Raw genomic sequence first — 288,358 nt, forward strand, 5'->3', positions numbered from 1 at the left:
GATGGCTAATAATACCTGACGATGACACGTACTTAAGGTATTAGTCAATCTGACTAAAGTACTTGATCTTCTAAACGAAGATCTGAGAACGACCCATTCACATTCGTCTTCTGTATATTTTGGATTTCCAGTATTGCTATTTTTATTTTATCCAATCAGACGACTTGTTCGAATGTCAAAGAGTAAGAAAAATGTGCAGTCATTCGAGGGCTCGAACCCGGGACCCCTCGCTTACAAAGCAAGTGGCCTACCGACTGAGCTAACCGACTATTTGATACATTATGACATAAGAATTGTAAATATCAAAAGTCAAGGCTACAGGTAGATTTGCAAGATGTTGTAAGTTAGGCTCTGATTGGCTAGCGAAAGGGTCGTCAGAACGAGGCAATGAATAGGTCGTTCTCAGATCCTATGCGTAGCGTAATAGGATATGTACTTTAGTCAGATTGGGTATTAGTTCACTAATAAAGAACCTCCTTTTTGAAGAGTATTCAATTCCTACCATAAACCTACTTTTACTGCAATTCTGCGGGGGGGGGGGGGGGGGGGGGCGTAGGTTCAAGCCCTACTGGGACCAAATTTTTTTTCCCTTATTTTCCTTTTTTCTAGTAAGTTTTTACTTCTTTCAAGATTTATTATTGATTTCTTGTACAAAAATGGAAAAAGATTAGTTTTATAAGCGATTTTTTGGTGTTCAAAGTGAATTTACTACTTAAACAGAATGGGTAGGGTTACACATCTTTAAAAATATTGAGTTACACGCGGTGAAGTTCTCTATTTTGCTTTCACTCTTAGATTATTTATTTGTGGAAGAAATTTAGGTAGGTTTTACGTCTGCTCTAAGGTTATTGTTAAATGGAGTAAGCAAAATTCAAAACAGAAACACAGCATTCGACCTTACTTTTTCAATGTTGAAGTATGAATTCTGTCTCATTAAATGCGTTTACTTGAGGCACAATAGAAAAAATGATATTGACATTTTTATTTTGTGTTTTATAATTGTTTACCAATAGTTTGATGTTTCTTTTATTAAAATTAATGGTAAAATGAGTTCTCTGCAAACGTTTTGGATAGTGGCTATCACTTTGAAATTTGTTTCTACTTGAGCTTGAGGAGATACCATAAGTTATACAAAATTGATAAAAAAAACGGCACGGTAAAAATTGTTTAAAAAATACAAAATAGTGCAAAACACGGTTACCTTTCAGAATATACCAAGCAAAGGCCGTTTTGTAAACATTACTATTAGCGATCTAATACCTTAAGCGGTTTATAAGCATTTAATACTCCCAAGGACGTTACTGATAATTGTCTCCCTTTAAAAATCCAGATTCACTGCGATCTCAACGGCGGATTTTAACATGATTTACAACTATATATTGCTACTGATCTAATTTGAGGTCTGTTAAGAAATAAATTCTCACAAAATTATTAATAATGTCGAAGGACGTATAGTCAGATAACATCGAACTAACCAAGATATTACATATATTTCACGTTTCTGTGTATGGGTAGCTGAATTGACATATGAATGGACGAAAAATCAGAGACATAAACGCCTTTACTATATAAATGTCGTTTGAAAATTAGTGTCAAGTACTCTTCCTATTTTTATAAACCACCATACTAATATTACGGATATGCATGTAAGCGATGTCTCTCTTATTTTATCAGGTTGTTGAAGCTGAATGAGTAAAATGTTCACAAATCTTCAAATAAATTGTGGATTTCAAAAGCGGAATGTTTTTGCTTTTCTGGTATTAATTGTAATAGGTAAGTTGTTTTTTTATAAATGAAATGTGCTACTCAAATATACAAATTTGAAACATCAGATACCATTTGTACGATTTGCAATTCTTCTGAAAGTTAAACACAGTATCAACTAATTCAATCATTTACATCGCTTAAGATCATACATAACGGTTTTACTGGAACCATATTATCATAATTCTTTCATAGAATTTTAAAATGGTCCTAACTTTTACTTCTACTTTGGCAACAATTTATGGTCACTATTTTAACCGAAATTCTTAATATACATTACCGCCTGCCAGAGAAAATCCAAATCTGGTGATTTCATTTTGGCATCTAGTGCCAAAGCAAACACATAATACTAAAAATTGTCGCAGGTTGAAGTAACGTACCTGGGAGACAATGTGGGTCCAGGAGCAATATACACTTAAATATATTAGAGTAATAATGTCGTGGGTTTTTTTAGAAAAAAATTGCAAAAGGTCATTTTGATAATTTTTGCCCCTGTAACAATGAGCAAATAACAAGGTCAAAAACAGCATTTTGTCAAGGTCCACAATTTTCTTTTGGGAATAATATTTCCTTATCAATGATTGCCTGTCTTTTGGACAAGTGTATAATCTTTCAGAAAAAAATCTTACTTCTACGATCAGTTACTAGGAGCAACGGCGTACAAAGCGGTAGTCCTTCTGTCCGAATAAAATCTCACATATGTTTGGCATTAAAGTCTTAGGGGGACACACCAAGCATACCAGCGGTCAGAACAGGCAAACTAACAACACTAAAAACTATGTTTAATCCTACTCAGTTACTTACAGTTTTTGCTATTTAACTTTTTCGCTTTCGCAAATTATCTTCGCGTGCCATTGCTGCTTTATATCGGGTAATAATCGGATTTTCTTGCTATGTCTAAACAAAACGGAAATTGTCTCTGAAATCTGCCATTTTGTCCTCGAAAATCATGGCAGGCGTAGATATTTTGCGAAAGCAATGGACACGTCAAAATGCTGTTTTTGACCTTCATGAGCATAAAGCTTTCTGGCAAACACTTACATAATATACCCAGCTGACATTTGGTCTGAATGCTATTTTTGTGTGTTTAGACGGGTATAAACCAAATTAGGCTAATTCTTAGATGATTTACCAGATCTTCCAATGTGATTAACAAATACATATAAATGTTAACGTTAAATAAATAGAGGATATTTGTTTGTTTTGAGTGAATATGGAATATATCTCACTGAGAAGTGAGAAAATTTCAAATATTTTCACGAGCGAGAAGCGCGAGTGAAAATGTGAACATTTTCTCACATCGAGGTGAAATATATTCAATATTCACGAAAAACAAACAAATTTTCTTTTTATTTTATGCTCAATTACGTTGAGATGTGCATTTTGCAACAATTTTAACCGCAGCGCGGGAAACAGACGCGCGTAAACAGACATGACGTCAGACGTGTTGTAACGTTAGAAAGACGCACACAACATAAAGTTCCATTTCATGTTATTTTTCGTTGCATAACGTTATGAAATTCTCATTAAGTAAAATAATTTGAATCGAGAAATATACTATAAAGAACAAAGTGCGACTACAATTTTCATCCTGTTTTAAGCAAATACTTTAAAATTCATACACAATGTATGAGGGGGCGGAGCTATATCTCTCACAGTGTGAAAATATAGATTTCATATGAGTGATGAGATATAAAAATATTTAACTGATAGAATACAGTATTTCATTAGTTAGCATAAAATAAATGTCTGAACTCCAAACAATGATTTATTCAGCGACAAATCACTAAATGAGATATATTATTTCTTAAATTAACCCTAGTTTTTCGTTCTTATGCGAAACAATATATCACTCAGGCATACGGCCTTCGTGATATATTCTTACGCATAAGAACTCAAAGCTCGGGTTATTCTACGATAAACCACGTTTGGGAACTTATTATTTCTAAAATAAAAATGGAACTTTGTGTTGTATACGTCTTTCTAACGCCACAACACGTCTGACGTCATGTCTGTTTACGCGCGTCTGTTTCCTGCGCTGAGATTAAAAATTGTTGCAAAATGCACATCTCAACGAAATTAAGCATAAAATAAAAAGAAGATATGTTTGTTTTTCGTGAATATGGAAATTTTCTCACTTATCAGTGAGATATATTCCATATTCACTGAAAACAAACAAATATCCTCTATATATTAATATTATTTAATACTACTAAAACTGCGATATGTGATACTACCAACGGAAAGGAGTCTCCGTCGTAAAGTAGTAACGGGTTTGATGTTATATTGTCCTACTTTCTTTACTACTTCGGCGTTTTTATCTAAAGATACCACTGTAAACTTCAGCCATCATTCTTGCAAATTATAAAGAGGATACTCAGCACTTGCTGTGAAAATAAATTTATTAAAAATTACTTTCTATGGAATTCACGTTTAGTAAAAAGTATTCTTGGTTCTAAAGACACAAGAAAGCTCTGCGCTACGGTTTATCAAAAGCTGACTTTTATCGGGATGTCATTTACAAACTTCCTTACGCAACTATTTGGTGTTCAGTTCTTTACAGTCAGATTCTTTGACTGTGTCTGACGAACGGGGTAGATGGAAAACTTCTTGATAAGCACTTCTAAAGCTTTGATAGTCGTCTGGCCTATTTCGTCGGGCCTTAATGATTATTCTCTTTTGCTCTGTTTGCTACAAAGACACGGAGCACATGTGTATATGGCTCTTTAAGTTTTCCTTTATATACACTTATACACGAGATCTCAAATTCCAAGAGATAGAGTGTTTTACTTCGGGACAACCGAAATTCCACTCAAGAATACATTATGTGAGCGTGTTTTTTTTTGGACGGGACTTGAAAATATCTTCCAGATAGCCGGAATTGGAGACAAGCGAGTTTGAGGTATCGAGTTTCAATTGTAATTTACGCGAGCTTGTTTTTGTTAAAATTGTGGCTTTAGTTAACAAAATGTATGTAAGGGATTCACCTGACGGGAATAGGTTTAACTTACACAGTCCTGTAACTCTGGAGCATGGTATGGATAGGTGATTTACCGGATCTTCCTAATGTGTATTTTTTGCCATTGACGGTACTGTTGTGTATTTCTTTTAATTTGTATATACATACGTTGTTGTAGGATTTTGTTCTGGGATGCAACATTCTTAAAGCATTGGTATTTCTGTCGTTATCTTTGCTTGTTCCTTTACTTCATAGCTATACACTTTTGTGACAGGTTTGGTTTCCTGTTCGTTCACAACTGAACAATATTCAAGTGAACGTGTTTTGATGAGTAATATATTTCATAACATAAATTTGTATAGTGTCTTGTCGGTTATAAATACACTGTAATCATGTAGAAACAAGTTTAAGCATTGACGTTTCAAATTACACCTTGGATATTAGGCTCCAAATAATTAACACACCAAAAAATAGTCAAAATATCCCATCATTAGTACTATTCAGGAGGTCACCATTAACTATTGTCAGTGAATTTCAGGTACTTATGGGATGGTACATTTTATAAAAACGACGCATATGCCAATAAAGGAGTTTTGTACAGAAACAAGCCCCCCTGCTGTGTATACCATATGTACGTGGGAAGTAAAGAAAGACGATGTAATTCCGGGTGAAATACACAGAACAGGGCAATGGGAGCCGCACGTAACACAAAAACTTTACTATATTCTAAAACAAGATAGCCATATAACATTTATTGATATCGGTGCTAACATTGGTTATTTTAGTTTACTCGCTGCTTCAGTAGGGCAAGCAGTGGTATCAGTGGAGCCCTGGACTCAGAATATAGAAAAGTTACGGAATTCCATTCAAAAGAACAAATTTGAAGACAAAATTACTATTTTGAATAACGCTGTTTCAAATGATCGGCGAGTGATACATATTCATAGACCATATAAGTATAACCCAGGTGCCACAAGATTGTTGTCTGATGCGACAGTGACAGGTCCCAACGTTTTCTCAGCTGCAACAATTACCTTAAACGATCTAGCGAACTACAGCCATACTAAAGATATCGTCATTAAAATAGACATAGGTAAGAACAATTGTTACTGGCATTGTGAACTTTATACATTTTTTCCCTTTCAGAACTGAACACAATGAACGTTATGTCAAGCACTAGGACGTCCAGAACGATGGTCCTACAATTAAGATTTTATTGGCTCAAACGAAATATTTGATAAAGTTATAGAGTTATTTTCGTTTTGCTTAAATATAACCATTACACATTTAAGAAATTGAAATGCGTGCTGATATATTGTTACTGTTATTTCACTTTCAACGAAAAGGAAATGTTTTAAGTACTAGAGGAAACGAGCGGGATGTTGGATGAAATCAACATAGAGGTAAACGGAACAAGGGCATGTATACAGTTTAGTTAATCGAGTTATATTATTTGTTTCCGCTTTTAGAAGTGCTCAAGGTGAGCTATTGTGACCGGCCATTGTCCGGCGTCCGTCGGCGTCCGTCGTCAGTCGTCCGTCGTGCGTCGTCCGTCAACATTTGCCTTGTGAACACTCTAGAGGCCACATTTGTGACTCAATCTTTATGAAACTTGGTCAGAATGTTAGTCTTGACGATCTCTAGGTCAAGTTTGAAACTGGGTTATGTTGGGTCAAAAACTAGGTCAGTAAGCCAGATCAAAGGAAAAGCTTGTGAACACTCTAGAGGCCACAGTTGTGGCCCAATATTTATGAAGCTTGGTCAAAATGTTTGTCTTGGTGATTTTTAGGTCAAGTTTGAATCTTGGTTATGTGAAGTCAAAAACTAGGTCACACGGTCAGATCAAAGGAAAAGCTTGTGAACATTTTTGGCCACAGTTGTAACTCAATCTTTATGAATCTTGGTCAGAATGTTTGTCTTTATGATTTCTAGGTCAAATTTGAAACTGGGTTATGTGGGATCAAAAAAAAAGTCACTAGACCAGATCAAAGGAAAATCTTGTCAACACTCTAGAGACCACAATTTAAGCTTGAAATTCATGAGAATTGGTCAGAATGTTTGTCTTGATAATCTATAGGTCAAATTTGAATCTGGATTATGTGAGGTCAAAACCTAGGTCACGGGGTCAAATCAAAAGAAAAGCTTGTGAACACTCTATAGGTCACAGTTGTGATCCACTCTTTATAATTTTTGGTCAGAATGTTTGTCTTGATGATCTCTAGGTGAAGTTCGAATTTGGGTTATGTAGGGTCAAAAACTAGGTCACGGGGTCAAATCAAAGGAAAAGCTTGTGAACACTCTAGAGGTCACAGTTGTGATTCAATCTTTATAAGTTTTGGTCAGAATGTTTGTCTTGATGATCTCTAGGTCGAGTTCGAATCTGGGTCATATGGGGTCGAGTTCGAATCTGGGTCATATGGGGTCAAAAACTAGGTCAGTAGGCCAGATCAAAGGAAAGCTTGTGAACAATCTAGAGGTCACAGTTGTGGTCCAATATTTATGAAACTTTGTCAGAATGTTTAGCTTGATGATCTCTAGGTAACTTTTGAAACTGGATTATGTGGGGTCAAAACCTAGGTCAGTAGGCTAGATCAAAGGAAAAGCTTTTGGACACTCTATAGACCACAGTTGTGACTCAATCTTTATAAGTTTTGGTCAGAATGTTTGTCTTGATGATCTCTAGGTCGAGTTCGAATCTGGGTCATATGGGGTCGAGTTCGAATCTGGGTCATATGGGGTCAAAAACTAGGTCAGTAGGCCAGATCAAAGGAAAGCTTGTGAACAATCTAGAGGTCACAGTTGTGGTCCAATATTTATGAAACTTTGTCAGACTGTTTAGCTTGATGATCTCTAGGTAACTTTTGAAACTGGATTATGTGGGGTCAAAACCTAGGTCAGTAGGCTAGATCAAAGGAAAAGCTTTTGGACACTCTATAGACCACAGTTGTGACTCAATCTTTATGAAACTTGGTCAGAATGTTTGTCTTGATCATTTCTAGGTCAAGGTTTAATCTGGGTCATTTGGGGTCAAAAACTAGGTCACATGGTCAAGTCAAAGGAATAGTTTGTGAAAACTCTAAAGGCAACAGTTGTGACTCAATCTTTATGAAACTTGGTCAGCATGTTTGTCTTGATGATCTCTAAGTTAAATTCGAAACTGGCTCATGTGGGGTCAACTCTAGGTCACTAGGCCAGATCAACTCTGTTGAGCGATATAGGGTTATCATGGTCCTCTTGTTTGTTGTTTTTTTTTTTCGTTTCAGATGGAACTGAGTGCGGAGAGCTAGATATATCATACGACATATTTAATAAATTAAAGTAGTCTATTTCAGCAGAAAATTGATACAAGATGTTATTAAATATATTCATTGTTATATTTCCGTATATTTATTAGAAGGAAATGAATGCATCCTGTTATAGAAATAGTGCCCGGTACTTCTGAATTTTGATGTCTTATTATGCCCCCGAAGGTGGCCATATTGAAATCGCACTGTCCGTCCATGTCTGCGTGCATTCTTGTCCGGGCTGTAACTTCAACATTCAAAGCGGAATTTGAAAATAATTTTACACAAATGTTAACCATATTGAGAAGATGTGTCGCGCTTATGACCTGGGTCTCTCAGGTCAAAGTCAAGGTAATAAAATGATGTGTGATTTTTTTCGTGTCCGGTCTATATCTTTTTGGCACATGGAAGGATTTTGAAATAAGTTTGCACAAATGTTCATGTGTGCGTCGTGTTAATTATACGGATCTATTGGTTCAAGGTCAAGGTCACAATTTTTTAGTTGTTTATATATGGATTTAGAAGTCAATTTGTGCAAATAACTATTTTAACCTGAGAATATGCTATGTGCATGATCGGGGTCTCTCGGGTCAAGGTCAAGGATATTATTTAAATTTTAATTTTATTTCCCTTCTGCTTCATATCTCTTTAAACAATGGAACGATTTTGAAATGACTTTGTCTACGCCCAAAGGCGTATAGTGCCTGTGACCTTGATTTGTCAGGTCAAAGTCACAATTTGATGTCTGCATTGTGTCGTGTCCGGTCCATATCTTTTTAGCACATGGAGGGATTTTGAAATAATTTTGTAAATATGTTCATTTTATCCCAAGGGTGTGTCGCGTCAAAGACCAAGGTCTTTTGGGTCAGTCAGGTCGGAGACATTTGTCACTAATAGCGACAGCTCTTGTTTTCGTTTTAGTAGTAAATGAATGCAAACTGTGGGCGAAACAGCATGTGGTACTTGTGAATTTCTGTCTTTTTCTTTCAGCAAGAAATGAATGCAAACTGCTATTGAAATAGGATGTGGTATTTGTAAATTTTAATGTCTTACTCCCATGTCCGCAGAAAATGAAAACAGAGAGAAAGAGGGCGCAGTACTTATAAATTTCTATGTTTTATTTCCATTTCATGAGACATGATATATGTTTTAAACTCTTAGAGAAATAGAGAAATAGGGTGTGGTACTTTTGAATTCTGTTTCAGAAGTAAATCAATGCAGACTATGAAAAATAGGGTATGACATTTGTGAACTTCAATGTTTTATTTCTTAATCAGCACCAAATTATGGAAATGAATGCAAACTGTTGAAGAAATAGCGTATGCTATTTGTGAACTTCAATTTTTGATTTCCATTTCAGAAGGAAACGAATGCAGAGCACTTGAGAAGTCGAACGAAATATTTGATAAATTCAATGTTTTATTCATATCTATGGAATGGGTTGTGATGAGGATGTTTGAAAATGAAACTGGTACCCCTTGTCCACGAGAAAATATAGACCAGATGGTGAAAATGTTGACGAAACGCAACTTTGAACCTTTCAGCTTTTTAAATGATGTACCACTGAATCCAAAAAAATATGAAGAATGGAAAGAAACTGAGTTATACTGGAAACCAAGGAATGCAGCACGTTAAAAACAATGTTAAAATACAAGGGAACAGCTCTTGCATTTATAGTTTTTAATATGTTTGATAAACAATTCCTTGTTTTCAAAATCAGATTTAAATTGTCATAAACAGCTTACCATGAACATTAAGTGCAGAGTTATGGTAATTTTGCGACATGTTATGAAACTGTTTGATTCATTTTAACACAAAGAAAATGTATTTTATTTGTTTTACCTGCGTTACCAAAACATTTTGGGATTGCAGAACGAACTAGATGTGTATCCATAGGACTCTCGGTGAAATATTTTAAGATATATGCAACGCAACTTTTAAGCATTAAATTTTGTCAAGGACCATAAGTCTTGTCTGGCTGTGTGAAATTCCAAACGGAACACCAGGTGCACAACTTCACATGCTATCTAACAACCCTTCAATGTTTTATTACTCTAGGTCAAGTACTTTTTGATATACATGGAAAACAATCTTTTATGCGTATTTTTGACTAAGACATAGGTCATTACTTGGTCAGGTCAATAAATTGGGCTTGTGACACAGGGGAATAATAAGTTTCTCTGAAACAAAGGGTCATAACTTGTATCCCCAAAGGAGATAAAGATAAGAGTTTTATTAAAAGTTTGAGACCAATATCTCTACTTAATGTATCATATAAGATTGCTTCTGCAAGTATCGCGCATCGCCTTAAGTCAGTATTACATAAAATAATCAGTGAAGACCAAACCTGGTTTCTACCAGGAAGATATATAGGAGATAACATTCGACTTACTTATGATGTTATGCATTCCTAAGAACAAATTTAAATACCAGGAATGCTATTGTTAATTGATTTTGCAACTGTCTTTGACTCCCTTTCATGATCATTTATGTATAAATTGTTGACTTTTTCTTAACTTTGTTGAATACCTTATACATTGTATAAGAGTGTTCTACTGTGATATACAACCTTGTATTACTATAAATGGTCACCTTTAAGACTTGTTCAGCATCCAGCGTGGCTGTTGCCAAGACGATCCCTTATTCCCTTACCTTTTTATCCTCAGTACAGAAGTTCTTGCAATTTTGATAAGTCAAAACCAAAATATTAGAGGCATGAAACATAATAACATAGTGTTTGTACTGTCCCAATATGCAGATGATACAACACTTCTTTTAGATGGAACTGAAAAAACTCTAAGAAATGCCATGCAAACACTGAACGTTTTTGCCAAAATTTCTGGATTAAAGGTAAATCTTGATAAAATAAAAGCTGTTTAGATGTGGTCTATGAAAAACAGTGACTTACGGATTTATCAACAATTATGTCTTGTATGGGAACAGACAATTCAAACTGTTGGGTGTCAATTTCACGCTAAATTTGAATGACATTATAGAAGCCAATTATAACCCTAAAGTTAAAGAAATGAAGAAACTTTTATGCAATGGTCAAAAAGAATAACAACTCCCATTGGCAAGAATATAGTTATTAAATCCTACGCATTACCGAAAATTAATCACCTTATAATGAGTCTACCAAGTCCTAATTTGGGCATAATCAAATCCATACAGAAACTTTTTAAAAAAAAAATTCTATGGGATTCTGGCCCAGATAAAATAAAGAGAACTGGTATCACGCAGACATATGAATTTTAGTGGTATAAGCATAGTTAATTTAGAAACATTATATTAGCTTTGAAAGTTACATTGATTAGAAGAATTATGAACAATAATACAAAATAATTAATTTTCTTGGAGCAGAATATCCATTCTTAACAACATTTACAAAATAAGGAGGTGATTATATTAAAAAATAAACTAAATAGGGTCAGTAACAGTTTCTGGAAAGATGTTTTACATGGGTATATACAGCTGAGCTCTCAGCGACCAAAGACATGGAGTGAATTTTGTTCATAACCAGTGTGGCTTAGTAAGTTCTTAAAAATTGCTGGAAAAAGTTTTATTTCCCTAGATTTTTTAAAAAAATGAAGTAATCTTGGTTAATGACTTTTTGGATAGGAACGGTAACTTACTGTCGTTTAACCATTTCATGGAGAAATATAATAAACAAACTAATTTCCTGCATTGAGTCAATTAGAGGGGTCATAAATATTTTAAGTTTTCCATACTATGCAATAAAGAAAGAAAGAATGCCAGGAAAATCGTTGTAGGTTTTTATATGACATTTTATTAAAAACAAGTAATACGCCTATCTCCAGCAGGAAATGGAGAAACAAACTTAATTTTACCATTAATTTTATTTTAGATATAAATACAACTTTCTTTTTGTTGTTACCAAAGGCCCGAAGTAACAATGGCTCCAGTTCCAAATAAACCAGAGAATCATAGGCATAAACGACCTGTTACAAAATAGAATGGGATAAAGAACGATAGTACGTGCTCTTTTTGCCACACTGAGACCGAAACTATTGAACATTTATTTGCTGATTGTCAGGTAACAAATATTTTTGGGAGGACATTAAGAGATGGATTAAATCATCTTGCCAAATGTCAATACAGACTGTCAAGTACAGACATCTTGTTAGGGTATGAAAATTTAAAGGATGACATAATGAATGTAATACTGATTGCTAAAGTCAACTTTTATCAGTGTAAAATGAAGAATTTAGTTCCCAATCTGCAAATATTTAGAAATAGTGTTAAGCTTCTGTTAAGGACAGAGAGATATATTGCCAAAGTAGAACAAAACATGACTAAGTTTGAATCTAAATGGGTTGAATTCATGCCAGTATTTAGCAATGATCAATCTTAGGTGTGTAATTATAATTTCAAAATGATCATATGAAGGACAATTTATGGATTACGCTTTCGTACTGTTGTAAACTGACTATAAAAATTTAAAAAAAATCCTTCTAAAAAGGAATGGCTTGGCTAGTATAGGAAACAGAGTCCAGAGAGGCTAGTAAGTGTCTGCTGCTTTAAAAGTATAATATATGTAAACGATATTCTGAAAATACAACTTTTTGTAACCTATTTGCTTAAGCAGTATAAAGATATTTGTTTGTTAATTAACACTACCCCTTTATACATTAATGGGATTGGCTTAGTATATAAGCACAGAAATTTGCGGCAATATTACCACTACGACACCCATTTGGCAGATTATATTACTTCAATATTGCCTTCTTCTTGTGTATATTACATCATATTCAATGCAGTTGTTGAACAGAACAGAACAGAACATACATTTTATTAGAGATAAGACAAAGATTACAAAATACAAGTATTATGTAATAACGTGTGAACGGAGAAAAATGACAAAAATGTTCTATTATGGGTATGAATAATTGTTTTGAAATGACAATGTCTAACAATATCTAAATCTAAATATTATGAAAACACATTTATGTTTATGTCTTTTATGTCTTGGGGAAAGTGGGTAGTATCGATACATAATTTAGACCAAGGAAGAAACAAAAACACAAACAAAAGACTATTGTGGTTATGAAGCGAATTCTGATAAGATAACTTATTTACAGTTATACATATATATATTCGAACACAGTAAATTGATATGGAAAAAAAAAGAAACTATAAATATATACAGTACTATCTTTCGTTTAAAAATAGCGTACTTGACTTAATTATCGGATGCGTAAATAGCACAGATAAGTGAACTTGAACTTGTGACGGTTAGGAGAATCTAAGAAACTGCACATGGATATCGTGGATTTCGTGTCCGTTAATTTAAGTTGTAAAGTAAAGTATAGTGGACATTGGAATGTCATTCATGGGCGATTTCGTAGTAAAAGTGTCATTCAATCATGGATGAAAATACAAAGTAACGATATGCCTACTGTTTGCAAGGTTATAGTGTTTATTTTATCAAAGTTATGGCCTATCACTGGAGTCTTGTTTTTTTTTCTCCTTGTTTGGATTGAGCTTCCCGGCTTCTCCTATTACACTAAACGGGGATGCAAAATAACCGAAAACAATATAATGGCTTGAAGTTGTATGTACACATACCATTTACGTATTTTACGTAAAAATTTACGTACGCGCACTAGCAACTAAGTGTCATTTACAGCTGTAATGTCAATTATAATAGTTGCTAAAAGTGTAAAAATACAATTGTCAAGTCACACCACTGCAGTTGCCAAGAATAAATTACAGTTGTCATGTCACGCACACTAGTTATTATGTGTCGATTACAGTTTTCACGTCACACAATGCTCTTTTTGCTAAGAGTCTGTTACAGCTGTCACGTCATGCACACTAGTTATGAAGTGTCGATTACATTTGTCATGTCACATACCTCTCTAGTTGCTAACAGTCAATTACAGTTGTTATGTCACACACTAGTTACTTTCCCAAGTTCTCTCTCCCATGTGGTTCTAGAAAGTCCAGATCTGCACCAATAGGCGTGATTCTGTGTGGATTTATACTGGTGTGCGACTCCTAAAACGAAATAGATCGACTTTCAATACGGGAGGACTCAAATGATCCTACAGGATTTGGTGACAGAGTTTCTTTAATACATTCAGTAGTCAATAGTATCAAATACTACAAGCTTTTAAAAAGAAGAGTTTACATTCTTTTATTCCAGTAGCGTTTTTATGTAGAAACGAACTTGATTATACATCTATTGAAAAAAGCCATATTTCGTTGAACTATGGATGGTTAAGATGGTGTAATTATATCTAGATTGTGTAAGTGTGTTTCACATAAAACGTTACTGAATCATTTGTTTACGGGTGAACAGACGACGGACGGACGGACGAAGGACAAAGGGTGTTTTTCGCCACACCTATAAAGTATGAATGGAGATTAAATTTGGTAAAATAATAAATCTAATGAAGTGTTCAGGACGGGTAAGTAATTTAAAATTCAAACGTTAAGCCATATGCGAACACCTTGTGGGTTCGAGTATTTTATTGCAATAGATAGCAAACTAGACTGATCTAGTGTAAGATCTGACTGGTCTTCAACCCAGTTCATATAAAAGGACTTTATTCTATGAAATACTCACATGGTAATGTCTTCGGATATGTTCTTTGTCTACTGTGTCTGCGACTCCCTTCATCTGGTAAATGTCACGTGTGTAAGCCCAGATATTCGGATATTCCTTCAACATTTTCTTGTTACACTGAAAGACATAAGACAACTAGACAAGAGTATCGACTGATAAGATTTGAAAACATTGAATTCCTGCTATTTACATTTAATTTCCGTAATATCAATGTCTTCAAATAATTCATACTTAAGTCATCCGATATACCGGAGATATATATGATATCTTTCAATTGAACTATATAAAGCATTATTTACCTAAATACAATAGTCTTTACTATTGTTTCTTGTTAGACGCCATTTACAAGATCCAGCAAGTTTTCAAACAAAAAAAACTATAGAAACATTGCAAAGTGAACGGAGTTATTTATATGAATATCAACGTACCTTAAAATGGCCATGATATACCCAGTCAAACCTAACCAGGGTTGTGAACAGTCTTATGTCTGCCTCTGTGAACGTGGTACCTGTCAGATAACGTTGCTTTGACAGAATTTCCTCAACCTAGTGTAGATTCAAATATCTAGAGTGTCGTTCGATTAAATTCAGTAAGGATGATAAAATATTGCAAAAGTAACCATTAAAATCTCGAAGTAGCCTTTCTTATATTTTTATACAAATTATGTTTGAGGATAAAATTCTTCCACTATATAAAAACTTTTGATTTTCATTCTTTGCCTTGTTCTCGATGCTTCTGAGGGATCTATTTTTCAGATTTTATTTTGATCTTAAAGGATAGCGAAATTTCTTCGGCAGCCTTATGATAGCCCAAAACACACACGCACCTGGCCCCCTTCCCGCTTCAAATGCGTGGGTTCGCTCCCTGGCCAGCGTAAAACTTGTACTAGTAGCTTCCTCGCTTGGAGCTCTACATTAAGACAGAAATCCTATGACTGGTCAGCTTGGTGTCAGTATTATATGACTTGTTGGCGTATCATGTCACGTATCTACGACGTGATATGTGTGTGAGTAAGCACTATGAAGTTTGGCATTGTGCTCACTGCTACAAGTAGACTCCGTCGATTTTATGACTGAAAAATTGTTAAAAATGACGCTTAACTCGAACACACATGCACGCACGCACGCACGCACACACACACACACACACACACAGAGAGAGAGAGAGAGAGAGAGAGAGGCTAGTGACATTTATGTCTCCTCTTTCTACTAATCTAACTGAGTCTCAAATAATGCTTACACTCGAATATAGAAACCGCACGACCAGAAGTCAGTACATGAATTGCAAAATGTGTCTATACCTTATCCAGGTGTTCAAAGAGTCCTGTTACAGCAGTATTGTAAGCTTCTTGGCTAGTAGCGAACCCGCTCCGGTACACACCATTGTTGATATTGCTGAAATATTTATAATCATCAAGTGATTTATTTACTGGTGTAACAAAACTATTTATGTACATTAAGAGAAACGGTAAATTTACAACATGAAAAAAAAATAATGAAGATTTAACATTCCGTTAGTCCATGTCTAGTACGTATGTAAATAGCAGATATTATCAAACCTGTTGATAACGATCCATTGTGTACACTACGGTAGCGCTTTCATACTGTCGCACTGACAGATGTGTGACGTCACGCTCTATGTATAGAATGGATAACGACCATGCATAGAAAGACAGAAAGAGGTCTCTCTTTGCAGGTGGTCGTTGTCAATAGATTACAATACACTGTAAATACTTGTATATGTGTTTCAGCTGTAAATGATACTAATGGTCATAAAAGTCAGATTGTCTCTGTCCACATACTGTCTTTGGCACAATCTTGACTGTAATTCACAATATTATGAGTATAATTAAATTTTGTTCCTGAAAAGCTCTACATTAAATGACCCATATTGATCCAGGTCGTATGTCTGGTCCTAGCACAACCCATGACATCATCAAATCTTCGATTTACTTCGATCAAGGGAGATAACTAGCAGTTAAGAACCTTCTTGTCAGGATAGAGCAGACATATTGAAGGTGTTATTAGTTTTGAGCGGTCGGTATTACCAAAGATATGCTGCTCATGTTTAATTATAACTTACTAGTAGTAAAACAAGAGCTGTTTGTTGACAGCGCGCTCGACTATTCGAAGCATTGATAGAAGTATAGGGTCAAAATATTACCAGAGATTTTCCGACAAAAGAAAAAGAATAGATAAGACAAACAATGTACTTGCATTTGTGGATTTGGATAAGTCTTGCACCATATGGCAATGTGTGACAATGATGGTACTCAAGTGTTCAAAGTTTCAAAGCCATATACCAAACAGATTAAAAACAAAACAAAATATCGAATGGCATGCCAAACTTAACTAATTTCTATGTCAAAAAGGGCCATAACTGAGCTAAAGCCGTTGACCTAGGTACGTAGACTATGATGGTTAACAAGTGGTCAAAGTTTCAAAGCCATATGACAAACAGGTTAGGCAAAATATGGACTTGTATGAAAAACTTTATTGATTTCCAAGTCCAAAAAGGACCATAATTCAGCCAAAATACTTGACAGAGTTATGTACTCTTGTCTACAGATGGGAATCATGACAATAAACATGTGTTAAAAGTTTCAAAGCCACATGTCAAATAGTTTTGACAAAACATTGACTTGTATAAAAAACTTAACCAATTTCCAAGTCCAAAAAGGGCCATAATTCAACCAAAATATTTGACAGAGTTATGTACTCTTGCCTACAGATAGAAATCATGATGATAAGCAAGTGTTCAAAGTTTCAATGCCACATGTCAAATAGTTTTGATAAAACATGAACTTGTACGAAAACTGAACCAATTCCCAAGTCCAGAAAGGGCCATAATTCAACCAAAATCCTTGAAAAAGTTATGTACTCTTGCCTAAAGATAGAAATAATGATGATAAATAATTGTTCAAACTTTCAAAGCCACATGTCAAATAGTTTTGACAAACCATGGACTTGTACAAAAATTGTATCAATTTCGAAGTCCAAAAAGGACCATAATTCACCCAAAATAGTTGACAGAGTTATGTACTCTTGCCTACAGATAGAAATCATGATGATAAGCAAGTGTTCAAAGTTTCAATGCCACATGTCAAATAGTTTTGATAAAACATGAACTTGTACGAAAACTGAACCAATTCCCAAGTCCAGAAAGGGCCATAATTCAACCAAAATCCTTGAAAAAGTTATGTACTCTTGCCTAAAGATAGAAATAATGATGATAAATAATTGTTCAAACTTTCAAAGCCACATGTCAAATAGTTTTGACAAACCATGGACTTGTACAAAAATTGTATCAATTTCGAAGTCCAAAAAGGACCATTATTCACCCAAAATAGTTGACAGAGTTATGTACTCTTGCTTACAGATAGAGACTGTTATAATAAACAAGTGATTAAAGTTTCAAAGCCATATGTTAAACACTTTACACAAAATGTGAACTGGTACGAAAAACTTAACCAAGATTTCTAAGTTAAAAGGGGTCATAACTCAGTCAAAATCCTTGATGGAGTTATGTACTCTTGCCTAAAAATGGACATGGTGATGGTACACAAGTGTTGAAAGTTCCAAAGCTTTACCTCAAAAGACTTTGTCAAAATGTGGACTGGTACGAAAAACTTAAACAAGGTGTGACGCCGACGCCGTGGTGAGTAGGATAGCTCTACTTATTCTTCGAATAGTCGAGTTAAAAACTGATAAGGTATATCAGTTAGGCCGCATATTTAAATTTACAAGTTGGTAAAAGTTCAACAATAAAATAATTCAATTATTCTGGTTAAGAATGGTAATCGAGGCGTAACAAACGGACGCTCGTAAGCACCATGCACAAAAACAGATGAATTTACACTCGGCCTGTTCCTTAGTAATGGAAGTGAAATTTCGCGCATGCGCACTCTACTTAAGGCAAAACGACACGACTCCCAGAATGTAAACTAAGCTAAAGTTATATCACGTTTTAATCATTTTGGTCAATTTGCGTCTGTATAATGCAGTTAAACAAACATTCCTTTAGACATAACATAGCACTTACGGGTAAATCCATGTGTTCAGTTCTTCTATTTTATCTCGTAGACTCTCTGGGTAGAAATCTAAATTTCTCTGTTCGTCTGTCTGGCAAAAGCTGTTAAATTCACTGTTTAACATCCGGATAATTTCACTGGATTCATTGTTTACTATGGTGTTTTTCTCCTTATCCCATAAAACGGGTACTGTATAACGGCCCGAGTATTCTGAAATAATGTTATGATTTTTTTTTCTAGAAAACGACCATATTGTACGCTCTTAGAATCGAGTTCGTCTAGTATTTGCTTGAAGTTAGTCTAGTATTTCGGTAAGTAGATAAATGAAATATTGGCTTTTATGGGACAGAATGATCTGTGGGAATTCTCATAAAACTTCTCAGCAAATCAAATCAAATGTGTGCTTGGTAAAAGGAGGGTGCCTAGTGGTTAAGGTGTTGGCCGCTAAACCGAGGGACGTGGGTTTCAGCCCCATTGGAGTCACGACCATGACTAGCCGGTGCTAGGGGGCGTGAGATGTGTTGCACTTAATCAAACCGAGTCTGCTATTATTCTTCTTGCTTGCATTCTTTGCTTCCAAAGGATCTTTTTACAGATTTTATTCTCCTATGAAACCAGTACTGGTTTTTCCAGGAAGGAGACTTAAGGTGTTGGCCGCTCTATCGGGTGTCGTGGATTCGAGCCCTATTGCGGTCACGACATGACACCTATACTGGTTTTAGTACATGTTTTAAATATTCAAATATTCCATGAGGTTAAAGTGTAAACAGCCTCATTTACAAAACACGTACACTAGATAATATAATTTTAGTAAACATTACCTGCATTCGCCTTTCTGTATATTTCGCTCATATATTTGCAACCATTCACTGTATCTAATGTGTTCTTTGGTTTCTGAATAAACAAAATCGTAAAAATAATGTCATTAAAGCGCCCCAGTAGTAATATCGATCACTCGAATGCTTTAAGACTAAAGAAATAAACATTCAAATAAACAAAAAGTTTATTTCAATAAAATAAATTAATTTGAAGATAAGGAATTTAGAGATATCCACTTTAATTTGTATTATTTAATTAATTAAACATCTTATTCTTGCCAAAAGATTTTCACATACCTCATCGCTGAAATGCCAGCCTTTTTCTGACATGAACCAATCTACAACATTGACAGATATGGCGTTCTCTAATCCCTTCAGTTTATGGACAATCAGTGTCCTGTGAGCCCAGGGGCATGCAAGGGATACATATAGGTGGTACCGCCCGGTCTCTGCTTTGAAACCACTCGAGCCGTCAGCTGAAATATTAAAATTGGTATCGGAACACTTTTTTGTCTAGGGTATTACATGTGTATGAAAGGGTTAATATAAAAAAAACTGACTTGAAATGCAATGTTGTATTCGGTTCGAGTGGACTTCGCCAAGCTTAGATTCCACGAGTCGCTTGTGCCTGGAAAAATCCATTGGAGCCGAATGCATCAGTGCAGACCAGAGTACGGTATTAACGAGTCTTTTATCATATACTTATTTCAAGTGTTATATCAGTCAAATTGTCTATCATTTTAGATCAATAAGACTGAAAACTAGTTTGAAACGGCGAGCTTTTTAATGCATGGGCTAGGTTTATCGAGACGCCATCATTACTTCATTTCCGATTGAATATTTTTCCATATCCGATGGGAGTTGAATACATGGTTTAGTATACATTAGTGAAATACATGATGTATTTGAGCGTACATATAACTATTGTGCATCTGTCTTTATGCTAAAATAGCTTCAATCAAAATTAATGGGCTAAATCATGTAAATAATACATACAGGATCTTGATACATTTTATTATATCCGGTGTTTGAAAGTAGTCAGAAGTTATAAAAAAATCAAGGTTTAATCAAATTCTACATTGTAGAAAAAAAAATGATCCGAACGTGCAGAACTACCTGAAGATACATACCAATTCACATGAACACAGTATTTATTAAAGGGTTTGAAACGTATTTCAGGTTAAGTAAAAACTATTTACGTGTATATAATTAAAATATACCGATATATTTAAGTGCGAATATTGTGTTTTCTCATCAGAAGAAGAAATACGGCCCTGTTGTCGTTTTAGATATTAAACCAACCAATGTAAAAGCAAATGACTGTTATAAATAATGACGTTCCAGATTTTGTTCTAATTATGTCTCCCCCAGGAGACTATTGTTTTTGCCCTGTCCGTCCGTCCGTCCTTCCGTCCGTCCGTCCGTACGTCACACTTCATTTCCGAGCAATAACTGGAGAACCGTTTGACCTAGAACCTTCAAACTTCATAGGGTTGTAGGGCTGCTGGAGTAGACGACCCCTATTGTTTTTGGGGTCACTCCCTCAAAGGTCAAGGTCACAGGGGCCCGAACATTGAAAACCATTTCCGATCAATAACTTGAGAACCACTTGACCCAGAATGTTGAAACTTCATAGAATGATTGTACATGCAAAGTAGATGACCCCTATCGATTTTGGGGTCATTCCATTAAAGGTCAAGGTCACAGGGGCCCGAACATTGAAAACCATTTCCGATCAGTAACTTGAGAACCACTTGACCCAGAATGTTGAAACTTCATAGGATGATTGGTCATGCAGAGTAGATGACCCCTATTGATTTTGGGGTCACTCTGTCAAAGGTCAAGGTCACAGGGGCCTGAACATGGAAAACCATTTCCGATCAATAACTAGAGAACCACTTGACCCAAAATGTTGAAATTCATAGGAATGATTGGTCATGAAAAGTAGATGACCCTATTGATTTTGGGGTCACTCTGTCAAAGGTCAAGGTCACAGGGCCCGAACATGGAAAACCATTTCCGATCAATAACTAGAGAACCACTTGACCAGAATGTTGAAACTTCATAGGATGATTGGTCATGCAGAGTAGATGACCCCTATCGATTTTGGGTCACTCTGTCAAAGTCAAGGTCACAGGGGCCTGAACATGGAAAACCATTTCCGGTCAGTAACTTGAGAACCACTTGACCGAGAATGTTGAAACTTAATAGGATGATTGGTCATGCAGAGTAGATGACCCTATCGATTTTGGGGTCACTCCATTAAAGGTCAAGGTCACAGGGGCCTGAACATTGAAAACCATTTCCGGTCAGTAACTTGAGAACCACTTGACCCAGAATGTTGAAACTTAATAGGATGATTGGTCATGCAGAGTAGATGACTCCTAACGATTTTGGGGTCACTCTGTGAAAGGTCAAGGTCACAGGGGCCCGAACATTGAAAACCATTTCCGGTCAGTAACTTGAGAACCACTTGACCCAGAATGATGAAATTTCATAGGATGATTGGTCATACAGAGTAGATGACCCCTAATGATTTTAGGGTCACTCTGTAAAAGGTCAAGGCCACAGGGGCCTGAACATGGAAAACCATTTCCGATCAATAACTTGAGAACCTCTTGACCTAGAATGTTGAAACTTCATATGATGATTGTTCATGCAGAGTAAATGACCCCTAATGATTTTGGGGTCACTCTGTTAAAGGTCAAGGTCACAGGGGCCTGAACATTGACAACCAGTTCCGATCAATAGCTTGAGAACCTCTCGACCCAGAATGTTGAAACTTCATAGGATGATTGAACATGCAGAGTAGATGACCCCTATTGTTTTTGGGGTCACTCCGTTAAAGGTCAAGGTCACAGGGGCCTGAACATTGATAACCAGTTCCGATCAATAACTTGAGAACCACTTGACCCAGAATGTTGAAACTTCATAGGATGATTGAACATGCAGAGTAGATGACCCCTATTGATTTTGGGGTCAGTCTATTAAATGTCAAGGCCACAGTGGCCTGTTCATGTAAAATCATTTTTTGGAAATAACTTGAGAACCACTTGACCTACAATGTTGAAACTTAATAGGATGATTGGACTTGCAGAGTAGATGACCCCTATTTATTTTGAGGTCACTTGATCAAAGGTCAAGGTCACAGAAGCCTGAACAGTGACTTGAGAACCACTAGGCCAAGAGTGTTGAAATTAAGCGGGATGATTGGACATGCCAAGTAGATGATCCCTATTGCAGCCAACCATCAGTGTCTCTTTGACTTTTGCTCCTAACCCCTATTGACTTCTTGCCTATAGGACTTTGCATTGGGGGAGACATGCGCTTTTTTACAAAAGCATTTTCTAGTTTTTATAGATGTACATGTGTCGCTACAGATGAAATTGTAGAAACGGAGCCTGTAATATTTATAAAGATTTCTCTTTTCCGGTGTTATTTTTGCACTTTGTAATAACGCATAAACATCATTTCTGTACAGATATTTCATGTAGATGCAGTATGCTGAAACTTAGAGATACCTGCTTTGTTTATATGTACAAAGGAATCTGAAATTCTATCAATCAGACTCCAGAAGTCTATCTTTAAAAAAATACCCCCTATATATAAAATAAACATATTTCATATATAGTTTTGTTGTTGTTTTCTTTTAAAGTAAGACTTCCGGAGTCTTATTGATAGAATTTCAGACTCCTTTGTACAGATAAACAAAGCAGGTATCTCTAAGTTTAAGCAAACTGCATCTACATGAAATATCTGTACAGAATTGTGTGATCTGTACATGTCCAATCGTCCAGTTATCAAAGCGAGATTGTAAGACAGTGAGATTGGATAGTAGGGCGGCGATATTGATAGTACGATTGTAGAATGCCGATGATATGATAGTAGGAAAGGCGTTGTATGATAGTAGGAAAGGCGATGGTATGATAGTAGGAAAGCGATGGTATGATAGTAGGAAAGCGATGGTATGTTAATAGGATGACGATGGTATGACAGAACGATGGCGATGGTATGATAGTAGGATGACGACGGTAAAAAGGTACGATGATAGCCTGAAAAAAAATGCTTACCTTCTATCGTTTTCCTACTGCACGGCACTTTTACCATCCTACTAACCTAATATCTCCATCCTAGTTTCATTTCACCATACAAGCGCACATTTACGGATATATTCCCATTTTCGCTACCCACCATCTTGCGCATGTATTTTGTTTGTTTTGGGTTTAACGCCGTTTTTCAACAGTATTTCAGTCATGTAACGGCGGGCTTGCGCATGTATAGTAATTTAGTGCGGAAATCCGGTTTTGGTTATTCCGTGCCCCGGACGATGGTAAGATATAAACACAACAACATTCCGTAATTCAACATTATTTCATTTCGTCTGTCCTACTATCACTATCATGAGCATATAGTTGAATCATAAAAGCTGTAATGTGCTGATTATGAAACAGCCGGATGCACACAATGCTGGCACGCTAATTGCCTGAATGGACATACAATATAGTTATTATAAAAGTTGTTCGATCTGGGATGCTGTATTCGGCTCGAGTGGATTTTGCCAGATCCGACCTCACGAGGCGTGCAAGAGCCGAGTGTGATTCGTCCTTGCAAAATCCGCGAGAGCCGAGTACAAGATCTAGCTACTGTTGTAATGACCCTTTTATTACCTCCACCTTTTGTTTGTTTTATTTATAATCGAACGAAACCTTAAATGTTTGCTGATGTTAAAATGAAATGAGTGATGTTTTTGTGTGCACTATTTATATAACTTGTGCCAGCTCATGCATATTCAACGAAAGTAGTCTGGCAACATACTATACCAAAGGTACAATACGGATTTTTTTTCTCCCTGGTCATATTTACTTGTGAAATACATTCCGAATTTTTGACAGAATTCATAAAGGTATATAATACATATATTTACGACTTACCTGTAATCCAGTTCCTGAACTGCGAGTCCCTGCGGATAAATTCACCCGTTTTATTAACATACTTTAAAACTGTTGACATGTTCACGGTGTACTGTAAACTCAGTTTGTAAAACAGTATTTTAGAAAATGACTTTTATGCACATTAAATTTTATATGTACTATATAATATGAAAAAAATCTAGGACGGTTTTATGCTAGCTCTAACGCACAAAATTAGAACAACCACAATATCACTGATATTGTTCTATTTGCGTACGTCGGAGATTGAAACCGTCCTAGATTTTGCATATTCTTAAAACACATTTACTGATACTGCACTATTAAATGTACCGATCCATATCAGTAAGTATAGATCGAGTAGCTCTATACTACGGTGCCCCTAAAGTGACATGTTACGCACTTTTTTTCCACTTAGGTAATGTGACACTTTTTTTATTTCGTTTAAACGAAATCATTTCGTTTAAACGAATTAGTTATTTCATTTAAACGAATTAGTTATTTCGTTTAAACGAAATAGTTATTTCGTTAAAACGAAATGATTTCGTTTAAGGTAAACGAAATAAAAAAGTCTCACATTACCTAAGTGGAAAAAAAGTGCGTAACATGTCACTTTAGGGGCACCGTACTATACTACCTTAATACTATGGATCAATGTGTCCTGACTTATTAAATACTGTGAATTTTGACGTAAAAATTTCTTTTTTTTAACAACTGCACTTGATTTGAATGTTTTAATTGCATGAATTGTAGCTTAGCTTTAGTAAATATCTAACACGACCAGCAAATAACCTACATACATGTAGAGCAAAATCTATCTCCGGTTATTCTGCAATAAACCACTCGCGTGCAATGACGTCATCCGATCCAGGTGCGTAGCACGGTCGTAAAAAGTAGTTACCATTTTTTCTAACACTTTTGATACTAGTATGTCGTGTTAGAATCGAAATAATAAGTTCCAAAGTGTGATTTATCGTAGAATAACCCGAGTTTTTCATTCTTATGCGAAACAATATATCACTCAGGCCTTCGGCCTTCCGTGATATATTCTTACGCATAAGAACTCAAAACTCGGGTTATTCTACGATAAACTACGTTTGGAAACTTATTATTTCTTATTTAAAAAGGTCATTCAGATTAGTGACCAAATAAATAAACTTGATCTAGTGACTAAATAAATATGCTCGAAAGTCGGAACTCGTGCATGGTGTATTAGTACAAAGTCTGAAAAAAGAAACAGAAACAACATTTTTGTTCAGTATGCTGATTAATATGCTGTTGCATTTTTAAAGTTTTAAAGGACAAAAGTCTATCAAAGAAACGCAAGGCAGTAAATTAACAAACGAACTGGAACTATAACAAGAGCTGTCAGAGGACAGCAACGCTCGACTATTTAACAGTCTTGTCAGTAGAATGAATGTTAAAGTCGAAAAAGGGGTATGATTTTGTATAATTGCAAAACAGGGTTATGATACCTGTACAGTGCATATCAGCTTCTGACAATGGACAATTGTGTGAAGTTTCAATCCATTCCTATTAGACTTGTAGGTACTGAGATACAAGCTTACATACAAAAAATAACCACAAAACCTGCTAAGTAAAGCATGGGACATAATTTTGTAAAAATACAAAGAAGAGTTATGGAACCTGTGCATTGCACAGTGAACAGGCGTGAGAAGTTTCAATTCATTCCTATTAGCAGTACTGAGATATCAGCTTACATACAAATATTTAACGAAAAACTACCAAGTCGAAAAAGGGGGATAATGTTGTAAAGATGCAAAGTAGAATTATGAAACATGTGCACTGCATGTCAAATTATGACAGTGCACAAGTGTGTGAAGTGTCAATCCATTCCCATCAGTGGGTACTGAGATACCAGCTTACATAAAACCCTTAACCAAACATTTCTAAGTCGAAAAAGGGGTATAATTTGTAAACAGAATTATGGAACCTGTGCAGTGTAAGTCAGTTTATCATAGTGAATAAGTGTGTGAAGTTTCAATTCATTCCCACCAGTGGTTCCTGAGATACCGGCTTACATACAAAAACTTAACCAAATCGGGACGCCGACGCCGACGCATAGGCTAGTCCAACAGCTCTACCTATTCTATGAATAGTCGAGCTAAAATGTACCTTATAACTTCTTATATTTTAGAGACGTGTCGATATAATTTCAAAATGGTCACATGAAGAACAAATTGTGGATTACGCTTTTGTATTGTTGTAAACTGACTATAAAGATAAAAAAATCCTTCTAAAAAGGATTGGCTTGGCTATTTGAGGTAGCAGAGTCCAGAGAAGGCAAGTGTGTTCAGGCTAGTAAGTGTCTGTTGCTTGAAAATGTAGTATATGTAAACGATGTCCTGAAAATACAAAGCTTTGCTCAAATGTATAAAGATATTTGTTTGTTAATTTTACACTACCCCTTTACACACTAATGAGATTGGCCACTACATTTGTACATAAGCAGAGAAATTTGCGTCAAAATTTCCACTACGACACCCGTGTGGCAGATTATATTACTTCAATACTGGCTTCTTCTGGTGTATAACACATCATATTCAATGGCTAGACAGTAAACAATTGTTTATTATAGCAAAGTTATGGCCTATCATTAGAGTCTTATTTTTTCTCTTTGGATTTAGCTTCCCGGCTTCTCCTATTACACTGAACTACAAACGGGGATGCAAAATAACCGAAAACAATATAATGGCTTGAAGCTGTATGTAGCACAAATCCAATAACATTGTAGCACTGTACACAATTTGCAACGATAACCAACTGTCTTGTTCAGTAGGCGAAAAATGACATTCTATTTTATTTTAATTGTTTGTTACTTAGTATCAATTACACACACACCATTTACGTGTTACGCGCACTAGCAATTTAGTGTCATTTACAGCTGTAATGTCAATTATAATAGTTGCTAAAAGTGTAAAAATACAATTGTCAAGTCACACACCACTCTAGTTGCTAAGAATAAATTACAGTTTTCATGTCACGCACACCGCTCTTGCTCCTAAGAGTCAGTTACAGCTGTCATATTACGCACACTAGTTATGAAGTGTCGATTACAGTTGTCATGTCACACACACTAGTTACTTTCCAAAGTTCTCTCTCCCATGTGGTTCTAGAAAGTCCAGATCTGCACCGATAGGCGTGATTCTGTGTGGATTTATACTGGTGTGCGACTCCTAAAACGAAATAGATCGACTTTCAATACGAGAAGACTCAAATGATCCGACATGACAAACCAGGATTTGGTGACAGGGTTTTTTAATACATTCAGCAGTCAATAGAATCAAACACTTCAAGCTTTTAATTAGAAAAGTTTACAGTCTTTTGTTCCAGTGGCGTTTTTTGGTAAAAACAAACTTGACTGTACATCTATTGAAAATTGACATACTTCGTTGAAATATGGATATGCTTAAGATGGTGTAATTATATCTAGATTGTGTTAGTACGTTACTAAATCGTTTGTTTACAGGCGAGCAGATGAACGACGGACGAAGGACAAATTTGGCTACAGGTGAGCTAATAGATTAGGCATATACACCTAGAAAGTATGAATGGGGATTAAATTTGGAAAACAATAAAGCTAATGAAGTGTTCAGGACAGGTAAGTAATTTAAAATTCAAACGTTAAGCCATAGGTGAACACCTTGTGGGTTCGAGTATTTTATTGCAATAGATAGCAAACTAGACTGATCTAGTGTAAGATCTGACTGGTCTTCAACCCAGATCATATAAAAAAGACTTTATTCAATGAAATACTCACATGGTAATGTCTTCGAATATGTTCTTTGTCTACAGTATCTGCGACCCCCTTATCTGGTAAATGTCACGTGTGTAAGCCCAGATATTCGGATATTCCTTCAACATTTTCTTGTTACACTGAAAATCAAAGGAAAATTAGACAAGAGTACCGATTGATAAGATTTGAAAACAATGAATTTCTGCTATGTACATTTCATTTCCGTAATATCAAAATTCCATCTTCAAATGATTCATACTTAAGTCATCCAATATAATTGAGATATATATGATACCTTTCAACTGAACTATATAAAGCATAATTTACCTAAATATCTTCTTTTTTTATTTTTTTTTTTTTTCGCTGTTTTCTTTTTTTTGTGTGTGTGTGTTAGACACCAATTACTCGATCCGGCGTTTTTTCAAAAATAACTGTAGAAACATTGCAAAGTGAGCAATGTTATTTATATGAATATTAACGTACCTTAAAATGACCATGATATACCCAGTCAAACCTAACCAGGGTTGTGAACAGTCTTATGTCTGCCTCTGTGAACGTGGTACCTGTCAGATAACGTTGCTTTGACAGAATTTCCTCAACCTAGTGTAGATTCAAATATCTACAGTGTCGTTCGATTAAATTCAGTAAGGATAATTAAATATTGCAAAAGTAACCATTAAAATCTAGAAGTAGCCTTACCTAATTTTTTTATACAAGTTATGTGTGAGAATAAAATGTGAGTGTTTTGTCTTTGAATTCACATTTTCTATTTTGCATAATGTCAAATATATATATTTACAGGTAAAACCAACCTTAGTCTGTGATAGCGTTTAGAAGTTATTACCGGCAGCTTTCTTCCACTATATAAAAACTTAAATTTTGATTTTAAAGGATAATGAAAACTCTTCGGCAGCCTAGTGGTACAGCCCCCGCTTTGAGTGCGTGGGTTCGCTCTCTGGCCAACGTAAAACTTGTACTAGTAGTTTCCTCGCTTGACGCTCTAGATCAAGACAGAAGTCATAGGACTGGTCAGCTTGGTGTCAGTATTATATGAATGATTGGTGTATCATGTCATGTATCTATCTACAACGTGATACGCCTGTGAGACAGCACTATTAAGTTGGGCATTGTGCTCACTGCTACAAGTAGACTCCGTTGTTTATATGACTGAAAAATTCGAACACACATGCACACACACACACAGGCTAGTGACATTTATTTCTCCTCTTTCTAATCTAACTGAGTATCAAATAATGCTTATACTGGAATACAGAAACCGCACGACCAGAAGTCAGCAGACGAATGACAAAATGTGTTTATACCTTATCCAGGTGTTCAAAGAGTCCTGTCACAGCTGTGTTGTAGGCTTCTTGCCCAGTAGCGAACCCGCTCCGATACACACCATTGTTGATATTGCTGCAATATTTATATTCATCAAGTGATTTATTTACTGGTGTAACAAAACTATTTATTATTCATTGAAAGAACCGGTAAACTTTAGTTTAGCTACATGCATGAAAAGAAATATTAAAGATTCTGTTAGCCATTTAAGCAAATTTGTAAATAGAAAATGCTGTCGATAATGACCGTGCATGGGAAAGACAGAAAGGTTACAATACAGTGTGAATACATGTAGCCTCCTTGTACCAATTATCGAACGCTACCATCTCCCGATTGATTTCAATACATCATCGAATTACCGCTCTTTGCAAAGGTACTTTACTAATCTATTGGCATTTTCATTGTTTTTTGCCAGTTTTGAGCAAAGTATTGGTAAGTGTTTTATAGTATATTTTATTCATATCCTTTTCTAACTGACAAAGTACACTGACCTCATAAAATTTACAAGAAAATCTAATTATTTATGTTTTGATATGTTTCCCTTCTGTTAGATCTAACACATACATGTGAACAAATTTTCTCATTTTGATGAGACTATATATAAACTTATGGACTATTTAAATAAATGCATTAAATTTTATTGCCGAAATATTTGTCTGATTTGGGTCATGACACCGTAAAGGCAGTACTGGTGAAAGGTCGAGAATTGGTTCTTTGTAGAATGTGATTATCGATCAAACTTACCTACATGTACATACCTGTATTAGGTCATGTAGTAGAAGTGAACATCCCAAAATAGAATACACAGCTTTGAAAAGGGTCGGTCTACCAATCAATGTCAATATCTTATATTTGACTATTTTTTAACCTAGATAATTACCACAAAATAGTGTAAAACTGGGTCGAGAGATGGTACATGGAGGCTACAGTATACAATGCATCATGTATTTCAGTCGGAAATGATACTAAAGTTCACTTATTGTCTTTGGTACAGCCTTGACTGTATTTAACAAAACCTAATAAGTATAATCAAATTGTGTTTCTGAAAAGGGCTACATTACATGATACTGATTTAAGTCCTATGTCAGGTCCTAGCACAATCCGTGACATGATAAAAACTTCCTTTACTTCCATCACGGGAGACAACTAGCGGTTAAGGACCTTCTTGTCAAGATAAAGCAGTCATTTTGAAGTTGTCAGTAGTTTTTGAGCGGTCGGTATTACCAATGCCATGCTGCTCATGTGCAATTAAAAAAATCTGGTAACGTATATCAGCCAGTAACTTCATTTACGCTGCATCGCGCAGGAATTAAAATTACAAGATGATAATGACAATAGAATATTTTATTCATTCTGGTTCAAACTAGTAATCAAAGCGTAATATACGCAAATCGTTAGCAAATTGAACAAAAACAAGAGCTGTCAGTGGACATCGCGCTCGGCTATCTCAGTGCTTGATAGTATAATATAAGCTATGAGTAAAACTATAACATTACAATAAGACATAATTCAGTTAAAATGCTTGCTAGAGTTGCCTCCTCCTTTAAACAGACTGGGGTCATGATGGTAAACAAGTATGCAAAATATCAAAGCAATATCTCAGTGGACTTTGAAAATATTTGGGGTGGTACGCAAACATTAACATTTGTGTGACGCTCACGCTCACGCCGGGGCGAGTAGGATAGCTCCCCGATTCTTCGAATAGTCGAGCTAAAAATGAATTTACACTCTATGCGTCCCTTAGTAACGGAAATGAAATTTCGCGCATGCTTACTCTACTTTTCAAACAGACATGACAAACAGAATACAAACCATTTTAATGTTATATCATGCTTCAATCTGTTTGGTCAGACTGAGTCTGTATTATGTGATTTAACAAAAATGCTCTCAGACAAGGTGTTACTGCTCTACTGCTAACTTCAATCCGGTGACACAGTGTAATACTTACGGGTAAATCCATGTGTTCAGTTCGTCTATTTTATCTCGCAGACTTTCTGGGTAGAGATCTAAATTTCTCTGTTCTTCTGTCTCACAAAAACTGTTAAATTCACTGTTTAACATCCGGATAATTTCACTTGATTCATTATTTACTATGGTGTTTTTCTCTTTATCCCATAAAACGGGTACTGTATAAGCGCCCGAATAATCTGAAAAAACAAGATATTATGAATCATCTAGAAAATGGCTGCTGTACGCTCTCAGAATCGCTTTAATCTAATATTTGCAGGAAAATGGTCGACTGTTTTAGTAACTTTCGTACATGTTTGAAATACTGTCTTCTTCTAGGACAGAATGATCTAAGGGAAGTTTTAATTCGTGCTTGGTAAAAATCGGACTGTATGCATAAAATTTCACAATCAAGGAGGTAATTGTAGCAGATGAAGGAGATATGTGTTTGTTTGAGATGGGTACAATTTGGAAGCATTTTTAGTCATAATACCAAATTTTAGCATATGTTTTAAGTATTCCATGAGGTATAAGCCTTATTTAAAAATTAGTTTACTATATAATGTAATTTCAATAAACGTTACCTGGATTCGCCTTTCTGTATATTTCGCTCATATATTTGCAACCATTCACTGTATCTAATGTGTTCTTTGGTTTCTGAAGAAATATATACTCAAAAAATAAATGTCATTCAAGTGAACCATAAGTAACCTAAATATCAAATCTCGATAACTGGAACGCTTTCAGGTTAAATAAAACAAACATTCAAATAAACAGAAAGTTGATTTCAATATAACTGATTAATATGGAGACAGAGATATCAAGCTTTAATTTCTATAAATTAATTAATTAATTGATTAAAAGTCTTATTCTTGTTTAAGAAAAATATCACAGACCTCGTCGCTGAAATGCCAGCCTTTTTCTGACAGGAACCAATCTACAACATTGACAGATATGGCGTTCTCTAGTCCCTTCAGTTTACGGACAATCAACGTCCTGTGAGCCCAGGGGCATGCAAGGGATACATATAGGTGGTACCGCCCGGTCTCTGCTTTGAAACCACTCGAGTCGTCAGCTGAAATATTAAAATTGGTATCGGAACACTTTTTGTCTAGGGTATGATATATATAACAGGGTTCATTAGCAGTGCCTTGAAATGCAATGTTGAGTGGACTTCGCCAGGCTTTGATTTCACGAGGCGCTTGTGCAGAATGTGCTCGACCTGGAAAAAATCATGGGAGCTGAATGCATCTGTGCAAATCAGGGTACTGTATTATGACTCTTTTATTATAAAATATACTTAATTCTAGTGCTACTTCAGTCAAATTGTCTATACATGGTTGTGTATACATTAGTGAAATACATGATGTATTCGAGCGTATATACAACTATTGTGCATCTGTCTTTATGCTAAAATGGCCTCGATCAAAATCAATGGGCTTAATCATGTAAATAACAAATGCAGGATCTTGAGCATTACACGGTGTTTGAACGTTCGTGACTGGTATATTTAAAGTACATACCAAAACATATAAGCACCGTATTTATTAAATTTATTTGTATACGTGTAAATAAGTAAACGTTACCGATATATTTGAGTAGATCTGTTTTCTCACCTGAAGACTAACACGACACTGCTATAGTGTGATAGTAGAATGACGTTGGTATAATAGTAGGAACGCGATGGTGTGATTGTAGGATGACTTTGGTGGGCTAGCAGGATGACGTTGGTATGATAGTAGGATTGGGTTTGTATAAAAGTAGGAGGGCGACGGTGTGATAGTAGGAAAACGAAGGTGTGATAGTAAGATGGCGACAGTATGATAATAGGATGGCGATGGTATGATAGTGGATGACGATGGTATGATAGTAGGATGACGATGGTATGATTGTTGGAAGGCGATGATATGATAATAGGATAGCAATGGTATGATAATAGGATGGCGATAATGTTATTGATGTAAGGCGATCGTATGACAGTAGGATGGTGATTGTATGATAGTAGGATGGCGATGGTATGATAGTAGGTTGGCGTGGTATGATAGTAGGATGGCGATGGTATGATAGTAGGATGGTGATTGTATGATAGTAGGATGGCGACGGTATGATAGTAGGTTGGCGAAGTATGATAATAGGATGGCGATGGTATGATAGTAGGATAACGATGGTATGATAGTAGGATGACGATGATATGATTGTTGGAAGGCGATGATACGATAGTAGTATAGCGATAGTATGATAGTAGGATGGCGATTATGTCATTGTTGTAAGGCGAACGTATGATAGTAGGATGGCGATGGAATGATAGTAGGTTGGCGTGGTATGATAGTAGGATGGCGATTGTATGAAAGTATGATGGTGATTGTATGATATTAGGATGGCGATTGTATGATAGTAGGATGGCGTGGTATGATAGTATGATGTTGATTGTATGATAGTAGGATGGTGATTGTATGATAGTAGGATGGCGTGGTATGATAGTAGGATGATGATTGTAAGATAGTAGAATGGCGATGGTATGATAGTAGGATGACGTTGTATGACAGTAGGATGGCGATTGTGTGATAGTAGGGTGGCGATGGTATGATAGTAGGATGGTGATTGTAGGAAAGTAGGATGGCGATGGTATGATAATAGGATGGCGCGGTATGATAGTAGGATGGTGATTGTATGATAGTAGAATGGCGATGGTATGATAGTAGGATGGCGGTGGTATGATAGTAGGATGGTGATTGTATGATAGTAGGATGGTGATTGTATGATAGTAGGATGGTGATTGTATGATAGTAGGACGGCGTCGGTATGATAGTAGGTTGGCGAAGTATGATAATAGGATGGCGATGGTATGATAGTAGGATAACGATGGTATGATAGTAGGATGACGATGATATGATTGTTGGAAGGCGATGATATGATAGTAGTATAGCGATGGTATGATAGTAGGATGGCGATTATGTCATTGTTGTAAGGCGAACGTATGATAGTAGGATGGCGATGGCATGATAGTAGGTTGGCGTGGTATGATAGTAGGATGGCGATTGTATGAAAGTATGATGGTGATTGTATGATATTAGGATGGCGATTGTATGATAGTAGGATGGCGTGGTATGATAGTAGGATGTTGATTGTATGATAGTAGGATGGCGATTGTATGATAGTAGGATGGCGTGGTATGATAGTAGGATGATGATTGTAAGATAGTAGAATGGCGATGGTATGATAGTAGGATGACGTTGTATGACAGTAGGATGGCGATTGTGTGATAGCAGGGTGGCGATGGTATGATAGTAGGATGGTGATTGTAGGAAAGTAGGATGGCGATGGTATGATAGGAGGATGGCGCGGTATGATAGTAGGATGGTGATTGTATGATAGTAGAATGGCGATGGTATGATAGTAGGATGGCGGTGGTATGATAGTAGGATGGTGATTGTATGATAGTAGGATGGCGATGGTATGATAGTAGGATGGCGTGGTGTGATAGTAGGATGCTGATTGTATGATAGTAGGATGGCGATGGTATGATAGTAGAAAGGCGTGGTATGATAGTAGGATGGCGAAAGTATGATAGAAGGATGGCGAGGGTATGATAGTATGATATAGATGGTATGACAGTAGGATGGCGATAATGTCATTGTGGTAAAGCGATAGTATGATAGTAGGATGGCGATTGTATGATAGTAGAACGGCAATGATATGATAGTATGATGGCGTGGTATGAGGATGGTGATTGTATGATAGTAGGATGGTGATGGTATGACAGTAGGATGGCGATGGTGTAATAGTAGGGTGGCGATGGTATGATAGTAGGATGGCGATAGTATGATAGTAGGACGGTGATGGTATGATAGTAAAATGACGATGTGATAGTAAGAAGGCAATGGTGTGATAATAGGAAGGACATGGTATGATAGTAGGATGGTAATGGTATTATAGTAGGATAGCGATGGTACGATAGTAGGATAGCGATGATGTCATTGTTGTTAAGCGATCGTATGATAGTAGGATAGCGTGGTATGATAGTAGGATGGTGATTGTATGACAGTAGGATGGCGATGAAGTCATTGTTGTAAGGCGATGGTATGATAGTAGGATGGTGAATGTAGGATAGTAGGATGGCGATGGTATGATAGTAGGTTGGCGTGGTATAATAGAAGGATGGCGATTGTATGATAGTAGGATTGTGATTGTATAACAGTAGGATGGCGATAGTAGGATGGCGTGGTATGATAGTAGGATGGTGATTGTATGATAGTAGGATGGCGATGGTATGATAGTAGGAAGGCGATGGTATGATAGTAGGATGGTGATTGTATGATAGTAGGATGGCGGTTGTAAGATAGTAGGATGGCGTGGTATGATAGTAGGATGTTGATTATATGATAGAAGGATGGCGATGGTATGATAATAGAAAGGCGTGGTATGATAGTAGGATGGTGATTGTAAGATAGTACGATGGCGATGGAATGATAGTAGGATGTTGATTATATGATAGTAGGATGCCGATGGTATGATAATAGGATGGCGTTGTATGATAGTAGGATGGTGATTGTAAGATAGTAGGATGGCGATGGAATGATAGTAGGATAGCGTGGTATGATAGTAGGATGGTGATTGTAAGATAGTAGGATAGCGATGGAATGATAGTAGGATGGCGTTGTATGATAGTAGGATGGCGGTTGTATAATAGTAGGGTGGCGATGGTATAATAGTAGGATAGTGATTGTATGATAGTAGGACGGCGATGGTATGATAGTAGGATGGCGATGGTATGATAGTAGGATGGCGATGGTATGATAGTAGGATGGTGCGGTATGATAGAAAGGTTGGTGATTGTATGATAGTAGGATGGCGATGGTATGATAGTACGAAGGCGATGGTATGATAGTAGGATGGTGATTGTATGACAGTAGGATGGCGATGGTATGATAGTAGGATGGCGTGGTATGACAGTAGGATGGCGAATGTATGATAGTAGGATGGCGATGGTATGATTGTAGGATAGCGATGGTATGATAGTAGGATGGCGATAATATTATTGTTGTAAGGCGATAGTATGATAGTAGGATGGTGATTGTATGATAGTAGGATGGCGATGATATGATACTAGGATGGCGTGGTATGACAGTAGGATGGTGATTGTATGATAGTAGGATGGCGATGGTATGGTAGTAGGATCGCGATGGTATGGTAGTAGGACGGCGTGGTATGATAGTAGGATGGCGATGGTATTATAGTAGGATGGCGATGGTATGACAGTAGGACGGCAATGGTATGATAGTAGGACGACGATGTGATAGCAGGAAGGCAATGGTGTGATAATAGGAAGGACACGGTATGATAGTAGGATGGTAATGGTATGATAGTAGGTGGCGATGGTATGATAGTAAGATCGCGATGATGTCATTGTTGTAAGGCAATTGTATGATAGTAGGATGGCGTGGTATGATAGTAGGATGATGATTGTATGATAGCAGGACGGCGATGATGTCGTTGTTGTAAGACGATGGCATATTAGTAGGATGGTGATGGTATGATAGAAGGATGACGATGTGATAATAAGAAGGCAATTACACTTGTATGTGATAATAGGAAGGACATGGTATGATAGTAGGATGACTATGATGTGATAGTATGAAGGGGATGATGTGATAATAGGAAGGACAGTGTATGATAGTAGGAAGGCGATGGTATGATAGCAGGAAGGCGATGGTATGATAGTAGGATGGTGATGGAATGATAGTAGGAAAGCGATGGTGTGATAGTAGGATGACGATGGCATGATAGTAAGATGATAGTAGGAATGCGTTGGTGTGATAGTAGACAGGCAGTACTGTGGCAGTAATATGATGTGATAGTAGGAAGGCGATAGTATGATCGTAGGACGGCGATGGTATGATAGTAGGAAGGTGATGGTATGATAGTAGGATAACGGTGATGTGATAGTAGGACGGCGATTGTATAATAGTAGGATGGCGATAGTATGATAGTGGGATGGCGATGTTATGATAGTAGGATGGCGGTGGTATGATAGCTGGATGACGATGATGTGATAGTAGGAAGGCGATGGTATGATAGTAGGAAGGCGATGGTATGATAGTACGATGACGATGATGTGATAATAGGAATGCGATGACATGATAGTAAGATGGCGATATTATGTTAGTAGGATGGCGATTTTGTGATAATAGGAAGGCGATGGTATGTCAGTAAGATGACGATGGTTTGATATCAGGAAAGTGATTGTCGCTACTCACTATCTTGCGCATGAATGGTAATTTAGTTTGGAATCCGGTTTTGTTCATTCCCTGTCACGGACGATGGTAGGATATGAACACAACAGGATTTCGTTATTCAAGATTATTTCATTTCATCATCCAACCTCCTAAGGTCCTATTTTCTTGCATACCAGACTGGGATTTCCGGTATTTTTACCGGTGCTGGAAAAATCCATCTTACACCCCGGGGTGTAAGATGACTCTCGTGCTTTAAATGACGTATTACGAACTACATATATGTAGAAGATTTATGTAGTTATTTATATTTTATTTTGAAAAACGGAATAAAGATCCAATACCTTGACAGTTCCTCTTTGTTCCTGATAGTATATTTCTCGATTCAAAACACGTTATTTTGTCAAAAATTCATAACGTTACGCCGGAACTGATAAAACAAAACCGGAATTAAACATTGTTATTTGTCTTTGAAACGTCATGACGTCTTTCCTGTTTACGGACGTTGATTTCCCGCGCTTTGTTTAAATACGCTGCTATAAGAAATAGTTCTAAAAAGAAAGTCGTTCAGCTGATTTTATTTTTATTATTATATCTTTATATCGGTTTGCAAGAAAAAGATTCTGTCACTGGTTATAGGTGCAGATGGGATATCCGGCTCTCGGGTAACTGTTTAGGCGTTAACTCGGTAGGAACCTCGTTACCGCCTAAACAGTTACCCTCGAGGCCGGAAATTCCCATCTGCACCTACAACCAGTGAAAGAATCTTATAATCGCTAGCATATATAGTCAATGTGCCGTAAATCAACCGCTGATTTTAAATACATAATAGTCGGAATTGACATAGTAGGGCCTAATAGGGAAGACCCGTTACTAGGGAAGACCCGTTACTAGGGAAGACCCGTTACTAATGTTGCGAGAACTTGTGGGTCGACCCTTTTGCCTATTATATGTACAATTGACGTAGTTATCTGTTTATATATGTATATATTGGCAATAAAATATGTTTAAACTAAGGGCCTAATAGTACATAAAATTATATTATTTAGGACTTACCTGTAATCCAGTTCCTGAACTGAGAGTCCCTGCGGATAAATTCACCCGTTTTATTAACATACTTTAAAACTGTTGACATGATCACGGTGTAAATAGTCACGGTTTGTAAAACAGTATTTTGGTTACTAATAAGCTTTGATAATGTGGCAGTCGAGTCCAGTAAGTCCAGAGGTTTTCAAAGATAATCCGTCATAGATTCATTATAAAGCAAATACTGGATTTACCTGTATTGGAAAATAAACAGTGTCGATTGTATTGAGGTCAACTGCCACATTATCAAAGTTTATTAGTATATGGTTATATGCACATTTATCTCTACTAATAATATGGAAAAAGCTAGGACGGTTTCATACTCTGATGCATAAAATTAGAACAATCACAATATCACTAATATTGTTCTATTTGCGTATGTGAGAGCATGAAATCGTCCTAGATTTCTCAAATCTTTAAAAACTGTACTGTTAAAAGTATCGATCCATATTAGTATAAGCATTAAACTAGTCCACTACCTTACTACGGATCAATGCGTTTCACAGCCATTTGTAGGTGTGTAAGGTTATCTACCTATTAAACGGGTAAGACCAGGTGTAATACTGCGAATTTGATTTATTAGGCTTGTTCCTAGACTATGGTATATATTTATATATATATATATTAATTCATATTTCTAATATTATGAATATAGCTAGTCTGTCCTATGCCATTCCGTTTTCTGGGAAAACCTCTAAAATAGTCTGGAATTTTTCACTTAAAATAAAATTTACAAAAGTTGAAATTTTGTACAATGAATTCTTCTTTATCAGCAGTGGCTAATCTATTGATTTATTAACAGCTGCAGTTGATTTAATTGTTTTCACCGCGTTGCTTCAAGCTAATGATCTTAACATTTTTCTTTTCTTTTTTTTTGTATGTAAGCTGGTATCTCAGAACCCGATGACGTTAAATATTGAAATTTCACACACTTATTCGCTATGATGGTCTGACATGCAATGCCCAGGTTCCGTGAATCTACTTCGCAATTTAACAAAATTATGCTCCTTTTTAGTCTTCAGTATTCATTCAATTGACAAGGTTGTTGAGTAGTCAAGCGTTGTTGTCCTTCGTCAGCGCTTGTTTGTCTTTTTACTTTCTTTTTATATGCCAAAAATATGTCAATGAAAGAAAAAAGTATTTGAAACGCTATTACTATGTTAATCCGAACTTTTTCACATTGGAAGAATTGTTTTCTAGCACAAATATAACTTTACTGAACAAATTAAGTATATTTGTTGATGTAATTATTAAGAATTTTTTACGCTATTATATCTATTGGAACATTGGTAGAACACATACATTATCACCATTTGATATGCTATATAGTATTACATACATTTTTCAGACTGCTATGTAGATCTATATATTATGTTTGTCGTTCTCCGTGGAACTGCAATTTGTTAATATGATATGCCGCCGTTATTCACTGTATAACTATTGAAAACGATGCTTATGTTGTTTACTTGATGTAAACATAAGTTGTAAAATAAAGCCTGAAATTCACATATTTTATAGGTTCACGCCATTAAAGATGTATTAGACTTGTACTGTGAGGAAAACGCTTTAGTATTTCAATAATTCACTATTTTAAAACTGATTTTTCAAATCCAGTGTGTTACAAAAAAATGTATTGTGCTCGGTTGCATTCTATGCTTCCAAAGGACCTGCTTTTCGATCTTATTATTGTTATGGTGTATCTAGGTGTATCTTAAAATAGTTAGAACGAAATGAAATTTTACAGCACTTTGAAGTCCAAGACATGTGAAATATCAGGAAAGTAATTTTGACGATACAGTTAATACAAAAGCGGAATATTTTAAAGTTTTAAAAAGTTCCTAATACAACCATTGGATGTCTTTAGAATGATTTGTAAAACAAATGAGCCATGCCATGAGAAAACCAACATAGTGCGTTTGTGACCAGCATGGATCCAGACCAGTCTGCGCGTCCATGATGGCCACAAATGCACTATGTTGGTTTTCTCATGACGCGGCTCAAATGGTGTTTTTATGTTTAGAGAGAAATCAAGAGAAATTCTTGTTACGGAAAACGTCACCAGGACTAAACGGTAGAATCTCCTTAACCTTTACCTTGCTATATTTTTAAAATGGATTGGTCTATCATTCAATTTTGGCAGTATTATTCGTTATTCAAAGAGGTGCTCGCTGACTGAATTGCGAACAGTGTAGGACCATGACTGATCTTGTTCTGCACTGGTCGCAAAGGCAGAAACACTTGCCGCCGGAGGGTGGAGTTTAACAGGCGCCCAGATTACTGACCCACAAGTGCCTGTGATATTACATAGGTCACAAACTAGAATTCTTTGTTACAGTACATACATATTGTATGACCATTTGCATTTATTCCCCTTAAAAACTCCCTTTTTCTAAGTTTTGAAAATTGTGCTACAAAACTGGGAAAAAGCTCTAAGTTAGGGGTGTGAAGGGGCGGGGGCTTTAGCTAGGTGTGGTCAGATTACACTAAATAAAAAAACTTGTTAGGCCCAAGTTTTTATGCAGTAATACACTGACAAAACTGACTATAAAATGCTTCTTATATAATGATGCCCAGACAAAACTGAATATAAAATGTTTTCTTTATCTTTGTTGGGTTAAACGTCACACCGACACAAATATGGGTCACATGGGGACCTTCATTGCTTTTTGTGGTAAAGTAGGACCGCAAGTGCTCCTTCGGGCATTATTTCATGCATAGATGGGCTCTTGGGTAGAATACCCGACCTTCCGCCGTAAGCCAGATGGATGACTCACTCGCATTAAAGAATTCTACACCCCAAAAGTGGTTTCGAACCCACATGGGGGGGGGGTAATTTGAAGTCAACGACCTTAATCACTTAGCCTTGGAGACCCCCTATTTATATGGAAAATACACAGAGTACCAACCAATTTCACCGCGAGAACCAGGGGTGGATGATGCAATGTCTCTTATCAAATCGTAAGGAGAACATACGTCTCGCCCGAGGATCGAACGCATGAGCCTAGGATACGTAGATCTGCACTCTACTGAGCTAGCCGGTCAGGATTTTCTATATTGTAATACACTGAAAAAACTGACTATTGAATGCATTTTATCTTAAAACACACACTGTCCCAACTGATTATCAAATACTGGCAAAACTTAGTAATGCCTGCATGTTGTAATAAACTGTCAGGGCCGAGAACTGATTTTTCTATGCTAATACACTGTCAGCGCATACAAACATTTTTATCTTGTTATACACTCACAAAATTGAGTAGTGTTGTTTTTTATTGTAATACACTCACAAAATGTGTTCATGCTTTTTATACTGTAACACGAGGGGTGTTCAATAAATAACCGGAAAAGTGCTCTCGTATCAAAAATCAATGAAACGTTTTTATAGTTCAAGTAAGGGAATGTTTAGTTCATATATTTTTTTTTCTTTGGAGAAACAATAAGTAAATGCCAGCCCCCCGCGGCAGAAGACACCCATGGCGAAAATTAAAGTCATAAAATTCGTGAAGATACTGGATTTCGCCTGATACGCGTAGGCAGATAACCTATTGGTCAAAATAACTCTTTTTTTCTGTTCCTCGGGTATTTTTTTCTGTTCCTCAGGTATTTTTTCATGAGAGATTCATGATTCATTTGTACTCATTTACATAGTCTATTAAAGGAAACAGGAAGAGGCTGATTTATCGAATATGGTAGTGGCTATGACTATTTATCTATTTGCAATTTTCCGATTTATAATGTGGCCATTAAACTTTAGATTCTAACCATGTCTATGATAAAAAAGGAAAAGTGAAATACGACATTTTAAAGCAGGTTTTCAGTTGTTTTCCTAACCTTGCATACGTAGGCTTGGTTAGCAAATTCATTAAAATTGTCCATTCACGTCGTCAAAGTAAGAAATAATTGATCTAGATTAAACATGTCAGTAAAATGTAAGAAACATCGATTTCACAAAAATGAAGAAGGATTTTAATTTGTTATCCATTATTCCGCCTGTGTATCCTTTAAATCAGTGTCAAGATCAAAGGCAGCCTAAACTGATAATCAAAGAAACCTCGTTACGTCTGTTTTGTTACCTCTTTGCAGAATCACTGGCTGGAATTAATGGAATACAAGTACATGATACAAGAAAAAGCGCACTGTGTCGTTTGAAACAACTTTTTTGAATGAAGTATTTCGAAATTTCCTATATTGTAAAATCAGCATTCATTTGCATTTCTTTTAAAAAAATACATCAATATCTGTTCAACTGAAAAGTGTCGTTTCAGATATGGAAAGTTGTATGATAAGAGATTTTCATCAGTTTTACCACACAGAAATCTACGCAGATGTAACATAATTTTCTTAATAAGTCATCCAGTTCATTTCCACACATTGAATAATTTTAAAATTTGCCCGCCATGTGTCTTACTTGATTTTGTTACCAAACAATTTATTTAGAAGTTTTTGAAGAAACTCGAAAACTAGATCCGTTTTCAAAGCGTTTCATTGTACTTGTTAAATTGTAATACACTGATAAAACACAATAATGCTACTAAGTTTTTAATTTGTAATACAGTGACAAAGCTAACAGTAAATACTGAAGTTTAATTTGTAATACAGTGACAAAGCTAACAGTAAATACTGAAGTTTAATTTGTTATACAGTGACAAAGCTAACAGTAAATACTGAAGTTCATTATTTCATATTGTTATTAATATGCACTAGTCACTGAGGAAATTCAGATACCTAGCAATGTTTTTATGGCAGTTTTCTACATGCCAAGAATTCAACGGACGAAGATGTCTTCTCCTCAGTAAAAAAACTTCACGTATTTTCTAGAAATGTTAATTATAACTACTTCGTGATGCCCTTAGTCTTCAAAAATATACTAATAATGCAGCTCTGTTTTATGTGCGTGAAATTAGCCAGAGCAGCCAGAGTAGCCAGAGTAGCCAGAGTTCAGCCAGAGTTCGGCCAGAGTTCAGCCAGAGTAGCCAGAGTTCAGCCAGAGTTCAGCCAGAGTTTAGCCAGAGTAGCCAGAGAAGTCAAAAATCTGGTTACTCTGGCTAGCCAGAGTAGCCAGAGTTCAGCCAGAGAAGTCAAAACTCTGGTTACTCTGGCTGGCCAGAGTAGCCAGAGTTCAGCCAGAGAAGTCATAACTCTGGTTACTCTGGCTGGCCAGAGTAGCCAGAGTTCAGCCAGAGTTCAGCCAGAGAAGTCATAACTCAGGTTACTCTGGCTGGCCAGAGTAGTCAGAGTTCAGTCAGAGTAGCCATAATTCTGGTTACTCTGGCTAGCCAGAGTAGCCAGAGTTCAGCTGGAGTAGCCAGAACTCTGGTTAGTTACTCTGGCTGGCCAGAGTAGCCAGAGTTAAGCAAGAGTTCATCCAGTATCCAGAACTCTGGTTACTCTGGCTGGCCAGAGTAGCCATAATTCAACCAAAGTAGGCAGAGTTTCTAGATTTTTAACATGTTCTGGCTACTCTGTTCAGCCAAAGTAGCAACAGTAGCCCGAGTCACCAGGATATCATTTGCTCTGGTCACTCTGGCTGTTTCTAACAGAGTAGCCAGAGTTCAGCCAGAGAAGCTAGAGTTTCTAGGATTTTAACATGTTCTGGCTACTCTGATCAGCCAGACTAGCCAGTGTAGCCAGAGTAACCAGGTACCATGTATTTTCAGTCTTAGCTAAGTTTAATTATGAAACTTAATATGTCATTTCTATCTAAATAGCGTATTTAAAACTGAATTTCAAGTTAATAACTATTTTCAAGTGGTTAATTAAAGTAGCTCTGGTTACTCTGGCTAGTTAGAGTTTCTAGGGTTTTAACATGTTCTGGCTACTCTGGTCAGCAAGAGTAGCCAGAGTAATCAGGTCCCGTGTTCGCAAAACATTTTCAGTCTTAGCTGAATTCGATCTTGAAAGTTAGTATGTTATTTCTTTCTAAATAGCATGTTTAAAACTGAATTTCGAGTTAATAACTATTTTCAGTTAGCTATTTATAGTAGCCAGAAAAGCCAGAACTCTGGTTACTCTGGCTGGCAAGAGTAGGCAGAGTTCAGCCAGAGTAGCCAGAAGTCTGATTACTCTGGCTGGCCAGAGTAACCAGAGTTCAGCCAGAGTAACACGACTTTATTAGGATTTTAACATGTTCTGGCTACTCATACCAAAGCAGCGTAACATCAATGTTTGAAACTTAATGGCAGACACTAGAACATAGAAGAATACATGCATCCCGATTAATGTTATACAAATAACCATTAATCATATCATTCACTTTCAGTTTTAATATTGCATATGCCATGTTTTTATGATTTACCTACATATCTGCGATATGTCACATGTTTAATTGTTAAGCGCCCTTGAACGTTTATTTTATATTAAATGGGCGCTCAACAAATTTGGATTAGTAATAATAATAATAATAATAATAATAATAATAATGATAATAATCTCATATACTAAGTTTTTTTCTGCAATGGATGCAATATGGTGTTACAGTATTCTAATTGTGGGCGAACGTATGTTTTTAGGCAGTTTCTTTAATATTATTGTTATAAAATTGTACACATTTTTGTATAAATCTGAGAGTGTTACTAGCTTTTGAAGATGTAATATTTCAGTAAGTGTTTCAAAGTTAAGACATCACTAAGATATGAAGCATTTTCTGTAGTTTTTAGGTCTTGATTAAGTAATATATATGGTAAGATGATTTTTTTTTTTTTGAGATTCCTATTACTTCGCATTTATCAGGATTGAATTCCATAGACCAGTTACGTTCCCATTATTCTAATTTTGTCAAATCATCTTGAACTTTGTAAGAGTCTGTTAACGAGTCTATGTTGAGGTATATGATAGTGTCATCAGCAAATAAGCGTATTCTGCCTTTAACAGAGTCAGGAAGGTCATTGATAAAATAAAGAAAGAGACAAGGACCCAACACTGAACCTTGAGGAATCCCCTGAAAGAACTGGTAAAGTGTGTGAGCCTTCAATTACTACAGATTGAGAAAGGTTACTAAGGAAATTGAATCCAGGATAGAGAGATTCTATCGACACAAAGTTTCACGATTTTATAGAGAATCTTGTCGAAAGTTCTCTAGAAATCCATTACAATGAGACCTGTTTGTTTCCAGATTGGATATTGTCAAAAGTTCCTTCTTTAAAGGATAATAGGTGAACCTCACAGCTGTGTTTGGAACGGAAGCTATATTGGAAAGGTGTGAGAAGATTGTTGACTATTTGGATTCTGTCAGGGTTGGTTTTTTGTGAACTAGAGTTCTGGCTACTCTGGCTGAACTCTGGCTACTCTTGCCAGCCAGGGTAACTAGAGTTCTGGCTACTCTGGCTGAACTCTGCCTACTCTGGCCAGCCAGAGTAACTAGAGTTCTGGCTACTCTGGCTGAACTCTGGCTACTCTGGCTAGCCAGAGTAACCAGAGTTTTGACTTCTCTGGCTACTCTGGCTAAACTCTGGCTGAACTCTGGCTACTCTGGCTGAACTCTGGCCGAACTCTGGCTGAACTCTGGCTACTCTGGCTGAACTCTGGCCGAACTCTGGCTACTCTGGCTACTCTGGCTGCTCTGGCTAATTTCACGCACATCTCTGTTTTGTATAGAAAATTGTTAACCACTTGTGTTAAAAATTCACATCATACATTTCAGTGAACTACAAGGTATTAGCTATGCACTAAGAGCATACCTAGTAATGGTTGGTTTTTTGTGAACTAGAGTTCTGGCTACTCTGGCTGAACTCTGGCTACTCTTGCCAGCCAGGGTAACTAGAGTTCTGGCTACTCTGGCTGAACTCTGCCTACTCTGGCCAGCCAGAGTAACTAGAGTTCTGGCTACTCTGGCTGAACTCTGGCTACTCTGGCTAGCCAGAGTAACCAGAGTTTTGACTTCTCTGGCTACTCTGGCTAAACTCTGGCTGAACTCTGGCTACTCTGGCTGAACTCTGGCCGAACTCTGGCTGAACTCTGGCTACTCTGGCTGAACTCTGGCCGAACTCTGGCTGAACTCTGGCTACTCTGGCTACTCTGGCTGCTCTGGCTAATTTCACGCACATCTCTGTTTTGTATAGAAAATTGTTAACCACTTGTGTTAAAAATTCACATCATACATTTCAGTGAACTACAAGGTATTAGCTATGCACTAAGAGCATACCTAGTAATGTTTTTATCACTACACCCTACGAACAGTTGGTCCTCTCCTGAAAATACCACACACATAGGCGCCTTCTCCTCAATCAGACACTGCATGTAACTGCCAAACATGTCGATTCTTATCACAGCATTATTTCCGTAGTCTGCAACAATAATGCAGCACTGTTTGTGAAAGCAAACACTGACAGGACAAAACAATTCCGGGTTGCCATAACATCCTACGCCAGTGAACTCTGATAAAATGTCCCCATTTGGTGCATGTAGTGCTACTTTGTGAGCGGCTGGATATGCAAGACACACTGTTCCGTCATTTTCGTTTACAGCTACACATGTAGGACCAGGTGTCTCCTTCTTTTTCCATACACAATGTTTATAGTCTACCAGATTCATAGAAATCACACAACCTTCACATGCTTCGAATGAAAATACGTTTGGACTATTCAGTAGACAAATCAAGACCTTTCTGCCTAAGGAAACATATGCTACGCTGTGTGGGTATTTATCGAAAGTTTTCAACTTTGTTTTAGCCCTTTCCATTGTATCAAATTTATAAATGGACTTCCACATTGTAAAATATACGTCACCCTCAATAAACTTCAAATCTAAGCATTGATCCGAGTAGTTGTCCAGTACCAGAAATTCTTCCGCTTTTGATGTTTTCCAGTTGTGGTAATATAGCTTGCCATAGTCTGAGAATGCTGCAAATAGTCTATCTGGCCACACTGAAATGGTATGGGCATTTCTGGTATTTGGTATATTCCCAGTTATCTCATTCAGTTTACGTGTGCCCTGTGCCTTTTTCCTAGAAACATTCTGTCCGATCATATTAATCTGTATACTTGATACACCAGCTTTAAATGTCATGTGTTCATAATCTTCCAATGGAAAATATTTTCTTGATATAATTGACTCCATCTTTGTGTACAGTCCTGCGCCCAAAATCTCATTATCATCTCCAAAATCAAGAACATTCTGGGTATGATCAACAATACCTTGAGCTTCAATGATTTTGCTTTGTAATTCTTTTCGTTCCTGTAAATAGTAGATCTTTGCATTCTTGCTGTTTTCTACTATCTCTTGTTTCAATTTTTCTGCATTCTCTTGAAGTTCTGCAATAACATTCTCTACTCGCTTATTTATGTCAGCGATGTTAGATTCCCGGTTAAGGTCAGTTTTCGTTAAAAACTTGTCTGCTGTTAAAATATCTGTCTTCAGTTTGTCAACTATGCTTTTTGTCTCAGCAAGTTTAGTTGACAAGATTGCTCGTCTCTCATGTACCTTTTCGGCAATGCCCAGTGTGTTATGGTTTTCATGTTCAGTCAATTTACAAACAACACAGAGAAGTGAGTTACAGTCTTTACAAAACATCTTGATTTCATCTCTAGTATGACTACGACAATAAGATTTTTTCTGTATCTTACGAATGTTAACATCTGTCCCCTCGATGCAGTTATCCAACTGTAATAGTTTGTGTTCACGCGAGACCTTCATTTTCATGTGAGCAGTTGCACACCTTTCACAAAAATGTTCCTCGCAGTCAGTGCAATAATGAGTGACATCATGTCCACTGCCGCAAATATCACAGTCTATTTCATTGCTCGACATATCTCCAGGCTTTATGTAGAAATTGGACTGAAACGCCTTTACCCCACCCATCGGTGTCACTGTACTAACACGACATAGTGGGCATTCAAATTTTCCTTCTCGACCATTTCTAAGTACGTACTCCTCCAGGCACTGCAGACAAAATGTATGGTAACATGGTAAAAGTTTTGGAACTTTGAAAGCACTTAAACATATACTGCAATCTAATTTGTACACAGTTTTCGCTTCCTTTGCTTTGTTTTCACACTCCGACATTGTAACCTTAAGACTAATGCACTAAAATTGTCAGAGTGCCACTTTTGTGGCCTGAAACCTACTCAATTTAGGATCGATATGGAACGTTAAATATTTCATTACTAAAAACGTTTGACGAAATGTAAATAGTTGTTATTTTGTACATTTATTGACGTCATTTCCGCCGTGACGTCGTCTGCGTGATATTTCGAGCCATATATGATTTTCAATTAGGCGTAAAAATGTTTGTTTCCGGTAACATTCTCATAAAAAAGGTAGGTCGGTAATTTTTTGTATTATTATTATTATTATTATTATTATTATTATTAAGTGGGACTTTTCGGAAATTATTTTTGCGTCAAAAAATGAATACAAATTAGGGGGTTATGCCTTTAATTAATATGCTGATTTTTAACATCACTGACCATGTTTAAAGTATAAAAAGTGCAATTTTGCAACATTTTGTTAAAAAGTTGAGAAAAAAAAATCTCTAAGGCCATAAAACATTTAGGGTCGGGCCAAAATTTAGGGTAGGTCGGGATACCGGAAACAAACATTTTCTTTATGCGCCTTACGTTGGTAATTATAAAAGACTGTATTTCTATAATAAAATGCGTGAAAACAAATTTTCGGTACACTGGACCCTCGTTTATACTGTCTTGCATGAAATACATAATGGTTAAATTATATAATTTGTAGGAAATATATTGTACGAAACGAGTTCTGAACGGGATTTGTGATAATGCAGACTGTTTACTGAGCTTTATCATTGAATCTAGACAGTGAAGTTTGTATAAATAAATAAAAAAGGCAATCATTCATTGAATGTTTGAGAACTGTAGACCTTTTAGTGTCTGTCACTTCAAACTAGAAAGAACATAAGCTCGAGATGGTACAGCGCAATACGATAGGTAAACAAGAGGGTCATGATGGCCCTGTATCGCTCACCTGAGTAATGTGAGCTACATTGACAAGTGTAAGAGATCAGGTAAGAAAGGCAAATGTAAGTAAGCATTGAAATCTTTTCCAAGTTGTGTGAACATGTTTCAAATGTCAAACTGATGCTAAAATATTAAGAAAGTAGGTCAGTAGGTCACATATATGGTCACTGAAAGTCAGTGTTAAGATTGGTGTTCAAAACTGTACATGTCATCCAAATTGCAAGGCTGTATCTTAAAAAACAGAAAGTAGGTCAGTAGGTCAAGGTCATTTAGGTGACCTCTAATCACTCGGAGTCATCAGGCAATTATAATAATTTTTGAAGTATTTTTTCCTATATAACTCATATAACAGGTGACCCCGGGTCCCTTTTCACCTCAGGGGCATAATTTGAACAATCTTGTTAGAGGTTCACTACACAATGCTACATACCAAACATCAAAGGCCTAGGTCTTGAACTTTCAGTCAAAATGATTTTTAAAGATTTTTCCTATATAAGTCTATGTAAAACTTGGTACCCCCAGGGTAGGACCTCTTCATACCTCAGGGGCATAATGTGAACAATTTCTGTAGAGGACTACTAGGCCATGATACATACTAACTATCAAAAGCCGTTTTAGGCAAGAAGATTTTTTTTTTAATTCTATATAAGTCTATGTAAAACTTAGGATCCCCTGGGTGGGGCCTCTTTTCAACTCAGGGGCTTTGAATAACCTTGGTAGAGGACCACTAGGCAATGCAACATACCAAATATCAAAAGCCTAGGCTTTGCAGTTTCAGACAAGAAGATTTTTAAAAGTTTTTTCCATTATAAGCCTATGTAAAACTTGGGAACCCCGGGGCGGGACCTCTTTTTACCCCAGGGTATTAATTTGAACAATCTTGGTAGAGGACCACAAGGCAATGCTGCATACCAAATATCAAAGGTCTAGGTTTTGTGATTTCAGACAAGAAGATTTTTAAAGTTTTTTCCTATATAAGTCTATGTAAAACTTGGGATCCCAGGGGCTGGGCCTCTTTTCACTCCAGGGGCATAATTGGAGCAATTTTCATAGAGAACCATAAGTTGATGTCACAAGCCAAATATCAAGGCGCTATGCCTCGCGAATTTGGACAAGAAGATTTTTAAAGTTTTTCCTTTCGATTGCCATGGCAACCAGAGTTCTGTCACGGATTTCAATTCTTTGGGCAATTTTGAAAGGGGACCGCCCAAGGATCATTCCTGTGAAGTTTGGTGTAAATCTGCCCAGCGGTTTTGAAGTAGAAGATATTTCTTAGAAATTGTCGACACATGATGCACGACATACGACGGCCATCGAGCGGTCACAAAAGTTGACTCAGGTGAGAAAAAAAATGACTATTCCTGGACCTCTTGTTCCAGTGTTTCCAAAAAGCAATCGAGTTTTAGGTGGAGGTCTCCTGAACACTCTAGAAATGATGCTAAGCATATTATGTTTTATAAAATTTACAGTAATTTGGTTGGTACATTTCTCCCTTACCTCCAAACTCTTGTTAGGATTGCCCGCATGACCCATATTGCTTCTGCCAGGTTCATGTTGGCAAAGGTTATTTTCAATTTTCTTTTTTTCCTGAATGGTACAGTACCCTGGAATGATCAGCCTCGTCACATTGCTGTCATGCCTAGCTTAGACAGGCTGTCTCTGAATGAAACTATTAGGTTTAAACAGGAGATGTTTTAACATTTTCGACTTTCTTATTTTTACCTTATTTTACACGTAACATGCTATCTGCTTTTATTTCACGTTTCACTATCTACTAGGAACTTTCAAATTATTGTTTTACTAGTTCCTATTTATTATCATAGCACACACTCTTGTCCATAACACTAGAAAGTCGGGTGTGAGGGTAACGATAAATAGAGCAATGCTCATTTCTTATTTTCAGTCTAAAGGTCACTGTGACCTGGACTATTTAGCTACTGACCCCAGCAAAATGCTGGTCATCTACTTGCCACTGGCAGTCATCTGTAGGCCAAGTTCAGACATCATTTTCAGTCTAAAGGTCACAGCGACCTTGACCTTTGACCTACTCATCCCAAAATTAATAGAGGTCATCTATTGAACACAAACACTCTATGAAGTCTGAGCATTGTTATACCAATCGATTCTCTAGTTATTGATCGGGAACCATATGGTCTACCTACCAACCGACCGACGAGCAAAATTTTGAAGCGGTGAGGGGGATAAATATTAATTTTAAGCCACCGATGTTTGCTCCAGTTTGGCTATTAAATGTTCGTAAATCTTCCAGATACAGTGCTTTCAAGCAGCTTTAGTGACTTTTCATCCAGATTTATTATAGTGTGTAGAAAAGGTAAGTGAACAGCTTAACAAGTGAATTCAATTTTGAGTAACTCATTCAACCCAGCAGGAAAACTATCTAAGCCAACTTGTAGTGGGCGACAAATACGCTTTAAATCTAGCACACCTTAAGCTAGATACAAAAACATCTTGGTTTGCTTATGTGAACTATAACCAAACAGGACCCACAGAGACTAGCAAAGGAAGAAACTACGTAGATTATAAAAAATATATTTATTATACATGTATATGTACAAATACATTACACTGATACAGAATGTACTACAAAAATATTTCAAGATAAAATTCTAATAAATAAATTAAATTTGTACATATTAGTGTAAAACATAAAATTGAAACAACAAACTACATGCAAGCCTGCAGACTTATGTTAAATTGTTGGAAATTTAGAAATAATAAACTACCTAGGAAAATGAAACAAATATTTTTAGTTCTATGTAGCTCTAGTACATTTATGGACAAAACTCTTGTAAATTATGCAGAAAAACACTTGGATCTGTTAGATATGCAACAGAAATGTGATGTGAAACAGAAGGAATTCAGCTTTTTGTAACATCTTACAAATTTTTACATGATTATTTTATGATTTTGTATGTCCCTGTCTGTTTTCAAATTTCTGAAACCTTGCTGTTCATCTAGAGGAATGTCCCTTTAAATACTTAACAAGTGCATGCTTTCAAAATGTTGACAAACAACGTTTTTCAATAACATCTTCTTCTTTAAATCATAATAACTAGGCATGACATGACCGCTAAATTATAAAACTGAAATTGGAACCCAGTCTCAGAATACAAGCTAGCCATTGATCAATTAAATCAACCAATCAAATACAGGAATTTTGAGACTAGTTACAAAACTGAGTTTATAACCTTGGACCCAGGATTTTTATAAAGGTTTAAGTATAAACTGATAAAAAATACAAAATGATTTGTTGATATTTTACAAATTACAGTCAAACTTCGTTTGCTCAAACTCGATGGGACAGGCAAAATTAGTTCGAGTTATCAGTAGTTCGAGTGTTGGAACAAAATAATTATATAGAAAGCGAAGGGTGGTGTTTGATTTATTTGAGTTTGACTGAAAATAAATCGAAGAAGGGATGCGGGGAATCTTATGCCTACTTAAGACATGCTCTAATAATCTAATTTACATCTATTTTATTTTTAACACAGAGATTTTATTTTTATAATTCTTCCATATCAAAAAGTGCATTTACCTCCTTTTGTTCAATCAAAAATTAATTCTTTATAACCACAGGAAGATTTCCATGTAGTGTATATTTCATATTTATTATCGAAGAATTTCTATACAAAATATTATTTCAAGACTTACAAAATGTTTTCTTGTGCAAAGAAATTATTGAGTGTCTCACAAATGAATACGCTACTGCCACTAGGAAGACTTCTTGTGTAGTTTATTTGTATTCTGTGATTAAATGTGGAAAATGTTTCAAGATTATTAAGAATGTCATGCATGATATGAATAATATCAACATTATGAATGCAATAATTATGTGTAGTTGGTTTATCTTATCCCCTATCCAATGAAAACTAAGTCTTGAATTCATAACAGTGACTTTTACCCTTTAGTGCACAAACCTACCTTTTTCATACCTGCCTTTTAGATGGATGTATGTGAAATGTCATTGTTAGAAAAAGGATTCTGTAAAAAACCCTTTCTTTTATTTAATGACAAACATAAATAACTTAAAAGGTTTTTATAGACACTCAGATCTAATATTGACTGTAGTTTTATATCATGTAACCTATGAAAACCTGAAGTTTTTACATGTAACCCTATGACAATCTAGACTTTCTACATGAAAGCTTAGTTTTTACATGTAATCTATGAAAACTTAAAGACTAAACATTCGGATGCGCAGGCTGGTCTGGATCCATGCTGTTCGCAAATGCACTATGTTGGTTTTCTCATGGTGCGGCTCAGTTAATAAAGTGGATGTGTTATCTTTAACAAAGGAATTCATTAAAGATATACAAGAAAAACATAACAAATCATTAAACAAGAATTCCAAGATGGTCATAGGTCGCTCATCTGAGTAACATACTATAACAGTGTAATCATGTTTTACCTAGTAATTTCATGGAGACAAATATTCTGACCAATTTTCATTAAGATTGAACCAAAAATGTGGCCTCTGGAGTGTAAACAAGCATTTTCTTTGATTTGACCTAGTGACCTAGTTTTTGATCCCACATGACCCAGATTTGTACTTATCCAAGATTTTATAACAAGAAATCACAGAGTGATCTTGGCGCCCGCCATTGAGACATTCTTGAATGTTCCATATTTCAAGACTAATATAAAAATCTCTAATATTAGAGATACACTAGAAATGCCTTACCAACATATGTTACCACAGAAAAATGTATTTACTTTTTACATAGGACTAATAATAGGAAAGTTAGAAAAATACTTAAAATATTGAAAATCTAAAAATAGAATTTCTAAAAATAGACTAATTCTTGGAAGTTAATGGGAAGTAACTCAGTACAAAAGAGATGACACCATTAATGAGTTATACGCATTTTTTTCTTATTACAGAAAAAGAGAATGCACATATAATTATTTATTTTATAACTAATAATTAAACCCATAACATAAACAAGAGAGATGACATCATTAATGATTTCTATGCAATTATTGTTTTTTTCTTATTATTGAAACAAAGAATGCACATATAATTACTTATATTATATCTAATATCTAAACCCAGAAAGTTCATTACTAAACAAATTAATCATCAATCCACTATGGTAGTCACTGTTGAGTTGTAATAGGAAAATAATGGACAACTTGAATCATTATCTCATTAGTGTCTGCAGACTTTATGACCCTTCTACAGGTAAGGCCATAAAAAACAATTAACTACTCGGAGGGCCACTGGATATATAATTATATTAGAAATCAAAATAAACAAAGGGCCATAACTCATTAAAAATTGTTGAACTAGTCTGATTATTAGGGGGACACAACTAGGGTACCAATAAATCATTTTGACAAAGTTTGGTCAAAATCCACCTAGTAGTTTCTGAGGAGATGCGATAACGAGAAATTGTTAACGGACGGACGGACCACCGACGCAGAGTGATGATGGTGGGCTAAAAACAAACATTCTGACAAAGTTTAGGGAAGATTCCTGCGGATATACAAGCTTTTCCTTTGATTTGAACCCCACATGGTCCAGATTCGAAATGGTCCAAGACTTTATGATAACAAACATTCTGACCAAGTTTTACGAAGATAAAATAAAAAATGTTGCCCCATAAAGTTTAAACAAGCTTTTTTTTTATTTGACCTTCTGACCTAGTTTTTGACCCCACGTGACCCACATTCCAGATCGTCAAAGACTTTATGATAACAAACATTCTGACCAAGTTTCATAAAGGTAGAATCAAAACCATCGAGTGTAAACAAGCGTGTTCTTTCCTTTGACCTGGTGACCTAGTTTTTGACCCCACATAAACCAGATAAAAATTCTTATGAGATTTCATGCAGACAAACATTCTGACAAAGTTTCATGCACATCACGTGAAAAATAAAACCCCTACTGCATAAGCAAGTTTTTCCTTTGATTTAAACAGTTGACCTAGTTTTTAACCCCTGATGATTCAGATTCGAAGTTGGGCTAAAGATCATCAAGATAAACATTTTGACCAAGTTTCAAGAAGATAGGGCCATAAACTCTTGAGTGTTATCAAGCTTTCCCTTTGATTTGACTTGATGACCTAGTTTTTGACCAAACATGACCAAGATACAATCTTGACCTAAAGGTCATCAAGACAAATATTCTGACCAATTCTCATGAGTTTCAAACTTAAACTGTGGACCCTAGAGTGTTTACAAGATTTTCCTTTGATCTAGCCTATTGACCTAGTTTTTAATCCCACATGACCCAGTTTCAAACTCGGCCTAGAGGTCATCAAGACAAACATTCTGACCAAGTCTTGTAAAGATAGAGTGATACCTGTGGCCGAGAGTGTTCACAAGATTTTCCTTTGATCTGACCGGGTGACCTAGTTTTTGACCCCACATGACCCAGATTTTGAACTTGGCCTAGAGGTCATCAAGACAAATATTCTGACCAGTTCTCAAGATTTTCCTTTGATTTGTCCGGTTGATCTAGTTTTTGACCCCACATGACACAGATTTTGAACTTGGCCTAGAGGTCATCAAGACAAATATTCTGAACAAATCTCAGGAGTTTCAAATCTTAACTGTGGTCTCTAGAGTGTTAACAAGATTTTCCTTCTGCCTGGCCTAGTGACCTAGTTTTTGACCCCACATAACCCAGTTTCAAACTTGACCTAGAGATCATTAAGAAAAACATTCTGACCAAGTTTTATAAAGATTGTGTCACAACTGTGACTTCTGTAGTGTTCACAGGCTTTTCCTTTGATTTCACCGAGTGACCTAGTTTTTGACCCCACATGACCCAGATTTCAAACTTGACCTGGAGATCATCAAGACAATCTGACAACGTTTCATAAAGACTGAGCAAGAACTGTGCCCTCTAGAGTGTTTGCAAGCTTTTCCTTTGATCTAGCCTACAGACCTAATTTTTGAACCCACATGACCCACTTTCGAACTTGATCTAGAGATCATCAAGGCAAACATTCCGACCAAGTTTCATAAGGATTTGATCACAACTGTGGCTAGAACGTTCTAGTTTGATAAAACTGGTCCTAATGACAGTATTCCATGTACTTTTTCCCCATGTGCTCCTTGCATTATTTTATCATGGGCGGACACCCGGGTAGAACCAAGACCTTCCGTAAGCCAGCTGGATGGTTTCCAAAACCATATGAAGAATTCAACGTCCCGAGGAAGGCTCGAACCAACATCGGTGAGGTGCAAGTGATTCAAAGTTAGCGACCTTAACCACTCGGCCATAGAGGTCCCAAGTAAAACATTGGTATTCAAGCATGCAAAGGGAGAACATAAATGTTTGAGTCATCCAAGGTCTCAAGTAAAAACAGCTTGCGTTTATTATAACATTTAACGTCCATATCTATGTGCCATACAATTTATCAATATACATACAGATCAGGATACCGAAATACCAAAGCCATTTACGCAGTTTGAATTTTCGCGGTTTGCAAAGAAAAATGTTGTTTACGTTTTCTAGAAAATGTGGGAAAGATATGTCAATGATTATTTGATAAAACCTGACACATTCGCAATGTATGGGTAGACGCATTTATCAAAAACCTGTCAAAATGTGGATGTAGAAGTCAAGCATGATATTTGAACATTACGATGATTTCAAAAAACCGTTACAACAAGGACTAGAATACCCTTACACAATCCCACCGAGACTCTCTTTCTCACCTACCCCATACTCGCAGCATCGCTGTTTGGCTCATAGTTATGCTGCTCGTCTATCTGGTGTACAGTTCAAAATCATCCACGTACGCCCCTGGAGTAGGAACCCCAAGTGCCCCTTCGGGCATTATTTCAGGCATAGGCAGGCTCTTGGGTAGAACAACCGACCTTCCACCGTGAACCAGCTGGATGACTCGCTCACATTCAAGAATTCTAGAATGATGAATTATTTCAGACGCAATGTCTCTCATCAAATAGCAAGGAGAACGTACGTCTCACCCGAGGATCGAACTCATGAGTTCTGTACTTTACTGAGCTAAGCGAGCAGGATTTTCTATATTGTAATCCACTGAAAAAAAACTGACTATTGAATGCATTTAATCTAATATCATACCCTGTCACAACTGATCATAAAATGTGTGGAGGGGGGTAATAAATTGAAAAAACTCAGTAATGCCTATATACTGTAAATATACTGTCACGGCCGAGAACTGATTTTTCTATTCTAAAACACTGTTAAAACATACATATTTATCTTGCCATACACTCATAAAAACACAAAGTGCTCTCTTAAAGGATTTAAATTTGTTATCCATTTTTCCACCTGTGTATCCTTTAAATCAGTATCAAGATCAAAGGCAGCCTAAACTGATAATCAAAGAAATCTTGTATGTCTGTTTTATTACCTATCTGTTTGCAGAATCATAGGCTGGAAGTACTGAAATGTAAGAACATTATGCAAGAAAATAAAGGCATTGTATTGTTTTTTTAAAACACATAAAATGTAGAAAACCTTTCTGAATGAAGTATTTCGAAAATTCCTATATTGTAAAATCAGCCTTCATTTGCTTTAAAATAAAAAAAAATCTATGAATTATGTTCAATTCTAACGTGACTCGATTTGATTTCCAGTTAAACAAAGAAGGAAATCGCACTCTGTATATTCTGCAACAAACAACGGTTGAAGCGCGGACCGGTAAGAGAGTATTACGACATCAAAAATGACGTCAAATTGCCGCATGACGTCCGATATATTACTCCTCGGGTAAATGAAGTACAGCATAATATTTATTAAAATATGTCAATGAGCATTTAACTGGAAAGTGTCTTTTCAAATGTGAAGTTTTTCATCAGTTTTACCACACAGAAATCTACACAGACGATATATAATTATTTTCTTGATAACTCTTCCAGTTCATTTTCACACATGAAAATTTTCAAAATTTGCCCGTAATGTATCTTACATTATCTTCTTACCAAATAATTTACTTTTATGCTAAATACAAATTCCTGAAAAATCTCAAAAACTAGATCCTTTTTCCAAGCTTTTCACTGTACTTATTAAATTGTAATACACTGATAAAACACAATAATGCTATTTATTTTGTACATCTATATACAGTGACAAAACTGACACTAAATACTGAAGTGCTTTATTGTTTATATATTGGTATTAATATGCACTAGTCGCTGAGGAAATTCAGATACAGAGTGATGTTTTTTTCTGGCAATTTTCTACATGCCACCTCCTCCTCAATGAAAATTTTATTGTCTTCCAGAAATTTTAATCATAACTACTGCATGATTTCCATAGTATTAAACAATAATGCAGCAATGTTTTGTTAAGAAAACTGTTAACCGCTTGTGTTACGAATTCACGCCATATATTTCAGTGAGCTGCAAGATACTAGCTAGTCAGTAAGAACATAGCTGGTAATGTGTTTCTTACTATATCCTACGAACAGTTGGTCTTCTTCTGAAAATGCCACACACATAGGCGCCTCCTCGTCAATCAGACACTGCACGTAACTACCAAGCATGCTGATCCTTATCACAGCATTATTTCCGTAGTCTGCAATAATAATGCAGCATTTTTTTGTGAAAGCAAACGCTGACAGGACAAAACTTTTCCGGGTTACCAGAAAATCCTACGCCAGTGAACTCTGATAAAATGTCCCCATTTGGTGCATGTAATACTACTTTGTGAGCGGCTGGATATGCAAGACACACTGTTCCGTCATTTTCGTTTACAGCTACACATGTAGGGCCAGGTGTCTCCTTCTTTTTCCATACATAATGTTTATAGTCTACTAGATTCATAGAAATCACACAACCTGCACATACTTCTAATGGAAATACTTCTGGATTATTCAGCAGACAGATCAATACTTTCCTGTCAAAGGGTATATAAGCTATGCTGTGTGGGTATTCATCGAAAGTCTTCAACTCTGTAGTAGCCCTTTCCATTATATCAAATTTGTACAAGGACAGGTCCCTTGTAAAATATACGCCACCTTTAATGATCTTCAAATCTAAACATCTGTCCTTTTTTTTGTCCAGTTCAAGGAATCCTTCTGCTTTAGATGTTTTCAAGTTGTGATAATATAACTTGTAATAGTCGGAGAATGCTGCAAACAGTCCATCTGAACACAGCGAAATGGTATGTGCGTGTTTGCTATCGGATATAGTCCCAGTTATCTCATTTAGTTTACGCGCAATGTGTGTCTTATTCATCAAAACATTCTGTCCAATAAGATTAATGTGTACATTTGATACATCCGCCTTAAATGTCAGATGTTCATAATCTTCCAGTGGAAAACATTTTCTTGATATAAGTGACTCCATCTTTGCATGAAGTCCCGCGTCCAAAACCTGACTATCATCTCCAAAATCAAGAATATTCTGGGTATGATCAATAATTCCTTGACCTTCCATGATTTTGCTTTGCAAGTCTTTTTGTTCCTGTAAATAGTAGTATTTTGCCTTTTTGTTGTTTTCTACTATCTCTTGTTTCAATTCGCCTGCATTCTCGTGAAGTTTTGCAATTACAGACTCTACTCGTTTATTTATGTCAGCAATGTCAGATTCCTGGTTCTTATCAATTTTTGTTAAAAAATTGTCTGTTGTTGAAATATCTGTCTTCAGTTTGTCAACTATGCTTTTTGTCTCTGCAAGCTTAGTTGACAGTATGGCTCGTCTCTCGTGTACCTCGTCGGCAATGCTCAATGTGTTATGGTTTTCATGTTCAGTTAACTTACAAACAACGCAGAGAAGTGAGTTACAGTCTTTACAAAACATCTTGATTTCTTCTCCAGTATGTCTAGGACAGCAAGACTTTTTCTGTATTTTACGAGTGTTAATACCTGCTTCCTCACTGCAGTTATCCAACTGTAACAGTTTGTGTTCACGCGAGACCTTCATTTTCATGTGAGCAGTTGCACACCTGTCACAAAAATGTTCCTCGCAGTCAATGCAGTAATGAATTGCATCATGTCCACTGCCACAAATATCACAGTCCATTTCATTGCTCGACATATCTCCAATCTGTATGTAGAAATTGGACTGAAAAGCCTTCACTCCATCCACCGGTATTACTGTACTAACACGACATAGTGGACATTCAAATTTTCCTTCCCGACCATTTCTAAGTACGTACAGTACTCTTCCAGGCACTGCAGACAAAACGTATGGTAACATGGTAAAAGTTTTGGCCTTTTGAAAGCGCTTAAACAAATACTGCAATCTAATTTTGGCACATTTTTCGCTTCCTTTGCTTCTGTCATTGTTCTATGTTGTTAACAAGCACTCTGTATTTCTCATTCTTGTTTTAGGGTCACTCATTTTTGAAAGACCCTGCGTCAAAATAACATGAAAGCACCTTCCAACACCTTCTACTTTCGTTTTCGAATGATACACTTGATTTTTCAAACGCGAACATCCGCCTGTTCTACTTTCGTTATCGAATGATACACTTGGTTGAAAGACTTCAGAATATGTTCTGAATTATAGTCGTTTACGTGATATATGGGGTCACAAATTTCTCATTTTAATTAATCTTATTTTATAATAAAGGTCCAATATGAAAAAAAAAGATCGCGTGAGATTATGAAAACGATTTATTCCAAAATATTTTTGTATTTAAATTGATTTGCAAAAATGACAAGACATTGTCTTGCCGCAACGTTAAGTGGATGCTTTGGTCGAGAGGAGAGGGCTAAGACGCTTTCCTTCAGAGGTGAAGGTCCCGGGTTCGATTCCTGGCCACTTCCATTGCGTTTTGTCCTTGGGCAAGGCACTTTATCACGATTGCCTCTGTCGACCCAGCTGTAAATGGGTACCAGCAAATTGCTGGGTGTAACTAGGGTATTATTAGTTTCAGCTGTTCTAAAACTAAGTCGTTCCAAAGCTCTACAGGGCTTATGTTCATTGTTTCACAAAGCGACGGTAAATAAAATTTAACTTTACCTGGCTATTAACTTTTAATGGATCGAATTTCAGCCGTGTTTTCGTTATCTATCTTTCTATCTGATCCATCCATCCATCCCCCTGTCGAGTATTATGGACAAGAGTGTGTGCAATGATCAGTAAAGGAGAATATTAAAACACTACTAGGAAAAGTCCTAGTAGTAAGAACGTGCAATCAAAGCAGATAGCATATAAAGTGTAAAATAAGGTAGAAGAGTTTAATTCTGAAACAGCCTGATTTTGAGTCCAAGCGATATTATATACCTTATTTTACACTTGTTTGATTAGTGTTTCAATAGTTCCCCATTTCTAATCCTGGCACGACCTCCTGTCCATAACACTAGAAAGAGAGGTGTGGCAGTAACAAAGATATACCCAAGCATTCCTTACTTGTGCAGTGGAAACGTTCAGTCTCCAGGTCACTGTTACCTCGACCAAAAAGCTTCTGACCCAAAAACATCAATGGTCATCTACTGACCATAGGCAATCATCCTATGAAATTTGAGAACTGTACAAACAAGGTGTTCTTTAGTTATAGAGCAGATATCGTTTTCATTCTCGAGGTCAGTGTCCCTGACCTTTTACCTACTGATCCCTAAAATAATGAAGGTCATCTATTGAACACAAACACTCTAAGAAGTTTGATCATTGTAACACCATTTATTCTCTAGTTATTGATTGGGAACCAAATGGTCTACCTAACAACGTCCAACGTCCAAACTTGAAGGGGTGGGGTATAAATATTTGAATCTGCTGTTATGTTGCTACCAATTCTTGCTCCAGTTTGGCTATTTAGTGTTTGCAAACCTTCTAGATTCAGTACAGTGACCTTTTTCCCAGAGTGTGTAGAAAAGGTAAATGGACAGCTTAACAAGAGGACCATGATGGTCCTGAATCGCTCACCTGTCCCAACATGACCCAGTTTTGAACTGAGTATGACGTCGTTTTTTTTCTATTATTTGACATAGTGACCTAGTTTTTGAGCTCATGTGACCCAGTTTTGAACCTGACCTAGCTATCATAAAGATGAACATTCAGACCAACTTTCATACAGATCCCATGAAAAATATGGCCTCTAGAGAGGTCACAAGGTTTTTTCATTATTTGACCTACTGACCTAGTTATTGACGGCACGTGACCCAGTTTCGAACTTGACCTAGATATCATCAATGTGAACATTCTGACCAATTTTCATGAAGATCCATTCAAAAGTATGGCCTCTAGAGAGGTCACAAGGTTTTTCTATTTTTAGACCTAATGACCTAGTTTTTGACCGCAGCTGACCCAGTTTCAAACTTGCCCTAGATATCATCAAGATGAACATTCAGACCAACTTTCATACAGATCCCATGAAAAATATGGCCTCTAGAGAGGTCACAAGGTTTTTCTATTATTTGACCTACTGACCTAGTTTTTGAAGGTACATGACCCAGTTTCAAACTTGACCTAGATAACATCAAGGTGAACATTCTGACCAATTTTCATGAAGATCTTGTGAAAAATATGGCCTCTAGAGAGGTCACAAGGTTTTTCTATTTTTAGACCTACTGACCTAGTTTTTAACCACAGTTGACCCAGTTTCAAACTTGGCCTAAATATCATCAAGATGAACATTCAGACCAATCTTCATACAGATCCCATGAAAAATATGGCCTCTAGAGAGGTCACAAGGTTTTTTTATTATTTGACCTACTGACCTAGTTACTGATGGCACGTGACCCAGTTTCAAAACTGACCTAGATATCATCAAGGTGAACATTCTGACCAATTTTCATGAAGATCCATTCAAAAGTATGGCCTCTAGAGAGGTCACAAGGTTTTTCTATTTTTAGACCTAATGACCTAGTTTTTGACCGCAGCTGACCCAGTTTCGAACTTGACCTAGATATCATCAAGATAAACATTCAGACCAACTTTCATACAGATCCCATGAAAAATATGGCCTCTAGAGAGGTCACAAGGTTTTTCTATTATTTGACCTACTGACCTAGTTTTTGAAGGCACGTGACCCAGTTTCGAACTTGACCTAGATATCATCAAGGTAAACATTTTGACCAATTTTCATGAAGATCTTTTGAAAAATATGGCCTCTAGAGAGGTCACAAGGTTTTTCTATTTTTAGACCTACTGACCTAGTTTTTGACCGCACATGACCCAGTTTCGAACTTGACCTAGATATCATCAAGATAAACATTCTGACCAACTTTCATAAAGATCCCATGAAAAATGTGACCTCTAGAGAGGTCACAAGCAAAAGTTTACGCACGGACGCACGGACGGACGGACGGACGCACGGACGACGGACGACGGACGCTGCGCGATCACAAAAGCTCACACTGTCACTTTGTGACATGTGAGCTAAAAAGTGGATGCACTTTTGTGAAATTCATTCAACACTAAACCAACTTGTAGTGGGCTCTTAATAAGATCTTAAGCTAGATATCAAAATATCTTGGTTTGCTTATGTGACTATAACCAAATAGGATTCACAGAGCCTAGCAAAGAAAGAAACTATGTACGTTATAAAAATATATTTATTATACATGTATATGTACAAATACATTACACTGATACAGAATGTAGTACAAAAAGATTTCAAGATGAAATTCTAATAAATAAATTAAGTTTTTACATATTAGTTTAACATAAAATTGAAACAACAAACTACATGTACTTAAAATTAAAGGAGCAAGCCTGCAGATTTAGATCAAATTGCTAGAAATTTAGAAATAATAAACTACCTTAAGTAAATGAAAAAAATTAGTTCTATGTAGTATATTTATGTTCAAAACACTTATAAATTATGCAGAAAGACACATGGAACTATTAGACATGCAAAAGAAATGTGAAGTGAAACAGAAGGAAGTCAGCTTCTTGTAACACTTTACTCACAATTTTTTACATAATCATACTATGGTTTTGTATGTCCCTCTCTGTTTTCAACTTTCTGAAACCTTGCTGTTCATCTAGAGGCATGACCCTTTAAATATTTAACAAGTGCATGCTTTCAAAATGTTGACAAACAACATCTTTCATTAATCTTTTTTTTAATTATAACAACTTGGCATGACATGACCAATAAGTTATAGAACTGAAATTGGAACCCAGACTCAGAATGCAAGCTAGCCATTGGTCAATTCAAACAATTAATCAAATACAGGAATTTTGAGACTGGTTCCCAAGCTATATATAACATTGGACCCAGGATTCTTGTAAAGGTTTAAGTATAAACTGATAAAAAATACAAAGTGATTTGTTGATATTTTACAAATAACAGCCGAACTTCGTTTGCTCAAACTCAATGGGACAGGCAAAATTACTTGAGTTATCAGTAGTTCATGTGTTGGAATAATATACATTTTAAAGAAATTTTGCCGGGTCCTGCCGATGAATGTTTAGATTATTAGAGTTCGTTCTACTGTAAATAAATTTGAAGAGGGGATGTGGGGAGTCTTATGTCTATTTATAACATGTCCTACCCAATGTACATTTTATTTTCATACTTCTTCCATATCAAAATCTGCATTTCCCTCCCTATATCCCATAAAAATCTAATTCTTTATCAACAAATTAAAGAAGATTTATGTTAGTGTATATTTCATATCTAATATCAAAGATTTTCTATACAAAACATTATTTCAAGACTTACAAAATGTTTCTTGTGCAAAGAAAGTTTTGAGTATCTCACAAATGAATATGCTACAGCCGCCAGGAAGGCTTCTTGTGTAGTTTATTTGTATTCTATGATTAAATTTGGCAAATATTTCAAGTTAATCAAGAATGTCATGCATGATATGAATAATATCAACATTATGAATGCAATAATTATGTGGAATTTGGTTAATCTTATCCCCTATCCAATGAAAACTAAGTCTTGAATAAGTGTGACTTTTACCCTTTAGTGTATAAAACTATAAGCACAAACAATAATCATTAATTAAAATCTACTTTTTTCATGCCTGCCTTTCAGATGGCCATATGTGAAATGTCATTGTTAGAAATGGAATTCTGTGTAATTACATCCATAAATCTAATGACAATCACAAATAACCTAAAATGTTTTACAGACACTCAAAAGTAATAGTTCAAAGCTAATATTGACTTAGGTTTTTAACATGTTACCTATGAAAACCTGATAGTCTGCCAGTATCTGAGGAAAATGTGACTTCTGATGGCATTTTTTGTTAATGCTCGGATATTATTATAAAAATGTTCCTTAGGATCAAACATGAAATTTAAAACGGGCTGTCGCCTTATAGGGTTCCTCATTACAGTATAATGGGGTCAAAGGTCAAATGAGTGCATTTACAAATAAATTATACCGCTGTTCACTCGTTTTATTATCATATAAACATCTTAATTAGGTTAAATATTGTTTTTCGACGCCCTTTTGTATTTTGTAAATAAAACTGATGATAATATTAGAAATATAATATATATATATTATACAGAATAATATATATGTCTAGGAAAAGTGGCATACAATGGCAACGTGTGTTATACTTGATATGTTTGTCAATCTATATATGAGGATCAACTGCAAAATATATTTTTGGTACTGTCGTATCCAAGGGTTATTTTAATGTAAATTCAAGGTCACAGACATGTCAAGGTCAAAATGAACTTTTGAAAATGACTTCTTAGGTACTAAAGGAAGCAAAATAGTGCATTCATTAATAATAAACACAACAACTTTTCTGACTCCACACCTGATTTTTTTCTCTTATCGCCAAATTTTGACAGATTTGAATGGTGTTCTGCACAACGTTTAATGAGTATTTTGTTATAATAAAACATAATTACTATCATAGCCTTAATTATATTCATTTAACCGTAAGGGTAACAATAGGGTAACCTTTAAATTAAAAGCCACATTATTAGTATCACTGCAGAAATTCCAAGTATCATATTCTGAATGTTCAACTATGTTTAGTTGAAATGGCACATCCGTCAATATTTTCAATATGAACATATTTATTTTATATCCGGTTTGTGATGTCATAAATGACACCAATTAATGACAAAATTGTTTAATACTGCAGATGGTAGTACTTGCCACGTAGAGACCAGCACCAAGTTGTATCCATTCTGTGACGTTTTATTTTTAGGTTACCTTATTTGAACTGTCATGACCCAACCAATGTAGGCACAGTTGATATCGCTGTTATGTTATTTAACTGAAATGGAACTGGTTATTATTTTCATTCAAATCTGTCAAAATTTGGCAGAGATAAAACCAAAGTCAGGAAGCAATCAAATTTGAATTTAAACTTTGAACTGACTATCAAAAGATTATTTACATAGTGTACACCTTTTGAAAAATGTGTGCGATAGGGAAAATATGGCTGATTTTCAGGAAGCAGACTACAACGAAAATGAATTACATATAAATATATATAAAAATTCTCACATAAACAGTTAAAATCACTTTACTGTCATGTATAGAACCAAGTATTTTAGCTCAATTAGGAGAACGCAGATCTAAGGATCGCGGGGTCGTGAGTTTGATCCCCAGAAGAGGTGTAGGTTCTCCATGAAGATTTGATAAAAGACATTGTCAAGAGTAATTTCGCCCTCCACTTCTGAATCATATGGAAAAAGTTGACAGTTACTTACGGGGAAAGGCTAATACTTTAAGGCTTATACTCAGAAACACTGATTAGGTTAATTGACCGCCGCTACATGACTGAAATATTGTTGAAAGTAACATTTACATATATGAAATGCTTCTCCAGCTCCCAAAGGAATAATTTCAATACTGGTGATAATTCATTATATGATATATATTTATGTTAATTTGTCCACGCGGTGATTGTTAAATAGGACCATTTTATGTATTTGTAATTTAATTATTTATTTCTGAAAATTCAGCAGGTGTTTTCTTTTTCGAATATATTTATATTTTTTGGCTTTGCTTCCACACTCCCACTTCCTGTTCAAAACAAAAGTTGAAAACGAATCAGATCATAACAATTTACACATCTGACACTTGGTTTCAGAGCCCGCCCGCTTAGCTCAGTAGGTAGAGCGTCGGTCTACGGATCGCGGGGTCGTGAGTTCGATCCTCGGGCGGGGCGTTTGTTCTCCGTGACTATTTGATAAACAACATTGTGTCTGAAATCATTAGTCCTCCACCTCTGATTCATGTGGGGAAGTTGGCAGTTACTTGCAGAGAACAGGTTTGTACTGGTACAGAATCCAGGAACACTGGTTAGGTTAACTGCCCGCCGTTACATGACTGAAATACTGTTGAAAAACGGCGTTAAACCCAAAACAAACAAAACTTGGTTTCAGACAGGATGTCCTTGATTACATTGTGAAAAGAAAGCTTGTATCTTGGAACTGAAACATTAGTCATTCACATGTTTTACAAATTAAAATGTAAAAGTATTTTTTTGTTTTGGGTTTAACGCCGTTTTTCAACAGTATTTCAGTCATGTAACGGCGGGCAATTAACCTAACCAGTGTTCCTGGATTCTGTACCAGTACAAACCTGTTCTCCGCAAGTAACTGCCAACTTCCCCACATGAATCAGAGGTGGAGGACTAATGATTTCAGACACAATGTCGTTTATCAAATAGTCACGGAGAACATACGCCCCGCCCGAGGATCGAACTCACGACCCCGCGATCCGTAGACCAACGCTCTACCTACTGAGCTAAGCGGGCGGGCTAAAATGTAAAAGTAACTTTCTTCATGGTGAGAAGACTGAGCATAAAGAAGAGATTTGTAATTCAAAACGATGGATTTATAATAAACAATTACTGTCGAATGAATATGTCAGGCTAAGACGTCTATAGCTTGTGCTCACATTTGTTTTATTTTATAACATCAGATTCCTTTGTGATACATTTGTACGTTTGCTCTACCCGGTTCTATCACCAACCAAATATTCGGAAATCTAAAGGCATTGTAACTGGAAAACAAACATGCTTACCCCTATATTCAGTCATTAAGATATTACTAATATCTTTCAATATAGTTTCAAATTCACTGACAATTGATAGAACCAACATAAACAAACACTGGCAGTAACAAAATTGTAGATATTGAAAACACTTGAAGAGCGGTTACCAGTCCTTATAATAGCCTAACGTTAATGTGCAAAGAATTCTTTTTTAGCTGATTCAAAAATATGAAGAGTACCATTTCCATACTAATGGACTGAAAATAAAAACAGCATAACATTTGCGGGTTATCTAATATCTATATTCAAACTTTGATATCGCTTAATTTTTGTACATAGATGGTATTTCTAAACGCACACACTTTCCTGAAATTACTACAGCATATGCGTAAACCACTGGAATAGATTTTTAATTGACAGCATATAATAGACCATTTTAAGTAATGCTTGAGAGAATTTGCACATTTCATACTATCTAACAATGTAAACAGACTTAATCAAACTGAGTTTGCTATTTTACGTCCTTGAGTTCCATGCTTCCGAAAGAATCTTTAGATCTGTCAATAGCTATTACAGTCAAACTGTGTTCGCTAGTGCTCGACGAGACAAGCAAAATATGATCGAGATACCAGTAGTACAAACCAACGTGAATTACACATTATATAGACCTGACGAGTTCGAGCCAAGAGCAGTGAGCGAATAATCCTCATTCGAGTAAACGAAGTTTAACTGTACCAGTCTTATAATACGCGCCATAGACTTCTTCTACCTGTACTGTTCGTACAGACAATCATAAAAGGCAAATAACTAGCCTTTTTAAAAAGTGTTAGCCTGAAAATGAAAGCATTAGAAGATCAAACATGAAAAAGATAGCTTTTATAAATGAAAAAAATATCAGAGCGTACGAAAAATTCAGCTCATTCTATAGAAATAACTTTAGTCGTTTTGAATTTTGCCAGTCTCAAATGCAATAAATCTACACAAAGTAATTTATTTACTTCTCAAATTCATAATAATCACCGAAAAATTACAAGTTTATATTAAAAGGTAGCAAAAATAGCGAAATTCTAACGTTAATAACAAAAATGCACCTATTGACCTTTGACCTTGTGCTGTGACCTTACTATGACCCTTAGAAGGCGACAGCCCCCCTGAAACTTTTCAAATTTTTATAAAGTTAACAATGAACATGGCTGTCGGGCATTAACAAAAATTGCCATCAAAGGCAATTTCTAGGCCACTTTTCTGGATATATAGGCAGATTATGAAGTGTTTACATGTAATCTATGACAATATAGAGTTTCTACACAAAAACTGTGTTCTTACATGTAATCTATAAAACTTAAAGACTAACCATTCTACATTTACGATACTGGTTAATGTTATTTCTACTGTCTGAGGTCTGGCACAAAGATGTGCCACTGACCACTCTAAAACCTAGAAAACTTGTATATACATCTCCTAATGAATGAGCTTTCCTACCATACTACAATGCTTTTCTCTACCTTGCATAGAAAATTTTCTCTACCAAGCACTTACAGTAAAGAAACAATAGAAAATAAAATTGTTATTAACTTGAATACTAAATACTTTACAGAAAGTCTTCTTACACTTTATGTAACTGCTGACTAACTTCATATATCCAGTTACCCAAATCATATAAAGTTCCACTGTGGCTTATTTGCCTCAAAATGTAACCATTAAAATGTTTATGAGTTTATTTTGCCTTAAATGTGTTTTATGAGCTGCTTGACTCAAAATGTGTTTTAAAAGCTTATCTGCTTCAAAATGTGAGTGTTTTATAAAATTATTTGCCTCAAAATGTCATTTTTTGAGTTGATACGCATCAAAATACGAGTGTTTTATAAGCTTATTTCCATCAAAATGTGTTTTATAAGATATATGCTTCAAAATGTGCGTGTATTTGCCTCAAAATATAAGTGTTTTATGACCTGATGTGTATCTAAATGCATGTTTTCTGAGCTACTTTGCCTCAAAATGTAAGTGTTTTATCAACATGCGAGTGTTGTCTAAAAACGTGTTTTATGACTTGATATGCATCAAAATACAAGTGATTCACAGGTCAATTTGCCTCAAAACATGCATGTATTTTTTCTTCTTTTAATTTTACATAGCATACATCCATTCAGTATCTTCGACACAGTTTTATAATATCATTATAGCACATATTGTTACACAACAATATACAGCAAAGAAAAATTAAACAAAATTGTAAAATCATCTGGACGGATACAACAGTTTGAGACAATGAACACATAAAAATCAGATAATAAAGTGAGTTATCATTAACAAAAGAATTCATTAAAAATATACAAGAAAGGCATAATTAATCATTAAAAAATGTATAAGAAAGGGCATTAAACATTATTAGTATGGGTTTGTGTGCTTTCATAAAAAAATGTCAACTAAAGCTTATTACATGTCAAATACTGTATGCATACTTATCGTGTTGCATCATTTCTTGCTTAGTCACCTACCTTAATTATGCAATCAAAGACACAAACACAACATTACAGGTGTCCTACGTATCTAAAGTATACAATTTTTGATCCAGCAAGTGAATGAAAACTCCCGAAGGCGTCATTCTGAAGTTGTGACATTGTTAGACAACAGTTTGCCCAATAATATTTCATCCTGATATGAAAACAATAAATAGCAATTTTTCTTTTTAACACACCTGTAAAGAAGTTCAAACAACTTATTGATACTATCAAGATGCCACAATGGTAGTTCTCAAGGCAACATAGGAATAAGCTCAAAACAGAGACATGGACTTTTTATTTTTGTAGATCATATACAAGGTCACGGTCTGTGTACCTATAATCCATGTAGTCATAAATTTACACACAATTTAGCCCCTCTAATGGACCATTCTTAGAAATTTTGCAAATACAAGTGCTCATACAGTGCTGGTATATCACTAAAATTTGTGGGTATACAATTTATTGTCTTTCATGAATTTCAAATGTCAAAGATACAGTATATGGGAATTTTGTTTGGTAATCATTAAATTTCATGAAAATGACCCAACAAATAAATTTAATCTCCCATGAATATTTGTGACTTCACAATACTTGTAATTGTTATGAGTTTTATAAATATTTTTTAAAAATTTGACAAGATATTAATTTTGTAAGAACAGTTAATCACTATTGCTATTGAGTTCTATACACAAAAATAAAATGCCAGAAAAATTGATTAATAATCAGATTACGGTCAATTCTAAGAACTTCAAATATATATATTTATACTGCAGAGGTATAAGAAGAGACATCTGGTCCTTTAAAAGAAATACTGTTATAGACACTACATAATTTGCTGATCACTTTAATTCAGCCTGCCTAAACTAGCTCCAATGACAACTAGGAAATACAAGGTGCGAGTGCACCTACACCCCCATCCCAAAAAATAAAGAACTGTAGAACCCATGGGTTGGACAAAGAAGTTGTATATACTGGCATTTTACAATCAATCATCTGTATTTTACATGTACACTACAGTGAGATAAAAATGTTGGCAATGCTGCTCTTAAAGATATATCACATTTGGTGAAAATAGTGATAACAAGGAAGAAGCTACAAGGAGACTACATAGCTAAATGCACATGCATTGCCTTTGCAGTAGAGAACTCTTTATTTAAGAGCATTATTTTATGTCAGCTAGTCATAAAGGGTCTAACAGTATATGACATTAAAACTGGCACAAATTACTTATTATGTCACATAAATATGATTTCCAATGCAAATTTGTACACAGAATTGACCAAAGGTTTATTTTCTTTCTATTTCTAACATTAAAATGCCTAAAAACATTAGGCACCTCTGATATAGTTTTATGTTTTAAAAAAAAACTTTACTCTAAAATGGGGAATAATTTTTCCCTGGAAAGGAAACCAATATAATAACAAAGTCTGTGAATGCAAGATTCACAACAAAAATAAACTGTATAAAGATTCTGAAATCTCAAAACTTTATCAGGATTCAGAAATCTCCATCATGTGAGGTCTTGCTACAATTGTCAAACTTTTATAGGCTTTTCTATTTGTTTCTACAGTGTCATTCTAGGCTTAACAAATTTTATAACTTTTCATTTCTCCTCCACAGCAACAGAAGAATGACCAGATACAATTCTACTTTCATGGAGTAAATGATCGCACTAAACCCTTCCTGAATTTTTTTTGTAATTTATATGTAACTTATTTTTACCTTTTAAATATAATTAAATTCATGTAATCTTAAATACAACTATCTTAAACACCATGATGTAATGCTAGTATATCAAGCATTCAAATAAAACAACTTGAACATATTAGTGCCCAGCATTGTATGGTAGAAAATAGTTCCCTTCCTCATGTAGAAAATAGTTCCTATTGTCATGTTAACTGTTTCATCTAATTGCTAACGTACCCGTTTATATGTGAGTAATTCAGTTTTTCTCAACTTCTGCTATTGCAGGTCTTCAAAATATTTTTGACACTTTCACATTATCTATGTTCATCTCAGTAATCAACTTTTCCTCTCAGTCTTGCAGGTCTTCAATGTAATCATATCCGGTCTCGTGTTGTGAAATTGTTCTATCTGTTGTCATGTCATCAAACTGAAAAACATCAAAATTGTACTGCAAGGCAAATTTGAATTCAGGTAAATGAATGAAAAGAACTGCCAAAACCACCAACCATACTCAATGAGCCAAGAACACAATATTGTTAGATATCTTGTTTTCATTTTTTGCCAGCACCAAGATTAACATCGATGGAAAGCATGGAAAAAGCTGGTACAAACTTTCTTATCCTTCAGTATTAAAAATAAGAGGGCCACAATGGTCCCACATTGCCCTATATCACCCAATAGAATATCTTTCAAAATATGTTCGATGATGATGAAGAAATGATGTCTAAACAGTGGACATTTTAGGAAGCAGCACATGATTTGCTTTACCAAAGGCACAGAACTGGATATATCTAACCAATAAAATTACCTGACCAAGGTTTAAAGTGAATACAGTATCCGTCTAAAGGCTAGAACTGGTTAAGAAATGAAGTTAAAGGAGGTAAAATACAATATTTATTTTTAATATGAACTTTACTCACTGCATAACAAAGAGAATACTTACTGCGCTTTTCTCACTGCGTAACAAATCATCACCCTCTATAGACAGATCATCAATGTCTTCCTCTATCTCCTCAGCAATGCTGCCATTCTGAGCCTCTGATCTTGTACGTGGGCTCTTCTGACTTATACTATGACTGCAAAATTAAACATTTTCATAGTTAAATCCACTGACAGGGCTTCAGCATATCATACCATAAATTACAGGCAGTAAAGTGGGGATTTCGCACTGGACAAAGTTCAAGCTCACTGCAAAACTACTTTATCTATACAGAACAGTATAATATTACATTGTATTTCCTGAGGCTAAAAACCATCAAAGTTAAAATGCAGATTATGTCTCTCTTTGAGGTACATGTAATCTGGTGGAAGCGAGTTTTCTAATGATTTAAAATATTTTTAAGTAATAATGCACATTTCCCTTATCAATAAATCGAAAGTCTCTACTAAGACTTCTTGTTAAGCTCTGAACTTTGATTTATAAAGTTTTTTTTTCATGAAATAACTGCAAAAGTATATTAATTTCTTTACTATAATTATAACTTACTATAAATAGTACTAAATTTACACTTAAGTTACACAAATGCCAGCTGACCCACAGGCACGAGTATCGGACCTGGGACAAAAAAATATGACCAAACTGATAAAAACCCTTATTTTCATCCTAAATGACTGCAAAATTAACAAGGAGCTGCGTTCAATAAACGCTTGATGCCCCCGGTGGCATCCTTGTCGATACAAAGCAACCCAAGTCCAAAACGAGGTCAAGGTCAAAGGTTTGAAGATGAGGAATGGTCACAGGTTACATCTGTATTAGTATCAATTCATTCTTGTAAGTGGTATTAATGCTAGACGAAACGGTCCCATTTGGTTAACCAAGAGATGGTCCATATAAAGCAACCCAAGTCCAAATCAAGGAGCTGCGTTCAATAAACGCTTGATGCCCCCGGTGGCATCCTTGTCGATACAAAGCAACCTTAGTCCAAAACGAGGTCAAGGTCAAAGGTTTGAAGATGAGGAATGGTCACAGGTTACATCTGTATTAGTATCAATTCATTCTAGTAAGGGGTACTGATGCTAGACGAAACGGTCCCATTTGGTTAACCTCGTACAGACGGACAATCACTATATGCCTCCCGCATCAGTAGATGCCGGAGGCATAATCAGGTCAAGATCAAGGTCAGTGCCGATACTCGTGTCTGTGAGCTGACCTACTCATCATACTAATAAAATGAGCCAAATAAAATATTGTGTATCTATCCCTTAAAGTGTTGATGCATTATATATGTTCTATAAGAAGAAAGATGTATCTGCTTTGCTGCACATCTAGTACCTACCCTTCACTCACAAAGTCATCTTCATACGAATAATCCTGAGCATCTGAAATAAGCAAAGAACATGTTTTTTACAAGCTCATGCATCAAATTCCACAATAACAGTCATTAATGTAAAATTATGCCTCAATCTACACGCATCTAAAACAATAAAGTGCTTTCCTGTAATCAGGCAATATTTGAGCCTTGCCATGAGAAAACTAACATTGTGCGTTTGCAACCAGCATGGATCCAGACCAGACAGGGCATCCGCTCAGTCTGGTCAGGATCCATGCTGTTCGCTAACAATTTCTCTGATTGCAATAGGCTTTGAAAGCGAACAGCATGGATCCTGACCAGACTGCATGGATGCGCAGGCTAGTCTGGATCCATGTTGGTCACAAACGCACTATGTTGGTTTTCTCATGATGCGCCTCATTTAAGTCTTGTATGTTATGTTCAATTATGCTGTTATTTTCTTCGGGAAATGTTTAAAAAATGTGTGTTTATAAGCAGCCTAAAAATGCAAGCTGTGACCTCTAACAACCATGCAAAAATAACACATTAAAACAACTAGTAGAAACGTATGACCCACCACCGTCGAGACCAAGGTCAGACATCCGTTTATCCATGGCACGTAAATTCTCCGAGGTTTCACCCTGAGCTGTAACAAACAAAACAGTGACAACCATAACCAACTGTGCTGTGTGATTACTGTGCAGATTTCTTGTTATATCCTTACCTTACAGTCACATTAACAATGTTACCTCTCAACCTATTTCACATGTTCAGTAAAAAAGATTTTGCACTTTTTCGACTTTTTTTTACTAAACATACATGATTATGTTGACAGTTTTCAACTATTTTAACTGGCAGAATCATACTTAGTTTGACTTGATACTGCTTGTATGATGAAAATTTACTTTAAAAGATAAACGTTTTAAAGTAAACATTCCATTCAAGAATAAAACCTCAGTGTTCTCAGTGGTCTCTATCAAGATTTCATGCAAGTTTTTAAAATTTGTTACAGTTTTGTTTCGGATCTGCTGAATCAGACTGCTACCAGCAGCACAATATGTCAGCAAGATGTAAAAGAGAACAGTCACAAGAGAATTAGCTAAAGTTTAGTATCAAACTGCATTTTTTAACTACTTAAACACAACAAATAATTCACAATTTCATGCTGTTAGCAGCACCATCTTAATCCTAATCCGTGTGGACAAGAACTAAGTGATACAGTACCTTGATTCAGACAAACACCCATAAGTTCATACTGTAATGTATATATAGCATAAACACCTCCAAACTAGAGCTGCTTTTGAGAAAAGCGCATGTCTCCCACAACTGCCTAATCATCTGAATAGTTATGTATCTGAGTCAACCATGCATCAATACATGTATCACTGGCATCTGTGTACAGAGTGGTTTTCAGTAATTCAAGGGCCATAATTCTGAAGTGCCTAGGCCAATTTGGCTAGTTACCGAACTTGGCCGAGGACTTATTGACAAACACATTTTGTTCAAGTTTGGTGAAGATCGGATGAGAAATGTTCAACTTGGCTAGTTATCGAACTTGGCCGGGGACTTATTGGCAAATACATTTTGTTCAAGTTTGGTGAAGACTGGATGAGAAATGTTTGACTTAAGTGCGGAGCGATTTTCGGTAATTCAAGGGCCATTATAAATTCCAAAGTGCCTGGGCCGATTTGGCTAGTTATCAAACTTGGCCAAGGACATACTGTCAAACACATTTTGTTCAAGTTTGGTGAAGATCGGATGAGCACTGTTCGACTTAAAGAGCGCAGACAAGATTTGTGACAGACACACACACACACACACACACATGGACACACAGACAGGAGTAAATCAATATGTCTCCCACTACACAGACACTGTGTGGTCCAGGGAGACATAAATACACTTATATCTGGCAACTTTTTCATACAACATACATGTGGCTCAAGTAAAACAGAACTGGCATACTAAGCAAACTCTCTGCAACAGCAAAATCTGACTTAAAGGGAGAACAGTAACTGGCAAACTATGTGAAATATCCATAACAGCAAAGTACGTCTTAAAAGGAAAACTGTCCTGGCACACCGAGTAAAATATCTGCATCAGCAATGTCTTTCTTGAAAAGAAAACTGTACTGACAAACTAAGTGAAAAAACTGCAACAGCAAATTCTGTCTTTAAAGGAAAGCAGTAACTGAACACAAACAATGCAATCTTGTAAGCTTTTTCTGAGTATGACACTACCATACAAGTGATTTCAAATAAAGTAATAGGCAATATTCTCGTATTGCAGCAACAGATTACTTCACAACATGAAACTGAGGTCAATTAAGGAATGAAAAACTTGAAAGTAAATTCTTTAGTTTGATTCTTCTAGTTAACATATTCTCTGCTAGGGAACTGAAAACACAACCCCTAGGTAGTAGTCCAAATCTTTTCCTACTACTTGTAATACAGTATGATAACCAGGTAGAGATTTTGTTGGGTTTACATAGCATTGACACAATCACTCGTCATAAGGCAATTTCCAGCTTTGATTGGGTGGAAGACCCAAGGTGCCCGTCAGTGTGCATTATTTCATCACAAGCGGGCACCTGGGTAGAACCAGCAACCTTCAGTAAGCCAGCTGGATGGCTTCCTCACACGAAGAATTCAACGCCCTATGTGAGGCTCGAACCCACAACAGGCAGTTAACCCAGACAGCGTTCCTAGGTTTTGTACCAAATGCAAGCATGTTTTCAACAAGTAAACATTTACTTCTCATTACGGTCAGGCTGAAGATGAATTTATCACAAAATTTTTGCCCTGTGACAACTACATAGGAAATAGTAAGCTTCTACTACTGAAATAGTTTAGCAGGTACTCTTTCTCTTTTAAGGAGAATTAAACAAGCATAAACTCAAACAAAACAATGGATACCTTTAACATGGACATTTTCTACAAAAATAAAACTTTAAAGTAATTTTTCATCAACAATCCCTGGAGGAAACAGATTAACATTTTATTTTCTTCTTCTGTAGGTACATACAGTACAAGTTGTAATAAATGACTCCCTAAGTGAAGTGCAAAAAGAAGTCTCTTAACAAAAATGGTGACAATACAACACAATTTGTTCTTTAACAACACAAAGGAACATAAATCATAATGCAAGCGGTCTCTTAACAGATGTTGTCTCCCAAGCAAGTCTGACTGTATAATTAAAAAAAATTTTAGATGTTTCTTGAAATGTCAATACATATTGTTTGGTGATGACTAAAAGGGTCTATTCTTATTTTAAAATACTGCCAAAATAATTTCGTAGTATTTAGTGCACTATTTCTACTGCTGTGAAATGTTAGATGAAAACCTTTGTGCAACAACAAACACACAACATGGTGGATCAAAACATTATATGCATAATTTATCTTCTAACTGAAAGCATTATATAATTTTGTTCTTATAAAGGCAAATTAATTATGCACATTATCATTGAATGGACCACTCTCAATATATGCATTTATACTGATACGGCTACATTATACTTTTTGGTAACAAGGCCAAGTTAAAGTCACTCAATGCTGCAACTTGAAACATCATTCTGTATACCATTTGCTCAAAGCTGAAACAGCTCTAAGAAGCAACATTCACAGAATTTCAATTTCTTCAAATTTATCATTCACAGTGGACAGGAAGGTTATTGTTATTTTTTGGTGTTATTTTTTTAAAAGTTTTGCAAATGAGTCCATTCTGAAGAGAAGCAATAGCATTAAAGGCCTTATGCTTGAATGCTGCCTACTAAATTTGATGAAGATCCAAAAATATAAAAACAAATGGTGGATTTATTACACCTGTCAGAAGACTCTAGAAAAATATTCTGAAAATTTCTGACCCATTAAGACTAAGTTTAGTTAGTTATCTTTCAATATAAAATCCTTCAGTGCATGATTAAGATAGGGTAACACAATATTATAGATTCACATCAGTTCAAAATGTGGACAACCCTTACCACTATGACTCAAACTGTGTTGATGTCGGAATACAGGCAGTTGTCCTAAAATATCCTTTGCATTATAATCATTGTTACAAAATCAGAATTCAATCTGCTGAAATAACTGCTCTTTGTGTTATTCTACTAGTAAGCGGGTATACAAGCAGTCAAACCTTTGTGTAATGATCACCATTTAATTGACAAGTCCTAACATCCTGTAAGTTTTATTATTTGAAATACTTCAAGAGCAAGATCTATTGAAGTATATGCTAACAGAAAATGCTGTTCTTTTAATTATAATGGCTGACAAAGAGTGCTATTCCTATTACTAAGACCCAACTATGTTTTCGACTAAATGAAGTGGACATTTTCTAGGTAGCAACTTTGGCAGTAAATACTTACGAGACTTCCTTCCGCTGGTACCCCTGTCTCCTGTCAGCGACGGAAGCCCTTGTAATGAGCTCATGCCCCCAGTCTGGCCGCGACCCTGGGAACCAGACTTCTGTCCACCAATACCATTGCTCTCTGATTTATCATGCTTGTCATCACTATAATGGAAGAACAGAACAACACTGTAAAAGTTTCATGATTATATATACGCCTAGTATTAGATGATTCAAGATACCAGAACACTTTAATATGCTGAAGTTTCATAGGTCTACATCAAGACATCTCCATTATATAATGTTTTAGTCATAATGGGCTATCCAGTTTGTAGGACAGATCATCCACATTGACATACTGACTGAAGAACTCAACAATCTTGTGGGCAAACTGAACAATTTCTGGACAGGAATCAGTCTATTTGGAGCCTTACCTGGAAAAAATCTAACTACAAATATAACTGAGCCAAGTCATGAGAAAACCAACACAGTGCGTTTGCAACCAGCATGGATCCAGACCAGCCTGCGCATCTGCGCAGTCTGGTCAGGATCCATGCTGTTCACTTTCAAAGCCTATTTCAATTAAAGAAACGGTTAGCGAACAGCATGGATCCTGACCAGACTGCGCAGATGAGCAGACTGGTCTAGATCCATGCTGGTCGCAAATGCACTATGCTGGTTTTCTCATGGTGCGGCTCAACTTATCTTTTTAACTAGCTGTGTACCGGTATTTTAGTAAATTTTAAAAATACTGTGTTACAATATTGATGAAATTCAATCCCAAGAGCTAAAGTACAAATATAACTTATGGTCTTAGTAACTAGCTATGTATTTTAGTAAAGTACAATGTGGCAATATTGGTGAATTCAATCCCTTGAAGACTACATACTCCAACACTGACCAGGTCAAACTTACAATAAAACTGGAACTGCTATTCCACAATTAGTCCAGAAAGAAGTTATTCTGATATAATTAAACTTTGTGGGCAAGAAATTTTATGCTTTTGGCCCAAAACAGTACTTTCGTGGCGACACGAATTCTTGTATTTCAACCTCTAAAGATTAAAAGAATGAGAATTTTGCTAGTCTGTTGAGACTTAATTTTGTAAACTGACATGGCACAAAATCCACAGAAATTAGATTTCACAGTACTGTGTTAATTAATACACAGACTGAAGACATTTCGTGCAAATTAGGTTATTATACAACTTACTGCAATTACCTTTCCTATTTTATGAATATTGAATCCGGAACACATACAGAAAAACAGTACATTCAAGAAATTTAGTAGAAAAAAATATATTGCCAAAGGCTTTTCTGAAACATTCTATAAAACATACAACCATAAGGTTACTAAACAAATATCTAGTTTTCCCATCATCTAATATGTTAGTACAAAAAAAAATTTGGTAGTTTTTTAGAACTCTATGTCATTCTGTCAGCTGCAGTCCAATACTCATTACTGTATTTGATAGAAAAAAAATAACTCTGACATCTTTCCTGATGTAAGAAATCATTATTCACCAACTGGAACCCAACTCTCAACAGAAATACCCTCCCCTTGCAGTTCACTAATCACAGCTACCACAAATATCATGCAACAATGAAAATCACACGGCTCTTGCAAAGAAATTTCAAATAGTGTCTCTTTAAATTTTCCACATACATTAGCCTTAATACCTTAAAAATTACTCGTAACTAATATCTGAAATTTTACAACGAAAAAAAAAGGGATTCATAAACTGTTTGTGGTGGCAGAGGTCCCTTCACTGTAAGGGGAGACCTCTGCAAAGGAGATTGTCAAAATTCACATAACTACTGCAAAAACAGTTATTTTTCTTTAATCAATTATGACAAATATAACGTAAAAACTCGAATATATTACGCTAGCATGTATATTACGCACACCCGATCTTGTATCAAAATCTTGAGGAAAATGCTTACATTGGAATATATTACGCACCGAAAAATCAGTCAGAAAACGTTGTTTACAAACTCGAAATCGGCCATTAGCGGCACGCGTAAAAAGATTTTTGTCGTGAAAATCGCAATTGCTGCATAATCGGTTACAGACAAAAGTGACAGTATCTGACAGATAAATTCTTTCTAAAGTATTTGAGAACTTTCTCAAGCTGTCAATACCTTAGTACACTTTAACAGACGTGCAAACAAACATCTCATAATTATGGGCACATCAAACGAGAAAATCATGGTTTAATTGCAATTTATTTGAGCATCCTTGAAAGATAATGATTTTAATGATCAATTTATTTGAGCATCCTTGAAAGATAATGATTTTAATGATCAAACACCTACAACCTGGAACCGCTAAATTTTGTATTTTGCCTGATTATTAAACTGACACATTATCCGGTGCTCTGGATATGTACAATACTTATTAATTAAATTTACAAATACAAAAAATTTAAACTCACAAATAAAATCAACTTTACCAAATAGCATCAGAGGTTCCGTTCCGTACGTGTTTTTAGACCCACCCAATAAAACGCTCTTCAAGGGGAGGTTAAAAAAGCACGGCCCAAAATGTAAACACATGACAGTTGACAAAATTGTCCATTTTCGCCGATATTTTCGGGTTTTCAAGCTGGGAAAAAATGTCTGAAGCTCTACCTTGGTGTATATTACGCAACCCTTCGAGAAAATGAAAAAAAATCGTAAAAACACTGCATAATATATTCGAGTTTTTACACTAACTATTTACTTTGCCAACTTAATTCTGAAACTTTTAATTACTTTTGTTCAAGCCTTTATTAAATATCTCTTCCCATACTAGAAATACATTCTGCATGCCCACTGGCAGAATGTCGAGCTTACCAGGACCTTAGCCTCTTAGTGTGACCTTGACCTTAGACCTAGGGACCTGGTTCTTGCGCATGACACTCTGTCTCATAATGGTGAACAGTCATGCCAAGTTACATCAAAATCCCACCATGCATGAAGAAGAAACGCTCCGGACAAACTTCAAATTGACCTTTGACCTCCAACTGTGACCTTGACCTTTGAAATAGGAACATGGGGTTTGAGCATGACACTCCTTCTCACTGAGGTAAACATTCATGCCAAATATAAACAAGATTGGTCCATGCATGTCAAAGTTATGGTCCAGACAAAATCGGACGGACGCACATACACCGACCCGCCAAAAGTATTCTGAGGCCCCTGGTTCGAGTCCCGGTCTGGCTGCACAATTTTCTCACCCTGTGACACATATATTTCATAAAGAGCTTATAAAGTATTCAAGGTATTAACAATATATATGTTATGAAATTGCAACCACACATCTTGCCTTCTAGTAAGTATTCTTTTTGTTAAAAGCTTATTTCCAAATCTATGCAAACCATGTTTTAAGACATTTTGTATAGTCAATAAGTTCAAATGATAAAAATAAAAACCCTCTAACCCTAAAACATATGAAAAGGTTGATAAAATCTGAGAAATCTAACTCAACCAAAATCAAACCCAAACTCCAAACAAAGGAAAAATGAAAAACATGGTAAAGTAAGGAAACAGGAAATTTCTTACCTAAACTCCAGAAAACAATCCCCCCTGTTTACCAAACAAAAATTTATGAAAACTAGCACATCAATGATTTCAATTGTACACAAAATCTTGTGTTTTTGTTTTTTTTAAAGAATTATCATTTCTGATTGTTTAATTCACATGCAAATGATTCCTGATTTTAACAAATCATTTACTGCTGTAGCTTAAAACTTACTTACAATAAAAAAGAAAAAAACAAATAATATTTAATGTATTAAATTCTTCATAGCTATCTTCATTTATCTGAATACACCTGCACCTGTCTTAGCAACCACCTGTATTTAGCAGCTATTTGCATTAAACAGCCAGTCAGATAATTAATGAGCTGCACAATGAGAAAACCAACATAGTGGCTTTGTGACCAGTATGGATCCAGACCTGCCTGCGCATCCACGCAGTCTGGTCAGGATCCATGCTGTTCACTTTCAAAGCCTATTGCAATTAGAGAAACTGTTTGTGAACAACATGGATTCTGACCAGACTGAGTGGATGCGCAGGCTGGTCTGGATCCATGCTGGTCGCAAAGCCACTACGTTCGTTTTCTTGTTGTGTGCCTCATTTCTCAAACTGATGTTTGGTTCTAATTTCAACTTGTGATAAGCAGTTACCTGTTTAAAGCAAACAAATTGAGTTGCTCCAATGACTGCCTGCTTAACACAGGTTTTACTGTTCAATGAATTTTGCAAAAATACATCAACACTAGACATTATATATTCTGGTTACAAGTGCTTTTAAATGTGGCTCAAATATACCTTATTGGATGTAAAACAAGAGCTAATCGTATGACAGTGTGCTCAAATATATTTACAACTAATTCTACCAAGAGTTACTAACCTAACTTGATGACGTAAGTATGTACTGATGGGTAGGAAACAGGTGATGGGTTTGTAAGCAGTTTCAGTTGCAACTAAGAAACAAGTTGACAGTTAATCACACAAATTCTAACCAAATTTTCTAAACAACAAGAGCTGTTGGAGGACAGCAACGCTCGACTATTCAACAGCCTTGTCGAATGAATGAATACGAAAGTCGAAAAAGGGGCATAATTTAGTAACAAAGCAAAATAGGGTTATGGAACCTGCATAGTGCTTATCAGCTCATAACAGTGGACAAGTGTGTGAAGTTTCAATCCATTCCCATTAGTGGGTACTGGGATACAGCTTAAATATAAGAATTTAACCCAAAACTCCTAAGTTGAAAATGGGGCATAATTTTGTAAAATGCGAAGTTGAGTTATTGACCCTTTGCACTGCATGTAATATCATGACAGTGAACAAGAGTGTGAAGTTTCAATCCTTTCCCATTAGTGGATACTGAGATACCAGATTACATACAAAAACTTAACCAAAAATTTCTATGTTGAAAAAGGGGCATAATTTTGTAAAAAAGCAAAATGAAGTTATGGGACCTGCTTTGTGCATGTCAGATCATGACAGTGAACAAGTGTGTGAAGTTTCAATCCATTCCAATTAGTGAGAACTGAGATACCAGCTTACATACAAAACCTTAACCAAAAAATTCTAAGTCGAAAAAGGGGCATAATTTTGTAAAAAAGCAAAATAGAGTTATGGAACCTGTGCAATGTAAGTCAGTTTATCACAGTAAATAAGTGTGTGAAGTTTCAATCCATTCCCATAAGTGGTTACTGAGATACCAGCTTACATACAAAACCTTAACCAAAAATTTCTAAGTCGAAAAAGGGGCATAATTTTGTAAAAAAGCAAAATAGAGTTATGGAACCTGTGCAATGTAAGTCAGTTTATCACAGTGGATAAGTGTGTGAAGTTTCAATCCATTCCCACAAGTGGTTGCTGAAATACCAGCTTACATACAAAAACTTAACCAAATCGGGACGCGGATGCCGACGCATGGGCGAGTCCAATAGCTCTACTATTCTATGAATAGTCGAGCTAAAAAGGGGCCATAATTTGCAAAAAGAAAGGTTCTCTTTTTTTCAGCTCCTTAAGCATGTTTGATATGTAGGAAGCTTTGCTTGAAGTTTCAATCCATACAGGCAATGATTATAGAGATAATTATGGCCATACATGCAAAACTTTAACCAATTTGTGACATTCTGCGAACAGTAACACTAAAACAAAGCTCATTTATCCACATAAATAGCATATAAAGCCTAAACATCCTCCATAGGTTTATAATCCATTAAGTGAGGAGTTATTTTAGCCCAAGCCCAGGACCTAACCTCCACTTATATGTTGGTTAATACCTAGCAATATTTCAACACTCAACAAACTCTTTCCACCACTGATCTACATTTTTATCTAAGGAAATACTACAACCCTTAAACAGGCCATTTTAAGGATAAAACAATCAAGTATGCAAGCCTTGAATAATAACCTTGCTGCCAGTAATATGGTGCATCTAAAATATATGCTTAATAATGTAGATTCTAATTAACATTTCGTACATCAAACTTTTTTACATAAAGGAACGCGTTATTGTGTTCCACACATGTGTAAAAAACATTAGTATTGTATGTACTTTTCACATATTTCCAACCATTATGTCTTTTATGCCATAATATCTTCTGCACCAATTTACCATGCTCTGATGATAAATCCAAAATACTAATTTTACAAAGTTAAAAACTGCCAAATACACCAAACGTGACAAGTAAAGCCCTTTCTGTGAGTTTTAATAAAATTCATACAAAATACAGTCATGATTAATACAACAAACTGTTATTTCCATACATATATATATGTGTAAGCAGTATACATGACATACACATTGAAACAGCATACTGTGTACATGAATAAGGCAACATCAAACCATTATTATAGCTATATGAATAATAATATAAAACCGCTATTCTTTCAGCACACCTGTTAAACTCTAGACATCACAAAAATTGTTAATAATGCCATATATACACCATACATGTACAACACATAGAAGCCAATATGTAATTCAGGTACCAAAATGTCAGATATACAGTCCTACATGTACGAGACCTGCATCATATTCTTTCGTTTTATGTATAAAACTTTTTACCTAAATTTTACTTATTTATCTTAAAATATTTAAGCCCAAGTTTAAATATCAGACACTTTCTGCTGGAATTACAGCCTTTTTGCTTGAATTATAAGCTTTTTTGCTGGATTGCAAGCTTTACTTATCACCTGTCACAGACTTAGGGCTATACCTTGCTACAGAGTATCAATATTATGGTAATGATCATTGATCAATTTTGAGGAATTTCACTTGGATCTATAGTTTGATAAGTGGTCAGCCGGGTAGAAATATGCATATTAAAAGTAAGCGAGACATCCAATTAAACCCCCTGGTATATATTACAGGTAATGCTCACATCTGCCCATCACTTAATTCCCAGTAAAGAAACTCAAAACCACAGTTAGAACCAAGCACCATGGCATGGTCTGCACTATATATAAAACCATCTGTGTTCAGTTAAACTTTAGTTCCTATAAACAACACAATCAGTCCAACTTTAAAATTTTCTTGATTTTTAGGCAAGTAATAAGACTGTTACTATATCTGGGATGTTATGAAGTATACCTGTATTTCTGTTTGGTTTAGTTCAAGTCCTTGAGTTTAAGTCTGTTCCTTCAGTTTAATTCTGTCCCTAAGTTTAATATATCTTGTACATGCGATATATTTTCAGCAATATAGAAAGGCTATATAAAAGGGGCATGGTGTAATATTTTCTATCATTTTAACCCTTTAAAGAGCACTTATTTTAACCTGAAACAGATGAAACAAAATCAAATCTAGTTAACTTTTAAAAGGAGGCTGATTTTGACACTGACACACTAAACTTTTCATCATCAGGTCATTTCTTCATTACAAAATACGGAAAGTGAACACAAAGAACTGTGAAACAGTAAGACAAGTGTTAACATTGTCTCAGTAAGTATCACAATATAAATACTAAAATAACTTCATGCTGTTAATGTAGACATGTCTTTCTAAACTTCAGATGGCACTGTTAAAAAAAAATATTGCAACTTCCCCTTTACAAGGTGTATATATGGCAAGCTATATAAGGTATGTAAAACAGCTAGATTTTGCATGAAAAATGCTCCAACACACTTCGCTAGGGTGGTGAGGGTTAAAAATCTGCTTCACCACAACTAAGTTACAGATTCGAGCCAACTAACCTCCTCAAGGCTGAAAACACTGGGATTTGTGATGGTCGCCCGCTGCCACCTCGCTTTTCTTCCCTCGGGCTTTCACCCTTACTATATAGCATGGTAAAAGTAGTGTGTAAACAAAATATAGATGTAATTTGTCTATGAAAACAGTGCACATAACATTTTTAAACACCTTATATGATCTAATAATACGTAAATGTTATGTGTTAAAAAGTTATGTAAATGTAATGTGTTTACCAATTTACAACATATTAAAACAATATGTAAACACATCATGTTTATTCAACAGGTTACATGTTTTTCCAGAGAATAAATGAAGTGATAAGACATGAAAAATGATTTTAAAAAATAAGAACTATTCATAACAAATTATATTAACCATTAGCTGATGAAAAATGTAGAATTTAAAATTTTAACAGAATATTGAATTTTTTTCATTATTAAGGTTTTTTAATAAATCTGTAATAATAGTAGTAATGAAAAAATAAATACATTTATTTTATGTTTTTCGGTGGTTTATCGAAATATAACGGTGAATTATATCCTGATAAACTCACTGGCCACTCAGTGAAAATTATCAAATCTGATACCCGGATTAACGTCAAAAAGTTTACCGAGCGTACTGAAAGCCGGAAACAATATGACGATGACGTCGTTAAAATGACGTCATCTTTGCGATGCTTCCTGATAAAATTTCCCGCAAATTTCGACATTTTATTGAAATAAACACAACAAAAATAGAGTTATAGACATAAAATAAACAGAAAAATTGTTGGTATCGATGTAATATCACGGTAATTTCACTCGTGAACACCAAAAGTTGTTATTTTCACTCGTGGCTGCGCCACTCGTGAAAATATCACTTTTGGTGCCCACTCGGTGAAATTATAACGTGATATTACACCGAAACAAACAATTATCCTCTATGTCTATGTCAACATCATGCTAATGCCAAGAAACAAAATATATTTGTATGAAGAAATTATTTAGTTCATGCATGGAAAAAAAGATCAGTATGTATGTAGTAAATAAAAATAGTCTAAAAGAATATATGTTAACATAAAAGAATAACCAAAATAATAATCTTTATCAGTAAGGTAACTGTTATTGTTGGTTACCCAATGACTTTTTTTTTCAATTTAAGAAGAATTCACAGCAATACTTTTAATGAAATTACCTCCCTTAACGAATAGGAATTACCTCCTAAAAGAGTAACTTCCCCTTGTCAGGAAAAAACATCCCTTTCTGATATTGATTCGGAAAAAAACCACCATTTGTGATTTTAATATGCCAGGGACATATCTGAACATCAATCCAACAATTTTTCAAAATTCTCCAACAAATTTTCCCAAAAGTGAATAAAAACTGTTTCATAAAGTCAGAAGAGAATGTTTGAACCAGTTCACCATATTTCAAAGTTACCTGAATAAACTAACAAGACTGAAATGCAGACATGCAATCATATAATAATGTTGAATACAGTAAATTCTGTATGGAGGAAAGAAAAAGGGGAGAAAACCACAGATATAAATGAAAATTGTAACCATGATTTAATCTACTACTGTGTGAGTATTTTTTTCATATGTAGGTGAATATATGGGTGTGTTATACACAAGTATATGTGTGTTTTACAAAGCTACACGTCTCCTCCTCCTGTTAATGTATTACACAAACATACACATAGAATAAACATGTAACTATGGTAACATATAGCATTGTCTATTTTCTAGACTATGAAATACAGTAAAATACAACTCCCTTGAGTATGGATGGAGCATTCGTGCCTGCTCGAATAATTCATGTTGTCCCTGGCTGTTTTCCTTATATAAATTATACATTTGGACTGTTCGAAAGTATGAATAACTTGAGCATTTTTGCAACCTTATAGCCCAAGGGATCTGTGTTTTACTATACTGCAAATGCACAACAGGATTTTTGAAGGTTAAAGTTACTTATTCATCAATTACCTCTGAACAATTTTCAAATGCATCAAATTCTATTCTTTGTAATGCAAAATAATTCTTTCCAAACTAAGGCATGCTATATTATATTGATTTTAAAACAATTCTTTCCAAAGGAAGGCATGCTATAAAAACAATAATTTCATGCCAACATTTATAACTTGTTGTTTTGAATGCACCTCTCATTTGTTCCATCACGAATGTGTGAGGCTTTGACCTCTATGCACTCAAAATTAGCTTCCGGCTCTGATGGCAAAGCCTGCCAGTCAAAACTGAAGCACTGCTATAAGCTCTATTGAAATTATCTGATTCCCAACAGCAATCTCACTGCACCAAATCTTTCCTTCATAAATTCTTACAAAACTGTGCAATTTAAACAAATGGTGCAGAACAACATCTAAAATTCACATCTAAATTTTCAAACAGACAAATGTGCAATATACTAGAGTTAACATCATAAAATTATGCAAGATACAGTAAAATCCAATCCAATCCCTTATAAAACACAGAGGTGTTTTTGACATGCTCACAGATATGATCCACGCCAGGAGAAAACCAACATAGTTTGCTGTCAATCCAGAGGTCTGGGGTTCGAATCCCGGTCCAGGCACTGAAAATTTCTGAGATGCTCTTGAGTGTCTCCCACCTAACTAGAGGCCTGTACCGGTTCTTCCTAGGAAAGACGGCTTCGCGTGTATCGGTGCTATACACCGGGCACGTTAAAGAACCAGACTGTCTATTTGAAAAGAGCTAGGCTTAGTTAGCCGGACACGTCTGTATCTGAAAGGTTCTCTCTGTCTGTTCTGGGGGCTTTATCTCACTCTGTCCCTCTGGTCAGATCGCTCTGTGTCTGTACTAGTAGAGGATGATTTCGCGCCCAGTGTGGCTGCAGTTGCTGTATAGCGCCTTTGAACATGTTTATCATAAAAAGGGTGCTATATAAATCTGGTATAATAATAGGATTTGAAAGAGAACAGCATGGATCCTGACCAGACTGCGTAGATGCATGGGCTGGTCAGGATCCATACTGGTCGCAAACGCACTATGCTGGTTTTCTCATGGCGCAGCTCATATATTGGTGAGAAGTAGAGTAATATCAAAACACAGTACTTTCCAAAGTCAATCTATATTGGTATAACAACTCTGCACATTTCTATTAAAACACAGTCCACATGCATTCAATGCAACTAATTTCTTAATCAAGAAAACCTGAACAATTGATTTTATATCATAAAACACTCACCTGCCATAAGATTTAAATCCTGTGTTCAGTGAGCTGGGAACTGGATCATCAAAGAAATCTTCTTCTGTGTCTGTATTGTTGTTGTCCTGTATCAATTGCTTTGGACCGTTTTCAAGATTTCTTTGATTTCTGGAATCTACCAAACTGCGTTCTGATCTTTCAGAGTTACTGGCCTACAAAAGAAAACATATGATTTGACAAATTGTTTACTGATGGGTTTAATACTACTTTTTCAACAGTATTTTCATTTACGTTAAAGCAGTCAATTAACATAACTACAGTAGTGTTTTTGGTTTGTGTACAACTTGCCTACATGAAGCAGAGATGTTGGACAAATTTCTTCAGACACACTGCCTTCTGTAAAGTTGTCAGCAAGAACATATGCTGCAACCAAGGATCAAATTAGTGACATCCACAGGAACATAGAAAGATAATAAATCAAAGTTAATTGCTGTCAATAAACACTGCTAGTGCAATTAATTTTCATAAATAATATTCTGATAAATGTTTAAATCAATAAATGTTTATATTTGTATCAATATTTACTACATATTTCAACTGCTCTATACAGATGAAATACCAGCTCACAAGTAAAGTCACATTCCTCATTTTTTATGACCAACATGCTGAGACAGCCTTCCTAACTTGAGGGTATATCTTATATGCTTATTGAATGGCTTATTTATTTATTTGGGTTTTACGGCGCACCAACACAGTATAGGTTATATGGGGCCAAACAGGACTACAAATTTTGGTTTCACATCTCATTTACATCAAAATAAAAACACAAGGTATGGAATCAAAATTTGCATACCTGCTGGAATCACAGAGTTACAGCAACCAGTTAGACCCTTAGTCGCCTTTACATCATGCAGGGTAGACGTGTTCCAGTTTTTCTACACAGATTCTCAGAACACATGGGGCTGAATGCTTATGCTTAATAATCAAATGTACGTACAGAAAGACATACGCCATTGCATTGCCATCTAAATTGTTTTATTGTTGGTATGTCACACCAACACAAGTTAGGTATGACAACTCCAATTTTGGTGGTGGTGTTCCTACACTAAAGATTCATGCCTCAAGTGAGGCTCAAACAACATTCAAGAGGAGCAACATATTTTGACTTTTCAGTGATTTACACTGCCGAGGTCCATTTTAATTTCTTTTCACAATTAACAAAATAATAAGCACCAATTTATTTAATATGTAAAATAAGCAAATTTAAAAGTTTGACCAAATGAAATTTAAAGCATGAAATGATAGATTTTACAATATTATTCCTTTGTTGCAGTCTACTAATTAACTCCCTGAAACAACCTTGCACAGCAAACAATTTTCAGTCTTCACAGTGTGTCTGTTCTTTTGAGGGAAGTACTCAAAGACTAGAAGTGTTACCTTGCAAGAGAGAGGAGAGAGATTTTTGATGCGGGCGAGAGGAGGTCTGAACTCCTGATACAAATCTTACAGTAGGAACAAAGTTGTAATGGAAGAAATTCTTGGAATGATACCTGCAAAAGTATAACATGCTGATTATGTTACTTTTAAAATTTGGTTGCTATATAAGAACATTATAAAGTTTTCAATTTGATGCCTCACATTTAAATGTGTGTCACTATACATATCTTACTTTCAAAGTTTTAAACGAATGATCCCTGAATTCACTACAAAGTATTGTACAAGTTCAGCTGTTTGAGGTTGGTTGGAAACATGTTCTACAACTTGAGCATAATCACTCTCAGCGAGCGAACTGTGCCCTCCACACTCGAAGAGTGCTATAACTAAAATAAATACAGGAGTTGAATTCTATCATAAGACCATGCTTATCTTTACAACAAACTACCCCTATAAATATAACAAGGTGCAAGATGTCACATATCGCCCGTCACAGAATTTCTTTACTCTAGCACCTGTATTTGAAGATTTTAACTTTCGTGGTTGTTTAGTAATAACTAGTGTTTTGTGTTTTTAAGTCCCAAAAAACTCCTTACAGGAAAGATACCTTAAATACAATAAATTGGAAGTAACATCTATGTTGTACCACAGAAAGTGGTCTTGGTTTTTCCCTACGGTCAATTATAAAAAAGTTACAATAAAGTTATTATAGTAACAATTAATGGGAATGTTTAAATCAAAAAAAATCAATAAAAAAAAAAAAAAAAAAAAAAAAAAAAATCAAAAAAAAAATTGTAACTCCCACAAAAATCTTTACAGTAAGATGTCAAATACCCTCAAAATTGGATTAGCATGCTATTTATACAGAAATGGTTGATTTTTCCAAATCTTATGAAAAAGTTACTATATAAGCTATTATTATAGAACAACAAAGGGAATGTACATTCGAAAAGGAACTGCCATGAATTCGTCTCTGATGGTGTATAATTGTGTAGTTACATCAAAATCTCTATGCATGACGAAGAATGCTTCGACAAAGTCATTCGTATTGACTTTGGCTCTAAGTGTACTTGACTTGACTAGGACCTGTTTTGTGCATGACACTAGTCTCGTGGTTGAACATTTGTGCCAAGTTAATAAAATCCTCTATGCATAAAGAGACATGTCGACAAGGTTTTCATTCTTGACCTTTGACCTCTAAGTTGACCGTTGACCTTAGCCTAGAGACCGGTTCTGCGCATGACATCCTAATGGGGGTGAACATTTGTGCCAAGTTACATCAGAAATCCTCTGCATGAAAAGAAATGCTCCGGACAAAGTTTTATTCTTGTATCTTTGACCTCAAATGGACCTTTTGACCTAGACTAGGGACTGGTTCTTGCGCATGACCATCTTCTCATAATGATGAACATTGTGCCAACTTTCATCAAAATCCTATTGAGAAATATGCTCTGGACAAAGTCATTTGATTTGACTTTGACTTAGTGTGACTTGACCTTGACCTAGGGACCTGTCTTGCGCTGCATCCGTCTCATGTTTGTGAACACGGGCAAGTTTCATCAAAATCCCTTATGCATGAGAATATGCTCGGACAAGGTCTGTGGACGCCGCCGCCGCCCGCCACGCAGGGTTCTATACGTCGTTTTTAAACGGCGTATAATAAACCCAGGAATGAACGTCAAACCAGGGTCCCTGAAATATCATGGAACACAGGTGATCCAATTTTAGAGACGAGTTAAAAAAAACCCTCAAAATAAAACCTACCACTCGACTAGATTCAATTGATACACTTTCAAGTAATCAGACATTTTGAGGTTTCTGAGATTTTCAAGTGTCGCGAACCATTCGTGACGTCACAACCAAAACAATCACCACCGAGAAGATAAAATACTTTTTTATCCTTTAAAATTGACATCGATTAATAAGTATTAGAATTATGTTTTAATCATCTATATTCCCTAGATTCTTTGCATAAAGTAATTACAATTGATTGGAAACAAAGGGTGGTTACTCTGGATAATCATTTTCGATGCAGCGAATATCTAATTCAGTAGTAAAATTAATATGGTACATGACTTTTTATATGAATGGCATATAAACAATGTGTGTTATGTAATTTGAGTAAGACAGTACGGGATAGCTACTTTACTATTTATCCAGCGCTGAATGTGTTATTGTTGTGACGTCAGCGATGCTCGACGACAGCTGAAATTCGGAAATCTCAGAAATGTCTGATTACTCTGTAAAGTGTATCAGATTTGAATATGTTGAGTGTGGTCAGATGTATTTAAGTGTTATTTCTTCACACGCCGCTAATTGGGATCACCCTGTGTTCCGTGCGTATTTTCAAGGGACCCTGGTTTTGACGTTCATTCCGGTGTTTATTTTATGTATATAGGGTAATTTTTGTAAAGATAGATTTTATGGTCTTATTGATAGAATTTCAGACTCCTGTGAATAAATAAAGGGCAGTCAACACCATGACTGAAACCCATCATGCTGATTGAAACTAATCATGGCATTTACTGCCCTTGGCTATAATAATTATTTCACACTGAAGAAAATAGTATTATTAAATCTGGTACATCAATGATTTGTGTCGCAAACTCAAACAGATGCCTTTTCCATATAATAACAGTAACTGAACCAGCACCACATTCTATATGATACAATGAATTCTACTTCCACTACCAGGAAAACTCTATATAGTAAATGCTTGCAATGCAATTTAAGGCATGATTTAAAAATGTGATATAAAAACCTAATCTCTATAAAAGATGCTCTTCAAAAGAATAAGTTAGCAGCTTTTACCACTAAATGACCAAATTTTACCCAAGAACTAACTTATGAATGGTTATTTCCATTCAATTATTATTGTTGTATCAGTTTCTTGTCTGTTTATATTGATTAGGTTACTGAGTAACTTCTGTTATTTATTAAAAAATGTAGAGACCTGCCTTAGCATTATTTTAGATGTGGGCAGGTATATAGGTAGAACCACCAGTCTTCCCCAAGCCAGATGATGGCTGCCTCACATGATGGAAGAATTTGGTACCCTAAATAAGGCTTTAACCCAAAAGCAGTGAGGGCAGGTAAATAAAATCAATATCAGCTACTTTAACAAAAAACTTTTTTCCAAGTCACCAATCTGTGAGTATTTAAATGACATATGTTCACAGATGACACATGCTAATAGAAGAAGAAATCTAGAACACTTGAAAATATCAACTTTAAATGCAGAATAATATTTGACTAATGACAAATACATTCAAAGAAAGTCACTGACAAGCAAAACTTAATATTCAAGCTGCACCATGAGAAAACCAACATAGTGCATTTGTGACCTGCATGGATCCAGATGGATGCGCAGGCTGGTCAGGATCCATGCTGTTTGCTAACAGTTTCTCTAATGGTAATAGGCTTTGAAAGCGAACAGCATGGATCCTGGTCTGGATCCATGCTGGTCGCAAATGCACTATGTTGGTTTTCTCATGGCGCGGCTCATTTATGCTTAAACTGGAGTAATGACATACTCATACATGTATAAAGCATGTTAACATTTTCACAAAATCTAAGTTTGGTGAATGATAATTATGCAAATAACTAAAAATTACCGGAGACAGTAAGTGAAAATTAAAATACTAACAGATACAACAAATGATAATGGTGATGATGAACATTTAACATACTGTGGCCTGGAAAAAAAACGATGGCACAGATTTAACATGCTGTGGTCTGGATCCAAAATTTCAGCACAGACACAATGCTTAAAATTTAACATGCTGTGGTCTGGATAAAAAATTATGGTACAGATACAACTCTGAACATTTAACATGCTGTGGCCTGAATCCAAAATTTCAGCACAGACACAATGCTTAACATTTAACATGCTGTGGTCTGAATCCAAAATATGCACAAAATTTTGACATTACATGCTTGTCTGAATCCAAATTACATACAGACCATCTGAACATTTAACATGCTGTGGTCAGAATCCAAAATTACAGTACAGACACATTCTGAACATTAACAGCGTGGTCATCAATTACAGTACGACACCATTTGAACATTTACATGCTGTGGTCAGAATCCAAAATTACAGTACAGACACCATTCTGAACATTTAACATGCTGTGGTCAGAATCCAAAATTACAGTACAGACACCATTCTGAACATTTAACATGCTGTGGTCAGAATCCAAAATTACAGTACAGACACCATTCTGAACATTTAACATGCTGTGGTCAGAATCCAAAATTACAGTACAGACACCATTCTGAACATTTAACATGCTGTGGTCAGAATCCAAAATTACAGTACAGACACCATTCTGAACATTTAACATGCTGTGGTCAGAATCCAAACTTACAGTACAGACACCATTCTGAACATTTAAGACACTGGGGTCTAGATCCAAAATTATGGCACAGTCGAAATTCTGAACACCGAACATGCTGCAGTCTGAACATGTATAATTAAACATACAGGCACAAATTTCAACCTAGCTGTATAAAAAGATAGTACAGATATTAAACCTTAACAATACAATCATTGTCATTAAAGGACACATCTTAGGCATATAAAATATATATCGAAAAATAAGATACTGATACTTTGGAGATTTCAAAATGTATTAAGTATTTTTGATACAGGTAAAAATTTGGTCTGTCTACGGTTTGGAAACATTGAAAATAAACAAAAGGGCACTTTGGTAATTCAAGCTATCAATACACCAATAAATGTGAAAATAAATATTTTAAAATTAAGAAAGAGACAGTATCTACACAGCCTTTCAACCCTACATGCAACAATCCATGACTCATCTAATGTATACATGTGAGAATCTAAGAATGCATGCTGAAAATTTACCTTTACTAGTAATGGAAAAATACGATTCTAAAACAGAGAAATGACATGCTGAATTTTATTCCAATCCCTTGATTTAACTATGACACATGTAAAATGTATGCTGAACCGAGTTTTAACAAGAGCTGTTAGTAAAAAACATCTGCCCCCTTGATGGCTGGTTGGAGGCAAGTTGGTGTATGATTTTGTACGCTGTTACCTTAAACTTTGACCAAATAACTTTTAAAATACCTTGTATCATTGACTGACTGCAGGCATTCACCTTAAGGAGGTTCACATCCAAAGGAGTTTTTTTTTTAATTATAGAGCAAAAACTATTCTCTGTTGAAAAGTCACTGTGGCCATGATCTTTGACCTATTGACCCCCAATAGAATAGGGGTCATATGTTGACCACAGGTGATCATCCTCTATGAAGTATGACAACTGTAGGCCAAAGCATTCTTTAGATATCAAGTGGAAATTGTTTTCAGTATTAAAGTCACTGTTGACCTTGACCTTTTGCCCACCAACTCCAAAGCAATATGGAACATCCACTGACCACAGACAATCATCCTATGAAGTTTAACCATTGTAAGACTAAATGTTCTCTAGTTATTGAACTGAAATCAAATGGCCAACCAAAGAAATGGCAGACAGACCAACGTTGAGCAACTAAATATACCCCATGGAGTAAAAAATCACCTCTTACATCAGGCCCTTCCCCAGAAATTTTTTAAGGTGCTGGGGTAAAGTTTGCGTGGCGGGATAAGGGGTGGGTGCGGGAGGGGTTTCCCCTCCGGTGTTCGATTTTTTTTTAAAAATCGAACCCAAATGGGGCTTTTTTAAGTATACCAAATTCAAAAAAACACAACAACATGTATTTCATTACTTCTACATTTTTACATAATCATATAACCATCAATATATCATATACACTAAACAGATGTCCACTTCTTTTATATGTATTTTCGAACAACACATAATTATTATGTCCTTCCACTTCTTTTGTACTAACACTAACAACACATAGGCATTTTTGTTTTCATATACCGGTAAGTGTCTGTCTTTGGCTCTGTGCCATTCCTTTACTGCACCACTGAAATTAAAGTCATTCAATTTTTGTCCCTGCATGGACACCATGAGTAAGGTATTAAGCACTTTCATGCTCACCGGTGAATGGTGGGTGGTCTTTACACATTCAACTGCTGAAACCTCTCTCACAATCTGAAAGTACAAAAAAAGAGTATTTGTTATTTTCCCAGAGCAAGGATAACCAAGGATGGATTTATATTTAAAAAGTTCCTAAGATTTGACATTTATCTTGTGTTCTTCTGCACAATGAATTGCAACAGTATTTCTGTTAAATATTTGTGGGTGATAACAACACCATTGCAGCTTTTTTACACACAAAAGCAGGTTCTGTATTTCAAGTTTAACTACTGTATTTTACTGCAAGCAGCAAGTTTTAGAAAGAACATGTATACACACCAGCTGTGGAGGTTGGTAGAAGCAGTGCCACTGTAGCGACTCTGCTCAGGTTTGGGTGAGACTTGGACAGATTACCAACAATCCACTCCATGGTGCGCAAAGTGTTCATCTGTGGTAAGGGTGGCTTTCGCCTGTGCCCATTCAATAACCGCCCGGTCTTCTTCAAGGGAGAAGAGTGATGAAAGAGCCTGAAATGAAACATAAGTTACAATGACATGTTTCAATGACTTGACAAAATGAATCATAACTTTTTTGTAGTTGATAAGTTTCTTGTTTTTTTTTCTTCTAAAATACTTTGGACCATACATGATGCTGTAAATATAGTCAGTAAATAAATAAATCAATGTTTATTTAGCATAGAAATATTGACTTCCTTGAAATACAGCAGAAGAGAATTCATTCATCCCTTTTATCAACTAGCCCAGTTCTTTACGTGAGAAAGTAGGCAGTTGCTTATTTGGAACTGGTCTTTCCCAGGAACGATGCATGTTTACTTTGAGAGATACAAAAGCAAAGTGAAACAAAAAATATCATAGTAGATAAAGTTTAATATTTAGAAATTAATAGCACCTTAAACAATGGTAATTAAACATCCTCGAAAAAGTTTGCTTCAGTTCATCCGGAACGATGATTTCAAACTTCAGTCAAAGAATCACTGGTCATTTTAATACAGTTGCCTTTCTCTGCTAATTATTACTCGATAACAATTAACTTACCCATGGATTCCATCACCAACTGTTATCCCATTTCGTTGCAGAGACTAATTATAATCTTTAACTAATTATAATCCAATCACTCCTGCTCCAATTAACCGCAAACTTGTGAAAACACAGACTTTCATCAACACGTGTCGTCTTTAAACCCTTATCAGTACACGGTAAACAGCTAGCTACACTGTGTATTAATAAACTTCCCCGATCGATATTTACCTGAGCTATCTCACAAGGATGAAATCGCTTACTGATTTAAGACGCTGCGCTAATAATTGAGGCACCGCGCAGGATAATTAAGCGCTGCGGGAAGCTGTATTTTGTGTTTTAAGCGCCGCGGTAGCGCGGCGCCTTATGCGGCTGGGGAAGGGCCTGTACATAATACGGCATGGCAAAAAAATGACATTATGAAATGGCAAATGATAACTGTATAACTGATTTAAACCTAGTCAGTATATAGAAAGTTTCACTGCCAGGTACTACCATTTTTCTGTTTGTATAAACCCAAATTTGCACTGACTTCTGAATAAAATATATTTCTGAATTTTAATTTTAAAATTCATCAAATGGCAGATACACAAAAGGCTTTAATTCCACTTTCCATCCCAACATAACAGTACATTCTAATAGAAATTAAGTATCCCGACCAGTTCTTAGCTCATACGTTGGCGATATCTGCCTAAACCAGAGAGATTGCAGACACTTACTGTTACTAATATCTCTATCAGCTGCCCGAAATTCATCATTTACATATCTGTCCAACATATTTCTGTAACAGAACAATAAAATATAATATCAAGGTAAGGAAATAAAAACAGTTCATTTCAAAATGGTATGAAATGGTAATAATTATGATCTATAAGACAGCTCTTGTTGAAATGGGCAAGTAATGAGACAATGAAATATATGAATACTTTACTGGTATAATGGAAAACTACACATGTTCTGTAGAAGTGCTAGGGTTTTATCACTCTGATAACAATGGAGACTGGAAAACCACAGAAGGAAGATGGCTATGAGGCAGAAGGAAGATGGCTATGAGGAGCAGAGTTTCTATATGTAGACAGCAAACATATGACAAGGACTCTGACAAAGTTTAATGTTGCCTCGAAATTTGACAGTTTTGCTGCTAGAAGAATAGCTAGTGATTAAAATATAAATGTAAAGAGAACTTTATTTCTTCAATATGTATCTAACATATTTGACACAATTTACACCCTCCAACCCCCACGAAAAGAACCGTGCAAAATCAACTTTATCAAGTACAGTAAAATTATATGAAAGAAGAATAACCTTACCTATTAAAATTTGGAAACATATCATTAAACAGATCCCTTAATTCTTCTTTGTCTATCTCATTGTTCTTATCCTGTAATGTAAAATACATGATATTATTTAAGAAATAATAAGTTCCCAAATGTGGTTTATCGTAGAATAACCTGTGTTTTGAGTTCTTATGCATAAGAATATATCATGAAGGCTTAAATCCTTAATCAAAGGTCACTACGCCAATCACTACCTGAGCACTTTTCTATTACTTCATGAAAGTGACTGATTTTTCTTTTTATGTGGCTCCTTATAAAACTTTTGCACTGAAAGTACCTTGAATGAATTCTGAGTCAGTGTGATCCCTTTCCTTTCACTTACAAGATCACTTCTTTACTTCTTTTTCAAAAAATACAATTAAAAGTTTTCTTCTCAATAAAGCTGTTAAAAGCTAACACAGAAAAAAATGTACATTTATTATAAAGGTAGAAACTTACTCTATCATAGTATTCAAATTTCTTTCTAGCATCTGCCAACTGCTTTGGAGTGAGTTCCTGCAACAGATCAGGTTTATCTCTTAAAACAATTCTGGGAAAATCTGTTGTGGGAAAAATAGTTTATTCTATATTATCGGAAATTTTTATTCTACAGTGATTATTTTGTTCTGTATATTTATTATAAAGAGGGTTTCAGAAATCAGCAAATTTATTGGTAGCCCATTGGGCTACCAAAAATTTAATCTGGTAGCCCGAACATTTAAGTTAATTTGGCAATGGCCATTTCGGTTTATTTACTATGTGCTTCTATACTACAGCGAATGGAATGATCAAATTATTAGAGGTTTCATAATTTTAGCCATACGCAGATTGTTATAAATTTTGCTCTCTAAATAGCAATTATCATTACTCCTTTTTCTCATTTTAAAAGATAAAACTACATGTTTTTAAACTGAGAAATATTATCAGGAATACTCCTGATAGTTATTGCAACATGGCAATAAAATAAAAGATATGCAAATAAATTTTTATAAACTTGCAAATTCCTTAGAACTTACTAATTTAGAGCTGTATGAATTGTAATTTATCTCAAAATTATTTAAAGTTGATCCTGTCTCATTCTAAATGATTTAATAAACGGACTAGAACCGCATATATAACGTCTCTCAGTTTCTTGACAATGTGTTTTCGCTTATCCGAATTTATGTTTGTCCAAAATTCTGTATACTTTCGGATATTTTGCAAAATCATGGTCGATTTTTTTTGCATGTTAGGCAAGTATTTAAATTGAAAAGCATAAACAATCAATGTAAGCACTAAACTGCCTCAATACCAAATATCGCTCGATAAATATTGAGGTCAGCGAAACCGAAAGTACACTTTGGCAGGTGGCGCTAAAATGACGTAATTTTAAGACTGGTTTGCATATTGTTTTAAACAGTACCAATCAACGACTTTGATGTTACTGGATCAGTCTAAAATCAATCTTGCACATGTTTTGTAAACATTTGCCTGGTTGTACGATTTAACGGTTAATTGTTTGCCGAATGTGACAGCAGGTGTTAAGATAATTAAAGCCTCGGGCATGTATCTTCTGATAAACAAGGGGATTATAGACAGCTATCAAAATTATATTTGAAGACTAAATTATTGATTTCCGGGCTACTCGATACGAAGTTTCAAGGTAGCCCGCCGGGCACGCTCTGAAAAAATTTAGTTGCCCGACAGAATTTTCTGGTAGCCCCCGGGCTCCGGACATGGGATTTCTGAAACCCTGTATAAATGTAAGAAGAGTCGTACAATATACATCCATAAATTACCAAACTTGAGTTCCATTGCACAGTATTATATGTTTCAACAGTTTGTTAATATAGAACAGTTACACAATTCATTTATTTCTGATGCCAAAGAACGCAAACTAAAACATACATTAAAAATAATGGTCTTTACTTTGTCTGTCAAAATCTAGGCAATGCATGCTATGAAGGGATGTCAATTTTACACAGCTAACCAATACCAAGAGAATTTCAATAACATTCATCTATATTCCAAAGTCTTTCATATAAGAATGGTATTTAACACAATACCTTCCTACTCAGATAAAAACATTACAATTTATATATAATTTTGAATTATGAAACAGATAAGAAATTTTAATAAATGCTTACAACTTACTCATCCATCTTGAGGGTATTTGTTATAATGTTTTATGACAAGAATGCATATTCGATTATAAATATTGTTTAAAGCAAATCATGATACAATGTATGTTACTTTTTCCGTTAACATGGTAAACTATGTACTTTAGATATTCATAGAAAAAGGGTATCTATAGTACAGTTCAAAGGAAAAGATAAAAGCATCATTTGTTATTAAGTATTTCAGACTTTATAAAGAGAGAGATAGATTTACCTGTGGTACAGAGATGTGTGCATCTGTGTCCTGTTAGTGCAGTAAACAACAGAGAAAAAAACAACAGTATTAGATCTGGTGCAACAGCTGTTATAAACAGGTAGCATGAAACAGGAGACATGTTTGATATAAATGCTAAATTTCATAAAGGAATGCCTGACTGTGATTTTCTTATTCTCAGAAAAGATGAGCAAAATCATAATTCAATGTCTTTCAGTAAGTCTGGAGAGGGTAGGACGAAATCAAAAATACTTCTGTTTCATGCAGATAAAAAACCAGATGCTTCAGAGAAAAACGGGAATCAAACTTGAATCTAATATGACCAAACAGAAGATCCAGTTTTGTTTACGTAGTTGCCAATCCTGCTCTTCCCCACAAAAATTGAATTAACTGTAAATCTTACTTATTTTTATTGTACTATATTCTGTAAAGCAATTTATTAGTGAAATTTGAAATAAAACTCAAGCAGTTCTCTGTTCTCTGAAACATCCTAGTGATATACATAATAACTGTAAAACAGGGAACGAAGCAAAAGAAGTTTAAAAGTTTACAAAGTCCTTAAAATTGCAGCTCCTGTCTGGTAACTTTATTCTCTTGACTATCATTCAACTAACAACAAACCACTCACATTACAAACCACTCACATTACAACCACACAAATCACTCCTATTTCGACTATACATTACCATTCCTATTACAACAACACAAACAACTCCTACTATGCTCACACAATCCGCACCTATTCCTACCACATAAACTGCTCCTATTCCAAGTAAATAAACCCCTCTTATTCTGACAACACAAATCACTCCTATTCCAACCACAAAAAAAATGCTCCTATTCCTACCACATAAACTACTCCTATTCCATCTAAACAAAACACTCCTATTATGCCCAAAAAAAGCATTCCTATTCTGCCGACACAAACGACTCATATTCCAACCATATAAACCACTCCTTTTCTGACAACAAAAACAATTCCTATTCTGATAACACAAACCACTCCTACTCTGACCAGACAAATCACTCTTATTCTTAATACTAACAGCCACTCCCACTCTGACCAAACAAACCCCTCCTAATCCAACAACACAAACCACTCCTATTTCAACCAGCCAAACCACTCCTATTCTGACAACACAAACCACTCCTACTCTGACCAGACAAATCCCTCCTAATCCAACAACACAAACCACTCCTATTTCAACCAGCCAAACCACTCCTATTCTGACAACACAAATCACTCCTATTTCAATCATACAAACCACTCCTATTCCAACAACACAAACAACTCCTATTTCAACCACACAAACCACTCCTTTTCAGACCAAAAATCACTCCTATTCTGACAACACAAATCACTCCCATTTCGACTATACAAATCACTCCTATTCCGACAACACAAACAACTCCTATTTCAACCACACAAACCACTCCTTTTCAGACCAAAAATCACTCCTATTCTGACAACACACATCACTCCTACTGTGACCACACAAATCACTCCTGTTCTGACAACACAAATCTCTCCTATTCTGACAACACAAACCCTCCTATTCTGACAATACAAAACACTCCTGTTCTGACATCACAAACAACTCCTATTCTGACCCCACAAACAACCATTGAAGACCACATGTCACAATGGTACAAAGTAAATTTTACACCAAAGAAATAAAATGATTTCTCCATATACCTGATCAAGGAATCAACAAAGTTAATTAAGAAGGAAAGATTAAAAACAACTTCTGATTATACACAAGTAAATATTATCAAACTGTTCACATCAAAACTACTGAAAATTTCTTACTGCTGGTCTTCCCTGCAAATCAAAGACTAGATATATATACCAATTCCATAAACAACACACTGTAATACATTTATTTTCAGTACAAGCAATGGCGACATATTAAAGGCGTACGCTAGAATTCCCTGTATATGAGATGGGCGAAAATTTTCCCAATAACAGAATTTCTTTAAATTTTGGATATTGAAGGACAATCATCTAAGAAACAAAAACATGCAATAAAAATCATAGGTCACCGGATTCGAAAAAGAGTTATCTGCCCTTGAAAACATCATTTTTGGGTGAAATGCCGTTTTCAAGGGCAGATAACTCTTTTTCGATACCGGTGACCTATGGTTTTTATTGCATTTTTTTTGTTTCTTAGATGATTGTCCTTCAATATCCAAAGTTTGAAGAAATTCTGTTATTGGGAAAATTTCCGCACCAAGTTCTAGCATACGTCCTTAAAGCTACTGTGCAAATTTTGTTTACTTGTTGCATGTTCAGGACAACTTATATCTTTTATGACAGTTTAAGAATACTACATATTAAAATTCTTAATTTTAAAATGCTAAATGACTGCAAAAGCTGCATCTAGGTAGCTATATCCTACTTAATAGTGACACTTGTATATCTTGAACTATGTTAGTTATTCAACCTATTTTGTCCTAAAATAAGAAGTTATAATACCTCAATTCCTGTAGGTCTTGCAGCTCCAGTTTTCTCCCCTTGCGGCCTCTTCAATATTTCTGCAAGAAGAGGTACCTTTGGTCCTCCATGGCTTTCTGGAATATTTAGCTGCTTAGCCAAGGTATTTCGCCCTTCATAAGTAGTGTTCTACACAAGATATTTGAAAGAAATATTTAGGAATGTAGTGCTGCATTCTACCAACAGAATGATGTCATAGTATTTAAAGTCTGAACAATGCCAGTAGGTATCTTTAAAAATCCTTCACAGGCATAGGATTCAAACAAGCAAAAATAATGGTGAGTCTGGTCAAGAGAGATAGTGAAATGTACAACACTACTTACACCCTTAAAACCAACTTGAGTGGAATTATATTTTACAGAAACAATGAAAGGACACTCTTTAATTCTAATGGACCAAAATTTTTTATTGAATACAGAGTCCAAGTAAGAGGAGACTTTTAATGGCTGCAACACATCTGAATAGTTGCAACAGTTTTAAGTGTTTCTTATTTCACATGCTAAAACATGAACTGAGAAAAATTCTAACTTGTGTTCAAATATGTAAAAATGTTTAACTGGCTTGCAAATCAACTTTTTTCACTTCATTAAAACTCTGAAAATGTCAACCTACTTTAAAAATTCTCCATAATTACACAGATCAGCTTCATTTTTTTTTTTTTGTATAAATAAAGCATAAAATGACTTAAATATAGCTGAAGTAATAGACTGTGACTAAATTTTAAGACATTTATGAAGTTAAATACAGTACTTTTGTAAATCATATTAAATACAGACTTACAACAGTATTATGTTAAACCTTGATTAATGTAACTTACACATGCAGACTCAGGTTCAAAGACAGCCTGGGTAAACTCTAGGTTGAAGAAATCTAGGAACTCTCTCACCAGCCCAACAACTGCTTGACCTGTGTATGTTACAACATTTATAAAGGTTACAATGACTGACTGTTGTGGAAAGGCACTTTGGTATAGTTATCTGTAATAATTTGCAGTAGAAAATCTGCAGATAAATATTGTTCCCATAAATATCCATAATTACTGTGAAATTACTTTTTGTACGAGACTAATTTTCACAGATTTTGTTGTGTCAATCCACGAAATTAAATCTCAAATGAACAAAGAAAATTACAATATACTTTTTTTTCACTTGGAAATCCATGTATTTCAGCCTGTTTTGATCTTAGAAGAAAGGTGTTTCCAAGGACCTAAGCAAAAACATTGAATTTTGGAAATGAAATATTATAATATGTAATAACAAGATGCAAAACAAGAGCATCGCCTTGCGGGTGCTGACGCTCATCTGATTTTTTTTGTATAATAGAAATATTGTCCTACCCATGATTTTCTAAGTCTAAAAAGGGCCATCATTCTTGCAAAAAGCAGGATAGAGTTATGTTTCTTGATGTACAGTGTCCACTTATGATGGTGAAAAACTGTTGCAAGTTTTAAAGCAATAGCTTTGATAGTTTATGAGAAAAGTTGACTTAAACATAATATTCAACCAAGAAAATGATTTTTCTTAGTCCAAAAGGGGCAATAATTATTGCAACAAGAGGACCATGATGGTCCTGAATCGCTCACCTATCCCCAAATGACCCAGTGTTCAACTGAGTATGACGTCGTTATTTCTATTATTTGACAAAGTGACCTAGTTTTTGAGCACATGTGACCTAGATATCATCAAGATAAAAAATTCTTACCAATTTTCATGAATTTCCACTGAAAAATATGGCCTCTAGAGAGGTCACAAGGTTTTTCTATTATTTGACCTAATGACCTAGTTTTTGAAGGCACGTGACCCACTTTTAAACTTGACCTAGATATCAACAAGGTGAACATTCTCACCAATTTTCATGAAGATCTCGTGAAAAATATGGCCTCTAGAGAGGTCACAAGGTTTTTCTATTTTTCAACCTACTGACCAAGTTTTTGACCGCACATGACCCAGTTACGAACCTGACCTAGATATCATAAGCTGAACATTCTCACCAATTTTCATGAAGATCCATTGAGAATATGGCCTCTAGAGAGGTCACAAGGTTTTTTCTATTTTTAGATCTACTGACCTAGTTTTTGACCCACGTGACCAGTTTCGAATCTGACTTAGATATCATCAAGATGAGCATTCTGACCAATATTCATGAAGATCTCATGAAAAATATGGCCTCTAGAGAGGTCACAAGGTTTTTCTATTTTTAGATCTACTGACCTAGTTTTTAACCCCACGTGACCCAGTTTCAAACTTGACCTAGATATCTTCAAGGTAAAATTCTGACCAATTTTCATGAGATCCATGAAAAAAATCGCTTTTAGAGAGGTCACAAGGTTTTCCTATTTTAGACCTACTGACTAGTTTTTGACTGAACGTGACCCAGTTCGAACTTGACCCTAGTTATCATCAAGGTGAACTTCTGACCAATTTTCATGAAAATCCATTGAGAAATATGGCCTCTAGAGTGGTCACAAGGTTTTTCTATTTCAAGATCTACTGACCTAGTTTTGACCCCACATGACCCAGTTTCGAACTTGACCTAGATATCATCAAGGTGAAACATTCTGACCAATATTCATGAAGATCTCATAAAAATATGGCCTCTAGAGAGTCACAGTTTTTCTATTTTTAGATCTACTGACCTAGTTTTTAAACCCACGTGACCCAGTTTCGAACTTCACCTAGATATCATCAAGATGAACATTCTTACCAATTTTCATGAAGATCCATTGAGAAATATGGTCTCTAAAGAGGTCACAAGGTTTTTCTATTTTTAGACCTAATGACCTAGTTTTTGACCCTACGTGACCCAGTTCGAACTTGACCTAGATATCATCAAGATAAACATTCTGACCAAATTCATGAAGATATGCAAAAAATATGGCCTTAGAGAGGTCACAAAGTATTTTCTATTTTTAGACCTATGACCTAGTTTTTGACCCCAGTGACCCAGTTTCCGAACTTGACCTAGATATCATCAAGGTGAACATCTGACCAATTTTCATAAGATCTTTTGAAATATAGGCCTCTAGAGAGGTCACAAGGTTTTTCTATTTTTTAGACTAACTGACCTAGTTTTTGACGGCACGTGACCCAGTTTCGAACTTGACCTAGATATCATCAAGATGAACATTCTGACCAACTTTCATAAAGATCCCATGAAAAATGTGACCTCTAGAGTGGTCACAAGTAAAAGTTTACGGACGCACGGACGCACGGACGCACGGACGGACGACGGACGACGGACACCGCGCGATCACAAAAGCTCACCTTGTCACTTTGTGACAGGTGAGCTAAAAAGCAGGATGGAGTTATGTTGCTTGCTTTACAGGGTCAGCTTATGATGGTGAACAACAGTTGCAAGTTTTAAAGCAATAGCTTTGATGGTTTAAGAGAAAAAGTTGACCTAAACATAAAACTTAACCAAGAAATCTGATATTTCTAAGTCCAAAAGGGGCCATCATTCTTGCAAAAAGCAGGATGGAGTTATGTTTCTTGCTGTACAGGGTCCACTTATGATGGTGAAAAACTGTTGCAAGTTTTAAAGCAATAGCTTTGATAGTTTAGGATAAAAGTTGACCTAAACATAAAATTTAACCAAGAAAACTGATTTTCTAAGTCCAAAAGGGGCAATAATTCTTGCAAAAAGCAAGATGGAGTTATGTTTCTTGATGTACAGGGTCTGCTTATGATGGTGAACAAGTATTCCAAGTTTCAAAGCAATAGCTTTGATAGTTTAGGAGAAAAGTTGACCTAAACATAAAACTTAACCAAGAAATCTGATATTTTCTAAGTACAAAAGGGGCCATAAATCTTGCAAAATGCAAGATGGAGTTATGTTTCTTGCTATACAGGGTCAGCTTATGATGGTGAACAAGTATTCCAAGTTTCAAAGCAATAGCTTTGATAGTTTAGGAGAAAAGCTGACCTAAACATAAAACTTAACCAAGCAACGCCGACGCAGACGCCGACGCCGACACCGACGCCGACGCCGACGCCGACAACCGCTCAAGTGATGACAATAACTCATCATTTTTTTTCAAAAAATCAGATGAGCTAAAAATAGATACTTAGTAAAGAAAATAGGATGAAACAGACCCCAGTTCTTTATATGTTCTACTAACTGATATTCAGAATAACCAAAGCTGACACTAGGTATAATGTTACATTACACTGATATGTTTCATAATTTTCAAGGGCCTCCTTGGCCACGTGGTTGAAGTTGCTGACTTCAAATCACTTGTCTCACCAGTGTGGGTCTGAAACTTTACTTGGGACATAGGACTGTTCGTGTGTGAAAGACGGCTTACAGGAAGTTGGTGGTTCTACCCAGGTGCCCATCTGTCTATTAAACAATTCCCAAAGGAGTACCTGGTGTCTTCATCCATCACAAAAAGCTAAAAAGTCACTATAATGACCTAAACTATGCTGGTGTGACCTAAACACAACAAAAACAAAACACAATTTGCCTCTTAAAGTCACTGTCTATCCTTTCACAAATTCCCACTTTTCCTTACTCACCTTCTTTTGTAGAAACAAACTTATTCAAGTCAGGATTCTGGAAAGGTGTTTTATTCTGAAAAAGACATCAATAAATGATAAGTAAATGTTACAAGATCTGACAACAGCTTTAAAACAGGCACCTCAATGGTGTTGTTGTTTTTTCATTTGAAAGAATATTTTTGTAATGGTCATTAAAAGTCTCAGTTAAAACAATTTCTAAATTAATGTTTAGTTGTTTGTTGTTGTTTTTTATAGAGTTATTAGACACAGTAGTAAGAAACTTATGCTCCAAAATAGATTCTGAAATTGCTGCTAACTACTTAGATACAACATTGTCATTGACCAGATAGGGGTCAGCCAATAAAACAGAATGTGCAATTGCATCCTTAGGGATTAAGTTGTGCTTCCTGATTTAACATTCCAATAAGCAGGCTCTAGAATAATTCATTTTTCAATTTTTGTTCACAAAAAACAGCAAAAAAAAGGAAAAGAAACATGTTACCGTAATACAGAATAAGTGAACACAATTCAGTAAAACCAAAGGTGTCTGTCACTTTACCTGTATTGATTCTTGTTCCTCCAATGCTAAAAACACACTTGCTCTCAGCTGAGCCTGAAATAAACAACAAGAAGTGTGAATTAGCATCTACTATATTCTGAAACATACAGGTGACAGGACACAAACCCAGTTTCAACTTACACTAATTTCTAACATTAAAGAGATATTAATTATATATTAGGTGCTGCCTATCCTATTGGAAAACTTGGTCATGTTGTGTCCTTTCAGCTCCAGCCTAAAAGGGTCTTTTGAACATATGCTAATCTTCAAGCAATTAAGTTCACTAAAACAGAGATCATGTGAACTTAGGCATGACCTACCCAAGGGGAAATCCTGATGATTGGTAAGGTAGTAGGAAAACTTGGCAAGACTACCAAATAACAGTAGGTTTATTTTTGAATATATACAGCCTCCTTAACTATAGCAGCATTAGCTGGAAAAACATTTCCACTGTGCCACTTTGTGGATCCTTGGTTTTTTCAGTGTAAGTTTGGTTTACACTTATACCAATGGTTTAGTGTAAATTACCAAATATATCCAAAGCTTTAATTCTTAACAGACATAACAGATACTTTAACTAAAAACACAAAATCAGGCTTAAAGATATGTTCTCCTTCACTCAGATTTATTTCAAGATATCCCAAGCTGTTTACAAAGCAAAGGAGTCAAAAGTTATACTAATGCTCTTTTGACCTGCTATCTAACTTTTGACCAAGTAAGAAGTGGAAACTACTGACTGGAGAAATATATAGGGAGTCTTGTAATACTAATAGTGTATAATAAAGTTGGGCCATTTTTGGAGATCAAAAATCAGATTACTGATTATAATACACAAATACTCCTTATATAAATCCCTCATCTATTTTTTGCATGCCTGGTCAAGATTCAAGTAGTCAATTGTCAACAAATTATTAATCTGTTGTCTACACTTATAGCTAGATAGATATTAACTAGAACTGTGTCCACAGGACACGGATGCCCCAACATACTGTGCCATACTCTATATAGCAAAAACAATCAATGGGCCATAACTGCAGTAAAATTATTCACAGAAAAAATTCCACCTTTATGGTCATCTGCACATCAAGCTCGTTCATCTGTGAAAGTTTGAAGTAAATCCGGCTAATAGTATGGGAGGAGTTCGACACACAAGATTTTTCTCTATATTCTATAAAGCAAAACTATCAAAGGGCCATAACTGCAGTAAAAATAGTCACATAAAAAATTCCTTCCTTAATGGTCATTTGCACATTTAGTTTGTTCTTCTGTGAAAGTTAGAAGCAAATCAGGCTAATAGTCTGGGAGAAGTTGGACAAACAAGATTTCAGGACACATGGACAAACATGTATGTAGTACTACGTACGGACAGCAGCAACACTATATGCCCCCCATATAAATGTGTGGGGGCATAATCAAGCAAAAGGGTTCATGCCCCCACCAAATAGCCATGATGGCCAAAACCATGAAATTTAAAGCCTCTGAAATTTCAAAATTAAACAATATCACAGTATTCAAGTCTTTACTTTAAACAATATTTATTTGTTTCAAATTTGCAATTCATTTTAATTACAAAATTTAAGTAGAAAGCTTTGTGTCGTTATAAAACATATGGGAAATATTAACTGTTCCAGAAAATGTAATATTAAAGATATAAATAGATTTGTAGCATTCTTTCATACCTTAAAAATTACTTTTAATTGGCTATTTCGTACTAAATAATCTGTTCTAAAATGAAAATACAATTTTTTCAATTACTATTATATAGCCACAGTAAAAACTGTCTGTATTAATCAATTATTGAAATGACTTTGCCTCAAAATTGAAAGGAACATTTGTAAATGTAATTCATTTTCAGACAAAAACTATAATTAGCACAACTTTGTAGTGTAACATAAATATTTTTGAACCACAAAAAAATAACAATGACTCTGCATAAAATGTTAGAATTACTGTAATTATAAATTCTATGTCAAAACAGATAGATAAAATATGTGGTTACATGCTATGGAATGTTAACAGCCCAACATACCAAAAAACTTGAAGGCCAGATCAATTGTTACAGATCTACAGAATAAAACACTAGTGTAAACATACGAATCAATTTTGTATCAGTGTTAATGATAAAATATTTCAGTAATATTTATGTATTTTTTATCAATGTTTTATCTCCAGTTTTAAATGGAATCACATAGCATGATGAACTATCAACAATTTATCATAATGCAGTTTTTAATACTATACTAGGTCTCAGTAGGTGTCGACGACCTAATTAATTTGCCAGCCAGAATACATTCCTATTGAGGCAATGTCCCTAAAAACTTGGGTTAATAACAGTCATAAATTACTTAATGATAATTTCTCTATCACTCAATTTAGAAACTAGCTACTGTAAGTGCTATCAATTCCACAGCATTTCATACTTGTATGTGTGTGTGTGAGATTGCATTATGAATTTAAAACATCTGTTTAAAATATTTGCATTACCGGTATATAATAGGTGTATGATATCTATCAAATAAGATGCTATACAGAACTTACTGGCTGGCAAACTAAACTGTCGTAATTTTATTTTTTGTTTTGCCTTCTTGGTGAAAATATATTATCGTTATGTACAAAACTATAAACAATAACAAATTAGAACAGGACAGAATTCTATCATCCATGCCGATAATGGAAACATGCACAATAACTGGTTTCTGGTATGCTACAAGTGTGTGACATCATTTGTTTTCAATCTGAAGCAAAATAGGATTTAATGATTAATTTACTGTGTACTCATTTTTTATACAGTATGGCAAAAATTTTCCTATGGGCAGAATTTCTTTAAACTTTGTGTACTGACTGAGAATCAAGTTTAAAATGGAAATATGTATTAAAAAACATAGGTACCCAGGCTTGATCTTGAGTTATCTGCCCTTGAATATCAGAAAATACTAAAAAATCTAATTTTTAAGGGCAGATAATTCAAGATCAAGGCAAGAGAACTGTGTATTTTTAATTTTATTTCTGTTTCAGAATTCATTTGCAGTCAGTATACAAAGTTTAAAGAAATTCGGTCCATTGGAAAGACTAGGACTTTGCAGTATCATTTTGTCATGTTCATAGTTCAGGACATTTGCAACAGTCTCTATAGTGACATGGGGCAAAAATTTTCTTACAGAAAAGATTTCTTCTTTAAGCTTTTTTTACTGACAGAATCAAATCAAAAACAGAAGTATGAAATAAAACAAACCATAGGAACCCAGCTTTGGTCATGAATTATCTTCCCATTGAATGTCGGAAAATACTGAAAAAAAAATCTACTTTCAAGGGCAGATAATTCATGATCAAGCCTGGGTACCTATGATTTTTGATACATATTTTTGTTTTAAACTTGTTTCCCAGTCAGTACACAAAGTTTAAAGAAATTCTGCCTGTAGGAAATTTTTTGCCCTATATACATTATAGGCAACTGTGGCATTTCCCCTTAATATCAAGCCCTACCACAGAATATTATGCTAAAGATGCTGGGGTGACATTTTTCTATTTGTATGTACAGGACCCACACTGGGCTGAAAAAAGTTTGAGCCACTTTTACATTGTCCGTCGCAGGGAGGGTGTTGAAAAAAATTTGTAGTTTCCATTATTAAATGGTGATATTCTACCTATAGTTTGGGTCTTTTTTAAATGTAAATATCATGCGTACCTTTTAAGCTTAAGTTAAAATCTTGTGTTGGTTAACTGGGTAGAACCAACACTGGATTACATTTTCAAATTCACTCTCAACTTATAAAGACATAAATAATTGAAGATCATTACCTTTACAGGGGTTTTTTTTATTCTATAGCTGAGGCCGAATATCGGCCTCGTCCCCCAGCCGAGGATTTCCCCAACAGCCAAGGATTTCCCCTACCGCAGTCGAAATTCCCCTACGTCCGAAATTCCCCCCTCCAAAATCGTAAACAAAGCAATGGAGATTACTCCCAGCGATTTTCCCGACCGAATATCGGACCCGTTCACAATTGCAGACGGTCTTTCACAATTTTCAATGGATGTGAAAACCTTTAGAAATAGTAGAAAAATGTTAGAAGAGCGTTCAGTGGACCCGAGGTTCCGGTTTTGACCAGCGAAAATCGATAAAGACTCGTATCTGACCCGCACATAATATGCCGTGGGCGTCTGCTTGTTTCGCGGTAATACCCTTGAGACGTAACGAGTTCGAAAGCTCTGCCCTTTGTCAATCAAAATCCCAGTGAACTTCATACTGTTTGTCGACACCAGCGTAAGTATGACAGTAGGCGGAGCGTCGTATGTTAATTAACTACTGACAAATGTCAGTCACGTCACGCGCCGACTGACACATGGTGTTCATCCGTATGTAATATAGATGATTGATAAACAATGCAGCGTCAGATTATCGTGTTTGTACCTCTTGTTAATTAGCGGTAACAGCTTATGCTGTATTGTGTAATATGTGTCGTTAATTTAAAGTAATTATTTTATGTGCTTGATTCGATTAAATAAGCCGGTCGGCCGTTACGCAGATTTATTATCTTTGCCGAGGTATTTTGCTAGAGCAAAATAAAATATAAATGTTTTAAGTAATCAGATATTATAAGTATGGAATAGTTCTGGTGAAAAGATGAAATTTTATCAAGAATTTTTAATGTTTGCTTTCGTTTTTTTCATATTTGTCACACGTTTTCGCGATCGTGATTTTCGGACTTTTTTATCCTTTCTTACAAGATTTTCTAGTACAATTGAAATAAAAGGCCAACAAAAGTATGCATTTAATAATAATATGATGACTCTTGCAAAAGCAACTCTTATTTTAAAGCATTTTTTTTGTGAATAAAAGCATGTGACCTTTAAATATTCAATGATTTGAGCATTTCAACTCTCCCCACCCACCTTCTTACAATGATAAGCGAACATTAGTGCAAGTCCATCTGTTACTAAGTGACAGTGTGTATAGTTGCTAAAAGTTGCAAGAATATGTAATAAAAACATAGTTTTAAGTGTTTATCATGCATAATTGTAAATTCCCCCCGGAGTGAAAAAATCCCCCAAAACTGCTCGTGGCGCGCTATTTTCTTCCCCCAATGACAGGCTGGGGCCTCTTCCCCCAGTCGTAAAAAAAACCCCTGCTTTAGATTTTGCATGTTTATTAACAGCATCTTTTTTGAAAATAGCAGTTCCTGCTGTGAATGTGTTTGAATTTTGAATTCTTGTACAACGATCTTAGAACATCAATCCTGCTTCACTGTCAAATTGAAGCCAAGGATTTTTTACTTTCCAATAATCATTGAAATATCTAACTGGTGATTCTTAAGCAAATTTAGCTTTTTTTTTCAAGTGGTGTTTGACAAGAATCTTCAACTCTAAAAGAAGTCAAAAGTTTGACAAGTGGCGATTTGGACTAGTTCCATGCCGGTTTTATAGTCCAGGACATGGAAATCATATTTTTCACGCATTTTTTTATCAGACTAAAGAGAAAAAAACTGGAACAAACAAACACTTGACTCGTGTGTAATTAATTCCTCTAATATAGGGACGGCGATTGTCAATTTTAACAAAAAATTATGTTTGAAAAATCATCAAACAATTTATTGTTTTGCCGATTCGTTTATTAAGGGATTAAAATCATTTAATCAGTAGTAATCAAAACAAACTAGTAAATGCTTATTACTTACCCAGGAATTTATCCGATAATTAATTGCAAACTGCAAACCATGTGTCAAGATGTTTACACGCGTTATTTCACATAGATGCATAAAACGCAGGCTGCGTATCGGTATCGATTTTTCGCAACACGAATTGAAGGCAACTTATCTGAACCAGTCAAAATTCTAAAAAGGTCTCAATTGCCAATTGTGATTTTTATGAGCCACTTATATCGCAAATTCACCAACTGGCTCAAGTGGCAAACAACAGTGTGGGCCCTGCACAGCAATATTGTATTTCAAATTAACCAATAACTGTACTTAATCGATCAAAAGCTTAATATAAACAGAAATACCAAGGGTTTTTTTTACGACTGGGGGAAGAGGCCCCAGCCTGTCATTGGGGGAAGAAAATAGCGCGCCACGAGCAGTTTTGGGGGATTTTTTCACTCAGGGGGGAATTTACAATTATGCATGATAAACACTTAAAACTATGTTTTTATTACATATTCTTGCAACTTTTAGCAACTATACACACTGTCACTTAGCAACAGATGGACTTGCACTAATGTTCGCTTATCATTGTAAGAAGGTGGGTGGGGAGAGTTGAAATGCTCAAATCATTGAATATTTAAAGGTCACATGCTTTTATTCACAAAAAAAATGCTTTAAAATAAGAGTTGCTTTTGCAAGAGTCATCATATTATTATTAAATGCATACTTTTGTTGGCCTTTTATTTCAATTGTACTAGAAAATCTTGTAAGAAAGGATAAAAAAGTCCGAAAATCACGATCGCGAAAACGTGTGACAAATATGAAAAAAACGAAAGCAAACATTAAAAATTCTTGATAAAATTTCATCTTTTCACCAGAACTATTCCATACTTATAATATCTGATTACTTAAAACATTTATATTTTATTTTGCTCTAGCAAAATACCTCGGCAAAGATAATAAATCTGCGTAACGGCCGACCGGCTTATTTAATCGAATCAAGCACATAAAATAATTACTTTAAATTAACGACACATATTACACAATACAGCATAAGCTGTTACCGCTAATTAACAAGAGGTACAAACACGATAATCTGACGCTGCATTGTTTATCAATCATCTATATTACATACGGATGAACACCATGTGTCAGTCGGCGCGTGACGTGACTGACATTTGTCAGTAGTTAATTAACATACGACGCTCCGCCTACTGTCATACTTACGCTGGTGTCGACAAACAGTATGAAGTTCACTGGGATTTTGATTGACAAGGGGCAGAGCTTTCGAACTCGTTACGTCTCAAAGAGTATTACCGCGAAACAAGCAGACGCCCACGGCATATTATGTGCGGGTCAGATACGAGTCTTTATCGATTTTCGCTGGTCAAAACCGGAACCTCGGGTCCACTGAACGCTCTTCTAACATTTTTCTACTATTTCTAAAGGTTTTCACATCCATTGAAAATTGTGAAAGACCGTCTGCAATTGTGAACGGGTCCGATATTCGGTCGGGAAAATCGCTGGGAGTAATCTCCATTGCTTTGTTTACGATTTTGGAGGGGGGAATTTCGGACGTAGGGGAATTTCGACTGCGGTAGGGGAAATCCTTGGCTGTTGGGGAAATCCTCGGCTGGGGGACGAGGCCGATATTCGGCCTCAGCTATAGAATAAAAAAAAACCCTGAATACACACTAATATAGTGTAAAGTGACATTCATAATTTCGGGCACTAGGGTCGCTGTACGGTGCCATACCACACTTTCATTAATTTGCTTACAAGCCTGAGTAATTGTTTAAGTCACTGTCAGATTATTATATAAATGCAATGATTTACTGTAAAAATTAATCACTATTATAATCATTGTATTATATGTAGTTACTGTTACATATTCTTCTGCTGGGCAGAACTGAACCAATGGGGATATATGAGCCGTGCCATGAGAAAACCAACATACATTGGCATGGATCCAGACCAGTCTGCACATCCACCCAGTCTGGTCAGGATCCATGCTGTTCGCTTTCAAAGCCTATTGCAATTAGAGAAACCGTAAGTGAACAGCATGGATCCTGACCAGTCTGCGCGAATGCGCAGGCTGGTCTAGATCCATGCTGATCGCAAATGCACTATGTTGGTTTTCTCATGATGCAGCTCATATGGTGAAGTTGGTTTTGATTGCTTGTTTTCTTTTTTAAAATTTAATTAATCATTCAAGCGGCCTTGTGTTCACGATGTTGGTTAATTGTTGCACATATCCAAAAGCAATGGATATTGGGCTAGTAGAATTATTAAAACCAGATGAAAAGCAAAAGTTCGCAACTCTGGGCTATCCGCTATGTGTTCAATTAGTAAAAACATTTTCTTTCTGGGGGCTCTTCAAAAAAATTGCAATTAAAACAGCTCATTTGTTATTTCTTCAATATCAGCCAAAATTTACTGATCCGTTCAGTTGGCCATATATTGTTAAACGCGTTTGCAAATTAACTCTCCTTTGATGTGCCTGTAACTATGGAATGTTTGATTGAACGTCTAAATCATACGGGAACAGGGTTTTTTCCAGGACGGGAAGGGGCCCAGGCCTGTGATTTGGGGAAAAAATAGCTCGGTATTTGGGCAATGGGGAATAAAAAACTGATGTAAGGTCAATTTCTGGGGAAAACTGCATGATTTAAAAGAAATTTTCAGAGGGGAAGGAGCCTATTAATGGCCCCTATTACAGACGGGAAAAAAACCTCGGAAGGTGCTGTCTTAGACTGCATTAAGATTAAATCTCGACGTGTGAAAACTCGACAAATATTCTAAACAAAAGAAAGCTCAGTATAGATTTACATCTGCACCAAGATGAAGAGAAAAATGTATTCGAATAATTTCTGTTATTCATAATAAAATGTACTGCATCAACAATTTTACATAAATTATTATCACAGAAACCAATCACAAATGATAACTGCCTCAAAGTTGAAAAGCTTGGACTGTGACTGTAAATTTAATAAATTTCAGTTACGGCAGCGTGATGAAAATCGTTTCACATTACTATGCGCATAGTGTATCCCAGACTCACCAGTTTCGACGCACATAACAAGCAACATGGCCGCGCTTTTTCATTCAGTAACATACGTGACTCTATTAGATGTTGCATGTGCACTAACCTTTTATGCATTGAATCATACCAATAACATCTTATTCTACACAAATGACTGCCAGAAATCAAAAGGTAAACAACAACTAGTGTGGTCGGCCATACTTTTTCTAACACACCTATTTCGACGCATCTTACATGATACTTGTTACGAAGCTTTTGATTGGCTTAAATATTTGTGTAATCACTGTAAGTAATGTGCTACACCATAACTGTCATGGATGATGCAATAAAACTTGACACAAAAGCAGATGCAAGAAGATAATCAATATTAAGGACAAATGATATAAATAAATCTGAAAACATTTAAACATTCATGAACATAAGGGGCTAAGAAAATAAATAATCACTCTGCTTTTTTAATACACGCTGTCTGATGTTTTTTCTTTCATTTTTTCTGGACTGCAGTGTTTACAGAGGAATTTGGCACATTTTGTTTTATACAAAACTTTAGATGAACCCAGTGTTCGCAGCCTACGTGACAAGAAAAAAAATTGAAGTGTGTAGTAATGATCGCATTGATATAAAATGCGTACATCTTCCAAAACAGTGCATAAAATAGTGCGACTACATATGTCACATGGCAGTGATGTGACCTTGATAGCTCCAAAGTCGGCTGCAGACGTACAACAAAATTTCCAGTAACTTCTTTAATCTAAGCTTCCACAGGGACGTTTTTAAAATAGATGAAAATTTGCATTAGTAGAAACATTAAAATCATGTATAGGGTAAATGTAAGTTAGATAAATCTCTTCAAATCCTGAACTTTCCAACTTTTTTATCGGTAAAATTAATCATGATGTTTTCTGTCATTACACCGAGTACTTACGTCATCGGAAACCCCAAGTTAATCGAGAACGAGGTCAAAACAAAAATGGCGTCGAAATAGGTGTGCGTAAAATTACGTGGTGCGACGATACTGGAAGAAACCCAATTCCAAAAAGTACCACGAATTTTCAACTCGATAGTATACACGATATTCATTTTCTTTTTCATTCGTCTAACCGTAATGCGACGATAGCTCTGCTATAAATACCCACTTATTAAAAATCCTGTGCACATGCTGGTTTCGATTGGACTACCAAATTAAGTGAGATAGTGGCCCAACATGACATTGTTTTCTCATCATAGAGACAGTGTTTCATTTCATTCTAATGTAGATTGGGATAAGAACTCAGTCGTAACTCTTATTTCTGCTCGGACATGAGGGTGAATTTATTTTAGCTCTGCAGCACCCCACCCACCAAAATTAGCATGTCACAGCAAGTATGTAAACAGTGTTTAGCCATTTTGTGCAAGAATATATGATATGCAATTACTTCTTCAATGAATAAAATAAAAAGATATTAAAACGGTATGTTCTTACCCGAATTTTTCCCAAAACACCATTAGTTTCAAGAGTTTGAGCGACTAAATCTCTCAGCTCGGTGTCTTCGTCGGCGGACATGTTGGATTTTTCCAAAACAATGGATGTGCGCATGCTCGGCAGTAAATTACCCAAAGATATAAAAACACAGCTATTACGCAAAAACACACTATATTAGGCTAGCCTCTGCCACACGTTTATACTACATGTTAACGAGCTACTTTGACGCGCGATGTATAAAATTAGTAAAAGTTAGCAATCGCTGATTGGCTGAGTGTATATATCATATATTGATGTAAACGTCACGCAGAGCTTTCTTTTATTATTTGTTTGTGTCGGCTGCTATATCAAGATTTATTTCATTGTGCGATGGAATTTACAAAAACATTAGAGTTTTCCGTAAAAACCAAATATACATTGTCTTGCATTAATAAAGAAAGAAACACACATATACAGTTTTCTTAAACCAAAGAAGTATAAAATACATTTTTATAGCTCTTTGCTTAAACCCAACCAAGTTGAATGTGTTAGAAAAATAATTGATGGAGATACGTTAGTAATTTTACCCACTGGGTATGGACAGTCATTTATTTATGAATAAAATCTGGAAAGAAGATCCCTCGGAAGCACCGAGAACAAGGCAAACAGTGAAAATTGCAGACTCGGTTTGATTGAGGTTGTGCAGAAGATTTCAATAAGTTATACTTAAATACAATGATATTATCAATACTAGATACCTGCGTAGATAGAGAATGATTTATAGTAAGTTACCAGTAGATCTATACATGGAAAATAGATGACTGGAATTTTCTGCGCTTATCAGTTGTGTATTGTTTATCTTGTGACTGTCATAGTTGTAGGTTTAACATGTCATGTTTGTTAATTTAACGAATTTTCTGTGAGCATTCAGTACTAAGGTTTATTTTGTGCTACATTTCTCTCAGGGAAAGCCTGGCTATTTTTAGATTAGCATTTGCACGGTGGATCATGGTATTGATACAGAAATCTCTTTATAAATATTTTTTCATTTTCACTGGTAAAATTTTATTTTTATCTTAACTGAGAAAAACAAACATTTAATAATAATAATAATAATAAACTCTTTATCTAAAGAGGGTAAAACTCATTAAGTTTCTTACATAACATATAAATCCAATGAGGCCCTCTAACAAACACAAAACTATTTACACATACAAATAAACAAACAAAATATGGCACAGTCATTCCATAGAGCAGACTTGTAAATGATGATAAACGCATGTTAACATAGTGAATCTATATACTGTATTAACTAAAAGAAAGTTTTCAAGTAAATATTTAAATGAATTTACTGTGGTAGCATTTCTAATTGAGTAAGGTATGTCTTTCCAAATTTCTACAGCCATTAGTTTTAGGTCGAAGGTGTGTGTGTGTGTTTTGTTAATTAAATTAAGTGCCATTTCGTTTTGCCAAAAAAATGAGTTATTGGGAAAAAATGAACGCTTCATTTTAGTTTATCCCTGTACTCCCAATATCAAAGCTTCTTGTACTGTTTAATCACCCTTTTAATATGGCCTCTGCCTGATAACTCTTTGAAAGTATCTGTGATACGCAGGACCCTCTCTCTAAATTCTACTTTGTTTTGTTCTGTCTATTGTTTTCTCGTTTAAAACTCGTCAATTATTTTAACTGAGGACTGTAGATCAAAATCCAACACCAGACAAAACCTCCCACTCCCTGCAGAATTTGTCAAGGAAGGAGAAATTCCCTTTGATTTCTAATAAGAAATTTGAAATTAAAAAAAAAACAACAACATTTTTTTGAAACTGTATTTTCTTCACATAAGATATTGTATGATTCCAAACACTAGTTAAGACTATTATTTAAAACTGCTGTGAAAAGCTTGCAAAATCAACTTATTATAGTTAAACATAAATAATTTTTAGCGTCATTTATGTCCTGTATTTTATTAAAATTATCCCCTTTTTCCAAACATCTGGAAAAATGCCAAACTCAAGTATGGTATTACACAATTTACATATAATATGAAGCATAGACTGGCCACAGTCCTTGCATTTGCCAATCTGTCTTTTTTCTTATATTTATGTTAAGTTACTTCCTTTCGTAGTTAAAACGCGGTTAACTTCTTTTGCTGCCTAATGTTAGGACTGGGGGAAAAACGAACATTTACAGGGGATTTTATGAGAGTGAGGTTATAGTGACTGATGTTCAATACAGAATAGAACTTGAATTTGCAAATTGAAATCTGTGGGAAATCATTCAAATATATAAAAAATGAATTAATCCAAAGAAGTATAAAATATTATTTTTTATAGCTCTTTGATTAATCGAATAATTTAAGGTATTAGGCCGCTAATAGTAATGTTTACAAAATGGCATTTGCTTTGTATATTCTTACAGTTGACCGTGATTCGCACTGTGTTGCAAATTTTTAAAAACTTTTACCGTGCCGTTTTTTATAAATTTTGTGTAATTTATGGTATTTCCTCAAGCTCAAGTAGAGACAAATTTCAAAATGATGGCCTTTATCTATAGCGTTTGCAGAGAATTCATTATACCATTATTTCTATGAAAGAAACATCAAACTATTGGTAAACAATTATAAAACTTAAAATAAAACTGTCAATATCATTTTTCTAGGGTGCCTCAAGTTAACGGATTTAATGAGACAGAATTCTAACTCCCAACACCGTAAAATTAAGGTCGAATCCTGTGGGTCTGTTTTGAATTTTGCTCACTTCATTAAAAAAACCTTGGGGCAGAAGTAAAACCTACCTACATTTCTTCCACAATATGTAATCTAAAGAATGAAGGCAAAATGGAGAACTTTTACCGCATGTAACTCGGTATTTTTAAATATGTCTAACTCTACCCATTCTGTTTCAGAGGTAAATTTGCTTTGAACAGCAAGAAATCGCTTATCAAATGATTTTTTTTTTTTCAACTTTTGTACAATAAATCAATAACAAGTCTTGAAAGAAGTAAAAACTTGCTAGAAAAAAAGGAAAATAAAGAGAGAAAAATTGGTCCCAGTGGGGCTTGAACCTACGCCCCCATGAGAATTGCAGTCAAAGTAGGTTTATGGTAGGAATTGAATACTCTTCAAAAAGGAGGTACTCTATTATGGGCCTAATACCTTAAGTCTTTGCTTGTCCAATTTGAAATCACGTTATTTCGACTGATTCTAAATTACTTTCTAATATTTAGTATCACATTAATAATTAGCATTTTACAGAATGAAAATTTATTGACTGAAAATAAAAATATAATATAATAAACTTATTGTCAGATTAGCAACTAGATACTTTTTATAAGCATTATCAAAAATAAATGATAGAGGGGGTCGGGGTTGGAGGGGCGAACGTCTACAATTATGTCACTTTCACTAAATGGAAATTTTCATTTTACATTTCAATTTCTAATTTAAAACCAAGGACAAATATCAAACGTTAAATAGTCTCTCAATGCATTCAGATCTCATCTTAAATGTGGATCCCTTCATAATTCCGATTTACCGATAGCAGACTAAAATGTTTAGAAAAAAATCTCTAGTAATTTCATTAATAAAGACAGATTTAATAACTATCACAGCAGCAATATTTAAGTGCTGCGTGGCGGCTGTAAAAAGTCTACCGGTACTTAGATTCAGTTTTGTTATATTTTCTGGTCCTTTGAGATCATGGAGTCCATTCAACAGATGTGTAATAGAGTTCCGCTTAAGCCGCTGCTAGAGGGCATGAGAGGTGTTGCATATTTCATTACCTCTTATGAACAGACTCAATCAAACCGAGTCTGCTATAGTAAAGTAAAGTTCTTGGGTAGTCGACGAATGTCCCCACCTGGAATGGATGGAACAACTTATTTCCAGCCGAGCCCACGGCAGGTGTCAAGCTGAATTTGTCAAGGAGGGAGAAATTCCCTTTGATTTCTAATGAGAAGGTTGAAATTGAAAAAAAAAACAACATTTTTTTTGAAACTGTATTTTCTGCACATAAGATATTGTAAGATTCCAAACACCAGATAAGACTATTATTTAAAACTGCTGGGAAAAGCTTGCAAAATCAGGGGGCATGTGAGGTGTTGCACATTTCATTACCTCTTATGAACAGACTCAATCAAACCGAGTCTGCTATAGTAAAGTAAAGTAAAGTAAAGTAAAGTAAAGTTTCTTGGGTAGTCGACGAAAGTCCCCACCTGGAATGGACGGAACAACTTATTTCCAGCCGAGGCCACGGCATGTGTCATTTTTACCTCCCCGACATCCAGTCTAGACTGATACTGCTGGAAACAGTACCAATTTAAGAGCTCACCCAGTACTGAACACTACTCGGGATATCAGCTGCGAACGTGAATTGAACCCGGACCACTGGCATTGTAGTCCAACCTGCTAACCACTGCGCCACTGATTCCCTTAATATAATTCTTTTTGGTTTCATTCTATGCTCCCAAAGAATCTTTTTAAGGATATTATTCTTTTCCTTTCACTACATTATTTGTTCCAAAGGTACCAATAAGATTTTGGATCAGAGCCTTTTGTACAATTTATTTCTTTATCTATTTTTGATTATCTTATCATGAAAAGTTTTGAACATTTTATTTATCTTTTTCTTATAGTTTTGACTACATGTAATTAACATATCATTGTTCTTGCATATATGAATTTCTCGCACTTATTCTTGACGGATTTTTTTTACATTACTCATCAAACCAAGGTTTTGTTACCCTTTTTATTCCCCGCAGTGAAAGTGGGAGGGAGATATAATAATGCCGTAAATTAACCAATGTGTCTGTCTGTCCCTCTGCTATCACACTTTTTGGCACATTGAAGGGAATATAATGAAACATTATACAATGATAGAAGGCATAAGAGGAAGTGCAGAGCACAAAAAAACATAATTATATCTTGAATTAGTTTTGCTTTTGACTTTTCCCCATATTTTACCTATTCTTTGTGCGAAATCTAACGTTCAAACTGCTAAAGGGAATGAAATTTAGCATAATCTAATGATAGATAGAAATTAGAGGAACTGCAAGGACCATCTATATAACTACCTAAAATAAGCTTCGAATGATAATAAGCTAAGCTAAGCTAAGCTAAGTTGATGACATATTTGGCATAGCCATTTTACAATATGGCCCACTAGTTGCAGAATCCTTTCAATTACTGAACTGATTACCATGGTTAAGAAATAGGTTGTAATGACTGGATTTGTTTTCTTAATTACTGATTTAATCTGCGTTCCACTAAAAACACCACGGTGGGTGATATGACTGTCTCTTGGGCTGCTCTTAAACATCTTTTGTGTATTTTCTTAGCTTTGTGGTGAATAAAACAAGCACCTGCACAATGCCGATGCAAAGTTAGTTTGTGAAATAGATGTTATCTAGGTATACTATTAAAATGTTCACTATTTTACAGGACGGTCACAACACTTTTTTGAAAAATCATGAAATTATTTGATAAAAAATACAATTAAATTCCGTTGCTATGACACCAGCCAATAAAAAATTTCCTTATGTTTAAAATTATCCAATCAAACCTGAGGTCAGGAAAGGTCACAAAGCAGCTGCAAATTTGAATTTCGACGGAGCACACGAATTGGTAAATTTAGTTTTATTAATGTATAAATGATCTTGTATCTTATTGCATTTGTTATGGTTCGTTAAATGTAATAATTTAATGCATTATAAAACATATTGTTCTTCAATAAAAATGGTGTTTGCACTTTTGGCTGTGTGGTTTATTTTTCCGTCCTCGACCTCGTTTTCCACGTTCGCGTATGTGCCTCTTTCTCGTAATTCCGAGCCTTCTCATTGATCCGAGCCTTTGGAAAATTTGCACTTGCAGCTATTCCCTGTTTCTAAATTTTATGTATGTTGTAAAAAAAAATATGACTGATAAACAAAAGAAAATAGAATTACTTGCATTAAACAGGTCGGAGACTTCCCCTGGATTGAGAGACATTCTCTCAATCTAAACATTGTCTCTCGTTCGAAAGACAAAATGTCTTTTAATCGAAAGACTCAAATTAGCTTAAGCAATGAAAATCATTGAACGAGTAATTAAAACTCTATTTTTATAATGCGCAAATGTATTTCAAATATAGAAAATTATCTTTCTTATATCAAATTTTCAAAATCAAAATTATTTTGGGAATTTTGTTTAAGCATTATAATGCTTAAGCAAACTTCTATGACAATGTGTTTCTTGTGAAGTTTACTTGAAATAACAAGTTGTTTCAATGAATAAATAATGCGACTGTAATGAAATGATTGTTTTAATAATGATTTCATGTTTTTTCAACACTGAAGCTAAATACAGTCTTTCGATTGAAAGACATTTTGTCTTTCAAACGAGAGACAGTGTTTAGATCTAGAGACTGTCTCTCAATCCAGGGGAAGTCTCCGACCTGTTAAAATAGAAATATACACAACAGAAAATTATGGCATCTCAAATCATTGGGGTAATATATTACATTCTTACAGAAAACAGAAAGCACTTATTTTAAAACTTTTTTGTCCGCTAACACATTAATATATCTGTTCTTAATTTTAACAAAGAACTTTTCAAAAAAGCCTTAATTTTTCAGAGCTAGCAGTGATTTTTTTCAGTTTTGGGGGAAGGGGGTCGGTGCCCTTTGGAGGGGGAAAAATACAACGTAAAACTAAGAAAAAGGGGAATTTATCATTTGTGTTGAAATAAACTATAGTTTCAAGTTTATTGATAAATTCAGGGCCCATAAGAGCATGTGACATGACATATAACACAATGTAGCATATCAATACCAGATAACCAAATAAATTTTTCAAATGTGGAGGATAAGACAACCATTAGACTACCAAAATTTACAACAGACATTAGGTCCCTTCTTGAACAAATCGGTGAGTGGTTGTTTTTATTTTATTTCTGTCAAATTCTGTCATTTGCAGTCACTGTTACATTTGACCTGTCACAATAAAAACAAACTGTAAAAAACAATGTATGCATTGGACTAGTCCCTTCCCAAAGCATAAAATCAAACCCTGACTGACTAGAAGATGGAAAACTCAACACTACCCAACCAAACAAATAGAACGAAATCATTTACAGACTAACGTTCAACAGCATTGTTGTGCAGAATAATAAAGCGCTTCGATGATTCTGATTAATCAAGGGAAGTTACTCCAACCGGTGTCGATGTAAACAAAACGCGAGATACCACGGTGAACTGTTTTCTATATGAAAATAAATAAAATAAACTAGTGAATTATGATTTAATTGATCGGCATTTTTTTTATTTTCGGAGGGGAATTTTAGGCATCGGAAAGGGGAAAAAACATACTATTTTGAGGGGGGGAATGGGGCCGAATTTCGCCGAATATTTTGGTGAAAAAAAACGCTGGCTAGTACAAATGATTGCAAGTCTCGGTTTTAACGAGAAAGAATTTGGCTGTTTCAGAGGGTGAGGGTCATCATGTGAAAGCCTAGATTGTTCATTTACAAAAATCCTTAGAATTTTTCTTCATGGGGATTTTATAAGTTTAGATGTTGGAGTACCAAACTATAGCAAAAACTCTTTTGAAACTTAAATCTTCTACTGACCAGCACTGAAAAACCGGCTTATGGGCTCGGAATAACGAGAAAAGGGCATGCAAATAATTTAGAGTAGCTTGATTTATTTATAGTTGCCCTTCTTTTGCAGCAGTTAAATTTTTCTTGCTGGAGAGAGTCTTGGTCATCACAAAAAACAAAAAAACAAACGAAAAATGCTTGAAGTTTAACAATTTGCAAAAGCTAACTAGAGTGTGTTCAAACTTAGTCCAAATAATAGGACGTCTCGCACACAGAACCACAATATTTTGGTCTTTTGAGTGTTTGACGCGAGTGGGGATATCGCCCATGTGAAAAAAATATCTCAATATTTCCTAGGATCGCGTCAAATTAGTTGGACTACTGTGTGAGACCACAGGGGCCTGGGTCCGGGCCTAGACAAGCTTACTGTCGCTGAGTGACTGCTTTTTATCCCCCGCCGATGAAATCGGGAGGGGGGTATTGAAATGGCGTTGTCCGTCCGTCAGTCAGTCAGTCCGTCCGTCCGCAGCCATTTCTCAGTAACTACTTGGTAGAATTTCATGAAATTTGAAATAAACATGAACCAACATACTGCGATGATGCCCGTCAAGTTTTTTTTTTGATTGGTCAATTTCCCTCAGAGTTATTGCCCTTGATTTAATAAAAAATGTCTGTCTGCAGCCATTTCTCAGTAACTAACAGGTAGAATTTCATCAAATTTGAAATAGACATGAACCAAGATACTGCGTTGATGCCCGTCAAGTTTTTTTTTTTGATAGGTCAATTTTCCTCAGAGTTATTGCCCTTGATTTAATGAAAAATGTCCGTCTGCAGCCATTTCTCAGTAACTAGCAGGTAGAATTTCATCAAACTTGAAATAGACATGAACCAAGATACTGCGACGATGCCCTTCAAGTTTTTTTTTGATTGGTCAATTTTCCATATAGTTATTGCCCTTTAATTGTTTAAAAATCCACAGATCTGTACATAACAAATCAACCAATTGGAAGAATTTCATTAAACTTCTTCCATTCTTTTCCATGCACATTTATTATAAACATGTGATGTTGTGTACCTACACCTTGTCACCACCTTACATTGGTCACCCCCCCCCCCCCCCCCCCCCCCCCCCCCCCCCCCTTACAAGCAGTCAGAATAGGCTAAATGTAAACTGACAAGACTAAAAATAAGGTTCAATTCTACTTAATTACTTACCAGTTGTTATTTATTTGAATTTGGTAAATAATCCTCGTGAGCCATCGCTGCTTGTTTATATTTGGGTACTCTTTGGATTTTATCGCTAAGTTTGAAATACGTAAACTGTCTCTGCCAATGAAAACGTTCTTAACAACCACCGTCTTGTCAACGGTAATCATGGCAGGCGAAGGTAATTTCCGGAAGCGAAAATATTAAATAGCGAATTTGTAAGTAATTAAGTAGAATTGAACCTTATTTTTAGTCTTGTCAGTTTACATTTAGCCTATTCTGACTGCTTGTAGTGCTATTTTTAACTGACATGGTGTACTTGATTTGTTTTAGGGGGAGACTTCGGTGCGAAAAATGTGTGGGATTTATTCGGGTGGAGAAATCACTATCGTTTCGTATGCTGTTGCTCGCTCGTGGTGCATAAACGGTTTGGAACTGGGTTTTGAAGTAAGGTTTTTTTGAAAGATTAATCTTTTACCGAAAAGGCGGCCAATCATTGATAACGAAATGTTGTTTTGACAAAAATACGGACCTGGAAGCAATGCTCATGTAAAACTGTTCTTGATCACCTTTCTCATGGCTCATTGTCACAGGAGCAATTTTTTTTTTTCAAAATGGCTTTTTGTCATTTTTTTCCTAAGAAAACATTATAATTGTAGTAAATTTAAGTGCATATGGCTCATGGACCCATACTGTATCCTAGGTACGTTACTGCCACCTGTGCATGGGCACAGTAATATTTTAGTTTTTTAGCTCACCTGAGCAATGCTCAGGTGAGTTTTTCTGATCACTCGATGTCCGGCGTCTGTCGTCTGTCAACATTTAGCTTGTGTATGCGATAGAGGCTGTATTTTTCAATTAATCTTCATGAATATTGGTCAGAATGATAACCTTGATGAAATCTAGGCCGAGTTTGAAAATGGGTCATCTCAGGTCAAAAACTAGGTCACTAGGTCAAATCAAAGAAAAACCTTGTGTATGCGATAGAGGCTGTATTTTTCAGTTAATCTTCATGAATATTGGTCAGAATGACAACCTTGATGAAATCTAGGCCGAGTTCGAAAATGGGTCATCTCGGGTCAAAAACTAGGTCACTAGGTCAAATCAAAGAAAAACCTTGTGTATGCGATAGAGGCTGTATTTTTCAATTGATCTTCATGAATATTGGTCAGAATGATAACCTTGATGAAATCTAGGCCGAGTTCGAAAATGGGTCATCTCGGGTCAAAAACTAGGTCACTAGGTCAAATCAAAGAAAAACCTTGTGTATGCGATAGAGGCTGTATTTTTCAGTTATTCTTCATGAATATTGGTCAGAATGATAACCTTGATGAAATCTAGGTCGAGTTCGAAAATGGGTCATCTCGGGTCAAAAACTAGGTCACTAGATCAAATCAAAGAAAAACCTTGTGTATGTGATAGAGGCTGTATTTTTCAGTTGATCTTCATGAATATTGGTCAGAATGATTGCCTTGATGAAATCTAGGCCGAGTTCGAAAATGGGTCATCTCGGGCAAAAACTAGGTCACTAGGTCAAATCAAAGAAAAACCTTGTGTATGCGATAGAGGCGGTATTTTTCAATTGATCTTCATGAATTTTGGTCAGAATGATAACCTTGATGAAATCTAGGCTAAGTTCGAAAATGGGTCATCTGGGGTCAAAAACTAGGTCACTAGGTCAAATCAAGGAAAATCCTTGTGTATGCGATAGAGGCTGTATTTTTCAATTGATCTTCATGAATATTGGTCAGAATGATAACCTTGATGAAATCTAGGCCGAGTTCGAAAATGGGTCATCTCGGGCAAAAACTAGGTTACTAGGTCAAATCACAGAAAAACCTTGTGTATGCGATAGAGGCGGTATTTTTCAATTGATCTTCATGAATTTTGGTCAGAATGATAACCTTGATGAAATCTAGGCTAAGTTCGAAAATGGGTCATCTGGGGTCAAAAACTAGGTCACTAGGTCAAATCAAGGAAAATCCTTGTGTATGCGATAGAGGCTGTATTTTTCAACTGATCTTCATTAAATATAGCCGAATGATTACCTTGATAAAATCTAGGCCGAGTTCGAAAAATGGGTCATCTGGGATCAAAAAAACTAGGTCACTAGGTCAAATCGAAGAAAACATTGTGTAGGGCAATAGAGGATTGTAGTTTCAATTTGATCTTCATGAAATTTGGTCGAAGATTGCCTTGATGAAATCTAGGTCGATTTTGAATTTTGGGTTATCTGAGGTAAAAAACTAGGTCACTAGGTAAAATTTAAAAAGAAAAATCTTGTGTATGCGATAGAGACTGTTTTTTTCAATTGATTTTAATGAAATTTGGTCGGATGATTGCCTTAATGAAATCTACGTCAAATTTGAAATATGGGTCATCTGAGGTCAAAAAGGTCCTTGGTCAAATCAAAGAAAAACTTGTGTATGTGATAGAGGCTGTATTTTTCAATTGATCTTCATGAATTTTTTGGTCAGAAATGATTGCCTTGATAAAATCTAGGTCGAGTTTGAACATGGGTCATCTAGGGTCAAAACTAGGTCATATCTAAGAAAATGCTTGTTTTATCGCAAGAGACCAATTTTTTGGTCCAATCTTAATGAAAATTGGTCAGAATATTTGTTTCCATGAAATCACTAGGTCAAACATGTTTTACACTGTTATGGTGTGTTTCTTAGGTGAGCGACCTAGGGCCATCTTGGCCCTCTTGTCTTTTTTCTGATAACAAAATCAAATAACTATGCGTGGTTATATTTCTTATAAATATAATGACTTACAAATTATATATTTCGCGTAATATGCGTATCTTTTGTAAATCGGCATAGTGACTATATTTAAAGAAAACTTGCGACATTCTATTTGCCAACAATGCGTTGTTAGAAGTCGTTTTTTCATTATTAATTAAAAAATAATTATTTGTTGTCTGAAGAATTAAGGGCATTTACTGAAGTAAAACTTATTGCCAAACCAGATGTCAATTAATTTGCAAACAAATTCAGCTTAAAAAGACTTACTATATCAATTTGCACCTCTGTTGCAATTACTGTTAATCTATTTGATTGTGACAGACGATTAATTACAATTATCTAATATTCAAAAAATAATAAAAAATTAATTAGAATAATAAAGAAATCTATGCTTCGAACTTTCCAAAGAATTTGCCCATTTGGAAACGGTCTTGTAACCGGTATCAAAACATTATTTAACGAAAAAAGCATGTGACGGGTTTTTAAAAAATCTTTTAAAGTAAACCCAAATAGTCAAGATGATGATCAGAAATAAACATTTATTTCTTGGAGATATCTACTCTTATTTCGAGAACACCATAAATTTCCGTAAATCTCGTATACAGAAATAACTTTTAATAAACTTCTCTCAGTTATTTTTTCCTGATTGAACAGGGTTATAGATCTTCCATAAAATAAATAAAACAGTTGTTTATATAAGAGAAGTTTAGGTAATTTGAGTTCATATTTCCCGTAGGCTCGCCGATTTTCAATATGTTATAAAAACGTTTTGTGTGCATATGTTTCATTTTTCTTTTGTATTTCAATTATTCATGTTATATATGAACGAATTTTGTCCTAAAGCCAACAAAAATACCACTTGCTTAAAAAAACGGGTGCATTACGGTTATGGAAATTTCAATGTCGCATAAGACCATTTTGTGCGAACGTGCTTTATTATGCCCCCGAAGGGAGGCATATAGTTTTTGAACTGTCTGTCGATCTGTCAGTCTGTCGGTCTGTCCGCAATTTTCGTGTCCGGTCCATATCTTTGTCATCGATTGATGGATTTTCAAATAACTTGGCATGAATGTGTACCACAGTAAGACGACGTGTCGCGCGCAAGACCCAGGTCCGTAGCTCAAAGGTCAAGGTCACACTTAGACGTTAAAGGATAGTGCATTGATGGGCGTGTCCGGTCCATACCTTTGTCATCGATGGATGGATTTTCAAATAACTTGGCATGAATGTGTACCACAGTAAGACGACATGCAGTGCGCAAGACTCAGGTCTGTAGCTCAAAGGTCAAGGTCATTCTTAGATGTTAAAGGATAGTGCATTGATGGGCGTGTCCGGTCCATATCTTCGTCATCGATGGATGGATTTTCAAATAACTTGGCATGAATGTGTACCACAGTAAGACGACGTGTCACACGCAAGACCCAGGTCCGTAGCTCAACGGTCAAGGTCACACTTAGACGTTAATTTTCATTTTTCATGATAGTGCATTGATGGGCATGTCTGGTCCATATCTTTGTCATTCATGCATGGATTCTAAAATAACTGCATGAATGTGTGACACAGTAAGACGACGTGTCGCGCGCAAGACCCAGCTCCGTAGGTCAAAGGTCCTAAACTCTAACATCGGCCATAACTATTCATTCAAAGTGCCATCGGGGGCATGTGTCAACCTACGGAGACAGCTCTTGTTTTCGTTTCAAAAATCAATTATTTTTATTATACGTTTGTATGTGGTTAAATTCAGTCATAAACCCTGCAAATAAAACATTTATTAAAGAAAAACAAAACAAAGCAAAACAATGTTAAATTTAATACATGGATCCTTTTACTTTTCTTTTACATTTTGTTGTTTGGAACGATAATACATTTGTGAATTTAGAAGATTTCTACTAATTTCATTGTAACAGACAAAAAAAATCATGGAGAAAAAATGATTTTACAATACTCACTAACGTTCAGCAAATTCAAAACATGAAAGAGATGCATACGGAAAAAAACGGGAGACAAAATTGACCGGTTCACCGGTAGGGCGATTTGACGTGGTACAACTACAGTTGGGGGGTTGTTTACATAGGATTTCAGCTAACGTGTTTCGTTTTGAAACTAACATATTTTTTATACGCCCGTTTGAAAAACGGGACATATTATGGGAACGCCCCTGGCGGGCGGGCGGGCGGCGTCCACAGACTTTGTCCGGAGCATATCTTCTACATGCATGGAGGGATTTTGATGAAACTTGGCACAGTTGTTCACCATCATGAGACAGAGTGTCATGCGCAAGAACCAGGTCCCTAGGTCTAAGGTCAAGGTCACACTTAGAGGTCAAAGGTCAAATTCAAGAATGACTTTGTCCGGAGCATATCTTCTTCATGCATGGAGGGATTTTGATGAAAGTTGGCACAGTTGTTCATCATCATGAGACGGAGTGTCATGCGCAAGAACCAGGTCCCTAGGTCTAAGGTCAAGGTCACACTTAGAGGTCAAAGGACACAAGAAAGAAAACTTTGTCCGGAGCATATCTTCTTCATGCATTGAGGGATTTTGATATAACTTGGCACAAATGTTCACCACCACGAGGCAGAGTGTCATGCGCAAGAACCAGGTCCCTAGGTCTAAGGTCAAGGTCACACTTAGAGGTCAAAGGATACAAGAATGAAAACCTTGTCCGGAGCATTTCTTCTTCATGCATAGAGGGAATTTGATATAACTTGGCACAAATGTTCACCACCACGAGACGGAGTGTCATGCGCAGAACCAGGTCCCTAGGTCTAAGGTCAAGGTCACACTTAGAGGCCAAAGGTCAGATACAAGAATGACTTTGTCCGAAGCATTTCTTCTTCATGCATGGAGGGATTTTGATGTAACTTGGCACAATTATACACCATCATGAGACGAAGTGTCATGCGCAGTTCCCTTTTTAGAATTACTTCCCTTTGTTGTTACTATAAATAGCTTATATTGTAACTTTTTCATTACTAGTCGTAGGGAAAAATCGAGACCACTTTTTTGTAGTACAACATGCATGCTACATCCAATTATGAGGTGTATTTCGACCAATCTCTACCTGGTTAAGATTTTTGTGTGGACTTACAATTTTTTTTTGGATTTTTTTTTTTTTTTTTTTCTTTAAAGATTACCTTTCCTTAGTTGTTACTATAAATAACTTATATTGTAACTTTTTTATAATTGACCGTAGGGAAAAAACAAGACCACTTTTCTGTGGTACAACATAGATGTTACTTTCAAATTTTAGGTGTATTGTAAGGTATCTCTACCTGGTAAGGAGTTTTTAAGTGGACTTAGAAAAACAAAAGACTTACAATGATTACTAAACAACCACAAAATTAAAATTCCATTTGCAAATACAGGTGCTAGAGTAAAGAAATTTGTTGTGACGGGCGTATATTGTGACATTCTGGCACTCTTGTTACCGATTTACTTATAGAAACAAGCAAGATTATCAGGTATTCGTCTGTATTTATTATGTATAACAAGTAGAGTGCAGAAAAATGTGAAAATTTGGTGTTAAATGCAAACTTCATAAAACTCAATTTCCACTCGGTTTTTGGCATATTTTGGTCAGACGTTACAGTTTGACCGACACAATATAAAAACAAACTGTATACGTCGCATTAGTTCGACTAGGTCTGGGCCCTACCCTATAGGGTTCTGTGCATAGGGGTTTGGCTCATGCCTAGGTCCAGGCCCTACCCTATAAGAAAAACACAAGGGAAATCATTTCACCTAGAGCAAAGTTCTATGTCCCTTCGGTTTTTCGCTTGCTGTATTTTTTCTAAATATTATTTTCTAAAACTATATCACTAAAACTAAAACACGGTCTCCACGACTACAATTTTTCGGAACATTGTTGAAAGTTTGGATGCAGTTTTCTCGCATTTGCTAGCACACACGTGAGAAAGTTAGGTACCATCGTGTGCGGAATTTAATAGACAATAAATGGCGTATATCGTCATGTCAATGCAATAACTCAGTAAGTGCATATATATTATATAAGCACTTATTGAGTTATTGCGCTGACATGACGATATAGTTTTAGAAAATATTTATTAAGAAAAAATACAGCAAGCAAAAAACCAAAGGGACATAGAACTTTGTAACTTTAGGTGTATTTTAAGGTATCTCTACCTGGTAAGGAGTTTTTATGTGGATTTAGAAAAACAAAAGAATTACAATAATTACTACCACAAAATTAAAATTCCATTTTGAAAATACAGGTGCTAGTGTAAAGAAATTTGCTGTGACTGGCGTATATTGTGACATTCTGGCACTCTTGTTAGTATCTACTTTTACACCACGGGTACATTTCTAATGAAATAGTCGGTTTTGTTTCCATGCATGCCAATGTTATTGTTGATGGAGCCTCCATAAACTACACGAAAGCTGCAGGTTAGTACTGCCGCATGCAGTACTACGGATCAGATTGAACGGCTATGGTGTCTTTTTGGGGGACTTTGCGTACAATTAAAAATAAAATTATCGTGGGCACAATTTGTTGGTTGAGCTCAAACACGAAATCCACGAAAATTAATCGCCCACAAATAATAATGATTTCACAGTATTACTTCATCTTAGAGAAACAATGCATAGTTTATAGTTTTTCAACATTGCACAAAAAACTTGGTTGAAGTTCCAGTCTAGATTACAAAACCATTCTGATTGGCTGATGTGAAAATATTATGTCAGTCGTCGTTTAACTACACGTGTACGCTAAAATGTGTATACCATATGCAGCATAAATGTGCAATATAAATTAAATAAACAGTACAGACGTATACCAATGAATGACCACAAACTCAGAATCATAACTAAGATGAATTTCATTCATCATTTCGAGTTTTATTCTAAAACTGTGAATATTTTGCATTCTGTTTTTGTTCGGTTACATCTCGCCAAACATGTGCACACTGCTGTGACCTCTGGACCGGATGTTCATTAATTAGGGAAGTTCACGCAAGTTTTTTCTATAACGTTGACAAAAGCATAAAATATGTGGAGTATCTTTGCAATATGAAATATTTAGACAATATGACTAGTGCACGATGGAAGATAATTTAACGCTTGTTCAATATACTAGGTACCCATTGACCAAACTGCGCGTTTAATATGAGAAATGTACAATTGAAATGGGTTAGTGCACTTTCCCGTTCATGACCATGGTTCTTATAGAATACCTAGAGGTAGGGTATAACATGTACAGAGGCATTTTCTTTCTCGTCAGGTGTCAGTGGGCCTAGGCCCCTTCCCCTCCTGGTTATCCACCACCCCCACCCCCATTTTGTCAAAATATAAAAAAAAATTAATTTATCTTTTCAGAATCCACAACCTTGATTTCCAAGAAAGCATATATTTTTAACATACATCACACAACTTCCACATCAGACAACTAGAAGCAGCAGAAGCTATTTTGGAAAGACAAGTTCTCATCAGCCTGCAAATAGAAGTCAATTTACTAAACTAGCCATAGAGGTATACTTCAGCTTCCTACATACTGATTGTTTTGTTGGAAAATGTTTGATGTTCTTCCTACCAAATTGGGCAGTCTTTTGTATTAATATACCTAGTAGGTTTGAAGTGTTTATATTTTTTTTTTTTTTTTTTTTTTTTTTTTTTTTTTGGTGGGGGGAGGGTGTTAAGCTCACATGAACTTTGTTCAGGGTGAGCTATTAGTATAGGTGGATGGTCTGTCATCTGTCATGTATTGTCCTGAAATACTCCAAACTTGGTCAGTAGCATCCTGTTTTGGACCTATGTCAATTCTTTTCAAATGGTTCACCTTGGCCCCTTTTATTGGCCACAAGAGCTAAAAACAGAAAAACCTTTAAACAAATCCTGATGAACTGCTTGGTGGATCATTTGATCATCATCAAACTTAGTCTGTAGCAAATGCTGCATCATTATAGGTCCTTTCCAAAGTTTGTTTGAGTGGGACTCTTTGGGGCTGCTAGAGCTAAAAATAAAAATAAAAATTACAATTAAACAACTTCCAGGGTTTTTTCTAGCTAATTTGGGAACATAGCCTATACCCCCAAAATTGGGAATTTTTACGCACAAATGTTCCAAATTGGGAAATATTTAGTCCCATAGGATATAGTAAGGATGTTTTTAAGCACTTTTCACACACTTGTTTCACATTGTACAACCTCTTTAACATACTTACATTTACAAAATTGTCCATAATTTGGTCAATTTTGCGCAATTTTAAAAAAAAATTCAGAATGTAGATTTGGGAATTTTTGCACTCATTTTGGGAAAAATATACTTTTTGGCATTGGGAATATAGCCGAATAACAGCTATAAAAACGGCCCGAAAAAAACCCTGACTTCTTCTGAACCACTAAATGGTTTTTCATCAAACTTAGTCTCACTCAGTAGCATAACTATAAGGTTTTGTTCAAAAGGGGGGGAGGCAACCCCTTGTAGGGGCCACTGATGCTAAAAATAAAAATATCTTCAACTTCTTCTGAATGTTAACCAGACTTGGTCAGAAACGAGGTTAGATGGTCAAGGTCCTCTTCCAGTGAGGGACTCGGGGGCCCAATTGGGCCTCTTGTTAGCTCACCTGAGCACGATGTGCTCAAAGGTGAGCTTTTGTGATCGTCCTGTGTCCATCGTCCGTCCGTCTTTAACAGTTTGACTGTTAACACTTTAGAGGTCACATTTTTGGCCCAATCTTAATGAAACTTGGTCAGAATGTTACCCTCAATAAAATCTTAGACGAGTTTGATATTGGGTCATCTGGGGTCAAAAACTAGGTCAACAGGTCAAATCAAAGGAAAAGCTTGTTAACACTCTAGATGTCACATTTTTGGCCCAATCTTAATGAAACTTGGTCAGAATGTTACCCTTAATAAAATCTTGGACAAATTTGATATTGGGTCATCTGGGGTCAAAAACTAGGTCACTAGGTCAAATCAAAGGAAAAGCTTGTTAACACTCTAGAGGTCATAATTTTGGCCCAATCTTAATGAAACTTGATCAGAGTGTTATCCTTAATAAAATCTTGGACGAGTTCGATATTGGGTCATCTGGGGTCAAAAACTAGGTCACCAGGTCAAATCAAAGGAAAAGCTTGTTAACACTGTATAGAGGCGGCATTTATGACTGTATCTTCATGAAACTTGGTCAGAATGTTAATATTGATGATCTTAAAGTCCAGTTTGAATCTGGGTCATGTTGGGTCAAAAACTAGGTCACCGGGTCAAATCAAAAGAAAAGCTAGTTAACACTAGAGGCCACATTTAGGACCATATCTTAATGAAATTTGGTCAAAATGTTAATCTTGATGATCTTTAGGTCAAGTTTAAATCTGGGTCAGGTGGAGTGAAACACTAGGTCAAATCAAAGGAAAATTTAGTTAACACTCTAGAGGCCACATTTATGATTGTATCTTCATGAAACTTAGTCAGAATGTTGAACTTGATGATCTTTAGGTCAAGTTCGAATCTGGGTCATGTCGGGTCAAAGACTAGGTCACCGGGTCAAATCAAAGGAATAGCTAATTAACACTTTAGAGGCCACATTTATGACCATATCTTAATGAAACTTGGTCAGTTAATCTTGATGATCTTTAGGTCAGTAGGTCAGGTTAGCGATACAGGGCCTTCATGGCCCTCTTGTTTTCTAGTTATTTTGGGCTTTTTTTTCTGAGATTATTGAACGTCTATATTTCAGTTTGCATCTTGGCAAGTACATAGTTTGAATTTCGTCAACTTTGTATTCCATCTAAGAAGCTTAGGAGTTCACCTGATATATATATTTCTTAAACTGAAGAGAACATAAACAACCAACAATGCCTGAAGACTCCAGACTCAAGAACTACAAGAACAAGGGCAGAGATGTTGATGTAAGTACAGTATAACCACTGTAGACAACACCTTAAACAGTGAACACCTCTTCAAAGTTAGATATTTTCTTTTTTGTTAGATTAGGTTCTTAATAGATAACTCCCAGTGTCCAGTTGTTCGAAATTTGAAATTTTAACCAATTGTTAAACTAACGGTCAGTTAAATTTTCAAAGTTTTAGTAATATTCTTCCAATGGTACAGCTCCAGTATATCTGAGGGAAATGTTTGTACCTACTCGACAACGATACAGACTTCGCTCACAAAGTGACACTAACTTTAACATCCCTAGACGGCGAACAAAACTAGCAGACAGATCTATGGCAGTTGTTGGTCCCAAATGGTGGAACGATCTGCCTAGCTATCTGAAAAACATTCAGTCTGAAGCCAGCTTTAGATCAAAACTGATAACACATTTGTTTAGGCAGTTTTATGAACAATGAGTGTAGTCTTGTTAAAATACAAAATATTCAGAAGTGGTGTAAAATAGTATTTATATATGTCCAAATCTTTAAATCTAAGTTCTAGAATCCTGTTCATATTTTGTATGTATATATGTTAAATGTGTGTTATGTAATTGTAAAGCGCAATAGAATATTTTATAATTTTTGCGCTATATAAATGCCATGTATTTGTATTTGATTCCAAATATGTCTTGGCAGGAAAAACTAACATGATGTGTTGATTTAACTTTAAAGACTTTTAACATACTTAATAGTTAGCAGTCTTAACTACAGAATTTGTTTTACAAAGTTTTCTAACAAGTCTAAATATAGAGAATATTAGGTTACTTTCTGATAAATTTAAATTTATTAGGCGAGTTAAAGAAAATATATTAGGCGAGGCTCTGCCGAGCCTTATACTTTTTCGTAGACGAGCCTAATAAATTAAAAATAATTCAGACAGTAATCTAATATTCTATTTATCCTGCCTGTTCAGAAAATTGGGAAAAAGTCGTTGGAAAGATCAACAGCGTGCAGACTTGACGTCATATAATATGACGTTTGCTAGTGTAATTCAGTTTGTGGAAAATTTAAAAAATGCAATAACTTTTTTGTTTCTGACTTTACCACTTTTTCTTAATTAGAACATTTCCAATACAATGATAACAGTTTCAATGAAAAATTCGGAAAAAAAACTGTTTTCAAAATTACCGGCTGAAGTGCTGTAAAAGTGAAAAATAGCAACTTTTTTGTTTCAGGATCAAAACCTTTGATTTGACCACTCATTTTCTAAGTTCAGACATTTCCAATACAATGGTGATGATTAAAATGCAAAATTTTGATAAAATAAGTGATTTCAAAAGTTGCCGCAAAAGTGATATCTTGACACTGACTAGATAAAGCAGTTTATTAGGCAGGCCGATAATGTGCTATATCTTATATGAGGGTAGGATAAATAACCGTAAAAGCTAATCGACTACTAGCTTAATCACCTGTTAAACATTTGAACTTTCCCTGTACATGTAATTAGAGCTGAAAAGTTGAAGTTAATGGTCAAGGTTTCTTATTCAATGTTAGTAGAAGACGAAAGTCTCTACTTGAAATAGATGAAACAAAGAACCTGTATGCCTAGGGTATAAATGTTAAAGTCTACAGCATCCTGTCTAGGCTAGTACTGTTAGAAGTTGTATCAATATTTCAACAGACAACACTAGAGCTGACAACTGCTAGTCTACAGACACCTGTAATGCTAAATGTAATAGACACTGATTAAATCTCATGGAACTTGAGAAGCCTGCCTATCCCAGGTCCCGCTTAGCTCCATATCTATTAAACTAAAATAAAAAACAGAAAATTGGTAAACCCTAATCAAAATTTATGTCTTAGTGTAGCTGTTATTATTCTGATGATGAAGTTTAGCATTCTCAAGATGAACTAGGAAATCTACTAGACTAGGAAAATGGTAAAAATTCTACCTCTTACATGCTCCTTGGAGATTCCATGTCAGGTTTCATGCTCTAATTTAGATTGTCAAAGTATGGCCGTCTTTGATGTGCTATTTTATGTTACATAAACTTTTGGTTACAGGAAATGCGACGCAGGAGACAGGACGTTTCAGTGGAGTTGAGGAAGCAGCGTAAAGATGACCAGCTTCTGAAGCGCAGAAATGTTGCAATTGAGGAAGAGGGGCCTACTAGTCCACTTGCTGATGCTTCAAGCAAGGTAAGATACTGGCAGTTTGCATATTCATTGCAGTCTTTTTTCACAGAGCAGCTGTTATAAATTGTAAGTTTAATGTAATAGGCAACTTCAAGATGCAAGTTATAAGTAATGGGTGTCTGAAAATGTCTTGTAGTAATTTATATTGCCTGGAAAGATTATGCATTTTAACAAAACCTGCAGTCAAAGATTTCTGTGATGGTGGTCAAATTACTGGTACATTGATGAGGTATTGCAATATACAGTGAAAGTTACCTTGTCGAAAATTTGATATACCTGAACATTTCAGAGGTCTTTCAGTAACTAAATTTGTATCAAGTTATAGTCCATTAGTTGCTTATTTTGAATTCACCAGAGCACGAAGTGCTGACGGTGAGCTTTTTGACCACTCGAAGTTCAGTACATCCATTTGTCAACACTTAGAACAGTACCATTTGGTGGAAGTTAATGGAACTTGATAAATGTTCCTTAGATGGTCCTCTTCTAAAGTTGTTCAAACATGTGCAGATTTTAGAATAATTTCACACAAATGTTCTTTGGGTAACCCTCTACCGATAGTTTAAAAATCAGTTTTATAAAAAAAAAAAACATGGCTGTCAGAGGGAGTGGTCACTTTTTACTATGTGTGTATAGTGGAAATCTTACTCTGGTCTGAAAGACTTAGTGCATCTCTGATTTTTTAATAATTTCACACATTAGCCTTTCCAAACATTGTTCATACTGTTCTGATTCTGGTCAAGTTTGCCCTGTATGGCTGGATACTTGGGAAAGCTCTTACTAGATTTAACTGTAAAGCTAAAGATAGCAATATATTGCCATCATGGACCTCTTTTTAATTTACTTTTTCTTTTTAGCAAAATGTTGGACCTACATTGACCCTCCCAGAAATAATAGCTGGTATCAACGGTAATGACAGTGGCCTTCAGATGCAGGCTACCCAAGCAGCACGTAAATTACTCTCAAAGGAAAGAAATCCACCGATAGATGACATCATAAAGGCTGGAGTTATTCCACGCATGGTGGAGTACCTTTCACATGCTGACAGGTGACATGTTTGTTATATAGCCCTGAAACTTTGACTTTGTTGCATCTAAGAATTTGAGTAACTGTGTGTTAATCTTAAGCATAAAGTTTTGTCCGAAAGACTCCATCATTTACTTAGGAGGAGCTAGGGATCAAACTTTATGGTCTGGTGTTACACCATAGGCTGTTCTCTTTAGACAAGTGATCAGTTTTACTACAGACTTGACTTTCTTTTTGTTGTTGGCTCATTCTTCCTCATTGAAATTTGTATTTGCAGCATTACTATACAAAATATAGTGAATATGAAAGATCTATCTATGTTAGAAGCCATATTCCTTTGACCTGTCTTACAAGCAAGGAAGTAGATTGTAACTTGTCATGAGCTTGTAACTACCTAGTGGCCAAGGCTGCTGTCTTTACATCACTTGCTCCTCACAGCTGTTGGTTCAAAACTTCACTTTGGACGTAGAATTCTTTCTTGTGAAGAAGCCATCCGGCTTGCTTATTGAAGGTTGATGGGTCTGCCCATACTGAAATAATGCTGCTAGGGACACCTGGAGTAATAACAGCTGGAAAACTACCATATAAACCTGAAACTCATCCAAATTATAATTACCTGTTATAATGCTGCACTGTTAAAAACTTGTAGTATTGAAACCAACACACAATCGGGGACATAATATTGAAATCTGATTTTGACTGACTTGACCATTTTAACCAAGAGCAGCAGTTCCTGCCTCTGTCTATTGGATATTTAACGAAAAGTGAAATCTTACTTGTCTGAATGGGCTATGGGTCAAGCTATGAAAATCAGTCAATACATTTTGCCACCCTTGATAAATAGTACAGTTTCTCATACTTAGTTCTTACCATTTACAGGCCAGAACTGCAGTTTGAAGCAGCCTGGGCATTGACAAATATAGCCTCGGGAACCAGTGAGCAAACAAAAGCAGTGGTGAATTCTGGAGCTGTACCAAAGTTTGTTAAGTTACTAGAGTCTGGGAACCAAAACGTTTGTGAGCAGGCTGTATGGGCGCTTGGCAATATTGCAGGTCAGTTTATGTGTTCGTGCAAGCAGAAAGTATGTAGTACTTACATTATCAGATTCCTTGCTGAGATCTTGAATAGCTAATTTAGTCTGAGCAACATCATATTCCAAGTTTTCTCCTAAAACTAATGTTATGGCCATAAAAAATCAATGAATAACATTAACAGGGTGGCCACCGACTCTGGAAAACAGGGAAAAAGGCTAAAAAAAATTCCCTGCGTGGAAAATTCAGGGAATTTGAAAATTTTGAAAAAATCAGGGAATTATCAGGGATTTTTTCAAAAATTGAAAGAAAAAATTTAAAAGACTATATAATTATGTCTTGGCTACTGGTGGTTTCTCTTCTTCATAATAATTACCTTTATTTTATATAATACAGAGTACTATTCTTAGCAAATGCACTCACTGTTTGATGATTCTAAAACTGTTATTCATCAACTATAAGAGATAAGTTTTTGTTTCTAAAATGGAGAGAAGCTAAAATGGAATTGAGTAACCATTGCCCCAGAACTCAAATACTAATACATTGTACTTTGAAAGCAAGCAGAAGTTGTTACACAACTAAAGACTAAAATGAATTGTCAGTACATTACTGACATTAACAAAATGTATACCAATATTTGAATCATGCATTAGAAGTACCTGTGTATTGATAGTAGTTGCTTGTTAGACTTTTGCTAGTTATTAACAAACATTTACATTAGTCTTGAATAGCATAATTATGAAATGTATTTTTAAAACCATAAAATTAGCAGCTTCATGAGAAAACTCTGGCTTTGAAACCAGTAATGAAATCAAGACTAGCCTGTACATTCTGTATAGTCTGATCAGGATCCATGTTGTTTGTTTGTGCACATTAACTGTAACAGCCATGTCTATAAAGTTAAAATGAACAGGGTGGTTCCTGATCAGAGTACAGGTGGCTTTTTAGCATGACTATTTGAAGAATAGGGGAGCTATCCTACTCGCCTCGGCATCGGCGTGAGCGTCACACAAATGTTAAAGTTTGCATACCACCCCAAATATTTTCAAAGTCCATTGAGATATTGCTTTCATATTTTGCATACTTGATAACCATCATAACCCCAGTCTGTAAAAAGGAGGAGGCAACTCTATCAAGCATTTTGACTGAATTATGGCCCCTTTTTGACTTAGAATAAATGTTAAAGTTTGCGTACCACCCCAAATATTTTCAAAGTCCATTGATGATTGAGCTATTGCTTTCATATTTTGCATACTTATTAACCACCATGACCCCAGTCTGTAAAAAGGAGGAGGCAACTCTATCAAGCATTTTGACTGAATTATGGGCCCTTTTTGACTTGGAATAAATGTTAAAGTTTGCATACCACCCCAAATATTTTCAAAGTCCATTGAGATATTGCTTTCATATTTGCCTACTTGTTTACCATCATGACCCCAGTCTGTTTAAAGGAGGAGGTTACTCTATCAAGCATTTTGACTGAATTATGGCCCCTTTTCGACTTAGAATAAATGTTAAAGTTTGCATACCACCCCAAATATTTTCAAAGTCCATTGAGATATTGCTTTCATATTTTGCATACTTGTTTACCATCATGACCCCAGTCTGTAAAAAGGAGGAAGCAACTCTATCAAGCATTTTGACTGAATTATGGCCCCTTTTCAACTTAGAATAAATGTTAAAGTTTGCGTACAACCCCAAATATTTTCAAAGTCCATTGAGATATTGCTTTCATATTTTGCATACTTGCTTACCATCATGACCCCAGTCTGTAAAAAGGAGGAGGCAACTCTGTCAAGCATTTTGACTAATTATGGCCCCTTTTCGACTTAGAATATGCTTATTGTGATGTTAAAGTTTTTACTCATTGCTTATATTATACTATCAAGCACTGAGAATAGTCGAGCGAGCTGTCCACTGACAGCTCTTGTTTAATCCATACTGGCCACAAAGTCATTATTCTGGTGTCCCATGTCATGACTTGAGTTTTAAACTCAGTTTACCAGAAAGATGAAATTGTTGTTACGAATGCAAGGAGGTGTTGACAGTTGTATGCTAATTTAGTGGACTAATTCATTTTCGAAGAAACTTTTATGTCAAATCTTGAAGACCATTTGTCTAGATTTAATATTTTTCTTTTTAAGTTAAAAGTTAAAACTGCAGGAAAAGTTATTTCCCACTGCCTCATATTAGAAACTAAAGTGCTGGATTGTTTATGTGTATATGTAACATCCAGTTTTGATTTACATAATTGTACTAACATTAATAGTGTTTTAAAATCAAACTGAAAACTGCAGTTACTGGTAGTTTTGTGAGTATAGCTTGTTAGAAACCTGAATGGCTAGAATGTTTGTGATGTAGAACATTGATAATGTTTAGAAAGTTATATATTTGTAATGCTTAAAGGCTTAATTTTATTTGTAACCTTCTGCTTTAATATGCAGTATGATTATGAAGATTGTAGTGTCTTTGTGGCATTGTAAAGGAGAATGTTAAAAATCAGGTTCAGTTCATTTACATTAAAACATGATAACTGATTAAAGCTGTAATCACATTGTTAATTTGAATAATCAATGTTATAGGCAATAAAAGACACTGGAATTAGTATCACAACAAGTTACAAAATAAATAATGGTATATACATGTATGTGAAATGTAAGTCATTGCTGCTGAAGTATTTAAGTTTTCTTTTCTTGAGCTGTTTTGAATTGTTACTTACCATGCTCACTACTCTTACTGAAGTTGCTCAGTGAGATCTTAATTTCCTCTATATAATTGATTATTCAAACAGGATTCTGAAAATAAAATAAATAATGAATATATTTTCAAAATATAATAAATAAATATAATTTCATATGTATATAAAATAGATGTAAAATAAACAAGTTTATTGGTGGAGAAGGTATGGCTAGAAGGGGAGGATGGAGGCCATAATATTACTACATTTATATTCACAATTGTTGCTACGCCGAACAAAGTATCAGGGAAACTGACTATCCTGTCAGGGAAAATTCAGGGAATTATCAGGGAAATTTACTTCAGATTTTTGGTGGCCACCCTGATTAACAATTCTAAAATCATTACTAATCATCAAGCTTAGTTACTGCAGTGTAGCCATTTTTAGCTCGACGCTCCGAGGAAAAAGTAGAGCTATTGCACTTGCCCCGGCGTCAGTGTCGCCGTTGGTAAAAGTTTTTGATAAAGTCAAATATCTCTGTTACTATCAAAGCTATTGACATGAAACTTAGAAAAGTTATTTACTATCAAAGTATACACCAGGAGAAACAATCCCCATAACTCTGATTTGAATTTTGACAGAATTATGCCCCTTTTTAACTTAGAATTTTTGGTTAAAGTTTTTGATAAAGTCAAATATCTCTGTTACTATTAAACAGGGTTGCCAGCAGTCTTGAAAAGTCAGGGAAATTGGTTTCTTTTTCAAGGTCAGGGAATTGTCAGGGAATTTTAAAATTTGGTCAGTGAAAAATGAAAATCCCAGGAAAGTCAGGGAAAAATGATTTCAAAGCTCGAAGAAGTTAATTATTTTAAACTTTTGTGGCTGTGGCAGTCTTCAAGCATTAAATTTAAGTAATTAAAAACAAAGTTTAATGATGTAATACTGTAACATGCATTTAATTTGTTTAAATCCCCCATTTTTTTTAAACATACTACAGTATTAGTCACGATGCTTTATTGTTTTTGCCACAGTGACTAGGACACTGTATATTAAGAGATCTTGGATTTTGAGAGTGATGCTTTGTCAATATGATTCCAATGGTCTTGCTATTAGTCATGGTGTTTTATTGTTTTTGCCTCTAGGAAACTGTATAATAACAGATCTTGGATTTTTGAGAATGATATTTTGCTAATACTAGCAGGGTTCCAATGGTCTTGTTATTAACCATACTTTATTGTTTTTACCATGAGGAAAGTGTACCTTAAAAGATGTTAGATTTTTGATAGTTACATGTCTTGCAAAGATGCTTTTGATATGTATCTCTTAATAATTAGGTTTCACTGACCAATAGTCACAATTATGTTTCATTGACTTGACCACCAAACAGTCATACAAGAAAGAAAACCATGTTTATTATCATTGTGTTTGATGTTTATGTTTAATATATTGGAAAATAAATACAAAACATTTGGAAAAAAATAATGGGAGGATTGGACGGTTATAGGGGAGGTCAGGAGGCTGTTTAAATGTTTGGCGGTTTTGGTCAGTGAAAAACATGAATTGGTCAGGGAAAAGTCAGGGAATTTTGTTCACCCAGAGTGCTGGCAACCCTGTTAAAGCTTTTACTTAAAACTTAAAATACTTATTTACCATCAAAGTCTACACCAGGAGAAACAATCCCCTTAACTCTAATTTGAATTCTGACAGAATTATGCCCCTTTTTAACTTAGAATTTTTTGTTAAAAGTCAAATATCTCTGTTACTAACATATTCATGCAATGAATGTTATAAACGAGCTTTTATTAGGTATGTGAGACCGTGTCACTAAAGCTTTTGACTTGAAACTCAAAATAGTTATTTACTATCAAAGTCTACACCAGGAGACACAATTCCCACAACTCTGATTTGAATTTTGACAGAGTTATGTCCCTTTTGAACTTAGATTTTTATGCCCTCGAAGGGAGGCATATAGTTTTTGAACCATCTGTCTGTCGGTCTGTCCGCATTTTTCGTGTCCGGTCCATATCTTTGTCATCGATGGATGGATTTTCAAATAACTTGGCATGAATGTGTACCACAGTAAGACGACGTGTCGCGCGCAAGACCCAGGTCCGTAGCTCAAAGGTCAAGGTCACACTTAGACATTAAAGGTTATTGCATTGATGGGCGTGTCCGGTCGATATCTTTGTCATCGATGGATGGATTTTCAAATAACTTGGCATGAATGTGTACCACAGTAAGACGACGTGTCGCGCGCAAGACCCAGGTCCGTAGCTCAAATGTCAAGGTCACACTTAGACATTAAGGGATAGTGCATTGATGGGCGTGTCCGGTACATATCTTTGTCATCGATGGATGGATTTGCAAATAACTTGGTATGAATGTGTACCACAGTAAGACGATGTGTTGCGCGCAAGACCCAGGTCCGTAGCTCAAAGGTCAAGGTCACACTTAGACATTAAGGGATAGTGCATTTATGGGCGTGTCCGGTCCATATCTTTGTCATCGATGGATGGATTTTCAAATAACTTGGCATGAATGTGTACCACAGTAAGACGACGTGTCATGCGCAAGACCCAGGTCCGTAGCTCAAATGTCAAGGTCACACTTAGATGTTAAAGGTCTTTTTTCATGATAGTGCATTGATGGGCGTGTCCGGTCCATATCTTTGTCATTCATGCATGGATTTTAAAATAACTACGCATAAATGTGTGACACAGTAAGAAGACGTGTCGGGCGCAAGACCCAGCTCCGTAGGTCAAAGGTCCTAAACTCGAACATCGGCCATAACTATTCATTTAAAGTGCCATCGGGGGCATGTGTCATCCTATGGAGGCAGCTCTTGTTTTTTACTGGCAAAGCTCTAATTCAGAGACAAGCACTGAGAAAAGTCGAGCGCGCTGTCTTACGAACAGCTGCTCTTGTTCTTTCAGCGATATTTAACTGTTAATTTTCTCTTCTATTTGCCAGAACAAAATGATGTCATAATTTGTATTACACATGTATTTCATTGTTTGTAGGTGATGGTCCTGACATGAGAGATTATGTGACAGAGTGTGGAATTGTAGAGCCACTTCTTAAACTTGTTCAGACTGATACAAATGTAAGTTAACACAACCTTTTGCAGTGGAATGGAAAAAGTCGAAATACTGCAGATGTTGATAAAAAACATTGCAATCCCCACCACGTTATGAAAGCATAGATAAGTCGCCTAAGAATTTCATTCAGCAGTATGAATTGATAAAAGGCTTACAAAGGTTTACTGCTTAAATTGATTTTATGGTGATACCAAGTAATAAGGTTTTAAAGGCACTGGCCTCCAGATTGTACAGCAAGAAAAAGAAAAATGTCGGGCATCAGGAAGACTGCTTTTAAGCTTAATTACTGACAGACTGTATGTTATGGAAACATATGAGAATTACTTTTGCTAGTTTTTAGCTCGACTATTCGAAGAATAGTCTAGCTATTCTACTCACCCTGGCGTCGGCGTCGGCGTCACACCTTGGTTAAGTTTTTGCATGCAAGTACATACAGCTATCATTTAAAGGCATATAGCTTTGAAACTTATTTATTCTTTTTCTAGGTCAATTACCAACCTCACTGGGTAAAGTTCCATAACTCTAACATGTATTTTGAGCCAAATTATGCCCCCTTTTGGACTTAGAAAATTCTGGTTAAAGTTTTACATCCAAGTTACTATCTCCAAAACTAATGCAGATATTGAATTGAAACTTCACATGTGTCTTCGGGGTTATAAAACTAGTTGATAGCACCAAGTCCCGTAACTCTGACCTTCATTTTGGCCAAATTATGCCCCCTTTTGGACTTAGAAAATTCTGGTTAAAGTTTTGCGTGCAAGTACATACAGCTATTACTAAAAGGCATATAGATTTAAAACTTATTTTTTCTTTTTCTAGATCTATTACCTTCCTCACTGGGTCAAGTCCCATAATTCTGACATGTATTTTGGCCAAATTATGCCCCCTTTTGGACTTAGAAAATTTTGGTTAAAGTTTTACATGCAAGTTACTATCTCCAAAACTAATGCAGATATTGAATTGAAACTTCACATGTATCTTCGGGGTTATAAAACTAGTTGATAGCACCAAGTCCCATAACTCTGACCTTCATTTTGGCCAACTTATGCCCCCTTTTTGACTTAGAAAATTCTGGTTAAAGTTTTGCGTGCAAGTACATACAGCTATTACTAAAAGGCATATAGATTTGAAACTTATTTTTTAGCTCACCTGTCACAAAGTGACAAGGTGAGCTTTTGTGATCGCGTGGCGTCCGTCGTCCATCCGTGCGTGCGTGCGTTCGTGCGTAAACTTTTGCTTGTGACCACTCTAGAGGTCACATTTTTCATGGGATCTTTATGAAAGTTGGTCAGAATGTTCAACTTGATGATATCTAGGTCAAGTTCGAAACTGGGTCACGTGCGGTCAAAAACTAGGTCAGTAGGTCTAAAAATAGAAAAACCTTGTGACCTCTCTAGAGGCCATATTTTTCATGAGATCTTCATGAAAATTAGTGAGAATGTTCACCTTGATGATATCTAGGTCAAGTTCGAAACTGGGTCACGTGGGGTCAAAAACTAGGTCAGTAGGTCTAAAAATAGAAAAACCTTGTGACCTCTCTAGAAGCCATATTTCTAATGGATCTTCATGAAAATTAGTCAGAATGTTCACCTTGATGATATCTAGGTCAAGTTCGAAACTGGGTCACGTGGGGTCAAAACTAGGTCAGTAGGTCTAAAAATAGAAAAACCTTGTGACCTCTCTAGAGGCCATATTTCTCAATGGATCTTCATGAAAATTGGTCAGAATGTTCACCTTGATGATATCTAGGTCAAGTTCGAAACTGGGTCATGTGGGGTCAAAAACTAGGTCAGTAGGTCTAAAAATAGAAAAACCTTGTGACGTCTCTAGAGGCCATGTTTCTCAATGGATCTTCATGAAAATTGATCAGACTGTTCCTCTTGATGATATCTAGGCCAAGTTCGAAACCGGGTCACGTGCGGTCAAAAACTAGGTCAGTAGGTCGAAAAATAGAAAAACCTTGTGACCTCTCTAGAGGCCATATTTTTCATGAGATCTTCATGAAAATTGGTGAGAATGTTCACCTTGATGATATCTAGGTCAGATTCAGAAGTGGGTCACGTGCCTTCAAAAACTAGGTCATTAGGTCAAATAATAGAAAAACCTTGTGACCTCTCTAGAGGTCATATTTTTCAATGGATCTTCATGAAAATTGGTCAGAATTTTTTATCTTGATGATATCTAGGTCACATGTGCTCAAAAGCTAGGTCACTATGTCAAATAATAGAAATAACGACGTCGTACTCAGTTCAACACTGGGTCATGTGGGGATAGGTGAGCGATTCAGGACCATCATGGTCCTCTTGTTCTTTTTCTAGATCAATTACCTACCTCACTGGGTCAAGTCCCATAACTCTGACATGTATTTTGGCCAAATTATGCCCCCTTTTGGACTTAGAAAATTCTGTTTAAAGTTTTACATGCAAGTTACTATCTCCAAAACTAATGCAGATATTGAATTGAAACTTCACGTGTCTTCGGGGTTATAAAACTAGTTGATAGCACCAAGTCCCGTAACTCTGACCTTCATTTTGGCCAAATTATGCCCCCTTTTTGACTTAGAAAATTCTGGTTAAAGTTTTGCGTGCAAGTACATACAGCTATTACTAAAAGGCATATAGATTTGAAACTTATTTTTTCTTTTTCTAGATCAATTACCTACCTCACTGGGTCAAGTCCCATAACTCTGACATGTATTTTGGCCAAATTATGCCCCCTTTTGGACTTAGAAAATCCTGGTTAAAGTTTTACATGCAAGTAACTATCTCCAAAACTACTACAGATATTAAATTGAAACTTCACATTTGTCTTCGGGGTTATAAAACTAGTTGATAGCACCAAGTCCTATAACTCTGACATGTATTTTGGGCAAATTATGCCCCCTTTTGGACTTAGAAAATCCTGGTTAAAGTTTTGCGTGCAAGTACATACAGCTATTACCAAAAGGCATATAGCTTTGAAACTTATTTATTCTTTTTCTAGGTCAATTACCAACCTCACTGGGTCAAGTTCCATAACTCTTAACATGTATTTTTAGCAAATTATGCCCCCTTTTGGACTAAGAAAATTCTGGTTAAAGTTTTACATGGAAGTTACTATCCCCAAAACTAATGCAGATATTGAATTGAAACTTAATATGTTTCTTCGTGGTTATAAAACTAGTTGATAGCACCAAGTCCCATAACTCTGATATGTATTTTGGTCAAATTATGTCCCCTTTCGAACTTAAAACCCTTTTGATATTTAACATTTTGGGTAATAATTTCCTGCTTCTGTGACAATATTTCGAATAGTCGAGCTTGGCTGTCTTACGGACAGCTCTTGTTACATTACAATGAAAATCAAAAAAACATTTGTAACGCTTTATTTGAGGTAAACTGCCTTGATTATAAATATCTATTTTTAACTTGTTAAAACACATAATAATCTTCCATGGCGGTGTTGGTAAAGACGGCGGAGAGTCTTTTATTGCCATGGCGGCCCGGGTTTGATTATCTTTTTTTTTTTTTGTAAATGTTCTTGATTTGGCATTTTTAAGATAGTTTAGAAACAAAAACTCAAATTCTAATGTTTATAATATGACCAAACTTCAGTTTTAAAGGAAAATCATTTTTAGCCCAAATCTGGAGATCAGTGCCTTTAAATTTATGCTTGTCTGTTAATTATCAATTATTGCACTGTTTGATAATTTCAGGCGTCATTCTTGAGAAACGTTACCTGGACACTTTCGAACCTTTGTCGCAACAAAAACCCACCACCCAATTTCAAGGTTGTGAAACAGTTCCTGCCCACATTGAACCGACTTCTGTATCATCAAGACAAGGATGTACTGACAGACACATGCTGGGCACTGTCTTACCTGACGGATGGAACCAATGATAAAATACAGGAAGTTATCAACAGTGGTATGTACAGTTATACATTTCAACAGATGCATGTATTTCTTTCATCTGTTGAAAATTCTTCATAGGAATATTTATAAGCAGTGTATAAGATTTTGTCTTTGATTTAGACAAATATGATTTGTGTTGTAATTTGTAGGAACTTGATTACTGTTCCTGAGATAGGTTTTAAATGAGTAGAAAGATAGGCTTTAAATGGGTAGAAAGAAGTGTACTTCAGACATTGTTTCAACATTTTGGGCAGTAACTAAGTTCTCTGAAAGGGATTTTGATTAATGAATATTATAATGGCAGTGAAAGGGATTGTATAGAATAAGTATCACCTTCAGGATTACCTCTTGAGATTTTTATAGTCCGTCTCATTTTTTTGCCAAATACTGTGACAAGTTAATAGAAATGTTAGTTTGACAATGTCGAGAACATAAAACTGTTTGATTACAGGAGTTGTTACTCGACTGATAGAATTACTAAATCATAAAGAAGTATCTGTGATTACACCTGCACTCAGATCCATCGGAAATATTGTCACTGGAGATGATCAACAGACACAGGTATGTGAATTTATCTAGGCAGTACATAACATGAAAATAAGTCCCATTTCACAACCCCTAAAAATTGTCTAGGGTTGTGGGTGGGGGAGGGGGCACTTAGATTTGCCATTGTCAGTACATCTGTCAGTCTGCACATTCAGTAGCATATATTTAAGTGGCTAGTAGAATAATAGATAAGCGGTCACACATTAAACCGGAATCCACCTAAAAACCGGAATACACTTTCCATAACCGGAATACACCTGTATTTTTTTAATTAAAGGTATTTTTGAAGGTTTTTTGATATAATTCAATCATATATATCATAAATAATTAACATACGGAAGAAAAATAAAATACGTTCACGCAAAATGATTTTATACGAGATTGAAGTTCGGCGACCGCGCGAGAAATTTCCATAACCGAAATACACCCGTATTTTATTAATAAATGGTATTTCTGTAGGGTTTATTGCAGAAATCATTTGTGTAAAATATATATAATAAGTTTACAAAAGGAAAATAAAATACTTTCACGCAAAACTATTTTATACGAGATTTGAATTTGGCAAGCGCACGGGATCTTTCCATAACATAAATGCACTCGTCCTTTTTTAAAAAATAAGTAGTATTCTCTTAAACATTTTTAGCTCATCTGATTTTTTGGAAAAAAATGATGAGTTATTGTCATCACTTGAGCGGTTGTCGGCGTCGGCGTCTGCGTCGGCGTTGCCTGGTTAAGTTTTATGTTTAGGTCAGCTTTTCTCCTAAACTATCAAAGCTATTGCTTTGAAACTTGGAATACTTGTTCACCATCATAACTGACCCTGATAGCAAGAAAATAACTCCATCTGCTTTTTGCAAGATTTATGGCCCCTTTTTACTTAGAATATCAGATTTCTGTGTTTAAGTTTATGTTTAGGATCAACTTTTCTCCAAACCACTCACAAAGTACTTGCTTTGAAACTTGAATACTGTTCACCATCATACGCAGACCTGTACATCAAAAGTACATAACTCCATCTTGCTTTTTGCAAGAAATTATTTGCCCTTTTGGCTTAAACAAAATCAGTTTTTTGGTTAAGTTTTATGTTTAAGGTCAGCTTTAATCCTAAAACTATCAAAGCACTTTGCTTTAACAACTTGCAAACTTGTTCACCATCATAAGCTGACCATGTACAGGAAGAAACATAACTCCATCCTCGCTTCTTTGCAGATTTATGCCCCTTTTTGCACTCTTGAAATATCGAATTTCTTGGTTACAGTTTATGTTTAAGGTCAACTTTTTCTCTTTAAACTAATCAAAGCTATTGCTGTTAAACTTGCAACCTCTTGTTCACATCATCAAGCTGACCCTGCTACAGCATGAACATAACTCCATTCCTGCTATTTTGGCACATAATTCTTGCCACCTTTCTGCACTTCAGAAAATCATTTTCTTGTTGAATATAATGTTTAAGTCAAAACTCTTTCCTCCATAACTTCAAAAAGCTATTTTGCTTTATAAACTTCAACATATTTCACCATCATAATGGAAATCGTTACATCAAGAAACATAATCTCATACCTACCTTTTTGCAAGAATATGGCCTATTTTTAGACTTGGAAATCATGGTAGGACAATATTTCATTATACAAAAAAAATCATCGATGAGGCAGCCACGGACCCTACAAGGCGGTGCTCTCTTTTTATCATTTTTTAGCTCATCTGATTTTTTGAAAAAAATGATGAGTTATTGTCATCACTTGAGCGGTTGTCGTCGGCGTCGGCGTTGCCTGGTTAAGTTTTATGTTTAGGTCAGCTTTTCTCCTAAACTATCAAAGCTATTGCTTTGAAACTTGGAATACTTGTTCACCATCATAAGCTGACCCTGTATAGCAAGAAACATAACTCCATCTTGCTTTTTGCAAGATTTATGGCCCCTTATGTACTTAGAAAATATCAGATTTCTTGGTTAAGTTTTATGTTTAGGTCAACTTTTCTCCTAAACTATCAAAGCTATTGCTTTGAAACTTGGAATACTTGTTCACCATCATAAGCAGACCCTGTACATCAAGAAACATAACTCCATCTTGCTTTTTGCAAGATTTATTGCCCCTTTTGGACTTAGAAAATCAGTTTTCTTGGTTAAGTTTTATGTTTAAGTCAGCTTTTATCCTAAACTATCAAAGCTATTGCTTTAAAACTTGCAACACTTGTTCACCATCATAAGTTGACCCTGTATAGCAAGAAACATAACTCTGTCCTGCTTTTTGCAAGATTTATGGCCCCTTTTGGACTTAGAAAATCAGTTTTCTTGGTTAAGTTTTGTTTAGGTCAGCTTTTATCCTAAACTATCAAAGCTATTGCTTTAAAACTTGCAACACTTGTTCACCATCATAAGTTGACCCTGTATAGCAAGAAACATAACTCTGTCCTGCTTTTTGCAAGATTTATGGCCCCTTTTGGACTTAGAAAATAACAGATTTCTTGGTTAAGTTTTATGTTTAGGTCAAGTTTTTCTCTTAAACTATCAAAGCTATTGCTTTGAAACTTGCAACACTTGTTCACCATCATAAGCTGACCCTGTACAGCAAGCAACATAACTCCATCCTGCTTTTTGCAATAATTATTGCCCCTTTTGGACTTAGAAAATCATTTTCTTGGTTGAGTATTATGTTTAAGTCAACTTTTCTCATAAACTATCAAAGCTATTGCTTTAAAACTTGCAACAGTTTTTCACCATCATAAGTGGACACTGTACATCAAGAAACATAACTCTATCCTGCTTTTTGCAAGAATGATGGCCCTTTTTAGACTGAGAAAATCATGGGTAGGACAATATTTCTATTACACAAAAAAATCAGATGAGCGTCAGCACCCGCAAGGCGGTGCTCTTGTTTTAAGTTGTAGAACCATGTTCAATCAGATTAAACATGAATGAATATTTGAGAGAAGTTTATTAAAAGTTAATTCTGTATACGAGATTATAACTTTACGATCTTACGGAAATGTTTTACGCTTACGTCGCTATGACTAGATACCAGAAGGTTGGTTATTAAAATTTATTTAATTGTTTCTTCAAATAATAAGAAAGTAATTTAAGATAAAAAAGTATCAATTTTCGATTTTAAATGGATCATAAACAAAATATGGGTCCCGACATAAACCGCGCGGATCAGAAAGGGCTTAACATGATCGGAAAGGGCATGTCACATGTTTATTATTGAAACTATTTAATTGTTTCTTCATATTTCATTTATCATATAAAAAAGAAAATAAACTATGTAATATAAAGTAGCAATTTTTTATTTTTAAATGAATTATAGACAAAATACTAGTGGCATAAACCCCGCTGATCGGAAAGGACATAACATGATCGGAAAGGGCATGTCACATGTTTATAATTCAAATTGGAAATTATTTAATTATTTCTTCATATTTCGCATTTCGTTTAACAAATAAAAAAGAAAATAAATTAAGAAAAAATATCAATATTCAATTTTTAAATGAATTATACACAAAACACATGTCTGTGCATAAACCGCAATAATCGGAAAGAACCGGCCGTATGTTTATTATTGGAACTAATTGAATTATTTCTTCATGTTTAATTTGATAATTTAAGAAGAGAATAAATTACGAAAAATCAGTTTTCAAAAGAATTATATTATGTTTAATATATAAATATAAAAACGTTTACTGCGCTTATTTCCAAAGCACAATTAATATCCTTTGAATATATGTAGCGTAACAAACACCTGCCTCTGATTAGTCCTGATAGAGTTTGATTGGATTATCACACCTATTGATTATATCAATTAATCAGTATATTTGTAAGCACACACATGCGACATATGACAAATAATGTCTGACAAGGTAAGTGCAGTTAAATATGATACGCTTTTATTCAATTTCATACTTGTTTTGGGGTAGTTCTGGGGTGTCTTGTGGTAAAAAAACCCGCCCTACGGCCCGTTACGATCCGTTTATAAATTTTCAACAACTTTGTCACATATCTTGTATGTCAATGTATATTATATAATGAGGTATTATACTTATGTACAAATTACTGAATAAACTTTTGTTCTGTTCTTGTCGATATAATTGCAAATTGAAAAATTGAAGAAAAACAGGTACATTCAGTATATTTTTTTATTTTTCAATACTAATTCAATGTTTTGCTAAAACAGCGATGTATTGTAGATTTAAACATTTTCATTCCTCCTTCCTTCTCTCCAGGATGCACTAAGTCTCGATCATAATGTCTCGGGTATCGTAGTTGTTTCCTTTATCAACATAGTCTTCCTTTAAATACTTTTTCAGTGTTTCATTTACAGAATTCCTTATTTTGTTAAAATCAGTTTTAGTAATTCCACTCTGGAAATTTAGGAGAAGTGTTTTTACGTCGTAACTTTACGAAAATTTAGAAATTACATTGCGAAAAATGTCAACAAACTTATTATTTGGATTGACTGGAATTTACTCGGGAATCGTAAAGATACAAAACATCATGCCGGTAATTTTCCATTCCATGAGCACGTGCGACCTATCGTAATATCTAATTTACATCGCTCGACGTTACTTTTGTTTATCAACACGTACAACAATTCTATAACGATTTTAATAAGATATCGATAGTAATGTAGGGAAAATTCTATAAAAACGGTCAAATTTTCACATAATTATTTGTAAAACTTCAAACAGCGCAATCTGGATTACTTATTTCTTTCTAAGAGTAAATAAATGATACATACTATGGCCATAAAATTCAGACTTTTGACCAGAAAGTACAAAAAACAGAATAAAAAAATCTTAAATAATGAAAAAATAAATGGAGTAAAACGATTTTTGGCAAACAGATTTCTGTTAGTGCTGCATAATAGGTTACGTGACCTCATAAACGTAAATAGAAAAAAGCAATATGATGTCGTTGCGGTTTTAAATGCATCTTTGTAAATGTATATTTTTGACACGACACTTTATTTTTAAGATATTCTTACAATAATGTAAATTCCTTGAGGAATCGAAACTTGAAAGAAATTTACCTACCTAAGTTAAAATCTGACAAAATTATGGCGATTGTTGTTCATCCACGAGTGCGCAATTTCCCGTGCGCTCAACAAATTCTCAACCTCGTATAAAACGTTTTGCGCATTTTAATTTCCTTTTGTAAATTAATTATTTATTTTAGATATGATTGAATTATGTCATGAACCCTAAAAATACGATTTATTTAAGAAATACGGGTGTACATTAGAGAATTTTAGGGCATGGAAATTCATTTACGAATACGCAAATTTCCAGTCCCTTCGCCGATTTTCAATCGTGTACAAAACTTAATGCGCAAAAGTATTTTAATTTCATTTCGAAAATTAATTATTTATGATATATATCTTTGAATTCAGTCATAAACTACTTCAAAAATAGCATTTGTTGAAGAAATACGGGTGTATTTCCGTTATGGTAATTTCCCGCGCGGTCGCCGAATTTTCTATCTCTTATAAAATCGTTTTGCGTGAACGTATTTTATTTTCCTTTCATATGTTGATTATTTATGATATATATGATTGAATTATATCAAAAAACCCTCAAAAATACCTTTAATTAAAAAAATACAGGTGTATTCCGGTTATAGAAAGTGTATTCTGGTTTTTAGGTGGATTCCGGTTTAATGTGTGACCCTAGATAAGTAATTTGTAATTGACTAAAATTCTTTTTCTTTAAAAATGCACATTAAGTGCTTAAAAGTTTGTTGCTCTTATCTTTCCCCTATGAATGACGGAACCACTTACTGTTACAGGAAATGATCATTTAAAGACATACAGCTTTGAAACTTATTTTTTCTTTTCCTGAGTCAATTACCAATTGCACTCGGTCAAGTCCGATAACTATGACATGTAATTTTGCCAGATTATGCCCCTTTTTGGACTTGGAAAATTCTGGTAAAAGTTTTGCATGCAAGTTACTGTCTCCAAAAGTAATGCAGATACTTGATTGAAACGTGAGATTTTTAACAGTTAGGGTAATATTCCTGCTTCTAGGATGACAATTCGAATAATCAAGCATTAGGGGTCTTAATGACAGCTTTGTTATATATGCAAATTTTTATTTTTATGACAGATATCAAGCATCCTGTTCACAAACAGTCTCAGCTGAGTTTGATAATGAAATATTTCTGTCATTTATATCATAATGGCATGTTTTAAATGAAATGTTAAGTTCATAACTATTAAGTGACTTTTCAGTATGGCTGGTCAATCTCTACTGGAATTAAATCTGGAAGTTCAAGTAAAATTTGTTGTCAAAATTCCAATCTCATGCTCAGCTGAAACCGAAAATGGTTTTGTGAACATGGGGCCAGATCATTATGTCGCCTTTCAGCAATACTTCATTTATTTGTTTCCTTTAGAAAACAGCCTTATGTATTTTGAAAGTATACATGTCATTTGTAAAAGAATGGTCAGTCAGGTTTGGGCTATGTCAGGGGTTTGTTTGAAATGTTTTAGATTAGAAAAAACATGCACAATTAGTTTTCAAAAAAAGTTTGAAAATGTTGGCCATTTTTAGATAGCACATTAAAGCATTTTACTGTTACTGCTTTAGCATGTGATAGATAGCAAGGCATTGCCAGTGTTCCAGACATTGTTACGCCACCAGAAGCTCAACATACAGAAGGAGGCTGCTTGGACAATATCAAATATAACTGCAGGAAACTCTGAACAGATTCAGTGCGTCATTGATACAGAATTACTGCCACTAATAATTGACATTCTGAAAAGTGTATGTATATGTTTTTCTTTTTCTTTCTCAAACAAGAGGCAACAAGGAGGGATATATCATTTTTCTCATTGTTAAGAAATCAAGTACATGTACTTAGGCCAAAACAAATTAATACTTCGGTTCTGGAAACACCACCGACCCTGATTTTAGCTCACCTGAGCACTGCTTTTTGCGTTGTCAACAATTAACTTAAACAACATCTCCAACAGCACTGAAAGGATTTTGATGAAACTTGGCCTGGATGTACCTTGGGTGGTCCACTACCAAACCTGTTCAAATGGTTTTGCTTGGTTGCACATAGGGGCTGCCAGAGCTAAAAATAGAAAAATATTCTATCCACTGGTCTGATTTTGTATTAATTTCACACATGGCCCTTATGTAACCTTCTACCAAGAATGTCAAAAAACATGTCTGCCAGTGGTTGTGGTCCCTTTTCCCTGTATGGACATGGTGGAAACTTAAAAAATCTTGTGTGAAATTGCTGGCCCGATTTTGAAATAATTTTACACAAATGGTACTTGTATGATCTACCAAGATTGTCCGAATTATTTTGATTTATCATAAAACATGGCCACCAGAGGGCATGGTCCCTTTCGTCAACAATTTCTTTTAACATCTGCAAAACCACTGAACAGATTTTGATGACATTCACGTAAATGATCTTCGGATGGCCCTCTTTCAAAGTTGTTCAAATGGGTCCGGTACATTGAACATAAAAACATTATGGGTCACTTTGGTTAAAAATAGGTTTTCAGCTATCCAACTTTTAATAGCTATAATAGCTAGAGCCTTGATATTTGGCAAATGATATCAGGGTTTGGCTCTATACAATAATTGTTCAAATTATTGCCCCAGGGTCAAAAATGGCCTGGCCCCTGGATGTGACATGTATATACTATGTGTTATATGTAAGAAACTTTGAAAAATCTTCTATGAAGCATAATAGTTAGAGCTTTGATATTTGGCATGTGATATAAGGGTTTGACTGTCTACAGTAATTGTTCAAACTATTGCTCTAGGTTCAAAAATGGCCATGCCCATATGTGTGACATGTATATGATATATAGGCTAAAATAAAAGAAACTTTGAATATCTTCTTCTCTCAATCCATAATAGCTAGAGCATTGATATTTATGTAAACCTATCTCTGTACTTGTACTATTACATTACACAAACACACTTGAAGCCTTTTACACAAACAAGCGCTTTAGAGTCAATGACCCTCTTGCTTTTTATTTTTAGTTCACCTGAGCAATGCTCAGTTGCTCGGGCGAGTTTTTATGATCGCTCGTTGTCCGGCTTCTGTCTGTCTGTCAACATTTAGCTTGTGTATGCAATAGCGGCTGTATTTTTCAATTGATCTTCATGAAATTTTGTCAGAATGATAACCTTGATGAAATCTAGGCCAAGTTCGAAAACGGGTCATCTGGGGTCAAAAACTAGGTCAAATCAAAGAAAAACCTTGTGTATGGATAGAGGCTGTATTTTTCAATTGACCTTCATGAAATTTGGTCAGAGTGATTGCCATGATGAAATCTAGGTCGAGTTTGAATATAGGTCATTCGAGGTCAAAAACTAGGTCACTAGGTCAAATTATAGAAAAATCTTGTGTATGTGATAGAGACTGTATTTTTCAATTGATTTTCATGAAATTTGGTCAGAGTGATTGGCTTGATGAAATTTAGGTCAAGTTTGAATATGGGTCATCTAGAATCAAAAACTAGGTCACTAGGTCAAATCAAAGAAAAACCTTGTGTATGCGATAGAGGCTGTATTTTTCAATTGACCTTCATGAATTTTGGTGAGAATGATTGCCTTGATGTAATCTAGATCAAGATTGAATATGGGTCATATGAGGTCAAAAACTAGGTCACTAGGTCAAATTATAGAATAATCTTGTGTATGCCATAGAGACTGTATTTTTCAATTGAATTTCATGAAATTTGGTCAGAATGATTGCCTTTATAAAATCTAGGTCAAGTTTGAATATGGGTCATCTGGGGTCAAGAACTAGGTCAAATCAAAGAAAAAACTTGTGTATGCGATAGAAGCTGTATTTTTCAATTGATCTTCATGAAATTTGGTTGGAATGATTGCCTTGATAAAATCTAGGTCAAGTTTGAATATGGGCCACCTGGGTTAAAAAACTAAGTCAGTAGTTCTAATTAAAGAAAAACCTTGTGTATGCGATAGAGGCTGTATTTTTCAGTTGATCTTCATAAAATTATGTCAGAAATTTATGAAATTTGGTCAGAATGATTGCCTTGATAAAATCTAGGTAAAATTTGAGTATGGGTCGTCTTTGGTTAAAAACTAGGTCACCAGGATATATTTAAGAAAATACTTATTTAAACTCAAGAGACCACATTTTTGGTCCAATCTTAATGAAAATTGGCCAGAGGTTTTGTTTCCATGAAATCACTAGGTCAAACAAGCTTACACTGTTATGGTGTTTTTCTCAGGTGAGCAACCTAGGGCCATCTTGGCCCTCTTGTTTGTTTTTCTCTAAGGTGAAATTTTTGATGAATTTCCAAAGAACTATACATCAGTTTGGCATTGCCTCAAGAACAGATGTCACATGAACAGATAAACATATTTAATTATCAAGTCTTACATAAAATTCTCTGTTCACAGGGTGATTACAAGAGCCAGAAGGAAGCAGTATGGGCAGTGACTAATCTCACCTCTGGTGGAACCATGGAGCAGATTGGTTTCCTTGTGAACCTAGGCGTGATCCCTCACCTTTGCAATATGCTCACTGTCAAAGAGTCCAAGGTTATACTGGTGATCCTGGATGCACTTGGAAATATACTGCTGGTATGAGGCCCTTTTAGTGTTATTTTGACGATGCTTTCAAAAGAAACCTGAAAAACTTTTATCACAAATCCGTTCTCTACAGGGATGTAGAACCATGTCCAAGTTTTACAACTCGAGACTTTTTGCTGGCGAACATGTGTGCATTTTTAGCTCGACTATTCGAAGAGCAAGTAGAGCTATCCTACTCACCACGGCGCCGGCGTCACACCCTGGTTAAGTTTTTCGTACCAGTCCACATTTTGACAGTCTTTTGAGATAAAGCTTTGAAACTTTCAACACTTGTTTACCATCACCATGTGCAGTTACAGGCAAGAGTACATAACTCTGTCAAGCATTTTGACTGAATTATGGCCCCTTTTGACTTAGAAATCTTGGTTAAGTTTTTCGTACCAGTCTACATTTTGACAAAGTCTTTTGAGGTAAAGCTTTGAAACTTTCAACACTTGTTTACCATCACCATGTCCAGTTGTAGGCAAGAGTACATAACTCCATCAAGCATTTTAGCTAAATTATGGCCCCTTTTAACTTAGAAATCTTGGTTAAGTTTTTTGTACCAGTTTATATTTTGTGTAAAGTGTTTGACATATGGCTTTGGAACTTTTATATCTTGTTCAGAATTTATAGTCTTTATCAATAGGCAAGAGTACATAACTCTGTCATCTTTTATGGCTGAATTATGGCCCTTTTGAACTTAGAAATTGGTTTTGTTTTCGTATATGTCCATGTTTTGTCAAGACTATTTGACATATGGCTTTTAAACTTTAAACACTTGTTTATCATTATGATTTCCATCTGTAGACAAGAGTACATAACTCTGACAACTCTTTTGGCTGAATAATGGCCCTTTTTGGACTTTGAAATTTTTGTCAAAACTTTTTGAACTGTGGTTTTGAAACTTTTAACACTAGTATATATCAACATGATTTCCATCTGTAGGCATGTAATGCGGGGTGTAAAAAAAAAAAAAAAATGAGTCCACGGATAGTTTAACATTTAAATTGATCATAACCAGCGTTAAAACTACATGTACCTGTGTACATTAACACCTTTGCCATGACAACTGACAAAAATCAATAATTGTCTGTTAGCTTACTTGTTTGCGTATCGCCTTTGTTAAAGTTTGAATACATGTAGACATTTGACAATTAGGCAATCAGTACTGTGTCAAAATTAGATTGTTTGCATAACAAGCGTGGAACATTGGTCAGTCAACTATCAAACCATTTAAGTTTGCACCAATTAAGCAGATGACATGAACACTTGAGTGAATAAAAAATCGAACAACAGGTCCAGTTTTGTAATAAAATGCAGCCGTTTTTTGTAATCATCACACTCAGTTCATCGGAATTAACGAAGAATCAACACACTGAAAGCCATATTGAGAATGTTCTCCCTTTTTGATATCGTATATTAATGACGGTGATTTAACAGTTTTCTATCTTAATTATTGATTTTCTTCATGTATTCAAAATTAAATTTTTTTTTAAGACTGTCCATGTTTTTTCTCTTAGTTACATAAACCCCCAGTGCAATTGCATTGCATATGTAATTCTCACGACCGCGCACTCCTCACACAGCGTTATATATGTTTACTTCCGGGATACACAATTCCAACTTTCTTCTAGAATCATGACAAAATGAGATGATGACACAGCGTTATAATTCTTTTAATGTATTTTTCAGTAGCATTTAAGGTAAATAAATGTCCCGTTTATACGATTCTTATTTCTTATTAACATAAAACAGCGTCCAAAATACATCTAATACATTACCAGTGGGTGGGGTATTGCATATACCGCTGATACGATCAACCCGTGTTATAAATTTAACCCCGCTAGATCCGCGGGTCTTGAACCTTGGACCCCGACGACAGCGTTAACGGGGTCCCAGTGTATTGTACTTGCCAAGGGTCTCTTAATTGCTGCAGTTTGGGAAAACTATACACTTGCATCTAAATTAAGCAGCACTTTTCACATTCTGATTGGCTCTTGGTCTTGGCTTTGCATGATTTTGCACACCGTAACTCACAGTGCTCCAGCTAGGATTAAAAAAGGGCAGGGTGCTGGCACTGAAAAGGGCACTTCTGGGGTGGTGGTCGGTCTGGGACCGTGCTCCCCCAGGGAAAAATATAACTGGTCCATGCATACAGTTCATTTAAACATACTTTAGGCATGGAATTTGGCATAATTTAGACATGTTTTTTGGCACACTTTAGGTATGGTCTTTTAATAGGCTATGTCTGTCATCTCTAATGCACCTATTTATTAACTAAAAATTCTGCTGTTTGTATTTTACTTGGCATTGATTTTCAACTTGTAACATTTCTTTGTAATTGCATACTGAATAACAATATCTATGTGTTTAGGCCTACTTTGTTACAATTTCAGTACACATCTTCTCCATGTAGGCTACTTGATATTTATAAATTTATACTGCAACATATTATATACAGAAAATAAAGTTTAAACTTCCACTTAAATAAATGAAATCAGGTAAAGTTTTTAACTTACAACAGTCTAAAAGCAAGTTTAGCACTTGTAATAGACATATTCCGGGTATCCAAAATTTTATATCCGGATATGGTTACACTTTTTTCTAAAAGTCGTCGAATGTCCAGTTTTAACAATATTTTTGAAAAATTATTATGATGCAGAGACTGTTTAACAGCATTTTACAGTATCTGACATTAAAGTGTACCCTGTCATTACATCTTAATCTAATTTCAAAGAAATATTCATGAAAAATTGGCAATTTCACAAAACAGACGACAACCTACTTTCGATTTCAAAAACTTGTAAAAAGGTAAAATCAAAATATTTTCCTATTTAAATTTGATTGTGATCAATTTTTATTAATTAGATTTAAATGTCTGTTGTCTGGACATAAGTTTCAGATATGTATAAAGGGGTATTTACGACTATATTACCGAAAACGAAAGTACACTTTGACAGGTGGCGCGAAATGATTATGATTTCAGACTGGTTTGCAAACTGTTTTAACACTAAGGTTCAGTGGTTTTAATGCTAGTTTAATTGCTAGTGGAGCAGTCTAAAATATCATGGTCTGCCTCGGGCACGATTACAGCAGGTAATTGTTTAATTGTTTGTTAATTATGTCATTGCCCCCCGGCGTGTATCACTCGATAAAAAGGGGCAATAAAGCAGTGTATTATAATCACTGAGGCGAAAAAGGGAAGTTTGGCTTAAAAAAGAAATGAATGGTTGTAAAAACGGGCAGGGTGCCTGGCGGGGCAACAGGGCGGAACGAATTTCGGAACGGGCGATGCGCCCTGCTGTAAATAGCTAGCTGGAGCACTGCCTCAAATAGAAACTGGAAACATGAAATATTTTGGCCGCCGACAAAAATGGGAGTCAATAGTCTGGCAAAGCACAGAGGTTGCCAGTATGATTCAAAACGAGTCAGAACATTTCAGGAGTCCTGATATTCTGAACTAAGCTGGCTTCGCACAGAAAATGTTTCGGGCTTGGCATAGTTGTACTGTATCTGTTGTATGTTCCCCGGCCTCTCGGACACAACTTAGCCTTGTATACAGACAAAAGTGTTGCTGCTTATTTTTTTGTCAGATTTGCAGTAATACACTGTATTATGTTTGCTCTTTTGTTACTGCCTTTAGATCATTGTCCAAAACAAATAATAATTGACAGTTTCGTGCTGGTTTTAATATTGAAAATCCGGACAAGTAAATTTTGACAGCAGACTTGTCCGTGGACATGTGTAAAATATTTGGATTTCTACACCCCTGCTCTACTTTGATTATAATAACAAAGAGCTCTGGTCAAAATGCAGTTTTCAAGAATGCATCAGTTCTGCGAATATAATAAAGGACAAACTAAATTTTTTATTTTTAGCATTCTATGTAAGATATTGTTAGCTCGACTATTTGAAGAAAAGGGCCATATATAATGCCATCATGACCCCATTCTGTAAACAGGAGCAGACATCTCTATCAAGCATTTTGACTGAATTATGGCCCCTTTTCGACTTAGAATATGCTTATTTTAATGTTAAAGATTGCGTACCACCCCAAATATTTTCATAGTCCATTGAGATATTGCTTTGATATTTTGCATACTTGTTTACCATCATGACCCCAATCTGTAAACAGAAGAAGACAACTCTATCAAGCATTTTGACTGCATTATGGCCCCTTTCCGACAGAATATGCTTATTGTAATGTTAAAGTTTTACTCATAGCTTATATTATACTATCAAGCACTGAGAATTGTCGAGCACGATGTCAACTGACAGCTCTTGTTTTTATTTGTAATTATCTGGATTTAATTTTGTAGATTGAACAAATGATAAAATCCATGGTAATTAGGAACATTAATGATTTCACAGTATAAACTGATTGCTTTGCATGCTAGTAAAGACATGTTTCAATTTATTTTTTTATAGGCAGCTGAGCGTGCTGGTCAGAACGTGCTAGATGCCCTCACTGTGATGATAGAGGAAGCTGGCGGCCTCGACAAGATTGAGGGATTGCAGAATCATGAGAATGAGACTGTGTACAAGGCAGCACTAGAACTCATTGAAAAATACTTTGGTGGAGATGTAAGATATACAATGAATCTTGATACATGCAAATATTTGGTTAAAGAAATGTTTTTAGTATCGAAATGATGTTTCAGCAGGGCTGGGGATTGTGGGTGCGGACTTCTGGATTGCTGTCTGTTTGACAGCCAGTCCATCCTTGCAGAGTGGGGTCCAGAGATACTTTAAAAGTGCAAGATAATTTTTCACGGAACTAGATGGCAGTATGGAGAATATGTACATTCTTTCTGATTTGGAAAAAATGCCATTGATGACAAAGCTGGCAAAAAGGTTGATTTTGCCCATTTTTAGCGCCCCCCTTCTGCCCGAAATCGCCTCCTTTTTGCCTTTCTTCAGCGCCCCTTTGGCCATTAAGTATTTCTAAACGAACTGCCCATCAATCATCTGTCAAAATACCATCCCAGATAATTGTCAATCGATACAAAGTTATGACACGCACCGACTATACACAGGTGCTGTGTATTTGCCCGAGGCATGTATGCAGTATCGGTATGCAGATGACGGCCGACCGAATCGTAACAAACAACAATTAGATAGGTCAGCAATTAAAGCAAACTGCAAAACAGATTAAAGAAGGAGAAAAAACATAGATTAAAGTCTGCTGCTTATTAAATGCTGATTAATGGCCAGTAATTATTAGCGTGGTACCTCGTGTCAATTTTGTTGTTCACAGTTTGATCTCAGTTGAAGATAACAGTCGATCTTTAATTAGTATCACTGCCTATCAGAATATCTATGATTTTGTTATATTTATTTCATCAAAATACTATTAAATTTCTATACAGTGATTTTTTTACTTTTTTTGGCAACAGCCCAATCCTTTTCAATTGGGAATTTTTAGCGCGATAAACTTCAAAATTGGGAAAAATTAACAAACCGTAATAAAGAAATCATTTTGAAAAGTTTTATTTTAAGGTAAATTTATTTCATTCAAATATGCACCGAGGTTGAACAGACAGGACAGACAGGTTATTTTCTGATGTCACAGGATCTGATGGCTCAGATAGCTTAGGGTCACCATGAGCTTCTGTTGATTTCTGAGGGTCATTTTGTGGGGACTCGGATTTCTTGGACAGATCACTTTGCTTTTCTGACGTTTGATTTGAATTTAATTTCTCTTTAACTTTACCAAAAGATGTTCGAATGTCTGGAGTACCGATGGCGTGTTTAAGTTTTATTTTCTTATTATAATATTTGGAATTATGCGACATTTTTCGATAATTATGGTAAGTTTCTAACAATTTTTTTTCGACTCATTTTGACGCAGGAAAAAGCGTTTAGCGACCGTGATGAAAGTCATACTAAATGCCGTACTATGCCGTGACCCGTTTTATGTAAACAACGCGCTCCGAGTTGGCAACAAAATTCTGCGAATAAACCATAATTAGAGTCGGAATTTTTATGATTATTTGCATCGTTTTAGTTCAACTTTCACAAGAAATCAATCTAATTGGGAAAAATCATCTCGTTTTGGGGAATTTTTAAGCATTTTTTGGGAATTTTGACCATTTTTGTCAGTTGGGAAGACGCCGAATTTCGAAGTCAAATCGGTGCAAAAAAAATCACTGCTATAATATTAATTTTGTTTAAAAGAAAATAAACCACTCGATCTTTTACAGAACGTAACGGCAATCTCAGAATTTAGCGTAGACAGTCAGCACGTAGAGTAGTTTCCCTTTACCAAAATGGCGAAAATCGTAAACAAAGTTATTTTGTTAAATTTGTAGTTGGAAAATTGTCTACACCTTTGTATAATATGCACCCACGATTCGGGGTGTTGGTGGGGGGGATGGGGGTCTGGGTTAAAAAAAATGTGCATTTATACATGAGTATCAACGGAACGTTTTTTTAACAGTAATGTAATGAATGTTTTAATAATGACAGATTTGCACCAGAATTATTAAATTATTCAATAGTATATGGTATATTTCTAATCAAGAAAACTTTCCAAACAAAAATAATCTATGCAAACATAAAACAAACTGCATGTATTTATAAATGATAAGCATGTTATATAGACAAAACAGGTATTTATGTTTTTCCTGACATTCAGATTCATTTCAAATCTTTCTGTTGTACCTTTCAATGTAGACATTACAACAAAAACCATGGAAATCTACCTTATGATTTTCGTAGACATAGGTACGCAATGTGCAAAATGTACCCTGCCCCTTTTTAGCAGCACCCTGTCCTTTTTAGAGGTCTAGAAAAATCCCTATGTCTGTTCCATTCATCTATCTGTCAACTCTTCTGTCAGTCACAAATGGTGAACTCTGTCATAAGTACAGAAATTTTTCATGAAATATGTGTTTTTCATGGCAGCAGATATGATGAATGCCCCTTCCAGAAGGTTATTTTTATTGCTGGGCCAAGTCTTGTGATGGTTTCCGGTGATAACTTAAGACTTGTGCGATTTGAGGATGTTATGATAGAAAAAGTGGAAATGTTGTATTTTGATGTATAATTTTTAACATAAATTATACCGAATATCTGTTTTTTACAGGAGGAAGATGAAAACTTGGCCCCACAGGCAGAAGAGGGCGCCACCAGTTTCCAGTTCACAGCAGCTACCAATGCTCCGCAGCAGTTTTCGTTCTGACTGGACAATTGTTGTACAGACATTGTGCCGCAGCGGGACGGCTGAGGCCTCAATCAGATCTCACAGTGTACTCTTATGTCAAATCACAAGATTTAATCTGTAATAATCAAAACCAGGGCTTTTATCCTTAATCATCAAAACAGCAATTTCATCTGTTATCATTAAAACCTAATTTCATCTATAATCTAATATTTAATTTAGTTACTTAATATGCTTAGGACATTTCTGTTTCTTGTTTGAATATAATCATTTGTATTAAGATTCATTGTTACTGTATATTAACATTAGGTGAAGGTTATTGCCGTTTGTGAAGAATCTCTAACTTCAATATTCGTTAAATTTCTTTTCTGTGATTACTTAGAATATCACAAATGTAACATGCATCACATCAAGAAAAGTGTTAAAAGGTCAACAGTGCTCCAGCTAGGATTAAAAAAGGGCAGGGTGCTGGCACTGAAAAGGGCACTTCTGGGGTGGTGGTCGGTCCTGGACCGTGTTCCCCCGGAAAAAAATATAACTGGTCCATGCATACAGTGCATTTTAACATACTTTAGGCATGGAATTTGGCATAATTTAGGCATGTTTTTTGGCACACTTTAGGTATGGTCATTTAATAGGCTATGTCTGTCATCTCTAATGCACCTATTTATTAACTAAAAATTCTGCTGTTTGTATTTTACTTGGCATTGATTTTCAACTTGTAACATTTCTTTGTAATTACATACTGAATAACAATATCTATGTGTTTAGGCCTATTTTACTTGTTACAATTTCAGTACACATCTTCTCCTTGTAGGCTACTTGATATTTATAAATTTATACCTGAAACATATTATATACAGCAAATAAAGTTTAAACTTCCACTTAAATAAATGAAATCAGGCAAAGTTTTTAACTTACAACAGTCTAAAAGCAAGTTTAGCTCTTGTAATAGACATATTCCGGGTATCCAAAATTTTATATCCGGATATGGTTACACTTTTTTGTAAAAGTCGTCGAATGTCCAGTTTAAACAATATTTTTGAAAAAATATTATGATGCAAAGACAGTTTAACAGCATTTCACAGTATCTGACATTAAAGTGTACCCTGTCATTACATCTTAGTAAACTAATTTCAAAGAAATCTTCATGAAAAAACGGCAATTTCACAAAGCAGACGACAACTTACTTTCGATTTCAAAAACTTGTAAAACGATAAAATCAAAATATTTTCCTATTTAAACTTGATTGTGATCGATTTTTATTAATTACATATAAATGTCTGTTGTCTGGACTTAAGTTTCAGTTGTGTATAAAGGGGTATTTACGACTATATTACTGAAAACGAAAGTACACTTTGACAGGTGGCGCGAAATGATAATGATTTCAGACTGGTTTGCAAACTGTTTTAACACGAAGGTTCAATGATTTTAATGCTAGTGGAGCAGTCTTAAATATCATGGTCTGCCTCGGGCACGATTACAGCAGGTAATTGTTTAATTGTTTGCTAATTATGTCAATGCCCCCTGGCGTGTATCACTCGATAAAAAGGGGGCAATAAAGCAGTGTATTATAATCACTGAGGCAAAAAAGGGAAGTTTGGCTAAAAAAAAGAAATGAATGGTTGTAAAACGGGCAGGGTGCCTGGCGGGGCAACAGGGCGGAACGAATTTCGGAACGGGCGATGCGCCCTGCTGTAAATAGCTAGCTGGAGCACTGGTCAAGTTGTAATATGTTGAAATGCTAATTCCTTGTTATCAGTACTACACATTGTTTTAAGACCAAAGTGTTGATGTAGACATTAGAATTGTTTCTTGCATTTTATTATTTTAGAAAATTTAAGAAAAACTTGATTAATGTGAAATGCGCTAATCAATGTGTAAAGAATCCTATTGATTTAGTACCAATTAACCTCGATTTTGTCATTTTGACTGAACTGCAGGGACAAGCTTCAGTATTTTATGTGATTTCTCAGTGTAGAGAGTATGATTTGTTATTGCTAGAGATTATTTGTTGATTACTCCTGTGTAAATGACAGAATCTGGTCCAGTTATAAATGCATATGGATACTTGATATATATAGAAAAAGAATATGTACATTTGTGGTGAAAAAGATCCCTGTCCTGAATGAATGTTCTATTTTACAGGTGTGTGTTAAGTGCAACAAAAAAAGGTGCAATTATTTTCATTATTTAAACAGATAAAGTGCTATTATAAGTTTACAGTAGTTACCATGATGTGTTCAAGTTTTCAAAGGTAGTCCTGATGTTTTCAAGGTCTGCCTTTGTATAGATATCAGAAATGACAGTGCAAAAATTTGGGTGTAAATGTCCTTAGTTCCTCTTGGATTAATTCTTTGTAGGGTTTAGGACATTTTCCCCTTTGTTATACTCAAATTGTGCTACAAGACACGTGTTCTGAAATATTAAAATCATGTGTTTTATTACTTGTTGAATAGCAGTTTTCTTTTCTGTCTTTCATTCCTTCTACACTTATTCCTCTCTCTCACTATTATTTCTATGTATCTTTCTATCACATTTCATTTCTTGGTATAAATGTTTCTGCTAAACAAATCATGAATAAAATCATATAAATTTTTGGTAAATGTTGTTTTATTAAACTCTTGCTGCCTGTTGGCGATAAAGTGCAACCTCTAGAGTAAACACTTCATGAAAGATGAAAGTCTATGCCCTCTTTTTAGCTCACCTGAGCCAAAGGCTCTTAGTGAGCTTTTTTGACTGCTCAATGTATGTTGTTTGTCCGTCAACAATTAAAAAAAAAACCTTTTTCAAAACCACTGGGTAGATTTACACCTTCACAGGAATGATCTTCCAAATTGTTTCAATTCATTAAATTCCACACAGAACTCTGGTTGCCATGGAAACCAAAAGCAAAAACTTGAACCTTTAGCCTGTTAAATTTTTGTAATGGATTGGTCCATCATTCAAATTGGGCAGTACCTTTCACTATTTGAAGGGATGTTCACTGAAAATTAACTGACTGAATAGCAAACAGTGCAGACCATGGTCAATCTGCATGTACATGCAGGCTGATCTTGGTCAGCACTGGTCGCAAAGACGGAATCAAGTGCTGCCAGCAGGCTAAAGGTTAAAAAACCTTGTCCAAAACCGCAAGGCATAGAGCCTCAATATTTGGTATGTGACATCCTCTAATGCTCCTCTATGAAGACTGTTCAAATTATGCCCCTTCAGTTAATGGGTCCAAAGTTTTACATAGACTTGTAGAGGAAAAAACAACCTTGTCTGAAACCACAAGACATGGGCCATTGATACGTAGTATATAGCATTGCCTTCTGGTCCTCTATCAAGATTGTTCAAATTATTACCCTGTGTGGAAAAGAGGCCCCACCCAGGGGTTGCCACTTACCTTGAAAAGTTGGGGGAAACTGATTTTTTTAGCTTGCCTGAGCAATGCTCGGTGAGCTATTATGATCACGCTGTGACTGTCTGTCGTCAACAATTGTTTAAAAATCCTCTCCAAAACCACTGAATGGATTTTGTTGAAACTTGGCATGGATGGTCCTGTACCAAAGTTGTTCAAACAGTTCTGCTTGGTTGCACGCGGTCTGCCAGAGCTAAAAATAGAAGAATCTTGAATGACATCTAAACCAATGGTCCGATTTTGATATAATTTCATGCCAATGGTCCTTATGTCACCTACCAAGATTGTTCAGATTATACCGATTCGTCAAAAAACATGGCCGCCAGGGGGTGCGGTCACTTCCCTTTTTGTATATAGTGGAAATTTAAAAAATCTTGTGAAACTGCTGGGCCGATTTTAAAATAATTTTACGCAAATGGTCTTTGTGTGACCATTTACCAAGATTGTTCAAATTATTTTGATTTGTCAAAAAACATGGCCACCAGAGGGCATGGTCACTTTTCCCTGTATGTATATAGTGAAAAACTAAAAATCTTCTTGTTAGAAAGTGCTAGCCCGATTTTAGAATAATCTTACTCGAATGGTCATTGTGTGACCCTCTTCCAAGCTTGTTCAAATTATACAAATTTGTCAAAAAAACATGGCCGCCAGGGGGCATGGTCACTTCTCCTTATATGTATATAGTGGAAATTTTAAAAAATCTTGTGTGAAACTGCTTACTGGATCGTAAAATAATTTTACACAAATAGTCTTGTGTGACCCTTTACCAAGAATGTTCAAATTATTTTGATTCGTGAAAAAACATGGCCACCAGAGAGCGTGGTGACTTTTCCCTATATGTATATATTAATTGAACATAATTATGTGCCTTGATATTGGCATGTGATATCAGATTTGTAATTTCTACGGTAATTATTCAAATTATTGCCCTAGGTTCAAAAATATGTGTGAAATGTATATAATACAAGCTAACATAGAAGAAACCTAACTCTGTACTTAAACAAACACACTTTAAGCCTTGTACACGGGTGAGTGCTTTAGGGTCAATGACCCTCTTGTTTCAAGGTCATTTAAGTGTCTGGCAAATCTTGATAATGGTCAGTGAAAAATGAAATTTTAGAAAAGTAAGGGAAAAAATGAAATTCTTGTCAATGTTTAAAATGTTCAGTGGCTATAGCAGACTTCAAGAAGTATCTATAAGTTCTTCTAAATACATTTTGGTGTAATTGTGTATAAACAATTTAAATGTGTTTAAATCAATTACTTTTTGATGTCAACTTTGGAATTTTGAAGACGAAAGATTTGAACCCTTGTCTCCAGAAAGTTTGTTGTATCATACTCTGAAACAAAATAATTATAAATGGGTGGATTGGACAACTGTAGGGGAGGAGGTAAAAATAATATGGTGATTTTGGTCAAAGTATGGTTTAGTTGGGGAATATCATTTTCTCCACTAAGTGGCAACCCTGTCCAAGTTTTATATAGACTTATAATTGAAAAAAACTTCTTGTCTGAAACTGCAGGGCCTAGGCTTTTGATATTTGGCATGTTGCATTGCCTAAAGGTCTTCTACCAAGATTATTATGTCTCCCACCACATAGTGGTGTGGGAGACATACTGATTTACTCCAGTCTGTGTGTGTGTCTGTCTGTCACAAACCTTGTCCGCACTCTTAGTCGAACATTTCTCTTCCGATCATCATGTGTGCTCTAAGTGCAAGCTTCACCAAACTTGAACAAAATGTGTATGACTATAAGACCTCGGCCAAGTTCGATAGCTAGGGAAAAATTGCCCAGGTACTTCGGAAACTCAAACTGGTGCCTATACTACTTTTAAAAGTAGTATAGAGGTTCTTTTGGTGTCAAAAACGCGCATGCACATGATTGTGCTCTAAGTAAACAGTATATAAAGACTGGCTGACTATTTAGATGATTAGGCAGTTGTGGGAGACATGCGCTTTTCTCAAAAGCATCTCTAGTTGAAATTATTCCCTGAACTGAAAAGAGGCACCACTCAGGTGGTCCCAAGTTCTACATAGACTTGTATAGGGAAAAACTTCTTGTCTTAAAGTTCAAGGCACAGGCCTTCTATATTTGGTATGTAGCATTGCCTAATGATTCTCTAACAAGTTATACAAATTATTTCACTCAACAGACCAGAGTTATGATTCTTGACTTAGTGAAAAATACACAAAGTGCATTTTAGTTGCATATAACTTAACAAGTACTCCCCTAGAGAGTCGTAAAACCATGTAGGAATATTTTCAAGCATGTGAATATGTGCACTTCAGCTATTTTTAGCTCACCTGAGCAATGCTCAGGTGAGTTTTTCTGATCGCTCAATGTCCGGCGTCCGGCGTCTGGCGTCTGTCGTCTGTCGTCCGTCGTCTGTCAACATTTAGCTTGTGTATGCGATAGAGGCTGTATTTTTCAATTAATCTTCATGAATATTGGTCAGAATGATAACCTTGATGAAATGTAGGCCGAGTTCGAAAATGGATCATCTCGGGTCAAAAACTAGGTCACTAGGTCAAATCAAAGAAAAACCTTGTGTATGCGATAGAGGCTGTATTTTTCATTTAAACTTCATGAATATTGGTCAGAATGATAACTTTGATGAAATCTAGGCCGAGTTTGAAAATGGGTCATCTCGGGTCAAAAACTAGGTCACTAGGTCAAATCAAAGAAAAACCTTGTGTATGCGATAGAGGTGGTATTTTTCAATTAATCTTCATGAATTTTGGTCAGAATGATAACCTTGATGAAATCTAGGCCGAGTTCGAAAATGGGTCTCTCGGGTCAAAAACTAGGTCACTAGGTCAAATCAAAGAAAAACCTTGTGTATGCGATAGAGGCTGTATTTTCAGTTGATCTTCATGAATTTTGGTCAGAATGATTGCCTTGATGAAATCTAGGCCGAGTTCGAAAATGGGTCATCTCGGGTCAAAAACTAGGTCACTAGGTCAAATCAAAGAAAAACCTTGTGTATGCGATAGAGGCGGTATTTTTCAATTGATCTTCATGAATTTTGGTCAGAATGATTACCTTGATGAAATCTAGGCCGAGTTCGAAAATGGGTCATCTGGGGTCAAAAACTAGGTCACTAGGTCATATCACGTAAAAACCTTGTGTATGCGATAGAGGCTGTATTTTTCAATTGATCTTCATGAATTTTGGTCAGAATGATTGCCTTGATGAAATTTAGACCAAGTTCGAAAATGGGTCATCTGGAGTCAAAAACTAGGTCACCAGGTCAAATCAAAGAAAAACCTTGTGTATGCAATAGAGGCTGTATTTTTCAACTGATCTTCATGAAATTTAGCCAGAATGATTACCTTGATAAAATCTAAGCTGATTTCGAAAATGGGTCATCTGGGGTCAAAAACTAGGTCACTAGGTCAAATCGAAGAAAAACATTGTGTATGCAATAGAGGATGTATTTTTCAATTGATCTTCATGAAATTTGGTCAGAGTGATTGCCTTGATGAAAACTAGGTTCGTTTTGAATATGGGTTATCTGAGGTCAAGAACTAGGTCACTAGGTCAAATTAAAGAAAAATCTTGTGTATGCGATAGAGACTGTTTTTTTTTCAGTTGATATTTATGAAATTTGGTCAGGTTGATTGCCTTAATGAAATCTAAGTCGAATTTGAATATGGGTCATCTGAGGTCAAAAACTAGGTCACTTGGTCAAATCAAAGAAAAAACTTCTGTATGTGATAGAGGCTGTATTTTTCAGTTGATCTTCATGAATTTTGGTCAGACTGATTGCCTTGATAAAATCTAGGTCGAGTTTGAACATGGGTCATCTAGGGTCAAAAACTAGGTCATATCTAAGAAAATGCTTGTTTTATCGCAAGAGACCAAGTTTTTGGTCCAATCTTAATGAAAATTGGTCAGAATATTTGTTTCCATGAAATCACAAGGTCAAACATGTTTTACACTGTTATGGAGTGTTTCTTAGGTGAGCGACCTAGGGCCATCTTGGCCCTCTTGTTAGCTCGACTTTTCAAAGAAAAAGTAGAGCTATTGCACTCGCCCCCATGTCGCTGTTTAAGTTTTTGATCAAGTAATATATCTTTGTTACTATCAAAGCTATTGACTTGAACATAAAATAGTTTACTATCAAAGTCTACTCCAGGAGAAATTCCCATAACTTTGATTTGAATTTTGACAGTTATCCCCCATTTTAACCTAAAATTTTTTTGGTTAAAGTTTTTGATAGTCAAATATTTCTGTTACTCCGAAAGCTTTTGATTTGAAACTTCAAATAGTTAATTACTATCAAAATCTATACCATGAGAAACAATCACCATAACTGATTTGAATTTTGGCAGAGTTGTGCCCCCAACCCCCACCCCCCATGAGTGGTGGGGGCATATAGATTCGGTCTTGTCTGTGCGTCCGTACGAAGTTTGTGACACACCTTACTAAAAAAGTATTTGATATAAATTGATAAAACCTGCATGAGTCTTTATCATGATATGAACTTGCACACCTCCTATTTTTCGTCTGGCCCCTTCCCCTATTTCCAGAGTTATTGCCCCTGAAATAGTAAAAAATGCACATTTTCACCATGTGACATGTCTAGCTTAAAAAGTATTTGATATAGATTCATGAAACCTTGCATGGGTCTTTATCATGATATGAACTTGTGCACCATCTGAGTCCGCCCCCTATTTATGGCCCCTGAAATAGTCAAAAATGCACATTTTCACCTTGTGACGCACCTAACTCAAAAAGTATTTCATATAAATTGATTAAACCTTGCATGAGTCTTTATCATGATATGAACTTGTGCACGGTTATTGCCCCTGAAATAGTCAAAAATGCACATTTTCACCTTGTGACACACCTAGCTCAAAAAGTATATGATATAAATGGATGAAAACTTGCATGAGTCTTTATCATGATAAAAACTTGCTCACATCTTATTTTTTGGCTGGCTTCACCCCCTATTTTTAAAGTTACGGCCCCAGAAATAGTCAAAAATGCATATTTTCACCTAATCATGTGCATAGTTCAAAAAGTATTTAATGTAAATTCATGAAACCTTGCTTGAGTCTTTATCATGATGTGACTTTGCACACTTTGCATTCTTCTTGGGAATCTTAGCGCTTATTACAGAGTTATGGCCCTTGAAATAGGCAAAATAGTGGATTTTTTGTTTGTGATGCTCATAGCTCAAACAGTATATGGCCTAGAATGAATCCTTTTCATGAAATGTTTGTTGAGGCTATACCCCCTTAGGACTGCAAACAGTTGAATTATTGCCCCTTATTTATGACACATGTACCAGTGGGGGCACACCCTGTGTCCTACAGACACATTCTAGTAAACTTTAATTTTTTGCTTAAAGTTATGTCAACCTAATTCAGAGTCAATCACAGAGAAAAGTCGAGCAGGCTGTCTTACGGACAGCTCTTGTTTATTTCACTTTGCAGGGCCATGTTATGGCTCTTGACTACATTTATGCCCCATGTATCTCAAAATGTACTTGAGGGGTATCCATGGCCGGGTGGTTAAGGTCAAATCATTTGCCCCTCATCGATGTGGGTTCGAGCCTCACTCGGGACGTTGCACTCTTCATGTGAGGAAGCCATACAGCTGGCTTACGGAAGGTCGGTTGTTCTACCTATGGCTCATGATGTAATATGTACTTTACCTGGAGTCATGAAACGGAGGATTGATCTATAGCATGTGAAGTTGTGCATCTCGTGTTCTCTAAGGGATTTCACTCAGCCGGGCCAGACTCACTTAGTGAAAAATACACGAAGTTCTTAAAAGTTTGTGTTGCAAACATCTTAAAAATATTTCACCTGGAGTCTTAAAACCCTGTACAGTGACAGGAGTTGAGGGGTGCCTGTGTCCTATGGACATATCTCTAATTTCTTTCTGCAAGACCAGAGTTATATAACTTTTGATTTATCAAAAATAAGCATTAAGGGCATAAAAGTTTATGTACCATTTTGTACATGGTAACATAAAACATTAGTCTTCTGGAAGGGGACTATTGGATTAGGAATGTCCTCCCTCTACAAATTATTCATAAAGTAGTCAAGCTAGGTTCGTAAAACTTGGTATGTGGATAGAGGGCAATCTGTTGATTATGCACGTACATGACTTCTGCTTGTAGGTCAAAGGTCAAGGTCATAATTGAAGGTCAAGTAAAAATTGTTAATGCTTCCTAACTTTTATATGCATTAATGGAATATCTTAGTGGTACGCATAAACGTTCCCATGAGGAGCATATGATGTATGCTTGTCGGTTAAAGGCGAAGGTCAATGTTTTAAGGCCTAGTAAAATTTGTTTCTGCCTGCATTGAAGGATTTTCTTTGTACTGCACACAAATGTTCCCCATGATGAGACAATGTGTCGCGTACATGATCTGTGCTTGTAGGTCAATGTCACTATTGAAATTTAAGTAAAAGTAGTTTTTGTTTCTTAGCTCCTAAATGCCTTGAAGCAGTTTTAGTCTTAATACTGTTTCCAACAACCACAAGGGCCGAACACTAACACAGTTTTATACCGGTAGGGGACTTCTGTATAGCCACTGCAATGCTTTATTTAATTCCTGTTTGGCGCCATATAACCTATACTGTGTTGGTGCGCCGTAAAACCCAAATAAATAAATGGGCACTTGTTTATAAGGAGATTGTTATAAAGCATCTTAAGTTGTGCACCTGGTGTTCTGTTTAGGATTTCATTCTGCCGGACTTCTGGTTCTTGACTTTGTTAAAAATGCACATACAGTGGTTAAAGGTTTGTTTTACATAATTATATCAAAATATTACACCTATTATCATGAAATCATGTACAGTGACAGGAAATTGGAGCAACACACGTGTCATCTACTTTCCGTTTCTGTTCCATATCCTCAGAACGCCCTGACATACTATTCTCAAACTATTACGCCCAGACATACTATTCTCTGGGCATATTACGTAGAGGTCCTGAATGGACCTGGTTGTGTTAGTGGAAAAAAAAACCTGGACCTTTCCGCTCAGTATCTTCAGAACACTGTGACTTACAATTCTTAAACTCGGCATGCACAATACGCACAGTGAATGACCTCTGTCGATTGAGCCAGAAATTAAGGTCATATCTACCGAATCCCTCCTAAACACAGGATTTAACCATTACCACCATGCTGGCCACAACTGATTCTGCCTTTGCGACCAGTGTAGATCATAATCAGCCTGTACATCCCTGCAGTCTGATTAAGATCTGTACTGTTCGTCATTCAGTCAGTATGTTTTTAGTAAGCACCCCTTTTTAACAGTTAATGGTACTGTCCAGACTGAAAGATGGACAAGTTCAGTATAGAGATTTAGTAGGATAAGGGTTAATATGTCCCCATTTGGTATAAATATGGTTCTGCTTATATAAAGCCGATTCTGGAAAGGACGCGTAATGGATATCTTCAATCAACTATTTAGCACATACATTATTTTGAAGGTTGAAGGAAATTTTTACAACAGGTTAAATTTGCACAATACCAAGAGATTGATTGAAATGAAATAAAATATGGTTGAAATGTAGAACATGTATGCACTTTATTTGAATATATTGTTTACAGATATATGAAACTTTGGAAGGTAACACGTTTCAATTTTTCGCTGAAACATTTGTCTTGTTGATCAAATTACAAAATGAATTACCGTCTACATTCGCGTCAAAAAACTCCGATGCATTTAAGAAATACAAGGAACTAAAGACATACAAAATACCCAAGAACGTGTAATTTGGCTTGATATTGTTAATATTTTGTGTTGATGACATTATCTTTTTGTAGTCATAAGCGGCATGATCCTGTTTGTTTTATCTGTCTAGAGTTTTTTTTACCTTTCTAAAATGTATAATGTTAGGACACTTCACACATAAAATAAAAAATACCTTTAAAGCGTTATACAAGGTGCGTGTATAGTTTGATTTTCACCTTATCGGCTCGTCTGCTGATTAGGGAAATCAGAATTATTTACCTTGCCTTATTTAGGTAAGAACCAGTACTAAATAATATTACCTAAATAACGAACCGTTCCATCATTAAAAGTACAAGAACATCGCTGACCTCAAAACCGAACTATACGTCATCCGCACTGTTGTGATAATATATAGCCTGTTTTTTTGTTATTTTCGTCAACGGCTGGACTGGCTTTTGTCCTATTTTTTTATACATTGTAACATTAACTGATCTATAAAACACTAAAAAAGCAAATCTGTCGTTATTTACAACGTGAATGCAATTTGATCATCAATCTATTCAGAAGCCTATTTTCTGGCCATACGAAGCAAAATTCAGTTAATATTTACTCGTCTAAGCAAACAGATAGTTTAGCACTCACACCTCGCTGTAGAAAGTGCTCGAATAAAACAATATTTGCATTAGAGGGTCTGAGGCCGGGAGAGTGTTTGCCCATCCATATTTGGTAATTAACTTGGATACCGGTAGAGTTTGATCAACGATCAGTTAAACATTATTTTTTTTAGGTACTTGTAATTTTAATTTGCCACCAACGTATTTTATCCGCGAATCGATTCCAATGATGCGCATTTTTAAATTCCTAAAACTCGAATAATGACACTTGAGGTTTAGTTTTAATATTAATGCGATCGCGAAGCAATCCTGATATTATACTAGTAATTAAAATTGCTTTTAAGAGTTTTAAGAAGTAACCAAATAAAAGTGAATTGTGATAGCTCTTCATGCTTATTCTGCTACAGACGAGAATCGAACCCAGAGCTTATGAAAAATGTATTTATATCCGGGTGTTTAATTTGCACCCACGCACTACTTTTGTGTAAGTTTATTTATAGCTGCGTGACTCCTCCAGAAGATTAGTTTTTTTCAGTTGAAGGGTAGTGCGAGATACAGCAGACGCTCCAACTGTAGAAGCTTCCTTGGTTCTTGTGCATGTCAGGTTTAAAGCACTCATACACTAGACTCTTATACCATTATAAGTAATTTTAGTTGCAGGAGTGGGGGCTCACGATCCCCGGTTTCGTAGTCAGACAGTGTTACCAGTGGACATCTGCGTCCGTTCTCGATCGCGCAATATTTGCGTTAGCGCATGTATATAATATTATAATATAATATATCCGGACTTGGTTTACATGCAGTAAAGAGTTTTGGGTGCAGATTAATATAACTTTTGGCTTGTGGACTTCATTACTAAATATTTTTTCATCAATATATTAAAACATTAATCCCAAAATATATTTACAACCATTTTGCGAGGCGTGAATTTCTAATTGTTTAATCACAAGACAACAACAACAAAAAATCACCCGCGCAAAATCTGCTTTTTCAAATGTGATTTGAACCAAGTCAAATTGCAAATTACTTGCTATTTTCACTGGTGCAAATTTTGCAAGCGCCCGGTGCAAATCCTTGCGTGTTTTGACAACGCCTTAGTGCAGCACAAGTCCGCAAATAAAATAAAGGAAGAGATCGCTCCCTTTTTAATAGTATTGTTTTCCATGAATCATTAATTGTTACGAATCTATGAATTTTGAAAGAAAAAAAAAAACTCCCATAAAACTGAAAATATAAGCGAGGCTTAAAGAGTTTTCCACATCCTGCTAGTGCTTGCAGCGTACTAATGTAAACATCCCGTTATTCTCGTGTGTTCATTATTTCATTATTTGTCAGTTTAAAAAAGCTGCTATTAAAGAAACTATGAAATAACTATGCTGTTCTATGTAGTATATATATTTAGCACAGTAGCGAGTAATACTTTGCCATTGATTCAATGGAAACCCGATCCTTTTTTATCTCATTACTGACATATGCTTCTAAATTGACTTTGGGTCTAAAATTACCGTCATGGCGGCTATGTAAATGTTTGCTTAAAGATGACAAATTTAGAACTCGAAAAAAGTCAATGTTTTAGGAGGTTTTATCTTGTATTAAACAACTGTCGTATTAAGTTTTTGGCTTTATTATTGAAATATTGAGACTTCAGGCAAATTATTCTTTACATTAAAAATTCAGAACACTATTTTTTATTGTTTAGACACAAATTACAAAACATAAATTCTGAACATATGGAGACGTATAAAGGTAATATGAGTATATTCAAAAGATGTGGTTGTGGGGGAGGCGATGTTACACTTAATCAATGTATTAGCATTTCTAAACTTACAGTCCGAAGAAACAGATGAAACAGTTTTGATACATTAGTATCTATAGAACACAATGTCATGATAAACCCTCTAATGTACATGATTATCGATAAGAAACAAAAACGAAAACACAAATAAATAAATAACACAAGTGGAACAAAACATATGTTTTTAACATCTATATTCTGTAGCCAGTTAATGACATGGTCACTGTCAACGACAACGGTCGATTTTGAGCGGAGATTATTTAGAATTAAGTCACAGAAAAGCCATATGCACACTTCAATTTCTTAAAATGTGTAAATATAACAATTTAATAAAATGTATATTTAAGGAAAAAACGGTCTAATTAACTCTATTTTTAAGGATACGCTTAATTTATAAGTGACTTTGGATCATTGAGTTCATTCAATATTAGTGTCTATAACAGAGTTCCGCTATAGTTGGTTCTAGGGAGTGTGATGGGTGTTACACATTCCATTATCTCTATCAAATCAAGTGTTATTTGCGTTAAGCATGCTTCTAAACGATATATATATATATGTTGTTGGTGTAAGTCTGTAACATTCGAATTAACAAAATTCTTGTTTTAGTTAGAATTGAATAGAAAGTGTGGTCGAAATTACGAGAAAATATCTTACCAAGAGAAATATAATTGTAACATTATTTTTTTTAAATCTTGATAATTTTTAACTTAAAAATCACAAACATCTGCTGTTTCAGATCTCCTTTGAGAGTTATTGCCCTTTGATATCTGCTTCTCAATCTCCCGCTATCAGCAGTGGTGTGTCAGTCACTCATTCAACAGTGGGCACGCATCGCCACTTCTCTAATGAGAGATGGAAATTAATGGAAGCATCATCTAGCCTGTTTGTTTGGAAATTCTAACATTTCTGTCGGTTTTCTGACAATTTCTTCTTTGGCTCCGTATCTTTCTAACATCTTATGTTTAGTTTAATTTGCATGCGTGCTTCACAAAGGCAACACGTCATTAACAAATTCAAATATAAATAAACTATATAACCATGCGTTTTGGTAGGTCCGGATACGCAAGGCTTTTATATGAATTTGAAATTTTATGTTTCTAAGATGTTTTGTTGTGAAATAAACAAATTTAGTTTGCTGATTTTGGGAAGTTCAGGCGGCAGACGACAATTATTTTGTTCCCTGGCTGGAAATTCATATCGTTATTGCAGTTCATTGATGAAACAAAAGTTATGTACCTCAAAGATATTTCAAGTTTTAAATTTAAGGTTTAAGAGCCGACCGTCAACTTGAAATAACAGTATTTAATATCAAAGTCATTGGTTATTGTGTTGATGTTATATACATGTATGTATACATATAAAAATATTTTGCCTACTTTACATACATACAAAAATAATATTGTGAAATGCTAATGAACAATAATTTTCATAGCTGTTTGTCCGATCAATTGATTTAATTTGTGTATTTTTATCTTTAAGGTACTTATTTATCATACTATGATATTCATTAGATACACATTAACAGTAATCTTACAACTATGTTTTTGAATTTTCATTCCCATTTTTTATCGCTATAAAGTGTCAACCGAAATGACACTGAAGTTCCATTGAAAAAACTCTTTGCTCCTTTTGCATAATTAATCAAACTTTCGCTTCTTTTGAGAGGTTTCTTCTGTTAACTGCCCATCAATTTTCCGGCTCAGCAGACGAACACGGCTATTATCCCGCCGTCAACTTGTATTTGGCGAGAGATTTAGGCACTCTTATCGTTGGTATAAGTTGAACAGACTTGTCTTTTATCGCGGAACAACAGACTGCAGTGCGATGATTTGTCTTTATGATTTGGAAATTTGCATTCATGCCAAACTCAAGAATCAAATGTTAGGAAGACGTCTGACTGTGTCGAAAATCCATCTTTCTGTGGTGTCTTGGTTTCCGTGGACAATGAGAATCTAGTAAAATTTGTTTCCCGAATCCATGCCTCTTTCTTTTATTCTATTTCTTTTATTTTTGCTATTTATTTTGGTTAGTGATTCTCTGATTTTTAGAAACACGACGGTTTTTGATGGTTATTTTTATGAGTTGTTTATTGTAAATGTAGGCAATTTTCAGGTTGTAATGGGATATCAGATCAAATATTTTTGCTAAAATATTTCTGTCAAAGCTAAAATCGGCCACTGCGTTTTGGGCATTTCAAGTAAGGCAACGGTCTGTAAGAAAACATTAGGACCAGATAAGATACAAAATAGATTCTGATGAAAAAGATCAAACATATACATTTTGTATTTTGAATATTTCTTGCTTCAAACACATCTTTCATGGAGTAATTTTTGCAATTTAGCAATGTTATAGTTGGCAAAATTGTGATTTTACAGCAATCTTATCTACTATACATTTAGGAAACCGTGGGGAAACAGGGATTCGCTGGCTAGCTAGTAGCTAGTCTAGCTAGCTAGATACTCGTCCATTATGGTAAATGATAGATAAAACAAGTAGGCCCTTCCCCTTTTAAAAATAAATGGAAGTTCTATCCCATCTTTAAAATATAAACTCGAAACTTTAGATGTTTCCTATTACCACACCACAATATTCATAACATTTATAAGTAACATTTGATTTTATTTTTAAAATAAAAAATAATGCATTGGTTTAAACAGTATTTATTGTCATAATTGCAATTGTTACAATTTTACAAATATATAACTCTCCCTATATACGTAATGTAATTTCAACGGTAACAAAATAAATAATCTATCGTACACGTCTTCGTTTATCTATGTGGCATATGACATAAATTTGTAAAACTGTAATTTTAAAAAAAAGTTTAAAAAATACTTTATTTTTAGATAATAAAACTGAATGTGTAATGATATCTAAAAAGATAGGATAGGAAAGAAGGAAGTGTAGTAGACGAAATGAGGTTGATAGGTCAGGAATGCCACTTTAGACACGTGGAGTTTTAGAACTTTCATTAAAGCTATGTAGAAGGGCTAAAATAGCAAAGGACACAAAGCTATTATCACAGCCATAAGTGTTTTAAAAATTTAAACTACTTGTAGTTTAAAAATACAATCGAAGTTATCATTAGTATGAAATACAATTTGAAATAAGGCACTGCCTCAAACATTGGGAATCAATCCGACTTCAACCCATCCCATAAGATTTGAAAAGAACTGTCTAATGACAGCATCGATTCCGTATTATTTTAACAACACTGCCCATATTTGTACTGATGTGCAAGACGTCGCGGTTCGGACAAGTTATGTGTACGCTTATAGGTACAAGGAAAAGGCGTATTCTTCCAAAAAATCCAAAGTCAGACACTCAGTGCACGTGCCGGAAGAACACATTTTTTAATTCGATAGTATATATCTCATTCGGTATATCGCATGTTACCGTAGAGGGATCGGTCCCGATTTTCGTCGCTTCATCGGTAGGATCGATTCCCTATCAAATGACCAGAGGATCGAATTAATACGTCGCATAATGGGTTTTTTTTCCAACATATAAATTAAGTCATCAAAAATTGAAATAGTTCTCTTTTTATTTCGTGCGTGACTGTCATAATTACATTTTGTTTACTTGTAATAAAGTCCTCATGTCCACTTTTTGACAGTAATTAAGCTCTCTTTAGAGTGCCCCTTGAACTTGTTAAGCGGCGCTAACAAAACTGCCCAATAGCTGGACACGTGACCTTGAACGTTGTTCGAAAAAATAATTAAAAACTGAGAACAATATGCTTTACAGGCCTAAAATGCCCTTTTTCATATTATCAGAACGTCTGAAGTACCCTTCGGATGAGTTTGACAGTTATTAGTCCATGTTTTTGTGATTATCAGAAAAAACATTTCACGACGGAAACGGTGTTATCCGCTTGTTTCCCGCTCACTTGATACATTGGAGATTAGAAACAAAGTGAATATGTTCCACTTTCATCGCTTGTCTTTCAATATTTTCATCCGATTAAAGTTCAGTTGAAGCTGATTCTTCAATGACTCCATTTTTCTGAATAGTCATTTGAGAGCAAACCGATTGTAAAAGACTCTTTTTTACAAGTGACGTTTAGAATAGTTTTTTAAAAGAACATATATTTTAAACATATCTTGATCAACGAAAAAGGACAGGCTTTTGCATTTTCTCCCAGCATTTTCATAAAGAAATTCTAACACACCAAATAACTGACAGTCAATATCGCGTTGCTGACGAGCTAAGTATTTGATTATGGAATTTGTAAATTTAAATAAAGGAACTGTCATATCTTACAATGTAACTATATGGAACAATTAACAGTATATGGAATTGAATCCATAAAGATTGATGAAAAAAAAAAGATTCTGATATTGAACAGGCATCTTTATTCTTAGCAGAATAATCCAAGCTTCCCAGGTTATTCATGCAATGACAGTTAAATGGTCAGCCAATATATGAGGAGTTGCTGAAACTGCCTCAGTTGATAATTCAGACAGGGGCCAGCATGTAACATAAGTAATATGTGCAGCTTAGAATCAGAATTTTCTCAGTGAGTAGATCACAAGTAGGAGAGTAGTGTTTGATGGCTGTATTGTTATTTTTCATAAATCTTTTTTTGTTTAGCTCTCAGGACACGTTTTACACTGTATGGTTCCTCGAAGATGTGTAGAAATTGTGCCGACTGTGCCAGGGTGGCTATTGATGAAGAACAGCAAAGGTATGACAATTAAACTTTACGGTATATTCTTTTCGGAGTTATACAATCAGACTTCTGCATTACATATCAGAGAAACTAGGGACATCTTTTCTCCTTTTATGTGCGAAATGGTAATGTTTATGTGAGTTTAGTCAAATTTTACTTATACAATTGCTCACAATCTCAATATACTATTATAACTTGAATATTAGAATAACTCTGGGCTTGCAGCGTAGACAAACTTGTCTAAAATGTACACGAAGTGACACATAACGTGGATATTAGATGGCCAACAAGAAAAAAGCACTGTTCCAAAATTTCGGTTTAATAGTACATAACTACAAAATATTTGTAATTTTACTGGTTAGGCTGCAGCTAAATTATTTAAGCATTCTGACAGTGTACTGTATGTCGTTGTGTAGGATTGAACAGGAAAAGTCCGCTTTTATTTGAACATTATTATTTCTGGATAGGTTCGTACATACATGTTTATTTTCCTACATGATAACCATGTTTTAGACTAAAATTTCACTTTTGAAATATACAGTCTAACCTGTACTAACGGTCACCTCCGATCAGCGGTCATTTTATGTGTAATGCCAATTTGAATGAAAGAGTTATCATAATTGAAATATTGGTACACATTAGAAGTAAATTATCTTCCTTTAATTGTTTACACTGCTTGTATTTCAGATTTTATCTTCTTCAGTAAGGTATTTTAGGCAAGGTAACATCAGTTCCATGATATACTTGGTTTGAAAAGCACTGATAATTTTAAATATGTATCCAGGCTTTCATTGGTCTGAACGTGTATGAAAATAACTAAGAGATGTCTGAGAGAGTTAAACATTTTTCAAAATAGATTTTGACTTAGACAAAACTATGTTTCCTCTTATTTACAGTTACATCTCTTTTACATGTTGACTTTAATGGTGGTAGCAGCTTGAATTTATGATCCTATCGGCAAAAGCACTGAATATAACAATCATTGATGCGGATGACATGTCAACAGGTCTCAAAAGACAAAAGTTTAGTCTATCTTAAAGATCTGCTGAGTCTAAAATTCTCGAAAGATAGTGTAGATAATGTATAATGACTATATACTGCTTTATAATGGCTGAAGATCCTTTCAGTAATTCGCCAGGATGAGAAAATGTGTTGACATGAAGATTGTGATGGGTGGGGTAAGTAAACTGTTCTTTACTACAGTAATAATGCTTGAAAATTTTGTGTAGTATTTGTTTGGAGGAGACTGTTTTTATTCAAATAGGAGTAGTTTGCATACATACTGGCATAAAATAGACTTTGTAGTGGTCATTAAATAAGAAAATGCAGTTTTACTTCATATGTTCAGGACAGTTGACTTAAGACAGTTAAATACTATATATAAATGGAACAAGAGGTTTGGATTTTGATGGATAGTAAAAGTAACAAAAGTGGTACTTTGAGTTATTTATTGTCTTTTAAGTCTCTTGTAAAATTTCTCCCAGTACTTGGACCCAGTGTTGTGATATTTTCTGGTCCTTAATCAGTTTGACTATAACGGAGTTCTGCTTCCAAATCTGCTATTAGTTTGCTTGGTTGCTTTCTGTACTTCCAAATTATCTTCTTTTAGATTTTATTTGTAAGTGTTTACTCGCTTGAATGTATGAATTTGGACATTTTAAATTCCCTATCATGTCAGATGTTATTATCAAGTAGTGGCTTTTTAATGTTTGAAAAAAAAATGTAGGTTCATATTGGTTAAAAAATTATTGCACTGGATCATGAACATATCTTTAAATGTAATATTTTCTAATCAATTTGCAAAAATTCACGGTTGTCTGGATGTATATTTGATTATGAAATTTGCAATTTAGTTGAGGCCTACTGTACTTTTGAGCACTGAATTTCTTTCACAATGAGGGTAGAGGTCTTTGAATTAAGTAGTAAAAAGTGGTCTGCTATGCCTATACTAAAAAGGTTTTTTTGTGTACCTGAAAGTGTATTTGATATAAGACTAAATGAGACCTTATAGGTCTAGAAGTTTTTGGAGTTTCGCACAGTCAGTTCTTACAGCAGAAACCTTCGGGAAACTCAATAGAAATATCTGACCAAAAGGATGGACACGGGTTTCAGTATGCCTTGGGCCATACATTTTCTGAATGTCTTAAAAGTGCATTTCTTTCACATTTCTCTATGGAATATTCAATAGTTGATCAAAGATTCTTGAAACTAAATACTATGAAGACATTAAATTTTAATCTGGACATAGTTACATTCCTATGCCAATAGAATATATGAGGTCTTGTAGAAGCATTGAACGCAAATAAGTAAAATAAAAGCCGGCTCGGGTTGATGGAGTCTGTTCATGTGAGGTAACGAAATGTGCAACACCCTAACACCCACTTGCAATTTTATTATAACTGAAAAATATTGATTGGACATTATCCAAGGACCAGGAAAATGTGAAAGCTGCGAGTCCTTAGCTGATGTGTGACGTATCTATCGTTTCTTATGGAAATTATAGCGTGCCATCGTCATTAGCTGATAGTAAATAATGAAAACAAATGATAAGAAAAAAGAAAAAAAACGTTTTGAGAAGTTTCATCTCTTTATTTATAAACAATTTTCATAAAATGTTCTGTAACAAATAAATTACTCAATTTTTATGATAATAAAGTTATGCATTAGCACCACTGAATAAATAAACACGACTGTAGACAGTTCATACAAAACAAAATTGAGCCGCACTATGAGAAAAGCAACATAGTGCAGTTGCGACCAGCATGGATCCAGACCAGCTGCGCATCCGCATGCTGTTCGCTAACGGTTTCTCTAAATGCAATAGGCTTTGAAAGCGAACAACATGGATCCTGACCAAACTGCGCGGATGCGCAGGCTGGTCTGGATCCATGCTGGTCACAAATGCACTATGTTGGTTTTCTCATGGTGCGGCTCAAATAAAGACATACATAGTTTCTGATTGTTTCTCTGGTTTTATATGATATATAATTCTTCAGATTATGTGAAATAAAAAAATGATCATTTTAAAGATATATTCATGCTAGTGGATTCCTTGGCTGGAAACGGCATCAAGTTTATAACTTGTGCCCCATCACCTCTGCGATAGCTTGTCTCATATGTTGTCTGTGAATAACAGTTTTTTTGTAAGAGTATAAATAGGAATTATTTGTCCCTTTGTGAAGATCGTACCTAAAATGTATTATACTTGTCCCTTTCTAGTCTCTTTTATCCTTAACATTGCTAAGTGATTTTCCGGAATAGCATTGAATTTTACTGGTATTTTATTTCAGATATAGTGTTGTGTTCTTTGACAGTTTGTTATTTCCATTTTGATAGAAATATCTGCCAGTTTTAAAGTAATTACATACAAATGAGACTAGAAATCATCCGATTAAGATAAGAATGTATGTTAAAAATGTGACTCCAATATTTTTTAAATTATTTCAAGATAGTGATCCCGTGAGGTCACTCGGCAATTTCCGTGCAATTACATATGCTTCGTTTGCTATTTCGGCATCCTTTGGCCATAACAGAAAATGTTTGTTCATAATAAGCGAAGAATGCCGAAATCGCATACGCGTCTTACGTAATCAAACGGAAAATGCCGATTGTAATTACGGGTCCACTACTTTACTTTGCCCTGCTAAATATCTGTAATGAATTTGTCCATCTTTCAATTTCAACAGTACCATTAACTGTTAAAAGGGGTGCTTACCAAAATTATGCTGACTGAATGGCGAACAGTGCAGATCATAATCTACACTAGTCGCAAAGGCATAATCAGTCGTATCCAGCATGATAAGGGTTAAGGAAATGACGAAATGTTAGAAGATGTGCTTCTATTTTCAATGACTAGTAACCACTCTGATCAAATTAGAATTTTAGAATAGTTTTCAGCTGCATATTTCGAACAAAAAATAGAAGAAACAAAACAAAAAATATCAGGGTTTGAAAAACTTGTTGCATTTCAATATATTGTTGTAACTTATCCCCAAATAAGTGCCTTTTCAAATTCTGATAATTCGCAACGTGTAACAATTTCAACAACCGTAAAGTAGCTTTGAACAGGACAGGTCTTGTGACTTTTTATGGCTATAAATGTTGGACGGTTGTGCTAGTGCACAAAACCATTTGCCATTTGGTACTGATTTGTATCTACAATGACACTAGTATAACCTGCTTGGGGAACAACATTGTATGGCTTAGCCTGCAACCCTGTTGCTGTGTACAAACTGTTCTGATTATACCCTTCATAAGGGGTGTAACCACTTCTTAAACATTGCATTAATGGGTCCTCCCCGAATCCTTTTGCGCTAAATTGTTTAATTCCATCATACAATTTGTCCGTACTATCGTCTACAAAGAAACTGGAACTTGGACTACTTTCCGTCTCGGACGTATATTTCAAAACTTCTGCATGATTTGCGCGCGGTGATTTTGACAAATTTGATTTGTTGAAATCACAACTGTATCTAGGGGATGATGAATATGATTGATTCTGATTTGGCATTCTCATGATCACTGATTGTTGAACTGATTCAGTTGGCACATTTTGACACTCTTTAGTTTTTGCAGTTTTTAGATTGTCTGCTTTGGAAACATCAATATCGTCCGAAATAACATCAACGTCGGACGATGATTCGGATCTGTTGCTAGTTACTTCTTGAAGTAGAGGTGTTCCGAATGATTCGCCACGACTGCTACTTCTAGAACAAGTCCCATTTGACCTGATTTCGCGGGATAACGGGGTCAAATGAATCGTTTCATTCAGTTTTGGCTCATCGTCAGTGTTTGTATGAAGCTGGAGAAAGTCCGCCGAATCTCTTGGTGAAAAAGCATCTTCAACACCAATTCTATATTGCCCACTATCAAAATGTCCTTGTTGAGATGGGTAACTGTAAACACAGTCCTTAAACGTATGCGACCCCAAGCTCGTGCTAGGATGGCTCGAGTACAATGCATTATAACGTTCTAACAATGCATCATGTGGATTCGCTATCACTGAAGGTGAGTAGGAAATACCCTGAAAGCCCTGTAATGGATTAACAATGTCTATGTCACCCTTAAATCCGTTTTCAAATTCTGATTGATAATCTCTTGGCTCTGGTATTGAAGGATATGGTGACTGTCTCTGTTTAGACTTGGGAGTTCTAGACTTGCCGACTTTGTGTCGCTCGTGGACACCAAAGTCTGCTAACTCTTTATGTGGTGCTTGATCTATATGTGTCCGTAAATTTGCTGCTTCTACATCACTGAAATATAAAAGATGTTTGTCATTTACTATTGCAGCCTGAAATTAGAGAAAGACCTACTGCCAAGTAAAAGAAAAACGGTAACCTTTTATTGAAAAGAATGAAATTTTTAAAACACAAAAAAGTGTAACTCTGCAAGTTGCCGAACACAAAAATGAAAATTAGGTGTTTTTGATAAAAAGCGAATGCATTTATTTTCGTAATGAAAAGAGGAATCTGTAAAGGTGTTGTTAATACTAGGGGGTGTAAAGGCTTTTATTTTAAAATTCAAAAGTTCCTTTTTATCTGTAAATGATTTCTTTAATAAGAAAGAACACTATAAAGGAATAGGTAATGAACTGTTTTAATATATTAAATAAAAAGTTGGAAATAGAACAATAGCAGATCACATATTTAGTTCCATTTCGGGTTGATAATTGCGGGAGTTCTTCTGGACGAAAGGGAAAGTTTTGGTTTATGTGAATAAATTAACTACACTTTTTAATGGTCTTTCAACGTATTTTTAGTTTTTAAGCTCTTCATTCATTTGATTTTATACACTCTTCAAAATAAATAAAGCCGTTCTAAATTTTTCGTATCCAAGTGAAATTTTATACAGTTTGTTCGAGTGCTCCTTTGAAGATTTCAAGTTTCAACATATCATTTTATTCTATCTTTTTAATTTTGTATATGAAGAAATTTCACGAAGCTAACACAAACCTAATTTCATACATTACATCTTTTAAATTCAATGTGCCATGTTCGCAAACTTTTTCCTTCAATTTTATCACTTTGCAATTTGTTAACTTACTGTCAGATGTAGATTCCTGTTTAAATCATCTAACACAGGAATTCTTTACCATAAGTCAGTCATTGCGGATGTTGTTTGCTATACAAGTAAATACAGCTAATGTCCTAAATGACGTGTTTTTAGACATCTAGTACAAGTGTGTTAACTTCCATATAAACAAGTGCTTTCATTAGAACGTAGTAGCTGACACTGACTTTATAACCTGAGCCGTGCCATGGGAAAACCAACATAGTGGGTGTGCGGCCAGCATGGATCCAGACCAGCCTGCGCATCCGCGCAGTCTGGTCAGGCTCCATGCTGTTCGCTTTTAAAGCCTATTGGAATTGGAGAAACTGTTAGCGAACAGCATGGATCCTGACCAGACTGCGCGGATGCGCAGGCTGGTCTGGATCCATGCTGGTCGCAAAGCCACTATGTTGGTTTTCCCATGGCACGGCTCACCTGTTGTTATTAATCATGGCAGCATAACTTGCGACGAACACAAATGATTCTTACTATATACGATAAATTTTAGGAAACAGCTGTTAAGAACGTATGTAGAACACAGTGACACTGACAATACAGTGAGGTCTACAAGATCTGCATTATGAATTATGGGTGGTCATAACTCACCTAGAAAACAGTTGACACTGGTACCTGGAAGACTTGCTGTTATTTAGTATGTGTATTCATAAATTACCAAATACCAAAGTTAGCACTGTCTATACACAATGAGGTCTGAAAGACAATCGTAGATATAACTTACCTAAGAACATAGTTGACACTGACTATACAATGAGGTCTAGATGATCTGCTGTTATGAACTATGGTAGCATAACTTTGGACCCAAACCCAGCCACCATCTTTACACATGAACCTGTAGTAACGGGTAGTCACTTGACCCTTCATAAGTACTGAAAAATAAGAGAATGGGTAGACAATAAAGTTTAATTTCAAAATTTCATCAAAATTAGACAAAGTAAAGTAGGAAAACAAGTATGCAAACATTTGCAATCTACTAGACAATGACTTTATTCAATAGAATTTATGATATAAAGCTATTTTGATACTGTTTTCTCATTAAAAGTTATCTCTAAAACATTTGATCCATCCAAAAAGCTTATGCAAATCGCTAATCAGATGATACGAGCTCGGAATTAGCTAAGCACGTGTTTTTGATCGACCTGTCACTCATTTATCTAATCCAATCAAATCTTGTTATCTTGAATTGATGATGACCTTCTTTTTACCTATATGGAAAAATAATTGTACCCAGGTGTCTCGCATTTTTCTTTCATTATGAGACTTCAAATTACTTATCTACGTGCGAAATAGTTATCCAGATAATGCCCAGGACTTCCAGTCATTAGTTATCCATGTATCCGGAGATTTCATTTCTGCCCAACTTTGGTATGAATAGATGTAAATCAACAAATACTTGAAAATAGATTCATTTTTACCTAATACTCAGAGCAACGAGGCTATTCTCCCAAAATGTGTCGATTGCAAGGCAATATTTTATTATGCCGATAATCCTACCGGTATACAGCTTTAATCTCATTGATAATTCAAGAGATTTTAAAGTGAGTAATGAAACACTTGTACAACCGCATTCCTCTTATCCTAACACGGAGATAAATCGGCGCAATAATATTTCATGCAATCAAACCAGTTTATTTTCATTGCATTCTATTCTCTCTTATTAAATAGCAAATGTATGACTAACAAGTGTCAATTGTTGCAAATGTGTAAACCCATGGTGGCCGTATTAAGGACTTTGAAAATAATCATAAAGGTATTAATAAAAATATATCTTAGGAATTTATTCACTCAAAAGCCATACTAGTATTTTGAATAAGAAAAAAAGTAAAAAACTTATTTCTTATAGCGTGATTTATTTGTATTTACAATGCACCTCATAAGCACAAAAGGGTATTATCAAATTACATTTATTTCTCCAAAGAAGCCAATTAAACAGTCCAACAATATGCAGGAATAAGCTTTATTTTTCAATGCCTCTCATAATGAATCTGATACCTTTTGGACGAAACTAAATATAACTTAAAGAAAGCAAACTTGTTACCAAAGTTTTTTTCTAGCTTCTCTGGATTGCGCATATTTGTTATAGCACTTACATGTTTGATGAGCAAATCTCATGTTCATGATGTCACACACATGTATATGATGGTATAGGGTCTTCTCTATCAGTTCTTGGGGTTCATACCCTGTAAGCTGTGCTACCCTGAAGTATACAATTACACATGAAAATAACAGACATACAAAATTTATATCCAACATTTCCTTTTACATCTATTTTATAGCGATATATTTCCGTTACAAAATAAAATTGCAAATTTGGTGAAGGTAAAATATTGAAGACAATGGTTTACGATAATTCAATAACTTTCAAATTTAATACTAGTATGGTTGCAATTCTCACCACAAAAGCTGTATTTGCGCCACAGCACTTTTACTTTTTGATGCTTATTTTCCGTAATTTCAATGTCATGTTTTGTTTGCATACTGGGTGAAATCAACATAGAATCAACTTAAGTAGAATAATCTTTTTAGTGATTCATGATTAATTTACATACCTGGCATCGAGGAAGATAAGTTTTAGATCTAGACTAGCTCTAAACATGAACATATTGTTGAACATTTTAATTTCTGTGATTGCACTGGGAGGAAGGGAGTGACCGACGGCAACCATGCCGACGTTCTGTAGATAGGTTTCGTACGGTGACATCTCCACCGGACACTGCCGGACCTTCAGGTAACCACTACAATGAATTACCTAAAATATAACAATTTCTTTAAGACTGATCAAATGAATATTATACAAAATGAAAATGAAATCACTGAAACTTAGTTTAAATTTTCAGATAAATATCGCTATTATTCATGCTACTTCTTTTTCAGCTTAGCACATGTGTATTTCTTTGATGGAAATATGTCTTCCCTTTTGTAATGCAATAGTTTTTCCACATGTATTGCCATAACATAGTCAACGTTACCTCCAGAATAATATTATGTAAAATCATGTGTATGTTTAACAATGTACCTGTAGTGTACTCGTTAAAAAACTTTCTGTTCTGTTCCGCTCTGTTCATGTAACAGTTCGATTCAAGAAATGTTTCAATAAAACTTCCTATTCATTATATTTGTAATTATTTACACCTTATGTAACATAATTGAATGGATGTCGGTTTTCCACTATTGTACCCTTAAACATAAAACTAAAATATATAAAGCATATTTGATTAATTTACCTTGTATCCACCGGAACAGAGACCAGCGTTTCTTTTGGCAAGAACACATTTCATTCTAATGAAGAAAGACCTTTCTACTTCAAAATCTGGAAAAGTTTGAAGAAAAGCAAAAAGGTAAGATTATGCTTCTTTTTTCTTTGAACGTACAAATAGTCAAAAAATCAATCTTTAAAGATACTGATTTGATTCAAAGCTATATTCCAAAAACAAAGATTCGACAGAAAACTTGTTCATTTTAGCGGTGGGGACAAAAATAATGATAGCAGAAATCTATACGCACCTCGTATAACGTGGGGATTACACGGCTGCTGCATCGTCAAGACGGCTCCCATTTCATCATGGTCGTTCGGATGGATGTATTCGTAAATTGAACTTCCGGTTAGCTCCACCTGTATACATACACATCAAAATTTGTGAAAGAAAAATATATTTTACAATTAATTGTCCAAATTAATTAACTATACAAATAACGATATAATAATAAAATCAAAATGAGAACAGATTTGACTCTTGCTCCGATGCAAAATAATAATTAAACGTTCTATTTATTGGAAACTGTGTAAAGATATTAACTTCATTTCAGACAACAGGAAACTGATTCTTACCTGTGACAAACCGAGATGGACGGACGCCGTTTCTGAGATATACATAATTTTCCCATCCGGTGCAACAACAAAAATAAAACCATCTAGGGTCTGAAATTGGTAAGAATTCAATATTGGAGTGTGTTCTATCCTACAGTTTCATTAGTTTATACAGAATTTATTTTAGGTCGATTGTGAAGGAAGTTCTACAACTTATATTAATCACTCTCGACACCTCATTCCTGATGGAATCCATCGCCACGAGGGTATGAGAGAAGAGGCCAGTTTCCCTTTTAGTGCTGAGCGCCAAGCAAGGGAGGTACTGGTACCATTTTTCACGTCTTTGGTATGACGCGGCCGGGGATCGAACCCACGACCTCCCGCACTCGAAGCGGACGCTCTACCACTAGGCTATCGAGGCGGTTAATTACAGTTTCATTTGCTAAATACCTACGAGTCCAGATCTTTCTGTACACAAATACAGAAGAAAGGCAGCGAGTAAGGTTTCAATTTTGAAGTAACAGCACAAAATACATATGTAAACTAATGTTTGACTCATAAAAATGTATTTACATGCATACACTGTATTTTGCTTCTGTGTAAGAAAGATAATTTGTATGTTTAATAATTATCCCACGAGGAATGGATTCAAAACTGCAATTTTTCCTTCAAAATATTCAACGTCAAAATGGCATAAATATTTTAAGCAAGATACCCTTATCAAAATCGTAATAAAAGAAAAATCTAGGCGGGAAATGATCTATAAATTGTAGGTAAAGAAATGAAACGCTAATGATAGATCAAAGTTTATTTCCACTGTACCATTTGACATGACCCCACAACCGGGCCCATCAAATAAGACCCTAGTGAAATTAATTGTGACATGCGACAAATTTGTTTTCCATTTTGTACATCAAAATTATCTCCCGCTCAGAAATCAATTTACGCGTATCGCGTAAAATCGGAAATAGGATCGCAGCGATTCCGGGTTTTGTCTAAATGACTGTATGGTGTCATTACAGAATTAATCGAATGATCGCATTTTAAAGGCTCTTAGTGAATTATAGTGCTCTTTTACGGCGTTTAATGTCTTGGTTGATTAGCGCTATTGACAAGCATTAAGTGATTCAATATGAGGAAGGAGAGGCTGACAGTTCACAGTCCCAGGTTATTCAGTTGATCCGCTTTCAGGAGACATTCACAGAACAGTTAGAATTAAGCTCCTAAATAAATTGTACAAATTTACCAAAGGACACGTTTCAAGATGTATTCAAGTAAACAGATGGGTGCACATGGAGGGTACTGGCTCTTCTTACATAAATTCTAATAAAGAACAGAACGTTAATATACATTTATGTCTTACTGAACTATATCATCACAACAATCACTGCAAGCAAGAAACAATGCCTCTTCTTTACTATAAAATTGAAGCATTTCAGAAAGACTTTTCTCGATAAAAATTAGAAGTATAGATGTGTTCTAATGTTTCCTGAAACTTATTTCCTTTTAGAAATAATATTTAAAAAAGGTCAAACAAAACTGATGCATTTGCACCCCACTATATCAAGTGAATTTGTTACTGAATGGCAGACATACTTGGCCTCTCCTCCCATGCCAAGCAAATGTCCGATGTCTAAACATATACCTGCATCTTGCAAACTGAATTGTGTGAGGGTTTCATAATTTTGTACCCAAAGAGTGCATAATTGTTTACCTTCCCGTGCTATGCGTTCAAAATTTTCGTTCGCGTTGAAATTTTATTTTAAGTTGCACGTCTATTACGTACATGTACGGTAGACAACAGCTTTGTAAACGAGGAGTCTGATAGCTTAGCAAAAAATCTACTTTTATTATTTTAGCGTCATCTAAATGCAAATATATAATTTCCTTTTAATTTGATTACCGCATTTTTTTTTTTGAGAAAATGGTATAAAACAATTTTGCCGAGGTGATTGATAACTAAAAATACCCTAACTAGAAATTAGCATTTTGTATTTAAGGCGATTGGTCACGGGAACTATATGGTAGAGAACTGAAGGAATGCCATCAATTTCCAATTATACTGAATCAACAATGGCTGGCTATAGAGACTTATTTTAGCGAGAAAAGTCTCTTTCAAATAATGATGTTCGAAGCGCATTAACCAACGAAATGTATTCCGGAAGATTTTATTATGCGAAGTCACGCTCGGTGTTCTATCTGCCACTACAGATAGTAAAAAAAATCTTGAGACTCATTTTTGAAAGATTCTGTTAGACTGTTTTCAATTTGTTCACTGAAATGTTGTATTAATCCGACCAAATTTTGGATATGATCAATCTGTTTTCTCTCAGAGACCTTAGCTTTGTTGATTACTTTTGAAACTGGTTGGGCATTATGTACATTATAAAATGCAAACTCGATAGAATATGATATTTTCTACAAATGAATTTTAATGTTGTTTTTTTTCTGTTTTATTTTAGGGTTATATGTTTCAAAGGACTTTTCACAGAAGCATGGAACTTAAAACTTCTTAATACCTTAGTCAGTTTTCTCAGGTTTATATCAATAATGTTTGTTAGATTGTTTCTATTATTTTCCGAGGGGTCAGTTTATTAAGTAATAAACCTTAAATATATATGAAGATAATACATACTTGTAAAAGGTGGGAACCCAGTTCCCGTTCTAGGGGAGTTCTGTGTTTGGACGGCACGCAGCCCCACTGGTCACCTAAACCTGAAAAGGAAGCAAAGTCTAGTATTCCCATTGTATGTTTTATTCAATCTTAATTTTGCTCTTTTTCCATTGTTGTAAAACATTTTTCTATATTAATCAATTCCAAGCTAAATAAATCTTTTTTTCTGTCATATTTTAATTTTCAGTACTGGTAAGAAGATGATGAACGATGCTGCTGCAAAAATATAGGACTCCCTTTCAGCAACATAGGTGAGACAGAACGTGTTCCAAAACAAATATTGTTTCAGATCGCCTTTGTACAATTAACTGATTATATTTTCTGTTGTGAAATCATTATAACCAATTAAAACAGAACGTGATCTGCTCGTATATATAACTAACAAAACATGCGTCCGCGTGTTGCTTAAGGTGTATGTACAGTGTTTTAAAGCTTATGCATGTTTTTATGCAATAATTTACAAACAATTTTCTTTCAGTTACAAACATACATCGACATATGTGATAAAAATATGTGCCTGTAAAAAAATGGTTGAAAAGCTAAGTAAGGAATCTTCTCTTCTCATCAGCACTATGGATGAAAATTCCGAAATCCGTTTTATTTTTAACACGTTTATCTCGTGCATAAGACAATAAACGGATGGATACTTATACTAGTGTTTTGTAAAAATTAGAAATGCAGCAATTCAACTCGACATATAAATTTTGTCATATTTAGTTTCTCTCAGGATTCATCTAGTTGAAGACCTTCATGCAGTATTTTTACCTTTAATGATTTGAAAATTATCCTTCATACAAAGTACCATGAACATATTGTAACCACACTAACATTTTTACAAACACTCATGCATTTATAAACTATTTATATGTAAATTGTATAGCACATGTTATTAATAATTTTGTTTTTATATCTTTTTTGCCACTTTCAATAAAGGTTTTATTGTTCTCAACAGCGTATTACAGCACAGGCTGATATGCAGTTTAGCTATTGAAGTCAGTGGTTCTACCGAAGTACCAGTCCGTTCTGGAGAGAAACTGGTGTCTTCCTTCGACTTTACAGTTAGAACACGCCACATGTACCCTTTACGACCTACCCTTAAACTCCAACAAAAAAGACAATAAAAATTGACTAAAACAAAATGGTATACAGAACAATCAGAAAAAAAATGTCTTCCCTTCAATCAATGAATCACAAGTTTTGATTACAAGTAAACTAACAGATGGTGAGACCACAATGCCTACATCGCGTGTTTCCTCGATCATCTCGTGTTCTTTATCTCACTTCCCCTCGTCATCAACTGATTAACCCAGACCAACAAATTGCTGATACTTCTTGCACGAAAACATGCATGGAGAATTTGCAACCTTAGATTCCTTATCTCCAAAAGCCTTACAGTCTGTTTCATTTGATATGAAAACATTCTTTGAGTTGATTTATGAATGAAAATATGAATTGCCTTTGAATCCAAATTACGTCTATACTGCACGAGATTACGTATTCATTCACAAATTGGGTTTGTTGTCGAGAGATCAGATATAAACATTTGAGTAAACTGTCAATGATGTTACTCTTGGAGGTAAAAGGATCTGTGTGTAGTGCGCTTCAGCACCACTCGCATTCATCAGATTTGTCCGTCATCATTTCTTACTCCACCAAGGTGTTCTGCAACTGTGCAATCTATGTCTATATTATTATATTATGTTTTATCCTTGAACCAAGATAATGATCAATTATTCTACTTAGATTTCAGTTGAAGTAATTTATGTAACGCTTTGTTTTTTCTCCTTTCTGTTTTTTTTTTTCACAGGGGAGTGATTTACAAGTCTTTTGACTTGCTTCCTAATTCTTTTGAAATGATATGTTGTAAATAAACATGTATGTGTATACAATTGTACTGACGTAAAATATTGTTTAAATGAGAAAAAAACACTAATACTTTGTTTACACCTGATATTTATTGACAAGTATCCATGTTTGTTCAGCTTTACATGTTTATCCGCTGTGTAGATCAACACTCAACATTATACATAATTATTATCAAATTCATATAAACATTACATGAATTACCTAAGTTGTTTTTATTTATTTGATGGGCAACTTAATAGGTATCTTTATTTTTCGTATTTTAATCTCCCTTTTCAATCTGTAGCGGTTATCAAGTTCCGCTTGCTTCATTGAAAACAATCTTTGTTTCTTCTTTAAAAATCAGCAGTGAAGTATATTCTGTAGATTTATCACATTTAAAGAAATAAGAATGTCCTTTTGTTTTTCATAATTAATCCTGGCGTTTTTCTGCTCCTATGCCATTTACCCGTAAACAACATGAACAAGGGACAGAGTACTTTCATTTTAGACAAAGTAAGAAATACAACCGATAAAATTAATACATAAAAATTATAGCCGGAGAAAAAAATAGAACCCGTAATGTATGTATTTCAAAAATATAATATAAACATATTCTGCACCAACAGATCCGCGACTTAATTTCTTTTATATATACACACAAAAACAAATAACGTTTCTAGTATTTTTTGGCTTATAATTCTGTAATATTTTCCTTAGTTTGCTAAAGTAAAGTAAGTACCAAGATGCAAGAGGATGTTATGCGTTCTTCAGGGCATTTCAAAAATATACATATATAATTTTCAGTAAGTAATAAGCTTTTACTGAATGCGATTTGTTTTAAATTTCGCTTTCAATTTCATTTTTCAATTTGATATCAAAACACAAGCTATATTGCTTAAATGTATATAAAAAGCAGTTGAACATTTTGTATTTTCTACTATGTTATGCATATTAGCATATTACACAGTCCAATCCCAAGTTCCTAATCTTTTATCATTCATCTCGGTCTGTATTTTCGATAATAATTTTCCAGCGTTTTTAATTTTAAACGGATAAAGTCTTGGACAATTTATTTCAAATGAGGCATGAACAACTTGCGGTGTCTTTGATGGCCGGTAGATTGACGGACAAAGTAAACAAATGAACAAAATTTGATTATGCATGTAATAGTTTTATCAAACTTTCTGGCATGATATCTTATATTGTCATATAGAGTACACAACTTAAAGATTACGAAATTTTAGACAACTTTGATAATTAAAACGTGCTTAACAAAAACAATGATCGACAACCGAGGCCATTTTGGGTTGTCTACAGTGGCAAAGTACACACACAAAAATGCAGAAGTGGTTTATTGTCTTTTAAAAATCAATTAAACACCATTATGGTCGTTGTTTTGACAGCGCTTCCTCGTTAAAAACTCCAACTTCCCTTTTCCTGCACGTGCGGTGACGTCGTTACCTCTCGCGTGAAGTCTCGCGCTGACATTTTAGACGGCAGTTCATTGTACGTCTGCCAAATGATTTAACAAAGGCTAACGAATGTCCATAAATTCTGGAGAAGTTTTCAAAAGATCGACTTGACACGGTATTGCCCAAAGTAAACAGAAAACACCGGACATTGAATGGAAGAAATTTTATTCCAAATTTTATGCAAATTATCTCCGCGAGTGGACCTCCATGAAGACAAGCAGATGTTTCTTCTCGTTTGTACAGACAATTTACTTATCTATTCTACAATTTACTTATCGGTTCCGGTTTCCCACGGTAAGCACTTTCTTATATATAGGTATAAATCTTTTCGCACATTTGAACGACACAAATTTAAAAGACCGTTTTTTATGAAACACCAGTAGGCCTATACAGTATCAGACTAACCATGAATAAAAATAATCTTAAATAATATAAAATGAATTTTCTAAAAAGGAAGAAAACAACAACAAGACTAAAAAATGTGAGGCATCATTAAAACAAAAAACAACTGAATGACAATTAGTATCAAAATATGCCTGCTCACTATTTTTAATAGCGGAGGAACGATTTCAGGATTGGTTGCAATTTAACATGCAAATCTGACTTTTTCCTGTAAATATCAGAAAATACATTTATGACTAGATCACATTTTTCTGTTCGAATTGAAACTCTAGTTCGAAATGCAAGGAAAGGAAAAAGAAAAAGAAAATACTGAAAGATTAACAATTTTTAAGTGCAGCAGACTGTGAAACCGCTATGTGAGTATATAAATGAGATCAAGTCTAAAAGTGTAAACATTGAAATCTTATCTCTCGTAAGACAAGATAAATCATAGATACACATCTTATCTAGACCATTTTTCTACAAGAACGGTTTCGAAATAAAAATGGGGCACGCGTACATATATAAAACAAACGCAAATATATTTCAAATTGCGATCTGCACTATTATTTAAAAATGCAATTATTTCATAAACCATATAATCGAATCAGTTTTTTTCATCTGACACCTATAGAATTCAACTGGAAACAGTTATGTTGGATATTATATTTATATAATTTAATAATAAAACATATCACAGCAGATATTATATATATGTTAATTTGTTTTTGTTGTGTCGATGAGCTTTTCTTGCTTAAGACGAATAAAATTTATGTCATGTTATGTTATGTTATGTTATGTTCCTTCGAAATGAAAAGCATTACACATAAAACATCTGAAGAAGCGAGAAAAAAAAAGAATGTACATTATCCTTATATTTCATTTTTTTATTATATTCTAATGGGTTTGATCCACATAGATCGACTTAAATTTGCTTGATTGTCATTAAGTTTTAAGTTATAAATGTATCATATGTGCACAACACAACAAGGCATAAAATACATAATTAATACATATATATCAGACCAATGCACATTCATTCAAAAATTGACTCATTATATGAGATGGAAACGTAAGATATTACCCAAATAAAAAAAAACCTTTCTTTATAAAACTAGAACTTATCACAGAAAGTAGTTCTTTACTTTACAAGTGCTCACAAAACATAGAGGTACCATGAACCATTAAGCAATGCAACAGTCAATTATGCAAACTGTAGCATTATAGATAAAACATAGAAAAACAGTTATGGAAGGAAATAATCAAACAGTATTAATTTAGAAATGACAATGAGGGTTAGTATATAATAAACATACAGTAAAAATCGTAAGCATGAAAGTTAATACATGGTCCCCAATGCTCCAAAAGTCCAACTGTGCAGTAGAAATTAAGTCTGTTATAAGAATTATGGCTGTTACCAAAGTTTTTGGTCAAAGAATCCAACGAACTTTCAGCAAATTGGAGCAGTTATGGTGACTAATATTCAGCAATCGTTTGAGTGTACCGACATGCATTTATATGTCAACGTCCATGTCATTAAAATTCACAATGATGATCTACAACAATTCTAATGGGTTGGTATAAGGAGCATTGAGTCTGTCTGGACGAAAAGTTTACACACAGTACTGGCGCCGAGATTTGTTCATACTTTCCAATCGAAATACACTTTACTAATACAATGTATATTATATCATAATACTGTGCTTCTGTTCTAGTTCAGTTTGTTTATTTTAATGAAAAGCAAATAGCTGAGCATAAACAAGTTTACTGGAATTGTTCTACGTTAATGTAAAATTCTAACACCTGTTTTAAACGGTGAAATGTCTACTTGGACTGTCCACGATGAATGGAGAAATAGTTCAATATTGTGAGCTTCAGTTTACTCGGTGCCTTCATTAAATTAATAGAAATATTATTTTATCATACGAATTTTTATTTTGAGTTCAGATAAATCATTTTTCTAGTTTTTACAAAATCGATGGTCCGTTTTCAGACGCCCTCATTCTTTGAATACAGTTTTGTAATAATCAATTAAGAAAGGTTGACCAAATGCCTGACCTGACATAACCAGGTAGTTTTAGTTTTTCATTTCAAATGTATTCTCAATGTATTATGCAGTGTCTTCTAAGATTTAAATGTCAACGTTATTACAAATCCAGGATGTGTCAGATGTAACACAGGATCAAATTCGGTGAAACTACAAAATATACAGACAAAAATGAATATCAGAATTACACTTGATCGCTGGCGTACATAGTGTACATCCTTGAATTTTTGTAGTAAACATTCATATCATGTATGCATGTTATTTATGTATATATGAGCCGTGCCATGAGAAAACCAACATAGTGGCTTTGCGACCAGCATGGATCCAGACCAGCCTGCGCATTCTGGTCAGGATCCATGCTGTTCGCTTTCAAAGCCTATAGCAATTAGAGAAACCGTTAGCGAACAGCATGGAGCCTGACCAGACTGCGCGGATGCGCAGGCTGGTCTGGATCCAAGCTGGTCGCAAAGCCACAATGTTGGTTTTCCCATGGCGCGGCTCATATCTTATATGCAATGTTCGTCACGAGTTTTAAGACTTTCAACAAAATTTGCAAATACGATCTTTGCCCATCAATGGCAATATCGAGAACAATCTCTAAGGTCTGTGATAAAGTTCTAAATTTATCTATTGTTTGTCGGGAAGTTGAAATATGTCTCATGGCAGACATTTTGATACATTTTCTTTGATGTTTTTACAATTTTATATGTTATGACCACATTGTTGTGCTTAGTACTTGACCGGGGATAAAAAGATGTTAAGTAAAACGTACCACCCGTCCAAAAACCAACCAACATATTGGCAAATATCTATGAAAGGACTGACATTTACTTAACCATGTTTTTAAGTTAATATAGATGATTTTTCACTTTTGCATTTATTCTATCTTAGGTCATATTTGTGTCAACTAGTTTCAATCGAATGTTTTCTGTCGAACTTTTTTGTTTAGATAATGTATTACTGAAAGAGCAGACATTTTGTAATACCTAAGAGTGACCATGAAACGTTTATTTCAATACATGTTAGGCCCTGAAAGTAAAGTGTTTCGGTATACCAGCGTCATTAATTGCAAGAATATATTTCATAATTTAAAAAAAGTTGACATCTGCAAAGCCTAGCCCTATACGGCCACCCAGTATTTCGACATATACCGCGAAGTAGAACAAAATATGAATACATTTATATCGACTGATTTCAATCGGAAAGAAGAATTAAGTCGGTAGGTAAACAGACAAGTGCATTCCTACCCAGTACGTCTGATTAATTTATCAACTGTCTCGCAGGTGTTTGGGACACCGAATGTTGACTTTCTTTTCACACCTTTGGAGTGACGTTGGGGCTCCGGTAGGAGTTTTCGTTTCAGTTCTCTTTTGGTAGATCTGTAGGAACGAGTTTCATTTTTAGATATCTACAAAACACGCACATGCGTTTCTCTATTTTTTATTTCAGGAAAAAAAAACAGCAACAACAAAATTATAAAGAGCCAACTGAATTAATGAGAATTGATGGGCGAATGGAATTTGAAGGATGTAGCGCTTATGCAGTCGATATTTTACTAACACCTGCGTAAATCTACACTCAGTTTTCTTTTAAATTTTATTAAATCAGTGTTAACATATCATTAAGCCTAAACTTGTAACTTTCGATATTCTTTATATCAGTAATTGTGTTGTACACGGAACTGCAAGATTCATGGTTTGGTGACAAGTTCTTCTATTCCTAATATTCCTCAGTTGCTCTTCTCTAAAAAGAACCTGTTCTTTGAATAACGTAACATGCACATTTCAAGCCGTTTTAAACCAATCAGCAAACACTATCAGAGGGTACAAATTGCAATTTGTTTCGTTTTATCTTTCTGCATATTAACAAGAAATTAACCCTGTCTGATAACATACGTTCACACTAGCAATGCTTCAAATCCTCTTCCCCATTATTTTCTTCACTATTATTGCAGAGATAAAATACCACACCGTTTTGGTGCAAATAAATATTACACTAATTTTGACTCAGACGTCTGTTCGTCAGAGGTAAAGAAATGTGCAACGCCTCACAAGCCTCCTAGCAACGACAGACTGTGTGGCATAGATACATTGAATGGGCTCCATGGTCCCAAAAGACAAGAAATATAAAACATTTTATAACAGAAACGGCCTTTTACCTTATGTTCTGCGTTAAAAGCGCATGTTTTATACTGGCCTTGTTTACAGATGATGCTGAAGAAAAGTATTTAAAATCATATTTTTATTGCTGACATAAGTAGGTATTGCAACCCGAATTTTTACCGTTTCCTAGGAACAGAGCATTCATTATTTCAGGTGTATTGGGATCACAGACACCATCAACTGTGTCCTGAGGGGTGTTGCATGTTTCAGAAGCTCTATCAAACCGATTCTGCTATTTTGTTTTATTAGCTGTGTTTTTTGCTTGCAAAGGATCTTTAATATATTACCTGTCGTATCAAACAGACCTTTTGCACATAGGGTAGTTCTCTAAAATTCATATGTTATGGTGGATAAAATGTAACTTAATATATTTACTTTGTTCTCCAAATTTGAAAATGGTTTGATACTTTCAAAACGTTACAAAACGTATTGTTGATTGTCCATGCGATCATTTTATACTTGGCGTAAATCATGTACAATGCTGACAGTTTAACAGCCGATTCTGATATACTGTAAAATACTAAAAAGAAGTTCAAGCGACCGATAATGATAATAATAATAATAATAAATGTTATGTACTTGATGGAAATGATGAAGGAATTTATTTTGTTAATTATATGATTATCACAAAACTTAGTTTTATAACGGCACAAGACAGAAAAGAACTTTACTGACGGAACAAAGGTTACGACATACAATTTTACAATAACATGTATATAAAACGTATATACAAGAAATTCACAAGGTATTATATTTGAATATGGTTAAGCGACGTCTTCTGTCCGAACAGCTCCGTTCCGTCAAATTATTACATCAAAGCTTATCGGATGGCGGTGTATTTGATGACCGCTAGTTCCATACAGTTAATAGATAATCAAATACCATTTATTTAAATAGTTCCTTTATCAATTTTATATTAAATTTAATCATATCTAGCTTTTCATGTAATATATTCAAAGCAAACAATATTAAATTATTTCTAATTCACTATATCAGAAGACTGCCTTAAATTCGTACTGTAATAAATCTTGAAATACTATAGCTACTGAATGAAAAAAATATGCCTCGAACAGCTGCTTCAACTACTAACAATTTGTTATAATTCTTTGAATAAAAACTATTGATATCAATTAAGAGATGTTGTTCTCAAATGGTCTGAACGAGAGAAAAATATCTAGAATAGAAGAGAATGAATAGTGATATCGAGAAAAAAGACAAGAACGTGAAAAAGATATAATTGCAAAAATACAATATTTGTCACAAAAAGTTGTCATCCATTGTCATATGTTTTTCATCTTATTTCATGGAAGGGGGATTTCACCAGCGGGCCATCTTCCCATGGCTTAATTACATCTCCGTATCACCATGTTTAGTAACTTAATTGGATTCCCGACTTAACAAGATCTCCCCTCCACCGGAATAAAACAGAAACTACACCAATGGTTTATTAAACCAGTGATTAGATGGCATTGAGGAGCTAAAGAGGCTATTGACGCGGCAAACGAGGCCAATAACTCCTCTAAAAGCGTAGACAATAATGCGTGCGTTATTATTTTTCCAGACAATTAGAGGAGGCGCTATATAAAGATCGCACTGACCGAGCTGATCTGGGTTTGCCGCTATCTGGAAAATGGACGGTGTCTGCAAATGAATTAATTAGTATACAAGTCACAGGTACAGTGCAAGATGTTTTTGCTCACTAATAAGATTATCATTAAACATTTTTCATGAAACCTCATCAATCACTTTATTTATTCTTTGCACATTTCATATTTATAATCCGTGGTGATCTTCATTTCTATCCTCAGCAATCGAGCTTAAATCAATATTTTAAAGTGCACGTATCTATCTTTTTGCATTTTCTTTAGTGCATCCATTCATTTTATTGATAAATATTTTGTTTTGCTCATTAATATATCAGGAAAGGAACTGTGTATGAATGAAAAGATATTGATAATGTTGCTAAACTGTATACTATCGCAGCGCATCTTTCTCTAAAATGGTTCATCATCTGATATTAATCTGAATGCAGAAAATTCTTACAAAATTAATTCAGATTAGAAGATTGAATACTGCTTAACCCGGTGCTAGGGGGCGTGGGCAGTGTTGCATTTTCCATTACTGCTCATGAACAGACTCAATCAATCCGATCTGCAATTTTCACTGTTTGGATTGTTTTCGGTGCTTCCGAGGGATCTACTTTCCAGATTTTATTAAACTTGGCTATTTGTGCATTTAGAATTGATTTCGCAATTGCATTAACAATAGTTCGTAAAATAAGACAGCTAGTTTGTAGTGATGATACAAATTCATACTGTGACTTGTCAAATACAGCTATTTTATCAAGTATGTACTGTTCCTAACTTACCACTCAATACTTCTTATTAACACAAACATGTCAATTTCGTGTTTACATTGATATTGTAGTAAATCTTCATTTCCAGAAATACAAAATTTGAGCTAATATTACTTAACCTCTGTATGTAAAACTAGCTTAAGTTGACACTTATGTTTCTTACTACTTTCTCTTCTTGCCCTCTAGTTCGTTATAATTATACGTTAGTATATACTTATACCTGTATTTTGTACAAAACATTTCAATTCAGGAAAACTTTGACTACCATCACCCTATCAAATTAGGCTTTGACTTTTTGGCACACGACTTTCACAATACGTGGTTAAAGATGAAAATTGTCGCAATTGATTCTAAATCACGTTTAAACGGCAATAAATCAGAAGCATAATATATTCATAAACATGTTGTGTTGCTACTGTTCTACGTACCAAATCCTAACACCGAATATTATTATTCAAGGCATGCACCTTACCGCGTCATCGACCTCAAAGTTCTTATTTTCAGTAGCTAGAAATTCGTTTGTTTATCCTTCGTAACAGTGTCGGGTTTTACATTCTAGGCTTGCAGAAGGTCGATAATTTGCCTGAAATAATTTACGGATAGGCAAATGGGATCTGCAAATGGAAAGTCGCCACATGACTAAAAATTGTGCCGTCGTGGCTTGAAACCTGACAGCAGCAAACTATACTGAACTTGTTATCGTCGTCGTTCATTCTTACTGTTAAATGTTTTTTTTTTTTAATTTTATCATTATTAGTTTTGCTTTAATTATTCCATTATTTTAGTAGAAGTTACTTTTTTACACTGAAGACATTGGTTTGAATATCAAATACTATCGATATTACACACACTGATAAATTTGCTGATGATACAGCCTTTTCGACTTTTGATATATACCAAAATACGGTTGTTGAATCTCTTACACACTATCTTTTAATTAAATGCCGACAAATGGAATGATTCAAATCGCATGTCTATCAATGCTGGCAAAACTAAAGTCATGTGTATTTCCTCAAAACACAAAATTACAAGAAACTCATCCTTACATTTCTAACAAAAATGATCAAGTCCATTCAGTGTTATTCTTCCTATTTCACACAAAACATTTCTTTCTATCCCTTTGCTTCAACTATTTTACAATGCATATACTTACCACATCTTGACTATTATTTTGTAATTTAAGGAAACAGAACCACTTCTTTAGAATATAAGCTCACTATATTAAAAAATTTGGCTGCAAAGCTTATTATGGAAAAAAAGATTATGACACATTTTTTTCTGAAGTAAAGTGGATGACATTTTGACAATTGGCTTTTTTAAAAGCTAATAGTGAATTAGCAGGCCCCTTCTTACTTTATGAATAATTCAACTTTATCATCAGACGTTCATACTTGAATTTTGCCTTGGAACAGTCGGTGTAAACGCGTCTAGGGGTATGTTAACCTTGCTCTTGCCCTAATTCAACAAGTTATACAAGACCGTGTAAATGAAAAAACTCCACGCTGAGAAAAGCTCTAGCATAAGTGACAAAATAGCAGGTTATAATATTATAAACTAAAATGTATATAAAAAGGGTCAATCTAAGGTGTAATTACACCAATGTACTCAACATCTTGTATGAAGTCATTAACCTATTCTGGATCATGTATATAGAAAAGTCTTCCTGATCGCGCCAGATTTGACGTAGGCTACGTCCCTCAGCCACGTAATCACACATCCATGTCAGGACTTTTTATCTCATACAGTATTTCAATATTATAGGTCAACCATGTAGCTCTCCGACTTTACATTTCGTTCTTGTATTTTTATATAGTTTTAGTCATCTTGCTGTTCTTGTTGAAGAGCCGCATGAAATATTAACGTAGTGGCCAAACCAGCTCTTTCATGAAATTAAGTCTCAATCATTATTATAACTATTATTATTATTAATTATTATTATGACAGAGAAGCTTTTACTGAAATCTGCTAATGCAAGCTAACCGTGATATTGTATCAGAAGACTAGTTTTATCATTTTTAGTAAAATTTCTCCTACTACATGTAAGTGCAATTCTCATCAGCATGTTTTTATCAAAGCAACTGTCATTAGAAGATGTATTTGATCTGGTGGATTGTTAATTGGCAAGCATTGAAACCAAGTCTTAAAAGGAAGACACGTTGTTCCAGTCTTTGTGTGTGTGTAAAGATTTTTTCCATAAAATTCTATTACGTCTTTCATATATTTCGTGTCTTATCCATATTCAACATAAACCGACTCCAGGGCCGTATTCATAAAGCATCTTAAGTATACGTTTTGACTTAAATTGAAGATTTTACTTAAACTGAAGATTTTACTTAAGTTTCTGGTGATTTCAGCTTAAGTCTAAGTAAAAAACTTAAGTCCTATTCATAAAACAGCTTAAACTTAAGATACGTAAGAAATGACTTGTCAGAAAACAAAATGGCGTCGTGAGTACGATAAAGTGTTGTTTTTCAGATAAAAGCACTTTAAACATAATTGTGCATGTTGTATCTGTCTGAAACTAATTGGTTTTTTTAATGTTTTCGTCCACAATAAAAGCCAAGAATTACTTATTAAGTTGTTTTATGAATAACAAATATACTTAAGTAAAATAAAATTTTTACCTAAGTAATACTTAAGTTAATAATCAATTTCTTATATTTATACTTAAGATGCTTTATGAATACGGTCCCAGATCGAGCAACTGTCCACGTTGTCATAGACGTTGAGAATGGAGACCAGCGTCAGACTTGAGGTTTGTTCTATTTTGTACAGGTTTATCATTTCGAAATTCTTTTCTTTTGCCAGTTATATATATATAACTCTTTACAAAACTTCTAACATCCCTTCGATATCTTTGTCAGTTTCCACGTTTCATATTACTTAAAGAACATTTTTGAAATTTCTTACACAATTTTTTCAAAATCTGTTGAAAAGAACATGTAAAAATTTCAGTAAAGGCGATTGATGCTATGATGATCATTTTGTTTATTCTTCGGCTTCAGTCCAATTTTAAAAAAGTCACAAAAATGCATAAATGTATACAATTTACAAAGTAGCTTATTTTGTTATGATGCACGGAAATTCTTACAAAATTACATTTTTATCTTCTCATATCTTGGGATAAAATTTAAATTTTGTTCGACACTTGACCTTGTTTCAGTGAAAAGTCAGTATTATATTTTCTTTTTATACAAACACTACTTTCCATGTGTATTTTGCTTTTCTACAATTTGATTTTGTTGAAATTTTAATATGTTATGCAAAATTACATTTATCAAAATGTTTATGAAATTTGATAATTGTACTATTAGAATTATAAAAGATGTCACAAAAAAAAATACCGCGAGAGCTTTGGAAATTTCGATATTTCAATAGTATATATTTAATCTAAGATAAAGACATACAAAATCACGTCCCATGACGTTTGTTTTCTTGAACATTCACAAACTGATTCAGTAGTGCATATTCCCATGCACTGACCCCCACACTGTATTTTATAACGTAATCTTTGACATATTACCGACTTTATTTAATAAAAAATATCTTATTGAACCTCCGAATACGTTTGTAAGGCAAGACGTCATCGCATTTTTCACCTTAACTCTGTGGTTTGTCATTTATCATACTTTCCCGTCAATACTGCATTCACATAAACGGCAATAACTTCTTTCTAATTTTAAGGGGAGGTAGCGAAACTAATCCCGGTATAAATATCACAGTATGCTTTTTAGAATAACTGTGTAAATTAACGAATATAATGTTGGACAAAATTGCGTGCATGAGGAGAGGGTTACGCTGTGACACTTCCATTGAAGACAAGTTAATTCTCAATTTGATACTGCGATGCGACCAGGTGTGCGCTATTTTCAAACAGATTTAGACTTTCAATAACGGGGACGTTGTCGGTGCACACCATTGCAGCCTGACTTTCAGCATAAACCACATTTGCAAAACGTGTATGTTTGCTTTGATGCCTTCCATTAAGGTGTTATTGTTTTTTTAAATAAAATTAAACAGTAAAAATTAACACACGCTTTTAAGTGCACAGAATTATCATTTTACATTAGCATACAAGAAATACAAGAATTACAAATATTGCACATGTGTATCTTACATAGAAGGAATAAAGCAAATGTGATTCGTCTAAATTCCATGAAATGTTAGAAACAATTGAAAACAACTTGCAGAAGCATGTTACAATATGTGTTATATTTCAAAAATCTTTCAAATCGTCCGTATACTGAAACACGAAAAGAGACTTTGACAAATGGTAATAGACTAATATAACAAGTCAATTATTTTATCTACTATATTTAGTACAATTAATTTTTGTATGAATTTCTTTCTGCGAGGTAGACATAACATGTTGTCTAGAATACTGATGAAGCAAAAAAAAATCTTGTTGGATAAAGCCTTGATACAAATGCCTGCTGATAAATGATCCAAACTGTTTCCTTTTTGAACTGCCAGATTTCAACTTTACTATTTATTCTTGCATTCCTTGCAGGTCTAGACAAACACTGCATCGAATGAAATATTATTTGGCTGATGCAAAAAAAAAATGAGCCGCGCCATGGGAAAACCAACATAGTGGCTTTGCGACCAGCATGGATCCAGACCAGCCTGCACATCCGCGCAGTCTGGTCAGGATCCATGCTGTTCGCTAACAGTTTCTCTAATTGCAGTAGGCTTTGAAAGCGAACAGCATGGATCCTGACCAGACTGCGCGGATGCGCAGGCTGGTCTGGATCCATACTGGTCGCAAAGCCACTATGTTGGTTCTCTCATAGCACGGCTCAAATACAAGAGATCACAGAGTGATCTTGGCGCCCACCAATGTGCCATTTTTGAGTGTTCCAAATTTCAAGACTTACTGACTAGCTCAAGGTCAAATTTCAGTTCCGTACACAACACTCTGCATGTGGTCCAAATTCGAAAGCTGTAGCTTGAGAAATGTGAAAGTAGGTCACTAGATCAATTTCAAGGACGAAATGTGAAAGTAGGTCACTAGGTCAAAATCAAGGTCAAATTACACTTCAGAACACAAATTTATGCATGTGGTCCAAATTTAAAGCCTGTACCTTCAAAAATGTGAAAGTAGGTCACTAGGTCAATGTCAAGGTCAAAGTTTGTTTCGGTACACAATCCTATGCATGTGGTCTAAATTTGAAGCCTGTAGCTACAGAAATGTGAAAGTAGGTCACTAGGTCAATCTTAAGGTCAAAGTTCATTTCGGTACACAAAACTATGCATGTGGTCCAAATTTGAAGGCTGTAGCTCGAGAAATGTGAAAGTAGGTCACTAGGTCAAAATCAAGGTCAAATTTTATTTCGGAACACAGAACTATGCATGCGTTCCAAATTTGAAGCCTGTACCTTCAAAAATGTGAAAGTAGGTCACTAGGTCAATGTAAAGGTCAAAGTTTGTTTCGGTACACAAAACTATGCATGTGGTCCAAATTTGAAGGCTGTAGCTTGAGAAATGTGAAAGTAGGTCAGTAGGTCAAAATCAAGGTCAAATTCCAATTCGGAACACAAAACTATGCATGTGGTCCAAATTTGAAGCCTGTACCTTCAAAAATGTGAAAGTAGGTCACTAGGTCAAAGTCAAGGTCAAAGATTTTTTCAGTGCACAAAACTATGCAAGTGGTCCAAATTTGAAGGCTGTAGCTACAGAAATGTGAAAGTAGGTCACTAGGTCAAAATCAAGGTCAACTCATGTCAAGGTTCATCTTGCCACTCAAAACCATACATGTGGTCCAAATTTGAATGTTGCAGGTTATTGACAAGAAAATTTTAAAATCTTTTTCCTATATAAGTCTATATGAACCATGTGACCCCCCAGGGCGGGGCCATATTTGACTCTAGGGGGATAATTTGAACAAACTTGGTAGAGAACCACTAGATGATGCTACATTACAAATGCCAAAGCCCTAGGCTTTGTGGTTTGGACAAGAAAATTTTCAACGTTTTCCTATGTAAGTCTATGTAAACCATGTGACCCACGGGGCGGAGCCATATTTGACCCTAGGGGATAATTTGAACAATCTTAGTAGAAGACCACTAGATGATGTCATATACAAAATATCAAAGCCCTAGGCCCTGTGGTTTTGAACAAGAGGTTTTTCAAAGTTTTTCCCTATATAAGTCTATATAAACCATGTGACCCCCGGGGCGGGGCCATATTAGACCCCAAGGAAATATTTTGAATAATCTTGGTAGAGGACCACTAGATGATGCTTCATACCAAATATCAAAGCCCTAGGCTCTGTGGTTTTGGACAAGAAGATTTTCAAAGTTTTTCCCTATATAAATCTATGTAAATTATAGAAATAAACAAAGGGCCATAACTTACTAAAAAATTGTTGAACCAGTCTGATTTTCAGGGGGACACAACTAGGGTACCAATACATCATTCTGACAAAGTTTGGTCAAAATCCCCCAGGTAGTTTCTGAGGAGATGGGATAACGAGAAATTGTTAACGGACGGAAGGACGGACGGACTGACGGACGGAAGGACGACGGACCACGGACGCAGAGTGATTTGAATAGCCCCCTTGGTGATGGTGGGCTAAAAAAAAGGAACGACTGAAATGTAATTTGCAATTTATTTCAAAGCTTCGACCATTACATGAGTTCTATGTAATTTCGATATTTTCGAGTATTTTATTGCATTGCTCATTGAAAAAACCTAGCTAAAATTTACGTTTTCGCCACCAACCACGTAGCTATAGTTTAGAATTAATGAGCAACAGAGAATTGGCCCAGGTGTGAAAGATAACCGTTTTGTAAATACTTTTGTTCCGTTAGTGTGATCCTGTGATTTACGGCCCATCAGATGTGTAAATCACTAGATTTACCAGCTTATACCACTTTGAGAGCCGCTATATAAACATTTCTGATATGAACAGTATTGAACAGGCATACATTAAACTCTATCACTTCTGTTTGGTCTTATTGGACAGAGCGCAGTTATAACTATTGATTCAAGCTCTTCTTATTTAAGTCTATTACCTGTCAAATTAAATTGAACAAACATAATAGATGTAAATTTCTTAACAGTATTTGGACATCTGAGCTCCCAAAATCCACATATTTCTATAAATCGTCAGTGATTTGATCATACCGCCGCTTTCAAAGAGCACTTGAAATTATAACTTTTAAATTGGCGGTCAAAAGCTATGGGTGCTCTGCATTTCATTATTGACCAATCCAACTTCAATGTATACTCAAAACATCTCTATTCATCTTTTAAAAAATGTAATATATGTCGTGAAAAAAAATGCAATAATCTTTCAAAGAATTTTCTAATTTTAATAAACCACGTGTTCTTTTAGATTAGAAATATGAAACTCACTGTGGTGAATCTGACAATGTTTGCAGTTGTTGTCTGGGTTGCATATGTGTTTGTTTAGTATTTATGCACTGCAGTGACACTTGAACTTTCTCAGTGTCTGTTCTATTTGTCTCATCGAGTTTTAAATGGCTTTTCAGATAATTTCAATTGGATCTGAAGATTTTAATCCTCCAAAAGAATCTGACCAATTGTCCGGTATAATTACTGAAAGAAAACTGCTTTCTCATAAAGTCCACAACAAGGAGAGGGACTTTAGAGGTGAGTGTGGTCAATAGATAAGTGCTGGACCCACATCTGGCAAAGTGGAATGTTACTTAGATTATGAAAAGAGGAACGTCAGTAAGAAAATAGTTTTGCGCATGTTTAGATCGAGACCCGGCGTCTCTTTTTGAATACTTAAAACGTAGAAAGATCTGCCATAGAAATGTTTATTGGTTTATTACAAAACTATGATATAATAATCTAATCTAATTTTTAATTTCAAATTTTGATACCGAAACAAATGTGCATGTTTATATCATTAACGAAAATAATACTACTGGATTTGGAAAGAGAGAAAATCTTGATGTCACGTTTTATAGCACTTAATATCACGTCATACTTCTAAAATATCGTTTATGGTATGAACTTAGATGTATGTGCGCTGATTATTTCATCAGATTTTCAGTCTTTCTTTGAAATGTAATTGCTACAATTTTGATAAATAACTTCATAATAATTGTAATAGATAAAATAAAAAAGAACTCCTTATCATAGTAAATTTGTTTGTTTCTTTGAGGAATAAATATCATACACTTCCGTTCTTTGAAAAATATTTTTAAAAAAACGTCAACATCTCCATATCTATATAGCTTCAACATTCCAAAGAAAACATTTGCACGTCTATTTTATGAAATATTCTGCCTATATGATTATTTAGTATATTCACATGTAATATATCTGGTAAGTATTCTTCGTGCAAATGTTTTTACCCTACACTTCATTGTTTTATAATATTATATATACATGTAATATTAAAAAGGCAGAAAAGACACGCATTTGTCTTGTCTATATCCACATTTCAGACTTAACAAGTTAATGAATACATGCTCCGAGCTCCGATTTTCCAATCTGAACAAGAGGCAAGAGAATTATAACTATTTTATATGACAATCACGTCAGTTTGTCTGATTTAAAACTTGATAATATTATGTCATAAATGCACACAGATGACAGAAATGATTGATCTAAAACTTTCAAATCAAATATTGAAAATTCGGAACATTCTTTTTTTCAAGCAATATTGAGTTCATTAAAATATGGAAATATTTACACAGCAAAATGATTAAGTTCACTTTAAACATAGCACGAGTTATATATTTTGTCATTATTTGATTAGTTCCTTCTTTAAATAGAAGTAATAGCATTTCACATTGCTTCTGAAGAAGTTGATGGGTTTATGAACAAGGATGTATATAGAATGCTTCATGAAGGCAAGAAACAAGGTTTGATTGTAGCTGAACATAACATTTTTTATAAATGTCCTAATCGATCACAATTCTGGTATCTAACATTTTATTCCACTTGATGGTTAAGCATCTTATAAATGTATGCCAACACTGTTAGACCAATTGATTACAGTGAATTTATTAGTTCCAACATTGGGCATTCCAGCAATACTAGCAGTCCTAAATACAAATAATGTCAGTGACAAACGAGAAGAAATCTTTTAGCACTGTCATACTTCCATAATTTGTATATCAAAAGTGTAGTAATCCCTACAGTAAGATGATGGCATATTGTGTAAACTCATTAAATTGAAAATCTTGTTTTTTACATTTACTTAACGATATTGACTGCTCTAAAAAGATGTATACCGTGATCAATAGACAGAATTGGTTTGCTTCAGTCAATGATATGTCTAAATTAAATTACAATGCAAGACTGAAGTTTATCAATTTGTTATGAATGTTATTTAGATGTAATGTAACAAATGAAAACCATTGTAAGTAATTTACATGTCTTAAGAATATGCTAACATTCTCTTGAAATTAAAGTTAGAGAAAATCGTAAATGCAAATGCTGTAATAAAATAGCTGTTGAACCTGACTATCATTTTCTTCTACGTAATAGCTATCTTGGGTCAGACGCCTGGCCAACCTCATGTCAAATAACAATAAGCTAATGCTGTACGGAATTACTGTTAATTTGCGTTCTGATACACTAAGAAACGTGTCTTTGTTTTAATATATTTAGCTATGTTATATATTTTGTGAATAATTGTGTGAGTTATGTGTCTTAGTTATTTTTCATAAAAATATCTGTCAATTTGCCACATAAAAATGAAACTGTTATATTTTTTAAATTCGTAAATAAATTCTTCTTTCGCTTTCCATTTCTATGCAATTTCTATTTCAGTTTTTCGACAAAACATATCTTTTATAGATAGAATATAATAGTACAATGTAGTAATTGACAGGATATTATTTCAATAAGACTTTGCATAAACAGCTACCATCGAGTTTAAACGCCTTTTCCAAAGCTCTGATAGGGCTTAAATCATTACGAGTTTTAAAAAATCGAATATATTTACTTGTTAAATCCTTAGATGTCTGATCGCATTGATAAATGCTTACCCTAAAGAAAAAGCGACCACATACATTAATTATGACTGTTCTAATAATTATGAACACTTGTTTGGTAAGTCATTTTCTGGCTGAGTCTCTGTGGCACCTTGGTTGTAAGATACAAAGATCATTGCGAAGTACTCGTTATTATTTCAAATAGGAGAAGGTGTATCACACAGTACTGTATACCATGTCTGAGATAATGTTTGTGTTTTTCACAAAATAATTGTTATACATAGTAATGTCAAGTTACTTACCATCTGGAAAAACTGTTCTCATTTTAAGATAACTGGTTGATAGTCGTATTATCGAAGCTTTGTCCAGTTGGCTAGTTATGGCAGTAGGCAAGGGGAGCATCTTTGCCAGTTCGTAGAATTCCGCATTTTCCTTTTCCCGCCGCGTTCGAGCGGCGTTCTTTGATTTATCTTTCATTTTAAGTGTGTAACACCTGAAATTTTGATATACATATTGATGTTAGAGAAACTATGTACAGGACAGATTAAAGCAACAAGCATTGTCGTCTAGATATCTCTAAACAGCTTTACCTTTCGAAACTTTAGCTCAAACTTCTGGTGTAAACTGATTCTTTCCGTTCAAAGCTAATTATAGATAGATAGGATATCAATTGTAGGAATTCGGAAAATAAAATGTTTTGCTGGTCATCATACGTTCATTTTCAACAGCTTTACTATCTCCATTGGTAGAGATACTCTGGAGAATCACTGAAGATACTACCGTTATGCAAGAAAAACACATGCAAGAACGCAACCAAGAAAAAAGTGGACTAAGTGGACATTTCACAAGTATTGTGGTCTGATTAAAGAAATACAGAAAATGGATGGCATTGACAAAACAGAATTTAAGGAACATTTTCATCTCAAGGACGGGTATACAATATATAAGGTAATTATATCAGGCTTTTTTCATGTTAGTAAACAAAGTATGATCAAGAAGTACTACTTATATATAACATGCCCGTAATCTGTATCACTTATGATACCCTACCTTCAAATGATAATTCTGATTCGCTTGTATTAATCGTGCCGTTTTATATACAGATACAAGTACAGTTATTTTTTGCTTATACAAATCGTTCTATCCTATATTCAAATGTAAGTAGTGTTGTTGTTTTGCTTGTATCAATCGTGCTTATCTATATTCAAATACTAGCACCGTTGTTGTTTTGCTAATCTTAATTATGCCTATATTCAAGTACTGGTACTGTTGTTGTTTTGCCTATATTAATTGTACTATCCTATATTCATATACTAGCACCGTTGTTGTTTTATTTATATAAATCGTAAAATATTTTCAAATACTAGTACCGTTGTTGTTTTGCCTATATTAATTGTACTATCCTATATTCAAATACTAGCACCGTTGTGGTTTAATTTAGATAAATCGTAATATATATTCAAACACTAGTGCCGTTGTTGTTTTGCCTATGGCAATCATGCTATTATATATCCAAATACTAGTACCGTTGTTGTTTTGCCTATGCCAATCATACTATTATATATCCAAATACCAGTACCGTTGTTGTTTTGCCTATATTAAGCGTACTATCCTATATTCAAATAATAGTACCTTTGTTGTTTTATCTTATATTCAAATACTAGTACCGTTGTTGTTTTGCCTATGCCAATCGTACTATTATATATTCAAATACTAGTACCGTTGTTGTTTTGCTTATATTAATCGTATTACCCTATATTCAAATACTAGTACCGTTGTTGTTTTGCCTATATTAATTGTACTATCCTGTATCCAAATACTAGTGCCGTTGTTGTTTTGCCTATATTAATTGTACTATCCTGTATCCAAATACTAGTGCCGTTGTTGTTTTGCCTATATTAAGCGTACTATCCTATATTTAAGAAATAATGTATAGCAAAAGTGTGCTTTAACACTATTTATGCACGATGGGCGGTTATACGTTTGGCGTAATAATTTCACGAAGGCGTAGCTCGAGTGAAATTATTTGTGCGACGTATTACCGCTCGAGTGCATAAACAGTGTTAAAACACGGTTTTGCAATAAATTATTTCGATTTTAATATGCCCTTAATCTAAAACAGTAGATAAAATATAGCAGCGCCCTTTCTTGGTCGCAACAAAAATTTGACGTCACCGCACTATTTGACGTCATTCTATCGTAAGAGTGTTGTAACAGAGACAAGCATATTAGAATCAAATAATAGTACTATCTCATATTCAAATACTTGCACCGTTGCTGTTTTTGTTATTTTTATCATGCTATTCTATATTCAAATTCAAATACTAATACTGTTGTTGTTTTGTTTGTTAGATCAACATATGGAAAGTCACACACTTCCAACACCTCACAGCTTTCTCATTAGATAGTATATCTATTAAATGCTTATCAGAGCTCATTTTAGAAAGAACGTGTTTTTCTGGTCTTTATAGAATCTTTAAGTATTATTGAAAACACGATGATTTGCACTTACCATTCATCAAACTTTCATCAAAATTCCCCATATATCACGCACAATTATGACCTTTAGCTCCTCTATTTAGTGCTTATCTTTGACTTTTATCTCGGGAAATAAAAGTTCCGTCTTTGATTAGGATCAAACATACTATACTCTAATCTTTTCAATTATACTCAACGATAACGAATGTATAATAGTAGTAATTATGTCAACTTACTCAAAGTTTATCTTACAGTTAATAAGTACACATTTGGCCTAGTAGAACTGGAGTTGGAAGGTTTGAATCCCATTGGGATCTCCCTGAAATGCCAGTTTATGAGCCGCCGCCTAGTTTAAGAATGGTTGACCATTGCCTTCATGCCTGGCATGGAAGGATATAATTTGGGAGGTATAAAAATGTTTAAAAGCTAAAGGTGTCTTCTAACTGAAAACGACCATCCCTTTCAATAGGGATGACAATATAAACAAATACTTAATACTTTAATATAAGACAGAAATGATTTACCAAAATATCATGCAAACAACTGTGTTTTATTTTTTTTTTTAGTGTAATTTCGTGGGGAAAACATATGGGTTCACCTGACTGCGTATTCTTATTAAATGGGACTTTATTTGGTTGTCAACGATGACCATGGGTGAATCATGTATTTACGTTAATTGTTAATTCGCTTTGGTTTCATTACGTCCGGAATAAATAATTGTGTATGTAACAATAAAATGAATCATTTAATTGACAATTCACGTGCAAATTGTTTCAGAAACATTGAATTGTTTCGGAAATAAGTAATCTTTCTAAATATATCGATAGACTGAATGTTAAAAATGCGAAAAAAAATTACTCTTTGGTGTGTATTATGAAAAGGCCGAATTCTGTCTTCGAAAAAAAAAATGCTACATATAATATTATATGTATTTTTTTATGATGCTCTTCCAAAGCATACTATAATAACCATTAACAAGTATACAGACCTTCATATTAGAATCAAAATAATTTATACCAAAAACCGTATTTTTACACTATTTATGCACTCGGGCGGTTATACGTCGTACAAATAATTTCATTCGGGATGTGCCCTCTTGAAATTATTACGCCCGACGTATAACCGCCCACCATGCATAAGTAAGTGTTAAAACACTCTTTTGCTCTAAATTATTTCTTAATTACATTATCAAACATATAATACTGAATATTGCTATGTTTATTATTATTTATTTCCTCTCTATATCCATGCATTATTCATTTATAAAACTATTGAAAAAGAATCACTGTCAATGTCGACATAAGAAATCGTAACGCCATTTTTGCAAGTATTAGATTCTATTGATTTAGTCTGGCACAAAGTTTATTTCCATCTGCATATTGTAAAACTATTCCTTTCACTTTGCAGCAATTGTGTCGTATTTTTATCATTTCTGAACAAGATAACTAGCAACAAGTTGTAGAAAATAGCAATATTATCAAATGCTATACCTATTTATTTGATAACAATTTATCATGAATCTCGGGGTCAACCAGAGCGGTATTTTCTCACCTGGTATCTTTGGCAATGGAATTTCCATTGACCATGACGACCGTATCGAAGTGTTGTAATTAAATTCTGAAAACTGAGCTGACTGACCCCAAGTATGAGGACAACAATATTCCGTTTCAGTATTATACATAAACCACTTCTATCAAACGTTTTAATTAATAGCTGATAAGCTCTAGGACTTTCATTTGAGGAAATATATTTCTGTTTCAGTTTTAAGTTCTCCGTTGTAGAAGTTAAACAGTTAGGAACTTAGCAAAGTTGTGAATAACTGATTGGGCCAAATTTGACTCAAGGAAAACTGGGATGGTTTATTTCTGTTCGTAAAACAATGATATTTTTCTGTTACACAAGTATTTTATCATATATAAACTCTGATTTAGAAGTTTTTTTTGTTTTTTTGGGTTTTTTTTTTTTCAAAACTTCATGAAGATGATGTTTTGTAATGTCGTAGATTTGTGTTAAAAAATAACTGTTCTACCATTGAATTAATAGATTGCCATACAAAATGTATTTCAATTACGTCCTAAGTACACAAAACAGTCGCAGGGCTATATAGGTGTTGTAGAAAGTGACTTTTTAAGCTTTTCAGTAAACATTCTATCGTGAGAAGACACATAATAAACTCCCCTATCATTTTCATCGACATCTCAAAGTGTTTCAGTATTGTTGTCATATCTAATATCGTACTTTCATAATCCAGAAGCTATCGCAAATATTAGGACAGGTATCATCATTGGCGGTCTCTTTGATGTTCTGTCTTGTCCAGTGCGCGTTTCAATCGCGCATTATTTATTGTCCGTAATGTCATCAAACAAAATATTGGGTTACTGATCTTTGTTATATACATGTTAAGTGTTGAGTTAATCATTTTGATCTTGTTAAATACATCTACTAAAGGCGGCGAATTTTACATAATAAAGGGACGTAATCGGTGATAAAGGGTGATAATCCTTGCGTGTCTTAAGCAATTGTTGAAAGTTATCATGCATTAAATGATAGAGAAAAATGACAATACCGTGTTAATGAAATGATAAATAGGACTGGTTGATCAAAACCAATGGCGTCTGTTTGTTTTTCATTACATATGAAAATAATAATCAATGGTACCTGCAAAAACGCCAGTTTTAAACTGAATTTGTTCTAGCTTTATGTACATGCATAATTTTCAAAGTGCGATTATTTTTCTTTTCCATTTCTGTCTTTAGGGAGAATATATGAACTTTCACCTGTCGTTGTATTTATACAAATATTTAAAACATATGTTTGAAATGTCAAACTATTTGAAAATCTTGAATACTATGATCTATTAGACGTGCTACTGCTAAAATAAAAATTGAGCACACGTGACGTACTGACTGATAAAGCATGGCATTCTGTAAACTTTGTTCTAAGACATGAAAGAAAATGTATTTTCTGTGATATAAATGGTACGGAGGACGAGTTCCACAAAACGATTTGCGTAACAAAATGTATTGGTAAATATCGTTTATAAAAACCCAAATACGTTTTTCTTTAATTTATGTTGTTAAAATCAACAAATAAGACCACATTAATAAAACTTGCACAGTTTAAAGCCTTTGAGTTTAGACACATTTATTGACTTGGATTTAAGTCTGGTTATGCTTATATTGTTATGAACATAATTCTCGCATCCATGCAATTATATATATTAAACATACTGTTATATATAAACATAAGCTACGCTTATGCCTTTTTTGTTTTGTTTTTTAATATTATCCCATCTTTAATAGAACACATTAACATGTTATACATTACTTTTTATTACTGTACTTAACACAAATCGTTGATATGACATTGTATTACGTGATTTTTTTCTATGCGTTAATTAGCTTAACTGGTCTGTGTTTAAACCCTACATCTTTTGTTCACAGGAGATAACTCCTGAGAATATTAAATTTATGTATAATTTTGCCCCTTTCCTTCTAAAAAAACACAGATAATTAGAACAAAGAAAGATCTCAGTCAAAATACATAAGAGAAACTATTTTAAAAAATATATAATAAATAATAAAAAAAAGATTATCTAGTCGGTATCTAGACTGTGAGCGTAAGACGAATAAAATCTATGTTATGTCTTGTTATTACAAGCAAAAAAAAAAAAAAAAAAAAAAAAGAGAAAAACGTTTTCTATTATATTTTATTTATCAATAAATTTATTTATTTAATTTTGAAGAATCATAATTTACAACTGAAAGATTTTTACGTTCTTCGAAAACGATTTCAATTAAAATATTGAAGCGTTTTGAAAGAAGCGTAATTTTTCCACCGCCTCATTGTACAACATCATGAAATTGTTTCGGTTTTACTTGAAGTATAACTTCCAAAGAATTGTTAAACTGGTGCAAATGACAAAGTTCTTACTTGAATTTCAGTCCTAGATATCACATAAGATGTTTTCCTTGGTACATATTCTTTTAAATGCTATACAGGAATGATAAAAAAACTGAATAGAAAACTAAAGACATATACTAATATATGTAAGAACTGGGTCTATTAGCATATCCATTATTAGGCAATGACTACATGCTGTGCAGCACTTCAGACGCGACTCGTGCAATACACAAACACGTGTCGTGTGTCGAAACTGGCACGGGACGAGTTCACGCATAAAAATGCAAAGATATGTTACATAATAATGTCTAGACTTAACTGAATAACAAAGAATCTAATTCTGTCATGTAAATTCGTTTTTATATAGTATATGAATAAAGCAAAAATGCAACACCAGGCTCTTGCATTGAAATAATCATTGTTCTTAATCAAATATTTTTTTTAATTATTTATTTATTTATATTTAAACTAGAAAATACCCGCGTTGCCCTGTAATGAACTCGAACATTATTATTTAGATGTACACATGTAGAAACTAAGATTTAAAGTAAACTTTCATCATCTGCCAATGTGTGCTATGGCGGTGCCTCGCATATTTAATTTCACCTTCGGAAGCAAATCGTAGTTTGATAATAATTAATTTCAAATCCTAACCAAATCATTGCGGCCCGGTGTTAACATAATTTCACTGCGGTCGTATTATGTACTTTTTGTAAACATTACCAATAGAGGCCGTGTCAGATTCAGATTATATTTATCATATGAAAAGAAAAAATGTTACGGAAAATTCGCACACCTGTGAGGCACTTACGTGTATAATGCATCGTCGAATTTAGTCCCATCTTTTCGTAACCGTCGCTATTATTGACGGAGAAAATCTGTCGAAATTGGATGCTATTTTTAAAAAAGAAATATTATGAAGTTATAGTTAATATTTTGTCAATATTAATTTTTAAGCTTGATTAGAAACTGCACGATTTTATTGAGTTAGAAGTTGATCACGTGCATTTATTTTCAAAAGATGTGCTATTCAATATACATAGTTGCTATTATGTAGTTATTGAAATTTTGTTAAAAGAAAAACAAAGAATGTATAGATAAAATATTCTGAAAACCTACAAATAAAATATGATATTAAAATTGTAAATATTACATTGATATATTCATATTTAAATTTCCTTATTTTCTTTTGAAAATTGTCTCAAAAAAAAAAGGCGGAAAAGAGAACAAAATGCGGCATATGTTTATGTTTATCCCCAAAAAAGGAGATGTAGTCGTAAAAATTTGAATTATAAAAGGCACAATATTTTTTGACATGCCCTGCCGTCCTTTACATCTCTCAGTGGTTATTGTAACACATGATAGAAAATTAATTTCCTGGTCAGGTAATAATTAATCACTTCAACGACAACCGATTGGATATCGATTACTAATTTAATCAAAACAAACTTTTTTACTACTTCGGAAAAGAGAGAAAGACCGAAGACGGGGTGGTTGGTGGGAGTGGGGGAGAGAAACAGCATGCCGGGAGTAGGACCATTTACATAATGTCATGTGTGTTGGTGTGTGTATGTTGGGGGGGGGGGGGGGGGCGGGGGCGTTATAAACCTGGAATATATTTTAAATCGTTCTTCAAGTCAGTGCACTTCACTGTACTTATTCTTGTTACTTCGACAAAAATACAAAATTTCAATAGAAATCAGCATAATGTCAACAGAAGTTCCCTATGGTAAGACAAAAAAGAAAAGAAAATGAAAAGTAAAGAAAGAACAGCATTAACTGACAGTTTTTTTCTCTAAATATCTATATAAAAAAATGAGATTTGTACCAAAAAAGAACTGCCGTTATGAATAAGTTCTATGATTTGAATGAATTTAAATTACACATTTCATATCGAGGGCTTGGTGCAAAACAATTGTAAGTGTATATAAATAAAGAACAAGATACAATAGTTTTGCACCAAGCCCTCGATATATAAACATGTTCGACAGATCTTAAGGTTACTGTCTTGTGAAAATTGTATTCTGTACAAATAAAATCTTCCTTGATAAAAAAGATATCCAAACATTACATAAAGACTGAAATTGAATCCAATTTGAATTAAGTGAATGTCCGATTTAGAATGACACTGGCGGTGACATCAAAGGGTAGGCTGGTAGATTAACATGTTTTATTAAACTCATCTTGTTATGTTAGCTTTTATACTTTGTCAATTGAGCATACATCGCAAATCTTACACTTTTTGTATTAGTTTACAGTCAAAATTTAATACATTACTGTGTCCACTGTCTACCTTGTTGAAATTATGATGTGAGGGTTGTGTAAATTTGTATTTTAAATATTAAAACGTCACTTTGCTTTTATACAGAACAATAATATTGTTATTCAAACGACAATGATAATAGCAATAACAGTACTATCATTCATTTATTACTAGAGAAACCATACATAACTATACTAATATAAAAGTAAATTACGTGTTTGTTATCAAAGTGATGATTATTATTTTCTTGCTTTCTTGTTATCATTGTTGCTATTATTATTATTATTGTTATTATTTACTTTTATTATTATTATTTTTATCATTAACCGCTACAGTACTGATATTCAACTAAAGAGTTTTAGAAAGTAATAAATTTTTAACGTTTACTTAAAAAGTTAATGGAAATGTTTTTGATTTATTAGTTTATAATCCACAGTAATCATTGTTTACATTTCTGTTTTAATAAATTTTGTTCATTCTGTAATTACCAATTTAAAAATGAAATTGTGATTTATCACGAAACAAATTGTTTACCCAGGTGTGATAAGAAAACTAGATTCTGTAAATAAATATAACATTAAATAAAGTTACAAGACAGAATTACTGCCGACAAGTGAAAAATGTCTGCCTGCCTTTGCCCTACTGACAATAAAACATCACTTACCTTACATAACAAGTTCCAATAAATCAAATTTAAGAAACACCAAAACAACACGTATCAATCGGTAATAACAGGGTGTCAATTCATTTTCTACAATTCAAATCACACGTTAAGTCGCCAAGTTCCAATCGACGGCACGTTCAACCACGGTCTGTGAATCAAGTTGAAATTCCCAAACCGTCAAACAAGCACGTTCTGTAAAGGAGCGCTTGTTTGGAAAAGACTCCGTAACCGTTTCGCTCCTGAAGTTCTAGTTGATAACGCCAGCTCGATGGAGGATCACAACCAGCTGATTTGGCACGTTTTCGTTGCAGAAACACGCCAAAGTAAACTTATTTCTTTTATTGTAGTCACACTTTCTCTCCTATAAACGAAGAGCGTCACATTTGCAATTTCAGTCTTCCAGTTCACTTCGTTTCTGGCACTATTTTTCCTTCGACGATAGTTTTAATGGATATTTTTTCTAACTTGGAATTATGTGTTTCTTACTTCTTTAATCACTCGTTTCTAACTCTGTGAAATATAAATAGATATATCCTGCATTTGGTAATCGAAGCAAAGCTTCTCACCAGTGCTTAAAGTGAGTTAAATTAATTCATTTTTCTAAGTGTGAAACTTCAATAATGAATTGGATGTTAGGATTTTATTACGATCCCCCGTTATATGAATTACTTATCAAGCCGAGTGTAATTTGAACACTTGAAACCCACACCTGTGCGCTAGATTCAAGTTTTAATTTCATGTCCCAGTGAATTTCCAATTTGAACTGACGCTTGTCGAAAGGATGCACTGATAATCTCAATTAAATAAATTATCTGACTTTTCGAAAAGTGTTTTGTTTTAAATATATAATTTTAGACATTGAACGGATGTTTGGGATAAGACAGGACATCACCGGAATCTTTTTCAGCTCACGTGGGCGTTCTATCTCTGTGGGGAGCTATTTACAAACTTACGATTGGCTGCTAGTGTAAATAAAGAGCTGTCATTGGTTCATTGATAACGCGGCTTTTAAAGCCTGTAAAAACGCCCAAGTAAACGCCTACTATTGATGAATTTTTAATATCTTCACGGGAGATTTGTTTGAAATTAAGCAAAGATGCAGGGTATTGTTATTCTTGAGAAAATGGAAGCATATTAAAACACTCCGTCCAATATTTTGGAGTTTTATTTGAACTGTATTTCAGAAAATCTGACTACAGGAAATACGATCTTGGACAACCGCAGTCTAGTTTAACTAGACACATTCTTTTTTATATTTCCACTATTTGTCTCGGGCAAATACTTGTCAATTTTTTAACTTTATTTAACTCTCCTAGCGACCGGGCATACAAATTATACAATCTAATAAATACCATCAAATTACTTCGTAGCGGTGATGATATTAATAACTTTTCAGAGAGCGAATATTTGTTTTCTGATTTTGTATTTGCATTTTTCACGATTCTGTCGTTTCTGTTAGATTTTGAATGGCAAATTTTAAAAAAGTCACAGAAGTTATTGTTAATGTTATGTAACTCTGACTTATTCATGCCTAATCAGTCAATGCGCTAATTAATTGCTATGAAGAAGGAAATAGGGCTGAAATTGACGCGCCTTTTGGGGGTATTATCTCAATTGGAAATCGATTTTAAAATCAGAAAATTAACTGGACTGCGATACATTTTAAGTTGAGTAAGTTGACTTTTTATAAATTCTTGCACGTATTAGTACATAAATGCATCAAATCCAATTCTTATGGACTGATTTATAAACTATACATTTCATTTATTGCAATGCCACTTCTAAAAAACATGCATTTTATTTTCAATAAGCCAAATAAAGTACATTCTACCATATTAAGGACACAATTATATACAAACCATTGTAACATCACAATGAAAATATAGTGCAATATTTAGCTATATATGCAGTGTCACCTCTGCCAAAAAGCACTGGCCGAGAGCAAACACCTCCCTATAGGAAGCTTTACGTTAGATAGACTATTCGGTAAATCCACCTCTCCACAGTATCCACCTTTTCCGTATAGACAACAAACAAATTTTGTCTTCCCATGGGTGTTCGCTACAGTGAGATTGTGTTGGTATTAAGGTAAGAAATAGTTGAAGTTACGCGGAGTGTTACTGATAATGTGAAATAATAAACTAAGAAAAAAAACGGTATAAAATACACGTAAAATGCATGTGTAGAATGTTGGTCATGTCATCATTTAAAAGTGTTTCAGACGCTATGCTCCGTCCAGGACAAAGATTTTGATTTTGCAAAACTATGTCGGAATTAAATTTACATGTCACTATACACCTTTTGAAACACAAGTTATTTTTGCGGCCGGAATTCATTATCATATAAATATATTGCATTTTTGAAAGAAAATATTAAAAATTATTTTTAAAAAATGAGTATACTACAGAGTACAATTTCTTAACTTGCACAATAAGTAAGCATATTATATACATATAAATGAAACAGATTGTTAAATATTTTATGATCGGGTGCAAAAAATATTAAGACACTAAATCAAAATTTTAGCTCAATTTCTTTTCTTTTGGACAAAAGTAACATAGTTTGTTAGATTAACTTACAGCCTCTGCTAACCCACATGAGAGAGTTGTTGGATTTTTTAAAAATATTAATCAAATCCGTAGTATTAAAGGAGTCATGTCTTTACTTCTAATTCTATCCATCAATTACATAATTATTAAAAAAATATGTTTGTATACATAGGTATATACAGTTGGAAACATGTTTAATTTTTGGGAATATTTGGTTTAAATAAATTGTTTCTTCTTAGCAAAGAAATTTGTATTTTGGGCCTAAATGAATCTTTACCTGCGGATAAACACACAAAAAATCGCTGCATTGATAAAATAGTACTAATATCATTATTGCTATTTTGTTTAGCTGGTACTTCGGCTTGCCACGACTGCGTCAGCTGCTGTTCAACCTATCCAGTGAACCCTGCATATTTCTTCATTGTACTAAACAATTTTCACGATTTCTTAAATAAACGGGTGCCGATGGAGGTATTGTGCGACTCCTCATTTTTTCTGCCGCTCCATCGAAACGGCATTGTGCAAGACTGATGAGGGATGAAATCGACACACATTTTGATATAGTTCATCATGAATCATTGGGGGTTTAAAATCGTATCATCAAGCTAATGCCTCAATTTGCGACAAATCACGTTCGCTCATTGTTTGGACCCACATAAAATATGCTGCCGCAGAATAGAACATGTCCGCACAGTACTGGTCGCGAGTTTGTCAAATTGTCTGTATTTAAGCTACAATAAAGTTTTATGATTCTCGTTTTTCTTGGATAAATTGGACATCTTAATTTTTTTCACAATGTTTGTGTTTAATTCTTTGAGAAATCGTATGATATAGTTTTTAATTTATCTTGATAAAAAGTAAATAGATTATTGAAATTTGTATAACGTTTGACGGTTTCGTGATTCTAAAATAACAGTTTGAAGTAAGTATTTCTATAATGAATAAGTTAGGCGTTAAAAAGCACTGGGCCATGTTTAGCCTTATTTTCTTCTCACTTTAGCAATTAACTGATGAATACAAGGGAGAAATACGAAGATATCCACATACCACTGGTGATGCCATGCTTTGGCAAGCGAAGTTTCTCGACCTTTCGCCAGAATAGCAGAGTGGTACCATTCTATGTAATGTCTTCGGCCCATAAATATTGCAAACAAGTATATTTCCATATACCATAGAAAAAAATGCGTTTATGTTACTTTCATGCAAGACAAATACTTTACTATTGGCGATGTATAGAAAGCAGTGCACAATTTTTTTAGTACTGTTACCAGTCTACCATCTTACAGATAAATCAAATTAATGGACGAACTAGATATATTCCGCTGGTATACGATAATTTACTTCTATTCTATCTGGATAAATCCTACAATTGCTTAAATTCTAGCTGGAGCAGAGAAAAATATATGGACTGAGTCTGTAGTTTGGCCCATGAAATAGATCTGTATGAAAGTTTTAACATGCACCAATAGTGTACGACAATGAAAGTGGCAGTTAGGGGTCACAGAGCCCACTCGTACACCATAGATAACAGGGGTTGTATTACCAGACGAGTAAATTGCAGTTTGGGTTTCCCATACTCTTTTCGCAGCGATTTGTTATCTTGGTAATTTTCACTCGCACCTGATTGTGTATCCCGACACCTGTGTCTGAGATAACCCCGCCGACGGGAGGTCCTCACATTAATATGAATCACAAAAAATGATTCTGTGCGTAAAATGCAAGTTGTTGCGGTTAAATAGAGAATAACAAATTATATATAAGTAATATGTTATTGATAAACATTGTTGTATTGGAGAGACTTTATACACAAGGTTAAGGTAATATATATGCATGGAACATCGAGATTTCAAAATCAAGTTAAAGTATCCGGTCCAAAAATAAGCAATTTCTATATAACAGTGCTATTAAAATATATCAAATATTGATGCCTGGTAGGCCCATATAATTTTGGTATCATTTGAAAGTTTATTGTCTACTGAAAAAGAAAATATATATTGCATGACAAAAATATGTTATAGAAAATATTTTGTTTTACTTTATTGTTATCGCATATATTTGAAATATGTTTGAATATTTGATTTACATAGTAGAAATTATTATTCAATACATTGTTTTTGACTACCTCCTTTTCTGATTCTCACTGTATAAGTTCATGGACACCATCGAAAGTAGTTCATTTTCAACCATGGGGCAATATATCAATACATATAACATGTACAAGAAGCATTATATTCTAATGACATTAGTATTTTTTTTAAAAATATACTAGTATTTGCCAACAGAATTTCTTTACATATACATATAAGTCTGTACTAAAATTATGTTCTGTTCTGTTAGAACTGTATTGTACATGTATAAGCGGTCATCAGTCAGTCCTTTTTTATATTAAAACACCGATCGCAAACTTTCTTAACCGATGTAACACCAGGAGGAAGTTTTTTCACTTCAAAAGGCCAGTGTTCCCACGGGGAGGAAAATGAAAATTTGAAGAACGTACACCACAAATTCCACTGACAAAAGGTAGAGGATTAGCAACTGATTTGTACAGTACTCATTCCCCGTTAATAAAATTTTTATCAAAATTTAAAATGTTATCGTTAGTTAAGAGAATTTCACAAGCCCATAGAAAGTGATTAGGAAGGCGTGAAAAGTTAATCTGTAACCAGATATACTGGGCTGTATATGGACAATTTGTCAGTGAATAGATAGTTGGTTACGCGCACCTGGGGGAAGAACTGGTAAATGAAATGTAATCAAAGTTATAATAAACTGATCGAAATAATTATAACGTATTGCCTTATTTATCAAATATAACGGCATAAAAGGTAACATGCCAACAGATGAAAACTAGTTTTAACAATATAATGGGTATAGCTCTTTAACAACACTGCAAGCATGTAAATGAATTAGAATAGGAATTAAAACTGATAAAAAACAAAACAAGTGTCGATCAAGAAGTTCATGCAACACAAGTCTCTTAGTTACTCATTTTTTCTGAAAGAAAAAAAACCAACAAACGAATGAGAACGGGCTCGTCACAGTCTTTCAGATTAGCCTTTGATAACGGGCATCGAGCATTAAGTATTTATAAGTATCTAACGTGGCTTCAACAGTTTTGAAAATATCTTTCATATTACCAATAGAAAATTATATTTTATGAAATTTCTCAGACATTTAGAAAAAGATGTAGTAAAAAAATACAAATTTCAAGAAATTCGAGTTGTCAAAAGATATGATTTTTGTGTCCTTTTTAAAAAAATGAGTAGAGGTCTTAATGCAGATGCATGTCTGGTTTTCATTCAGCAAAAAAATATGATTTCTAAGGTTGTACAGTTTGAGACATTAAAATTTAACTGATATAATATAGAATGGCCAAATATCAAACCAAATTTAAACTTGTTTCCAAGAGGCGTTAGTTTTTACCTTATAAGCAAATTCGCTCGTCTATTTTTTTCTTGATTTTATGGGTATAAATGTGACTTTTCAAATGTTAACCCTTACCATGCTGGACAGGATTGATTCTGCCTTTGCGACCAGTGTAGATCATGATCAGCCTACACATCCGTGCAGTCTGATCATGAACTGCACTATTTGCCATTCAGTCAGTATCTTTTTGGTTAGCACCCCTTTTAACAGTCAATGGTACTGTCGAAATTGGAAGATGGACAAGTTCATTATAAAAATTTAGCAACAAAAAACAAAAAAAAAAAAACAACAACAGAACAAAAGCAACAAAAAAAAAAAAAAAAAGAACACAAAAAAAAAACTATAGCAACGTATTCTTTTAAATGTTTGAGGAATTTCATAAATGATTTTGTTTGTTTTGGTTTTTGTTGGGTTTAACGTCGCAACGGCACAGTTATAGGTCCTATGACGACTTCTTAAATGGTGGATGAAGACCCGAGTCTCTGTGCATTATATCATGACGGGTAGAACCACCGACCTTCCCTTAGCGGCTGCTGGATGGCTTTCTTACATGAAGAAGCTTTCTTACATGAAGAATTCAACGCACCGGGTGAAGCTCGATGGACAAGTGGTTCCCCAGGGACAGTTTGGCAAACTGTAGTAGCACTATGAATGATATTGCGAAGTCTATCGAGTAGGCGGTAGAAATTTCGACTTGTGTGTGTATAGGTTATACGTTACTGAATACCGAAAAAAACAAAAAACAAAACAGAAGTGCATTTCAAACTGACTATTCTATGGTATTTATTTGACGTAATGGACTTGCAATGAATATTTTATTTTATACTGTACATCTAGAAACGCAACACTTGGTCAGCAGTCATTATTTTTAAACCGATAATTGACAAGAAAACTGCACTTACTTGATTTTTTCTTTGGTTTTGGTTTTGGATGATGGTCAGGATTATACACGATTTTACAATACTACTATACAAAATTCAAATATACATGTATAAGGAAAGCATAAAATCGAGGGTAAAACCATTGCGTTTTTAGATGTAGTGAGCATATATGAGCCATGCCATGAGAAAACCAACATAGTGGGTTTGCGACCAGCATGGATCCAGACCAGCCTGCGCATCCGCGCAGTCTGGTCAGGATCCATGCTGTTCGCTTTTAAAGCCTATTGCAATTAGAGAACCTGTTAGCGAACAGCATGGATCCTGACCAGACTGCGCGGCTGGTCTGGATCCATGCTGGTCGCAAACCCACTATGTTGGTTTTCCCATGGCACGGCTCATATAAAGCTTTAATACATCAAGTTTCAAAGACCGAATAAAATATGAAACCACCATCTTAACAATGTCGAAGACCGCAAACCCAAAACCCATTCTTAAAATGTTTAATTTATGAAACGAGTGATATATCTCTGAGGAATCGTTATTTGAACCCACAAGGATTATTATTTTAATATAATAACTTATCGGAGATTGATGGAAAAGATCGGAAAGGTGCTGATTATATTTATAAAATTCTTTTTGTACGGAAAAGAAAGAGTAAAATATCTGGTATAAAATCCTGACACTATGACATGGATATTTCGCACCAGAAAGGGAAGTAATTACGAATTAGAGATAATTCTGTGTGATAGCGTACCAAGAACTCTTTAGGACATTTTTTTCTTAATATCGTTGTAATTTCTAGCATCTTACGGCGACGCGTTTTATAGTTCAAGGGAGAATGAAGCTGAAGCTATGTTTCTGCAATTCTGCTTATAACTCTGCTGATACGTAAATACAAAGGTACTACACAGTAAAATGAAAGAAAGTAAGTACAAAAGCGAGGATAAATTGAGTACAATTTAGGACGGGGTTATGGTTCTTGTACACTATATTTCCTCTACTTAATACAATCTATTACGATGCATGTATTCTAATAAAGTCTAAAGGCTGCAAAGTTTTTGCGCAAGTAAATATCTAAACAAATAACTACAAAAAGGAAGATAACTGGAAACTATTCAACAAAGAATTATCGTTTTTGTGCTCCGCAATTTCTCTATTTTCCATCTATTCTTTGAACGGCCATCAGTAGTTGCTGCGTTATTATCCAAAAAAAAAAAAGTAAATATAAAATGGTTTATACAAGTCACTCCCTTTTCTTGTCACCTTTTATTGAAGTTGCTAAGTAATAGTCAACACAAATTATCTAAATATTAAGGAAAATACTAAAAATATTTACTGGAAATTATGTGCTTTTTTTGCGCTCAGCAATTCCAAGTCCTAACGATGATGACCATTTTGTCTTCTGGCGCCTGTTTCACGATAGTATAGGCAATGATTTAGTGTCCTGTTGCCTTTTTCTGACTGTCCATTACATTTGTAAGTCTTATTTTTGCCACTTATTTTTAATAAGGTTTAACATATACAATTTTAGAAATGTAACTTACATTTGGATAAAATTTCTTGTTAAGTTTGCTGCACAAGCTATAAATCTTGCATATCCCAACAATGTAAAATAATAATAATAATAATAATAATAATCATCATCATCATAATAATAGTAATAATAATAATAATAATAATAATAATAAAAATAATGAATAAACACCCGCAGTATTCTAACCCTTTTGTATGGCTGACAATAATTGCTTACATGCTTGTGGGGGGGGGGGGGGGGACAATAATTGCTTACATGCTTGGGGGGGGGGGGGTGGAGGGGAGTTACGGCAACGGGACTGTCTTTATCGGTTTTGAAAAATGGACTTCTTTACCTTCGCATTACAATGGTGATGCCCCCCTCCCCCAATTTTCTTCATGGAGTACCATGACAATATAGAAACCAATTGGTAGCCTTGATAGTCGTCTACCATCAATGATATGGTAGCGAAACTAAGCAATTAAAAATGAAAAATAAAATTCCTTATTTCTGATCAAAACAAATTCAGATGTCATTATTTTAATTACCAGTTCGTGTCAATGTTCTATTTATCTGGCCACCGTTTTTGAAAAATATCTTACAATAATTAAGATTGTTTATTCAAGTACATATCCGTTACAAATCAATTTGAGTTGCATTATTTATACGGACAATTTATGCAAAGGTAGGGGCAAAAGAATTTCCCTAACTGGAGACAGTGGTAATTATATATTCATTTATTCGAAACAAAACCAAAACGAATACATGCAAATAACCGAAACTGTGCTAAATGTCAAGATTGCGTCACACCGCTGTATACAATTATAAGGACAATGTATGAGAAATCTTTGAAACAAGGTATTCCGAATGCGGCGTCTATGATTGGCATTGCTATTTTTAGCATAATGACAGTCTGATAGACTGACCAGGACCAATCCTAGCTCTATCAACTTGATTATTTGCAAAAGTATTTGCCTTACGTCTCCCATATGTCACATACCAAATAACTTTTTATTGCGCAAAAACGAAATATTTTAACAAAATGTTATTTCGTTATAACGTAATGACGAAATCTTCATTAATTAACTGAAATCTTAATTCCTATTTAAAAAAAAAAACAAGCAAAAAAACGAAATCTTACTTATCCAGCAATAAAAATACCATTACAGTTTGGTGACATTTATCGTAAGATAGTGGCATATATTGACCATGAGTGTGACTATTCTTCAGTGCATTTACATATTAATTCAATGAAAATAATCTATGATAGTGTTTGTAAGATTTCTTTGTATGTTGCTAGGTGCGTTAAAACGCAAACGGAGTTATGACACTTTGCAGTTATAGATCTTTTGTTAATACAAGCCCATGCAGCATCACTTCCATTTCGTTTCAGTTTGTGGACGGACTGTTAGGGTAGGCAACTATAGTCATAGATAGGGACTTATTTATGCCTGTTAATCCAGCATCAGTAGTGAATCACCTTAGCAACATAATATCTAAGCCTATATCTAGTTTTCTGTTCTTCCACTATCATTTTATAAGTTCTTGAATGCCATGATTATAATTTTTCTTTCTACCACTATTCTATGGAGTCAATGAAGCTCTGTCAAATCGCTTTAATCATGGACATTAAATTTTGTTCGGCTTAAGGGGCCTATTTTTAAATCATATTCAGGAAACCTATTTAACCCTTTTTCCACCAAACAGTATTTAGATTTCCTCTGTTAAGCCAGAACCGTTGTATGCCTGAACATGGTCCCGGGTTAAGTATAGTGCTTAAATATAAAAATTGTACTTCTTCAACTGAACAAGGCTCAGACACAATATATTTTAGCATTTGCTTTTGATACCTAAACTGGACCTATTTCAATGCCCCCCAAAAATGACATTATATGATTCATACTGTTATCTGTATGTGCATTTTTCACCTGTACGTGCAGTTTTCATGTGTATATGCATTGTTCATCTTTACGTGCATTATCCATCTGTACACGTGCACAGTTCATCGGTACATATGCATTGTTCATATGTACGTGTACTTTTCAATTGTTCGTGCATTGTTCATTTGTACATTCATCTGTACACGTGCACTGTTCATCTGTACATATGCATTCATGATCAACAATTAGGTAAAAATTGCCGTCTTATCGGTAATTATCCCTCTTGAAATCACCTGGCTGTGCGATATCGATTTTTATCTGGTTGATATTTTCCAATAGAAACAAAGAAGGAAAAAAAGTTTGAACAAATATTGTTTTAATTAGAAAGAACACACAATATTTATTATCCTATTAAAGTGTTCGTCATTCCTTTCTCTTTACAAAGATATAAAAATTATTTATCTAAAATGAAGAATTAATGCTTCTTGCGGCGATTAAAAAACATCAGTCTCAGTCTCTGTTTACGGCATATAGTTACTGGATAAAATAAGCAAAAACCTGTGAATGGTTCATATATATGTAAGAGTATTTTTCAATTGTACGTGCATTATTCGTCTTTCATTCATCTGTACACATGCAATGTTCATCTGTACGTGCATTTTTCATCTTTACGTGCATTAGTCCGTTAGGTCTTTAGTTCGAAACCATTCCTGTTTCGGGTATAATACTACACGATTCAAGGGAAAACGCTACAGTAAAATTCTACGAAAACTGTTTAGCAGGATATGAGCACGCAGGTATCAGCACCATTTCTAGAAGATTCAAGGTCACAGACAAGGGAGTGAGGGTTAACACTTCGTGACTCAGTCATACACCAGCTTTCGATATAACGAAATCAGAAGAATTATTTCGATCGAAATAAGAATGTATTCAGTATATCACTTATGAGAATCCGTCCATGCCGATAAACTCCACATCAAATGTCGCGAAAAGTTTCATAGTGCACATGTGCATGCTTGCTTGATTTCCGGCAGCACTTTTAGCTCGACTATTCAAAGAATAGTAGAGCTATTGGACTAACCCGTGCGTCGGCGTCCCGATTTGGTTAATTTTTTGTATGTAAGCCGGTATCTCAGTAACCACTTGTGGGAATGGATTGAAACTTTACAAACTTATTCACTGTGATAAACTGACTTACCTTGCACAGATTCTATAACTCTCTTTTGCTTTTTTTACAAAATTATTTACAAAATTATTTTTCGACTTAGAAATTTTTGGTTAAGTGGTTAAGGTTTTGTATGTAAGCTGGTATCTCAGTACCACTAATGGGAATGGATTGAAACTTCACACACTTGTTCACTGTCACTGTCATAATCTGACATGCACTGTGCAGGTCCCATGGCTCTACTTTGCATTTTTTTTTTCAAAATTATGCCCCTTTTTCGACTTAACAGTCTTTTGTTAAGTTTTTGTATGTAAGCTGGTATCTCAGTATCCACTAATGGGAAAGGATTGAAACTTCACACACTTGTTCACTGTCATGATATAACATGCAGTGCAAAGGTTCAGTAACTCTACTTTGCATTTTAACTATGCCCCTTTTTCTACTTAGCAGTTTTTGGTTAAATTCTTATAAGTAAGCTGGTATCTCAGTACCCACCAATGGGAATGGATTGAAATTACACACACTTGTCCACTGTCATGAGCTGATATGCATTGTGCAGGTTCCATAACCATGTTCCCCATTTTTACAAAATTATGCCCCCTATAGTATTCATTCAATTGACAAGGCTGTTGAATAGTCGAGCGTTGCTGTCCCCCGACAGCTCTTGTTACATGTAAACACACTTTAGTTTCTACTATTCTCTGTAATTATTGGCCCTCTATCAAAATTGTTTCATTAAGGCTAAATTACAATTTTGCGACGGAGGGCATTGCATTTTGAAATAATTACAGTTGCATCAGGTTAAACTGAACTTTACTTATAGTGCTGATATAAAATTACCTATTACTCCTGATATGACGGGACTCGGTCTTGCTGATAGGATATTTTAACATAATTTTACATAATTAACAATATATTAGTACTAATTACAGATTTACCCAAATCCTGAACAACAATTCCTGGCAGACTCACACAATGTACAAGTTCTAAAATAGTTTGTTACTAAAGGAATGAATGTCATACTGTTTTGTTTTTTGTTTTTGTTTTTTTTTACACACATGTTTTACACACTTGTAAAACCCGAAACCGAAGTACACAATATCCGATAACGGCCGTAGATATGTGTACGAAGTTTCGGGTTTTACAAGTGTGTAAAACAAAAAAAAAGATATGACATTTATTACTTTTGTTTCTTTTTATAGTCATTGTTTTCAAGTCAATCATTTTTAAGTATAAATAAAAAGTGAAAAAAGTAGTCCAACATCGTGAGCAGGGAGCAGCACAAAAGTTATCCGAATAAATTTGTTTTACACACTTGTAAAAAAAATCTGTTAGCCAATAAAATTGAAGCGGTCTGAAAAAGAAACAAAGGTTCTTATGGTTTTATGCTACTCCTTGTATTTCAACTTTAAAATTTACACGTACCTTAAAAGGCATTTAAATCATAATTATTCCGTAGTAGCATTTTTTCTACATAAACTGCTGTATCACCAGAATCAAACAAATTATTATATTTTACTGTCTCTAAGACTATTTGTACCTTTCTGAAATTTAAAGTTATCTGAAATCTTTCAGAAGTGATTTCTATCACCAGAATCAAACAAATTATTATATTTTACTGTCTCTAAGACTATTTGTACCTTTCTGAAATTTAAAGGTATCTGAAATCTTTCAGAAGTGATTTCTATCCGCGGTCAGGTATATTCGAAGGGAAATAAACCCTGTACCTTAGTACTGTAACACTGTACTGGTTGTCTCACTTAGCGTAACGAGGGAAATAACGAAAATAGACAAATTGACATGGGAAGGAAACTGTGTGTAAGTGTCTGTTAAGGTGGCAGGGGAGTGCAGATTCGCGAATTCCACATTGACGTGTGGGTACCAGTGTTGAAATATCCATAGAAATTTCGTTTTTGCTTATTTTTCTTTGAAACTACTATGGACTATTGCAGATACTATAGACTACATAAAGACGACTCTCCGGTCCTATGCACATGTCGCTTTCCATGCCAGATTTAGTGAAAATTGGCCAAATCACCCAAATTTTATAGACCAAAATTAGCCTAACCGGGCCTCACTTTGAACTCTGCCATTCATCCATTTTGTATTTTTAAATCCAAGTTCGTAGCATATATGTATAGTGCGAACATAGATGCATACCCAGGTGGTGTGGAATGTGTCTCCCAACCACCACTTTATTTCCCTAATTTTCACTTGAAAAAAAGTGGATGGATGACAGCCGAGCGTCTGGCCGACTTTTTGTTCTGATGTTTATGTTTTAGCCTCAACCGGAAGTACGGAGCTAGGAATTTTAAAACACCCGCCATGTAGAATCATTAACCGTTCCTCATTCCCCAGATATATTAAAGAATTAATAATGATAAATAACCAGTAAGATAGATATGCCTTTATATCTAACCTGTCCTGTTTATACAGAAAATCGACTGGGCCAAACTACGAAACCGCTCCCCTGCCACCTAAGAGATACGCATTGTCACTGCGGATACAGAAGTAGCAAGAGGGGTAAAGGAAGCAAATATTGATGAAGATCAACTCGAGACGCCATGTCGAGACTTTGAGGGTACAGAATAGCAAAACGTGCAAGGAAAATTAGTTGTGCTTTGCCGTTTTTTTGTGTATTTCCCACTCTTATTAATTAGCTCCCTTGAACAAAAGCTGGACCGGCGAATTTATAATGCCATCGTACCTGACTTACTCATCAGTTGTATACGTAGGATAACATACCTCAAATAAAACACTGTGTAGTCTTTAGTGTTAGATGAAACACACATGCCTTCAGAATTAATTTGTTTCTTCCTTACTATAATAATTATAGCTGTTACATGAGATTACTACTATACATTTTGTTGAAATATTTCTATTTAGAAAGAGCTTGTTGAAACATTCAAGCGTCATTAATGTTTCACTTGAAGTGTAACTGGAATCTTCTTTTCGTATTGTGCGTAATTTTTAGCTCGACTAGTCGAAGAATGGTCTAGCTATTCTACCCACCCCGGCGTCGGCGTCGGCGTCGCCGTCGGCGTCACACCTTGGTTAAAGTTTTGCATGCAAGTACATACAGCTATCATTTAAAGGCATATAGCTTTGAAACTTTTTTTTCTTTTTCTAGGTCAACTACCAACCTCACTGGGTCAAGTTCCATAACTCTGACATGTATTTTGAGCAAGTTATGCCCCCTTTTGGACATAGAAAATCCTGGTTAATGTTTTACATGCAAGTTACTATCTCCAAAACTAATGCAGATATTGAATTGAAACTTCACGTGTCTTCGGGGTTATAAAACTAGTTGATAGCATCAAGTCCCAAAACTCTGACCTGCATTTTGGTCAAATTATGACCCCTTTTGGACTTAGAAAATCCTGGTTAAAGTTTTGCGTGCAAGTACATAAGCTATTACTAAAAGGCATATAGATTTGAACTTATTTTTTCTTTTTCTATATCAATAACCAACCTCACTAGGTCAAGACCCATAACCCTGACTCTCTGTACTTTGGGCAAATCATGTCCCCTTTTGGACATAGAAAATTCTGGTTAAAGTTTTACATGCAAGTTACTATCTGCAGAACAATACAGATATTAAGCATGTCAAGTTGAAACTTCACACGTGCCTTCGGGGTTATAAAATTAGTTGATAGCATCAAGTCCCATAACTCTGACATACGTTTTGTTTATATTATGTCCCTTTTGAACTTAAAACTCTTTTGATATTTTAACATTTTGGGTAATATTTCCCTGCTTCTATTTAGAATAGTCGAGCATTGGCTGTCTTACGGACAGCTCTTGTTGAGATAAGGGTCCGCCAAAATACAAATATAAAACTATTTTTATAGTTTTAGAGTGCAAAAATATATCAGACACCCCATATATTTCAAACGGAGGTCGTTCAGATCGAACCAAAATTTAGACCTTGCTGGTACTCGTGACGTAGATTACCACCCTTTCTAAATACACTTATCAATTCCACACTCCCAGAAACGAAAATACATTATGCACTGCTGTCACCACCACGTGACAATGAAAATCACATGACATTGTAAAGAAATTCAAATACAAACAAGTAGGCTTCTTTTAAAAAAGAAACTTAGGAGAGGTCCAACGTTCCTCCTTTTAAAGTTAATTCAGAGACATAGATAACAATTTTTATCTATGTCTCTGGTTATATGATAGGTTGTGCTATAGACGAAAAACAGTTTCCCGGTTGAAGGTCACTGTGACCTGTTAGGGGTCATAGTCACTGTGACCATGACCTTATGACCTCAAAATCTATAAGTCATCTTCAGGTTATGATCAACCTCCACCAATCCGAGGACTGTAGGCCCAAGCATTTCCTAGTTACTGAATTTCATTTAAAAATGTTCAAAAGCTACCACTGCAATAATTGTATACTAAACTTGGCTCTGGTGAAAGCTGCCAAATTAGCATCTTACCATTTTTTGCAAGAACCTCACCTGATAGGCTTGTTTGTCAACTGCCCCGTTCGTTTGGGTCCATGAGAATAGCTTCCGAGAAGCTTTAGAAAAGCTTAGAAGAAAATACCAATCGAACGGACGTCTGCCGGAAGTGAAAACATTATCATTCCTTTTTAAATGTTTTATTTTTCAGAGATTTTTATGGTTAATGTGATATTTGTAAAAGAAATTCTAAACATTTTATTTGTTCTAGTTTATTACTCAGTTTGTAAGGTTTATACGTCGAATTGCCGCCTTGTTTTGATCACGTGATTAACATCTCCGACTATCGGGTGGAAGACACAGAAGCTCGGAAGAATTCTTCTTATTCCGGCAGATCTTCCGAACGTGGCAAACGAACCCGCCAGAAACAATAAATTCATTTAATTGAACGAAATACATTTTAATTTTTAACGTGATTCAATTCATATGCATATCTTTGAATACTGCGAACTAGGAATAGTAGATATATATCTATATATTTTTTGTTAATAACTGAACCGTTTCCAACATTTGTAACAATAGTATTAACTATATTTCTTTATTTTAAACGAACAATTATTTTCGTCTTAGAGGGTTTCAAAACTTACTTGTGCGCAAGCGCATTGGGCCATTTTAGACTGGCTCACCGTAACTTGCGCTAGAAAATGAAATCTAACGCCGTAAAATTAATAGATCAGTCTAAATCCTCCTAGTTTGAAAGCCAACACTATGGAGAGGTCTTGATAGACAGACCTCTCCAATGAACTAGGTGGGTTCAATTAGTACAGCGCCAGGATATTCCAATCTCATAATCGGTACACCGAAATGCGCCATGATGTTTCGATCGGACTGTTCAGAATGTCGCCGCCCGTGTACCGAACTGATGCGTGCGCAACTAGCTCGACTGGAACGAGTACAAATCGTGTGAAAACGGGTTACACGAACGAGCTCACCTAGTATTTTTATATTTTTTTTTTTTTCATTTCATCACCTATATTAGCATACTCAATTTCAAAAAAATAAATCTAATATCAAATTATGAAATAAACGATCTCTGTACTGTAAGGGGACTGCGAAAGAGATTGATTCAACCGATGTTCTGTTAAAATGAATTAATGTACCGCAGATCTCAAGCATTGTATTGATTTCAGTGAGGTTGAAACCAGTAAGGCCCGAAACAGTTCATTTAAATCAAGGAACCTATGCATTGTTTGCGTAGCTGGATATTCAAAATTCAGGACCCGCAGACTGAAGTCAGTATTTCATCGTTGTAGAGAAATGATTATAAAGCACGAGTTGCTTGAAACGTGAATCAATGTCAATTCCGACGTTATATGCATACTAGCGTAATTAACACTACAATACTTTAGGACTATACCTTGATTTTGTGCAGTACAACAAATCAACACTACAACATGTTATTATAATGAGACTGACCGTACGTCCCTCCCCCGCCCTCAATGGAGACACTACTCTGGTTAAAGGGAACTGTTCTAGATCAGAAAAATAATCGGTTCGTTGTATCAGAAGTCTCTCTGGGAATGGAGAGTTTAAAAGGTTTTAAATGTATCGTAAGCTTAAAAAATGCTCTGGGTTCTCCGGTTTCAATAGTTTTTTTTCTGGGTACTTTCACTGGCACCAGAACAGAAAGAAAATGCCTCTGTACACTACCCGTATGTATTCTATAAGAACCATGGTCATGAACGGGAAAATATACCTACCCATTTCAACTGCGCATTTCATACCTAAAACGCGCAGTTCATTGATATTAAACAAGAGGTAATTTATCTTTCATTGTGTACCGGTCACATTTTTTCAATTTTTCTTACTTAAGAGCAACAACGCGTAGTTTATACTTTTTCAACGTTACACAAAAAACTTCGTTGAACTTCCCTAGTGAAGTTCCGGTCTAGATTACAAAACCATTCTGATTGGCTGATGTGAAAATGTATGTCAGTCGTTGTTTAACTACACGTGTACACTAATATGTTTATATACAGCATAAATGTGCAGTATGAATTAAATAAACAGTACAGATGTATACAAATGTATGACTTCAAACTCAAAATCATATACTATAAGATTAATTTCATTCATCGTTTCGAGTTTTATTGTAAAACTGTGAATATTTTGCGTGCTGTTTTTGTTTGTTTACATTTCGCTAAACATGTGCACACTGCTGTGACCTCTAGACCGGATGTCAAGATTTCAAGATTTTATTTACATTTTGCACAAGTCCCACAATAATGGGAAACATCAGCATAGCACAATATAACGTCATGATAAAACATCACGTGTAACAATGGAAAACGGTTACTTAATTGTAGTTAATTAACAAGTATAATGTGTAGCCTTTGTGTTTTATACAGAATTAATATAATCATTTGAACAACATATCTATTTACAAGAAAAAAGGAGGAGAGATATGACAGGAGGCCCAAGGGGGCTGATACGCTCACCTGTTTGACCTAATTATAACATACATGTACGAGTATATATGTACTACAAAATAAAGTATGTAAGTAAGATCACAACAGTTTCTGTATATTTGTGTATATGCAGTGTGTGAGAGTGCTGCAAAGCTTAAGTATAGTGTTTTCAAATATTGTGTCATTAGTTAATTTGTTTTGAAATAATCCATGATTTTCTCACAGAATAAGCTTAGCTTTTTAAGTGAAATTACATTTTCGCTTGATACTAAATTGACAAATTTGAACATACTTGGACGTATTCTTATATGTCTCTATGTATTTAACTCTGTAGTTTTCAAATATTGGGCACAAAACAGGTAGTGATATTCTTCTCCTAATTCTCTGCAGTTTGTACATACACGTTCGTTAACGGGTATATTTTGCCATCGACCTGTTTCAATAGGAAGTCTATGGTTTCTCGTTAGAAAAGATATTATCTTTTTACAGCGATTTAAGAGCAACTTGTCAATTGATATAGTACGTTTAAAATAGGTCTTTATATATTTGTAAATATTTGTGCTAGACGTTTGGTTTATTTCAGCCTGCCAGGTCTGAATAAAAATATCTTTTAATTTTTGGTACGTTGCTGTCTTAAGCCATTTGCTACTATTAAAACTTTGACTATACCACACCCCTGAAAAAGCTGCCTCACAAAGATATTGTTTAATGTTTTCAAGCCGTTGGCACTTTATTTTATTTTCCGATTGTAGCTCTAATAGTACTGTGTTCATTAGGGAAGTTCACGCAAGATTTTTTCTGTAATGTGCACGAAAGCATAAAATATGTGGAGTATCTATGCAATATAAAATATTGTGGCAAAGGGACTTGTACACGCTGTAAGATACTAGTATAGCGGAACTTAGGTCAGCGGAAACGTAAGCCATATTTCCACGACAGGAAAATGTTCCTTCTGATAGCAAAAAGTTAGGGTAAAGGCAGGAGGCCTCATCTCATTTATTGGTCGTATACAAAACGTGAAATCGCTATGGCAAAACGTGAGGTCTAGCTAATCTTCGTAATACAAGGCCTTTTACCTATTACCTACTTTCGTTACTCTTTGCTGAATTTTTGACATTTGTACGTAAAGCTAGCACCTATCAGTAACAGTTTCCTGCATTGAAAATTGCCGTAAGTGAAACTTAAACTTACCTCTATTTCGACCGCAAACATCAGTTGAAAATTTAATTGGCCATAAATCGCTTTCATTTTGAAAATTGAAAAAAAATATATCAAGGACTTCAAAGTTCTAAAGAATACCTACCAAATTTTCATGTCTAATACATAGGGATAGTTCACGAAACCGTCGGCGGTAAAATTATACAAGTTACATATCCGTTTAGACAATGTTTGAATTTAATTTATAAAAGTATTTCATTAAAATATCTTGTGTTTGTAACATTCTACAATTATTTGAAGTTAATGAAAAACATGGACATTTTACGTACGGAAAAGTACGGAAATACAGCTTTTTATCTTACCCTTTCACCGGTAGACGGGCGACATGCGATACGACATTATGAAAATGTCGCTTCGTATTGTCGAGTGTCACTTCGCGTGTCGTGTATCGTTTGGAATTGTCGCGCGTCGACCCTCACCCAAACCCCCGACACGCGACATACGATACGACATTTGGAAAATGTCGCTTCGCGTTGTCGAGCGTCGTATGTGATTATCGCATGTCGTTTGATAATGTCGCCGTCGCGTTTGCAGGATCGACACACGACAACGCGAAGTGACATCGCGACATTACGAAGTGACATAGCGACAATGCGATACGACGCTCGACAATGCGAAGTGACATCGCGATATATCGTGCTTTTGAAAGGCGACATTTTAAAGTGGATATCGCGACATTGTCGTTTGGGATTGTCGCCGTCGTTTGCGATTGTCGGGTGTCACTTCGTAATGTTGCTATGTCACTTCGCGTTGTCGTGTGTCGACTCCACAAACGCTACGGCGACATTATAAATGGCCCCAACAGGATTACGTACTGACCAACCTAAATAATCTTTCTTAGACTCGCCTGACATTTTCGCGCCATTTTTATTATCGTTCGCCGGCTGTATATAAAAACAAACAACAAACAACAACATTTATTAGCATAATCGACATATATATGCCTTTGGCTAATGAACAGTATACAGTTCTTTCAAATCATGCGTATAAATAATTTGTAATCAAGATTTCAAACCCTTAACAAATAAATTTCCTTCAAATATTTACATATATTCCATTGGACCTTTTTCTTAGCAGATGACAACAAATTGTCAAACATTTTCAGATTTGGCCACGATGTTTTTGGCAAATATTTTGAACGTAAGTTTTTATATTTAGGACAAGTCAATAACACATGATACTCAGATTCTATAACATTTAAATTACAATTTTGACATATTCTTTGATCCCTAGCTATACCACTATACCTTCCAGTTTCAATAGCTACGCAATGTGAAGACATTCTAAAACAACTGAGTAATTTTCTTAAGTAATCATTATCAACATTTGTGAGATATGGTTCAAACATAAACAGCATTTTAAATCTTGAATAATATTCTAGTTTTGGCATGTTTGTAATACTACCATGCCATTCCTGTATAAACTGGTCTCTTAACCGTTTTTGTAGCATTGGAAAATAGTTAATATTTGGCGCTATATGGTTCCATAAATATCCATATCCTAATTGTTCTAAAAGAACAATATAAAAACAAGAAAAAAAACTCTTCAATATTTACCATGAAAATGGACATTTAAATGAAATGACCTATCTCTACGCTTTTCACTACACAGTTACTGCATTCTGCCTTTTAATTTTCGTCACACAGGTGTAAAAGTAAATGAAAGGTAGGATTATAATTTGGGTAATTGATTGATCTCTGGTATTGTACAATTTAATTGACCTGTCAAAACATGTTCCCGGCTTTCATGTTAATCTTATATAGGCTTGAACAGAATATAATGAAAACCTGGTCCAGTTTTTGACAGGTCAAATAAATAGGACAATACTAGATCTATGTCTATAATACAATTATATATAGAGAATATTTTCCTATACTATTGAAATGCTAAATAATTGATATTTGAAACGTTGAAATGATTTGATAAAATCGATACTCCCACGAACCAACTATCTATCGAACAAGGTCATTTAGAGGCGAACAAATACGATAACTTCTTTAAAAATCGTTTAAATAAAAACATTCATTTAGCAGATAAAAATCAATTAAAACACACTTGTATTATTTGACTTAAAAATGAAAAAAGACGACGCTTCCTCACCCGTGCCGGACGAAGCCGACGAGCCCGGAGAAACAATCAGTCACGGTGACGGGGCACTGGAGCTCGAACCTCCTGCAGAAGGTACCACAATAGAATGTCCGCCAGATGGTGGACTCCGGGCATGGCTGATTGTGCTTTCGTGTACTGGAATTAATGCTCTATTCAGTATATTGCGAATTTTAATACAAGTATGTCTTCTTGATGATGATATGTCATCTGAGACAGGAATAGATAGTGACACACTAGATGAAATGGATGATCTACTCGATGTTTTATCAAATGTGTATTGTAAGTAAGTTTTGTACTCATTCATTTTCAATTTGTCTGTTGTATCTTGGAGCTAAACCTGGTTATTCGGGGAAGAGCAGTAAAAATATTCAGTTAAATTAAAGTATTTTCAGGATGGTTTCCACGATGTTCATGTGGGAGAGAAATGAAGGTCAGTATGTGTGGTAGGTTTTTAATGTTGAAGCATTTAAATGAGTTAATATAGCAGGACGCACAGTTCTTGTTGTTTCTCAAAATTTGTTTATACAGTGTATTTATTTGATAATGCTTTATAACAATAATGACAAAAGATTGTCAGATGAAGTTATGAAAACGTTTTTTTTTTTAGTTTTTTTCTGAGGCGCTCAAAAATGAGCTTACCCCGTTTATTTCTAATAAGTTCTGAGAATATATAGAGGATATTTGTTTGTTTTGAGAGTGAATATGGAATATATCTACCTGAGAAGTGAGAACATTTCAAATATTGAATTATTGAACATTTTCTCACTTCGAGGTGAGATATATTCAATATTCACGAAAAACAAACAAATTATCTTTTTATTTTATGCTCAATTACGTTGAGATGTGCATTTTGCATCAATTTTTGATCTCAGCGCGGGAAACAGACGCGCGTAAACAGACATGACGTCAGACGTGTTGTGACGTTAGAAATCCGCACACAACATAAAGTTCCATTTTATTTTATTTTTTGCTGCATAACGTTATGAAATTCTCATTAAGTAAACTAATTTGAATCGAGAAATACCCTATAAAAACAAAGTGCCACTACAATTTTCATCCTGTTTTAAGGAATTAGTTAAAAATTCATACACAATGTATGAGGGGGCGAAGCTTATCTCTCACAGTGTGAACATATAGATTTCATATTTTCATAGTGTGAGCGATGAGATATGAAAATATTTAACTGATAGAATACAGTATTTCATTAGTTAGCATAAAATAAAATATACTATAACAGTTACGTCAGCAAAAGAAAAAAAAACAAACGACAATATATTGTAATCACATTTGTTTAACTCATATTCGAAACGAAAAAGCAAGTGATAAAATACTGACTAGTATAGGACTGAAAGTCAATGAAAATGTTTCTTTAACACAGAAAGAAAAGATTTATTTAACTAGCTTAACACAGAATTTTTAGATAGACAAATACACATCATTTTCGTTCAAGTGTTTTTCATGCTTTGAGGCATTTGTGCTTTTCCAGATATGCCACTTAGTTTCTAATATAATAGTATTCAAGTGTTTATACATAACTGGGGAAAAATATAGACCAAATAAAACTGTTATCTTATTGCTTTGAATCTTCTTCTTAAATAATTGAACGGCGATATTGATTATCAGAACAGAACAGAAGTTTTTTTTTAGTTTAAACATATTTATTTCGTAATGTACAATTAAGGATGACAACTGACAAGACTACACACAATAGGCAAAGGATTGGAACATTGAATATACGATCTTAAATACATTACAATGAACTAAGCTGTTTTATTAAACATTGAAATTTTTGAAAATGGTGAACAAGAAAATTTGAAAAGTAGTGAGAAGAGTACGTAACGAATTTTAAGTAATAATCTTAAATTAGTTTTTTCACAGCTTCATTTTTAGAGCAGTAGTAATTCAAAATAGTAACGATGTCTTGTTAAATATCACTAGTTGTTTTACCTATGCAACTGCGTACTGAAGTATGAAATAACTACCTCAGAAAACTAACTAGCAGAAAATAATAACACTGATTCAGTCCGAACTCTTGACACAGCGAGTAAATTTTCCTATAACTACTATCGACCTGTGTGTTCAGATTAAAATCGCCTGTAATAATAATATCTCTAATTCCTGTATCAACAGCAAGTCCAATAGAGTTTTCAATGAGAGTAAGGTAGTTGACATTTGAGTTCGGTGGACGATAAAATATGCCAATTAATGCCTTTTTAGTGTTACACAGTCTCAGTTTCAACCACATGCATTCAACATTGAGAATCTCTAGGTCCTGTCTTCTGAAGAAGTTTATATGATCTTTTACGTATGCTATTACCTCGCCACGGCTGTCGCCAAGACGGTCCTTACGAACTGGCTTGTGAAAACCTGGGAACAGTATTTCGTCAGTGGAAATAGAGTCATTTAACCAGGTTTCAGAAAAGGTCAATACATCAAATGAGCTCAGGTCAGCTGCTAGTAGGTCAACCTTATGTTGCAGGCTTTGGACGTTATAATGGATTACTGATAGATGATTTGGGACATTGAGAACTTCCATGAGCAAATCATCGCTAGAATTTGTTTCAGAAGATGAAGCTATTGATGTTGGTCCCGGATTTGGATGAACGTCCCCAGCAACTTCTAAGAGCAAATAAAATTCACGTGGCAAATGTAATAGTGAAAAGACAAACACTTGCAGTAATGCTAAATTGCGTATTTGATCGAATTTTTTTCCCGTGGTCAGGAGCTGATGTGGAAATCTGATGAGTAGCGCTGCATTACATGAGACAAGAATATTGGATTTTATAGAGCATAAGTATTGAATATTGCAAAAGTTTGCAAAAATTAGTAGTGAGCTGAGAAAAAGCGAAAACTTTGAGCAAGGGCGATAACATGGCATGACAAGGGTTATGCACGATTTACGAGGGACTACGAAATACCTACTAAGTACCACACCCTATAAACGACTGTATCCTCCGCTTCCTCTTGCGAGTGATCAAAACAATAAAATGACACGGAAAAGGTAAGAATCGTCATTAAATTCATTATTTGACTTTACACTGTATGTGTATTTAAGTTAAACGTCAAGTCTAACATAAATATGTGAATATGATGATATAATAAATGCAACTGACAGCTAATGTTTAAAAAATGTTGACTGATCACACTCATTGCATGAAAATTCTCTCGACCAAGTCACGAAATTGATGAATATCACGCCAGATTGATTTGTAATCCAATTATCCATCATGTTTTCTGTAATAAGTATGCATACTCCATAAATGTATGTAAATAAAATGTTTTGTTTCTGTTGCGTTTTTGAATGAAATTAATTTTTCTCTGGTCGGTGAAAAAACATTTACTGTATGCCGGCTTGCCAATTTTGATATTTGATCTGAATTCGTATTTTCGAGTACTGTATTCCATCTTGCGATTACAAAAGGCGATTTATGTCCTTAAAATGCGTAAATGAAATAAAAAGTATGCATACAAAATTGTTTCTTCTGACCAGTCGTCATGTTTATAATGTCATTAAATGTCGAACCCAACACCCCCACCCCCATGCGATACTATACTAATCCATTGGGGGTGGTTGGATTCGAGTGTCTGTGACTCGCTATCCTACTTAATTAAATGATTAATTGAATGTTTCATCATCGTTTACATGCAAGTGTTCAGAGTTGGCTTTACACACATATACTATCATGAAATACGAATTAGAAACTGAATGTATACACAAGGTCCCTACCATGTCTTGCAAAAAATTAATCGTCGATTCTCTATGGAAATCACACGAAGTAATGTTACCTTACGATTTCAAAATATCAGTGAGATAGGACAGGAGAGGACTATAGGTTGACCCCCCGTCTGTCTGTCCGTCTGCAGGAAAATGATCCTCTGATTTAAGGGGACGCATATTGCTACATTCACAGTTCATACAGCAATGTAGAAGGGGTGCATATTCAAGAAATCGATGGTGGGAAAATAAAAAACATATTCCTAAACTGATATAATACTGATGGACACCTGTAATATTCAGTATTTTGTGGATAAGGATGTGGTACTATGAATGTAATAGGAAAACAGAGGTGTTTGTAAAAGTACATTCAACACAAAATATTAAGCTTTTGTATAAGGAAAAAACAGGTTTTTTACAATAACAGTGTTCCAAATAATGTTGAAGGATGAGATTTTTCTTCTAACACACCAGGTTTGCTTAAACATGTAAAAATTTAACGCCACGTCAGTTCATATCGGGATGGACGCCATATTTCTCATTGACAAAAAATGTAAACAAAAAAATCAGAGTGGAATTAGCATTGCAAGGACATAACATGACATTCTACACAATGAATACCTTAGAACAGATATCTAAGATGCTACACAGGTCAGGCGGGTTAAATGCATAATGTCGATCACTTGAAATTCATCTTGAAAAGGTGGTTAATTTTAGTTTGTTTACATGGTTTTTAATTTTCCCACGACTTCTCGGCGATTCACTGCAAATGTATTACTGTGCCGGACGAAAGGTAACTCTAATAAACAACGGGAGACAACTTAGGTGTCAGCACGTGTACGATTTTTAAAAAAAACATGTCGATGATTATAATTTGTTATCAAATAATGAATCCTATTCAGATATTCGTCTTTAATATTAGAAAATTATTAATTTCTGTGGACATTTGTCAAAAAATATTACTTACAGTGGACTACTTTGCGCATCAAACTGGTTTCCGCTTCAGCTGTGAGGCACTTCCGTTATACTTTTGACAACAATAACAAAACACAAAATGAATCAATAAAGTCACTTATAAACCGACTGCTACTTAAATCAGTGTAGGTAAAGTTGTTGTTACAACATTATACATGTTCGTTACGTTATGAGATAAAGTTTATCTTGAACTGCATAATCCATTAACTACGTTTACATGATATTGCATTTACAACTTATTTGACCCCATTTTTTTTACGTGAATGACAGCATTCTCGTGCAACTCGTGCAAACAGAGTTATGAAAAGTATGGTGGAGAATTCAAGGACAAATTATAAATGACATTAAAGTGAGGATAACTGTATATTCGTCCAGTTTTGATCATTCATTGACATTCCTGCTGTGTATTAAGTAACTTTTGTGAACAAGATTAGAATGTTGCTTTTGCACATATACACATTGATTGGACCTCTCAACCAAATTTCATACCTTATTTTAGGGATTTTTAAGACAGTTGATTTTCAAAAGTTTGTTGAATGTGTTTTGATATTTAAGTGCATTGCAGTTCATGAATACCAAGTTAAAAATTAATAATGGCAACATTTCTAGGCCTTTATTGTAAGCCACTAGACTTCTGTAATGATAAATGTTTAATGTATTAAGGGGAATATACTCTTTTAGTTTTGTAATGTGGCATTCCTTGACCACCGTATCTTTTCTTATGCACTACTTTGTAAACAAACTAAATAATGTGTTTTAGCTCACATATGCCAAATGAAAAGCAAGACAGTGAACTTATTTCACATTCTTTCTTTAAATTAGAATCTGTAGGACATTGATAAATGTTTGGACAAAGTGAAGCACTATTATTTTCGCACCAAAAAGTCTTAATTGTTGACTTTGAATATACACAAGAAGTCTTATGTAATTCAACAATAACTTTCTTGTTTCAGTTTTTCTCATTTTTATTTTAGTGAGCAATCTTTTGTGTACTTATAACAGTTGAAACAGTATTCATTTCATTTACCAAAACCATGTACTTTTTTGCAGATAAATTTTATAATACCCCACCCACTTTTTTTCTAATTTCAAAGTATGCGTCCCCTTAAAAACAACAAACAAAACTATTTCACCCGCAAGTATCCTGCGGATGAACGTATAAATAGAAAAGGATAACGAATATATTATCGGAAAAGTCGATTAAGTTCTTATTAGTAATTCAGAGTTAACTTCATGGTGAATCAGTCAACAAGATTCAAAAGCAGCACAAAATAGCTGAATAGGCCTAATGGTTTAACCCCGTTTCTCAATAATAAAATAAACATGTTATCGTTACAAATACAGCCGTCATGTTTACTGACTGTCAAGAATTACCGCTATTTCTGATGTTAGAAATAGTTTGCATTTGATAGTGATAACGCACACACGCCAGGAATATGTCCTTGCGGATTTGGTCGTTTTCATTGCTTTTTACAGTTTACAATTTATTAATCAAGTCAATGCTCATAAGGGCCTCTGACAACAATTGTAACAATAACAAGTCATAGTAACAAAATCAGATTGACATGTAAAGCCTCGTTGCAGAAGTAACTGATGATGTGGAGGACGAAAACTAACTATTTATCTAAAAGCAGACATAATTTTTTACAGGAAACAGCCAGTTTTTAACAAAGTATTCTTATTGTAATTGTTCATAAGGTCAGAAAATTTGAGAGTATCTGGATATTTAAAATAATATTCATCTATATATTAAATATATAGATGAATATTATATTGATAGAAAAAATATATTACATTTGTTATCAACATTGAAATATATCTTTGTAATAAAAAGGAAATTCATCTCCTAAATATGTTGCTGTTACACAAATGACAAGTACTTTGTTCTCCTGCATTGTTTTCAAATCTACCTTTTTCAATTGGCAACATGATTCATGCATCTGAATTTACAAAGTGAAATGCTAAGGTCAAAAGGTAAAAGCTTGAAATATTTTACAAATACAAATTCGTGTTTATACATTCTATAATTTAAAACATTTGCTTGGGTTATTAACTGAATAGTTCCAGTTTTGTATAAACTGATTTTTAATTCAAGTGTTAACAACATTTTGAAGGAGTTACAAGAGCGAATCTTCTGATCTAACGACTAATTAGATATACCAAGAGAATTAAGAATGTCTTTAAAATAACATAACCAGTTAAATTTTTTGTTTCGTCTGTGAGACAGTGAGAGAAGTTCTGTACAAAATATTACAAATTTTATTTTCCTTGGAGTTTATTAACTTACTCCAAAAAGTTAACACTCTACATTTAATACGACTCGAAAGTGGTAAAATACTAAGATCACCATACAACATGTTATTAGGGGTACTCTGCTTCAAATTTAAAATAAGTTTTATATGTTTCAACTGAAATATATCAACAATATCTAAATTTTCAACCCCTCCCTCATACCTCTGAGCCGTACAAGACAATAGGAGTAACCATGGTATCGAAAAGGTGCAACTGCAAATAAATAGTTAAAAACAACTTCCTGAATTTACTAATAACTGCAAACATAGCTTTGCGTGCTTGATCAACTAAATGAGCCTCAGTTCTACCAAACTTGCCATTGAATGAAAATTGAATACCTAGGTATGAGAAGTAGTCCACAATTTCTAAAATATTACCACTCTCAAATTGAAATACTTAAGCATTACGTATACCTCTCTTATTTTTCCAAAATATGACAACTTTAGCCCCTATGAGGTTAAATACTCTGACATAGCATTAAGAGCTGACTGGAGGTCATTAGGGGTCTCTGCTAAGGTGACTGTGTCATCAGCATATAATAGCAAATTTAACTTGAAGAAGAAAACTTCAAAATCGTTATCACTTAATATATGACTAGCATTATCAGAAAATAACTGAAGACCATGAAATTTACTAGACAAAAAGCTATTAATCATTCCAGAATAAAGAAAATATAATAGGAAAGAGATTTTCACCTTGTCTAACTCCTGTATCACAAAAAAAAATCAGACAGAGTATTGTTTGATTTTACACAAGACTTCGCTTTATCATACATGTTGAGAATAATTTTAAAACATTTACCATCAATATTTTAACTTAGAATCTTTCGCCACAGAGCAATACGATTGACTGAGTTGAGGGAAATTTGGTTAATCCACAAAAGCACAGTTCAGTTTTTTATTATTGACAAAATACATATTAACAATTTTAAAGAAAATATATGATCAACAGGGCTATAATGTTTTCTAAATCCAGCCTGTTCTTCACACAATATGTTATTGACCTCAAAAGTGTTTAACCTAGTGTTTTATAAAGATGTGAACAACTTTCCAAAACAGCTTAATATAGTTATGCCCCTGTAATTGTCAGGGTTATTAATGCTACCCTTATTCTTGTACAAGGGTAAATAACACCATCACACCAGATATCGGGAAAAATACCCGAAAACGACAGACGACGGACACAGGATAGTCACAAAAGCTCTTCTAGAGCACTTCTTGCTCAGGTGAGGTAATAGACCCTCATTTTTTCCTCTAATGGCACTTCTGCTTGTAAAATGGGGACTTATTTCATTCGCAGAATGTATTTTCAGTAAAATAAGACAAGGTTCATGTTAAAGTTCATGTGTTTATGGCAAATACAAAGACAAAACTAAAATAAAGCTGATTACTGTGCGACGCTGTCAAGAAAGCGATCCACAAAGGATTAGTACATTTAATCTCGCGCCGCTTCACCCCATTTACTGTTCATATTCTCGCATGTTATTAATTGCAGTTCCGATTATATATTAGTTGGTTTGAAATTCTAGAAAATATAGTCTTGTATGAGACACATTGTCGCATTACTGTCTCATGATGGTGAACATTTGTGTCAAGTTATTTCAAAATCCCTTAATGCATAAAGACGTTATGTCACTGATACGAAACACAGACCATGTTTCACCTTTAAGTGTAACTTTAAAACGAAAAAGGAAAGTAATAAGATGGACATTAACTACATATGGCCGATGTTTGTATGAAAACTTTGAGAAAGGTAGGTGCAATAGCATTGAAGAAACTGCACGACTAAATATATGAGGACACATATACAAACAGATCGAACAGACAGACAGCATGGTGACTGCTTTATACCACCCTCCTTCAAATATTGTTTGCGGGTTCTAAATATGAAGAAATACTACAGGAGCATAGGAAACGCCGATATTTTTTAAAGAAGTCACTCACAAACAGGCATACAGTCTTTATACCAAACTCACAAGCACTTGTACAGAAATTAAGCAAGCATGCATACAGTCAGGAAATAGCATTGAATTTTCTTTCCTTTACGGTTATAAACAAATTCGAGTATTTATCAATGGTTTTATTTCATTTTACCAAACTAGTTTTGTTTCTTTATCCATGAAACAGTGGAATTTACATATAGGTCATTCTTCAAGCAAGAAAATAAGTACTTTTGACGCTGACAATGTATAATTTCTCGAAAAAATCAGTGATCAATCGAGTTTTTTGCTATAATTCTACCTGTCATCAGACTAGCACATTATATACAGAAACAAGTCATGTTCAGGTTCTAATAAAATGTAAATATATATACCTTTAAAGCAAATCAGTCACTTTAAAATGCTTTTTTCAACGTTTAGATGTCAGTTTATTGTTTTGATCACTCGCAAGAGGAAGAGGGGAAATACAGTCGTTTATAGGGTGTGAAGTACAGGAGAAACCGATAACCTGTTGTCATGCTGAATGAACAAGCTACGGGTTTGGTGGTTGTATGCTGGCGTCCGAAAAGTTGTCTACCTTCACTATCCCCCGATAGTATGCAAGCAAGAAAAGAAAAAGTAATAAAGATGAGAAGCATTTGTGCTACAAGCGTAGGCGTAGGGCAGCGTTGCCGAAGGTAAAATATACGTTCACGCTTAAGTAGTTAATTCGCGAATGATATATTTGTTCAGTAAAAACATAATGACAAGCGCACATCACGTGCTTATATGTATAATTTTGTTGAACTTGATGAGCCATCTGTATTATATAAACTAAATACGAAAGTGCATCTAATCAAAGAGTAGAAACAGGAACAATGTTATTGCATATCGGCTAGTGTATAGTAAACAAGCGCGTAGAAGATATTACTCGGCAAAATGCATCAACATGACATTCATTAATATAACTATTGAATTTATGTCTGTGTGAAATACCATGAAACATTCTTAAGATTTCATATTATCTTCATCTATATCTGTAAAGAAGAAGTTCATTAAAATACTAGTAACCAAGCAGTTTATGATTACGCATTTTACTAAACCTACTAAAATTGTGAATTATACATCTGTGCGTAAAATGATAGTACAGTCAACTCGCCAATAGAGAATCACTGCCAATAGCGGGTCACTTGAAAATAAAATGTGAATCTCTCTAATACATATTAGAGTATACAATGTTTAAGTATCCAGTAATATAAACTTATCACTTACCAATTATTACACAAAAGAAGATGGATCTAATCTAATGAGTTTGAGTTCTATGAATAGATAACTCTTGCAACCAGTTTCCTGACTTGGATTTTAGCACTCTTGAATTCTTCGAAGTAGAATATTTTTGAGCATACCTCACAGTTTCTTAGATAAAACCACACAAATTTGGTTCCATTTTCAAGAGTGAAACACACACTTTCATAGGAATAATATGATTATGAATTTTAGATTGACTTCGATGAAAAAAAAGTGCCATCAAGCAGAGGCGGCCATTTAGTCAATAAAGGGTCACCCATATCAGGGATAATCAAAAGATTGTTTATTCTGCTTAAAAATACAAATCAATGGTTGATTTGATGTAATAATGGTTTGAACTGGCAAATTTAGATAAATGAATAAGGTTCTGTGCATCAATACTTTTTTTTTGTTTTAGATATAGTTGGTGCTAATTATGCTTAGAATACAACTGTGAAAACTAGCACTATATTCCTTTTACCTAGTATCTCCAGTTTGAAATGTAAACATATTGATTCTCATTATATTCTGCCTTGAAATGTTTATTTCCAATACCACAGTCATGTTTTGTCAGAAAAAAAGACTGTTTTAAATGGATAGAAAATATGATAAACTAGGTGACCCTCTATTGGCAAAAGTGACCCCCTATTGGTGAATCGGACAGGTTTAAATATTTCATTATAACTTCAGACATAAAAGATAGATTCAAATAAGTCAAACATTTAAATGAATGTGAGCAATAGTTTTAAGTGTTAGTAAGTTTAGATATCATGAAAGTCTAAACATTCTTCACCACATGCTAAAAGTGTTGATAGTGACCCGCTATTGGCGAGTTATCTGTACCTCAATCTGACTAAAGTACATCTCCTATTACGCTACGCATAGCATCTGACAACGAGCTATTCATGGCCTCGTTCTGACAACCCTTCCGCTAGCCAATCAAAAGCTACCTTACAATATCCTGCAAGCTTTAAAAGCCGTGGGTTTTGATATCAACAATTTTTATGTTGAAAGATGTCAGATAGCCGGTTAGCTCAGTCGGTAGGGCACTTGCTTTGTAAATGAGAGGTCCCGGGTTCGAGCCCTGGATTAACTGCAAATTTTTCTTACTCTTTGACATTCGAACAAGTTGTCTGGTTGGTTCAAACAAAAATAGATTTGCGAAAATAAAAATAGCAATATTGGAAATCCAAAATATACAGAAGACGAATGTGAATGGGTCGTTCTCAGATCTTCGTTTAAAAGATCAAGTACTTTAGTCAGATTGTCTGTACCTGTATTATTCACCGCAGTTATTCGCTGTAAAATATACATGTTTACAAAGTTTGAGCTTTGTAACAGGTATTAATCCTACAAACATACCAAATTCAAAATTACTAAACTTTCAAATATGCACACTGCTGAATTAAACTCTACATCGTTTAAATCGCTGTAAAATATACATACATGTATTTGTAGTTTGAGCTTTACAAGTATTTGTTCTACAAACATACCAAACTCAAAATTACTAAACTTTCACTTATGCACGCTGTTGAATTGAACTCTACATCGTGTAAATCACTGTAAAATAGACGTATACAAAGTTTTGAGCTTCAGTAGAACAAGTTTTATTTTGACTTATAGCATAACATTACATGACAGTCACACATTTGGTAATTTAAAGATTCAATGTTTAAGTTGTGCGAGTTTAACCTTAATTTAGCATTATTGTTTGCGATTAAGAATTTCATTATGATAGGGCAATAGAAAATAGATTGAGAAATGATAATAAGTACGGAATGTTGGGATGGGCTCTGTTGTAGGAAATTGACCGAGGTGACCGTGACCCGATGAGAAGATCAGGCTGCTCCTTTTCTTCAATATATGGGTTGGACTCTGGCAAAATGGGAATTTCCGATGACTCCCCTCATTACAGTCTGGAATGTTGGGTTGGGCTTTGGGGCATTGCCCGAGGTGACCTTGACCCGATGACTCATCGGAAGGTTCGGCTGCCCCTATTGTCCTATATTAGGGTTGGACTATGACGTCACCGAACGTGTCTGAACTCGTCAGAATCCGTTTGTTTGGTTGGAGCTGCAGGCATTGTTTACGTAACAATAGATCTACTGTTATTTTGGAATGTTGGGTGCGGCTCCCCATTGTTCTAGGCTGATCACTACCAAATAGAATGTAAGCGTCCGCAGGTCTAGTCACAAGTAGTCCAAATATAAATAGTACTAATCTTTTTTCCTTTCCTTGTGTATTTTCTCGGCAGCAACGTGCTTACTTTTACCCTACCGCGTTTCAGTATGTATCACTTTGCATTCTAATGAAATCGGCATGTTCCTATCGCATGCTAGATAAAAATGGCGGCGTAAGAATTTAATGTCACGAAAAGAGAAATTGAAAGAAGCGAAAAGTAGTAAATTCAGCGGGTTGTATTTAACGAACTGTAGTTTTCTTATATAAAAGTTAACACCCCCTTTTCTTTTTGTTTTTCTAAAGTAGCGATCTAGTTCTTTATGGGAATATAAGTCTCTGAAAATCTGATATGCTAGAAAATGTCGAAAAACCGTTATGAAGTGAGTGGATTTTATATGAAATAAAGAACAGCTAGATTTAGTGGTGTTCAGCCTTCTAGGGCATTGACCGGGTGACCTTGACCCGATGACTCATCGGAAGGTCAGACGGGAAATGTGACGTCATGGGTTTTTTCCGCGTTAACCACGCCCCGACGCGATGACGTCATAGTCACGTGATTTGCTCCAGGGCTCGTTTGGATGCGAAAAGCCTCGTTATACTACTGATGCTTTAAGGTGTCTCTTTTCTCCTTACAAGTGATACAAAGGGCATTAGACATTCCCATTAAATTTTACGTATGTTCAGTAAAAAAATTTCTATGGAGAAACTTCCATTGAAATTGCTTTGCTTTAGAAGAAGCTTATGATTCATAAATAACATCTTTCTGCGTCAAGTCAGTGTAGTTTATAGATTCCATATATTTCTTAACAATTTGAAGCTCCGGAAGATTAAGTGGAAGATAAGACTTAATTTCTAAAATATTATGTTTTTTATCGATCGTGGTATACTTTTTGTTTATACTGATATTCCTTTTATATTGTAGATTTGTTTGAAAAAGATTTGGTTTAAACAATATCTATTAATCAAATAGCATTTAATTACAATGCATATTGACAAAAGCTAGGGATCGAGTAGAAAGCTAATAAGTTTTTTTAAGAAACTTTTCCCGAGAAAGAGATTTCTACTTTTGATGAAATACGGTGAAAACGTGCTCGATTCCCGCCAAATAAAATAAAGGTTAGTTCTTCACGCCGTTTACCTGAAGGGAGAGTTCTTTATCCCGATTATCATTCTTGGCAGATTTTATAGATCCAATAACACTATTCTAATAGTACAGTCAAAAAGTATTCGAAGAATAATCAATTTTTTTCCAAAATATTCTACAACCTGAAATGAAATCTAGAATATCTGATTCACTGAACTATCCAACATTTTTTCAAACGGTCTACTTAATATGATAAAAGCGTTATCGTTCCAAACTTTGTAAAAACATTCTTACATCCATTACGTTTTTTAAAAAAATTGACTACCTCAGGGGCGGATACAGTATTTGGTGCAAGAGGGGGCGTAAAACATTTGAAGCAAATAGGGGCATGATTCCCCGGAAAACTATGGAAATAATGGATCCATTTGGTACATTTTGGGCGTTCTGGGGTACTTTATTTGTTATTGACAAAGGACAGGTTTTGTGACAAAATCAACACAAATAACATGTTAATTATAGTCACGTCTTATGAATTGTCAGACTTATTCTTGCGCGAGTATCTCGGAATCATTCGTTCTTAACCGTTCGTTTTTTGAGGATTTTCATGGGGAGGGTTTACCTAGGACTAAAATAAAAAGTTTTTTTTTCGGAGCTCATGCAAACTGTCAGATTTTAAATGTGCCAGCATAGCGAGCGAGAAAAAATGCATTTTTTTCCATCAATAAAAAAACAAAACAAAAAAAAATAAAAAAAAAAAAAAAAAAAAAAAAAAAAAAAAACAAGTAAGACAAATTACCTGTGAGATAGAGATAAAAATGCATTTTTATGTTTAACCCAGAACAGAAGACAAATTAAGTTTTCGAGCGTTGCAAGCGAGAAAAAATATGCATATTTTTCAGCTGGAACGAAAGATTAATTATTGGTGCGAGCGTAGCGAGCGAGAAAAAATGCATATTTCATATTCTTCAGTCAGAATAAAAGACAAATTATGTACCCAAAAATGTATATTTTGCAATTATTTTACCCAGAACATGACAAATTACGTATGCTCCGGCGATTTTTGGGACGGGAGCGTCCCGACGATCCCCCCTTCCCCCTCCCCCACTCCGACCTCCGCTATGAATCCCCTAATGGTAATACTTCAGTCTGTACGCAGAAATGATTACTGTACAAAATTCATAACCATTTGAACTATTTATTCAAACTTGATGGAGTTTTATTGTACAAAAACGGCCGTCGTTTTGGAGTTTAAGTATGCCTGCATCTTAAGCCTGACAACAGAACAACTTCATAATCTCTGCCGACGTCGTTGATAAGCTTAAATGTTGTAAAACTTTGCTAGATCCCACTTCCGACATCGACCTTAAAAGGCCTTTATCATACTTAAGGGCAGGTCTGGATCTAGCCTGGAATCCAGTCTGACAATTTCTAACCATTTTTCTGCCTGCAAATTGACAATATCAGAAACTCGGATGAATGCCAATTAACATTAATTAGCACAATTTAAAATGGATCTTTAATGTAGGTAAGATTTCTTCTGACAATTATTGTCAACGGCTTCCCAGGCTAGTCCGGATCCAGAAATACCTTTATTTGATGCAGCGAGGCAACAGTTTAGAAAGAATGTGTCGCCAGCGAGACACATTGCTCCCAGCATGAGTAGGAGTCAGGCTGTTCTCCCCCTGCAAAAGTTTGAAATATAGTTATGTAATGGTGGCATCTGATATATTTTTTGGTCTGAATTTTGAGAAAGTATGTTTAGTATACAGCATCTTCTGTGTATGACTGTGCTATTTACGATAAAAAGGAGGAAAGTGACGACAAGTAAAGTAATCAATGATGACTGTTTTAATTCGCAGTATAACGAATTCATGCATGTTCACACAAATAAAAGTGTTATGTATATGAGCAAGACACAATAATGCATAGACAGTTGTGCTACAAAAGGAAGCAAACTCTTCCCCTTATCGGTATAGTTTGACAATATTCCTTCACGGAGGTTGCAAAGCGAACTAGAATGATGTCGACAAAAATGTTTCATTCAATAATTTATAATAACGACGGGTCAATAATGTTATTAAGGAAAAATATATAGAAGTTAAACAACTGAACAAGAAACAAATGCGCATGTCTACATAATGTTTATGATACTTAACAAGTTTTATTTGAAATGAAGAGAAGGAAACTACAATGTAGTTGTCGTTCGTCGTTAAAGAAGGGCCACAACTCCAGACAAAATAATCGATCATAAAAGTCAGGGCAACATGTACATATTCATTTCATGCTTCTGATGTATACATAGTTTCAATTCAGTTGGATGGATCTGTTCGACTTAAGTTCACGAGTTCACGATGTGATGAATTAGTTCAAGATCAAATAGGGCAACAACTCCAGAAAAAACAACAACAAGAATTTGTAACAGAGTTAGCAACGTCCCCTGCCTAAGGACATTTTCATCATACATACTGTCATGATCTACACGCAGTAACACTGGTCGCAAAGACAGAACAAATCATGTTCAGCATGATAAGGGTTAATAGAATAGAACTTTACAGTAATAGCTATTTATAGTAACAGCAAAGGATTAGGGGCCTGGTTCTTACTCATGACACACCATCTCATGATGATGAACATTTTTGCCATTGTACATCAAAATCCCTCCATGCATGAACAAGAAATGCTCGGGACAAAGTCATTTTTGTATCTGACCTTTGGCCTCTAAGTGTGACCTTCGAGCGAGGGGTCATGACAATTATTTCTTTTCCCTAATTCTTGATATTTCTTCTCTGATTCCCCCAATGTGTTTGGAAATAAGATTAAACCTTTTGTATTATCCCTGTAGCCATGTTACAATTTTTATGTAGAATTATGCTCACACAATTGAAAAAGAAATGTTGCACTGGACACATATTTTCTAGAAGAGTACACCTTTCTTAACTCCCATATGCATTATGCAATTAATAAATTTCAATGTATTTTGCAAATTATTCTTAGGCAGTTCTTCATACATGATTGATGCATACTTTTCTTTCTCTCTAATACTTGATATTTCTATTTCTCTGATTCTGGAAATATGGTAGTACATTCTGCACATGTAGATCCATCATATAGTTCAGTTTTTGTTGACCAGTGCTTTCAACAATTGTGGCCCTTTAGATGATCATCTGAAATAGAAAAATTTAGCTATTTTTTACACTAGTATAAACTTTACATGTTTTATATGTTCATAAAAACACAAAATTTTAGAATGTAAAATCTTAAAATTATAATATTATCAGTCTGACAGACATTATCAAGAAAATGTCATTAAGAAGTGGAAAAACAGTACCTTACACAAGTAATAAAGACTAAGAAATACAGCTTTGAATTCAAACAGATGATATATATTTGTCTGTATGTCTTCATGCATTCCATTTTCAACTAACACTATATATAGCACATGATCACTTCATGTCCATAATGTATACTAAATTTCTTATGAATTGTTTGAAACTGTGAGTAGGCATACACAATGTACAAGTGTATTTGTGATATTTTAAAGGACATCACTCAATAAAAAGTAACCTGAAATGAAGTCTTGCAATATGTGCATGCCTACTTCATGTTGATAATTTAATATCAACTTACTTTTGCACTGTGACACAGTATGAAAACTGTAGTAGGAGATGAAATATAATTCTTATAATATAAAAAGGGGCATAACACTCCAAATTTAGATTTTAGGCTAAAATAGATAAAGGCCTTTACATTTAAGGTAAAAGTGTATTACAAGTTTCAAGGGCATTGGATAGAAAGTGGGGGAGGAGCTGAGTACATAAAGAACAAAAGAAAAGAAACTGTAACTGTTTCATTTAATTCAAGATTCTAAAAGGACCATAACTTTAGAAAACTGTCATCAGATGTGAAATCCACTATAGTATGTGTATAATTCTGCTACTTGGTCATGAAGTATACCATGATCCATTTGAATATGATGGAATCTGCAGAAAGAGAGTTTTAATGCAAAAGGTATGAAGGAAGCCATGATATGACAATTTGAAAAAGAAAATTACATAATAACTGAAGAAACAAATAATCAAATTTGATAGTCCTGACAATATGTGCCTGTCCACTTCATGCTGATGTACCAAGTTTCATCTGAACTGATAAATAGTAATTACATAAAAAATTAATAAATGCAGCTTTAAACTATCCTGTACCTTTTGATGTCTACTGTTCATAGTCTAACCAAAGCTCCAGAACTGGCTGCATTGAGGGCTTTTTGTCCACCATATCATACTGTAACTAAAAAAAAGCACAACATGTACATTTATATATACATAAATTTTTCTTTCACAATTAACTGTGATTTCTCTATAAATTTCCATTGCTGACACTTCACATTAAAAACAATTTAAAAGTACTATGTACATAATTCTAAAATCAGTTATTATAGTTTGTAAAATAAGTGCTGAATGCCATATCTATTTTCAAAACACTTTTAAACACCTACCTGTATAAAATGGTGTGTAAATTGGCAGTCTTCTTCTTGGCAATTTTAGCATTCATTGTCCCATTATTTTTTTGAATACATTTATATCTTCATCTGAAATAAGTATAGTATATTTAAAAAAAAACTATGAGGAAACATATTGGTGGATTTCAAAATAATGAAGCAAAAGTGGTGATATAGGGGTTGGAAATTCAAACCTATTTCTTTTGGTGGTCACCTATTTTTTATGATAGTAAATAATTCAAATTTCAAGGAAATATACAACTTTGGGAAAGTGTTGAGAAATACCAATCAGATAATATTTTGAACAACCTTCAGTTTATAAGTTCAGAGAATTTCCAGTAAGACCGGTGATAAATATTGCAGTGTTTTATGACAAGGAAATATGTATAACAGTAAATTTTTTTCAACATATATGAATAGATGTTTGTGTATAGTTTGAAACCTATTTAATAAATGTTTGTGAACTTTGGTTTTTAAAATCACCCTTTCTGCACAAATCTGACATAAAAATAAACTTTTACCTAGAAAAGTTTTTGCTGAATGAAAAATAATTAACATATTATTATAAAACCTATTTTTTTCTCACATTTTGCAGGTTTATAAACCACATTCCAAATTCCAAAAATGTCTGGTGATTTTAATTTCTAAAATTGTAAACTCAAAATAGAGTTATTTAAGAGATGCACAGGGGACACATACTAAAAATCAGTGTAATATTCATTAAGTATAAGTTTTTCTGTTCAAAACAAGATTAATGGTGATCATCTTAAGACAAAAGTCTATTGAACAATTAGTTTATTCCACAAAATAACTACAAAACTGAAAATCTTCACAACACAAACATGAAAATTCAGCAGCATGTAATGCTTTAAATGAAAAATGAGTGACTTTAAACACAATTAACACACTGAAATCATTTAGTTTACATGCACTGCTTATTCAGAGTAGAAAAATGACAAAATGCCATGCATGGTAAAATGGAATGGTAAAATTCATACAGACTTTATAATGCTACTAATTTTAAGAAGATGCACAGGGGACAAATGGCAGCAAAATATATATTCATGGAATATGTTCATAGTAGGTAAAATTCTTTCAACTACACAATACTCACTACTGAATATTTACATATGTAGGTAAACTTTAATTAAAAAATTGATGTTTCCCCTTTTAACCTGAAAATTGCCAACTTAGAAAAAATGCAAAAATAAAATTTAAATTGTCCTGGGATTCTTATATAATGCTTAATTATCAAGTAATGCCTGCATTTAACTTACACACTGCTAAGAATATAGAACTGCCACAACATATTACAATATAAATGCTATGATAACTGATGAATGTCAAAAAAAGGTGCACAGGGGACATCACTTTGGCTTAATATGTGAAGCTGAAAGCTGCTTTTGTAACCACTGTAACTTCCATTTAGAGGGAAATAAAGAAAAAACCCATTTCATTTAAAGAATACTTACAAGGGACATTTTTGGGTGTATAGACATATATGAAGATTCTGAGAAAGTTGATTTATGAAACAATAAAATCATAAGGTGTCTTCAAAGCTGTAAGGATAAAGATCTTAAGAAAAGTAATGAGGTTATGAAATTGTAGTGTTCAACTTTTAAATTTATCACTATTTTTTTATGAAGGGGCTTCCATCACAATTAAGACATGAACTATTGGTAAGAATAAAATGTAGTTAATGTAAAGAAGTACTTTGTTTTAAATGTGCAGAGTTTAGATTACATAAGAAAAGCCAAAGCTGTGACAATTAAGTTTGGTTTGAAAAAGTAAAACACAGTTGAAAACTATCCTTCATGCAAAATGTCACACTTTTGGCACAGAAGGGACAAAATTAGCTATATAATTTAACATAACTTTAAAAATGCTTGAGCCATTCATCTGAAATTGCACACATTTCTTGAATACATTGATTTGGATATGATTTGCCCCAAAACACATTCTAAAACTGAACTGAATTAAAGTAAGGTGAAAAAGAAGAAAAAGCTTCTTTATTTGAAAACCACCCATATAAGGAAATCAGCATTATATATGGAATCTTGACAAGTGTGGATTTATGTATCTTAAAAGTACTCATGTAGCTTCATTTCTTTTTGCTGATTCCGTAGGTCTACAGCACAGTTGATTTATGAAGTTGAACAATTCATGCATGCCATGTAAAATAAATAATTATGATACTATTTATTAATCACATCTTGCTGTAATATAGGCCTACTGTATGTTATTTCATTCCATTGTATAAATGTATAAATTTGTTGATATTTTGGTGCATGATCGTGCTTCATTCAGACCCTTGACCTTGTCACCTATGCAGAGGTGTCCTTTCTTTGGCTTACTTACAGACATTGTTCATTTTTTTACGAAATTATTGTAGAATATATAGATCTATAGAACATTGACATTTACCTAGCTGTACTGTTGGTCGACATCATGTATTCCTGTTGAACAAGAAATGTCAATGTGAACGCCCAGCACAGGTTCAAAAAGTTTGCAAATGACATTGTTTCCATGGTGCAGGTATTCATTCATCTGAAACAAACGCATGACGGATTAAATGCACATTAGACCTTGATTCTAATTAATGTTACTTTAGAAATATTAATGGTTTTTGCCGGATGATTCAGCACGTCCAATCAGACATATTTTATGGCATAAATGCAGTGCCTATGTTCAAATTATGTCAATTCGAATGCAAAAAGTACATCAACGTTTTTTTTCTATGACAATGAACTATTGTGTCCATTCTGATCGATTCACTATCTATGAAACAATGCTCATCGTCTCTATTTCAAGATCTGAGAATGATTTGTGGTAGATCTACCAGTTGATCTAATGATAATCTATGGTGGCATGATACAAGCATATGTTCTCCGCCCAAAAATTGGCAAATCATTCTCAGATCTTGAAATAGAGTCGACTGATTATCAACCTTACTTTGAACTCGTTGCAAAAATGATTAATTTATATAAATCTATATAACTTTGCACTTACCATTGTTCCTAGTCCCAGAAGAACTCGACCTGTCAAAATATGTAAACACGAGGGAGGCCTTTTGACAGGACAGTCATGTAAACTTCCGAAGGAAATAGTCCAAATTTATTCCAGTTACTTCCATATGCGGTATTATCGTGAATTTTTAATTATATGCATAATGTATCGCATAAGATTAAGCATAATTTAGTGTTTGTGAATCCTGTGCTTTAACTGTTTTCACGTTAGCGCCGAAAATTATGAAATCCATAAGACCATGTGCTCAGCCTGATCACATTTCTAAAGCATAAACACATTTTTGTGTGAAAAAATATGCTGAAATTTACATTTTATTCTGTCAATTACTTTGTGACTGCAACCGTTTCTAAAAATAAAATTGACACATCTGACTTTTATGCGTATTGCCCTTGTAATGATATTATGGATTTTTGTCATAGATACGCATGTTTATCTCAAATTAGTTGTGAAATGGTGATGTCTGCATGAAAAAAAAAAGAGAAAATAAAAATTATCTGAAAAATTACTCTAAAAGGCACTTTCATCAAATTTATTTAAAAATTGATTGCTCGCAGGAAGTAGATATATTATCTAAGTACGTTTTGGTCACAATGTTAGGCAGAATAATGCTTGAATGTAGCAGCTGTCGATTTTGAAAATGACCACCAAAAAATATTTTTTTCTGTCTTCTGTCCGGATTTTCGGGTACAAGTTGGCATTTGTTTTTCAAGATATATACTTCAAAGGAGAGCTTAATCATTTTCAATAGGCATTTCATTTATCAAATTATGTAATTCTTCAGTAAAAATTCACAAAATGGTTGTAAAGACAAGCACTCAAATGTCGATATTTTGGCTATAGAATGTACCTCAAATGTCGATTATTTCACAAATTGGCCATAAATTAAAATATGATTTACATGTATCGAAAGAGGATTCAATTCTTCATTAATCAATGTTAAAATTATCAAATAATATAGTTACGAATTTTCTGGTGATTTAAACCTTTGTATATACTGTACATGATCAACGTTGACCGTGCATTTACACGCCATATAAAACCAATAACATGACTTGTGTACTGTGATTTAACTTCCATTATTTTGGTCCTTCAAAGTTTTGACGTTACGATTGCCCGTCACAAATATAAAATAATCTGAACGTCGAATTATTTTGACTAATGTGTGTTCTAATGACTTTCTAGATGTGTTCTACTATCGTTATATTGTGAGATCTAAAACAGTTGACTTTGTTTCTTTTAGCGCCAATTGCTGCATTTGTTATGATATTGCTTGGTTACCGGGCAACCATTTGCATAGGAGCCAGTGTTGTTATGACAACTGTAATTGTCTTATCCTACCTTGGTGACGATGATACAGAAAACTTTATAAAATTTCTTTTGTATGGACCAACAGGTAAGTTAAGAATTCTTTTCGCTGAGCTGAGTAAAATATGAATAGTAATCAAAATAAAGAACACATTTTTTGACAAAGAGTCTGGTGGTGACTAGCAAAGGTCACGCTATTCTCTATTGATATTAAATAGCTGTACAATCTTAAATCGGCCACTATATGCAGCACAGCTAATTGTTTTTGTATTCGGTAATAAAGAACTGTTCTTCATACCTTCTGGTCGATTAAACACCGTTTCAATGTGGAAAGATGCAGTTGCTCATATTTGCCGGCCCCTTTTAATGTTTAAATGTTATTAGATGTGTTTTAATGCTTAAACTGACTCGTCCAAGTCAATACTAGGGATATTTCTGCGAAATTCGAGTTCGAAACACATGTCTTCGTTAAGCACCGGCTCTAAGTATATATCTCGGTCTTTATCCGCACTGTTCTGAGGAAAATAGAAACATCGTGCGATGAACTTATGACCTTATTATAATATAAAATATATAAAGTTTTTAATCGTTCTTCTCAGTTTTAGAAGAAAAATAAATGAAATACGATTTTTTTATTGGATGACAATTTAAGTTGCACACTAACTTGTGGAAATGAGCAAACACATTGCACAAATGAAATCAGGTCAGACTAAAGGTTAATCGCTTCAATAATGTTCCAAACTAAAAGCAAATGTTCGTGAAGAATTATGCACATAATGATAATGGGAGTGTAATAAAATTGAAGACTGGTTAATTTTAGGAATTAAATAGAAGCATCAAATTCAAAGCCAGTATCGAAAAATTGTTTAGATTTCAAAATAAAGACGCCTTAAAAAAAAGTTTCAAAACAAATTACGTAAAACACTTAATATCCCGTTGACGTCTTTCATGGCCAAGAAATATAGTAATATAGTCTGCTCGTGCATCACACATTTTTGTCTGGGCAATAACGGAATTTTATAACACTTGACATTATTACATGCGATTGTGTTAATGTGTATGTATGTTTAGCAGATGTGTACTTTTATATGTTTATACATACTCATATTTTCCATGTGTGGTGCTCTATGGGCGGCTGCATTCTTTAAATGTAGTTTGTTTCTTCTATATTACTTTTTCGTGCAACAGAGCTGAACCATTTGAATAAACAGGTGCTTGAAAATTTTCTTTTTGTTTGACTTTTCCGGCTCCTGAGAACATCTGAGACAATTTGAGAAGGAATGTCATGCAAGTATGCTACAGACTAAGTGTCTTGAAGATACATCAAGATGTTCTTGAGAAATCCATTTTTTTTATTTATATGACATCCTCTAGCATTCAAAGGAATCGTTTGAACAAATATAAGACAAGGCCACGACGCTAGAGGCCGAATTTAATGAAGATCCGTCATGCTGTTACATATAATAAGTCGTCTGCTGATTTCTTATTCGTTGCTCTGGTAGCCTGCAAAGACATTGAAATGAAACAATATGAACGCATTTGAGGTATGTTTATACACTCACGCTACAAAGAAATTTTGATGGAGATTTATCCAGCAAATCACGCGGAGAAGTGTTAAGTTTGTTGTTCTTTTCGTTTGTAGTCATTATGAACGCTGCTTGCAATTAAACAAAATGAACGCATCATCAAAGAGTTGATAAAGAATAAGCAAACGTTTTAAAAATGTTGATGAAGTACCCACTTAAACATATAGCACATCCTAAGCTTAGAAAATACTTGTAGAAAAGAATTGAATGGTTACTTTGATTATTATACATAATCATAAAATCGCTTCAAAACATTTCTTTTCAGCGATAGGAATAAGTTTCATTCAACTTGGAGCTCTGATACCGGTACTCGAATATTTTACAACAAAGAGAATGAAAGCATTATTTCTGTCAAGACTTGGCAATTTTGTCGGACAGTTCATTCTTCTTGTCATACTTATTACTTCTCCATCTAAAGTGACAGTGAAGTGGAGGGCCTTTTAAGGTAATTATTCAGAACATTTGGTTATCCTACGTCGATCACGTGTGTTACTACTTTTAGCGTCGATTCAGATAAGCTAAATAATATATAGCTATATAAAGATATTTACGAGAATTATATTTGTGCCTGGAGTATAGACGAATTAACAACAACGCTGCAGGCCGCCCTGATGTTTTACCGGATGTTTTGATTTTAACGCGCATGCGCTCTTTACGAATGGCAAAAAGACCGCTCTATAAGAAATACCAAAGTTTTCAAAATCGTTCTGTTGCAGTCAATTATTGTACGTAAGTCAATTGTCAAAAATTTTGCCAACTTTCAGTCTGTCGGAATTATGCCCCATTCAGACAGACAATCCACACCTGCAAAAAACGTGTCAGGGGAATAGATAATGCCAATTTTTCATTAAATAGAGTATCATAAGGCCTTACTTTTCTTATTTCTAGAATTCGTTTGCAAGAAACAGGTAGAAGCACACGAGAAATAATCGATTTCTGTCATTCTTACCTAAAATGGTGTCGTTGATGCAAAACTGAGATGTGGGGAATCACCTTAAAAATCAGAATTTTGCCTACTTTCCGAAAAAAATCACAAATTTGCCCAAAATATGCAAATGAAATGCCACGTTTGTCTTAAAATGGTGCTTATTGCTCAATTCTGATCAGAAAGTACCAGTTTTACATCGGTTGAAGCAATTTTCACGAAGTGTGATTTTTTTTTATTATAGGTATGAAGGTATTAAATGCCTCCGTTACTATTTTCTATATAAAATTAACAACTTATAACATATTTTTATCAAGATTTCTAGCATTTCACTTGCCGGCTAATTGCCCCCTTCATATGCCTCTACAATAAGTAACACTACACAAAACCATCATTATATTACGAGTTGCTTTGCCGCAATAAAAATAATTTGATCACGTCATTTATTGTACAGAATACCTTGATTAAAAATATATAGATATGTTATTAAACATATCTTACCTGATAAGCCGCCTTTACTTTTACTTTTGTCAGAACCTAACAAATCTAGATCCACTCACAAAACAAATATAAAACTTGTTCGTTACATTTGAAAATATCATATTTTCCTTCAAGATTTTTTTTTCAAATAGCTGTTGTTTATATACTAGCATTTCTCTGGCTTGAATGATGTCTATTATAATTTTTCAAGGGACGCGGCTTTTTGTCTCTGGACTTGCTGTTTTCAGTAGTTTACGAGAACTTATTACGTAACTATTATGCAATTGATATGATAAAACATCAGTAACCTTGGTGATCATGGACTTTCACCTAATTAGACCGGTGAAGCATATAATATGTCTTTGATGTGACTTTCTGACAAATGCCCTTTGGTCATCAATGCCATAATCAATACGCACTCTTACATATATTTCACACGATATCTAAAAATTTGATAACATCTTTAAGAATATCCTGGACATTTCCTTTTAAAATGATTTTCACATTGAAAAAGATATCTTAATTCGTAAGATCTGGATCATAACAATGATTTAAATTACATCTGGAATTTATGTATAAGGAAAATACCTAGTATATCTCTCATATTTAAATTCTGGATCATTTTCATATTCTTAATACGATCAGAAATATACCGTGCACAGAATTCATTAACCTTCAATTAATAGAATAATTATAATACACTTTTATTCCACAACAAAATAGAGCATGGTCAAACAGCAGATAAAAAATGTGAGTGTAGAACACCCATCCCCGCAACCCGAACCTGCTCTGATAAATTTGACCCTTGCGGTTGCCAATCCCACCCCTTTTCTTAAACCTTAAGTTGTCGAGATGAAAGATCAATATTGCTGAAGAATAGTTTATAGTCTGCCCATTATGAATCCCTTAGCTCTATATCTGTTTTAATTAAGAAATAATAAATCTGTTCCTATATTTTATCAGTTAATAAAAATATGGGCAGGAGTTTGGATGCGTAATAATTAAATCACGAGTGCGTAGCACGAGTGATTTAATTATTCGCATCCAAACGACTGCCCATGTTTTATTAATTGATAAAATTATTGAAACATATTTATTATTTCGATTCTAACAACGCAAATATTCGCATTTTACAGTACTGCATTTTCAGCGTAATACGTCATTCGGGTTATATGCTGTTACAATTTACCCCCTATGGTTAGAAGGTGTTGCATAGCCAATGGAACGTATAGATATTTGTTTCTTTTTTATCAGAATTTTGAGAAGTATTTATAAATTAGTAATCTAACAACTCGCAAACTAATTATGAACAAAATCATCAAATTAGGCGAGTTGACCCTGTGTTACGAGTTACGAGCTTAACTTTTATATGACGTCACATGAATATGACGTCATACTTTATGTCATATCTTTATGACGTCACCGCCGAATCATAATTGAGCTAAATGAATTCGTCCGTAGAGATCAAAACGTGTTTTACGGTTCTAACATAAGTCAGTATGACTTTTTATCATATTTATGTCTTCTAAAATGCCGTTTTGCAACCGTTTGGCCCTGAAATAATTCGTATGTAATGGAACTGAAGTTGATTCTCTTATGTCACAATCATAGGGGAGTGAAATGTAACAGCCATCCATATTTTATCGTAGATTCATGTATAGGCGAATTCGCTATATGTTTATATAGCAATTGCTGCGGATCGTGTTAGAATGCGCATTAGTTGAAGTATCATTATGAGCAATGCAGTTGTGGATGTGCAAGGGACTGCTATATTTTTTGTCAAGCACTAGAAATTTTTATATTATCAGACTCAATTAGATTGAAATGTGATATAAAGGTAACGTAGTTTAATTTGTGTAGTCATATCTTTTTGTCCTACGTGGAGTGCGCATGCGCAAAATTTTAGAAATCTAAAGAACGCGCCAAGTGTAAATTCATCTATAAGCTCAAAAAAATGGAGCGAATATATGTAAGTGTTTTGAATTCGTAGATTAGCACTATTAAAGACAAAGCATATTCACCTTCGCTCAATTTAACATAGAAATATAAATGCCTTAGTTACTTAGGAACTGTACTTAAGTTGAATAAAAAATTGTAAAACTGAGTAAAGAAATGAGTAATGCAAAATAAATAAAGTTCATATTTCTCACTTAACGATCTTCATTTATTAAAATTTGATTATAACTGTAAAAACTAAGCAGTGACATTTTGTTTTTTGGTGAGTGTAGTTCAGATACCATCCAATTTCAAAAGCATTTACCCAGAGAAACAACCGTCCCAGAAAAAGTCACTTATTCAGAAAATCCTATCTCTATACACCAATGAGTAGCTGTATATAATGGTTCTACTAAAGCATTGTTAAATGTATGTGAAAGGAACATACGAGGGGTATTTAAAAGATCTTAGACTTTCCTTCTTATTATTTCAATTATCAATACATAACACATGTATGTTGTTAAAAGGAAAAAAAAATACCATTGCCGTCTTAATTTCTTTTTATTTTTTATTGGTATTTGAAAAAAAAAAAAAAAAAAAAAAAACGTCATTGTAATGATACCTGGTGTATATTTGTTAGATTAGACACCATTTTGTTAATATACACGTAACGTTGGGCGTTCCGTTAGATGGCGCTGAATTACACCTCCTTCGATTTAAGAATGTTAGTTTCATACATTTTAATTAGAAGGTGGTATCGAGGAGTTAGAGTGAAATAGTTCTAGGTGTATCAGTTTGTTCATAGTTCCGTTCACACTCACAGGTATAATCTGAAGCAACTGACAACTCAACATTAGCTCACTGAGATACGTTTTTTTAAAACGTTGTTAGAACTTACAAACTCAAATGTATTTAGATCGGGCTACGGCGTCGGAACACTTTCAAACATTTACACCATTTCTTTTTTGTAGTAAAGTTATATCTTCTTTTTGATGTATACACGTATGCTTGTTTTAAAATCTAAATCTGTGTTATACCAACTTTGAAGAATAATCTTTTCCAGGGGTTGCTCCGGGTTGAGTATTGGCATAGGACTTCTTGGTCTTACTTTAAAAGAGCTCAAACTCAAGATGAAAGATGACGAATCGGTGACATTTGTTCAAAGAACGATTGGACTGGCAAAGAAAGACATTCTTAGGAATGTATTGCTCTGGTTCACTTGTGCCGTATATTTCTTTTACCAGTGGGGTAGGTATTACAAATATACAAGACATACAACAGACATTTGTGTAGTGACTTTATATATCATTGAGAAATTGGTTAACTGAAATTTGCTTCATCGAAATGCGAGATCATCTTTACCCTTACCCTGCTAAATTTCTATAATGAACTTGTCTATCTTTCACTTTAGACTGTACTTTTATCTATTAAAAGGCTTGTTTGCCAAACAGATATTGACTTTATGGCGAACAGTGCAGATCATGATCAGGCTGCACGGCAGAACCAGTCATGTCCAGCATAATAAGGGTTAACATTACGAGTTGAATAAAGTCACAAAGAAGTAGCAAACCAAAAATCAATTTCAAGTTGTCATATACTGTGAAATCATTAATATTCGTGGGGGACTAATTTTCGTGGATTTCGCTGTTGAGTCAATCCACGAAATTTATTCCAACGAACAAATAAAATTCCCATTCATTTTATCTTCAAAAGTTGAAATCCACGAATTCATATCCCCACAAAATTGCCGTTTTGACCAAAACCACGATATTTCATGCCCACGAAATTTAATGATTTTACAATATACAACATAAGGAATAAAAATGTGTTTGTTTCAGTGATGATATTTTTTCACTGAAAACAATTAACCTTACAGTAAAAGTCACGTACATTATTAGCTCGGCAACTCAATATTTGTTAAGCCCTATATAACCTTTTCAGGTATTGAAACACCGCAGGCAGAACTGAATGATCTGGACCAACCAGAACAGTTAGGTTTCGATGACAACTTAACAAAGTCACTATTGTTCGGTTTAAGTTCAACCTTTGGTTTGGCACTGGGAATGTTTCTGGCATGGATGTTCAAGAAAGTAGCATATCACGAGAAAAGTTGGTTCGTTTGTTTAGCATAATTCTTTCTAAGCAACTTGAGGAAAGTGGTTTCACTCCTAATTTACTAAGCAATATAGACAATGATTCGCTTAAAACCACAAAATCGCGAGACTACGATTTTAAGCATTCATATTGATGAATAGTTAAAAATAATGTAAAAGCAACTCCTTGGGTTTGTGCGAATTATCGAATATTGTTTAGAATGAACTGGGTGCATTGCATAGAGGACATTGCATGAGTGTCTTTTCATATTGAATTTATTAAACAAGTTGGCTAAAATGGTAAAATGTGAGGCTCTGCTGATCATTTTATCAGTTTTATTCAACGAGTTTATTAAATTCAATTTGGAAAGTCGCAAATGTTATATTCTTTTTATCACATGTTAGCCTTTCCTGTCGAAACATCAAAAAATCTACTTTCTTTTACTATAGACAAGTCAATCTGACCAACGTCTCCTTTAGTACAAACGACGTCGACGTCAAAATTTAGTTACATCTATAGAGGATATTTGTTTGTTATAGTTTAAGATCGAAATATATTTCACCGAGTGAACACTAAAATGTAGTATTTTCACGATTGAAATATATTTCGATCTTACACTAAAACAAACAAATTTTCTATTTATTTCATGCATTTTAAATTATATTCAGTCTGTCCGCGTAAAGTCACGTGTACCGCAGCATAACGTCTCAGGATATCTTTGTAGAAAAACTCTAACAGAGTTCTATTACGTTTCCTGATTTCTTTTACATTTTATTATGATAAAATGTAAATATATATGATCCTGTTATCATTTTTGTACATCTATACCTTTGCTGGCGAATATTTTGCAAGGAATTTTCTATCACCTATAATTCATATTACTTCTTTTGAAGCTTTTCTCGCTATTATTTGGCTTATATTTTCAACAGAATTTCAAGTGTTAACTGTCAATGATTAAATATAAAGAATATAAATCAAACATGTCTGCATCAGTTTTGACGTTAATTTTTCCAAAACAAACATACGACGGTAATTAATGTTGGAAAACGTAATAGCGAAATATCTTATGCACTGACCCCATTCTTTTCGTTAATCATTTTATTTACTAATGTTGCACAAAATGTGGAACTATGAAAAAAGAACCACCGTTTAAAAACATGCTTTTTGCTGTTTTATTTGACGGACGAGGCAAAAATTGTCGACGTCAAAATAGGTTTGTGGTCGTTTGCACTGAATAATCGTTTCAATCTGTAAAAGCTCATTCAAATATAGATATTGTGATAAAATAGAATGTATTTAGAATATTTATAGGTTATTAGATTTGTATCGAGCAATATTTACGTGTTCAGCAGCAGAAATATTGCGCGACTTTAGGAGCGCAATATTATTTCGCGAAAGAACGAGTGCATATTTCTAGATGCAAATCTAATAATCTTTTTTATTAAATACGCATGTATATTTCAAATTACTATATAAATGATATAAATTTGTTCTTGAGCCCGAGTCAAACTGAAAATATTGTCAGTAAAGAACTTCTAAACGTGACGAGATGCATGAAACAAAAGACGTCATACACCCGATATGAAATTTGGACGTCAATATGGAAAAATGTTGACGTTTTAGGTTCGATTGAAACTTAACAGAGTTTATAAATGAGTATGTAATAAATGAACGTCTTGCCGGCAATATCGGATAAAAATTGTCAAAATTATCAGCGTTTAACGCCAAAAAGGTGCAAATTTACTGTTGACACTAGGGGGGCGTTCGAGGTCAAAACTATATCATATATTTATTTAAGAAATCACGATTTGAAAGGGGATGCATTTCCATTCATTTATACTGAAAATCATCACAATCTGAGATGGTGCCGAAATCCGCGAGGAAAGTACCGAGCCACGTTAATCATATTTTTGCGTGATATCAAAACTGCCGTTACATTCAGGCCATCATGGCCCAGTTGTTCAAAACCTTAACAGGCAATTAATCTTTGTATCAACTGGGCCATTAATCTTTTTCTATTATTATCGTTTTTATTTAATGGCTTTATTACACTTCCGCGACGTCAAACATGTGATAACTAAGTTTAATTACCAGGTGGACAGGAAGTGAAATAACGTGTCTGCTCTGTTTTCCTGTATAATCCTTTTTAAACTCAGTATACTCTGTGATCAGGAGAGAAGCTGCCCAAGTGGCAGGCTAAGGGTCTTGTTCTCGCTCTCATGAGCTGAAACTTAATAAGCTTTGTTAAGAGCTAGGCTGAAGTACATTTATAATTAAGAACTTATGTTTATAGAGTTTTTAACATAACTGTTTTATAAGTCTCAATGAACTTTGATTATATCTGTGGAATTAGACTGAACATTTTATAACTAACTGTGCATCGCTGTCTTAAGTAAATAAAATGTTAGAACTGACAGAATGTGTTGTGTTTCAAGAAACCTTCAAGTACAACGTGCTACGTTACGTGCTGATTTGCAATGTAAGAAATAACCCTGTGTGTATTTTATTATTTCAGGTTCCATGTGCAAACATTAAAAGCTGACTTTATGAATATCGTACTTGGTATTTTAGTGATGGCAGCGGCTTCAATGGGTATTGGTTGCCTTATTGCACCTAACGCAGACACATTTGGCTACTTCTTCCCATTTGGTCTAATGTTTGCAACTTTCTTTGGTAAGGATAGTTTAATATTTTGCAGCTACAGCTATGAAGGGATATTCATATTGCCTTTCCCATGATTATTTTTACCAAATTTATAATTCAACTAATCTGTCTAAGATTATCTGTCTATGCAGTTCATATTAACGGACGGAATCTTCTTATACATAAAATTTCTCTCTTTTTTTTATTGTTATATATACTATAAACTTCGATTTCTAATCTCGATTCTTTTCAAAATTTGCTAATTCCCAACTTGATACTAATATTTTGTTTCATGTCATTTTTTCTATTCAATGCATATTAGCTAAATGTTTGTTCGATAATACATTTCAAACAAATTATGTAATACCGCCAAATTTACTGTAAGTTACCCCACATAGGAGAAGACCTTTATAAGCTTAGCTTTCGGATCTTATCCTTTATAACATGTATAATATCGATATTGTAAATTGTAAAATCTAATATGCACATATGTTTGAAATACATATGTTTAAATTAACTAATCTGAATAACAATTTCTCAAGATTCAAAATTAATTCATTAAGACATAAATATTATACAATGTCCATTGCCACAATGATCGTATACTTTAACAAATCTTTTAGGGTGTACACTGCCTTTGCAAAACAAGCCCGAGAGCAATTACTGCTATAATATTAATATGGCAACACATGCAAGCAAATTTTACCGCCGGCGTCAATACATTTTACTTTGCAATATTTTTTGTGTGTAGTTTTCCATTAAAGAGACATTAATACATAGGCTGCGGTAGGTCGTTCGGGGTCCGTAGTGGGCTTTGACATTTGATTCCTGTCCTTGTTTCTTCTACAAACACAATGCTACTTTATTATTTTACTTTATTATCCCCGACGAATGTCGGAGGGATATAGGTTTGGCGTTGTCCGTCCGTCGGTCCGGAGCCATGTCTAGAAAGTGGTTGGGAATATTTAAATAAAACTTCATACACATGTTTACCACTATGAGGATAAATGGCCCGTCAAGTTTCAGTCAGATTGCCCAAGTAACACCAGAGTTATGGCCCTTAGAAGTTTCTAGTGTTACCTATATAGGGTACTATAAATGTCCGTTCGGAGCCATATCTAGGAACTGGTTGAGAATATTTAAATAAAACTTCATATACTTGTTTAACACTATGAGTTTATGCGGCTCGTCAAGTTTCAGTCAGATTGCCCAAGTAATACCAGAGTTATGGCCCTTAGACGTTTCTAGTGTTAACTATATTGGGTACTATAAATGTCAGTTCGGAGTCATATCTAGGAAGTGGTCGATAATATTTTAAAAAAACTTCATCTTCATATTCACCACTATGAGTTTATGCAGCACGTCAAGTTTCAGACATATTTCCCTAATAACACCAGAGTTATGGCCCTTAGAATTTTCTAATGTTAACTATATAGGGTACTATAAATATGGCGATTTCTGCATCATAACTTTTGATATATTTGACCTTGAACTTTTGTACATAACAAACTTACCATTAGCTAGAATTTCATTAAATTTCTTTCATTGTTTCCACGAACATTTATTGTAAACATGTGAAGTTGTAAACCCACACCTGTTCACCCCCTTACCTTGGTAACACCCTTCCCCCTCCCGACCCACCACCCACCCACCCCCCCCCCAAAAAAAACAAAACAAACAAACAAAATCATTCCTTAAGATTTTTTCAAACAAACTTCATATACATGTCCACCACTATAAGGTTATGAGGCCGTCAAGTTTCAGTCAGACTGCACAAGTAACACCAGAGTTATGGCCCTTAGAAGTTTCTAGTGTTAACTATATAGGGTACTATAAATATGGCGATTTCTGCATCATAACTTTTGATATATTTGACCTTGAACTTTGAAACTTAAACAGAATTTAGAGCACCATAATGTGGTTGTGCACACACAGTGTTGTTCGGATTTCCTTTGTAACTTCAGAGCTATTGCCCCTTAATTGTATAAAAATCCACATATTTGTATATAACAAACTTACCATTTGGTAGAATTTCATTGAATTTCTTTCATTCTTTTCCATGAACATTTATTACGAACATGTGAAATTGTGCTCCCATACCCGGTCACCCCCTTACCTTGGTCACACACCCCCCCCCCCCCCCCCCACCAAAAAAAAATAAAATCATTCCTTATTTTAGATTTTTTTTCAAACCTTCCATGAATATTTATCAACATGCAAGTTGTACCATTCTTCCACGTCACTCTTCCACCCAGTCATGCCCGCCACCCATCATGCATACCCTGCCCCCCCCCCCCCCCACTTCACCCCAATTTTTTTTTTAATTTTTCATCAATATTTATAATCAACTTTTAAAGTTTTGTTTCCTCACCCATTCCCCCCCCTATATATATATATATATATATTTCCATTTTATTTCCATTCCTTTTTATTTTAAAAAGAAATGTTCAAACCTTCAACATGCACCAACCTTGCCCCCAGCCATGTTCAAGATATCTTACTTGATTGTGTTCTCTTAAGGACATCTGTTTGTACATGTTAAACAGCAACACTTGGTGCCAAACCACTCAAAGACAATATTTCGCTCCAGCTGAACTTCAAGCTAAAGCTAAGCTTATTACAGTAAGCATATTCCATTCAAAATAAATTCTTTAGTCAGGATCAAAGTATCATACATTCATTCATACTCTTTAATTAAACATTTGTTTTTCGTTAAATTGATTTTGATTAATGAAATTATTTGCTTCCTAGTAACAGCGTTAACTCTTTGCCATAATTAAATATCTTTTTTGCCATTCATCAGCACAAACCCTTTCGGCGGGGGATACCAATTAATCGAATTTGCTTGTTTAAATAATATCGTGAAGCGTTGAAGATGATTACAGCAATAATAACTAAGCATATTGTTTCGTTTTTGCGATAACTTCTAATTTATAAGGCATACAACTCTGTTGTTTGAAACATGCACTCTTGACAATTTATTGCAGAATAATAAAGAACAACTCTGTTCTAAAATATTTTCGTGACTGGTCATGAGTTGCACGTGCGCTTTATAGCAAATGACAGTGCACATTGTTTACAAGATAAAATTTTGAAAATCAAAATTATTTCGTTAGTTGATATCTCAAATCGAAACAATATAAAACGTCAAGGTTATGCCTGGCGCACGGCTCAAAATGGTAATTCCTGACGCATTCTACTTGAAGTTACACAAATAGACAAAAAATAACTTGAAAAATAACCACAACAATTCATAATTTTGACATGTCCAAAACATTGCGGAATGATATTTATTTCAGTAGTTTCACTTGGGTAGTGATTATAATTTACTCGTACTTTACGTTAGACTCATTGAGTAAAATCTTAAACTTTAAACTAAAAGAAAGTTATTAAATCCATATAATATTTCAATGAAACTTCAAAGTTTTGTTGTTTTTAGCATCATATGGGGCATGTCCAATGAAAAATCTTAATTTGATTTCCAAAGTAGTGTGGTATGTATTTCTAAAGTCACTATATTTTCATTGTAAATATACTTCATTAAACCGAAGTGGAAACTCAGAGGTACTCGAAAATGCAGCTCTCTGATTGGTCAGTTAGAACCCCTGATGTCATGATAAAGTTATGTATACCATACTTAATGATAAGAACACAAGAACTTGACCGAAATTGCTAAGTCAGAAAAGGAACATTCATTTGTGACATAGAAAGCTTATGTTATGGAATCTGTGTTAGGCTTCATTGCATTCCAACAAGTAGTCACTGAGGTTAGCATACTTGAAACGTTTTGACCAGATGTTACTAAGTTGTGACGGGGCGTAACCTTCTGAAAAAGAAAACTAGAGGTATGTAAAAATGTGAGCTCGTCAAAGTAAACTTAGTTCGTTCAAAGAAGTTGTTACTAAGAATCTAGCTTACACGCAAACATTTAACAAGCCGATAATGATAAAGGATGAGTGCAATAGCTTAACATATTCTTCGAACAGCCGAGCTAATATTGTTTTGTGTGTGGTGTGTGTGTGTGTGTTTTTTTTCCGGTTCATCCAAAAA

The 288,358-nt window shown here is 34.7% G+C and overlaps 9 protein-coding genes and 1 long non-coding RNA gene across 13 annotated transcripts in view; 3 read left to right on the forward strand and 7 right to left on the reverse strand.

Moving 5' to 3' along the window:
- Positions 1-1,358: 1,358 nt before the first annotated feature.
- LOC123552025 (uncharacterized) lies at positions 1,359-10,605 on the forward strand. 2 transcript variants are annotated; one of them, XM_045341396.2, is made up of 3 exons: positions 1,359-1,773; positions 5,262-5,816; positions 9,368-10,605. In XM_045341396.2, the coding sequence occupies exons 1-3, from the start codon at positions 1,689-1,691 to the stop codon at positions 9,640-9,642; spliced, it is 915 nt and encodes a 304-aa protein (XP_045197331.2). In that variant the 5' UTR covers positions 1,359-1,688; the 3' UTR covers positions 9,643-10,605. The 2 variants fall into 2 exon arrangements, with proteins under 2 accessions (XP_045197331.2, XP_053397537.1); XM_053541562.1 differs by lacking the exon at positions 1,359-1,773 and adding an exon at positions 4,220-4,666.
- Positions 10,606-12,800: 2,195 nt separating this feature from the next.
- Positions 12,801-24,614, reverse strand: LOC128545884 (glutathionyl-hydroquinone reductase YqjG-like). Its single transcript, XM_053541561.1, has 8 exons — positions 24,376-24,614; positions 19,742-19,920; positions 19,448-19,520; positions 18,638-18,836; positions 15,897-15,990; positions 15,025-15,141; positions 14,597-14,713; positions 12,801-14,025 (listed from the first exon to the last, which is right to left on the reverse strand). The coding sequence occupies exons 1-8, from the start codon at positions 24,452-24,454 to the stop codon at positions 13,930-13,932; spliced, it is 954 nt and encodes a 317-aa protein (XP_053397536.1). The 5' UTR covers positions 24,455-24,614; the 3' UTR covers positions 12,801-13,929.
- A 2,468-nt stretch (positions 24,615-27,082) lies between these two features.
- LOC123552022 (glutathionyl-hydroquinone reductase YqjG-like) lies at positions 27,083-39,182 on the reverse strand. The gene is given in 9 exon segments (XM_045341391.2): positions 27,083-27,569; positions 28,154-28,203; positions 28,206-28,269; positions 28,613-28,729; positions 29,452-29,545; positions 31,419-31,617; positions 32,002-32,074; positions 32,314-32,492; positions 38,707-39,182. Coding segments are annotated over 9 exon segments (951 nt in total). The 5' UTR covers positions 38,786-39,182; the 3' UTR covers positions 27,083-27,473.
- Positions 39,183-45,150: 5,968 nt separating this feature from the next.
- LOC123553457 (uncharacterized) lies at positions 45,151-48,861 on the reverse strand. Its single transcript, XM_045343163.2, has one exon. It carries the CDS (start codon positions 48,733-48,735, stop codon positions 46,858-46,860), a length of 1,878 nt encoding a protein of 625 aa, XP_045199098.2. The 5' UTR covers positions 48,736-48,861; the 3' UTR covers positions 45,151-46,857.
- Positions 48,862-58,004: 9,143 nt separating this feature from the next.
- LOC123552021 (uncharacterized) lies at positions 58,005-60,960 on the reverse strand. The gene has a single exon (XM_045341390.2). It carries the CDS (start codon positions 60,813-60,815, stop codon positions 59,178-59,180), a length of 1,638 nt encoding a protein of 545 aa, XP_045197325.2. The 5' UTR covers positions 60,816-60,960; the 3' UTR covers positions 58,005-59,177.
- Positions 60,961-64,099: 3,139 nt separating this feature from the next.
- On the reverse strand, positions 64,100-120,091 carry LOC123552020 (centrosomal protein 43-like). The gene is made up of 21 exons (XM_053542248.1): positions 119,998-120,091; positions 109,857-109,910; positions 109,316-109,370; positions 105,619-105,707; positions 104,784-104,930; positions 104,118-104,129; positions 102,308-102,337; positions 100,397-100,453; positions 99,932-100,002; positions 99,341-99,402; positions 96,424-96,485; positions 90,194-90,366; positions 88,622-88,642; positions 86,996-87,076; positions 82,839-82,862; positions 79,316-79,461; positions 77,866-77,883; positions 75,528-75,596; positions 74,957-74,999; positions 73,624-73,756; positions 64,100-73,107 (listed from the first exon to the last, which is right to left on the reverse strand). Exons 1-21 carry the CDS (start codon positions 120,076-120,078, stop codon positions 73,030-73,032), a joined length of 1,506 nt encoding a protein of 501 aa, XP_053398223.1. The 5' UTR covers positions 120,079-120,091; the 3' UTR covers positions 64,100-73,029.
- A 5,350-nt stretch (positions 120,092-125,441) lies between these two features.
- LOC123552943 (importin subunit alpha-1-like) lies at positions 125,442-170,856 on the forward strand. 2 transcript variants are annotated; one of them, XM_053541564.1, is made up of 13 exons: positions 125,442-125,599; positions 136,837-136,989; positions 139,195-139,366; positions 141,395-141,529; positions 142,381-142,571; positions 143,429-143,601; positions 149,278-149,360; positions 153,050-153,260; positions 153,699-153,808; positions 160,373-160,549; positions 163,184-163,366; positions 167,786-167,941; positions 170,445-170,856. In XM_053541564.1, the coding sequence occupies exons 3-13, from the start codon at positions 139,313-139,315 to the stop codon at positions 170,538-170,540; spliced, it is 1,569 nt and encodes a 522-aa protein (XP_053397539.1). In that variant the 5' UTR covers positions 125,442-125,599; positions 136,837-136,989; positions 139,195-139,312; the 3' UTR covers positions 170,541-170,856. The 2 variants fall into 2 exon arrangements, with proteins under 2 accessions (XP_053397539.1, XP_053397540.1); XM_053541565.1 differs by lacking the exon at positions 125,442-125,599 and adding an exon at positions 129,178-129,202.
- A 21,791-nt stretch (positions 170,857-192,647) lies between these two features.
- On the reverse strand, positions 192,648-231,998 carry LOC123552019 (single-minded homolog 2-like). Of its 2 annotated transcripts, none has more exons than XM_045341372.2 (10): positions 230,746-231,998; positions 221,740-221,930; positions 201,216-201,295; positions 198,602-198,691; positions 198,277-198,385; positions 197,997-198,082; positions 197,322-197,521; positions 196,863-196,969; positions 195,494-195,641; positions 192,648-193,958 (listed from the first exon to the last, which is right to left on the reverse strand). In XM_045341372.2, the coding sequence occupies exons 2-10, from the start codon at positions 221,912-221,914 to the stop codon at positions 192,821-192,823; spliced, it is 2,133 nt and encodes a 710-aa protein (XP_045197307.2). In that variant the 5' UTR covers positions 221,915-221,930; positions 230,746-231,998; the 3' UTR covers positions 192,648-192,820. The 2 variants fall into 2 exon arrangements, with proteins under 2 accessions (XP_045197307.2, XP_053397538.1); XM_053541563.1 differs by lacking the exon at positions 230,746-231,998 and adding an exon at positions 223,950-224,440.
- A 38,019-nt stretch (positions 231,999-270,017) lies between these two features.
- Positions 270,018-273,379, reverse strand: LOC128556758 (uncharacterized). The gene is made up of 4 exons (XR_008370819.1): positions 273,323-273,379; positions 272,738-272,860; positions 270,311-270,403; positions 270,018-270,102 (listed from the first exon to the last, which is right to left on the reverse strand). It is a non-coding gene; the product is annotated as an uncharacterized LOC128556758 (long non-coding RNA).
- Positions 273,380-280,701: 7,322 nt separating this feature from the next.
- The window catches only part of LOC123552942 (sporozoite surface protein 2-like), an 11,930-nt gene continuing 4,273 nt past the window's right edge, over positions 280,702-288,358 (forward strand). The window contains exons 1-3 of the mRNA XM_053542249.1: positions 280,702-280,819; positions 281,513-281,684; positions 284,181-284,338. Of these exons, the coding sequence (XP_053398224.1) occupies positions 280,702-280,819; positions 281,513-281,684; positions 284,181-284,338 (448 nt within the window). The remainder of the gene's footprint in view (positions 280,820-281,512; positions 281,685-284,180; positions 284,339-288,358) is intronic.

The sequence above is a fragment of the Mercenaria mercenaria genome, chromosome 4, assembly GCF_021730395.1.
Source record: "Mercenaria mercenaria strain notata chromosome 4, MADL_Memer_1, whole genome shotgun sequence".
Lineage (NCBI taxonomy): Eukaryota > Metazoa > Mollusca > Bivalvia > Venerida > Veneridae > Mercenaria > Mercenaria mercenaria.

What these genes read in the sequence shown, in the direction of transcription:
- LOC123552943 (XM_053541564.1), top strand. Translation starts at nt 139,313, where the DNA reads ATGCCTGAAGACTCCAGACTCAAGAACTACAAGAACAAGGGCAGAGAT. An exon ending in TTGCTGATGCTTCAAGCAAG is followed by an intron (nt 141,530 to 142,380) that starts GTAAGATACTGG and finishes TTTTCTTTTTAG; the next exon opens with CAAAATGTTGGACCTACATT. An exon ending in AAAAATACTTTGGTGGAGAT is followed by an intron (nt 167,942 to 170,444) that starts GTAAGATATACA and finishes TGTTTTTTACAG; the next exon opens with GAGGAAGATGAAAACTTGGC.
- LOC123553457 (XM_045343163.2), bottom strand. Translation starts at nt 48,735, where the DNA reads ATGTCGGAGTGTGAAAACAAAGCAAAGGAAGCGAAAACTGTGTACAAA.
- LOC123552025 (XM_045341396.2), top strand. Translation starts at nt 1,689, where the DNA reads ATGAGTAAAATGTTCACAAATCTTCAAATAAATTGTGGATTTCAAAAG. An exon ending in TCTGGTATTAATTGTAATAG is followed by an intron (nt 1,774 to 5,261) that starts GTAAGTTGTTTT and finishes AGTGAATTTCAG; the next exon opens with GTACTTATGGGATGGTACAT. An exon ending in CGTCATTAAAATAGACATAG is followed by an intron (nt 5,817 to 9,367) that starts GTAAGAACAATT and finishes TTTCCATTTCAG; the next exon opens with AAGGAAACGAATGCAGAGCA.
- LOC123552019 (XM_045341372.2), bottom strand. Translation starts at nt 221,914, where the DNA reads ATGAAAGATAAATCAAAGAACGCCGCTCGAACGCGGCGGGAAAAGGAA. An exon ending in CTTATCTTCCTCGATGCCAG is followed by an intron (nt 196,970 to 197,321) that starts GTATGTAAATTA and finishes TGTATACTTCAG; the next exon opens with GGTAGCACAGCTTACAGGGT. An exon ending in GAGATTTGCTCATCAAACAT is followed by an intron (nt 195,642 to 196,862) that starts GTAAGTGCTATA and finishes CTTATTTTTCAG; the next exon opens with TACTTATGAAGGGTCAAGTG.
- LOC123552020 (XM_053542248.1), bottom strand. Translation starts at nt 120,078, where the DNA reads ATGTCCGCCGACGAAGACACCGAGCTGAGAGATTTAGTCGCTCAAACT. An exon ending in CACACATCTCTGTACCACAG is followed by an intron (nt 100,454 to 102,307) that starts GTAAATCTATCT and finishes GATCTGTTGCAG; the next exon opens with GAACTCACTCCAAAGCAGTT. An exon ending in ATGTTTCCAAATTTTAATAG is followed by an intron (nt 99,403 to 99,931) that starts GTAAGGTTATTC and finishes GTTCTGTTACAG; the next exon opens with AAATATGTTGGACAGATATG.
- LOC128545884 (XM_053541561.1), bottom strand. Translation starts at nt 24,454, where the DNA reads ATGTCAACAGTTTTAAAGTATGTTAATAAAACGGGTGAATTTATCCGC. An exon ending in ATACAGAAAGGCGAATGCAG is followed by an intron (nt 18,837 to 19,447) that starts GTAATGTTTACT and finishes ACATTATTTCAG; the next exon opens with AATACTCGGGCCGTTATACA. An exon ending in CTGAACACATGGATTTACCC is followed by an intron (nt 15,991 to 18,637) that starts GTAAGTGCTATG and finishes TAAATATTTCAG; the next exon opens with CAATATCAACAATGGTGTGT.
- LOC123552021 (XM_045341390.2), bottom strand. Translation starts at nt 60,815, where the DNA reads ATGTTACCATACGTTTTGTCTGCAGTGCCTGGAAGAGTACTGTACGTA.